The sequence below is a fragment of the Lynx canadensis genome, chromosome D4 (genome assembly GCF_007474595.2).
Source record: "Lynx canadensis isolate LIC74 chromosome D4, mLynCan4.pri.v2, whole genome shotgun sequence".
NCBI classification, from domain to species: Eukaryota; Metazoa; Chordata; class Mammalia; order Carnivora; family Felidae; genus Lynx; species Lynx canadensis.
This window is the reverse complement of record NC_044315.2, coordinates 14731700-14975131: the sequence shown is the minus strand read 5'-3', so window position 1 is coordinate 14975131 and position 243432 is coordinate 14731700. Positions and strand designations below refer to the sequence as shown.

At 40.7% G+C, this 243432-nt stretch overlaps 1 protein-coding gene across 1 annotated transcript; it reads right to left on the bottom strand.

The window, feature by feature from the left end:
* Positions 1-18414: 18414 nt before the first annotated feature.
* On the bottom strand, positions 18415-143865 carry TMC1 (transmembrane channel like 1). The gene is made up of 23 exons (XM_032595676.1): positions 143813-143865; positions 143219-143295; positions 139292-139463; positions 130495-130623; positions 110524-110614; positions 108709-108790; positions 101213-101319; positions 98212-98310; positions 82034-82176; positions 77690-77834; positions 76883-77077; positions 73486-73665; positions 73198-73359; positions 66323-66451; positions 56686-56753; positions 51340-51579; positions 46204-46329; positions 42501-42579; positions 42347-42398; positions 36253-36307; positions 27082-27161; positions 21373-21449; positions 18415-18474 (listed from the first exon to the last, which is right to left on the bottom strand). The coding sequence occupies exons 1-23, from the start codon at positions 143863-143865 to the stop codon at positions 18415-18417; spliced, it is 2601 nt and encodes an 866-aa protein (XP_032451567.1).
* Between the last annotated feature and the right edge of the window lie 99567 nt (positions 143866-243432).

Sequence of the window (243432 nt, the reverse complement as noted above, 5' to 3'; positions counted from 1 at the left end):
TGCTGTTTTCTAGGTTCTGAGAAGTTCTAGCACCTGCTCAGTTTTGTTTGATACATATTTTCTTCTAAATTTATTTAACCGTAGACCTTCCCTTTCTCCTGTCAGTTAATGCTGATTAACATTAAGGAATCCACATTGCTGGACACTGTTCTACACAACAAATTAGCACTGAGTGCTCTGAGGAGAGCTAGAGATCAAGGCGGGGCAGCTGGAAGAATGAATGTCCTCAGTGTAAATTAACATATTTATGCCCTCATACAAAGAACTTCTGCCTGGGTTCCCATGTAGAAAGTAAAAACAAGTGAGTATTTTGTGTGCACATATATTCTAAAAGGCTCTTCGTTCAGCAACCTAAAATGTTCAGAGTAACATTTTTTTCAGATTCAGATTCTATAAAAATAATTATTTATCGTCTTACATCAGCAGATACCTCAGTAACACTGTTGTTAGGACATGTAACAGCTGCCACAATGTATGAACAAACGCAATTCTTTGGCTTCTCAGACCCAAAATAATCCGAACTCCAACTGCAAGAATTTCTTGGGATTATGTGGGCCTATAAGATTTGCAATCTAGACTGTCTCGTAGTATTTGGGACCTCATTACTTTGAAATCCGGAGAAGTCAAAGGCATAGGGAGAACTGAAAGATCTTTGGGCGTTGAGAAGAAAAAATATCCAAATACAGAGGAGACTCGCATTTCCCCAAAACCAGACAATGTCTACATTTTTAAAAGATGTGTTTAAAACTATGCACAAATAAATTAATAGGCGGACAAGTTAATATTGTAATGGCAACCAACCAGAACATTTTAAAATGTAAAACAAAGAGGGCTGATCCCAGAGCAAGATAAAAGCCAGAAGCAAGTTTAAATATTTGAAAATTAAATCTTCATTGTATAAATAAGACATTACAGGATTAAACAGAAAATATCTGTTTTATATTGGCTTGCCCTGAGCCTCTAGACACTATTTGTATTTCTTTTCTTCCGATTTATAAAGCTATGCTGGCAATAATTCTTAAAACCTTGAAAAGTTAGAGGGTATTTTATTAGCCTATGCGCTACAGAAAATATAAGGAATTTTATCATGAAGAATTCAGTTCTGCCATCATTAATGTGCTATCATTGTCCCCAGTATCCACGTGGTAGAAAGTGTTTTCTGTTCCAGGAATGCCAAATGATGTCACAGACGTTGGAACCACTGTTCAGGTAGAGACAGTGTCAGGGATACGATACAAATGTCCGAATGTCTGCCCACCTCCTTTCCTCCCCGCACCCTGCCCCTGCCCATTTTCTATGATCCGTGCTTCTGGGTTCCAGTGTAATAGCCAAGGGGAAATGGGGGAAAGTATTTTTTCTTAAATTTTTTTGTGGCCAATTGAAAATAGAACTAACTCAAAGTAGGGAATTTTAGCCTCACATACTTGGAGGCAGTGATGAATTAGAAGACCCCCTTCCCTGGGTAATGCATGATTTTTTTGAGTCACATTTCACTTGGACCTTTAGAAGTGTACATATACCATCTACTGAAAGCTTTTTTTTCCTGTTTATTTTCTTTTCTTCTTCTTTCTTTCTTTCTTTCTTTCTATCTTGCTCTCTTTCTTGCTTGCTTTCTTTCTAGTATATCAAATAACCAGGTTATATTTTGACATGAAGCGGAAGTTCCCAACTGGAATTTCACTCGTTGATTTATCTTGGGATTTTTTTTAAAAAAATTTATTTTATATATTCTCTGGAGATGCATTTGAGCCTTATCATTTTGATGGTAAAAGAATATACTGGAACGAATTGGAGATGGTGGCTGTTCTCCCTCGATATCAAAATGCAGTGACTGCCGGAAGGGCAGGGAAGCTTATTCTTACAGCACGCGGGGACTGTGGTATTCTGGAAGATGCTATCCTGAGTCAAGACACAAATGAGAGAGAAACAGCTCAATTATCACTCTGACATTCTGTGGAAGGGTAAAGACGGCCACAAACTTCTTAGTTGGGCTTAAGATTGCAACACAGAATGGGGTGCCTGGATGGCTCAGTCGGTTAAGAGTCTGAATCTTGATCTCGGCTCAGGTCATGATCTCACAGTTCCCGAGTTCGAGCTCTGCACTGATAGTGCGGAGCCTTCTTGGGATTGTCTCTCCTCCTTCTCCTTCTTTCTCTCTCTCTCTCTCTCTCTCTGCCCCTCCCCCACTTACTCTCTCTGGCAAAAGAAATACAGTTAAAAATAAAAAAAAAGATTGCCCTACATTATGTCTCTAAATGGGCCCTTGGATTCTGAGCAGTGGGTTTATCCCAGGGAAAAATAGTCACATCTGTCAACACTTATTTGGGCATTATCCTAATTCCAAAATCCCTAGAAAGTTAACTTTCTTTCCAAATCAAATATCTACGGCAAAGGTATAGCAATGCTTTTCACATGTTTATTTTAGTGCCATGTGCTCCCTAGCCTTTTGTTTTATTTAGAAAAATGGACATCTCTGGGGGGCACCTGGGCAGTGCAGTTGGTTAAGAGTTGGAGTCTTGATCTCGACTCAGGTCCTGATCTCACCGTTCATGAGTCAGAACCCCCATCGGGCTCTTCACTGATGGCACAGGGCCCACCTGGGTTTCTGTCTCTCCTTCTCTCTGCCCCTCTGCCGCTTGTGCTCTCTCCCTTTCAAAATAAATGAATAAAATGTTTTAAAAAAGATAGAAAATGGACATCTCTGAGTTTTATAGAAATGTTCACAGGAGGCTGACATAGTGTTTTCCAGGAGTGGATTTCACCGGATTTTAAAAGTTTAGTTTGTTTGTTTTTTGTCAAGTCACTTATTTAAAGATTCATCAAGCCTAGGGGTGCCTGGGTGGCTCAGTCAGTTAAGCTCCCGACTCTTGGTTTCAACTCAGGTCATGATCTCATGGCTCATGGGTTCAAGTCCCATATCGGGTTTCATGCTGACAGTGCAGAGCCTGCTTGGAATTCTTCTCGCTCTCCCTCTCTCTGCCCCTCCCCTACTTGCTCATCTCTCAAAATAAATAAATAAGACTTTAAAAAATAATATTCATCATGCCTAGAAAAATATTACCAAATATAAGAACACAAAATGGTTTCCTTCAACTTACTATTTTAAAATAACCTCACTTTTGGAAGTGTTGCTATAGCAGTTCAAAGAACTCTCATATATCTTTTATTCGCTGATTTCTAATATTTTCCCTCATTCACTTTATCATTCCAATTCTCTGGATAGATTCACTTTTTTCTTGAGGGAAGCTCTGGAGAATAACTCTTGGATATCAGGTCCTTTTGCCCCCAAATGCTTCAATATCTTTTTCTAGGAACAAGCTCATTCACAAAAGCCACGGAGTAATGACCTAATTCAGGACATTTAACATTGACAAAATATTAGTATCCAATATACAATCCACATACTATTTTCTCAAGTTGCCCCTATTGTCCTTGATGGCATTTTTTTCTGCCTGTGGTCCAAAACTTGATCCAGGATCACGAATTGCATTTGGTTTTCATGCTTTTCTTTCGTCTTACTCTTCCTCACTAATGGTGGTGTAACATGTAAACACATCTAATATTCTGCCAGGTTGGTTAATGTCTTGGCCTGGAGAGAAACCTAGGAAACACACAAAACTCACAGAGTTAGCCAAATTAAGAGAAGCCAGAAAAGAGCATTAAATAGTTTTAAAGAATAAATACTTCATTTCTAGATTGATTATTAATTGCCATCCTTCATGATAAAACTGAGAAGGATTCTATACATACAGGCTGACAATTCTGAAGAAAAGTTGTGTTCCCCTGAGGACGCTAGTCCTTCCTTCTTACATGCATTATTGCAATACTGCCCGTTTTCATTTCATTCCCTAGATTATTTGCATATTTTCCCATAATAACAGGTTGTCTGCGTTCTGATGACATCTAGGGAGGCACCATAATTGTACTTGGTTACAAATCCCTTGGTGACTTAGAAACATCTTAAATGACTTTCCTCTCAAAGTACAGTTGTGGTAGGAAGATCTTGATCTTTGGAGTCAAAGAGATGCTAAATTCTGGTTCTACCACTCACGAGTGGTATTAGCTTAGGTCAATTATTAAGCCCTTCCCATTTAGCCATCATTCAACAGGTAATGGTGGCTGTTGATATTTAGGAAGCGATATAATATTGTACATAAGCCCATGGGATCCTGGAGTCCAGCAATCTGGTTTCCAATGCCTGTTCAGCACCCACTGGCCTTGGGATTTGGAAAAAAATAACCAACCTTTCTAAATTTCAGGTTTTTGTTTTTGCTTTTTAATCTGTAAGGAGGAATTAATACTGTACTTATCTAACTGAGTTATTCTATTAAAAGAAATAATGTCTGTAAAATGCTTAGTAAGCTTCGTAGCATATAACAAATACTCAATACATGTTACTGATCTACTGATGAAGATTCTGGAATTAATAATAACAATATCGGAGCACCTTGGTGGCTCAGTCGGTTGGGCATCCGGCTTCGGTTGAGGTCATGATCTCACGACCAGTGAGATCGAGCCCCGCGTTGGGCTCTGTGCTGTCAGTTTAGAGCCTGGAGCCTGCTTCAGATTCTGTGTCTCCCTCTTGCTCTGCCCTTCTCCTGCTCATGCTCTGTATCTATTTCTCAAGAATAAACATTTTAAAAATTTAAAAAATTAATAACAATATCAACAAAGATAATAAAGTTTCTTTAGACACTACAGGAAGTATCTTTCTCTTGACCTTGACTTTGTATCTCCTGTAAGTTCTTTCTCTGGTTTCCTGTGTCCTAGCTATTAGGCTACCTTCAGTTAGGGCCATATAATTATGATTTGCCCATCCCTCCCCACCATCTTTTTAAAAAAATATCATTCCTTTAGACACAGGTGAAAATTATCAAAGAAAGAGCAGAGTGGAGGACAATGTGAGCAAAAAACTTGGCTTAGAATCGAAGTTAGAAACTTAAATACATTTAGTACCAAAGTGGGGCTAGTTCTAATTAAATGAACCCAACTGCCTTTCACCCCTGAGTTGCCAGTCATAATGATTAATCCGTAAGCTAATAGTCAGGGACAGCGGGACTAAGAGAACAACAAACTGAAGAGGCTGGTTTCAAATGCAGCACAGGAGCCTACAATGACATTGGTCATCCGGTGATTGATTCAGAGACTCAGCCCACATGCATTCAGTGAGGATTAGTGGACTTAAAAGCACATGGCTTAGCATTTGTGTTCAATGTTCAGTCACCTTGCATTCATGCGACCACAAAATGTCAGAGCTAGAAAAGAACTTAGCGTCCTTCTAACCCAATAGCTTCATTTCACAGAGGCATGCAGAAATCAAGTGATGCTTGAAGCATCACTAAATTACCAGTGGCAGGGTTTAGCTAATAACCCCTATATTCTAACTCCTAGTTCTATGCCACTGCCTGTGTCCCATGCGGTATCGTGGATGCTTACATTGATACTTAATTAAATATGTAACATGCAGTGCTATATTTTATTTATTATTTTTATTCCTTTTGTCTAAAAAAAGGAATGCTGCATTTTGTTTGCATGTATTTTATTTATTGGAATTTACTCCTTTTGTCTACAAAGGGAAAAACCTCCAAGTGATAGTTTTTTTTTTTTAATAAGCCTTCAACCACTTGCAAAGCAGAGTGTCTTGATAGAGTTACAAAGATTAAAATCCATTAAATGTGCTAACTTCTTAACTTATCAGAAGTCTACTGTGTACAAAATATTGTGTATTGCAAAAAAAAAGGATGAATATCAAGTCCTTGTCCTGTGCAAACACAATTTTAGGTGCCTGAAACAGGTTATTTGTTTCATATAAAAATGAAAAATCCTGCTCGTACAGTGTTTCCATCTAGTAGAGGAGATGAGAAATATACACGAAATCATGAAAAGAAAAGATCAAATGTATGAAGTACTGTAAGATGGATAGCAACAAAATCTGCAATTGTTTGCGGGAAGGAAAATGGTCAGTTTCTGGAGTGACTTTCATGAAGTAGGCAGCACGTGGCCCAACCCGACACAGAGCAGCAGACCCTGAACACAAGCAAATAAAGCAAGGAGCATGTTCTATCCTGGAAATGAAAAGTAATAGTGGAAAAGCCCCACTTTATATGGTGAACGGTGAACTTACATGGCCCTGGTGGGTGGAGAAGTAAAGCTGGACAGGCAGTTTGGGGCAAGATCATGGAAAACTTGAATTCCAAGTTAAGCCATAAAAATTTAACAAGGAGAACTCTTAAAATCAACAGCAAATACATTGCGGTGGGATTTTTCTTTTTTTTTAAGTGGATTTTTTTCAATTAAGCTCTTAATTTTTTAATCATTATAGATTCACATGTAGTTGTAAGAAATAATAAAAAGAGATTCGGGGGCGCCTGGGTGGCTCAGTCAGTTGAGCATCCGACTTCAAGATCTCACAGTTTGTGGGTTCGAGCCCCACATCGGGTTCACTGCTGTCAGGGCAGAGCCTGCTTCAGATCTTCTGTTCCCTTCTCTCTTTGCCCCTCCCCTGCTTATGCTCGCCCTCTCTGAAAAATAAATAAACATTTTAAAAAATGGAGATCCTATGTGCCCTTTATCCAGTTTCCCCCAATGGTAACATCTTGCAAAACGGTAGTACAATTTCACAACAGAACATTGATGTCATCGCAGACGAGATACGGAACCTTTCCATCATCACATGGATTCCTCAAGTTGCTCTTCTATGGTCATACCCTGTCTCTGCCACCTTCTCCTTCTTTAACACCTGGCCATCTGTCCTCCATTTTTAGAATTTTGTCATTTCATGAATCACACAGTATGTAACCTTTTTTCTCAGTATAATTCTATGGAGATTCATCCAAGTTATTGTGTGTGGTAAATTATAATATATGGCTGCATTTTTACCACTTGGTTTTTTTTTTTAAGTTTATTTATTTATTTTGAGACAGGATGAGGGGCAGAGAGACAGAGAGAGAATCCCTAGCAGGCTCCACACCCCTACTCAATCTCACAACAGTGAGATCATGACCTGAGCCAAAACCAAGAGTTGGAGGCTCAACTGACTGAGCCACGCAGGTGCCCCTGCATTTTACTACTTGTAATGGGAAGCGTCTTGCCAGATCCTAAGATAGATACCTCTAGAGAGACATTCACTATTTTTTTCTTTAATAACTTCTCAATTGAGTGGAATTGTCTTATCATATTCCAACGAAGTATGAGTGTAGGATAACAATGAAAGGGTAGGTAAGTAGGAGGAGGATCTGTTGGCAGAAACAGAGAATGTTCCATTTCCTCACTTCTGAAAAGTGTAACCGAATCTCCTCTGAAGTTCTGAGTTAGATTTGAGAAAATAGAAGAAACAATTCTTTCAGCATCCGTGTTAGATGCTCAACAAAGGCTTGAGGGTATGGTGCAGGGCACCATGGGAGAAAGGGTGCTTCATAGTCTTACACAACCAGGTCAGTAGATTTTCTACACTATGTGTCTTCTTCATTCATTTCCATTCGTGAGTACTCCCCAGAAAGCTCGAGGTAGAAAGCATGTAATTTCTCCCTCAGGAGCTTTTGACATACTGCCAAACAGACTGGTTTCCTCCTGCTTCTCCCGCCCTCCAGAAGTTAGATCGGCTCCACATGAACCTGGATTGTTCTCTACTCTTCCAACTGCTAAATCCGGCTATGACTATGGTGACACTCAGAAGTACTCGTGACCCTCCCTGCAGAGTGGAAGGTGCAGCCGCCCCAGAATACCACGAAATACCATGGGATATCACCCAACACCAGAGAACAGCACACAGACCAGCAGCACCCCTCTCTGACCACTTAGTTCACTCCAGCCACTATTGTAGGCACGCTCAGTGAGTCATCTCATCACCTCTTCTCAACAACTACATTAGACCAGAACTACTTTCCTGAACTTGTGGGCGAAGAAACTGAGGTGCAGAAAATTCAGATTACATGTTGAGTAAGTAGCAGCATGAGAATTCAAAGCCAGGCAGTCTAACTACATAGCCCTCCTCATTCTTAACCAATAAACTGTAATAACTGGGCATCAAAGCACAGTCAGGCAATCCCAAACTATAGAGTATAATTAGCAAAACTTAATTTTTTTCCTTTTGCCTTAAATGTTGCATGAAAAGTCACTGAGACTTTTCAGATTTCAAGTATATTTTATTTTTCCTCCTCTTTTTGACCTTTAAGTCTAGATGTCCCAGACTTCTCTGTTAGATTCTTCTTGACTTCTGCTGTCAAAAAGATCCAGAGGCTGGGAGGTCTTGGTGGCAGTTAACCCCCAAAGGCACAGCTGCTGGAGAAGTCCCTCCATGTCTCTTTCATGCTCATTTTCACGAAGGAGCACACAAGGGAAGCCGTCATCTCATGCATTAAAATGTTCCCCAGCTCCATGATGCTCAAAACACTGGCATCCACAACTCCAGTGCCCAAGGTCTTCTTCAGCCAAGGGAATTGATTGTCATACTTCTGTAACATCTCAAGACTTTTAAGCTACTCTCAGCCGATGTTCAAAGATAAAAGGATTTTATTAGGGCTCATCCCCTCCAGTAACCAAGGGAGTGCTAGTTTTCGGTCAAGTCAACTCTGAAGGGAAAGGGTGGAGGAAGATGTATTTACTTTTAAGAATTTTTAAAGAGCGAAGTGATGGTTCAGGGGAAGATCAGGGTAAGATTTGTAGAAGTAAGGAATGAAAGCACAAGGAGATTGGAGTCACAGGTGCTGAAGGGGAAAGAAGAACTGTATTTTCTTATAGCATTGACTTTGGTGATGCTTCTTCATGGCTTCAGTCAATGGTCACCTTAACCCAGAAGCCTCCCTACTGCACGCTTGTCTCCCACTCGTCTAGTTATTTGGCTCTCCTATGTACTCCCCAAGATGCTCAGTCGATCTCTCACCTGGAAGCTATTGGTCCAAACTGTCACCCTCTGCTTACCTGTTTGCTTTACTCATCGGATGGAAAAGTTGCAACCTGAGATTGGATGCTTTGCTTTTATTTTACATTTTGAGATCCAGTATCGTGCTTTACCACGTATTAGAAGTTCAAATAAAAGTAACAGAGTGAATTTGCGCTCCAATACCCTGGTCCTTTGCAAGCTCTGTTTACACTTCCAAAAAATGGTCTCATATATAAATCATATATGTTGGATTTGCCACGACCCTGGTTTTGGCCATTGGCTCTTCCCATTCCTCTATGTCTGGGAATGATGGAAAGGGTGTGGAACCCAGTGATGAAGAAAAAGAGACTGAGAGAGAGAGCCAGAGCTGCCCGTCATTGCATGGGCTGCAGGTAGAGAAGAACAAGCTAAGAAGATCAGAAATCCGCCCTTCTTCACCCAGGCAGGCACAGCGATCCTTACAAGAAATACTATAGAGATCTCGCACAAGAGAGGTAACTCGAACATCACACAGATTTGCTTCAAAAGAGCCAGCTACCGACTCTGATGTGAGTAACTGAGCCCCTTTGGGTGGAATAACCGTTCTAGGTTTTACTCTCTTCATCTCCTCAGTGAAACGGGGACATAACAGTGAAAACTCTGGAGGGTTGGAAGAATCCACGTAAGTAACTAACTTAGCCTGATTCTCGGCTCACAGCCCCTGGTTCGTAAAGGTTAGCTGGGAAATCATTAACTATGAAATTATTCACGACAGCTAACATTTTTACTGCATTTTATATGGTAATTGCCCACACTTTATTGTATTTGATCCTTGTGATGTCTCGTGAAGTGATCTGGGAAGGTACGATTATCCCACTGGATATATAAGAAATCCCAGCTTCTAAGAGATTTACCGACTTGCTCGGGTTCACACAGGTAAGGCATAATGGCACAAAGATTATGCTGAGATCTTCTGATTTCATTACTTCAGGCTCCTAGACAGTGCCCTTACGTCAATAATTGTTCTTTCTCTCACCATACTTTAAACTCAGAGCCTGCTGGAGAAACAGCTATGGCAAAGGACAGTAGCTCAGTACTGGGGAAAGAGTCAAAGGGAGGAAGGAAGGTGGCGCATGGAGGCAGTGTGGCATTTCTCCTTCACTTTGCCAATGAACGGCAAAGGAGAGCTGCATGTGGTTAGCTCTGCATAGGGAAGGGATGCACATATGGGATACAGCGCCCAGTGTTCCTGGGATGACGACGCCGTAACATGACTTCCTCAGGGATGCTCTGTTTCCTTTCAAAACTCTGACCTCCTAACTCTTACTTGTTTCCTTACCATTTCTAAATAGTAAGTAGAGCATAGGGCAGGGTGGGTGGGGACAGTGTAAGAATAGAGGCTGTCTGTACCTCCATCCAGAAGAGATCCCTCTCTATTTGGGGCTTGAGAATTTGATCGCAAATCCCTTCATATCTAAAAGACGGACAAAAGCTTCAAAAGAAGGTCTGAATGGTGATGGAGGTGGAGCAATACGGAAATTTCTGGATCTGTCATCCAAGTAAATATTAGAAGCAAAATGGCCATTATCAAAGAGCCAAAAAACCTCCCCCAAACAGGATTTGCAACATCGGGCATTCTAAAAGGCAAAAGCCCCGAACCTTGCCAATCCTGGACCTTTGCATAACTGAAACTGAGAAGTCTGTCACAGCCTCTCCTCGGGCAGAAAGGGTTGAGGGTAGATGAAAATGTTTAGCTACAACCTGCCCTTGGGGTAATTGCACGTTCCAAACGACATCAAACAAAAAGGCAGTCTCGGCTTTATTGGCATGAAGTGCTATTAGGTTGTCAAGAATCCTGTGATCTCAGACTACAAGAATAGGCAGAAAATGACTGTGCAGAGGATATTAAAGGATCGCAGGATATTCTCTCCACTGTTGCATTATCATTTTTTTTCTCTCCAATCATCTTGAGTTACTTTCTGGAGAGGAAAAACCAGGTAGGATTTTCCCATAAGGCAGACGATGCAATTTGAAGAAAAAGAATGGCTTTGCTAGGCTTATAAATATCCCATCTGATCTTCTCCTGGTTTATAAGCTTTTCTAGAATCAAGGAAATGTGGGCCGCTCTGACATGATTATACCCAGCAGGTAAAAGAGAAGCACTGAAATTCCATTTCTGTAAGTCATCCACATTGCAATGAACTTCCCAGGGTTCTTCTGGCTGTGACAGATTGTTCGCTGTAGATTTGAGGAGGAAGTCAGCATCGAATGACTGCAAAGTCAAAATCAGCCCTCTAGAAACAGACAAGATCATTCTATACCTGCCACGGGGCTATAAGGGAGAAGGAATCACGTATACATTTAGCCCAGACCTATCATTATATAGATGAAGATACTGAGGGTCCTAGAGGTAAAGTGAGATGGTCGCTATCACACAGCTACTTAGTGGCAGCTTTACAACTAGAATCTAGGATTGCTGATTTGTCGCCTGGGATCTTTCCCAGCAGCTCGCAACTTACGATTTTCTAAACAAAAAATGTTTGCTATTTGCACCTTGAGTTGGGAAGTGACTTGAGAGTTGCTGCCATACATATTGGTGGTGGTTGTTTTGTTGTACCAACTTAGTATGTGTTTGGGGAGCCAGCTTTACTCCATTCTCACTTCATATGGTTTGGGAAAGTTGGAACCCGTGCATGTTCTCTAACTGCTGGGATGGGCATTAATTCCCATCCGGTTGACTCTGAGTGAATTCTGATCTTCCTGGGTTTGTAGTCCTATCCCAGTGACCTGCTTAATTTGCATCCTATTGAGGGTGACAGCCTACCATATGTGGAACGGTCTTGGTCTTTTAGTATAATAGCCTTGCAGTTCAGTTTTGATAAGAGGTTATCATTCTGGGGCTCAACAGGATGGAGGTTTGTTTTAAAGTGACAGCCTGCTTCTCGCGCATTCGTTCTGGTTTGTGCAAACTGTGCCACGTGGCCTGCTGGATGGAACGGGGCAGAGGTGTTTTGCAGCAAGGCAAAGGGTGAATGGCCAGCTTTGGGGAGCTCTGCCTGCTCCTTCCAGCTCTGACCAGAACATCTCCTGTATTAGTTACATACTCTGCTTCAACAACAGATTTTTAGTTGAAAATGGGATACAGAGGGTCACCTGTGTGGCTCAGTCAGTTGAGTGTCTGACTCTTGATTTCCACTCTGGTCATGATCCCGTGGGGGATCGCAGGGTGGAGCCCCGCGTCAGGACCTGGTCATCCCAGGGTTCCTGAGGCACATTGAACATGTTGGACTCTGAAAAGCTGTCAGGGTCACTAAAAGCAACTTGTGGCATTATTTAGTGACTGTAACGCCAAGCCGGTGTTTCTCACATCCACCAATAGATTATGATGTTTTAAAATTTCCCATTTCTTGCAAAAAAATAAACAAAAAAAAGATAGGTCCCGTAAGAAAGGTAACAAATGGTTTCATACCACTGCAAAATTAGGAGGGAGAAAGAAAGAAAGAAAGAAAGAAAGAAAGAAAGAAAGAAAGAAAGATTAAGAAAGAAAGAATCCAGAGGAGAGGTACCTGTAATCAATAATGCTTAACCCCCTGGGCCCCTGATGAATTCCAATCTCCCGCTGGGAGGAAAACAATATTCCATCCTCTTCCTTGAGATGTACCCAGGTATGACATAAAATTCCCAGATGGAGTCCATCCTAAGGCACGGGCCAGTGAGCCAATAAAGTTTCCTTTTAACTTGTATCTTTGCCCTTGAAAACAAAACAAAACCTGCCTAATTCTCATTCTGTCTCTTGTTCTTTCCCTGTCTCTTCCCCCACGCCCCCCCCCCATACTCATAACCAAATAAGAGATATTCCCATATTATATACCTACTATTTCCTCTCTCTTGAGCTGCCACCATACTTTTGATAGAAACCATTTTTCAATGTTTGGGCAGCTTCAACTCTGCATTAAAAAAGAGGGCAGAAGGTGACAGCAATCACCACAATTTATTTTTTGTTGTTGCATGTCCTAGAAAAGAAACTCATCATTCTGGGATAATTCAATACTTTGAAGAACAGCCCGGAAACACAAATAAAAGGCCTCAGTGCTCTTCTAGGCAATGTAGCTACAAGAACTAAGGGGTCCAACTCTGCTTTGGAAGAGAGCTCTAAATGCATCTCACTATTTTGGAATATGTGCAAGGGATCTTAAAATGTCTCTTCCTGGATTCCATGTTCTGTTCTGTTTTGTTTCCTTCCTGTTGTTCTCGGGGAGTATGGATATGGGAGATGGCATCAGCAAAAAGGACAAGGCAGAGAATTATTTCTTTTCTTGAGTTTTCTTTTTGCCACTGAAATAAAAATATAATAACCATGATAGTTATTGTGTATTAAATTCTGCTATGCACATCATGGTTTCATTTAAGCCTTGAAGTTCATGCCAAGAAACAGTTGTCTCTATTGTATTGATGAAGGCTGTAGCTGGGGAGGTAGGGATGAGAATTTGCCCAAAGTCATAGGATGTCCTCGTTGCTAAGAACCTGTGTCCTGAACGAAGCATTTCGCACAGACTATTTTGTGAAATCTTCACAGGACCCCTGGAATAAATGCATGATTATCAACAGTTTTGTAACTTGTCAAAGTAACAGGCTAAGTGGTAAGTTCAGAGCAAAATTAAAACCTGGGTCTTTGTAACTCTAAAACAAATGTGCTCTGACTATACCATAAACATTCTCATACCTCATCAAAACAAATGGCCTGAGTTTTAGTTATACATGGTTATACATGGTGACCATGCATAGCCAACGATAATAGATTTAGCTTTTTATGGACTTCCTGAAAAGCATTTTTTGCAACATCCTTCAGCAAGCATTTGTTGAGGCGTCTGGGCCAGGCGTTGGGCTGGACGATGGAAGCATGGCCATGATAGACTTGCCCCAACACTTGCCCCCAAGGAGTTCGGAGTCTAAGAGAGTGGGGAGTGAGGATGGGGGAAGAAGAAGAAGAGAGTGAATTAGAGCACACCACACAAAGTCACACCCTTATACAACACAAACTCAGTGAAACGGAGACCCAGTAAACTCTAAAGTAGAGTTTTCAGCCATGGCACCATTGCCATTTGGGGCTGGATAGGTCTTTTCTGTAGGGAGTGCCCTGTGCGTTGTGGGATGTTTAGCGGCACCTCTGAATTCTACCCACTAAATGCCAGTAACACTTTCCTTCCTCAGATTTGACAACCAAAAATGCCTCCTGGGGATGGGAGGTAGGGTAGCCCCCAGTTCAGAATCATGGACCTGGAGGTACACCATGGCAGAGATAAGCAATGAAACAAAATTGCAGGTTGTTAATAATGCTGTCTGATTTTTTTAATTTTTCTTAATTTTTTTTAGCATTTCATTTTTTGATGAGACAGACAGAGAGAAAGAGAGAGAGAGAGCATGAGCAGGGGAGGGGCAGAGACAGAGGGAGACACAGCATCTAAAGCAGGCTCCAGGCTCTGAGTGGTCAGCACAGAGCCCTATGCGGGGCTCGAACCCACGAACATGAGATCACGACCTGAGCCGGACCCTCCACCAACTGAGGCACCCAGGTGGCCCTGTCTGATTTTTAAGTAAGGGCTTGTTACGTGCCAAGTACTTTAGAAACCTGCTATCATCCCACCCTGACAATAACCTTTTGATGTGTATAAATCATATTGATGACCCTTTTATAGGACTAAGGCACCAAGAACTCAAGTAACTGACCCTATCAGCTATGCAGTAGTTTCAGGTAGAGCTAAGATTTGAATCCTGGCCTGTCATCTTAATCCATGCACTGACATATGAACAACATTTTTAAGTCTTGCTGGTTCTCTCATGTTCTTTACATGTCCACAGACTAAACATAAAACTGTCAACATAAGAGAATGCATATTTATAGGTTTACCCACTTCTTTTGTGGGTATTCTATCTTGTCCACCTCGGACCTAATTAATCTAGTTAATTCTAGATGATTCAGTTACGGGAATAATGCCCATAGGCCATATATCTAGGAAAAATATGGGCTTTAATTCTGAAGAGTGGAATAAGTTTCATATCTTGGTTTATCTTTCGGCCATCCAACCACTAACTGTGGAAATAATGAAATACTATTGGCTGAGGCTAAATGTTTCTAGATATTTTTATTGGAATGAGTTAACAGAAGGCAAAAAAAAAAAAAAAAAAAAAAAACCTGGATACCTTCTCTCCTTTAAATAAATACCTACAAAGGATCTCCTGGATTACTAGAAAGTTTTCATTTAAATTTCCAATTCTATCATTCCAGCAATACAAGTAAATTTGCATTAGTTATGTTTTCTAGGTATTTCTCGGAAAATTCTAAGTGGAATATTTCCTTTATGGACAGAGTTTTCTTTTTTTTTTTTTTCTAAATGTTTATTTATTTTTGAGAGAGAAACAGAGTGTGACCAGGGGAGGGGCAGAGAGAGAGGGAGACACAGAATCCGAAGCAGGCTCCAGGCTCTGAGCGGTCAGCACAGAGCCCGACCCGGGGCTCGAACCCACACAACGTGAGATCATGACCTGAGCTGAAGTTGGTCACCCAACGGACTGAGCCACCCAGGCGCCCCTAGAGGTTTCAAATAGTCCATTTGCTAGGCTTGCGTAGCTAAGCGAGAATAGTGATCATTTTATACTCATTCATTTACTCCAGTAGACTTTTAGGATCTGCTTCCTGTTCTTCAATTTTTTGTGTGTGCATCTGTGGTCTATTAATATGTATCCCAAATCCAGTAACTATAAGAACATCAACACAGGCATCAGAATTGTTACTGGAGCTTTATTAAATCAGTGCACTAATTGTGGACTGTTATCTGTGAAATCAGGACCTGGGGACAATAAGGCCACCGGTAACATTGTGACCCAGGATGGCTAAAGCGCTGATTCACAATTAGCTGCTGCACTGTGGCTAAGGATTAGGGAGAATTAGGACTGTATGTCAGATCTCTGACACTCAAGTCTACACCCTGGACACAGTGGCACCAGATGCGTGTCAGGCGGTGTGTGGGGACGTTCGACGACTTGATTTAAAAGAAAAATCATCTGTAGATAGGACTTTGTTTATTTGCCCGGCTCAGATTTGACTTTGTGCTGTTTTGGTGGAAAGAAAGAGAACCAGATCTGCTAGTGTATGTAATAAATCTCCCCCAAGAGGCAGGGAGTTTGGCCAACTGAAAATGTGAAGCGAGTTATTTGCATACACTTTAAGATTACTTTAGGAACAAGCATTGGAAAACCTTGTGTCCATCACAAATTGATGATTTCTACCTTCAGGTACTACATAAAACAAGTATAAAATAAAAAAACCAGTCTGAGTGGAGTAGCACTGTGTATATTTCAAAGGTTTTCACAACAAAGGTTTTTCACTAATTTTGACAAGATTTCCACCACTCACCACAAATATGTATGCCCCTTATTAAAATAATAAGGTACTTAAGTAATAAGACTTCTGCCTATGTATATCCATAGAAAATAATTGGATTCTCATTCACACACTTTGTAACTGAGCAAATTTGCTTCTTCACTCTAATTGGGCCGTGAGTCGTCTTTTTAAGCCCATACTTAAATGCCACTTAAAGAATTTTTTCCCATAACCTCATAACTGTAATTAAGTTCCCATGTTACACTGTCTCTTAAAAGCCACACATTTTATGCGGAGCATTTATAGTGATTTACAATTTTATATGCATGTTTGTTTAATATCTCTCTTCCCTATTAATGTCTTATCTACCCCTGTATCTCAAGTCCCCAGCACCATAGCAGAGACTTTGCATATTCATGAATGAATAATGAATAAATGAGAAGCAGACATAAGAGTGAGTATGTGTTCCCTTAAGGAAGCAAAGAGCAGCCCCCGGTAAGCCTTTGCTGTATTTTGTTTCTCTTCCAGAAATGTCTGTGATATTTCTTCTTGTATATTTATAATAAAATTCTCTTTTCTTGAGCCAGCTGGAATGAGTCTCCATTCCTTGGAACGGAAGAGTCCTAAGTCATAGCTAGAGAATGGGGCACATTGACAGAATTGTCAAAGTGAATATAATAATAACAAGGTAACGTTCTAGCAGGAAACATCACAGGAAAGCAAGAGTCCCCTTGATATTGTTTATCCTTGCTTGGTCCAATCTGAAACTGAAACTCCCAACCAATTTGCTTCTTAAATTTAACCCTTTAAAACTGGCCTCTGACTCCACCTGGTGGAGATTCAGAAACCTGTGGAAATAAACCAATCCAAATGAGGATAAAAAGGCACCAGACTGATTTCATTTCTCAAAGAAGAAAAGACACATACTGAAAAAGTAAAATAGATGACCTTCTGGAACGTTTTCACCCACTCAGAGTCCCTGACAACAAGTAGGCTTGCTGTTCTCGGCTCATTTCAGAGGGTCCAGGGATCTGCATGTTCCATTTTCACAGATTCTTGCCCCAAGCTTCTGGGATCCTTTCTACCAGTGGGAAGTACAGGCAGGAGTCTTGCAGGCTGGAGTGGGGAGACGGGATTTGCTTCCTGTTCTGGATTCTGTTGGCACTTTCCAGCAGCAAGAGAGCAGCCAACACTCCATCATCATCTGATGGCACTTCTGGCATCCGCAGCGACGGTAGGTACCATCGCATGCTGGCCAGTAACCCCTCAGCTGCCTCAGTACGGGTTTGGGTGGTGCTTTATTTCCGGTTTCAGCACTGGCCCAGACAGACCCCTTCTCCAGGATCCTGGACTCTGATGGCCCATAGCCTCCAAATATTCCTTCAGGTAGAGGGTTTGTTGCTGGTCCCACAGAGCTATCTGAGTATGACCAATTCCCTGTATTTGATTCCTCTGTTTGAAAACCTAGAGTGGATTTTGACCCACTTCTGCCTCAAGGCCTGAATATCCTGATTCAGATCAATTTCACAAAATGAATTAAAAATTAAAAGTTGGGGCATGTGGGTGGCTCAGTTGGTTTAGTGTCTGACTTCGGCTCAGGTCATGATCTCACAGTTCATGGATTCGAGCCCTGCGTGCGGCTCTGTGCTGAGAGCTCAGAGCCTAGATCCTGCTTCAGATTCTGTGTCTCCCTCTCTCTCTGGCCCTCCCCTGCTTATGCTCTGTCTCTCTCTCCAAAAAGTGAATGAACATTTTAAAAAATGATGTAATTAGACAAGAAAAATAAATAAAAGACATCCAAATTGGAAAGGAAGAAGTGAAATTATCTCTGTTCACAGACAACTTGATCTTATATCACTCATAAAACTTTATACAGCTTTAGTTCATAGTAAAGAACTGATGATTCCATAGACACACACACACACACACACACACACACACACACATACCTGTTAGAAGTAATAAATGAATCGAGCAAAGTAGCAGTATACAAAATCAACACACAAAAATGAGTTGAGCTTCTATACATTAACAATGAACAATCTCCATAGAAAATTAAGAAAGCAATTCCATTTACAGTAGCATCAAGAAGGATAAACTCCTTCAGGAGGTTAATTTAATGTGCTTTTCTACTCCCACCACTGAGCTGTATCCAGCATCTAACTTTTGGTCTTTAATACTCTGGTGGACTGAAGGGACACAGGACCCTTTGGAGGAGAGCTCTATCCAAGCCCTAGAGAAAAAAAGACAAAAGTCTATGTGGGTCTGGATTATGCTGTTTTTGCCAAACATCTACTCCTTATAATAAATCTACTCCTTACAATAAATTTAAAATTTCTGCTGTTAAAAAACGTGTTTCTCACCATTTCTATACTTGAAATTTGGTTCCTTCCACACTCCCTCATTAATTTCATTCCAGAAGTTTACACCCCTGATGATTCTCCCAGTAATCATGACACCCTCATCAAAATATATGTAAATTTCCAGTGATGCCAAAAAACCCTCAAAATGAGAAGACTATCAATCAGTTTTTGTCCATTTTCAAGCATACATTATTCTTGGAAAAGTATCAAGTTTCAAAAACAGATAATTTCATAAAATATATGGTCTCAAGGTCTCATGATCTAACAAGGGAGATTGATCATTAGAAAGGACTTATCCTAAGCGTTGCATCACTTTGAACGCAACTTTGGGTCCTGCAACTCAACGAAGAATCAACTGCTCTAGAATGTAAACCCTAGACCTTGGCAAGTCATAGAGAGTATTCATTTGCTTTAGGGTTTGAAAATATTATCACCACCTTCCGGTAAAATTACTGCAATTTTGGAAAAGTAAACACATAAGAGCAAAAATAAGAATGTAAATATGTAATGAAATCATTAATTAATGCAGATAAATGCTTTCATTGTTATCTTTACAGCTCCAGTTGGCCCTTGAACAAAGGCAGAGGTTAGAGGCTCCAAGCCTCCCCTCCACCCTTATAGCACAGTGAAAAATTCTGGTATAACTTTGAGTCCTGAAAACTTAACTACTACTATCCTGTTGACTGGAAGGCTTACTGATAACATATGGCCAAGCAACTCATATTTTGTATGTTGTATGTATTATATACTGTATTCCTATAATAAAGTCAGCTACAGGAAAGAAAATCATAAGGGAGAGAAAAATACATTTATACTATAAAAAATCCACGTATAAATGGACCTGCACAGTTCAAACGCATGTTATTCAAGGGTCAGCTATATTTGAATTTTACTCTAGTATTTGTAATTGGTGTGCTATTATGTCCACGTTTTAACTGCTCCTTAAGTTGCTAAAGGCATTTAAGAGATTTTCATGTCTTATGTTTTGATTTTAATTAAACATTTAGAAGAGTAAAGTGAAATAGGTTCCTAATTGTTTAAATATTTGAGATATTCTAACTTTAACTTTAAAAGTTTTGATGGATTTGCTTTATAAGTAGTACAGAAATATTTAGAAAGTTTGTGGTCACTCAATGTTTAAGTGAGTGTTAATAACAGAGAGGTTTTGAGTTTAGTGAATTAAGCATTAAACAAAGTAAAAAAGTATGTGTTTTCCATTGTGGAATTAAAGGATCTATCAGTGTATTTGACATTCTGTGTAAATTGCCACACACTGATAGAGGTATGTATTATTCGTTGGGGTCGGGGGAGGGATCTGTCAACTCACTGGTCTCTTCCTCCTCCAACGCCACAGATACCAGAACCAGGAGCCCAGCAGGCCATAGCTTCAGCTTTATTTGGCTTTTAATATAGCCATGCCTTTTAAATTGTATACTTTTTGTCCTTTACCCATCACTGGCATATATTTGAAGCCGACTGCAGTCATGATGATCTAGGGCCATCTTAACTGAAAATCTCTCCTAATGGGTTTTTAAAATTGAACTGGAAATACATTTTTCAGATATCTGTATCTCCTATTTAGTTACAAACTTCTTTAGGCTTTATTCTTCTTTGTATCTGTAGACACATAGAAAAGCATTCAATAAATATATTTGAAGAAATTACGAAAATAGTAATATTTTGTGAATACTAGAAATGCTGGAGAGGACAGATAATATCGCTCATATATTATTGATGGGCAAGTAAATCAGTCCACCTCTCTGGAACTGATGTCTGCAATGTCTTATAAACATGTTCATAAGTTTTGACTACACTTATAGGAATCTGGCCTTAGGTAATAATGAAAAGGAGGCAAAACAATACAAAAAATATTTGGAAACAAAGTGTATATCCACCCATAGGGACTTGGTTAAATGAATTACAGTTCACTCGCTGGATGGAAAATTAACCCTCCCTTAAAATATGTGTTGAGTATCATATAGTAATATGAAAGATTATTTGTGGCATAAGCTTATTTTAAAGGCAGCATTTAAAGCAATTATGACAACATTATGAAACATATGGATTAAAAACTGGACGAAAATAACATCAAAATTGTAACAGTGTTAATTCCATCTCTCTTCCATTTCTCAAATTATGTAAAACGTGGTTTTGTAAATTGCCTTGCCTTCTGTCCTTAAATTTGCATCAGAATTAGATGCAGTTTTAAAATTGTTACTTCCTCCAACTATATATTTAGTTGCAAGAATCAAACAGAATATGCATTTTGGAAAATGTGATGTTTCATCCAGGAACAAATTCTACTTTCAACTTTTAGCTTAGAGTAAGCATGAATTTAATTTCAAGGACCCTATTACTTTTAATATATCATATCTCTACAAGTTTTGTGTACACGGTTAATGTAAGTAAATGTTGCAACAGCTTTTGGAAAAATGAGGAGGAAGGGAAAAGAAACATGGAGTTGAGATTACAACAAAATAAGGCTCAGACAGACCTAAAAATGATGGTAAACATCCCAGTCTATGACCGCCACCCACACGAGAGTGAGGCCATCTTGAATCTTCCACCCCACTTAGCTTCCGATCTTTCAGATCATCACTACATTTGAAATCATGCAGTTTCTCTCTGGAGGAGAGTACTTGTCGTATGCCATAGTGTTGAATGTTCTTTTATGATCTTGATAATGGAGATCATCTGGCACAGAGTCAACAGTCCTGGCAGCTCTGAGATTCTCCCCAATGAGCTCAGCAATCCAGGAAAGTTCATACCCCCTGGAGCTCCATGCCTTCTTCGGTTGGAGGTGGTGGGGAACACATCTCCAGAGACTTAATTTCCTCCAGGATTCCTGTTGGTTTAAATAGACAGGGCAATTGAATGTTATCCTGCATAAATACACCAAGGGAGTCTGTTAAAAATGTAGAGTTCAGGGTCCACTCAGCAGGGACGAAGATTGAAAAGATAAAAAAGATAGAGATTAGAAATTTGTATATTTAACGAGCATTTAATAACCACTCCCATCCTTACCAGTGAATCCACTGAAGATGGTATGTATGTCCTATTTATTGGTAAATAGTGTCTTACACATTTCTCAGAGTAGTCTCATGCTATACATTGGTTATGAAACTGTTTCCAATTCAGAGGCCTTCCCTAAACTCATCCAGAGATGGTCAGACTGGGTTGGCTTCCCTCAGCCTTCCCTGACCTTCAGCAGCTTCCGAATCCACGTAAGCCGCATCCTATTGACTTGGTCACGAAAGCTTTGGGAATTTGTGCTGGGCTCTCTCGTGGTCTGTGTGAAAAATTTTAGTTCCTCTTTTTGAGAAATATATGATAACGAATCTGTTGACCAATATACCAAACATCTCTTCAAATTCACACTAGTGTAGTGATGAGTCATGGGTCAGGATCCGCTTGACATCTCAACTTAAGAGTGGGTTCATTTGAATCTCGGGCTTCATTTCTTTTTTTTTAATTTTTTTTTCAACGTTTTATTTATTTTTGAGACAGAGAGAGACAGAGCATGAACGGGGGAGGGGCAGAGAGAGAGGGAGACACAGAATCGGAAACAGGCTCCAGGCTCCGAGCCATCAGCCCAGAGCCCGACGCGGGGCTCGAACTCACGGACCGCGAGATCGTGACCTGGCTGAAGTCGGACGCTTAACCGACTGCGCCACCCAGGCGCCCCTCGGGCTTCATTTCTAAGCCGAGGCCCCGTTGCCTTGGAAGAAGAAAAGATGGCAGCTCAAGATATGACACCACTGTTTACGCTTCCTTTCCTTTTTTTTTTTTTTTAACCTTTATATCCCCTGAGTGCTAAATCAATGCTCACTCACCTGAAATAAATCTGGCTACTGGTAACCGGTACTGGTATCCTGGTACTGTTGTTTCAGATTCCCAGAAGTTCTTCTCCTCACCACCTACTTTTCTGGCTCATATTCACCCCTATCACTGGATTATCCCTGAAAAAAAAAAAAAACAAACTCACCACATGTCATCATCAGCCTCATCGTCGTCGTCGTGGTCTTCGTTGCCATCAACATCAAATGTTTATTAAACACATACTAAGTGACAGGTATTTTTCTGAGCACTGTAGCTTTCATTGAGTTACATTTCAGTTTCCCATTCTTATGAGGTCTGTATATTACCCCTAATCTGTAGGTAAGGAAATTCCATAGTGGCTTTTTCCCTTTCATTCCTCCTTCTACAATCTACAGTGAAAACCCCCTCAAAGGAAACCCATATAGTTGCAGCCTGGGGCCTTTCGGTTAGTTCTTTTTCTGAAATAGAGTCAATCTTCTGCTTGTTCATGTCACACATACTTGAAAAATGTGTAAGACTGTTGAGTGCATATGTTGTAAGGAAGATTCTCCTCTCCGAAAAATAAAATATGCTAAAAGTATCCAGTCAAGATACACACACACACACACACACACACACAGTATTTTTCCCCTCAGTGGGTTTCCAATGGGTAGCATGTCTTTGTGCATCACGCATGTGAGAGTCAAAGAAAGTTTCTGACTGGCTGAGCCTAAGTCACATGCCGGCTCTGTGGCTGTATCAGAATAGAGACAGATGTGGCCCCTTTGGCTTCCACAGGGGAGACACTACTCCAAACAGAAGTTAACCTCCCCAGTGGCACTGCAATGGTTCATTTTATGTGTCAACCTGACTGGATATTCTGGGTATATCTATGAGGATTTTTTGGGTGAGGTTGTGTTTAAATTTTAGACTGAGGAAAGCAGATTTCCCTCCTTGAGGTGGGTGGGACTCATCCAATCAATTGAAGGCTTGAACAGAACAAGCCTTCTATTTGAACGTACTATTTGGACGTAATGGGAACTAATGACTGCCTTGAGCTGGAATGTTGGTAACTCTGGCTCTGCCTGGATTCCTAGCCTACCAGCTTCTGGACAGGATCTATACCAACAGATCTTCTGGTGCTCAAGCCCGACTCAGATTGTAAAGGCATCATGGCCTTTCCTGGGTCCCCAGCTTGCTGATAGCAGATCCTGGGGCTTATCAGCCTCCATCATCATGTGAGCCAATTCACACACACACACACACACACACACGCACACAACTTATCGGTCCTTTTCTGTTTCCCCGGAGAACCTGATTAATACAGGAAGTCAGCCAAAAAGTGTCAAATCTTCACTACAACAGAGTCTTCCACCATTTGGAACATGTTCTTAAATCTATTCTTTTCTTTCTCATCTACACACCTCATTGAAGTGTTAGACGTAGATCGGGGTTTATCATTTAAGTATCTTTTAGAGAAGTCCGTTTTTATTTCCGTGGTATTGTTACTTGTTCCTCTTTAATTTTCCCATTTGTCACTTTTTAGTAAAATAAGATTTTAAAATGTCATCGTTTTTATCCAATTGTCTGATACCAGCATTGCCTGGGTTAAACTAAAATGCTAGGTTGCAGACGGTGCTACAAATTGATGGCTTGCGGTGCTCATTTTTCAACCGTATGAAATTTCACTGGGAACATGCTAGTCAAGGACTTCTGGTGCCCCGTGTCCCTTCCCATGAGGGATTTAATTCATTCCTCCTTCCCCCGCTATAAAGCAAGACTGATGGGAAATGCTTTGGTGGGGGAGGGTCGTGGAGGGAGGCTTTTCTCATTCTCACTCATTCTGCTCCTTTACCTGTAAAGTGTTCACTATACAAATTAAAGCAGAATAACAAAGAAATGGGCATCCTAGAAAGCATTAGGATTGAAGCCACATTGGCTATTCTAACACTCACATGGTCCTGGGGAGGGCAGCTGTGAGCAGTGAACAGATTTGAAGCCAGATTTGCTCATGACGTGAAAGTTGTCTCTAATCACGCAGCCAGTCATTTCAACGGCATGGTATAATGAGATATGGCATTTAGTCAGAAAGTACTGATTAATCTATCAAAGCAGTTATTGCAATGAGAACGGTTCGTTTTAATAAAGATTAAAAAAATAGAATCAAACCACTGCTCGTCAAATTACTTAGTGCCCAGGCACAGGTTATAGGAACAGCTCAATATAGCACCATTTTTCCCTAAAGCAGGGGGGACTCCCACATCTCCTTCATTTCCAATACCACATTTACAAAGAGCATCTACTTATCTCTTTACTGAAGGAGTCAGTTTAGAAATGGCATTGCTAAACTGTCATTTCAAGACATTGTAATGGTTGCACTCTTTCTCACATCAAACCCACAGAGATGACAGAAAACACATTTTAAAGGATATTCAGCCACGCTGAAAAATAAAAAGAAGACATCTCTTATAATAGATAAGAAATTGTGAGAAATTCTGGAAATACAAGAGCCCAACAGGTTGGATTTATAAGGAAACTCATAGCGCAAGAAAAGTGTGAGAAATTTCCCGTGGAAAAGGCAGGAACAGCACCCAGAGTATCTTGCACTGCAGGGTCAGTGTGGACATTCTTGCCCAGGATGTCATCGGAAGTCATGTTTTTCAGAATCTCAAGAAAGCTCAGTTGAGGAATTAAGGTGGGGGGGGGGGGACTCTAATTCTTCTGCAAGCTAATAATCAACATGGAGGAATTACTGGTTGTAAGGAATTCACTGGTATCTAGTAGAAAGCAAGACATCTGAAGGACTGAAGTTTGGGACTAACCTTTCCAGAAACCTGAACGGGAATATGGAGGACAGAAGCAGGAATGATTTAATCCAGTATTGCCATACGTAGCTCTTGTCATGTATAAATGAGTGTTCATGGTCCAGTCTGCTAACAGTTATTCTTGTCAATGAAATAGATACCGATAAGTTTATCTCATGGCATATTTTAAACAAATCCAATGAGTGGTGTGTCAAAAAATAAAAAGTTTGGAAAACAGAAGATGTCCTTAAATTAGCAACTTCAATCAGTGATTCTGAACAGTCCTGCGAACTTCCTAGGAGATCTTACTGTCATTCATTCATATACTGCCCAATGACATTTTCTGGCATTTTGAGGGTCTGAATAGTTGCTCTAGGCTACAGTTCTTTGTGAATGCCTTAAGAGAGGAAATGCAAAGAAAAGAAGATGTAAATATTATTGAAGGATTCTCCCTTGGGAAATCAGAAATTGATCTAATAACTGAATGAGCAAAAGCATATTGATTTCAACAAAAACTCGACATTGTTTAAAAAGGAAATAAACTTATATGAAGCAATGTGTATCCTAATACCCAACCTAAAGATGGCTACGGGGTACTTGGGTGGCTCAGTTGGCTGAACATCCAGCTCTTGATTTCAGCCCAGGTCATATTCTCATGGTTTGTGGGATCGAGCCCCACATCAGGCTCGTGCTGACAGTATGGAGACTGCATGGGATTCTCTGTCTCCCAATCTCTCTGTCCCTCCCCCACTCATGTTTGCTCTCTGTCTCTCTCAAAATAAATAAACTTTAAAAAGAAAAAAAAAATTCTTTTGGATGAGTGAACAAACACCAATGCAGAATAAAAGCGATCTTTGTTGCAAAACAGATCACGGTTATCAACGTGTTTTTTTTTTAATTCAAGGATGTTAACTTTTAAACATTAAATACATGTAGTATGTGGTAATCTTTACATTTTAAATAATTTTTATTTGACATTTGTTTCGGTTTCATGTTCCAGTCTCCCAGTGCTAGTCATTAATTCGTAAACTTTCTTCATGCTAAAGATCATGGAAAGTAAAATATTAGCAATCTAGCTAGAATTTTCTTTCAAAAAGCTTAAAAAACTGCCTTGAAAGCTGTGAGCTGTGTCACAGTTTGAATTCCAGGAATGTCAACTCAGCAAGGTTCATCCACATCGAATGTCTGCTGCAACTCCTAGCCCGTCTGAAGTTCCACGTGCCAGACCCTGCATGGAGTGCTTCGTGGACTTTAATTCAACTTCTCGCAAAGCCTCATGGGGGAAGTGTTGTTATTCTCCAGGCTTTACAGGGAAGGACAATAAGGCTAAAGGACAGTATGTCTTTCTCCAGGTCGCTCACCTGGTTAACAAGGGGCAGATGCCACCCGAACGTTGGACCCTGGAGCTCACGCTGTTCACCAAGGCTCCATGGCCCCCCTCCTCCACGTGGCATGGGCACCCTCGAGCTGGGACAGTGACAAGACTTGGCCTCTAGCCTTCAAAAGCCAGACTCTAATGGGGTAAATAGATGCATAAATAAGTAGCTGTGATGATGATGAGGAGGAGGAGGAGGAGGAGGAGGAGGAGGAGGAGGAAGAGGAGGAAGGAAGGGAAAGGAAAGGGAAAGAGAAGGAGGAGAAGAAGGAGAAAAGGAAGTTATAGATGCTAAGATGAAGCCATGTACCAACCTGTCTAACCTAGCAGGGGGAGACTCGCCCGGTTCCAGTGCCATTAACCCTGCTGGCACAGCCTCTCCCTCTCCACTGCCTCAACTGCACGTCGAGGAGAACTTTCACACAACCTCCCGGTCTAGTGTGAGGCCTGCCCGAGTGAACCCCTGTGTGGTGCTCAGAGCCTGTGTTAGAACTTCTTACCCTCAGGGAAGACGAGGTTAGTAAAGCGGACCGAGAAGGTCTGGAGAGACTTCTCAGAGAGCTTTCGATTCCAACTAAGCCTGGAAACAAGAGGTATTTGCAAAAACAAAAACACAAAATGGCCGCGGTCTAGGTGGGCCAACAACGCACCTTCCGGACAGCAGGAACAACCAGGAGACAAAACCACACACAGGCTACATCTCAGCTCAGGGTGTGGTGTGCGAATGGACGTGTCAGGAGAGCGAGCTTGACAGAGATGCCGAGAAGCCTGAAGGGACTGAAGCCGGAAACCTAGGAAACAGCTAGATTCTAAGCTGGAGAAGTGTCTTTATGTACCTCAGCCTAGAGGGATTAATGTAAGTTTTTGTTTGCCTAAATGAAAACCTATTTCTGGTCTCTCAGAGAATCCTGGGTTGTTGTTTGTTTGTTTTTAATTTAAAATTTGTATTATGAGCCGATAGGCCCCCAAAGCTCTGTACTCTTCCTGCTCCTTTACCTCTGCCTGGAGCACATAGCATTGTTCAAAAAGGAAAACAACAACAACAACAACAACAACAACCCTGAATTAATTTGGGAAACAAAAACCATACAGCGTAAAATAAAAATAAAAATAGATCGATAACTCTGTCAGGCTGGCTCTTAGCGGAGTTTGTTTGCTGTCTGTTTTTACAGTTAACGAAACAATTCTTAACAAAACCAAGCCGCATAAACAATCTCAGCAGGAAGAGGTAGCCGGAGATGTCACGGGATGAGAATTTCTGCTACTGCATTAATTAGCGTTACCTTCCAGTGAAACTTAAAAAAAAAAAAAAAAAAAAAAGTTTGAGCTCCCCCTTGTGGTGGTACATTTTGAGAGCTGAACCCAAATCCTGGGGGTTTTTTGACCCTGAGGGCCCTTGGACACCATCCTGCTGACAGATGGAGTGTGCCTGTGTGCGTGTGTGTACTGTTTTGTGCTAACTGCTAGCATTTAAACTATTTTGGTTCTCTCTCTCTCCTCTCTCTCTCCCCCTCCGCCTGCTCTATCGCTCTCAAAATAAATAAATAAACATTTAAAAATATGTTTCTATTTTTTTTTTAAAGGGAGCGCCTGAGTGGCTCAGTCGGTTAAGTGTCCTACGCTTGGTTTCGGCTCAGGTCATGATCTCATGGTATGTGAGTTCAAGCCCCACACTGTGCTCCAAGCCGACGACGTGAAGCTTGCTTGCGATTCGCTCTCTCCTCTCTTTCTGCCCCCGCCTCTCTCAAAATAAATAAATAAACATTAAAAAAAAATGATTTTAAAATAATTTGGTATGTGACATAAACATTCAAGTTTCTGGCTTCTCTTTAAATATCAAACGATCTGGGGGCACCCGGGTGGCTCAGTTGGTTAAGCATCCGACTTTGGCCCAGGTCATGAGTTGGAGCCCCACATTGGGCTCATTGCTGACAGCCCAGAGCCTGGAGCCTGCTTCACATTTTGTGTCTCCTCTCTCTGTCCCTCCCCTGCTTGCAATATGTCTCTCTCTCTCTCTCTCAAAAAGAAATAACCATTTAAAATTTTTTTAAAAAAATCAGAAAATCTGAGAGCCCTGGTTCTGCAATAATTAGCTAAACTGAGTAGTGAAGGCTCCCTAAAGATAGGACAGTTCTTTTCATTTTCTCATATACCACTAGACAAGTTCATTCATTGTGTTATTTTCTTGGCCTCTGTTGGCGGCTGGGTTTGTGGTCCCTGATAAAGCAGGAAGTGCGTAACAAAAAGGCGCCAATGTCCTTGGAAGAGCACAAAACACGGACTAAAGGGTTCTTCTATTTCTCAGCTTTATCACTTCCTGGCTGGGTGACTTTGGGGAAAAACAGTCCCTATCTTTAAACCTCTGCATTCTCACGGTTTCTTGTACTCATCCAATCCTGCTGGGCTTTCTTTTTTAACTAAAGAGAATAAAACTTACAGTATGTAAACGAGGTATGGCTTATACCCTGCAACACTATTTTTTAAAGAAATATTTATTTCTCTAAAACAAACAAACGATGGTCAAGCTTCCAAATGTCTAGTTCTCTGTAGTTTAAACTCTTTTTGTGAGGTCCCTCCCACTCCCCAAGAGGGAGTAAGTAATCAAAACAGACAAGGAAGTGCCCTCTGGGTGTCCCTTTCTTATCAGCTTTGTCTAACTATGGTGTCACCCTCCCTGACATGCTTCCCCAATGACCTTGCTAAAGCGGCCCTCCGTCTCCTCCATCACAGTGACCTCTTTTTTTTTTTTTTTTATTTTTTTAAAATTTTTTTTTCAACGTTTATTTATTTTTGGGACAGACAGAGAGACAGAGCATGAACGGGGGAGGGGCAGAGAGAGAGGGAGACACAGAATCGGAAACAGGCTCCAGGCTCTGAGCCATCAGCCCAGAGCCTGACGCGGGGCTCGAACTCCCGGACCGCGAGATCGTGACCTGGCTGAAGTCGGACGCTTAACCGACTGCGCCACCCAGGCGCCCCCACAGTGACCTCTTTTTACCTTTCTCTTGGTCATTATCAGGGGCAGAAGTTGCTTTTTTTTTTTTTTTTTTCTATTTACTCATGTGTTTATTCAGCGTGTTTATTTGTTTTTGTAATGGTTATTGTCTGTATCGTCTTCATAGAAACATCTCTTGTGTTCACTGATGGGTTCTGGAGCCTCCTACAGTGCCTGACGCTAATTGTCCCTCAAATATTTATGCAACTTATACAGCAGTTTCGCAACCTATACTGAAGTCTCGTTGGTTCTGTATATCCTCACGGAGGATAGATTAGAAAGGAGGGAGATTAGAAAAGGGGGGAAGGAGGGTCATGGAAGTCCAGCTGATGTTATTAAGGAAGACAGAGAGCAATCAAGGAGGTAACGATTCACTTTGCTGGGTTGTGTGCTAGGAGGGGGGAAACAGTTCTCAGAAGTCAGTATGACCCTGAACGTGAACCCCATGAACCCAAAAGCCAAAAGGATTCATTGGATTCATTGAGGAATAGTTGGTGTCACTTATGAGTCACAGATTTGTGACATTTATGTTTCATAATTTCTAACTATAAAGTAGGTTTAAGAATAAAATAATTAGGAACACTGGGAAGAAAACTGACATCTTGATCCTTATGTCCTTGATCTCTTTTATTAATTTTTCATAGTTTATCACAGATCCACATGCATATTAACAACAGTAAGAAGACTGTCAACACCCATGTGAAAAACGTGGTTAAGAAAAGTTAACCACAAAAGCTACTGTAAAGTAATAATTTGATTTTTTTTTTAATTCATAGGCTCAGGAAATAGTACGAGTTAGTATTCAATCTCATCTTTGCCTCAAGAATATTATCCCTGGGTCAAAGAGAAGGGAGCTCTGGGATCCCATTTATATGCCACTGGTTTTTAAGCAACAGAAAAGGCGATACAAAATTGTCAAGGTGCATGTCTGTCAACACTTTCTTCCTCCCTCTTCACAGACCCCTGCACCTCCAGACAATCTAGGCAATAACACTATGAACCAGCTGCCTTCTCTTTGACCTGGCATGTCATTGCTTTCAAGAAACTCTGATTTTTATTCTATATTATTTTCTTTTAGTAATTTCTACACCCAACACGGGGCTCAAACTCACGACTCTGAGATCAAGAGTCGCACGTTCTTCTGACTGAGCCAGCCAGATGCCCCAGGAAACTTTGATTTTTAAAAGATTATTATCGATGCTTAACTAAAAAACTTCCCTGGGCGTTACCAGCCTTAAGTCCAAAGGAGGTATTTATTAACATTAAGATCCCAAATGTATTGCACCCATGTCTCAGTACCTACGCACTGGTACCCTGCAAAGTGCCACCTGTTTATGTGTGTTGGTCCACAGTTTATGAATTGATCTCTCAGGCTCATTCATCATGAAGCTTGCGTTGTACTCTCATTTTGCACCTCCAGTCCCTCAAACGAATATCTGAGAAGTGCCTGTCATGGATGTCTGTCATGGGGACACCAGAACCCTTTCAAGCCATCTCCCGTGCTCCCCAAGCTGTCAGTTGATGGCAGAACCACAGTGGTGTCATGCTCCATTCATAGGGGCGCAGAATGTCTCTCTTCCCTTCTCTGTGTTAGATTTTATTCCCTGGCCACAAGTAAGCATCACATGTAGCCCACTGTCCAGAGTCCCCCTCCACCAAGTTACTCCATCAGGCTCTGTGTCCAGTGGACTCTAATCCATTCCTGTTTCCCTTCCCCACTTCCTCAAAGGCAGCATCCCCCACCCCCAGTGCAAATCAGCTGCTGAAATTAGATGGGCGGGAGCCACCAGCCCTAACAGTTTATCGTCAATTTCCTAGCACATCTGAAACCCAGCTCTGCGAACGATGCACTTGAAACCTTCACAAAGTCTTATTTCATAAACACAGTTTGGAGAGCAGCGCTCAACTGTCCAACAGAAAGGGAAAGCAGCCACAAATGTAAGCCACGTGTCACTTAAAACGTCTTAGCAGCCACACTAAAGAAAGGACAAAGAAACAAGTGCAAGTAATTTTAGTAATTCAGTTCACTTAGTCGAAAATACACAAAACGGTATCTTTCCCACACTCGAAGTGAAAAAGCAATATTAATGAGATATTTTTACAGTAGCTTTTTCACACAGCCTTCCAAATCAGGGTGAATCTTAAGTCGCTAACACATTTCAAGTGCCAAACATGTTGCAAGGGCTCCGTAGTCCCACGTAGCTGGTGCCTACCTGACACAGCGGGTCTGGTTTAGAGCACAGGAAGGAATCTGAGAAATCACGCGCGCAACCCCCTTATCTTGCCAATGAGACCGAGGGGGGCTGCACCCTTCCCAACAAGTCAGGCAGCTAATCAGTAGCAGAGGCAGGACTAGAACACAGGGCCCCTAATGCTCAGTCACATGCATGTTTATTCATTGAATGCTGCTTATATTTGTTAAGCCACTCTGCTACTACCACACACCCTTCTAAAAAATACTAAGGATGTTCCCAAAAAACCGAGATTTTTTTTTTCTTTTTTCTGTTTTTTCAAAGTAGCCTTAAAGCCCAAGGTGGAGCTTGAACTCAAGACCCTAAGACTCAGTTGCATGCTCTACTGACTGAGCCAGCCAGGCACCCCCAGACAGTTGTTTTTATTGGGTCTGTGAAAGATCAGGTTTTCCCGACCAAGCAAAACCTTCTTTGCAATTGGTTTCTGACTAATAGCTCTCTGAAGCAGATCAATTTAAAATCATCCTAATTTTTTAAACTAAAACATGACTGACGTCTTCAAATCAAAATATTTGATTGACAAGAAAAGGAGACTTATGGGTGATATTTATCCAGTTGTTCACTGCGTCCTCCATGCCAAACGGTGCCAGGCGGTTTTCAGCATCATCACCATCTCATGCAATCCCGATAGCAATTTGAATGGAGACAATTATAATCCACTTTAAAGGTGACATAAATGAAACTTAGTGACAGTCAGTAAGTAGCCTGGGTCAAAAAGCTAATAATGAACATCAGAAAATCACATGGCCAGCGAACAGCGCTTTTCATCGGAAACAGAACTTGAACTCAAACCTTGGCCTCGACTCCCAGGTCAGCACTGTTTACCAGTCATCCCGCTCCTGCCTGCTGCACTCCATTCAGCCCCCAGTTAGTAGCCTGTTGAGTTGACATATATGGAGCCTTTTCTGTGATACAAAGGTTGAGTATTTCCACTGGATCTTATTACTTCACTAGGGATAAGCATTTCCCATGAAATCGACTCATTCCATGTTCCATTGAAGTCAGTTGTCGTTCCAACCAATGAATGGTTCCTTCTGCAGCAGGGTAATTTTCATCTGCTGATGGGCCATGCCATCGTCATTTATGCAACTTTGAACTCCACTGCAAATGTATTTGTCAATTCCGAGGTCTATGTCCTAAGCACCTTGCCCTTCAGACCTTCTAATCTCTCTCTTTTCCAGAGGTATCTTCACATCATGCATAACAATACTGCATTCACAAAATTTCTTTTAATTAATGTTGTTCAGTTTGACCTGCCTTAGCACACACAGGATTATTTCTCAAAACGTGTATTGAAGCCATTTCCCCACTTACTCCTATTATCAAATCTGTGCTATATTCACACAGGAAAAAAGTTTGATCCCCAAAAGAAAAAAAAAAGCATTTTAAGATTTTAACATTCAACTCAGTCACACTCTCTGTTCATGTTGACTCACGGTCCTTATTTAACCCATTTATATAATCCTTGCAAAATGCTAACCATGCCCATAGGGCCTTACACTCTAAATTATAAGCACATCAGATTGCTAATTCCATGGCTGGATTATATGATACAGCAAGTAAGCAGGTGTTTAGAGAATCAGCAAAGCAGGATTTTTTTTTCTTTTTTGTTTTTTTAGAAAGGAGCGTCTGACTTCAGCATCCATGTAGTTTAGTATTTTAAGACTAATCTTGTTTTTGTTTAAAATTAGATGTTGGGGATCACCATAATATTTTCAGTGTTCCACCCCTATAAGAACTATGATCAGGCTCTGGATAAATCTTATTTCAGTAGTGTTCTCGATTACTTCACAGAGCTGATATGTATAGTCAAGCAGAAAAAGTAGTTGTAGGATAACTACAAATATTTAGAATTCCACGATAACAAGCATGACAACCGTGTCTATTCCTGAACGCTAGCTGCATGCCAGGCCCAATGCTATATTCTATAAAGGTTCTATCTCTTTTAACCCCAAATAGACACTTCATGGAGCAGGGCTCTTATTAGCTCCATTTTTATTTTTTTTTTATTTAAAACCAAAATTTTTTTATGTTTGTTTATTTTTGAGAGAGAGAGAGAGAGAGAGAGAGACCAAGCAGGGGAGGGGCAGAGACAGAGGGAGACAGAATTCAAATCAGGCTCCAGGCTCTGAGCTGTCAGCATAGAGCCTGACGCAGGGCTCGAACTCACGAACTGTGAGCTCATGACCTGAGCCAAAGTTGGCTCAGCTTAACTGACTGAGCCACCCAGGCACCCCAGCCCCATTTTTAGAAATGAGAAACATGAGGTTTTGAACAATTTCCTTAAGGTCACGTGACATATTTTATAGCCATTAAAAAAGGTCTCGAAGTTATTTTATGGCATGGGAAAATGTTAAATCAGGAAGTAAGATAAAACTAAATATATCTCATGATCCAAAATCTTTTATTAAGTCTGTGTGTCTGTGTGTGCGAATTTGAGGGAAGGAAAGTACACCAAAATATTAAACAGCAGTTTTGCTGGGTGGTAGAATTACAGGGTTCTTTCACTTGTTTTATTTTATTCAAACTGTTTAAATTTGCTATAGTGAACATGTACCTCTATTGTAAGTTTTTAAATAACCATAAGGATTGATATGAAAACTTCCTGGTATGTGTGAAAAAGATGTGTGTTGTACAATATCTAAGTTCCCAGAAAAGGTCAAGTATTCCTTATATATGTTTTTCCATTACTCATAGTTACCAAGTCACCAAGACTGATCCTGGAAAAGACAGCTGGACCATCCAAGGCCAAGTATCAAAGCAATCCATTACAAGAGAAGTCAGAAAAATAAATCTAATAAAAGGGCTTGAGAACTGTCACCACCATACAATGGTATTTCCTTCTTGCAGGAAGTAAACACAAAAAGAGGCCATGACTATAGTTCATTTAAAAAAATACATGGTTAAGTCTCAATGTCTCTCTTCCAAAAAACGAAGTGCATACCTGCATTGAGAACTGGGAACATTTGCCAAACCCATTCTTAAGTCTCTTGTTTTTGAGGCCTGCTTACATCTGCTTTTGGGGTATATTCCTTTACGAATAAATTGTGGAGATGCTTTTACCCTTGTATACCAAACAAGGCAAAAGAAAGTTATAACTGGGCATTACATTTTTTGACTCAAGGAAGGAAATAAAAGTCATCAGACACCTATCTCCTTGGTTTCCCTCTTTTGAAACACTCCCTTGGTTTTCCCCCAAAGAACAAAGCCTAAACTCTTTTGTTTGCCTTCCACTCATGAAGCATGTGATGCCAATTCTGCATTCCAGGGTTATTTGTCCATCAAAAAATCCTAGCTGTGGATGAAGGCTGGAAAAGGTGAGAGTAACATCTGGATTTTGCTCGGCATTGCACTTGACAGAGAATGAGAGAGAGTAAAACTCTTTTCCAATTTCTGATAGTGTACTGTAATAGCTGCCTCACTGTGAAGAAAGGGACACTCTTGCCTTGAAGGGAAAGGTATCATTGATTTTCCTCAATCTTAAAACAGTTTCATAAGTTCTAGTATCATTCTAGAAGATTCTGGAAAACAAGAAGATCAATATGGCAGGTGGTACAAAACAGTGGGAGAAAGTATAGAGAGTAGGTGATACTTGGGGTACATTACATTTAATAAACATTTGACACACAGTATGTGATAAATGTTTATCAAGTGGATGAAGATGTGCTGGCTTCATCGTGGTTCCTAACGATCACACACCCAGTGTGGTCCCAGCATGTATGAGAAGCCCACTTCCCCACAGTCTACCCATACTCTTTTAGGAAGGGGCTGGTAAAGCAAAGTGAAATATTTCAAGTTCCAGTAAAGTCTACTAGGTTAAAGGCAGGGCTCCAGCCCTGAAGTGTTAAACAGAGAAGTTGACCCGAAACCTCTTCCTATTAACTTATCCACTGAGGAGTGAAGATAGCAAAGGCTGACCCCCTGTGGCAACGAGGGGAACTATACCCCGCCATATAACATTTTGAGTCACCAAATAATATTTCCAAACCCTGGCTAGCTCTGGCTCTGGTACTTGTAGGGATCCATCAGAATAAGAAAACATAGTTCAGGTCAAAGTATTGTTAACACGAGCCCCTAGGTATGGTTTACACTATGTGCTACTCTCAGAAGTCAAAGGAGATAATTCAAAGAATGTGTCGAAATGCAGTTTTTCAGTTTTCAAATGAATGGCAAAGCTCTGCAGAAAAGTAAATTTAGTTTTCACATACATTGGTCAGAATTTGTTCTTTATTCCTCTTAGAAAAAAAATAAAAGGTGCAGTCTGGTTGGTTGGTTGGTTAGGTTTGCCTTCTCAAATTTTTCCTATGGTTTTGATCATTATATAGAGAAACAATGATAGAGAACTAAATCATAGCAATCAGAACCTTCCCAGTACAAGGCCAGTCTCCGAATTGTCCTCAAACAGCTTTGGAAATGGCACTCACCGTTTCAGATGCTTGTTCATGTAGTAAGTACTATGGAAATATTTTTGCCAGCTCTCTGGAGACGAAAAGGGTTAAATTTTCTAAAAATGCTTAGCTTAAATCAGAGGAGTATTTAGGTGCAATCAAAATCCAACTTAATTTTCAATGTATACAAAGATTGAAATTTAGAATGTCATGTCTGAATTCTTTCTTATACCCTGAGCGTTTGTTCCCAAAGCACATTGTTTGAAGAGGTACAAACTTTCCGTTATAAAATATGTAAGTGATGGAGATACAATGCACAGCATCGGGAATATAGTCAATAATATTGTAATAACTTTGTATGGGGACAGATGGCAACTCGAGTAAAAAAAAAAGTGCATTGCCTACCTTGCCTTTCGGAGATGAAGTCCTTGGGTGACAGTTTGTCAGCTTTCATCACTTCTCTTATGAAGTAGATCAAGAACAAGGGAGTGTCATCCACATTGTAAATTTGGCAACACATGTACACCAATTCTCTAATCTTATTACTACACAGTACAAAATGATCCAAGTAGAAATAAGCACTAACTTTATTTACTCATCTGCATTATAATCGAATGAGGCAAGAAACCCTGCATCGCAACAGATAATTCCATTTCTTCCATCATAATAACACTTTTCATGCAGATAACACAAGTTTTTGTTTCACAGTGTGACTGCTGCAAGTTAAATTGATTCAATTTAATTAATAAGCATATGCTCAGTGCCTACCTGTGCACAGCACTATCCTAGGCATACAAAAGAGTTAAAAGATATGATCCCTGCTCATAGGGAGCTTACAATCTGGATAGGAAAGACGATGCATGCATACAGGAGACAGTAAAGAACTGTTAAAAAAGCACAGGAAAACCTATATAAATAATAGACTCTGAAATAAAGCCAGTAGGGTCCAAAGAAACCTCTCAAGTTTGGGAATGGAGGCTAATCGGGAAAAGTGGACCAGAGGAAGGAAATCTTGAATTTGTGTCATGGCAGTGATGGGCACACGGATTGGCAGAGGAACAGGGCATCCTTTTGTGGCCAGAAGAAGAGTGAAAAGAAGGAAGAACTCACGGACAGGGTAATAAAAACCAGCAAGTCACTTGCAGAGAATGGCAGGCAAATTGACTCAGCTCTGGAAAAGGACATTGTGGGTTCGCATATGTAACTGAAGTCACACAACAAGGCTGGCTGAGGGCATTGATTGGTGCTATTCAAAGTTTAATCAGATGATAACGCTTAAACACATCTATAAACTAAAGCCCCCTGTGGAAGTGTGTGTTTTCCTAACCTTAACAAGAAAGCAAAGACAAATTATGGAATATTAGAATCTAAACTCAGGAAATGTGATCCTTGGAGGTCATGATTAAGCTGTGATGGAGTTGTAATCATGTAGAATGCCTTTTTTTTTTTTTAACTCATAAAGAGGTGGGTTGTCTAAGATGAGAGACTTTCAATCCAATGCTAATCAGGCCCCTACTTCCCTTAGGATTTTTCTTTTAAAAAGCCCATTCCTTTTCCTACTGAATCCAGCAGCTAATAAAAAATCTTGGGTATATAGTCATGGGGGCCCTAGATGGGGAGATGGAAAAAAAATGGAAAAACAAGATGTTGGTTTCAAAATGCGAGTTAATGAATAATTACAGTGACTACTTGATAAAGATATTTCTTAACTTTGAGGGTAAAAAGAGGTGAAGTATTTCTGTTCCCAGGCAAAGAAAACTAAGGCAGAAGAAGGGTATAAGATGAAAGTCCATATACCCAAAGTTTTTTTTAATTAACCCAACAGGTAAACCAGTAACCTGTATTGTTGAATCACATCCACTTTTAAATTCCATTAGTTAGAAGAAAAGCCAGGGAAATAAGTCAGGGGAAAAGTTGGTGGTGGGGGAACAAATCCCTGAGTTTGGAACAAGGTGGAGATCCTTCTTGCTGAACTGAGACTGGTGACGCCTTGATTGACCAGCATGACCTTGACGATACATCAGGGTTAGAAGAGGGGAACGGCAACTTCACAATGCTTGTGTTCTTGCCCTTTCCAGAAGTGGCTGGTTTTGAACAGCAAGGTGAAGAGTCCTTCTGGGCCCCCAGCGTACCTGGGAACGCTACTGGCCACCAGCTGCGGCAGCTGTTCAAAAGAGAGAGAGAGAGAAGATGAAGGAGCAACAAATCAAAATTTAACTTTCAGGGGCACCTGGGTTGCTTAGTCAGTTGGGCATTAGTTCAACTTTGGCTCAGCTCATGATCTCGGGTTTCGTGAGTTCAAGCCCCACATAGGGCTCTCTGCGGTCAGTACGGAGTCCGCTTCAGATCATCTGTCCCTCTCTCTCTCTGCCCCTTTCCTGCACATGCCCTTTTTCTCAAAAATAAATAAACATTTTCCAAAAAATTAGCTTTCAGTGTGCTTAATGTTCCGAATGAGGTGGTCTGAAATCTGTATCTTCCAAATGTGCTCCAGGTCACCATAATATTTAGCATTTTTACCTACAAAATATTTCTATATTTCTTACTCTACAAGGGAGTGAAAGTTCTGCTCTTTTTATATTTAGTACTGTTTTTATAATTAATATAAAAATGTATTCTTTTTAAATTTTTCAAATAAAAGAGTTCCTTATTGGCCAGTAGAAATTTGGTAGGCCTTTCCTGAATGACTGTTATATAATAAAGTTCTGTATTAAGTTCTGAGGAAACAACTATGAATAAGATAGCCTCTGCTTTTGCAAAGGTTGTATATGTTTTTAAGTAAAAATTATGGGAAAATATCAACTAAATAGCATGCTATACTATTATATCTTTAAAGCAATGAAGATAAAAACTAGCCTTACCTAGAATTCAGATCTTAAAAGTCAGAACTTTTGGCTCACCATTCTTTTTTTGTAAGATACTTTAAAAAAAATGTTTCTTTATTTTTGAGAGAGAGAGATAGAGCATGTGAGAGTCAGGGGTGGGGAGCAGAGAAGGTGGGGGACAGAGGATCCAAAGCAGACCCTGCGCTCACAGCAGCAAGCCCAACATGGGACTCAAACTCACAAACCATGAGATCATGACCTGAGCCGAAGTCAGATGCTTAACCAACTGAGCCACCCAGGTGCCTCTTCATTCACCATTCTAAACACGAATTTGATGATGTTAAGTTATAGTCACAATCTATAGCAAACACAAGAACAGCACAGATATGTGTGACATACGTGCTTCAAACTAAAAGATGCCCACGAAGGTCTCACGTCAGCTTTAAGGACACACGTAAACTGATAGCGAGAGAATGGAAAGAGATATTCTGTGCAAGTGGAAACCAGAAGGAGGCACAGCTATACTTATTTCAGACAAAATACATTTTAAGCCAACTCAGTAGTAACAAGAGACAAAGAAGGTCATTATATAATGATTAAAGAAGACACAAATAAATGGAGAGAAATTTCATGTTAATGGATTAGAATTGATTTTGTGAAAATGTCCCTACCACCCAAAGCAATCTATAGGCTCAGTGCAATCCTTCTCAAAGTTCCAAAGACATTTTCAAAGAAATAGAAAAAAAAAAAAAAAAAAACAACAACAATTCTTATATTCGATGGAACCACAAAAAGATCCCTAGTGGCCAAAGCAATCTTGAGAAAGAACAAGGCTGGGACATCATGCTTCCTGATTTCAAACTATATTACAAAGTTGTAGTAATTAAACAGTATGGCATTGGCACTAAAATAGACAACAAGATCACTAGAACAGAACAGAGTAACAAGAAATAAACACACGCATATGTGGTCAGTTAGTTTTTGACCAAGTACCAAGGATATACAATGAAGAATGAATATTCTTTTCAATAAATGGTGCTGGGAAAACTGGATATGCACATGCAAAAGAATGAAACTGAACCCCTATCTTACAACACACACAAAAGTTAATGCATGATGATTAAAGACTTGAATGTAAGACCCTAAACCATAAAACTCCTAGAAGGAAACCTAGGAAAAAGCCTCCTTGCCCTTGGTCTTGGGAATGACTTTTGTACTTGACACCCAAAACAAAGGCAGCAAATGCAAAAATAAACATTAAACTAAAAAGCTTCTGCACAGCAAAGGAAATCATCAATAAAACGAACAGGCAACCTATGGAATGGGAGAACGTATCTGCAAACCACATATTTGAGAAGGGGTTAAAAACCAAAATAGACAAGGAAGTCATACCATTGAACAACATCAAAACCAAATAACCTAATTTAAGATGGGCAAAGGATCTGAATAGACATTTATTCAAAGAAGACTTATCAATGACCAATATCTGTATAGTACATGAAAAGATGCTCGACATCACTCCCAGGAAAATGCAAAACCAAACCACAATGAGATAACTCCCCACACCATTAGGATATCTACTATCAAAAAGGCAAAGGACAGCCAATGCTGGTGAGGATGCGGAGAGAAGGGAACCCTTGTGCACTGCTGGTGGGAATGTAAACTGGTACAGCCAGTATGGAAAACAGTATGAAAGTTCCTCAAGAGATTAAAAATAGAACTATCATATGATCCAGCAATCCCACTTCTGGATATATCCAAAAGAAATGAAATCATTAATTTGTATTCCCATGTTCATTGCAGCATGGAAGGATGGAAACCACATGAGTCTATCTATGGAGGAATGGATAAAGAAAACGTGATATAGATATACATAGATAGATTGATAGAGATATAGAATTATATAATATTTTTCAACCTATAAAAGAAGGAAATCTTGCCATTTACAACAATGTGGATAAACCTGAAAGGCATTATGCTAAATGAAATAAACTAGACAGAGGAAGGCAAACAGTACATGGTGTCACTTACATGTGGAATAAAAAAAAAAAAAGGCAAACTCATGAAAACAGAGAGCAGGATGGTAACCCAGGAGCTTCGGGGTGGGGGAAATAGAGTTTGGTAATAGAGTACAAATTTTCAGTTGTAAGATGAAGAAGTCTGAGGATGTAATGCATCACATGTTGAACTATAGTTGATGATACCGCATTGTATACATGGCAATTTGCTGAGACAGTAGAACTTAAGTGCTCACACACACACATACACACACACAAAGGTAAATATGTGAGGTCATGGATGTGTTAATGAACTCAGTGGTGGGAGCTCTTCATAATGTATGTGCATGTCAAATCGTCGCATCGTACACTTTAAAGGTTTTACAATTTGTCACAGCTGAAAAAAAATGCTAATGCAATTAAAAAAAACAAGTAGCTTTATGGTGGAAAAACCATCTAAGACAAATGTAATTTAAGGACATAGCACTGGAAATTGCTACATCCTCTCCTGTTGCCATAAAGGTCAGCTGACACGGAGGGAAAGCAGTGTTGAAAGAACCATAAAGAAATGGGGCTCAGCCCTGCTCACTTCTAAACTTGGGATAAAACGTGGTCTCAGGCCATCCACACCACTCTCCTATTCATTTGTGTGGACTAATGAAGTTTTTTTCTACTTAAACCAATTCGGACTGACATAGTACTTACAAGGGGGGAAAGCCCTAGTAATATAAAGAGTTTTGAAGTTAAGAATGAGGGAAAAGTTTGAAAAAATGTTCCCTGAGGTTCTTAGACATTACTTTCCCATGTGGAATGCAGAACGTATCGGGAATTTTGGTAAATAAGGGTATGCCTTATTTTAATGGTTTAAAACTTAAGAAGGTTATAAAAAGAGAGATTAATGAATTAGAAAAGGCTCCAGGAAATCAATACTGGTGAGCTCAGAAGAGCCTAGTGATATCTTCCTGGTGTATCCATCTATGTATAAAAACGGCCCCAGGGGGCAGAACTTCTGCATTTGTGTCTGCTATTTATACATGACTATGTGGATGTTGTCTTTTTCTTCTGTCAATTTGCAAAGTCACCTGTCTATTACTATTGAAAAGTTTCCATTTTTCAAGTTTTCTTTCTCTTGCCTTTCCTTCACTGGAAAAGCTGAGAGGGTCTCAAAAGGTGAACAGTAAAAATTGTGGAATGACTCACTCAGGGCAGTAATGGTATACTACATCAAATGCCCACTTGGAAAGAAAAAAAAGGAGGAACCCTTTATCCATAGCGGGGAGATTTTGCAATCACAAACATTTCTCCAACCTGCTCGGGCAGCTGCCATTTTCTTGTTGCGCATTTTGTTCTCCAAAGCTTGCTACACAATACAAAAAGGAGAGAAGAACGTGAGATTTCCCGGTGTTTCCTACTACTTGACATTAATAAAGATGATACTTTTATAAAATAAATTGTATCCTACCTGTTTCATCTTCTTCTTTAGATCCAGATTTGCTGCCTTCTGGCCCTTGGCAGTAGCATTGAGATAATAGATGGTCAAACTACATTTTAAAAAATAATAAAATATATGGTAGTTTTCAGTTCGAGATTCTTCTGAAATTTACATTCACTAAATCATAGAATGTAGATAAAAGACTGAAGTACGTACACAGAAGTAAAAAAAAAAATAATGCACTTGGAACATGGTTAGTAGAGCTGGACCTGGGAAGGTGGGACTCAAGGGTTCTCTTCCACAGCATCGATCTGTCTACCATACCTCGCTGCCTAATTGTATCTTCTTGGAAATGTATTAACATCAGTTTAAACTATAATTAAAAGTAACATTTCAAATTGATGCCAAGGGCATCCAAGAGAATGGAAAATCTACGGAAGCTTAGGGAATGTGTGGAATAAAAAAGAAATTGACTTTCTGCCTTAAATTCCCTCCTTTGGCTTTCACAACAAAGAATATAATCCTCATAAGTCATAGTCAATTAACACAGATATTTTTTTCCATAGGATGTATTGTTTGCATTTCTCCCTTCTTTGAAACGAAAATGTTTTATAAAGGAATATCCTTGGCTTTTAACTGACATTTACATTTCTAGAAAGAGCAAATTCCAGCCAAACATTTGTGTAAAAATAAATATGTTCATCTTCACTTAAAGCAAAATAAACAAACAAAATGCATTTAAAAAAAGGTAACTGGCATTGCTCTTTGTTGCAAATAACTGGATACTAAACACATTTCCTCTACTCCCCAACCATGCCAGATTATACCCTTTATGAGCCATCTGGCACTAGCAACACAATTATTGATATTGTTTAGCTGGGTTTGTTTATCTTTTATATGAGTGATGGGAATTTGAATGAAATTACATACACGAAAGCATTTGGCATATACTATTTGATATGAAGTAGGTGCTCAATAAATGTGTGTGTGTGTGTGTGTGTGTGTGTGTGAAAGATTTTTTTAGAAAAGTGCCTGGATTTGGAGGGTGAACGCAAAAGACCTCACAAGTCATTTGCAGTTCTGGAATTCTCTCTTTATTTGCCACTTTTTCTGTCTTGTGATGCACCTTAAATAAATACTCTTCATAAATCATTTTCTGGTCTCCAAAAGGAATGAACCTGGCTGCAGAGAACCTGAATTCTACTCAGTTATCCCAAAATCGCCCAAGCCGATTTACTATGAGCCACTGGGGAAATTCAAAATGTTTGTAACATGTAACATTCTCTAATTGAAGGTAATAAAGAGCCAGGCCAATTGTGTGAGCCCCATAAACTAGAAGATGACATCTCAGGATTTGAAAAATCAAATCAGCAATAAACTGAAATTGGGTTTTAAATCAGAACCTCAGAACTACAATCAACCTTGCAGGACATCTATTTGACCTTGTATCCTGCCAACTTTCTTCTGCACAGTCTGTATGAGGGGTTGGCAAACCATAATCTCCAGGGTAAAACGGACTCCCAGCCGGTTTTGCATGGCCCATGAACTAAGACGGCTTTTACATTTTTAAATGGTTAGGTAAGTGCTTACAGTATATCCTCAATTTTTCCTTTTGACCCATACAACCTAACATATCTACTATTTTGCCCTTTTAGAAAAACTGTGCTGACCCTGAGTGTAGACCATCCCTGACAAGTGGCTTCTAGCCTTTCTGTCTATTCCCACTCATTCCAAACTCACTGGTGCTTCAAATGATTAGGGGAAATAATAGATGGGAAATAAGACATGAGCTTGCATTGACTTATCAGCCACTTGATTTGGGGCATATCTTCCACGTGATAGCAATAATATGATTAATGAGGCCAACCTTTTAAGATTATCATGGAAACGCAATGATTAATATATGGGTAGTGCCTGGAACATAGGCCATACTAGTTCCTCTTCCACACTCTTGGGACAACTTAGTCAACCTTCAACCACTGGCATCAGAACAATGTTGCTCCTCAGTTTAGAAATAAATCTCATAAAATCTATACTCATAAAATCTGACATAAACTTTGATCAGTTTGTTTTTTTTAATACAAGATCTCATTTATACCACTAAGGGGCTTTGACTTTTAAAAACCACTTAATAACTTAACATCGTCCCACAAGCCACTGTATTGTGAAAACTTGGAAAATAAAAATCACTTCAAGGGCCATCTGGTGAAACAGGTGGCTTCCAGCAGGTCATTTTCTTTCTTTTTTTTTTAATGTTTATTTATTTTTGAGAGAAAGAGACAGAGAGAGAGAGACAGAGTGCGAGCAGAGGAGGGGCAGAGAAAGAGGGAGACACAGAATCTGAAGCAGGTTCCAAGCTCTTGAGCAGTTACCACAGAGCTTGATATGGGGCTTGAACCCACAAATGCGAGATCATGACCTGAGCTGAAGTCAGATGCTTAACCGACTGAGCCGCCCAGGTGCCCCCAACCAGATCATTTTCTAACATATCTGCACCAGAGATTCACCATCAGATTCTGCATGCCACCAAATGATCAAGGTTCTCTAATATACAAAAGTAATCTGTTTTACTGTTTAATTATTCCCATGGGCTCTCCTTCAAAAAAGGTGTCATAGTATAAAGTGGGAGGTAAAGGTTGGATTTACTGTCAGAGTCTTACTATTACCATTTTGCTATAGTCCTACCAGGGGAAAATCATCTTGTCCCTCTAAATTGGTGCCTTAATAAAATTGAAGATGAAACCTGTCTTCTCCGATGTGACTCATGACCATGATCATCACAAAGTAGATGGTAACAACTTGGCCCAGAAGCCAGCTCATTTATTTCAAATCATCGGGATTTCTCTCCCTGAGCTTTCCTAGTTTTACCTTTTAAGAAACAAATCCTGTGCATCAGCTTTATTTCTAAAGTGTTTCTGAGGGTGGTTTCATACTTGCCCTCCTTGACTGCGAGCAGTGACAGTACCAGACTTTCTATTTAGGAGGGCCTCAGGGGTTGAAAGGAAGGACCAGGGTGCTTTTCCTATCTCTTCAATAGCAAATATATTTTTTTCCTTAGAATGTAAGTTTATCTCTGTGCTGGTCAAGAGTCAGAAGCCAATGAAAGTTACAAGGGAACAAAACCCCCCTCCCAAATTCTCCTTTGGATATCACCTCTGACTTTTGAAGGGACAGACTAAGCGACCTTTCCAAGACCCTTCTGAGCCTCTGATTTTATTATCATGGACCCACACTTACTGATAGCCTTTGAGGAACAAGGACATGATGGTTTTTAAGACCCCTTAAACCTTTAGCCCTAAAATGCAGCCTATAGGGTCCCCAAAGGGAATATTAACTTAGAGACTCATCATTTCTGTGTGTTCACAGCCATCTGCTTTATGGGACAAGAGCTGGGGGCCAGGAGATCGGGGAAGCTCAATGTGCTGATTAGATTTAGCATTTAGCATTTATGTTTCCCTTGCTTTAGCTGTTTACTGATAATTATTTTGGTTACTTGGGAACAAATCTTATAATCCTAGGCAGGCAAAGACAGATGCAGATGGCTGGGAATTACATTCAATAGGATCAGAATATGGCTCATGAATTTCAGACTCTCACCACCATGTAATCAGCACTGAATTTGCTGAGGTTACAGCACAACCCTTAGAGAGCATGAGAAAGCTAAGAAAGCTGGAAATTAAAAGGAGGCAGGAAAGACATTAAAGAGTCTCTTCCTATGAGAGGCAGCACATACGCCATAACCAAAACGACAGCGATAACCAGTCCGGGGTTAGAGAGCTGTCTCAAGATCTTTGCCATCCAGCTTGGGAAATCATGCTCCAGTGTTTCTCCAATGACTTCGAACATCCTATTTTTGCCACTGAAAAACAAAAAGGGGGGGAGGGGGTGGAGGAGAGAAGTTCATTTATAACATATGTAAAAGCCGTGGTTACAGCAAGAAAACTAGACGTCTTTCTCAACCACCACCTAAGTACTCTTTCAGATTGGGAACCTAATGTTTAGCTACAACTCCTGGCACTTCGACCTGTTATTATCAACATATGGGTAAGACATGAGAACTGGTATCCCAACGTAAACACGCAGTCGGGCAGTTAGGAAATTAACCACAGCATTAGGAGAAGTCTGGTTTGTTTTGTTTTTTTCTTAAGCTGTATCCCTAAGATTTTGATTGAAATATATTTTATAAATAACTCACAAGTCTACCCCTTAGCCAGCTGTCCTTGTTGGAGAACGTTCCCTTTGGGCTGCATAAAGAGTGCACTTAATTGTTGAATTAGCCTTGGAAATAAACATACAGAACAGCTTAACAGAATCAAGTCCACAAATAATCCAGTATCTCTCCCCATGCAAGAGCTGCTATCTCATTTTCCACAGAGCTCTTTCATCAGAGTTATTAACAGGTAATCACACTGAAGGGTGAGTCCTTTCTCTCACTGTCTTTCTTGTGGACAGGCTCTAATGACCGCCAGCTCAGTCCTACGGCTAAGAACAGACCATGCGAAGAAAAGGAAAGAAGCCTAAAGGGCCAAAGTCCTTAATGGATTTGTTCTCAACCCATTGAGGTAAGAATTAGCCCCTATAAACTAGAGAAATGAGGGCAGGATGTCTGTCTTATCTTAATATGTAATAGTCAGAATTATTAAGTATTACCCATCATATCATTTTTTCTGTATATGCATATTGATTCTACCATGAAAAGCTGTAATTTTCAGAGCAGAGATTAGGTTATTTACCACCAAGTTCTTCATATCATCCGAATAAAGGCTGGTATAATACTTAATATTTTTGTTTCACTATCGTTTATTGATCTTCATACACTCTCAACTACCAAACAAACATGACTCACAAGTTCCAGATGAGATTTTTTTTTTTTTTTTTTTTTTTTTTTTGCCTCTGGCCTCACTATAATAAAGTCTTTCAAAACACTGAAAGTAATTCCAGATATGTTGTCAAGGGGTTGCTGGACTGCCGAGGTGTTAAGTTTTGCTTCACAAATTACAGATCTGCACCCGGCAAGACCTGTGATATATTAAGGGGGGATGGAGTTTAGAGATAATTCAAGATTATATTGATTTATTTCTCTAGGGTTTCTTTGTCGCCATCCGTTCTACCTGGCCATGCTTTCTTCCCAGCCATAGGGGATACAGCGAGAGTAAGAAGGTAAGCAAAGATGAGAGAAGGCGAGACATTCCACTCCCCAGCTTCTTGGTCTGAAGCTGATGGACGTGGTTAGAATAGGGGAACTGGAATTTTACCAAATGTTCCCCTCCCATAAAGGTCTTCTGTGCATTCAGTGTGTCCCAAAGTCGAAGTCATTGGCATCTCTGGGGATTCTCCTCTTTCCAGGTCTGGTGTTCTTACTAGGAGTCCAGATCTCTTATGTACAAGCTAAAGAAGCTTCTACTAATCCCTGGTAATCCTTTTATCTGACAGTTAGCCAAAGTGTGCCATGTTTTTTCTGGTCTGCTGTGACTCTACAGTTAAATGAAATGATAATGAACTTAAGCTTCTATGGGTGTGGCCCCACCCACCCTGGCTTAGAATAGTCTATAAGCAGACCTGTCTTCCCAGTGGACTGAAAGCTTCCCAGGACCAGAATCAGTGTCCAATTTACTCCTACATCTCCTCTAATGCTTAGTGTCCAAAAAATAGCCATTATTCATTCATTACTTCAAGTTACTGGCCAACACTCTACTGTGCTTAGATTCACAGACATAAAAATACCTTTTTTTAAAAAAATATTTTTTAAAAGTTCATTTATTTTGAGAGAGATAGAAAGTGAGTGGGGGAGGGGACAGAGAGAGAGAGAGAGAGAGAGAAAGAGAGAGAGAAAACCCCAAGCAAGCTCTGCACTGTTAGAGCGGAGCCCAATGTGGGGCTCGAACTCACGAACCATGAGATCACGACATGAGCTAAATTTGGACACTTAACTGACTGAGCCACCCAGGTGCCCCCAGACATGAAAATATTCTATCCCCAACCTCTGAAAGTCAGCCACACTATTAAAAAAATAAACACATAAGGTATAATGGCAAATAAATAACACAACGGCAATGTCACAATTTAAAACAAAAAAAATAAATATAAAAGTGTCACAATATAATATAAATCTGCACTTATTGTTTGATCTCAGTTATTTTAAAAAACTGCATAAAAAGAAAACCAGAATACAAAATTCCAAAATGTTGAAATGTGGAGGGTTGTTATTTCAGGTCTTTGGAGCCTTTGAAAAGTGTTTATTTTCAAGGAGAAACATTTTTATAATTTCCAGGTTTTCTGGGAGAAACACATAATAAGGCCTTTGCAGTGAGATGAAAATACATAAAAATATAACTACCATAATGCTAGCAGGGAGGTATGTGAGAACCCAGAGAATTATAAATTGTTCAGAATTATTAGCGAGAGGTTGGGGGAGAAGCATCGTGTCAGCAAATGTGGTGGGAGAAATTAGAATTTTCTTCATCTGGGTACAAAATAAATGGTTTTAAAATTGTTGAACTGTTTAAGGTGAATCCACTTAATAGCCTATTGGAATAATTTTCTGACAAATTCACCCTCCCAAATCAGGTCAAGCAAGAATACCTCATCAAATTCCTTACAGAATTCCTTTTTTTTTTTTTTAAGTTTTATGAGAGAGAGAGAGAGAGAGAGAGAGAGAGAGAGAGAGCAAGAGCAGGGAGAGGTGGAGAAAGAGAGAATCTTAAACCAGATGCAGATGACCAATCAGGAGTAGGACGCTCAACGGACTGAGCCATCCACGCGCCCCACAGAATGGGTCTTCTAAGGTATTGTAGCCACTTTACCTGCGAACATACCTGTCCCTGGGAGTGATTAACCATCACTGTGCTATTGGGTGGGTGCGGCCATCCATTAACCTACCGCAAATGCAAGTTCGCTGCCCACCCAGGTGCCAAGTAGAGTCAGACACTCTTCCGGAGGCAGGCTGACAAAACCATCCCAAACTCAGGATCCTTGAGAATGCCAAGCCATGAAGATCCTAATTCATGCTTTCTCACCTCATTTTTAGGGCAGAGCAACCCTTTCAAACTTCTAAATCCAAACAAATAAATGAAGTATACATTCTTTTGCTCCAAAATGAGTAAACTGACAGGAGAAATAGACTAGTTAAATAAGATAGAGACACCCCTTTCCTGACATGCTACTGAAAATATGTAAATTTTCTTGATCTCAAAATAGTGATATATGTGCGGTAATTTTGCCTAAGTCTGCCAATCAGGGAACACTTGGTTAAAATCAGCTACTATGCCTTAGATACAGGCTTTTTTTTTTTTTTTTATTAAAAGCATAGCAACTCTATGTGATATAAAGAGAGACAGAAGAATTAGGCTCAAAAAGCTAAAATTGTGTGGCCATTGTGCCTGTCTAGCTCAATGATATTTTTCACAGGAACGCCCCCTGTGTAACCACCATCCAGCTCCACGTGGACATTGTGGGGTTTCCCTCCCGTTGATACATTTTTCTGAGAAGCATCAACTTCCAGTTAGAAAGTCAAAAGCACATCTAAAACCCATCCCAGATATTTAGTTGTGTGGGTAATTTGCAATTAAGTAAAGTCTTTGAATGGCCTATCTGTTGAACTTTGTACCCAGAGATTCATTAGGGATTTATGAAGACCAAGCTCTTCTTCAAGACTGCAATTTCATATTTAGTCTCCAGATGTCACTGTCTGCATTATTTATTTCAGCCCGGGCGGGGGGGGGGGGGGGGGGGGGTTGGGGGTTAGGATTTGTCAGCATCAGCTTCCTGAGTATGACAGAACTCCAGTGGTTTTTGCCCTATCAGCTGGCTTAACATTTTCCTTCTTTTGTTTTGTTATTTTTCCCCCCAGGAAAGCAATAATAATAACTCAGCCTATTATTAGAGTGAAATGCCTCTTTTATACTTAGGTCTGTGGGCAACGAAACTTTTGACTTTAATTTAATAACTTGCGTCTGACAGCACGACGGGGATATTACATGTGGCCATTATTGCCTCACGCTCGTCATTCACGTGGCTTTTCACATTCACATTTCTTTCACTTGAAAAGGAGAAATAACTCAAATGCATGCTGAGCAGTGACTCAACAGGCAGAGATTCTTGCGGTTGCAGAGAGGAACTTGTGGTAGGTTCATTTTTAGGGCCCTATTTAGGGAATGAAATCTCAATTCCCCTGATCCCGGCGACTGGCTTTCTTGATAAGTGTCACCGTCAGAACTCTGTCATAGAGAACTGGCGAAAAGGACCTTTCAGCTTGGATCAGAGAGACCTCTTGACTCTTTATTACTGACTTGAGCGATCTGTCCTTGTTCGGGGAGAATATATAGGAGCGAATGTCACCCTCAATTGTTTTGCCACCAGGTAGCATTTTGGATTGTGAATTGTGTGACCCACTTTATAGTCACAGTTATCGAATGATGATCCCATTTCCTAGGTAGCTTGTGGAATAATCTATTTTTAATTAATTAATTATTATCTATTTGACGTGACGTAGCACGTCAAAATTCCTTCCGACTTTTGGACACGCTGGCCCGGCACCAAGAAAACTGACACATCCCAACTATCCTAATCTAAACACGCTCTTTGCCATCCCCTTTGAGCTCAGATTTATCATCCATATTTACCCGGGTAGAGCCTGGTGCACTCAAATCCTTTTCCCTTTTATGATTCTCAAATAAGAAACCAATGCAACTTGCCTAAGAATCTCCATGTTACCTAATGAGCCTGGACGCTCAAAGAATCTCATTTCTACAGGCCAAAATGCCATTGTTTGGAGAAAAAAACAAAACAAAACAAAGCTTATAGGAGTGACCATTCCTATCTCCACGCCTGGGAGAAAACGACACCCGGATGGAATTTCAAAGGCAAGAACCTGAAGGGGCCACAATCAAAAGATGGCGGGAGGGATACGATCATGTACAGGACAGGCATGGTGGACAGGAAGAGAATGAGCAATAGCATGCCCAGGTAGAAATTATTCGATCTGGAAGCTTTGAAGACCCTGGCCTCGGGAACGTTGCAACACATCACGGCCCAGCACTGGAAGTACATGGATGTGTGGAGTCGAAGGATATTGATGCCTGGGAGGCTGGGGGCGAAGAAGGAGCCCATCCTGGAAAGAAAAAACATGGCTCTGCTCACTTCGTCTCTTCGTAACAAAGTCACACGGCACCTTGCTTATCTCATGTCATGTTTATTTGCCAAAGGGAGAAAATGTAATGCCGCTTTCAAGCACACAAACTCTTTTCATAAATAAACTTGCCTAGTCAATTTCCGTCTTTGATGCACATTTTACCATCTTTCCCTTTACCACAGGGACTGCATACATGATGCTCTCACGGCAATTATGCTGTCCGTTAACTATATCTGTTAGCATTAATCAATTTAAACTACACCAGAGAATATGTTACATATATTTACTTCTCTCTTCTACTTCTAAAATAAACTTGATTTCCCCTAGCACTCAAATCACCAATTAATAAATCTAAAAATCTAACCTCTTTCTACTGTTACCCTTAAAACCACTCATTCTATTCAAATAAACTACACATCTGGATTAATTACTTTTCTTGTGGGCTAATTAATTTTTGCTTAATGGAAGAGAAAAAATAAAATGAATTTTTCTTTTGCTGATGCTTTTCCCTATTAGCTATGTAGCTACTATGGTGTTTTAGAGCTGATGTATGTATGCCCAGTAATAGACTGTGTTTTGTTGATAATCTATAGGAAGCTTTATGTGTTTGAGATGAAAATGCAACACATCCATTTAATTTAATTTAATTTAATTTAATTTAATTTAATTTAATTTAATGTATTTACTTCCTTACACTTCTGTTTGTCCTGGAAATCCACCACTTTGTATATCTGGCTTTTAAAAACTATTTTTAAACGCCACTTTTAAAAAGGAAGTACTTAGGTGAGGTCACTTTTACTTGATGGCTTAGTTGGTTATTTTCAACAAAATAAATTTCACTTTTCTTTGATGAGAAAATCCATTAGCATCATCAAACAGTATTAATAGCAATGTATTGGTCCAAAACCAAAAAGAGGATACATGTGCACTTATTTTAGAAGTATAACCAGAGTCACATCGTGACACATTTCTGTATATAATTTAATACCTAGACTTGACTCCCAGCTATGATAAAGCCCTCAGTAGCTCTAGTTAGGGCCAGCAGTTAGATTTCCTACATATGTAGAGAGGCTGTTTCAACCAATCCAATGTGAATTTGGTATATTATGTTGGAGGGGGGCAAGGGGTGAGTTAGATGAAGAAATTCATTTCTGCTATTTCTATAATTGAAATGATGCAAACCAGCGTTAAGCTATTTCATTTAAAAGTGGAATCTTCCCCAAATCTGGATTTTCTTGTTGATAGGATTTGATACCACAGATCTGAATGACATTTGAACATAACGAGTGGACCAGACACTCTGAAGAAAGATAAACTATTTTTTTTTTAATGGTACGGACTTCAGGCGATGACCTACCCATGCAGGTTCATCAATCGTAACCCATGTGCCACTGCGGTGTGGGATGTCAATAGTGGGTGCGCCTGTGGGGGCCTGGGGCGTATGGGAACGCTCTGTACTTTGCACTCAGTTTTTCTGTGAACCCAAAACTTCTCTAAAATATAAATTTTACGAATTAAAACGAGTAAGAAGATAGACTTTGGAACAACACGGGGTATCTTTGTTACAGGATAGCCAGAGAGAACCCGGAGCCTCAAAAATGTGAGCGAGTGAGTGACAGTCTCAGGTAAGGGGCAACAATTACATAGCAGTGCACTGTATTCTCAAATGCCAATATTAGTCATGTTAGATGCTTGTGAATGATTATGTGTGTTCCCTTCTAAACCCGGGCTTGGCCATACGATTTGTTTTGCCCAAGGAAATGGAAATCAAAATGAGGTGTCTCACTACTGGATAGAAACGTTGAAAGCCCTGTGTGGATTTTTTTCTCATGTCTCTGCTACCCTATCTAGTGTTGTTCCAGATGGACTCAATTTGGCCGGTCTAGGACTCTAGAGTGAGAGTAACTCACAAGAGCAGATCCCTCTACCAACCCACATTGAACATGCAGAGTACATAAGAAGAAAACTTTTCCCTTTGTAAACCACTAAGCTTTGGGGGGGACGGGGTGGTGTTTAGCTGCTATACAACCTAGTTTACCCTCAGACACAATTCTGTATATAATTTAATACCTAGACTTACCTAAAGCCACACACATTTGTACATATATATATATATATATATATATATGCATCATTCGTCTGTATACGTATATATGCACACACCCAGGTACGTGCACCTATAAACCTCAGATTTTCAAAATAAATATCAAATGGGCACTCTGAACAAACAGGTTCAAGAACCATAACCTAGAAAAACAGATCCTGGCACAGTGATAGCTGAACCCTAATGCTCAAACTGTCTTTGCCAGTGACTCACTAATCAGCTCGGCTCACTAAGTCCCTTACCCACACTTGATCCTGTCATCTGTCAGTTCAAGATCCTTGTAATACCTTAGCCTTATAAAGTACTTTTCTTCCAAGAAGATCAAAGCGAATGAAAGCTTCTTTCATTGAGCTCTCCTTATTACTCCAGTGACATGGTACATGTCAGGTAAATTATTCACAACTGATCAACCAAGAAAATGAGGTAGCAGACAGGGACAAAGGTAGAAGAGGTACACAAAGAGACAGTGTTGGAGCAATGTCCACACCCATCTTCTGTCTCACTGTTTTCTGCTGCCCCTACACCCTGTTCTGATAGAGATATGACGTGTGTTTGTCGTTTTAAAATACGATGACGAAGCCCTGTGCTATCCATTTTAAAATGAAGTGCGTGATATAAAAGTGTACTGATCATGTCAGCCAATTACATGCCAAAATGGATTTTACCTTTAAAGGTGGACTTTAACAACATCCCCTAATTAGAAACCCCTAAAGCTGTACCTGAATGTCTCCAGTCACAAACCAACGGACGTGAGTGCAAACGTCCCATAGTCTTTTGTTTCTGTGTGACCAAGCTCCAGTATCAGTTCCTTGTGCCTCATAAGATAGTAACTCACTATGTGTGAGTCCCCTTGTGTTGGGGAGCCTACCACACTTGGAATACACACTCCTCACACCTTGCCCACCAACCACATCCTCCCTCCTTTACCAACTTTCTGGGAGTTAGGAAAAAGACCATCTGTCCAAAGGGTTGACCTGAAAGTAAGCAATAGTTCTCTTGCTTCTGTAACTCCGGGGTGTAATTATCTCTGTACGCTCAAAAAAACACCATCACATTCTAATGTCCTCTTCAGACCAACAAGAAGCAAGGCTTGACCACTATCTAAAGGAGGAATACACAGAAAGGGATAGTGGAGAGATTTTGGTAATGGGTCTGCCCATGAGAGAATGGGGGAAGGGTTTTGGATATTTAAGAATTTCAACATGAACCATAGTGGACTAAATAGTTGCAAAATTATAAGCGAAACGAATCAGGACAGCCATTTCAACGGCTTTTCTGATCATGAAAATGAATTTCTAGGCCAGTCTGTTGTCTTTGCTACGAAAGAACAAGAAACAGACATGTAGCATGTGTCTGCACAAATGGCATCCACCAGGCCTGAGGGATTTGTGGCACTCTGTGTAGAAGCCAGGGAGTTTTAAAACTGATACAAGGTGATGGTTTCTCATTGTTCCAGTAGCGAAGTTAGCCATTTTCTGCCGTGACAGCAGAATCCCCTCCAGAAAATGAAAGATCCAGAACTGCTAGAAGCTTTTCCCTTTACTCTCTCTGTTGGTGGTCATATGTTGGACCAACTTGACTTTCCTCCTTGCTTAGAGAATGAAAGATGCGTTTCACTCTTTAATGACTCTCTGGGCACATGAGCCATAACTTGCAAAATTTAGAAAGCGAGAGGGCAGGAATTAGATTTTTAAACGTACCTGATAATGGAAAAGATCATCTTTTTATAGCCTTTTCTTCATATGTATTGACCTAGTGAGGCACAGGAATTGGACAGACCCCAGGGCAGGATGATGGGGTCCTTGATTATGGTCTTTATATCACTAAAGCAAGATAATTTTAACATTTGCAGAGAGGTGCAGTCTTGCAAAGGTTTAACAGCTCAATGCAGCTATGGTTGAAGGATTTAAGTGCTATATAAAGCTTGTGCAAAATTTGAGCCAAGTTACTAGGACTAGTACATAGGACAATGGCGTGGTCAGTGGCACGGTGTTATATTAAACAAGTGTCAGTAAGATAAAGATGCTCAATTGTAGCTTGTGGGTTGGGTGTTCTTAGTTAAAAGTGACAGATTTCCAAGACACATGGTCCCTAGATGAATCGCATGCCATGAACCAATTTTTAAACTCAAAAACAGTTTCTACTATATCGGCTCATCTTAACCTGTCAAGGTTTACAGTGAGAATGCTTTCATTTAATAAAAGATATGACAATCCTTTGTACATCAAAAGACATAATTCTGATGTGTAAATGGCCTGTGAAACAAGTTACGAAACAGTGATCGTATTTTTAGCTTGAACTTCCTAAAACATAAGTTACATCTCCAGTAGTCCAGTTACCTAAAACTACTGGATTTGGTAAGATATTTTTTTCAAAAGCAACAACAAGTTGTATTCTAAACATACTCGATAATGACAGAATAAAATCAGTTTTTCAGAAGGGCCTGACATTAATTTATTTCATACTTAACATGTGGCTATGGGACCATTAATGTTTCACCGGTAGACCCTAGTGTCACAGGATATAAAAGTATAAAAAAGCTTTCAAAGAAGCTACAAAGCCGAAATACACTCCCAGTATTTGATAAAGGAACGCTCTGCAAAACAGGCAGATGTCTTTGAGGATGAAGAGTTAAGATATAAATATAAATATAAATATAAATATAAATATAAATATAAATAAATAGAAATATAATATAAATGTAAATGTAAGTATAATACAAATATAAATATGAATATAAATACAAATATAAATATAATATTAATATAATATAAAATAAACATAATATAATATAAATATAATGTAAATATAATATAAATATAAATACAAATATAAACAAGATTTTCCTATCCACTTTGCAAAGGCAACAGTTGAGTTAGACCCAGACTGGGGACCTCTCTGACACCAGGCTACAATGCATTATGCAATAATGTTCTTTGCGGCTTTTCTGTAAGTTGTAAACAGTCCAATAGCAGACCTACCAGATCATGCCTTGGTTGAAGATCAGAGCGAGGACATTGCCGCTGATGTCAAATTCAGTGTATGAAGGCTACAGAAGACACAGACATTTGCTGGATTAACATATCAAATGGTGCAAACTGAAAAACCCGAGTGGTACATGTTTCTGCATAGGTATGCTTCCATGCAGCAATAATCATGGAATAATCAATCTAATAAACGAGTAGTGCTAAATAAAATAATACAGCACCCTTTTTAACAAAGTAAGGCTCATTTTCTAAAGCAGTCATTCAAAATGTTGTGAAAGTGTGGACCACTGGGCTCTCATGCATGGCCCACTGTAAAAATTGGAGCAACCTTCTGGGAAAAGTTTGACAACGTGTATTAAAAACTTAAGAAAATCTCAGTCTCTTTGGCTCTGTGAGTCTACCTCTGGGAATGTGAGTTAACAAATCGAGCTTAAATGCTGACAAAGTGTAACAAGCAGAGATGACACCATCTAAATATCCAATAATGACTCTCTGGGCACATGAGCCAGAACTTGGAAAATTTAGAAAGTGAGAGGGCAGGAATTAAATTTTTAAACATACCTCATAATGGAAAAGATAACCTTTTTATAGGCTTTTCTTCATATGTATTGGTTAAGTAAATACAGTATATCTATACTGTGATATACAGTGCACATAATCAAGGTCACCGTTTGAAGAATGCTTACTTACACAAAAGAAAACTAGGATTTGATGTTAAGCAACAAATATATAAAATTATACATTCATTATTTTTATCAACTGAATATGAAATTATGCATAAGGAAAAGACTTGAAAATGCCCAACAAATTACCAGGTGTTATATAGGTGGGGGATGTATCATGACTTTCATTTTCTTCCTTAAGTTTGCATACTTTAAAACACCGTAAAACCTTGGTTTGCGAGCATAATTTGTTCTGGAAACGTGCTTGTAATCCAAAGGACTCATATATCAAAGCGAGTTTCAAGAACCATTGGCTCACTTGTGATCATGTGACATTCAGCGTCACTTACTACTTGCATTGCAAGGCATCCTTGACTATCAAGTAAAGATTTATTAGAAATGCTTGCTCATCTTGTGGGACACTTGCAGAATAAGTTACTCGCAATCCAATGTTTCACTGTATTTTTCAAAAAAATGTGGATTTCCTTTACAATAAAATGAATATAGAGAGAGACAATTAAAGTTTAAGAAGTTGTTCAACTCAATATCCAGTGTTTGTCTCCTAGATGCCACCCTGCTTAGGGTACAGCATCAGGCTATTTTTTTTGTGCAGAAGGCCCACCAATAGGAACTGAGGTGGGCATCTGTCCTAGGGTGGCCTGTCGAAAGGCTTTCTGGTAACACATCAGGCATCCTAGAAGGAAAGCGTCTATCAATGGGAGTAATGCTAACTAGCAACAGCAATGAAACTGGCTCCTACTTGAGCTGGGCTAGAGAACAATCAGTCAGGAAACTGACTAACCAGTGACAAGAGAAAGAAAAGCGAAATTGTGAACTGAGAGCACCAAGAAGACCATGAAAGAGAGACCAAACGGGAAGCAGGTCCTTAATCCTGTCCCAGATTCTGGCATCTGCAGAGGTGGCTTCAGACCCCCTGTATCTTCATCAAAACTCCCTGCCGACACACATACACACGTAGCCCACACACACGCATGCTCACGCCCACACACATGCACACGCAAGTGTCACTCTTCTTTTCAAACCCAAGAACCCCTCCTAAAAATATCTGTAAGAAGATGGGAGAGTTGTCTGGTTTGGAACCCCAACAGAACGATCACAGCTTTTGAATGCCTTGCCTTGAGAGTTCTTGAATCCAGGCCCCAATTTCATCAGGAGCGCTTTGCTCTGGACCACCTTTCCCTTTGCCTGAAGCCTTGTGAGCTCACAGAACACATTTGACAAATGCTCAGCTGGGTGGCCTGTGCCATCTGTGGCCTTGGAACAGCTCTTCTCCATGTCAGTTTAAGAACCAAACCTTCATCTTTGACCTCTTTAGAATAGTGCCATGATTTAGCCCACCAAGCTATGTAAAATTTAAAAAATTCAACCCTTTAGAAGTGTATTTTCTTTACTCTCACAAATATATAAGCCTCTTAAAGCCCATTTGAGATATTTTTACAACTAGGTAACTATAAAAACATAAAGGACACATTGGGAGCCTTTGTTCGCATACTGTGTGTGCAGCAGGGTCAGCCGGAGGAATACAACCTTTGATGCACAAATTGACCTGATGCGAAAGATGGGTAGAGGGCGTCCCTACTGTACCAAGGGTTTGGGGTCCACACACTTGTCTGAGTATTAGACCTTGCCCTGCCACTTCCTAGCTGCGTGAGCTGCGCCCATTGCGTATCTCGTCAGGCCTCAGTTTCCTCACAGATAAACTGGTGCGAAAAACTAGGTCAGTGGTTGTCACACTGTGGACCAGAAGCCCAATCTGGACCACTGTCTGTTTTTGTAAACAGATAGTTATTAGAAGACAGCGGCCTTCGTTCGTTTATGTATTGCCTGTGGCTGCTGGACACGAAAACAGGAGAGCTCAACAGTCCCCACCGAGACCATATCACCTGCTGAAAGCAAAAGTGTTTTCTACGCTCCACGCACAGTACTTGCTAAACAGTGCCCCGATTCTCTACGGACATAAGCCGGATGCTTTAGCATTTAACTCAGTTCTGACACTGACTGTCCCGAGCTAGTGCAGACCCCACAGGTTAAGGGCGCAGTCCCACAAGAATGCCCCACTGCAGACACCAATCATAAGTTCACATTGTCGCCTATGCCGAGTGACTGGCTCTAAGTCAGAGGGTCCTACATCTCCCTCCTCAAGTCTGATAATTTTCTAGAATGGCTCACAGAACTACAGAAAACAGTTGATTTGCTCGGCTACTGTTTATTATTAAATATGGCAGGAGTAGACAGATGGAGGAGGTGCACATGCATAGGGCAAGGTATGAGGAAAAGGGCACGAATGTCCTTTCCAAGCACACCACCCTCCCAGCACCTCAACGTGTTCAGCGACCTGCTAGCTCTCTGAACCCCACAGGTCAGGGAGTTTTATGGAGACTTCATCAGTAAGCATGATCTATCATTAACTCACTCTCCAGCTCCTCTCCCCTCCCTGGAGGATGGGGGAGATAGGGCTGAAAGTTTCAAGCTTCTAATCGTGGTTCGGCCTTTCTGTTGACCAGTCCCCATCCTGAAGCTATCTAGGAGCCACCAAGCATTGTCTCATTGGAACAAGCAATGTTCCCGTCACCCAGGTAATCCCAAAGAATTTGGGGGCTCTGTATCAGGAACCAGCGTCAAAGACCAAATATTGGAATAAAAGATGATCCTAGCACCTGTACCGCTTAGGAAATTACAAAGGTTTTAGGAGCTCTGCCCGGGAGCTGGAGCTGGAGACCAAAATATATATTTCTTATTTTATCACAATATCACACCTGCAGAAGTGAGAACACTTACCATCCAGCCCTTTACTTTACAGGGAAAGTCTGCCAACTTCTGAACTAGATCATTTCTAAGATCCTTTTCTAATCTAAAATCTGTAATGGGTTGAAAAATTAGATGCAGTTATTAAAGAATTGCTTCTCTGTAAACATCTTAGAAATGCACTTGAATACTATATGAGTTCAACTCAGAAAATCTCACTCCAAAAAAAAACCAAAAACAAAAGTAAGGAGGCAAACACACATGTGCGTGCACACACACACACACACACACACGCACACACACACTCACACGCTATAAAATTCAATGCTCATTCTTTTAGAGATGTATTTAATGAAAACCTGAGATGATATTGTATTTTAAAGTTTTAAAAGCAATACTTTAATAACACAAGCATAAATCAGTTTGCAATACGTTTGCTTAATCGCCTCTGAAACATAAATAGCTTGAAGGTAAATGATGCTTGGGAAAAAATAGGTTTTCCTGAAAACTGAGAAATGAACTGATTCAAATGGGATGCATATAACAAAATCACTAAGGGCTGCTCATCCCTGATAAGACTTTTAGGGGCCAGCAAAAGCAGATCCCATTTGGATTTAGGCTGAGGTCTGTAACAGTCAAGGGATTGGAAATTATCTTGTTTTATTTCTGGACCTTGGTGGCAGGCGGGAGTCCGTCATCTGCCCACAACGAAGACAGATGGTTGTCACTGGACTGAAGAGCCATGAAAACTCATCCTCTGTCTGCAAGCTTAGTTATTTGAGACAGATCATTAACCTATGGATATTGTGGAATATCTCAGAGAGAATTCTGTCATTGCAATGTCCTGTCTGACATACAAATCTCACTTGCCCACAGCTGAAATCACTGGGTCAATGGTTCTGGGTCAATGGTTCTCAAGACTATTCTGGTCCCCAGACCAGAAGCAGCAGTATTACCTGGGAGTTTGTTAGAAAAGTAAATTTTGGGAGCGCCTGCGTGGTTCAGTCAGTTAAGCGTCGAACTTCGGCTCAGGTCATGATCTCACGGTTTGTGGGTTCGAGTCTCGTGTTGGGCTTTATGCTGACAGCTCAGAGCCTGAAGCCTGTTTCAGGCTCCCTCTCTCTGCCCCTCCCCCACTTGCGTGAGTGCTCTCTCAATAAATAAATAAATAAATAAATAAACAAACAAACAAATAAATAAATTTTAAAAAAGAAAATGAAAACTAAATTCTCCGGGACCTGTCCCAGATCAGAAATGCTGTGTTTTCACCTGCCTTCGGGGGATTCTGGTGTCTCCTCAAATATAAGAACCACTGATGTAGGACAAATCCTAGCCTCGTCTACTAGGGTGACTCAGAAAACTCGGGGCTTTGTACTTCAACCCTCATTGTCTGCACAAATACTGTCCAATGTTCAAGTGGAACTTCACATCCAGAATGTACTGTCCCTTTTCCCATGTTGTCAACCCTTCATGGGATACTCAAGACTTCTTACTGACTCCTTAGCATGGCATCTTCCTGGACTGTTAAATAATACCTCATTCCCAGCTGGAGAACATCAGTTTATTTCTAATCGGAGCCTGACGCAGAGCTCGACACAGGGCTTCATCTCACAACAGTGAAATCGTGACCTGAGCTGAAATCAAGAGTTAGATGTTTAACCAACTGAGCCACCCAGATGCCCTTCTTTCTAATTGTACATCACAGGCTTTCTTGTTAACTCCGTTCTATTGCAGGTGAACTGTCTAATCTTGGGAGTGCTTTGAGTTACCCATGTCATAGATTGGCTCATGAATTCATCATGACTTGACAGAGTCCTTGAAATTTCTAGGGTTAAGCGTTACAGTGAAAATTTAACATGACAGAAATCTGGTTGATGGCTTTGACGCTGATTCAACTGAGTTTGAGTCCTAGTTCCACCAATGATTAGGGATATGTGTTTGAGCAAATTATTAAACATCCTCTAAGGCTTATTTACTGTAAAGTCGGGGAAAAAAGGAGCTACCTCATAGCATTGCTGGTATGAATACATGCAATAATATGTGTAAAGTATTTTCTAGAAGTTCTGACATATAATAAGAACTACATAAGATATACTATACTATGGAGTCCACTTTTATGATCTGTCAAACATATGCCTCTCATTTATTAATAATCTTGAACCCCTTCATCAGATCTCAGGGAAACCTCTTATATTTTCCATTTATGTAAATTTAACAAGGACCACCTCAAAAATGTAACTTGAAACAAGATGCTGAGGTTTCATTTGATTGACCATGTTCTAATACCACGCTGTGTATTCAGTTCTATTTCTTCTTGCATACCTGTTATCTTTTTTATTGATGAATAGCAAAGGTAATGTTAACACAAGCTAAACTGAAAGTAAAGGGATTCTGTGTTGAACTGTTGAAGGAAACCCAAAGAGTTTACGTGAGGCTTTAGGGCAGTTGTGCCGAACCTGGGGGGCTAAAATCCCTCCTGGGAGAAACCATTCCACGTCCTATGAGTCAGTGAACACTTCGGAAACATTGAAAATTGTCTGCTCTGCTTGGAGAAGCCTTGGAAAACATTAACTTACATTACGTGCTCTAACAGCCTACCATTAGCCAGTAATTTTCGCAGCTCAGCTCATCTTTATAGGTTTGTTGTGATAATACTTCGGCCATAAATTTATAACTGGAGAACCATATGGGGTCGCTTTTCATTCAAGTTACTCTGATAAGACCAGTATATACCATTCAGCATATTTAACATAATGGCTGTGTCCTGCCCTCGTTTATTCCCTGGCGGCCACACAAGCCTAGGCAACTCACTTCGATTCATAAGCTCTCAATTTTCAGGTGTGAAATAAAGGATGTATGACTGATTGTGTCAACATTCCACCAGACATTAACATTCTGTGGCTCTCTGGAGCTGAGGCGGAAGTCCACAGAGTTTAGTCGTTACAGAAGCTGTTGTAATAAAAGTGACCGAAAGTTTGTGCTGAGAATGGAGCCTGTTTAAGATTCTCTTTCTCTCCCTCTGCCCCTCTCCCCAGCTCGGATGCTGTCTCTCTCGCTCTCTCTCAAATTAAAAAAAATAATAATAATAATAATAATTTTTTAAAAAATAGAATAAATAAAAGTGAATGAATTTTTTAAATTCTACATTCTCTAGGACTGGGTAATTCAACGTAGAGAAATTTCTCTTAAGGAAACAATCTGTGCCTACCATTATAATTTATCTGTGAGCATATTTATCTACATACCTATAAATAAACGTAACCATAATATTTATTACCATAACTAAAAATTAGATAAAGTTTAACTGACACCCAATAAAAATTTAATCAATGCTGGGCCCTGTCTTACGTTGGTCCCTCCACTGAGAACCCTTGCTTCCACTGGACCTTTGAAATTCTGAGGCTTTCTCAAGACCGGCTCAAGGCCCTCTTCCTACAACACGCCTTTGCATTTCTGATCTCTCTCTGTCCCTCTTCCTCTCTTTCTCTTTCTCCCTCTCTTTCTGTTTCTCTCTTTCCTTTCCTCCCTCTCTCCTTTTCTCCCTCCCTCCATCCACCCCCGAAAGTCATGCAACCATTGGTTTCTTCTTTGGAATTTATATTTTCTGCTCTGTACTAATAACAAGAACTTGCAGGATCAAAGGGCAGTAAAGAGTGTGCGGGCGGGGGATGCAAATTCCATCTGCCGCCAGGCAGTGGCTTCTCACTGCAGCCAATTTCTGCCGTGTGGGAATGTGGATCTAATGTTGCCAGCCCTCTCAATATGTCACGAAAAGCAAGAAATCCATATTTTTTTTTAATATAAAACTTCCAGTTGTAAAATATGAGCTCATTAAAAAATAAATAAATAAAAACCAAACCAACAAACAAAAACACTGTGTAGACAAGAGAAAAATACATATATCGGAAAGCTGAATCGAGGCATCTAGCCCAAGTGTGCAACCTCTCCTTAGGCTTACATCTTCTACATCTCTGTACCCCTATCACCCAGCACAGAGGTTTGCTCATACCGATTTGCACCTGGTAAGCACTCAACCGTGTACCCTCTCTACGTGATGGGCCAATGATAGTAGGATCCACATCGAAGATCCACCATCCACCCTTTACTGTTTAAAACTTGTTTTGATATTGGGCTTCTTTCTAAAGAGCCTTCCAAAAGTAACAGGGGAACAAAGTCTCTGTGACCTAAGACAGGAACTCGTCTTTTTTCCTGTACTTTGTACTAACCCAAGAGCACCATCAGCACTCAATAAATAATAAATTACAGTCGTTTAATTACAGCTTTTATGCATCCAGGTCATGTTTTATTGACTTCATATTTGAAGCAAAATTTTCTAGCACTTAAGAAGAAAGCAGTAAGGGATAAAAGGCAAGCAGAAGCCAAGCAACGGCCTAAGAAAAGAATGGCAATTTTTACGTCGGCCTCGGAAGAGCTGAATCAGACAGGGAAAATAGAAATGAAACCAAGCCAGCTGAATACTTCATAGCAGGGAATGGGAAAACAATACAACAGCATCCTCGATCCATAGCATTACCTCACTGGAGTTCACCAAAGAGCATTACCTAACCACTTCTGGCCCGTCCCAGAGGCACTTTCAGTGAGGGTGGCAGAGATGACCTAATCATCAAAGGTACAATCTCAAAGTCAGAGAGCCACGCTGAGGATCCAGGCTAGTGTCTTGGAAACCGTTCTGAGTATAGGATTTGTCCGGAGACTAGAGGGCATGGGACTGAGGAGAGGGCAGCAGAAAAGGAGACCCCTCCTCCAGCAAGGGGAGAAACAGCATTGGCTCCGCAATACGAAGCAAGAACTGACCCCATGGGCACGTCCCTGGAAGCAGGCAGAATTCTGTCAATTGGTGGCGTTGCCTTGATGGTGTTAGAAAGCAGAGGTTCGACACTGAAGCAGACGGTCAACATATAATGCCTGCCATGTGACAAACATAGTTCTAAGCCGAGAGGTCAAAGCTTCTGTTTTTACAGGGCTTTCATTCAAACTGTGAGAGATAGGTTATAAGGTTGTTTTTAAAAGGAAATGTCAGATAGTCATACATCCTATGAAGAAAATTAAGCAGGGTGTTGAGACAGAGTGCCTGGTAAGCTCTGTTAGATGGGAAGGTCAGAGAACAGCTCAAAGGAGGTGACATAGTAGCTGAGTCCTTAATGACAAGAAGGCATCAACCTCACCAAATTCTAGGAATCTGCACCCTATAGGGAAAAACAGCTAGAGCAAATGCGAGGATCATCTTGTGTTTGAGCATAAGAGAGAATTCCCTAGTGTGCGGACTTTGTAAAGCAAGAACAAAATTGGTAGAAGACGAGCTCAGAGAGAAGTAAGAAACAGATCCCATAAGGTATCGAAGGCCTTGGAAAGGGATTTGGAATCCATTTTAAGTACTTATAAGCCATTGGAGGATCTAAAGCAAGTGATTACAGTCAACCCTTCAGGTCATAGTTCCCAAGATGACTGTTACACTTGCAAAAGAGGGACAGCGGTCACCTGACAAGGTGGTAGACCAAGAGTGATGTGTGCCCTGCTGCTGCCCTTGAACTTTGCGGGGGGCACCTGGGGTTTAGCGTAGAGGGTGAGCTGGGGAGGGAGTCAGAGAAACTTGCACTGTTGTTGTGGGGCAGGAAATCATCTTGCCAGAGTTCAGAGCTCAGGTTCACCACTCGCCAAAGCTCTATCAGCACCCTGGGCCTTCCTTGAAACTTCCACATCTCCCTGCTCGTGTCTCTGCTGAGCTCTCATTACCCCGCGAGCTTTATGAAATTAGCACCATATTTGCTGAATTCTTTTATCCGTCAATGCACTGCACAGTAACTGTCCAGGACTCTGTTTTGTAGAAACAAAGGAATCAACAGAATGTGCAGTTGATACACCCATCTTGCCTTGCTTCTAGAAATGTCGGCAAGCTTCAAAGGGAGGGGGCTGCCTATGGGTCCCAGATCGATTGAGTTCACCACATTCACAGAAAGGTTGAGCTCCGCTGCTTTAGCCATCCCGGGCTAATTTTACCAGAATGTCCGAAATCATGACACTCCTGTCTGAAACCCTTCTGAATCAGAACTGTATTCCCTGGTCTTCATTATTAATGTCTTACAGGTGGCCCCACCTTCTAAAGTCTTTTTCTTGCATTGTGTGTGCAAATGATAATCCACAAAGGAATAATCTGATAAAAGAAAAGTGAATATCATACTTACATATCCATATTCCAAATCCCAGCACCAACAGTAATTGCAAAACCTCACAAAACATGCCCTGAGAAAGTCCCCAACGAGGATTGTGACATAAGTGGTCAGAACATCAGAAACGGTCAGCCGCACAAATTCCTGTTGGGATATTAGCCAGATTAAAACGAGCATTTCTCCTTTCAAATGGCCCTAAGTGTCGACATCAGGTTTGTTCTGTTTCTGCATAGTATTAGCTTAGAAACCACAATGAATAGTTAAAAAAAAAAAAAAAAAAAAGGCCTATCTAGCAAGTGAAGACTATTTCACCCTTATTTTCTTAGTCTAAAAATAATTGTCTCAACATTCCAAAGCCACGGTATCGAAAGTCTTCTTACTGGGAAACTTTTATAGGTATGACATAAGAAATAAAACCAGGAATATATTGACCACATGTTAGTTTAAGACTTTAATCTACCAAACAGCAATATTTATCGAGTTAAAAAGACACACTGGGAAAAGTACTGGCAGCAAATGTGACACAGGATTAGTTTGTCTAATGTGTTAAAAATGTTTATAAGTCAGGGGCACCTGGGTGGCTGAGTTAAGCATCCAAACTCCCGGTCTCTCGATCTCTGCTCAGGTCATGATCTCACAGTTTGTGGGATGGAACCCCGTGTCAGGCTTTGCACTGACAATGAGGAGCCTGCTTGGGATTCTCTCTCTCCCCCTGCCACCCCCCCCCCCCGCCCCTGTCGCTTGTCTGCTAGCTTTTTCTTTCTCTCAAAATAAATAAATAAACATTTTAAAGATAAGATAAGATAATTAGTGAGAAAGAATTTTCTCGTGGGGCAAAGGACCATTTGAATAGCAGTCATTAGGTGAATTTCCAGCCTCACACATCAGAGCTATGCTTCCCGAAAATTGTGTACCACCTCCAGGATTCTTGGTATGTCCAAGTACCACACGGAATAGAATTTATCTCCTACTTCTTTTAACTTTAATATCCCTTGTTCTTAAAAGATAACTACTACTCTTTTAAACATAATCTGCCATAAGTAGTAGTTAACTACAATACGGATGGAACAAAAGCAAAAACTATGATATTAAACACTTTAAAATACGAACTTTAAAACTTAGCGTTAGTTTTCACCACCAGCAATGCCTGTGACAAGGGCCTGGAGGCCAGCAGTATATTTTGGGAAGTGTTGTGAGAGAACAGGAGTGGAGGTTGGGAAGAATGAAACAGAAGGAAGGAGAGCTTTGGCCCAAGAGCATGTTAAAATCACGTGAGTCTTACCCTGGTGGGCACCCACCTGGAAGCCTTGAAAGCCATATAGAATAAGCCTCCGAACTGTCTGTGCCAGAGACAGAAGGGAGACATATTGAACCGGCACCCCCCCCCCCGCTAGTCAAGGGTGGCCCCACGTGGAATGATCACCCCACCCCGTGACAGCACAGAAACTTGGAGGGTGATGCAGACGGCTGAGTTGAAATGCTACCAGGTAACCGGGATGCGCAGCTGTTTGGGGCAGCAAGAGCCGGAGTAAAAAGTGGACCAAGAGAGCGTGGGGTTCCTGCACGCTCTGGAAGTTTCTGTATAATCCGACTGCTGTGTAGCTCCCCATATGCTTCTGGTATTGCTTTTCGCCTCTTCTTCACTCCAGCCCCACTGGCTTTCCTTGAGAGCCTCAGTCTCCATACTTCTTCAGACCACAGGGCCTTCGCCTGTGGTCCTCACTCCACTCAGTCATTCTCACTTCACTTCTTGACTCAGTTTACACACCAACTCATACACATCACTACAGCATCCCTGAGTGGGGAGAGTTTCACTCCCCTCGGTGACAAGGGCAAGCCTCTCTGTACAAAGTTCTCAGATTCCTTGCATTTCATCGTCACCCATGTAAATTCACAAATTTGGCAAAATTATTCAAGAACATCGTTTTCACAAGGGCAAGGAACCAGCCCACCTTTATGCCCAATGTACCCCTAGTATCCAGCACGATGCCTGCTTCTCAGCGGCTGCTCGATAAACACAGAATGAATGATTGGGTGATAGTAAATTCCTGCAGTTATTTCCGGCCACAACTTTTCCCTTCCCTGTTCTGATTCTCCTTTTCATTCCCCAACCAATTTGAGTTCAGGCTCCAATGACTAGCATCAATCAGAGGGAGGCGAGGAGGGATATTTTTTTGGCTTGCACTGCCAGTCAGGAGGGCCTCCTCAGGTAAGAGAAAATTTCAGAGCGGTTTTGAAGTTCCTACATGTTCCTAAACATCCTCACCCAATAACTGAAATCCTACTGTTCCTGAGCAGCGTTCTGTCACCTAAAATACCGGAAGTGCCCGGGTGGCTCAGTCGGTTAAGTGTCCAACTCTTGATTTTGGCTCAGGTCATGATCTCACAGTTCATGGGTTCAGCCCTGCATTGGGCTCTGCGCTGACAGGGTGGAGGCTGCTTGGGATTCTCTCTCTTCCTTTCTCTGCCCCTTCTTTCTCTCTCTCTCTCTCTCTCTCTCTTTCTCTCTCAAAAATAAATAAATAAACATTAAAAAATGTACCAGAAGAAGATCCAAACATTATACCGAGACATAAGAATATTTATTCACCAACCATTAGAAGAAAACAATGCTTGGGGTGCCTGGGCAGCTCAGCCAGTTAAGGGTCTGACTTCGGTTCGGGTCATGATCTCCCCGGTCCGTGAGTTCCGTGAGTTCGAGCCCCGTGTCGGGCTCTGTGCTGACAGCTCAGGGCCTGGAGCCTGCTTCAGATTCTGTGTCTCCCTCTCTCTCTGCCCCACCCCTGCTTGCGATTTGTCTCTCTCTGTCTCTCAAAACTGAATAAACATTAAAAAAAAAAAACCAAACAATGCTTTATAAGAGAATCCCCCAAACAGTGGCTCAGCTCACCTCAGGGGCACGTCCAATCCCAGTTCTAGCATGTTAGTCAGGATGGGAGCACACTCTCCACACAGGGGCCCCGTTGAGCACCACACCTCACACCTCACAACTTAACACTCAGTCAGTTAAAATGTCTAGGCGGTTTGGATCAGTAAACCTAAGAGTCATGAGTAGATAACAGGAACACCATAGACAAGGGGCATCACAGAGGACCACAGACTCTAGAACTCTAGACGTCCCATAGTAGGACCTTGGAGAGTATGTGTTGATGTTAATTATGTTCCTAGGGACAATTCAGCACTATGGGTAAGGATGCAAACTCTACCCAGACTATATGGGTTAAACGTGGGCTCCCGTCATTGACGTCGTTTAAGAGCTTGAGCAAATTATTTTACTTTTTTGGGTCCCAGTCTCCTTAACTATAAAGTAGAGATAATAGAGATAATATGATTTATCTCAAAGGATAATTTCAAAATCCAAGGAGACAGCGCTGAGCACATCAGAGCCATTCAATAAATGCCAGACCTTGCTGTTGCTACGTTTAGCTGTTGGCTGCTTTCTCCTTCCCCAAAATGCAGACCTCAGTATATAGCTTCAAAGAGCAGTCTCCCAAGGAGGGCTTTGCTGCCTACCCATCAAATACAATTGGAAATGGGACTAAGTGGCTACATCTTGAGATTCCCTGGAGGGATAAAGGAGCCACCAAATCATCTCATATCCAAACTCAAAGAGAGGTTTGAGTCTTACATCATCCTTAAGGAAACAAAGCAGAGGGGATCCACGGAGGAGAAGAGGAAATATCTGGAATGTTCTGACGGAACAAAGAATGAGCCTTTGGGGTGTGTCCCCAACATTACATGCAAAGTAGATGCCTCTACTATTTCCCCTGGAGTCACTATTTTTAAGTAGTTAAAAGAAATGTTTCTAGGTGCATGGATAGAGATATTGATCTCGTAAAGACCAGACTTTCCAGACTTTTCACGGTTTTTATGTTCCCTGTGTTCTCTTTGTCCCCATGGACTCTACCTCCCTCATCAATAGTCTATTCAGAACCACAACCTCATGGGCCAGCTCCTGCAGACTTTCCCTCAAGTGCTAAAGGTCCTTCTTAAAGAAAGGAAGGTGAATGAGAAGGGGGCAGTAAGGCAATATAATTAAGCATGAAGATGGGATTTAAAATTTTTTTTTTTTTTGCGCAGGGGAGGGACAGAGAGAGAGGGAGACACAGAATCAGAAGCAGGCTCCAGGCTCTGAGCTGTCAGCACAGAGCCTGACGCGGGGCTCGAACTCACAAACCGTGAGATCATGACCTGAGCCGAAGTCGGTCGCTCAACCGACTGAGCCACCCAGGCGCCCCAAGATGGGATTTTTTTTAAAAAGATCAAGACAAGTAGCATGGTCCCCAGAAGAGTGAGACAAGTGACTTTTCCTTTATTTCAAGTCAGTCTGTGAGGAACTATTGCAGAATCTTCTGCATAATCAGAGACATAAGTAGCCTCCTAGATTGCATTGGCATTCCTACCTAATTAATCACTTTCTCTTCCCCAGAAGTGAGAAGCCTCAATCGTATTCTTTTTTTAATGTTTATTTACTTAATTTTGAAAGAGAGAGAGAGAGAGAGAGAGCGTGTGTTCATGCACAAGAGGTGCAAGAGCCGGGGCGGGGGGGGGAAGAGAGAGAGAGAGAGAGCCCATGCTGGACTCCATCTCATGGGAACCATGAGATCATGACCTGAGCTGAAATCAACAGTCAGATGCTTAACCAGCTGAGCTATGCAGGCGCTCCGCCTCAATTTTATTCTTTACGGTTCGTTCTATCAAGACTGTTAAAGGGTAAATTTCTTAGTCCACATGCCAGTCTGCGTTCTGGGATATATAAAACAAAACATTTCCAGCTCTTTGAGTTTGTGCAAGAAACTTATCTTCCCAAGTTTTTCATTTCTTTCAACTTTAGCTGCAGAGTCAAGGAGCAGTGTCCATGTGATAAGATTTGTGTTAAGCGCCGTGACCAGACTTCGCTTCAAGACCCTTGGAATCCAGAAACCTGTGTACTGCTGTGTGTTCATTTCCCATTGCTGCCATGACAAATTAACCACAAACTTAGTGGCCTAAGAGAACACAGATTTATTTTCTTACAGTTCTGGAGGTCAGAGGTCTAAAATCAAGGTGTGGGCAGCAGGAAGGAGTCTGTTTCCCCTCCTTGTTCAGCTTCTGGAGGCTGCCTGCATTCTTGGGCTCAGAGCCCCCTCTCTCCATCATTAAAGTACATCTCTCCAAACTCTTCCACGGTCACATCTGGTTTTTCTGATTTTGACCCTTTTGTCTCCACTTGCGATTTCATCAGGTCCATCCACATAATCCAGGATAATTTTCTTATTCCAAAGCTCATCAGTTAATCACATCAGCAAAGTCCATTTTACCGTATAAGGTAATATAGTCATAAAGACTCCAGTGATTAAGACACAGACGTCTTTGAAGGTCCATGATCCCATCTACCCACACCTCGGATCACCACGCCTCTCTACTAAGTAAAGGCAACCTTCACTTCACTTCACTCCATTTCATTTCATTTCATTCCACACATAATATGTGCTATAAACATGTATGGAATGTGCATGTCTAAGAATTGAGTATTTAATAAAATGTAACTGGAAAGGGAGTTTATCTCGCCCCCTGAAGCCTTAAAAATAAAATAAAATAAAATCCTTAATCATGCCATACTTTTTGGACACAGTCTTCGAGGATGTGTGTCTAGCATCATACACATTTTTCTTAATTTTTTTCCCCCACAACTGAAATCACAGTTGATTGGCTTAAGTCTGATGAGCATCTAATTGAGCATGAGGGTATCTAATGATATCCACTTTTGTTTATTTTTTTAATTAATTATTTATTTATTTTTAATGTTTTATTTATTTTTGAGACAGAGACAGAGTGCGAGTGACAGAGGGGCAGAAAGAAAGGGAGACACAGAATCCGAAGCAGGCTCCAGGCTCTGAGCTGTCAGCAGACCCCCACGCGGGGCTCGAACTCACGAACCACGAGATCACCACCTGAGCCAAAATCAGAGGCTAAACCGAAAGAGCCACCCAGAAGCCCCTACCCACATATGTTTAAATTATATTAGCTTTACAAGGTTAACACTAACTTTTAATTTTTCCTTTTATATTTCCAAAAATAAGTACACAGCAAAAAAGGGCTCAAATAATTCCACAAGACCATGTTACTGCTGAAACTGAACTCTGGTCCAACAGGCAGGCAGACTCATGATGACATATTTAAAAATACCTCTTCATCATCCATGAACCAAAGCCCAAAATCGGTTTATGAAATTCACATTAAAATTAAAGGCTTTTCAAAGTAAAAAATGGATCTGTATAGAAGTAAGACATGTGCAACAGTTTATCGTTGTTGCTTTTGCTTCGTGTGGTTTCCTCTATTGGACAGAAAGCCATGTGATGCCTTACTTCTTTTCTCTGGTAAAATAACAGTAGTGTTGGACTGGGGCCATTTACATAATTATCATGAAAGCAACTGGCCTAAAATAGCATTTCCTTTAATACTTAAGGGACAAGTATCTGACAAAAGTGGACATTCCTGAAATGAGTATTAGTGTGTGCTCCCAAAAGAATCTTTTTTCATGGAAAACAGGTAATGATAGGTAGAGTTCCATTTAAATATTCACTTGAGCTTGTATCCAAATCTAGGTGCTTTATTATGACACAAATGGAAAATAAACATCTCCTCACACCACTTAAAAATATCCTTTCTTTGTACACAACTGTAAAAAAAGGTGTAAAAGTAGTACTTACCTCAAAAATGGCTGTGAGGACTGCATGAGCTAATAGATATGAAACTCACAACCAGCACGTGGTAAGCATTCGATAAAGCTTAGGTATTTTTTTTTTTATTAAGCAATGAAAACGATAGGCCACACTTATGAAAAGGAATAATTGATTCTGCTCTTTTTTAAGCCATTAATTGTCATCCACTTGTGTTTGTGACATTACCTGTCCCACCATTGTTTCCCAGCAGGGTCCTCGAGGTACATCTGCAGGGTGCACGAAAAAAGGTGGTCCAGTGCTATTTCCAGAGAGTGATGCATTATAGGCCTTGATCATGTTGGCTTCCCAGAGGGTAATATTGGCCTTTACCAGCTTCTCTTCTTCAATCTTGGGAGCAAAGTGATACACACAAAAATGGAGACAACACAGATTTCAAAGGCATTTGTAGCAATCCGGAGACAGGGAATTGTAATAACACTCTGATGCCAAGAACAATCCAGATACAAGACTCACCTTGTTGTTAATCTCATCCATCAAGGCAAGAATAAATACGTACAAATTGCCTAAAAGTAGAGCAAAAATGCGTCCCAGTAGCCATTTCAGAGCAATTAGAGGATGGTAGTCTTCCAGTTCAGCAAATAAGTCAAACAGGGTTGGACAGAACATCCCCAGGAGGGACATGACCATGTTCATCTACAATGAGACACAATGAATCAACTAAGTTAATGGTATTTTTAAAAATATTATTGCTTTCCTCCAGAATTTTGCAAGATTTCAGCTAGGTTTCCTTTATCTTTTATAAGATTAAAGAAGATTATCTTATGCATCTTTAAATGTTGATCTTCATAAAACAACAAAGACATTATTCAGCCCCCATTCTCGAGATGTACTTGTGTATGAGCTTGTGTATGTGCCAGTAATAATAGTCTGTTTCCTGGTATAATGAGGGAAGTAATTTACATCATGCTCTATCCAAAGAACACAAATTGTTCTGCCTGAGAACTGATTCTGACATGGTCATACACTTTGCAACAAGATTTCCAAAGGAAATGGAAAATAGTCTGCTTGAGGAATGAGGTCCAAACTGGAACTACTCACTTGACAATTACCAGTTTATGGGCTGGTTCAATCAGTTAGAATAAATGAGCTCCCTGAGATGGGCTCAAGACTAAATACTGAATTCTGGGGAATACATACTATTAGGAGCAAAAAAAAAAAAAAAAAAAAAAAAAAAAAAAGGTAATGGGTTTATCTAAGAAAACAGGACATTCAGAGAAACAAAAGGAGAACACACAACAGGATGTTATCACAGCCAAGGTAGGAAAGTTGCAGAACTGGTTTATAATCCCAGTGTGTGTGGGGGGGGGGAGGGGGGAGTGTATAAGAAAGAGAGAGAGAAAATATATGAAAAGTAGCAAATGTCTGACACCCTTACAATTGCCATATGAGGCTAAATTAAATCAGGGAAAAGAATCCAGTGCATGAACCACTTTTTTGATGGGGAAATAGCCTCCTTAAATGAAAAAAAGATTTCTGGTAAACCTTGGCAATGGTCTTTCCCAAATACCTGTTTCAGGACTGTCACCACTAAACATTTCCTATTTCCCACTTCTTGACTCTATGTTTTGAAAGATTGTAACTACCAGACTGTATTTATAGTATTTTTAAAAAATATTTATTTATTTTTGAGGCAGGGAGGGGCAGAGAGAGAGAAAGACACAGAATCTGAAGCAGGCTCCAGGCTCTGAGCTGTCAGCACAGAACCCGACAGGGGGCTCGAACTCATGAATCATGCGATCCTGACCTGGGCTGAAGTCAGACGCTTAACTCACTGAGCCACCCAGGTGCCCCACTACCAGACTGTATTTAGAAAATAATTGTCAATGTGGTTTTTCCCATTTGTATTAAGAACATTATAGGAGCATGACCATGAGGAGCATGATATCATTTCAGCCTAAAGTAAAAACCTGGTAGACCCCGTGCTACCTGTTACAAGGTCAATTTAAATCCTGTTTCAGCAAATTAATCCCCATTACTACCTTGGCTGGCCCTGAGGACTTTAGGGGTAAAATGGCTGTTAAACAGACTCTTACACAAAGTGACCCTTCTTTTTTTTTTTTTTTTTCAACGTTTATTTATTTTTGGGACAGAGAGAGACAGAGCATGAACGGGGGAGGGGCAGAGAGAGAGGGAGACACAGAATCGGAAACAGGCTCCAGGCTCCGAGCCGTCAGCCCAGAGCCTGACGCGGGGCTCGAACTCCCGGACCGCGAGATCGTGACCTGGCTGAAGTCGGACGCTTAACCGACTGCGCCACCCAGGCGCCCCACAAAGTGACCCTTCTAATGAAGGTCATTGGTTATGACCTTTACTGTGGCTCATTTATACAAAAATATGATCAAATATGAACCATGGACCAAAGTGGCATGATAATTTTGCCTGTGATAGCAACTATCACAACCGTAAGAAGAAACTTTGACAGCAAGCTTAATAAATGCTTTGAGGTTCTCCCCTGTTTTAAATAAATAAAATCACTCTACCTAAAGAAGTCTGTACAGTTATAGTCTCTTAAATGTATGGTCTCCCGTCTCTAGTGCTACCAGTTCTGAAATACCTAGAACGTTTTGGAACCTTTTTTTGTAAAGAGGTTATCTTATATCTTGTCCAAGTATTTCTTTCTAGGAAATACTATGCTTATAAAGGCTTTCTTAATCTTTTTGGTCTCCCAGGCTTTGTAGAAGTTTTGGTGTGGGAAGTCGACACTTCCAACAGCCTAAATCTATATATGTTTTGAAAATGCCCAAGTTTTGGGGCGCCTGGGTGGCGCAGTCGGTTAAGCGTCCGACTTCAGCCAGGTCACGATCTCACGGTCCGTGAGTTCGAGCCCCGCGTCGGGCTCTGGGCTGACGGCTCAGAGCCTGGAGCCTGTTTCCGATTCTGTGTCTCCCTCTCTCTCTGCCCCTCCCCCGTTCATGCTCTGTCTCTCTCTGTCCCAAAAAAATAAATAAACATTGAAAAAAAAATAAAAAATAAAATAAATAAATAAAAAAGAAAATGCCCAAGTTTCAAATGATGCCGCATCATATTCCAGAACGTTTTATGAAAGGGAACAGGCCTTAGCAGCAACACATAACCAATGATTTCCTTATTCTCAACATCTAAATTTCCTTATTCTAAATGTCTGACCTCCTTCCTGTGGCCCGCTAAATGGGTAGATATCCTGAAGATAAATCACAGGCATATTTAATTCCAGGCAAAGAGCTGGCCCTCCTTATTTGAATATCTTTTGAAAGGGGAGGAAATAAGGCAAGGGGAGGAGAAGGTGGTAAATGTGAGGTTAGGCTGCTAGGGAAAACCAGAGAGAATTCCAGACTTGCCCAAGGTGCGGGAGGCAATCTGAATGTTTCCAGTGAGCTAAATATAGGAACCACGGGCTCTATCATCGCTGCTTCAAAGAATTCAAGCAATAATTGGATCTTTCAGAGACAGGTGCAGAGTCAACAGAGAAAGAAACATGGAGTCATGGAAGGACGTTGGCCTTGAAATAAAGATTCCTAAGTTTTAAGTCACTCTTCTCCATGGTTCCGTGACCTTGAACACATCTCCTCCTCTCCTGACACTCATTAACGGCATCTGTAAAATGTACTGGTGGGAATGTATGTGTTCTAATATCTCTCCCAACTCTAACTTTCCACAAAGTCACAAAATGCAAAAAAGATAGCAGACAGTAGACAGATTTGGAAATAAGGCTGGAATAGAGTGAAAATGTGTGACAGGGCTATTTAACTGTCAGGGCAGTGTGGAGAAGACAGGTAAACGATGGCCTTATTTAATGTTCCACCATAGAAACATAACCCACACAATCTCAAATGTCAGGTTCTAAGCACATAAAAAGCATGCAGAGACGAACTTCATTCTTTTCCCACCACCCAAGGGTGTCAGGATCTTGCTGTGCAAATTCCTGGGATCGCTTCACAGCCCAAAAGATGAGGTATCCACTCCCTCCAAGTGTTAGAAACACGAAGAAGTTAGCAAGAAACCTCAGGAATCTGATCAAGTGGACATTTTCTTCTACTTGGGCTGCTCTCTCCTCTATGATAGCTTCCTGTACCCAAGCAAAACAGAAAAAGAAAGATGTGTCCGAGTTACAAAAAAGTATCATAACCTCAGAAAATATTCTGCAAACATCAGAACATGAGAAATGAAAATCTTTGCTCTACCTGGGATTTCACAAACCAGGTGAATATCGCCAGCAAGTGAGGACACGTGAGAGAATGAACGACGAATTCTTACAAACTCTGATTGGTCTAATGCTGAAACAACCTTCTTTCTAAATTATTTTCCAATAGCGTGTTTTTAAAGCTACAAAAATAATACTTCAGAGTCATTTTAAATATCGAGCTAACCTATTCCTGTAAATAATTATGAGCATCGTCTATTATTTAAACTACCTGGTTCTGATTACTAACGGTCTCCTGTTTCAAGTCAATGGCAGTATTTTTATTACCAAATTTAGAGAAGAAATCGTGCCATCGTGGGTCATCAGATATTTTACAATCCCAATCAGAACAATGCCCGGATCCTGCTAGGCTGAAATAATGAGTTGCTCTTTCTTTTAATTGTCAGGATATTTCGTTCACTTTATAAACCATAGAGAGTGGCTACAGTTTTACTCTGAGAAATACAGAGGAGTGGCTCTTGAAGTTGATGTGTTTACCTTAAAGTTCATGGTGATGGAATTGAATTTGTTGTCTGCTGTTTCTGGATTGCCAATCAGGTAGTCCCAGCTGGTGAATACCTTCCAGCTGAAGTTGAAGGTGTTGTCATCACCACCCCCATCGTCCCCGATATTTTTGGTCATCCTGTAAAAACAGGGAGTTTAATCCAGCCCCCAAAATACACACAGAAAGGGAGAGGGTGGGCAGTGGTAAAATACTAGTTATAGGGAAACTGGAGAAGCAATATCCCAAAAGCATGTATTTTCAAATGAAGTTTGCTCATATCACCAGAAAATCAGTTTATTTTTAAATTTTGGTTTTGTTTTACTTTTCAAAACTGTTCATTTTCCAGGACTTTCAGGATCAAAAGACTATGAAGCATTGATGATTTTACCAATTAAGCAGGTTTTATAAAAATATATGCATTTCTCTTATTTTCCTCCACTGTTTTCATAGCATCTTATACTTGGTTCTTAATCCTCTGTGGGATAAAGATCTCTTTAGAAATCTGATGAAAATCAATGGGTCCCTCCCCCGGGGTGGGGGGGTGGGCAAGGGGCAGGTGGAGGTGGGAATATGTGTAGACTCAAACTGCTCTACCCAGTTTTAACTTATTTCCAGATCCCCCTGAAGCTAGGGATGAGCTAACCCAGGGCACAGCAGCTCCTGCATGGATCCAACTGCCCCCCAGAATCTCTTCCCAAAGAACAGATGGAATGCATGAAATTTCTCCATACTATACAACTCTTGAACAAAAATCAAAATTCTTATACACACACACACACACACACAATTCTTATACAACCTTAGTGCCAACTTGTTACGTATATTCTAATCTATGTATTCTAGTATATATAAATCACTGATTGGAATATATATATATATATATTTTTTTTTTTCTTTGTGTGGTTTTTGTTTTGTTGCGTTTTGTTTTGTTTTTTCTTGGAGAACTTTAAATGCATTTACTTACAGTTTATTTCAGTGGTTAGAGATCTATATTCCACTCACTCCACTTCCTTTTTTCCCCTTATTACTATAAATAGCAAAATTAAAATTTCATATGATACATATTATAAAATGATCCCAGAAGGTTTTGGTTTTGTGAATGTTATAGTGATATAGAAACCAAAAAGGAAAGAAACACCATGACATAAAGCTGACATGATAGGAAGACAGGCATCTCTGAGGTCACCCACATTCAGCTCCCCTTCTTTTTAAAACATTTTTTAATGTTTATTTATTTTTGAGAGAGAGACAGTGAGAGTCAGGGAGGGCAGAGAGAGAGAGAGAGAGAGAGGGAGACACAGAATCCAAACCAGGCTCCAGGCTGTCAGCACAGAGCCCGACCTGGGGCTCGAACCCATGAACTATGGGATCATGATCTGAGCCGAAGTTGAACGCCCAACTGACTGCGCTACCCAGGTGCCCCTCAGCTCCCCTTCTTAGAGAGGTTTATATATTTTAAATGAGTTAATGTGTTATGAAAAAAAACTGAAAACAATTATCCTTTTCATCAGTCTATCACTTTATCCTTTGAAATTGTGTTTCGCACATTACCATGTTTGTCCATTCTCAAAAACTGGGCAAAAGGTCAAGGTAGTTAGTATTATTCTTTTTTCACAGATGGGGAAGCTAAGGGTTTACATTATGAAGTGATTTGCTGGACGTTATTCAGCAGTTAACCACAGAGGGAGGTCAAAGGCTTAGGTCTCTTGGGTCCCTCTGGTGCCCAAGCTAGGACTCCAAGAGATCCGTCGAATCACATAAAATGCTTTTTTGAAGGTCAAAAGGTGTTGAAATCAAAGATTCCCAATGGTTTAACCTAGAGAGAAAATTATTTGTTTGATTAATATGCCACTATCCATTTCTGTGCTGTCGCTGAGGAAAGGGCAGGGCCTCAGGTAAACATCTAAGTTTTGAATGGAGCTTCACTGGCAAAATTGTGTAGCTGAGACAGCCTTCCAGATAAGGGAGCGTGAGCTACACCAACAAATCGGGAACACCTAGTGTGCGGGAATCGACAAAAAAGGGAGTGGGATGCTGAAAGGAGTACGGAAAGATCCCAAACACAAACTGCTTGTAGCATATTTTTGTTGAGAGGCAACCCAGATATCTATAAAACGTTCCATGGACAGCTCTATCCCTTGCCCGTAGAGGGAAAAAGTGTACATACCTATGAAAATTCTTCCCTTTTCAAGAAAGCTATAGTTTTGAACTACTGTTTCTATGAGAAGCAACCTTAACCTATCATTGGCTTTTCTGAGAGGTTGTATCTTTTTTTTTTTTTTTTGAGAGAGAGGGAGGGAGGGCACAAGTGAGTGAGGGGCAGAGAGAGAGAGAGAGAGAGAGAAAGAGAGAGAGAGAGAAACCCAGGAAGGACAGAGAGAGAAGCAGGGTTCACCTGAAGTGGGGCTCAAGCTCATCCAATGTGGGACTTGAACTCACAAGCCATGAGACCATGACCTAGGCCAAAGTCAAATGTTTAATGACTGAACGCCCCAGGTGCCCCTTTGTGAGGCACCCCCTTTGTGAGAGGTTGTAGAAAGTAACTGTTGCTGTAATGCCTTTGTCCAGGGTTTTATACTGGACTTCCTGCATTGGACAAGTTTATATCTCTGTTTACATGCTGAGGTTACTTGGTCATTTTGTGGATGTATATAAAGGTTTTTAATAAATCAAATAAATGCTTCCCTAAATCCTAAGCCAACAGGGTCACTACAATGTAGCCTCTGCTAAAATGAAAGTCAGGAAGGGAAAGGGGATTGAAAGGCAGGTAGGAAGCAACTCTCTAGAAGCTCACAGGATAAGCCCAGATGGGGGGTGGGGAATTTTAGTAAGCACTATACTATACTAAATAGCATGGATTACATTCTTGAGAAAGAAGAAATTGAGGCAAATATTTGACTGCAAAGGATAACATATATATTATATCCATAGATATAATATATATGTTAACTGTATATTGGCCACAACTTCTGTTTTTTCCTTAGTTTACAGACTGTTACTTCAACTGAGCATCACGAGAGCAAGAACTTTATTTTGCTCACCATTAAATCCTCAGGCACTGAGTAGCTCCCTCTGCCCAGATTGCCCGTAACAATTGCTCAATTTTTAAATAACTGAATAAATATATGAATTGTGATTTGGGAAATCAAGTTAGCAATTGACTGAAGGACCAACATAGAAACAATACTCCTGAGATCTCTGGAATGTAACTGGCGCCCCTGATTTTAATTTTTCCAAATCAGAATGGTTAAAAGACCAGAAATAGCATAGATTTTGGAATGTGGTAATACTTTATCAGGTAGACAGACACCTTACACTTAGGATCTCTGATTGCATTTGGACAGGTAGATCAATATTTGGAAGTGAGGTCTACATTAAGGCTTTCTTCAAGTCCTCTCAGGACTTGAAAACTAAATAGGAATAGTGTTCTCCAGTGGAAACAGTAAGTTTGACAGACAAGGCACAAAGCGTGTCACGGACCGTTCCAGAGAGCTCCTGCACCGGGTGACACGGACCCTCAGGCAGGGGTCCTTTCCCGCAATGAAACAAAAGGCCAGTTCACCTTGTTCATGGTCAAATAAAAGGGCCGGGACATTAATTGAGATGTCTTGAGACTTCTAAGCTAGCTCAGAGAACTAGTCGGAGGGTTACATAGATGGCTCAAAGCCCCAGATGGCTGTAGTCGGTTTCTGCAATGTCTTTGAACAGGGTGTTACACATATATTGCAGGCAGGGGGGAAAATGAATGGCATCATTATCACTCCTCCAATGAAAGTCTTCTCCATGCTCTAATAAATGTTCTTCCAAGATAAACCATGATTCTGCAGTTCATCATGATGGTCGCATTGGGCCCCTTCGTTTTTGCTGTCTTAACACAACTGATTTTTTTTGGTTGAATGACTATTCTGTTTTTGTTTTGTTTTGTTTTGTTTTGTTTAATGAACAGAGAACGATTTCTGCCTATTGAGCTGATTCTGCAACGTGCAAACTTCTCTGCACACAAAAACAGGGGCCAGCAGCTGTTTCCCTGTCTTGCTTGCAACATTGATCCATACCTTGAAATCCAAAGAGGCAATCTCTTCAAAAGATGCTTAAACGCAGGGTAGGTGTGCAACCCCGTGAGGTGATCCAAAGGCCTGTACTTGAGTTCACCCCTTTTGTTCCGGGGATGTCATAGTCTAACAGTAGCGTCGATATTAAAACTACATTTTATCTCTTACCGACTCAATATCCTCTAGGTATAAAACAGAATAAGAATTATATCCAATTCTGAAATTAATTCTTCCCTTTGATTCTAGACATCATTGCTTGCTTCCCAAGAGACCAATAAAACTTACGCTTTAAGGACAACCAGAAAGCTGTATCCAATGCTCATGATCCCCACCAGAAAATAGGAGAGTGGCAGCCTGAAATTCATCCATCCAATTGTTCGTTTATTGTCATAATAGCCATAAAAGAGGATGGAATATTGCGCCAAGCCCTAAAATCCAACAACAAAGCCACTTAGCAGATGTTATGAAGAACAACTCAAAGAAAAAAAGATCGACTTTTAAGAGAAACAGCAAAATGGCATGAATTTTCCAACTTGGGAGTTGAGCCCTATTGTTTTTGCCTCGTAGAGCAAATGTCTCCACTGCCACGTTGATTGGCAAGGCTCTTGATTTACTCGAGGTTCAGGGACTTCTAAATAGGCCAAATTTTTAACCGAATACAGGCTTGCTCAGCTGTGGAGCCATTACCGTGAAATGCCCATTGATTGAAACATCAAAACACACTTCATGGTGTCATTAGATTTCCAACGTGAGGAGCCTGCTGCACATTTGGGGAGGATCTGAGATGTGCTTCCTCAAAGTGTGGTTGCAGGTGTCCACTTCCAGTCACCTGAGCCACAGTTAGATTGCTTCTTCTTGAACTACAGAGGCAGTGAGTGGCTCAGCTCACACTGAGCAAACCTGTAGAGCAGGTGAGACGTCATGGGAACCGATCTGCATAGCCTTGTACGCATCAAGACCATGAGAGCATTCTTCCATAGCAAGCATGTTCAGTCACGCCAAGCCATGCTCTCTCCTTACGATTATCTGCCAGATAATTGGAATCGCCATCTCCCAAGGCTACCTGAGTGACCCTCTTTCTACTCAGAACATTGGCATATTCTGATGCTCTTTCTTTTATCATGGTGTTTATCTTTCTCTCCTCGAATTCACTGTGTTTTTCACTCCCAGCTTTGAAGCGTGTTTCTGTATCACCGCATATACACTTCCCCAGCTTCCTTCTAACTTCCGTGGCAAGAAGTTAAAATTACTATGTTTTGTGAAGTGAGACAGTAATCACTTGCCAGAGGCTTCCTCTGGAGATCAAGTGAGTCACCCTTGAACCTTGGAAAGTCCAACTGGCTACCTTTAACATCATTTATCCGCAGCCAGGGACTTGAAAGCCCATTACTGAAGAAGACAGAAGTGGGGAACAAGGGTGGAAGAGGAGGAGGAGGAAATCCCCTGGATGCCAATTCCCAGAGGAAGATTGAAGAGAAGCCATTTAGAAAATGGCCTTAAACGAAGATCGTGCCTGGCTCAAAACAGAGGCCAACGAAGATCTGGAATAATGATTGCTTTCAAAATTTGCAGCAAGTCTATGTCCCAATACTGTGTAAGAATTAGCAGGAAAAAAAAAATAGGAAAAAATAAAAATAGGAAAAAAATAGCCAAAAATAGGAGCTCATGAGTTTCCAAGAGGGTCAGCATGGAATGAGAGAGACGTAGGTAAAAACTGAAGGACTTCCCTGCACCACCCCTGCCTGTTGTCTGCATTTTTTCAGCTCAAGAAAAAAGAAATCTGACCCAAAAGAAAATCTGGGACTAAAGAACTAGTAGAAACCTAGGGGAGCCTGGGTGGCTCCGTCGGTTAAGCATCCAACTGTGGCTCAGGTCGTGATCTCATGGTTCATGAGTTCAAGCCCTGCATCGGGCTCTATGTTGACACTCGGAACCTGGAGCTTGCTTCGGATTCTGTGTCTCCCTCTCTGCTCTGCCCCCGCTCGCGCTGTGTCTCTCTCTCTCTCAAAAATTAATAAACATTAAAAAAACATTGTTTGAATAATTAAAAAAAAAAAAGGAACCAGTAGAAACCTCAAATTGAGGAAGCAAATGGGCTAATCTCTGCCCAAGATAAGAAACCACATAGAGAGGGACTGATCAACTGCCCAAGACCCAGAAATAAGGCCAGGAAAATAATCACTGGCAGGATCTCTGCACCTAGTTCAATGATATCTTTTTGTTTCATACCCATCTAGTTCAGGGCTCTGCTTCCTCTCAACTATTTGATTTTTAAGTTTATTCACTTATTTTGGGAGAGAAAGCATGAGCAGGGAAGGGGCAGAGAGAGAGGGAGACAGAGAATCCAAGCAGGCTCTGTGCTGTCAGCACAGAGCCCAACGTGGGGCTCAGTATCAGGAATTGTGAGATCACGACCTGAGCCAAAATCAAGAGTTGGATGCTTAGCTGACTGAGTCCCCCGGGCACTCCCAGTCAATAACTTTTGCTGAGCATTTAGTATTTGCCAAACACATTTCCTCATCTCACAGAATGCTCGAAAGAACCCTCTGGCGTTGTTATGGTTAGGGCCAATGGTTTTCCTCCACTCTTGGTGTTGCCTTCCATGTGGGGAAGATCCGTAAATGTAACACTCCCAGATCCCCCTTACTTCCTTCTCCTCCCCGGGAGAGGAGAAACCAGTCTGATAACAAAGCATAGATGAAGAAATGGGGATGATGCAGGCCACCTCTCTTCCCCATCCAGAGACAGCACACGTGGTGCTCTACCCCGGGAGGGGGCGTCCTGTTGTGCTCTGGAGCTGCTGGGCAGAAAGTTCTGGCTATGAAGTGCACTTGCCCATAAAGAGATGCCACCATCTTTAAATATTTACCATGACTCCCCCACCCAGCAAAGACTCAGTAGCCCTATTGCTACTTTGGGGACGAAGAAACTGAGCTTTATTTTTTTTAATGTTTATTTATTTTTGAGAGACAGAGTGTGAGTGGGGGAGGGGCAGAGAGAAGGGGGGAGGGACGGAGGATCTGAAGCGGGCTCCACACTGGTAGCAGCGAGCCTGATGTGGGTCTCAAAATCAGAAACCATGAGACCTTGACTTGAGCCAAAGTTGGACACTCAACTGACTGAGCCACCCAGGTGCCCCAAGAAACTGAGCTACAAAGAGGTGAAGTAGCTTGTGCGCACTTACATAACCAGTAAGTGACCGTCTGAACTTGAACTGGGTCTGATTCAAATCCATACACTTAATGACTGCTGTGCTGTACCGCTTCTCCCACACTTCGCTTTCTACCCCTTGTGTCACGCTAGGGCCATACCTTTCCAGCAATGCAAAGAAACAAGAAACCCTACCAACTTAGCCGGGCCTTTTAACCTACACCCTTGGATGGATCCATGTTGGTGCCAGGACCTCTGGAGAAGGACCTGAACACCCCTTCCGAAGATTTCAAAGGGCCTCATCTTCACGTCCTTAACCATCACAACCTGACATCTTTTTCTAGTTCATAATGACAGTACTGGGATTAAAAAACACCTCCAAAACAACACGAAAGGCGAAAGTGGATACATAACAAACATCTGGTGAGCCTGTTAGGTTAGCACAATAGCTACTGGGGCAGCTGGCTCCTCTGGTGTATGTACCATTCAATGGCTGGCACTTCATACATATTAGATGGCAAGCAAAAGGCATAAGGTTTGTAGTTGTTTTTTGTTTTTTTTTTTTTTTCCTTCTTCTTCTTTGGAATCCTGATTATTTCACAAAGGTTTCTTCCATTTGCCTATCACTACCTAAGCAGCCAAGCATGTAAATGAAAGAGGCACTATTGAAGAACACAATTTTAAAAAGCTTTTTCCAAGTCATCTTAGTGGCATATTGAAGGGTGACTTTAAACAACCCTCCCCTTCCACCCCTGGGCCCCCCACACTCCACACATCTTTCCTTTTCCCTTCAAACTCCAACGGCAGACATCTGGAAGTGACTAAAATAGCAACGACTCCTAGCCTAGCCAAAGTTCTATTCAGTTTCCATGTCAGCGCGCATGGCTTTCCCTGTGGGAGCACTCTCCCACCCCAAAATCTGTGACAGAGAAGCCACAGTCAGAGCCAAGTTTCAAATGAGCATGAACCATTCCCGTCCAACTCTGGGTTCTATGCTTGCACATCGTCTATTAAGCTTCTAATTTCTGTTTGAATGCTGCAGCTGGTCTAGGAATCAACTCATGTATTTGTTTATCTAACTAACTCTGAGAATTTACTATTTCCCCAATACTATACATTGATGGAGTAACCTATCCCTAAAGGGGATGGCGGATGCCCCCAACAACATTCTGCATGCAAAATATCCCCTTCGTAAGGATCTGTCACCTGAAATTACATTAGAGCTCCACCCTTTTGGCGTTTCTCATGACTACAAATAAATACCCACTGGGAAACATGACATTCCATCCCTGGGATGGGAAATGAATTTCATTGGCCTTAGCAACTCTTTATAGTTGGTAGTAACCGTCAGACCACTATTTTATAAAAACAAACAAACAAACAAACAAACAAACAAAAAAACCAGAAAGAAGAAAAAAGAAAAGAAAAAGAAAAAAAATTCTTAAATTCAAAACTAGTGGAAGGGAAGATATGATTTCTGACCATGCCTGCTGAAGACATGTGAAGGGAGAGTGGCACCAGGTGTGTGTGGGGGGGGGGGGGGGGGGATTTCTACCATTCCCTGTATTGTTACCAGTCATTTATACTTTCGTGTTAAAGCAAGTTGCAAGTATGGGGGTGCCTGTGTGGCTCAGTTGGTTGAGCATCCGACTCTTGGTTTCAGCTCAGGTCATGATCTCATGGTTTCGTGGGTTCGAGCCCCACGTTGGGCTCCATGCTGAGAGTGCCAAGCCGGCTTGGGATTCCCTCTCTCTCTCTCTCTCTCCCCCTGTGCCTCCCATGCTCGTGCTCTCTCTCAAAAATAAATACATAAATAAACATTTCAAAAAAGTTGCAAGCATGGCATCACTTGATTATCCGATAAAGTGGACAGAAGCAAGGAGAATGCTAACAACACCCAAAACAAGACAAAACACTAATTTCACAAGGATGGCGGCCAGCCCGGCACCTAGGTGAGATCCGGCCCATGACCTCGCTCTTTCTCTCTACCCAGACTCACCAAGCTTCTGCCTCATGCTCTGCTTGCCACTGAGTTTCCTTTCTTTTTGCTACAACCCTGATGTAGAGAGACGAAATTGACACTCCAGCGCTCTTAGCTAGGGCGCATGTAGATTACGAAGAGGAAATTGGGCTGAGCCTTAGCAGAACTTCTAGTTTTCAGTATTTGGAATTAACTACCTGTCCCAGGACTGTAGTCCATGAACTCGGGTCCTCAAAAGGCCAGGAAGCAGACAGTTGATTTTAGTGCCCGTTCATGTATCAGTGCCTTGTGCCTCTGCCTCCTTCCCAGACAGCTGACTTTACCGGTGCCCCGAGTCCCTTTCTGGCTTATGAATACCATGCTGTCCCTGTCCGGGCTCCCTCTTCTTCTTTTATTGTCCCTTCAAGAAATGGGCATTTTCATGAGTTAAGTACCCTGAATAGGCATTTAAGGAAAGACACGCTTATTAAACATCTACCACGTGCCGGGCATTGCGCTAGCACTTTACACACATGACCTCATTTATTTTTTCACACCAGCCTGCTAGTTAGACATTAATCCCACTTTCTGACATATGACAATTAAGAGGCTCAGAGAGGTTATCTAATGTCTCTCAGTAGTAAGTAGCAGGATTCAAACTCAAATCTGTCAAAATCCCATGATGGAGTTCTTTTCATGATTCTACACTGCATTAAAAAAAATTTTTTTAATGTTTATTTTTGAGGGAGCAACAGAGACAGCGTGAGCAGAGAGGGAAGATAGAGAGAGGGAGACACAGAATTCAAAGTAGGGTCCAGGCTCCGAGATGTCTGCACATAGCCTGACACGGGGCTCAAACCCATGAACCGCAAGATCATAACCTGACCCGGTTAAGCCGGACTCTTAACCGACTGAGCCACCCAGGTGCCCCTGCATTTTAAGGTTTGCTGGCTTCCATAAAGAGCATTCCCATTTGTCTTTTCTGTGTCATTGTCCACAACTGACACTAATATTGGGAATTCTAGACATTGTGCCCAGTGCCCAATACACAGCTTATCTCACTTGGATATCCCACAGACACCTTGGACTCAAAAGTTCCCCCAAACTGGCGTCTTCCTCCTATCCCAGGTAATGACACCACCAGTTCATCTGTTAACTCAGTCAGAAACTTGGATGTTTCCATTATCTTCCCACTTTACCCATAAGTCACATGCAGTGACTAGCAAAGTCCTGTAGTTTCAGCTTCATGACCCTATGTGATACGGATGCCGTCTCCATACATCACTGCCATTCACAGGCCGCTCCACCTCCATCTTACGCCAAGTCCAACCCAGTCCATCCTACATTCACAAGGAACCTTTCTTTTATTAAAAAAATTTTTTTATGTTTTTATTTATTTTTCAGACAGAGAAAGACAGAGCACGAGCAGGGGAGGGGCAGAGAGAGAGGGAGACACAGAATCTGAAGCAGGCTCCAGGCTCTGAGCTGTCGGCACAGAGCCCGACGTGGGGCTCGAACTCACACACCGTGAGATCATGACCTGAGCCGAAGTCAGACGCTCAACCGACTGAGCCACCCAGGTGCCCCTCACAAGGAATCTTCTAAAGGGTAACTGACCACATTTCCATCCTATTTCAAAATTCTTTGTGTTCTCCACCACCTACAGAATCAAGTCTGACTCCTTCGCCTAATGACACTGTCCTCCTCGATTAGATCCCTTTTTTGTATGACGCGCTCGTCTTTAAGTATGCTACTCTTACTCCCTGAATACCAGCTTTGCTGAATCGCTCCTTGGTATTGAGTGCAGAGCACTATTTACTGCCTCCATGCCATTGTGCACGTGGGCTCCTCGCTTGGAATGCTGTTCCCACTTATCCTCCCCATTTCAGAGCCTAGTTCATTCCTATTATTTCTTTAAAAACCTGTTTAAACTACCTCTGTAAAGCTTTTACTGACCTCTAGACCAGAGCAACTTGTTATGGGGAAAATGGTCATTTCCTCCAGGTGCACAGAGCTTTGCTAGATGAAATACTTGCCAGGGTCCCCACCCCCTCTACTCACTTTGTCCCAGGGGAGGTGTTGTCACTTCCCCAATCGATACTTTTGGAATGAATTAGCTGTACTTGCTTAGCCCAAATATAACTTTATTCCAGTAGGAAATAAGCTTTCCCGGGGTAAGATGGATTTGGAGTCCCATATTAGCAAGACCATTTGGCTAAGAGTCCCAGATTAGCCCTCCAACTTGGTCCCTATTAGTAATGAATGTGAAATTTTGGTGCCCATCTGCCTCCCCTCTCAGACAAATCATTCAGAACTCAGAGGAAAAATAGAGTTATTGCTTTCTGGGGCTTCGCAAGTCTCCAGTAAACTGAACTCCAGTGAAATGTAACACAGAATCCTCCCTCCATTATTCCTCCCTGTGCCTAGGACATGTGTCTGTTGGCTTGAGGTTGTCTCAGTGTATGACAATTGTTTGCACATCCAATTAAACCAAAAGATCCCCGTGGGCAGGGAAAATATATTAGTTATCTATGTATTTCCAGCATCTCACATTCAACTTATGTTTGTGGAATGACCGATCGAATAGAAAAATTGCTTCCGGTGGTCATTAACAGTCCTCAGTGAGATGAAGCTGTTTCAAATTATCATCTAAACTACCTTTTTCCGTTTTTCTTCTCTCAACTACCCATTTTAATAAAATAGAGTCAATCATTCAAGACAGTAGCATGATGATAACAATGAATCAAAACACCAAGAAAGTGTCTGAGAGACACTCACATTGGCAAAACTCCTTAATTTTCTCTACTAATTGTCTAAAACTCTTGTAAAATAAGAAATTCTCAGTGCTATAAAATGAGCTTCTACATATATTTTCATCCCAAATGAGAAAAATGGTCTTTTGTTTCACAAGATGGAGATTAAAAGCATTATATCATGGGGTTTTGTTGTTCAGTTGACTTCCAGTCTTCTAAATCTGCCTACTAATTCTTTCAAGAAATGAAAAATGAAGCATCATAAATTCATATATGAAGAGAGATATGTCTGATTGTATAGACACAGCCTATAGTGGGAATTACCTTACTATTATCTATTTTTTAAGCTTATTTATTTATTTTGGGGGGAGGGGAAGGGCAGAAAGAGAGGAAGAGAGAGAGAGAGGGAGAGAGAGAGAGAGGGAGAGAGAGAGAGAGGGAGAGAGAGAGAGAGAGAGAGAGAGAGAGAGAGAATCCCAAGCAGGGTGCGTGCTGTCAGCACAGAGCCCAATGCAGGGCCTGAACTCACAAACCATGAGATCATAACTTGAGCCAAAATTAGGAGTCTGATGCTTAACTGACTGAGCCACCCAGACACCTCACTATTATCTATTTTAAAAGAAGTTATGAACAAATGAAAATACAAAAATAAAAGTAGAGAAAATAAGAAACTACTTGAAAAAAAACGAAGTTTAGAAAATTTCAATCCTATATGAGCAGCATATATTTTATTTCAAACATTTAAGATCAATGGATGTAGGGGCGCTTGGATGGCTCAGCCCAGCTCTTGATTTCGGCTCAGGTCATGATCTCATGGTTTGTGAATTCAGGCCCACATTGGGCTCTCTGCTGACAGTGCAGAGCCTGCTTGGGATTCTCTGTCTTTCTCTGTCTCTCTCTTTGCCCCTCCAAACTCTCTCTCTCTCTCTCAAAACTAAATAAATAAACTTAAGAACTGAACAAAACAAAATCAATGAATGTAATTAATTTCAAGTACAATTCATAAGCGAATAATATTTATTGGAGATACATGATGCTGGAACATAGGATGGAGTTTTTACTGAATGGTTTTCAAATGTGACTTTAAGTAATCTATTTTCACAGCAGACGTATCAGACTCAAAATGTGATGCCATTCGGTTGTGTTATGGAATATAATTTAATGGATTGTGAAGTTCTAATCTGGCTCAATGGCTCAGCCTTTAATCTATTAGGTTGACAGCCAATATTCAGAGGTCAACAAATTCCTACCAGGCAAACTGAGCTCTTGCAAACAATCTTAGTCTCTCACTTACTGATATTTATTGACACATGATATGCTCACATATCGTTAGACTCTTTTTGGTCTCCTCATATTCAATTTCCTCCACCCTGATCTGTTCACCTTTTTAAGTCCCAAGATAATGCCACTACTCATCCACCACTCCCTAAAACTACTTTCAACTGCTCTGAGAAAAACACAGTATCATGACCTAGATTCTAAAGAGTTCCACACATCTTGATACCCCTTCTATCTCTGTAAGGCCAACCCCCCCACCCCGACGCCCTTTCACAGTCTAGTTTCACTAACCTCCAGTCAGTCTCTTGAGTGAGGCAATCTTCTCCCACCATAGGTCCTTTGACTTGCTGTCCTCATTTTCTAGAATGCCTCTCCGCTCTCTCAAACTGGGAGCTCGTACTGACTCTTCAGAGCCCAATTCAAGGGTATCTTTCTCAGAAAAATTCTGCCATCCTCTACTTCCCTCTCTTAGGCTGTGAACTAGGTCAGGATCCCTGCTTCATGTTCGCTTAATACTGTTTACCTTTCTTACTTGGCACAGTTGCAATTACATTTATTTTTGTGATTACCTCACTACTTGACTAGACTTTAAGTTTCCAAGGGCAGAGACCTTGTTGGGTTTTGCTCACCTTTGCTTAGCACCTGGCACATTATCTGGCATCTGGCAAATACTAAATAAATGTTCACTAAATTAATGAAAAGAAGACTTGTTCTGGGACCACATCCAAAGAACAGATGCTATTTTCATGTTGTAAGTATGACATCAGGATCATAAGCATCCCCAATTTTTGCAAAAAGAAAGGTCAGCTTTGCTTTGGCCAGGTGCAACTTGAGATGTTGAAAACTGGAAGTTGTTGTTGAATTAAAAAAAAACACTGATAGAAGTGAAGACCCGAAGGAATCAGTTTTCCAAGTCTACACAACAAAAGGATCCCAAGAAAGCCAAAAGCAGACCCTGGGATCTCTTCTACCGCAAGCTATAAATGTGTATCAAGAAGTCCAGGAGTAGCAGATTAAGAGGCCTATGAAGCAAGAGAAACTATGAGTGAGAGCAGAATTTGACATGGCTTTTCTGTTAATGGAACCTAATGAGCCTATTGAGAGGGACCTGGGCTGGACACTGAGGAAATGAAGCAAATATGGCGGCCAGGGATGGACAACCTTTGGATGCTGCCAACCCCGGCATCCCTTGGCTAAGCTGCACCCACCCTGTTCAGTGAAGTCTTCTAAGGAGTCTCACTATGGATACAGAGGAGAGGATCCTGGCCCCTTCCATTCTTAGGATTTCCACTGCAGGGGAGAACTATCCTCTGTCTTGATGAGCATGGTAATCTACAAACCTAGTTTTGTCCCAAGAGGCTTAGCAGTCTGTCTCGGGGTCCTACTTTTGCCCTCAGTGAGGGCACTAGATGTTTATCATCTAGGGGTCTGGTCTTTGCTGAGCCAGCTCTGGGTGAGGCTGAGACAAGGGCTGAAGCAAAGAGGTTATATTGGTGTACTTGAAGCTTGTTGCAACTAAGTAAGAGCAGCAGGAGAAACAACAACACTTCTGGCCTAAAGTAGAGGAACCAAGTCACACGTTCAAGCCCACAGACCCCGACAGCAGCCATGCAGGTGTGCTACTCAGAGAGCCTTCGGGAGATGGCCTCCAGATGCCACCACTTTGAATCAACCAGAATGGAACATCGCGTGCTCGTCCTGAGACTACATCCTCCCAGGTGGCCCCCAGCACATGACCGAGAATAGTGAGAAATAGTAGAGCCAGTGATATGGGGTTCCTCCAATGGACAGACTTTGCTTGGAGATTCACCATTAGCCTCATCAAGACTTTTTTCCCAGAGCTGTACTGCAATCTTGAGATTCTTCCTACTCAGTGTCCCCTCCCTCTCTCCCTTCTCAGGAGTCAGGCTGGCTTTGCCATCTGGACACTTTCCCCACCTACTCATGCTTCCTCTCTCCTTTCTTGTTTGTAGGTATTCCCACCCTGCCCCCAGGTATCTCCTGCATCTAATATTGTTTTTGTGTGTGTTTCTTGGGAAGCCAAAAGTGACTTGCTCCTTCAAAAGGGCTCCCTAAAAAAACCCTTGTGCACTGTTCGTGGGAATGTAACTTGGTGCAGCCACTATGGAAACCAGTATGGAGGTTCCTCAAGAAATTAAAAATAGAAATGCCATATGATCCAGTAATCCACTGCTTGGGATTTATCTGAAGAAAATGAAAATGCTAACTTGAAAAGACAAAAGACACCTGCACCCCCATGTCACCGCAGCATTATTTACAATAGCCAAGACACGGAAACAACCTGTGTGTCTGTCAATGGAGGAATGGATAAAGAAGATGTGGTGTGTATATATACAGACATATACATGCTGGCATATATTATTCAGCCATAAAAATGAGGAAATCTTGCCATCTGCAACAACATGGATAGAACGTTGGACATTATGCTAAGTGAAATACATCAGATGGAAAAAGACAAAGAACATCGAATCTCACTTGTATGTGGAATCTTAAACAAAAAAACAAGCTCATAGACACAGAGAATAAACCAGTGGTTGCCCGCGGCAAGAGTTGGGGATGGGAATGATGGGCGAAGGAAGTGACAATGTACAGATTTCCAGTTATAAAACAAACAAGTCGTGGGGGGTGCAACGTACAACTCACAGACCATAGTTTGTAGTACTGCATTTCATATTTGAAAGTTGCTAAGACAGTGAGTCTTAAAGGTTCTCATCTCAAAAAATAAAAAATAATTCTGTAGCTATGTATGTTGCCAGATGTGAACCAGTCTTATTGTGGTGATCATTTCACAATGTCTCCAAATATTGAATCGTTATGCTGTACACCTGAAACCAAGGTAATGTTGTATGTCAATTATACCTCAATAAAAAAGGGGGCACTCTCTGAAAATAAAGACGTATTTGAACTACTAAAACATCCCTTAAAAAAAGATGAGTTATTCCATATGTATATCGCAAAAATATCTCTTGTAAATGTGGTCAGTACCATAAGACATGAAGGAACTTAAGAGAACTGAGGGGAGATGCCGTCGCTCTGGAAGATTATTATTTAAAAAAAAAACCTGTTGATACTCATAAAATAAGGAGTGGACCTGCTGTTTGAGAACATTCAGAATGTCTGTGACAGTTTCCTTTGAGGACAGACTTCAAGGGTGAGATGTGGCACAGGTGGGCAGGGCAGAAGGAGTCGGCTTGGGGTGTGTTAGAAGTAAACTGACGATTTGACATTAAAGTCAGCCACATTTTACTTTGAATTTCAGCACCTCCTCTAATTACCTTTGTCGTCTTTGGCAAACTGACCGACCTCTCCGAGTCCCAATTCCCTCAACTATAAAAAGATTATTGATCTTCATCCTGAAGGGTTGTTACGAAGATGAAACTTAATGTAGGTGCCTGCTTAACACATACAGGTGCTAAATGTCCTCTCTAGGGCCCCTTTTAGAGCCTCGCCCCACCAACAGCTACGACGACCAGCTGAAAAGGGGGACGCAAAGTTGACTCGCGTTTATCCGCACGCAAGGTACAAGACATTCACAAGCTGGAGAACTGAGTGCCTTTCCCTTTATCCACAACTCAAATGATCTCACCCTCTGATATCATTCTTGTGTCTCCGAGTATTTTGACAACAAAGACGTCCTCTTCTTCTTGACCTAAACTCATTCTTCCAATTCTGTTGCTTCAAATCATATCATTTCTGCTGATTCGATCCATAACACGCATATTAGACAATCTCCCTATTTCTTACTATTTTAAGAAAATATATTTCCCTCTAGGTTGGTAAGACCCACCACTAGGTACTCAATACAAGGCTCGAAAATATGGTGCTTTGTAAAGCACGGCTTTGAAAAGCTGTCAGACTGGCCGACCTTTGCAAATACCAAATGGCATTTGTCTCCTATTAAAGTGAATGTGGATGAGTTATGACATGTGTTTACAAATGACAGAGCACTGAGCTCCAGGGAGATACTTCGGTGGGGAGGGTCCGGAGGGAAGTTCCAAGGTTCCAACCTGAAACTCCACTGCCCCACCTCCACCCCACTTCCCATCCTATAAGCTCCTCTACCACAAGAGGTCATGCTTGCATCTCTGTCCCAGCATTCTATCAATCTTTTTCTGTTTCTCTTCACCTGCATCTATATGGAATTGTTTAGCTAAGCGGTCACACTAAGCTTCTTAGATGCGACAAACCCATGGCTTAATCAGACCGTTCGGGCATTTGTTAACTCTGCCTTAGTCCTGAAACACGTCTTTTTTCCTCCTTGCGTCTCTGGGCTCTTTGGAAGTGCAGAATTCTGAGTTTTCAGGGAATCTCAAGGATATTTCGTTGATGGTTTCCTTCATGGTGCCATGATAGATGGAATACTGTGCTGTCCAGGAAGATCATCTTATAATACAGAGAGGGCACCTCTATTGTTCACAGGACCAAGTAAAGAATTCGGGCAAGAGTAAATATTGAACCTACTATTCTACTTAAGAAGCTAATTTGGGAATTATGTATTTATTATGAAAAGTGAAAATGGGATCCAACTGTTTCAACTCCTCCCCAGTGAGATAGCTATGGCACTGAAAGGAGTCGATCTGTGTTCTAGAAACAGTAAGTGAGAATGCTGTTGGAAATCAATGCAGGAAAATTAGTTTTTTGGAACCACTCAATAGCTGTAAGACCCTGAGTAGGCTTCTATAACTCAAAGTTCCCCTAACTTTATAATGTGAAACATGGGACTGAAGAGGTCTAAAAGCACTTGTATCTCTAAAAATCTCTTATGTGGGGAGTGCCTGGGTGGCTCATTCGGTTAAGGGGGTCCAACTTCAGTTCAGGTCATGATCCCACGGTTCGTGAGTGTAAGCCCCACATGGGCTCTCTGCTGTCATCATGGAGCCCACTTCAGATCCTCTCTCTCTCCCTCTCTCTCTGCCCCTCCCCTGCCCTCTCTCTTTCTCAAACATAAATAAACATTAAACAAAGTAAGAAAAATTTTAAATCCCTTATTTTATGATACATGCCAAATAACTGAGTGGTTACCATACGCAGAAAAATTAAGAAAAGCTGCAAATGAATAACGCCACTTTAATGGCTTTTCATATTTTTTCTTGGCCGTTTATATTCTCTCTCTCTTTTTTAAATCTATTCTCTTATTGTTTTAGAACTGTTTTCAGGCAGGCCTAGATTATAAAGGAAAATGAGTATCATAGGATACTCTGGTTTCTGTCTTCCTCTATCCGCTGCTAAATTGCATTTCAACAAACTGAAAATGAGACAGCTGTCAAGGGCAGTAAGAAAATCTTGGCGAGCCTATGTGTTGCCCAAACCCTCTCCCCTGGCCTTTTCCTGTATTCACCTGTTAGAGCTTCTGGTTTGACCCTCAGAACCACCTTCCTCTTTGTCTTCCAATCAGTTGATCAATATCTTTCACGTCGCTAATGGACTTTTTCCCCTAACTTTTTTTGTTTCAGTTAGTTGACAAATTTAAAAGTGCTTCAACTTCATTGAATATTTGTTCACAAACAAAACACGCTTTTGTTCAGACTTTCAGTTTTTCTTTTCTCTGGTTTGATTAAAACATCAGAACATGCCAATGGTATTATTAGTTTGGGCTCTTACTAACCAGACCGGGAGTTTATTATCTTGCTAATCAGAAGATGAGAATGGGAAGGAAAAGCAGATTCAGGAGAACACAATAAGAAACGATTTGAAATCTAGAGAGAGGGAGGAAGAGAGACGGAGGGTAACAGAAAGGAGAAATACACAAGAAGAAGTAAAATCTAACTCAGACGCCATATCCTTCATAAATCCTAGACCTTCCCAAGCAAAACTAGCAATCACTTCCTTGGGGCCCCCCCGTTGTCTTTTTCTTTTTTCCATTTTGCTAACTTAACACACAACATGTGGTATACTAGTTGACCAACTATCTTCTACTATCGTGAGTACCCTGAGGCCAAGAAGCATGTCACATTTATCTTTGTAAAACCAGTGCATGTTTATATTCCAGAAATGAGCACTGAATTGAAAATGAAAAAAGTCCAACTGACAAGGATGATCGGAGATTCCAAATGCCACAAAGTTGGGCCTCCCGATGCTTATAAGCCTTATGCTTATTTCTGGTGCTGACTCAGAGACTGGGAACCTTTCTTAAAGTTTACATTTTCTGGTAATGCTCACGTAATTAATTTCTATGGTTCCAGGGCTCTACAGATCATCCCTCTACTTGGGGTTGTCAGTCAAGAAGATTCACGAAGACTTTATTGGTTGGGTATCATATTAAGGGCTTCAAAGAAGGTGTAATAGATAGGATCCCCTCTTTAGGAAGTTCATAATTTAGGGAGTTTGAGGACAGAATTCAAAATATCTGTGAAATATACCTATCAGCACTATGAACATGAAGAGTGTTCATTGTTTTTCTCTCCTTCTTTGATTCCCCTGGTTACACAAAAGCTTGCCCTCATTTGCCACTGTCCAAAAATTCCTTGAATTATCAATTCCCCAATCTCCACCTTGCTACTTTCTTATCTTCTACACTTCCAACCATCTCCAATCTGGTCACTATTTAGAAAAGAAATGTGTGAAATTTAATAATTGCCACAGACTTGACTCAAACTCTTGACATGATTTTTTCAATGGGTAAAAATGAATCTCTGCCGTAACAATAATCCTCACCCAGGGCAGCTGAAAGAGTGAAACTTACTCCCATACTATAGTGGAGTCATGCTCATACAGGTACCACAATCGTGTGGTACTCATTTTAGTATTATTTGTCAGTTAATATTTAGTACTGTTCAGTATTTAATATTTAGCTGTGTCTGGAATTGACTATTGAATAATACTAAATAGACTTGTTTAGGAAGCAAAGCTCTAATTCTCTAAGAATCCTATGAGATTTTTCAAAAAGCACATTTGCAAATTCTTCCTTTGTTCTTTTCCAAAGCCAGAGATAAAGATATTTGTTTCAAGTCTTTGAACTCTGAGCTCACCTTCATTCAGTCATCTATATTCCCATTTAATCATATTATCATATTATTAAACCTATTCTTTTTTTTCTTTCTCTCCCTTCCTTCTTTCCTTTCATTCCTCCCACCCCCCTCCCTCCCTTTCCTCCTTTCTCTTTTTCCCCCTTCCTTCCTTCCATCCTTCCTTCTTTCCTTCCTTCCTTCCTTCCTTCCTTCCTTCCTTTATTATTTTTTTTAATAAGGGGCAGGGACATATCTCTTAAGACCTTCGTCTACCCCAGAAGAGGAGGCCATGGGGCTTCAGAGAGTAAGGACAAATCCATCCTCCTACCAACACAGCTATGTGGAGACACTTACGTTGAAGTCGTACAACACACCGAAGTTTGCCGCAGATGCCTCTTCAGCTCTGGGAACTGTTTTCCTAGGTAAACTGCCATATGGCAAACCCCAGAGGTACTGTATAGAGAAGCAAAGAAAGCAGTTAATAATTGGAAACAAAGTCTGAGCCACACATGTGATCACAAATGGTTTTGTTTAAAAGCACTTCTGAAACTTTTTCATGGAGACTCTGTGGGTCCCCACGTGGGGTCCCATTTTCTGGGAATTGACTACTAAATCCAGAGTTAAGAACAAAGGGAGTGCTAGGAACCCTTCCTTCTAAGTTCAGTGGACCACCAGCAGTCGGGCCAACCACAATGCCCAGAAGGCTTGCTGAGAAGCCCTACGACCCACCACCACCTCCAAACTGGTCTCCTTTAGGGGAGGTCTGGAGAGGAGAAAAGAGGCCTTTGGGGGAACTATAGTGTTCAAACAAACCATACTACCCACATCTTCATGTGGGGCTGCTTCTTAGGGTTGGGGGTGGTGGGAGATTCTCTCCTTCATGTTAAGAAAGAGAAGACTCGAGGGAATCACCTATACAATTTGAGAGGGTCAAATGGGAGGAAAGATGGGTACTCTGATTATATTTGCTTTACCACTAATTCAGGTTTGCTCCCCTGATCTTATGCTACCAGATTCAAAGAGGAATTTTTAGGGGCCGAGCCAGCCAGCAAGGGGACAAGCATAGGGTCCTGGCAGATTTCTTGGTGAGAACTGGTAAAAGCACCCCGCTAGGGCCGGCACAAGGCTTGCCAAGCAGATGCTGCTTCTTACGGGATATGAAAATTTCTTCCCTGGGGCTGGGGGTGGAGGATGAATGTGACTGGACGCCTGAGTGTGCAGCTTTATGGAAGTCAGCCCCTACTCCTACCCTCCACATAGGCTGCACAGCTTCCATGGAAGCTTCTTGGCTTCCTAGGACTGAACAGAGCAGAAGGTGGGTCCTACCCTGTCTCACTCCAAAGTTGAGGGCCACAGAGAACAAAGGAGATTAAGGTCTCAGGCTTGGCCCTTTGGGCGAGAGGGCATTTGAATCAAAGGAAGGCTGAATGAGTCTGTGGGCTGGAGGCTGCTGAAAAATGGAGCCTCACTGCCAGGAGGGGACCAGTCTTGGCCTCTGGCGGTTCTGTAAAGCTAGCACATGAGGTTTCTATCCTCTTTTGTTCTTTTGCTGGAGCTGGTAACCAATGCCCAGAAAACAGGATGTCCCTCACAGCATCTAACACAAACCTATAAGAAAGCATCCAAAGACAATATGCTTCTTAGTTCTAGGAATACATCCAATCAAACGCGTATTAACTCCCTCCACTATACACCAGGCATTCTGTAATTTCATATACTTGGAACAAATCAGCCACAACCTTTCATTTCCACGGAGGCTGTGTGCTGTAGGGGAAAGAGTAAGTGCCGTTGATAAAACTCCACGTATGCCCCGAGTCTGACACTAAGGAGTGTCATAATAGCCAGTGATGGAGTTTCAAGTTTCCTTAGAGACATGAGCAGAAATAAAGCTGGGGTTAATCTGAAATAGATGAAATACATACATTCTGCTCTATCGTCTGAAAGTTTTCATTTGAGAAATGGACTCGCCAGACTTCTGATCTATGTCTACTGACTTCTAAGAGCCACATAGCCGTAGAATGCTCCGAATTATCTCAGGGATTATAAAAGTAGTGGATTGGGAGGCAAAATCTTGGGACAAAAAATAGAATCATGATGCCAGTCCCGGAACGACTTGAAAAAAAAAACCCTCACTCTCAGATATCGGTTAAACCCAATAAGCAACCCGTGACTCTGTTTCCACATTTTTAAAGGGGAAAGAAAATGCTTCTGTAGTCTACTTCGTACATTTGTTGTGAGGCTCAGCAAGTAAAAGAAATGAAAGTGTTTTGCACTATTAAAAGCAAAATTCTTCATGCATGTAAAGCACTATTGGGATTGTTATGCCCATGGGGAGGCTCAATGCAGAAGCTGGTCCTGATTTAAAACCATGGGGATTTGAGACCAGTGCTCTAACCTAACAATCTGAGGGTTGATTGGGGGTGGGAGGGAGGGCAGGGTGGGTGATGGGTATTGAGGAGGGTACCTGTTGGGATGAGCACTGGGTGTTGTATGGAAACCAATATGACAATAAATTTCATATTAAAAAAACACATGGAAATAAAAAATCACTCAAAATGCTTAGTTTTGGCTGTCGGCAATACTGTTCTGAACTAGTTGGCTTTGAAATAATGGCACCTAAAAGACCCTCTGTAGCCCGAATAAAGCCTAAACTGACTTCTGTGTGATAAGTAAGCATCCAAAGATCAGAGCCATCTGACCTCTTATGACTAAAGACTCCAACCTCAGTCTTGTTTGTTGGCCTTAGCTGATTGACTCTTTTCCCCGCATCAGCTCAGGGCTTTGCCTCCTTCTTCACTCTGGACCCACTATCTGCTTTACTCTCCTCTCTGACTTTGATCCTAAAAGACCCCACCCCACTGTGTATGTGTGCGTGCGTGTGTGTGCCTGGGTTATCTTACTTTACATGTGGAAAAAACCTGCTCATGTTGTGTTTCTTCAAATAGAAAAGACAGATGCATTAAGGAGTATTTCTTTCCAAGCAAACTTGGCAAAATAAATAAATACAATTCACAAGGTGTCAAAGCTTTCCTTTTGAGCAATTTACATTTGAGCACAGGGACCACCTTGGGAATCTGATAGAAGCCATGAACCCTTCCATATAAAAATGTACATTTAAACAGACACACCACATTTTATATATGATTTCAGGAAGCTCATGTACCCTTTGGAGCAATGAGTAGGATCTTCGGCCCACGGGCACCATTTTGAAGATTAACCTTGTTACCTGGGCTACAGCTTTCAGAGTGGATACGGCCAGTTAATCATTCTATTTTTCAGAAGAGGAAAGAAATTTTCTAGGACAGGAGAAACTTGTTCCAGCTATTTTTTTGTAACCCGGAAGTCAGAATCTTACCTCTGGCAACATGATGAGGCTGAATGTCAAGATAAAGAGAACCATATTTACTCCATACATCCATCTCAAGAAGAGGAAGTATGAGGCCACCGATGAGCCAAACTGACCTACCAAAAAGAAAAGTTAAAAGATTGAGAGACAGGTCAGAATCAAAAGGAAACAAAAGCCACTGTCTTGGTGCTTTCCATAAGAGATCTGCTCCTGGCGACACTTGGGTTCTTTTCACGTGGATATCATATCGACAGTGTCTGGCGTCCTCCTGTTTCTATCCTGGAAGAGGGAAAGTTAATGGCGATGGAAGTGCTCTCTATTGTGTAGTTGCCGTTGTGTAGAATGACTGTGACCTACGCCTTTAGAAAGCTGCCTTGTCCTTAGCAGCTAGAAGTGCTCCTTGAAGAGCCCATTTCATGCCTGGAGTTAGTACAGTTGTGTGAGCAAATACCTGTAAGGTGGTTGCTGCAGTACCTGGCCAGCAGTTTTCCGCCATTATCATGATCATTACTGCCCTTCTGCCTCCTTCCTGTCAGCCAACAAGGCTCTTCTCAAAAATGTTTACCACATCCTTTCTGGACAGCTGTCCTAACAGACCGCCCCGTGCTATTTGTCTGACTTAACTGGCTTTTTTTTAGGTACAGCACAGAAGCTGAAGTTCATTCACTCACTCCTCACATATTTAAAGTATCTTCTGGGGCGCCTGGGGTGGCTCAGTTGGTTAAGAATCCGACTCTTGGGTTGCAGCTCAGGTCATGATCTCACGGATCCTGAGATGGAACCCCACGTTGGGCTCTGTGCTCACAACATGGAGATGGCTCGGGACTTTCTCTCTCCCCTCTCTCTCTCTCTGCCCCTTCCCTGCTTGTGTGCTCTCTGTCTTTCTCAAAATAAATAAATAGACTTTTAAAAAAATAAATAAGATAAAGCATCTTCTGCCAGGAATTACTTTAGATGTGAAGCACAATGTCACAGATAGGGTTGCTGCCCTAATACAACTTACATTTTAGTGAGGTATGGAAACAACAAAAATGCAGGAATTTAAAAACTAAATAAATTAATTAAATATATGTATTTATCATAATATATTATATATTATATTATACATCATATCATGTGTGAATAGCATGTATATTATATATCCCATATATGTATACTCGCTTTATACATTGATTAATGCATATATATTATGTGTGATATAGCATGTATGCATGTATCATTTATATGATATGTATGTATTATATATGATATATAAGATTACATATGATTATATTTTTTGTAACAATTACATATATGTAATTATTATAACCAGATAGGTCCTGATTATACAATATCAAGAGGGTTGCTTTCAATAAGTTCGTTGAGGAAGGTGTATCAAAGAGGGTAGCATTTGAGCCTCGGTCTGAAGTTGGAGGAAGAGGCACAATGCCCAGGCTGGGGAAGAGCCGCTCAAGCAGAGGAAAGAGCCAGAACAAATATCTGGAGGCAGGCAAGAGCTCGGGACAATTGAGGAACAAAGCAGAGGACTGTGTAGTTGGAGCCCGATGAACAAGGGAAATTGGTGACAGATGAGGACGGAGAGACAAGCCAACCCACACTGCATAGGACCTCTTAAGGCAAGGTAGAAAGTGAGGCTTTTATTTTAAATGTGATGAGAAGTCACCAACAGGTGTTAAGCAGCTGGAGTGGGGCAGCGGTGGGGGGACCGTGACCTTTAAGAAGTCTTCTCCACTTTGGGAAATGAATTGGGAAGGGACAGGCAAGAATGTGCCATCGACACTCGTGCGCCACCGTGGATAGTGATCTGTCCAAATCGTATTTGCTGAGAAAAAAATAAAAAACATGATCTTACAACAGAGAATGGAAGAGGAAGAAAGAACAGGAATTTGAAGTCTCACGTTGAGATTTCACCAATTAACAAAAGCCAGACTTTTCTTTACCACTTAAGGTTCAACGTTAAGTTACTAGTTTCCTTAATCTTCCCAATTCCCATTTTCGGTTGCCCAAGAAGAAACAATGAACACTGGCAGTCACCCCCACTGCATCAGGCCCTTTTTCCTGACTCATTCAGCAAAATACCTCCAGTGACCAAAGCTTTTCTTGGCCCTCTGGCTTTGCAACATTACTGGTGGGGAAACATTATTGCAGAAGGAAGGAGGCTGCTATGAAGCAAATTCCAGCCTCTGCTTAGTAACATGAGGCTGAGATCACATGAGAGTCATGCTGCTATTTCTGGAACTTAGAATATTCTTTAGGTGCCACCTTGCCTATTCCCACAACACAGAGGCAATTTTTATAGAAACTTTAAAAAAGTCAATGGTTAAATGGACGTTTTTAAAAAAAACACAATGATTTTGCAATCTGAATCTTTGGATTCATTTCACTTTGTAGAGGGATACAGAGTTCTACAGGATTTCTGAAAGCATGTGGTTTTGCTAAACACGCCTGCAGGTGCTGTAACCAGATGCGCTGGTCCATCTGCAGAAAGGCTAAGCAGATCTGCCCCTCCCAGGACATCTGATCATCCACCTGGCTCCCAGTGATTTCATATCATTTCATGGCTGTTATCTATGTTCTCTGGTAACAATTGCCCAAGGACTGCCTCAGCCAGGTTCACTTGTCATGTTTTATTGAAGGCAGTAGACTTCCAGCTTGCTAGTCATTATAGTTACTCATTAATTGGAGAAGAAACTTTGTCTCTAGGTACCCGGAGTAAGCTTTTCCCTGAAACACACATGAGATCTTCTGGTGTAGAATCCCAAACATGGGATGCTGACTCATGCTTTCCTCCTTCTCTCCCTCCCTACCTCCCTCGTGGCCTTCTTCCCTTCCTCCTTCCCTTCCTTCTTTCCTCCCCTTCTTCCTTTCCTACCTCCCTTCTTACAGTTTTGCTCTACTCATCAGCACCCACGGCTAATGGTCCCCTGATTGGGACTAAATCTGCCATTTACTAAAGAGAGAAACCTGACTATAGTGTAGCTAAAAGATAATTGGAAAGAACATCCATTCCCGTGTGCTTAGTCTCTTAGATAAAATTGTAAAGAACAAGAATAGGTAGTAGTAGTGGTAATGATAACAACAACAACAACAACAACAACAACAACAGCTGGCATATCTCGCTGGTCAATTATGCATACTGAAAACTTTGGCATCAACTCGTTTAACTACCTCTAGAACCCAATAAGGTTAAGTGTTATTAGGCCCACTGTGTGGATGGAGAACCCCAAAATTAAACATAAGCACTGGACTGAACCAAAGCTTGACTAATAATAGTAACAGCTGATATGTAATGAATGTTTGTTTCAGACATCGGTCTTGATCTCGTGTATTAATTCATATTAGTCATCGAATTCCTGCAAGAGGAGAAATACTGTACTCTCACCTTACAGAGACTTAAGCCCGTGGGTTACACAGCTAGGAAATGATGAAACCGGGGTCATGTGGGTAGTTCTGTAGGTAGTAAATGATGGAGCCAGAGTTCTAAACCAGGCAGCCTTGATTCCTAGGTGTTTGACTCTAAATCTAGATCTCTTTTAACCACAGTGCTATATTGCTCGTCAGGTAGAATCATGATCAAATTATCTTTTTAAAACTATAATGTATGGAATAATTATGCCATGTGCATGTATGTCTGAAAGAATATAGGCAATATCCATGAATCAGCCAAGGCCATGCACATTCATAAATTTGGATTGTGCCCAGAAATGACCTGTTCTTTTTTTCCTTAATCTAACTAATAAATCCTGTTTCCATAATGAATTATTCATGTATTAAAACAGAGTCCTTGGTATGTATTCAAGTGAGACCTTTTAAGCTTATGCAATATTCTGGTTGCTGAATTTTCTTGCATTTCTTTTAAATTCAGGTTAAAGTTTCACCTCTCCCTCTGGTTATTTATTATTAAGGCAAAGCAATTTGTAGTCTGTCATCATGGATAATTTCCTCTTGAACAGTTGGGTAATAAGACAGGCAGACAAATATGAGCATTTCTAAATGGGAAAAGACCAATTAAATCACCTGCTGCATGAGTACAATATACATATCATCTTGTTGGGCTAGGACAAAAAGCATAGTTTCTTTCAAATTGGTCTAGGAAATTTAAATGTGGCAAATTTGATTTGCATTATCTGGAGCCAGTAAGGGGCAAAAGGACCTCAACCTTTAGAAAAGGTTGGAACATGATTGTCTTTCCCATCTCTTTTCCAATTTCCATTTAGTTAAGTTTCAAAGACCATCGCAGATACATGCTTCCCCATCTTTGGTAGGGTACTTTCTATGGGATGGTTACTATGACCCAAGGACTTTGCTAGTACAGTCTTAGAGAGGTTTCATGCTTTTCAACTAACATAATAGCCCCAGAGTCTATGGTGTATTTATGATTATCATTATGATCATAATGCATTAAGCATCTTATAGAAGATGAAGTATATCATTAAATAAATAGCTCATTCAAAACTAAATGCATGAGAAAATGGAAAATAATTCCCCAACTAGGACAATGATCAAGAAATTCTATAACTACCCATCCTGCCATTGCCCTGGTAGAATCCACTCTGGGAACTGCTGCCAAATAAAAAGTTTATAAAATGTTCTGTAAAGTGATAAATGAGCAAGCCACATTGAGGAAACCACAAGCTTTGGACCCAGACAGACTTCACCTTGCATTTCAGCTCCTCTAGTGACTAATTCTGGTACAGTTACGTTACTGTGCACATTGCCTGCATGGAAAAGAGTATATGAAATGTCTGCGGAGTATCTGAGTGATGCTCAAAGGGCAGTGGTTGTGGCGATTGTTGATAGACTAGAAAATGAGGGTCAGTTCTTCACAGGGAGGCATAGCACCATGAAAGGTGAAGAAATCAGGGCAACCTAATCAAATCATAAATTGCATAAGGAAGAGAAAGTAATGTGCTTGACATCATCGAGCTGACGGTTCCAAATTTTCTGGAGGAAGAAGAGAGGAAGGAAAATAACTAAGAGTATAACTGAGTGGCCCTCAATCTGTCTTCCCCACAGTAACACACATGATAGATGGTGGCCATATATGTAACTCATTCTTGTGTGAAATTCTGGCAGTAAAAATAATCCCATCTGTTTCTGGCCTCCTCAAGATAGGCTACTGCAATGCAAGCGGGCATGACATTGCTATTGAGACAAGTTAGAACTGCTCTAGTGTACCTTCGAAATAAAAAATGTGCAAATGTACATATTTTAATGATCATTCTTACAAATGTGTGGGGATACATCTCAAAACTGGTCAAGATTCAACCCTATCATCTCACAGGTGAATGGGACTGAGGCCCAGAGAGATTACATGACCACCGAGGAGCAGAACAGCTAATCTGTAGCAAAGCAAGAGCAGAACCCAGAGTTCTTTCCACACAAATTGTATCAAGATCTTAATGTTCCAAATGTCTTTCTGTTCCTACATACCTCTCAGGGTAGCGTATTTCAGCTGCGCACTTGAAACCTAAGGATTCCCTGATGTCTATTCTTTTCTGACGTGTCTAAATTCCTTTTTCCACTTCCTAGAATGGTAGACATGTGAGGAATGTCTACTCTTTCATTTTATTCAACACGTATTTATTACAGTCAAATTCTAGGTCTGGCAATCCAAGAGGAAGAGAACCAAACCTCTTCTCTCATGTCTATTCGAAGAAATAAGCACAAAATGAAATGAAATGAAATGAAATGAAATGAAATGAAATGAAATGAAATGACAGTTAAAAATTAAATTTAAGGCGTGCCTGGGTGGCTCAGTCAGTTGAGCGTCTCACTTCGGCTCAGGTCATGATTTTACCGTACGTGAGTTCAAGCCCCCCATCGGGCTCTGTGCTGACAGCTCGGAGCCTGGAACCTGCTTCAGCTTCTGTGTCTCCCTCTCTCTCTGCCCCTCCCCCACTCACACTCTGTCTCTGTCTCTCTCTCTCTCTCTCTCTATCAAAAATAAACATTAAAAAAATTAAAATTAAAATACAGTATTTAAAAAAAATTTTTAACATTTATTTGTTTTTGAGAAACAGATTGAGACGAAGCATGAGCCGGGGAGGGGCAGAGAGAGGGAGACACAGAATCCGAAGTAGGCTCCGGGCTCCGAGCTGTCAGCACAGAGCCTGATGTGGGGCTCAATCCCACGAACTGTGAGATCATGACCTGAGCTGAAGTCGGAGGTTCAACCGACTGAGTCACCCAGGTGCCCCTGTTTAAGATGTATTTAAAAAGAAATCACATTCATAGTTTTTTAGAGCCTTTTTTTAAATGTTTATTTATTTTTGAGATGGAGAGAGACAGAGTGTGAGCAGGGCAAGGGCAGAGAGAGAAGGAGACACAGAATCCAAAGCAGGCTCCAAGACCTGAGCCATCAGCACAGAGCCTGATGTGGGGCTCGAACCCACAAACTGTGAAATCATGACCTGAGCCAAAGTCAGATGCTCAACCGACTGAGCCACCCAGGTGCCCCTAAAATACAGTATTTTAGATAGTAAGTGTTAAGGAAGAAAATAAAGTAATAATGTGATCATACAGGAATATGTGGGAGGAAGTGTGATTAATTAGCTGATGTGTTTTTAATTCATTGCCACTTGATAATGAGAGACAGAGGACTGAGGATAGGCACTCCTAAAACATGCCCAATCATGTCCATGAACTATCCATCAACTGTGTTATCTCCCTGTGGAGCCTCCATTTTGATTATGCAACGCCAAGTTTAACCAGCAGGAAAATCTGCTTCTCAGTCTGAAAACTCAGGGAGGAAATTCAGATCCTAGTCGAAACTCTTAGAAACCAAAACATGGCAAGATTATGCTCACCCTCATTTTAAATATGACCCTTTTTCTTTATATTCTGTATTATATTCTTTCTTATTTAAAAACATTATTTATTACATTTACAATAGTTTAAATTTTTATTGGCTTTATTCCAAGTCTAGAGCACTGTTCTAAATAGGCTTTTGATCAAGTGTATTCTCCTGACTTCTCTGTACCCTGTGAATACTGTATAAAATGAAGGCACAATAACGTAATGGTATTCACATAACAAATTCCTGGATGGTGATGTGATTAACTTATTCTACTTCAGATGTGAAAACGAGGCTTTAAGATTTCTTCAGTCTTTGTAGACATTGTTCAATTTGATTATTGTCTAAATCTCATAAGAGTATATATTTTCGATGTCATGTTCATTGCCAAAATAAAATCACTGCCTTCCCAATGATATATATGACTCAGTGTCATTGTGCACAATATTGACTTCCCTGTATAGGAGAGAACACAAGGTCAGAATGAGAATATTTTGGTCTAATATACGAAGGGAGAGTGGAGTCTCTAGGGCTGTGACTGGTGAGTACTAACAAATTTTCACAGTAAACAAAAAGAATGTTAAAAATGATAACTTTTGTTTGTTTGTTTTCTTTTTTTTAATCTTTCCAATGGTACAGAAACCGAGAAATACATCTGATAAGCTTATGAAACAACCTTCCCATCTAATGAGATCTCATGAGCACTTACTTTCAATTGCTTTGATTTTGTTTTCCCACGGGACACAAGCAGCTTTGAAGTTTTCAAAATCACGAAGAAATTTCGCCCATTTCTGAAAAGAAAGCCAAATAGAACAATAAAACCCAGCCTCTTGTTTGTCAAGATGTTTTGTCCTCCACCCCATCCCCAAATATCACAAGACAATGAACTTGGAAAGATCTCTCTGGTGCCACATAACGCTTTCTGTAAAAAGAAATAAAAACCAGTAGGATTCACTTGCTTCTCTGTTCCCCACCCACCTTCACACCAATTCAATTAAAAAAACTTTTACGGACCCCCTATTTTATAAAAAATATGCTGAGAAAGATCTGTTTATTCTTCCAGACAATAAGGGAGCAGGGACTGGGGTAGCACCTACTAAGTTGACTGGCAAATTGTATATGTTTAATTAAATACTTGTTGCATGAAGAAATTAATGAACTATGAATAAAACATCGTTCCTGCCTTGAAGGGCTTCTGGGACTATTAGAGTAAGCTGTACCTAAACAAGTAATTTCGATACAGGATGGGAAGTGTTATGACATGGGACACTTTTTATTCTGGGAGAGGTAGAGCAACTAACCAAATGGAAAGTCATGGTATCATAGGAAAGGGAGGAAGAAAAAGAATCATACATTAGCTTTTTTAAAAGCTTATTTGTTTTGAGAGAGAAAGAGAGAGAGTGCAGGGGAGAGGGAGAGAGAGAGGAAGAGAGAGAATCCCAAGCAGGCTCCACACTGTCAATGCAGAGCCCGATGTGGGGCTGGGTTCCACGAACCATGAGATCATGACGTGAGCCGAAATCAAGAGTCAGATGCTTAACCGACTGAGCCACCCAGGCCCCCCCCACATTAGTTTTATAAAAGACCTTCCTTCCATTTTACTCCACAATGTTGGGCCATCCATGTTCAAGAGGACCACAAGGAAGAAGGGGAACAGGGAAGCTAACTTTGCATATGTGCACACAACGCTGGGATAATGTGTGAGATGGACAGGTGCAATAGAGCCCAAATAACAGTATGAGACAAGTCTGAAGTTCAAAAGGTTACCCAACCTAGAAAGAGCCCAAATATCCATCTACAATAGAGTGGATGAGTAAATAGTGGTACCTTCATACAATGGAATACAACACATTGATAAAAATGAACAACTACCACAACACAGATGTGTCTCATGAATATAATATTGCGTCAAAGAAGCCAGAAACAAAAGCATACATATTATGATTCCATTCATTTAAATTATAAAGACAGACTTATTACTCCCTGATATATATCATAAATCTGTATTTCATATCTAAGGTGTGAATTTTATTCACAAAACCCCATCTTTATGGAAATGAATTTAGCTTATAAGTGGTATAACAATTATAAAGAGGGAATAATGATACCTACATACCTATTTTGCTTTGAGAATTAAATACGGTACCTTCATAGAGGGATTCGATTCAGTGCTTGGCATAAGTAAATACTAATGAAATGTTAGTTTCTCTTCTATCTTTTCCAAGGATCTATGTTTATATTACTGTATCATTTGGGGCTTTTTTCATATTCTATTCAATTTATAGTTAATGTTCCTGGTAGCTGTGTGGCCCTGAAACTTTTAGATAACAACTTGTAGAGCAACAAACTTTGACCCAGAACCCCTTAACTACCAGGGAATGGAAGTGAAAGGGGCACAATCTTTGCCATTTCAGAGTGATAAAATCACACAAGTAAGTCTTTTTGCCATAAATCACCATTTCATTTGAGAGGCCGCCATCGAGAATATACAACATCGACCAAACTGAGTTGTGAAAATGCTTACCTTAGCCATCATCATCTTAAATGCAAACCACCGCTTTCCTTTTCCTTTCCCAAGGGCTCCTTCATTTTCACTCACAAATTTTTTTGCTTCCCTGAGAAAATAAAACAAAATAAGGGGTAAGAGGGAATGGGGTATAGGTTGAGATGCATAGAATAGAGGTAGTGGACATTTCATTTTATCAGGTTTGTAGCCTTAGTTCTTCCAGACACTTAGCACATGAATTTAAGCTCTATTTCAAGCTCCGGACTCGTAATAGATGTTTAAGCTTTTTAATTCCGGCCAGGAAGAATAAGATATTTTAGTCTCACTTATTAATCAGCTGGAGTCATCAAAAAAGCAAGGAATTTATGCTAAGTGTCAAAATCGAGAACTCTAGCTCTTTTCATTTCCACCACATATAAAATTGAATCCAAAGTTGACTTCAGTTTCTGGCAGTCAGAATGTTTATTTTAAAATATTTTCTCTTCTTCTTTTTTAAGGGTTCCTTTTGTAAAATAAGGCAAAGAGTTTAGGACAAACTGACATGGAGCACAGTTACTGACCTGGTATTTAATCTCATAAAACCAATTATGAGTTGAAACAAAAATGTTATGTACAGCAAATTGGGTTGAGGGAAGAAGAGAAAGGGAAGGAGTATTTTTGGCCTCACATTCAGAAAGGGCCTCAAAGATAAACTTTAATATTATTCCCAAATAGTTATACCTTTCAGTAGTCACACTCAGGTCTCTCTGTATGTGTGTGTGTGTGTGTGTGTGTGTGTGTGTGTAGAAAAGCATCAGTTCAAGAAAATGGAGAATGTTAAATATACTATAATTTTATAAACTTGGTTGGCCAATTTTGCTATTGCTGTTTGTTTGCTATACGAAAAACTTTTAAAAAATAGAGGTGGCCCAGGTTTGTCTTGACTTTTCGGGACAGCAGAGGGCATAACCCAGGAGAACCCAAACCTGAACTATGGTTCAATAGCTGCAACATCGTCCTTCGGTTGGAAGGCCGCTGGACCGTGAGATTTTACAGAATATTATTAACACAAAAAAGCAAATTAAAAAAAAAATGAAAAGTCAGTGAAGGATTTTTTTTTGGTAAGGTGTTCCTGAGTAACAGTTCTAAACTCAAGATTTTATAATACCCAGGGATCGAAACACAACATGCACCTGCTGACTTACCCAATAACTACACAGTGATGCCTCCTGAATTGCCTGGGCATGTGAACCCACCCATATTCTGCCACAAAAACACAAGTGCAACGGAGAAGATTCACTGTAGGCATCAAAGAGAGCTCCCAAATTAGTTCCTTGATGGCAGAGATGAAATCCTGTCCTTGTGTATCTCCCACAGCACCGACCACTACTTTGACCAGAAGAGGATGCTTAATAAAACTAGACCTTCTGGAAATGGAGACGAGAGGCATAACTTGGAATAGTTACCAGATTGGGGAGAATCTGGTAATTCTATTTTCCATATTAATTAATGCTCAAATACAAGGTCATTCCCAAATGCTGGGATTGTACCCTTCTTCAGGAGTCTACTCAGAAACTATGACAGTCTCCTGGAAATGACAAGGGTTACTAGACTGGCCTTGTCAAATGGCCTGACCATTTGACATGACCTCAGAGCTATGAAGATTAATTTGATAATAGTTTCTAAAACACTCTACAGATCCTAAAATGTTTAATGCAGCCACATCACAAAGTATAAACTGAGCTCTCATGGCTGGGTTTCTACATCCACGCAATCAGAAAGTGCATCACATTTAAGCCTTAACTATGTGTTCTAGAGAAGACAGGGCAGGAGTGAGTATGGCACCTCGATGACATTTATAAAATGTTGAAGTGACCTAAACTAAACTTGACTCTGACTTGAGTTCTCAACCAGCCTCTGATTTGTCTCTGTGAGCAGGGGAGGGGCAGAGAGAGAGGGAGACACAGAATCCGAAGCAGGCTCCAGGCTCGGAGCTGCCAGCACAGAGACGGACGCAAGGCTGGAACCCAGCAGCCATGAGATCGTGACCTGGACCGTAGTCGCAGGCTTAACCAACGGAGCCACGGAGGCGCCCCTGATTCTCCTATTAATACTTGTTTCAAAACTGAAAATTTGCTCTAACATGATTGATTCATTACAGAAGAATTTAAGCATAACACAAATTTTGCGTTTGCTGACATGAGATTGTATCTGCAAGAAACTCGAGGGGAATGCAGAAAAACCGCATCCAGCTAAACTTAGCGTATTCGCGAAACGTGCACACCTCACCCGGCTACCTCACTGCGCCCCCTGCCTTATGGCCGCAGCCATTCACAGCTGGTCTTAAAGAACTTCCTCCAAACGCCACATCCCAAATTGCAAACCTGTTGAAGGCCACTTCCACGAGCAAGCTTCAGGTCTTTTGCAAAGGAAACTGCCATCATTTATTGTAGCTTTTCTGTATTTCTTAACCACTTAGCGTGTGCAAAATGTTGCTGCCGTTTTATACCTATCTTTTTTAATGTGTCACTGATGATATTCCTGAGTATTGTTCCCTTATTCCCAGGTTTCCTATCAGCCCTGTGGTTTTCATTGCCCTATTTTGCATAGTGTGGTGGATTTTAGGTACCCATACAATGTATGACAGCCGAACTGACTACAATTCAACTATTTGGTATCAAGAACTTTGAAATTCGTAAAATCAGGTCTACATAGGAATCATCACATCACTCTATTATAGTAAAACACATAAATAGAGAGTCAAAAATTCTTCCTGGTAGTAAAATCAAAATTTGTTTTTCAAATGTAAAGTGCCTACTTTATATGGGCATTTGCTACTCTAGATACTTAGTTTGGTCTATAGAGTTACATCACTTTCTAGATGAGTGGCCAATTAGAGAACATGACTGTTCTAAACAGCCATTATTCTACTTCATATTTCTGACAAGATTTTTAATTTTGTAAACTGATGATTATGTAATAGGATCATTAAACTGGCAAGGTTTAAGAGAGAGAGAGAGACAGACAGAAGTCAGGGTTATAAACAAATTAAAATCATCACAAAATTAATGGAACCCATTTCCATGGCGTGCGTAGGGGTTTTTTTTTTTGTCAGTTATTATAAGTATAATTTTCCCTGGAGCCATCTGAGCAAGGTTTTATCGTTTGCCTCCTCAATTGCCAAGTTTTTCCTGATGCTAGGCACAGTTTCATACTTCCCTCCAAAGCACTACCGTCCCCCACCCTCAACATATGTATTCTTTTTTTTTTTTTTTTAATGTTTATTTATTTTTGTGAGAGACAGAGACAGAGTGTGAGTGGGGGAGGGACAGAGAGAGAGGGAGACACAGAATCTGAAGCAGGCTCCAGGCTCTGAGTTGTCAGCACAGAGCCCGACGTGGGGCTCGAACTCACAGAGTGCAAGATCATGACCTGAGCCGAAGTCGGGTGTTCAACCGACTGAGCCACTCAGGTGCCTCTCAACATGCATATTCTGATGCTGGTTTTCAGATACCAGCCTGGACCGCACTCAACTCCATGTAATCTCGGGTATACATTTCTTCTCTTCCCTAATGCCTTACCCCCTCCTCCATTCTCCAAAAGGCCTGTCTCTAGTTTCATTCCTGAAGGATCCCTGAAGAGCCATTCTAGCTCCTTCTGCTCCCCACTGTCCACCCTTGCCAAAATAAATACTAGACTCAACACATCAGAAGTCTTGTGGGGGTGTGGGCTGATGTTAAGACAAAGCCAGGGGTAATGGAGTAGCCAGAGAATAATTTTTTTTAGCAAGTACAGATTCTTGAAATTCCTAATAGGATGCTCCTCGGATATAAGGAAAAACTCTCGCAGCTTGCTGGTCTAGAAGAAGGGACATCAGATGGGAAGACGTAGGCGACTCTGAGAGAACACCCTTTCACACTATTTTCAAGGCTAACCTTTGTAGTGAGCTGCATGACCTCGGGATGAAAAACAAACAAACAAGAAGTAGTACGGCCCAATCCCATCATCTCCAATAACAGATTTCTTACCCAGAAGACAGCATCTTTCATTGTGCTATTAGAAACAAGATACAAAAAGAAAATATCCAATATGGAGAGGAGCACTGACTGATACTTATCACACTCAAGTGCCCGTTACGGATAGCAGAATCCAAGTAAATAAAGAGCAGAGCCTTTGAAAACTGTAAAGCAAGACAACTTCTTCATGGTTTTCTTACAGGTAATCCATTTTCCTACCCATTTGTATTCATCTGGATAATTTAAAGGGATTTTTTTTTTGACACGGATAACATGAATAAGATTGTGTGGATAAACTTGGAATATCTATTGGCTTCGAACCATCCAAATGTCTGACTGAAAAATGTGTGTCATTCCCTTGAACTGCATTCAAAAAAAGCTGCCTGCCAAGACCGTAATCCGGTCCCCAGGTCTCGGAGCTCCAGCCGGCCCTGGTACAATATGCACAGGTCCATGAGCTGTAACCCCAGACCCAGGGATAAATAATTGAGTGAGATCTATTTAATGACAATGATACCTGGCCTCATCATTCATTTATCAACCCCTTGTGTTGGTAATTAGAATAATAAGGTTTCATGGGCTTTCAAGAATGCTTTCACAGTTAGTTGGAGGAAGACACTTTGGTCCAACTTACAAAATAGATAATTTACCCATAACACGTGATACAACCCTGATCGCCCAGGGGAGTCAGGACATGCAAGGTTGCCTTTGACACATTCTCATCCCAGGAAACATGTTCTCTGTTTGGGTTAGGTTAAGCTGACTTTTCTTCCCTCTTGTTTTCAGTTTGATAGTACGATTGGGCAACCAACTTCTTGCTCAAGTAAATGAAAAAAGACATTTTAAAACTAGTCTTCAAGACAACTGTAATCAAAACTTGTACTCAGGAACACTTCCCAGTAAAGGGATCCGGGGATGAGAAGCCTTTTCTTAGTAAACACAGTCGTTAAAAAAAAAAAAGACCAATGTAAATTGACTCAAAGTCAGAACTCTGACTTTTCCTAAAACAGTACTGAGTAAATTGAAGGAAAGGAGCAGAGGTTGGAAGCTATTCTAAGCACAGAGATTGGAAATAAAGACTATAGGCTACTAGACTACTAGGTAATGTAATTCCATAAGGAGACTGGCGGCATTATTTAAAATCATCCTAATCCTGGAAGCGATGATTCCGACACCTGTGTTTTGTTCTGTTTTGTTTTTTATAAAGGACACACTGGTGGAAGTGGGTGCAATGGTTTGAGGCTGAGTTGCTACAGCTATGAAGTAAGATCATAATAGCTCCGTCATGGGGCTGTCCTGTGTTTTACAGGCGATAATGCATACAACATGTTTAGCAATTGCACATGTAATGGGACCATGGCAAATCATAAGAGCTCTATAAACAGGAACTATTATTCATAGCCCTAGTACTGGTAGTGCTGACTTCGATTTTTGTGCCTGAGTCTCCAAATTACAAAGTTGACAAACGACTAGATATTTCCAGGCAAAAACCCCTCAGAAAGCCAGCCCGTTTCCCGTCACATGATGAGACGTGGGAAGAGCGGGAATAGTTCTTGCCACTAAATGAGCAAGAGAGGGACCAGCCCCGCATTTAAGACGCGACGTGAGGGCCCTGGTGTCGGGCTTCCGAAACCCCGCTTATGACTCAGCCTGAGAGGAGGCAGCAGTGAATTCCAGCCTGAGTCCTGCTCCCCCCGGGGCTGTGCTGCCTCCGAGAGCTCAGGTCAGCCGGGGAGTCTCTGCGCTCAGGGGCAAAAAGAGATCTCCCTCTCTCTCTTGAATAGGGACTATATGCCGTTCAATTCTGTGATCTGTGTCTTATCCGCGAGACCCGGGTTTGGATCCTGGCTCCGCCATAGCCTAGCTGTGTGCTCTTGGGAGAAGATTACTAGACTTTATGGATCGTTCTCACCTGTAAAATGGGATCAGCAACAGCAATGGCAGTGTCAGCTAACAAACGCTGAGCGCTTGCCGCGTACCAGGCACGACGGATGCCCATCGACTCATTTTCTCCCCCACAAAATCCAGCAAGGCGGGAACTATCTCAGAGATGAGAAACTGAGGGTCGGATTAATGGAATAAAGGTCCAAGCTTACCCAAAGAGTAAGCGTCCCAGCTTGGCTGGGATTTGAGCTCAGTGCCCCCCGCCCCACGCCGGTTTTCCCCTGATAACAGCATCATCTACCTCGTGCGACTGGCACGTGGACACATGTGAGACGACATAAGCAAAGCACTGGTTGGTACACTTCGCCATTTTTTCTAAGCATGTGTTGAGTGTGTTTGTTCTTAGCAGTGCGTTCAGTGCTTTGAAAGAAATAAAAGAAACATTGATTCTTTTCTGAAGTTCAAACTCTGAAGAAAAATGAGATACAGACCCATAAAATTGTTATATAACAGTGCTAGACAGCTTTAAGTGAAAAGGGAGAGGAAAAGGGAGGCCTGAGAACATGTTGAAGATGTAGATAAGGGAAGAATTACACTGGACATCAAAGGGCTGATAGAATTCAAGTAGGAAGAGAAAGGCATTCTAGGCATTGGTTTGCAGGAAGTTTTCTAACAAAGGAGATATTTCCACCGTGGATCACATATACAAACTCATAGTCCCATATAGACTAACAGCCTTTCACGAGGCCATTTACAGGGCTTGGTAGGCACACTGAACTGATTTTGCTCAGTTCGGGTGCACTTGAATCAAATGCATGTGACACATTCTCAATGCTGTAAACAGACGGATTTACAAGGTGTTGCCTCAGAGTGAGACAGGCATTGTGCTTTGGAAGGTTGACTAGAATGATTCTGCACCATATCTGTCTGTTCCTGTTTCTACCCTATGCTAAACATTTGTAAGTACTATGGAATATTTTTCCAAAATGTTGTGTTGTGATAATTAGGAGTGCAAAAAAGTCTTAGTTTTCTGGTAGAGCAGTGTGCTCTGCCTTTTGATCCTTCCTTGAGTGGGCAAGACATTTCAAATGACGGCAGTTCAGTGAGCTCTGAAAATAATTAAGACCACCTAGTAAACTTGACTGCTTGCCACACGGCAAACTTAGCTCTCGAGGTCTGTCCTAAGCACTTGGCAACACAACTTAGGTGAGGTCACCCACAGAGAATTCTACACTCCTCTGTGAACTAGACTTTCTACTGAGTTGACGTATCTCTTACAATTTCACTGTTCTTTTGCATAGCCTCCCTTCTAAGCTTCCCTGATCCTTCTGTCCAGGCACTGGTCAAGAACACTATAATAGGATATACATAAAATAAACAATTAATTCGTCCAGAGTCATGTGTCTTTATGTAGATATCCCAGTATGTATGTATATGTCTATATGCAAGAACATAGACATATTTATACATAGATATGCAAATTCATGCATGTATACCATAAACACATAATTAGCAACTATTTGAAATAAGTGGTTTAGAATATTTAAAAATTTCTAATTTTCAGGACTGCAGAAAGAAATTTTAGACACATTATACTGAATATATGAAACTACGCCCCTCTCTTCTTCCCGTCTAATTTGTCATCATATTCTAATACAATGTTTTCCAAACGTTTACTTTAGTATATGCATTTTAATAAGGCATTTTAATAACCACTTTTATTCTACAACAACAGGCTTACCTAAATCCCCCAAAGTAGTATTCCATTTGCCATTCTTTTGTCCTATACATAAAAACATCCTCAAAAATGCCTTGGCCACTCTCTTATTATAATCCTGATAAAGTAAAGGGTTATCTTCAAAATTCATACCTTACCCAAGATCTGGATGACACTCCCCCAAACCAAAAAAACCACATTCCTCAAATTAATGGTATTCTGTGCTTATCATCTACACATTTGCTTTCCTTTTACTGTTAATGTATTATGTCAAACACACTTAAAAGCATTTCTAGATAATTGCAAGTGGTAATTAATGCATTTCTCTTCTTAATCACCTTTCAAAGATAATATATTTATGGAGAGTCTAATAGCAAGTTGTGAAAATTAGCTGTCACCAGCAGCTGACATCCTAAAGAATGCGAGTTAGGTGAAATGGTTGGAGAGTAGGACACCCTGGCAGCCTGGGAAACCAATTCAGTTTGCTTTACCACACCTAATATATTGACTGATAACACTCTAGGGAGGTCATAGACAATGAAATGAAATTAAGAAGATAGTAACTACACTTTACCTACCTAGAAGAAAACTTTAGAACTTTCTTTTGTCTCATATTTACTTTTTGTTGTAAGTATTATTATCTGATAATGCACTCTAAAAATCCCTGTCTATTTGAAATTTGAGGTTATCTGAATTCTGGATAAGCAGATATTTCTGGAAGGTAGTGAATAATATTGACTGACAAGATGAATATTAGCATATGTTAGACCCATTTTCCAATGACCATTACCCTTCTATCAACCATCTGGGCACAATCTCAGGCTGATTTAATGAGGCTGGGAGCCTGAGATCTTGACATAGGTACAAGAGCTATAAATGCCTTTACAACTGTCCAAAAGAGATAGGACCTGTGGCCCATGGGCCATCTAAAAACCATGCCAAACCAAGGTGAAGAATAGGACATCTCCAAGTATCTCTGGTAAAATGATGCAGTATAGATAGGAAAGATGAAATAAATCAGGAAATAAACAGAGAAGAAGAAAAGAATTTTTGGTAGGCAAAAGTATATTTATCCCCAATGCTTCAGAGCTGACTTCCTTTTTCAAGTCTCAAGAAAAAAAAAGAAATATGATTTTGTCATGTGGTTCCTACCAGCATCCTTTCAGGAAGAATTTCAAAATATTATGTGAAAAGCATTATTAAAATTACCCAGTGATTTTCTAAGCATTATTAAAATTACCCATAGTGATTTTCTAAGCACTTACAATAGCACAGAAAATATTAACAGGCTAAATCTGAAAGAGAAAGAATTATAAAGAACCTTGTGCTTTTATTTAATAAAGAAAGATCACCTTTAATTCAGTGACAATGATAAGATAGTTAGGACAAGTGAACGCAAATGTGAATGATAATGGGAATGCAAACTGGTGCAGCCACTCTGGAAAACAGTATGGAAGTTCCTCAAAAAACTAAAGATAGTACTACCCTATGACCCAGCAATTGCACTACGAGGCATTTATCCACGGGATACAAGTATGCTGTTTTGAAGGGGCCCATGCACCCCCATGTTGATAGCACTATCAACAATAACCAAAGTATGGAAAGAGCCCAAATGTCCATCGATGGATGACTGAATAAAGAAGAGGTGGTATATCTCTACAATGGAGTATTACTTGGCAATCAAAAAGAATGAAATCTTGCCATTTGCAACTATGTGCATGGAACTGGAGGGTATTATGCTAAGTGAAATTAGTCAGTCAGAGAAAGACAAATATCATATGACTTTACTCATATGAGGACTTTAAGAGACAAAACAGATGAACATAAGGGAAGGGAAGCAAAAATAATATAAAAACAGGGAGGGGGACAAAACAGAAGAGACTCATAAATATGGAGAACAAACTGAGGGTTACTGGAGGGGTTGTAGAGGGGGATGGGCTAAATGGGTGAGGGGCACTAAGGAATCTACTCCTGAAATCATTGTTGCACTATATGCTAACTAAATTAAATTAGTTGGATGTAAATTAAAAAAAAAAATTAAATTAAAAAAATGTGAGTAAGTCAGAAGAGATGTCTTATCCTAATCAAGACTTGTTTATTCTTAAAAAAAAAAAATTCTCTTTAAGATGAATTTTAAAAGGAGAGAAAAGAAAAAAAGAGATAAAATCAGACTCTTAAATACAGAGAACAAACTGGTGGTTGCCAGAGGGGCAGTGGGTGGGGCATGGGTGAAATAGGTGATGGGGATTAAGAGCACAGTTAAACATGTTGAGCACTGAGAGATATACAGAAGTGTTGAATCATATTGTACACCTGAAACTAATGTAACACTGTATGTTAACTATACTTCAATAACAGAGAGAGTGAGAGAAGAGCAGAATAGGAGAAGGTAAAGGGAGAAAGATTGAAACTCTTGGTCATGCTCACAGATTTGGGAAGAAATTCTAGAATACAAAATGAAAGACATTTAGCAGGGTGTTGAAATAGAAACTAGAATAAGAGGTTATCAGTGCACTTTGGACCTTTATCTGGAGTTCTGAAGTTAAGTCCTTAATGCCTGCTTTTCTCACAGGCAGCTCTAATTCAAGCATTTCATTGTTGGTTACCAATTAAATAAAGGAAATATGTTATATCATAACAAACAGTTCTTTCTTTAGCCTCTGCTTTCTGTTGTTCCAGATTGAGATTCCTCTAACACAAACTTAATCAAAGGGCATTCTTAGATCCCCCTATGAGGTGCTGGAATTGACTTGGCTACTGATTGTTACATTTTCAGGGATTCTGTAAACTGGTTCTTAAACTGTTAGTTGAAATGGATCGTAATGGGAGTGTTTATACCATGGAAATTGGCAAAAGGTACAAATCAAGGCTTTTTACCAGCACATTCTTGCCTTTTATTCACACATTCATACAGACCTTAAAAGGCTCCATCATGTTAATGATTCTCTTGCCTTGAGAATGAGTGTCCAACAACTAAAGAAATGATTGTTAATACCGTCACCCACACAGGAGACAGTAATTCAATGTTTCTGACGTACAGAGCATTATGCTAGACTCTGCAGAACTAAAGAGCTCACAGTCTGTTTTGAAGAGAAGGAGATTTTTGTACAATTTTTAAACTGTAATGCAACACAGCCTAACAGCAGAGTCAAATGAATAATAGAGTCTTCCTGAGTTCTACTTCTGTAGCAGTGGACAGAGAAAGGACCTCAGAGGAGAGATGATAATTCACAAATTATATATAACTGGAAGAAGCATAGGAAGAAGAATAGCAGAGAAGTGGACAGGAGACTCGAGTACAGTGGGAAAATGTACCCAGAATGTCTACAGAAAATTAAAGTCATCTTCCTGGAAAACATGGTTCAAATGAGAAGTGATGTGGCACAATAGAGAACACATGAGGTTTTGGGGATGGAGAAATCTGGATTTAATTTTCACCTTGACAGTTACTAGCTGTGTGAGGCTACTTTACCTTTGTCAATCTTAGCTTGCCTGTCTGTAAAATGGGTATAACATTCTGTTTTCAAAGTGCTCATGAGGATTAAAAGAATTAATGTGTGCAGCATCTCCTAGCACAGAACCTGATATGTAGTAGACAAAAAAAAAAAAAAAAATTAAAGATAGTATTGTCCACCTTCAAACCCTCATGGTCATTGTCATCAGTACGTAATGATTTGGAAGAGAAGCTGGACTTCAGAGTGTGAATCCAGATTGTAGAGCTCACTGATTTGCTAAGCAAAAGCTTGTAAACTTTGTTAATTACTGGGGAGATACAGAAGGCCTTGAACGTGGGGCTAACATGTTCCAAGTGGTGTTTCAAAAGAACACCCCAGGGATGCCTGGGTGGCTCAGTCGGTTGAACGTCCGACTCCGGTTCAGGTCATGGGCTCACGGTTCGTGAGCTCGAGCCCCACGTCGGGCTCTGTGCTAACAAACAGCTCAGAGCCTGGAGCCTGCTTCGGATTCTGTGTCTTCCTCTCTCTCTCTCTCTCTCTCCCCCTCCCCTGTTCATGCTCTGTCTCTCTCTGTCTCTCAAAAATAAATAAATGTTAAAAAACAAAATTTAAAAAGAACACCTTGGCAATAATGCGTGAACACTGTCTTTGGATTAATATAGACTTGGGTTCTGTTACGTGAGTTTGCTGTGTTTTTTGAGAGCATTGAATTATGCTATTATAATGAATGGAACTCATCAGAAATATTACGCATAGGTCACAAGAAAGCTCTTGGCTCATAATATTCAGGTGAAACTCATGGGCAGAGTAAATTTGGTGTACTGTGACTGTCCTCATGCAGAACCATAGATGAGCCCAGTGCCTACTTTAATGCTCTGCCATAGGTGTCTTGAAATTCTTTTTTTTTCATGTTTATTTATTTATTTTGAGAGAGAGAGAGAGAGAGTAAGCAGGGGAAGAGCAGAGATGGAAGGAGAGAGAGAATCCTAAGTAGGCTCCACTCTGTCAGCACAGAGCCTGACGTGGGGCTCGATTCCACAAACCATGACGTCATGACCTGAGCTGAAACCAAAAGTCAGATGCTGAAACCGAGAGTCGGATGCTTAACCGGAGCCACCCAGTTGCCCCTTGAAATTCTTAATAATTGACATTCTTAATTATTTTTTTAACAAAAGGCCTTACATTTTCATTTTGCACCAGATCCTGCAAATGACATACCTGGCTTGGCACATAAGAGGTGTTAAGTGTAGCTAATAAATACACTTTAAATAAACTTGTAGCATGTGACACACAGGCATAATTTATACGATGTGTTCCAAAACAGATAGCAAGTAAGTTAGGAATGTGTAATACCTGACAAGGAAAGACAAAACTGCTGAACAAATAAGAATATTAAAGTTAGAAGCGGATGGAAAGACCAAGTTATGATCCTGTCGCTTTGGGACTGATATCTGTCACCACTAAGTCGACCACCCATTGGTGTCGTCCAATATGTTTCCGTTCTCCTCGTGTGTGTTCCACTCAAGAAAAGCAGCTACCACTTGTGGCACTTCAACAGGCTAATTGACAAGGTACTACTATCGTTAAGTGTACTTGCTCTGTGTCATTCTGATTGAGCAAATGCCTATCATTGGCCTGAGTCATCTTCATTCTGTGGGGGCCTTTGGGACCTCAGCCTTCTTAATGACACTGCCAGCAGGATGGTGAACATCAGTAGGGCATGTGAGCATCGTGAACCCCAAGATTCAAGAAATGTGATCCTGTGGCCTCCACCACTCTATTGCCATTCCTTGCTTGGCATGTCCATTTATGCCACCTCTTTGCTCTTGCTTATCACTATACTTTAACTTGACTTAATAGACCATGTGAGTTGAGCATGTTAGTTTGGTCTTTCAGTCCTATGGCCAGTGGTCAAGCTTGCGTAGTAGTGTAGTTAAAGACCTCCATCTCATCAAAGTAAGTTCTACACAAGTCCGAATCATAGTTCTACCACTTAATAGTTGTCTGAACATAAACAGTTACTTATCTCTCAGAGTGCTGGTTTCCTTATACACAAAACCAAAGTAATGATACATGGTTGAGAGAAATAAATGGCATTATGACAGTAAAATAATAATAGCTAACACATATAAAACAATTCCTACATGCCAGGCACCACTCTAAGTGCTTTAGATCTTAACTGATTTAATCCTCCTAATAATTCTATGAAGTACTATTACTTTTTATCCCCATTTATAAGTGAGAAAACACTAAGTTCCAGAAGTTAAGAAAATTGCCCAAAGTCACAGCATAGCGCTTGATACCTACTAGGCCCTGATTAAATAATAGAAAAATTGAATGTCAATGTTACATTTTGATCAGCAAAATTCAGCCATACTGACTTCCAGTAGTCTCTATTCTTTGGATGAGAAAATCAATATACTTCAGATACCTGTAATGTACAAGAACTGAAAGTTGATGCTTTGGTTGAGCTATTGACTAAAAAGAATCCCAAATGGCTGAAGGGTGTGTTAGTGGGTGTGTACATGTGATTAAAGGTCCTCTTGTGTGGAATCCCTCATTCCTTCTCAATGACAGATGAAGGAAAGGCCTTTGTGAACTGAAGGAGAAATCATGGTTCTTACCTATAAAAATCTCAAGCTCCAAGGAAACTTGAGAGAAAGGGATGAAAGCCAGGGGGCTATTTTCCCAGATAGTTCCAGCAGAGAAAATCAACCCCAGTCTATTCTTACTGCCCTAGAAATATATTAGTTCCCTCAACCAAGAAAATTCAATAAAATCAAAAACGATACAAACAAAAAAGAATACAGGATTGTGAAGGAAGATTGAGTAAGGAAGAATGTTACCTTAATGACAATCTGCCAGTTTCAAGCACATGTTTAAATGCAAATGAAATAGTAAGGATTCCTTTCGGCTTTATTGAATGTTTCATTAATAAATCACTAGGCCAAGTCGGCCAATGGACAACTCCCAGAAACACTGGATCAGGGTGCCACACAGCTAAGAAATTAGAACAGTCAGTATAAGAGCTAAATAAACATGCTTGTTATCAAAATAAGTGCATTTGAAATGGCTTCTACCCAAGAACCATTTCCTTGCAAAAGTATATTGGACTACTCCCATATCTTACTTGGTAGACTCATGAAATGTTAGAACTGCTCCGTCCCCAAAATAAGCTCCTTTAAATATCCAGCTAAGTGAGGGTTTTTAATGATTTCTTATGTTAATAGGCACAGAAGCATTTTTTCTTCAAATGGGTGCTTTAGACACAAGTACATTCTGAAGAAGAAAGAAGTCATAGGTCTCTGCTCGAAGCTGGTGCTGTTGGCCAAGCAGCCCCCCTTCTTACCTCTGCCTCCCTTGCCCTGAAGGGATTTCACCAAACCGCCTTAACTTAACATTAATTTGCAAACCATGGGCCACAATCCAATCCCTTCATTTTACAAATAAATACAGGAGACTCAGAGAGATGAAGTCAGAGGTAGAGCTCAGCTCGGAGTCCGTGTCTCTTATTTTCAATCCCAAAACTACCCTACTATAACAAAATAAAGTGATTGCTTCATCAGGATTAGTCATGCAAGCTTTAAATCTACCATGTAGAAAGTTGTGGTACAGTTAGGTTTTAGGTTTCAGGATGAGTAATAAGTAGATGGTTATTTTCCACCCAGGTGTTTTATTTCACCTGTGATGGTTGCTCTCAGATCAGTGTAGCCACCTATAACAAGGAGGAAAGATCTAGTTAACCCACTTCTTTTTTTTTTATTTTTTATTTTTTTTTAATCTTTATTTATTTTTGAGAGAGAAACAGAGTGTACGCAGGGGAGGAGCAGAGAGAGAGGGAGACACAGACTCCGAAGCAGGCTCCAGGCCCTGAGATGTCAGCACAGAGCCTGACACGGGGCTCGAACCCACAAACCGTGAGATCATGACTTGAGCCAAAGTCGGATGCTCAACCGACCGAGCCACCCAGGCGCCCCTAGTTAACCAACTTCTAAGTGAAACCCATTAATAACTTCAAAATAGATATGCCTAAAATCCTATGTTTTTAGTTCATTAATAAGAATAGGAACTGATGGGAATGCAAGCTGGTGCAGCCACTCTGGAAAATAGTATGGAGGTTTCTAAAAATACTAAAAATAGAACTACCCTACGACCCAGCAATTGCACTACTAGGCATTTATCCACGGGATACAGGTGTGCTGTTTCGAAGGGAGACATGCACCCCAATGTTGACTGCAACACTATCCACAATAGCCAAAGTATGGAAAGAGCCCAAATGTCCATCGATGGATGAATGGATAAAGAAGATGTGGTATATACATATATATACAGTGGAGTATTACTCGGCAATCAAAAAGAATGAAATCTTGCCATTTGCAACTACGTGCATGGAACTGGAGGGTATTATGCTAAGTGAAGAGAAAGACAGAGAAAGACAAATATCATATGACTTTACTCATATGAGGACTTTAAGAGACAAACCAGATGAACATAAGGGAAGGGAAGCAAAATAATATAAAACATTGAGGGGGACAAAACAGAAGAGACTCATAAATATGGAGAACAAACGGAGGGTTACTGGAGCGATTGTGGGAGGGGGGATGGGCTAAACGGGTAAGAGGCACTAAGGAATCTACTCCTGAAATTACTGTTGCACTATATGCTAACTAATTTGGATGTAAATTCTAAAAAAATAAAAAATTAAATTAAAAAAAATAGGAACTGACTTTCAAATAGTTGGAAAACATACCACTATTTCCCCTTCCCTGTCTGCCAACATATTCTCACCCATTCAATAAATAGTTTAGAGTAAGGTAAGATGTTCTGCTTCTGAGGTTTTCTGTTTCTCAGAATCGAAAGACAGTGGCCCTCAATCCTTGACTTTCAGAGTAGAAAATTAAAACACACATAGCCTGGTCTGGGCCAGACACACCTGTCCCCTCCACCTAGAGATTATTAGTTGATAGGTTTAAGGCTACCTGACTGTGTGAAACACATTGAAACCACATTGCAAAACACTGTTCCACAGTGATGGTGGAAAGGATGTGACCTCTCTTCAGTCCTAAAAAGCCAGTACTGCTGCCTTCAAAATGCTGAGCTCCGATTCCTGAGCCATGTTTGAGAGTCATTAGGGATTAACAACCCATTTTTAGAGCTTCTTGCCTATGTATTAACTGCTTCTTTTAACTGTAGTTGGGTCCTCAGCTCTGAGGATGCTTACCTTGCTAGCGATAGATATTCTTTCAGAATGTGGGACTCCCCGAGCGCCACCTCCCAAGGCATCCTCAGAACAATAAGTTACCGTTCCTGAAGTTTACTCTAAAACACATCTTGAAAGCCTGATCCTCCATAGAATCTGTTTTAGAAGTTTCACAAGCTCATCAGAGTCCAGAGCCAGATGGAAAGCCTTGGAATCCCGACATAAATCCAAACCTGTGATCAAAATATCTGCTCCAGTTATACTGAGACTAGTATCTTGGTCTCCATGTAGTTAGCAAGGATTGATGACTGGAGGCAAATTCTGGGAATAACACGGTCCTCAGAAATGCATTCTCAGAGTCAGAAGTCCCTGAAAGAAATAAAGGGTGCGAGAAAAGCTCCCTGACCGCCATGTTTCAGTGGCATTGGGGCAGAGAAACCTTTATCTCTCCACACTATCAAGTATTCACCGCTTGTCCTAACAATGCGATTGAGATCCATGCGGGAGAAGCTCAATACAACATTCAAAAACCCACAAAGGGAGACCGGCTGGCCACAGTAGTGCCAACAGCTTCATCCCAGAGGCTGAAACCAAGAGGATCAGGCTGACCATGACCACTGGTACCAGCTGTGCAGAGAACTGCCAAGCTACAAAGCAGGACTGACTTCTGGCCATGGAGAATCGTTGTAAGACAGTGAGCGTTACTGACAGGTGAGAAGCCATAGTTTCTTCTTCTCTGGGCCTAAATCTGTGCTTCCATTCTGCAAGCTGGCTTTGAACTTGATGTTCTGAATCACTGCCTTGGTAACATGCCTAACTCGCTCCCTGGCTGCACGGGTAGGAGGCAGCAGACCGGAATGCGTAGAGGGTTTAACCAAATAGCGTGACCAACTGATGTGGATCGAGAATTGTGCGCACTGAAGACTGAATTCCCTGTTCCGAAGTGCAACTATCACTGAGCCCCAGCTGCTATTTTCATGTAAGAATGTGGGACCAGATGCTCCACTTGTCCAGCAGGAGCTGGACATGTGGATTTTTTTTAGTGTGAAATCTCCTACTTTTTAACATTTGACAACAAAGAAAAATGTTGTTAAAAAATACACCCCAGGGGCGCCTGGGTGGCTCAGTCGGTTGAGCGTCCGACTTCATCTCAGGTCATGATCTCACAGTTTGTGAGTTCGAGCACCACGTCATGCTCTGTGCTCACAGCTCAGAGCCTGGAGCCTGCTTAGGATTCTGTGTCTCCCTCTCTCTGCCCCTCCCCTGCTCACGCTCTGTCTCTCTCTCTCTCTCTCAAACATAAATAAACATTTAAAAAATAATTTAAAACAAAATACACCCCAAAATGGTTAAAATGGTCAATTTTATGTTATAGATATATGAATAAAAAGAACAAAAAAAAAGAATAAAAAGAAAAAAAAAGCATATGGGCCAAATAAAAACCTAACACTCAGATCTAAAACCTAAGATCTAGACTGAGCTGCAGACTCATTTTCAACCTCTGCCCTAGCATTAGGGCCATCCCAAGCCCCATCTCTCCACTTCGCAAAATGGGTTAATTCCTGGACTCAGTTCAAGGCCCCAGGTCCTAAAATCTGCCACAGGATTACCCTGGGTCCATTTGGAAGATCTGAAAGTGGCCTGGCCCTGGATTCTGCCAAATTGTCAAGAGGCTCTATTCTTCACTGGAACGTCAAAATCAGTTACCCATCTAGACTGCTACCAATGTGTCACCATCCCCCAAGGTGGCTAAGGTTATCCCTGACCAGGTGTGCCTCCACCTAGCCCTGCCGTGTCTCACACTCACTCTGTCTCTCCTGACATGCTGCAGGGGACCAGGCAACATTGACTCTGTCCTGAGGTGAAATAATAATTACAACTTGTGCTTCCCAGCTACGTGCTATGTTCTGGCAGCGTGCTAAGTGTTTTATGTAAATTATCCCACTTTATGATTCCACTAACCCGGTAAATTAGCATAATTTCATAAGGAACCTGAATGTCGGAGAGCTAAACAATTCATTCAAATTTGCACAGCTATGAAGTGAAGGTCTGAGATTCAAACTCAAATCAGAAGCCCATTCCTACTCCATTGCCTGGCATGGGAGAGACAGACCAGGGAGGGTGGGGGTATTTCTACACTTTCTGCAGGTGGAAAGGGAAGATACGCTCTTCGGCATTCTTACCCAATTTCACACCACGCTTTGAAAGTTCACAATATCACTGCTTTCCAATTTTACAACTTTCTACATACAGTTACTTGTGGTTTCCAGTTTTGGGCATTTTATGGCCAATCGTATTTCAAACGATATTTTGGAAGCAACGTAAAGTGGTTGCCAAACTCCTGTTTTGCCAAGCAAGGATATTTTTAAATCTATCATTTAGCGTCATTATCACCACGTCGAATGCGTACACGCACGCACACGTGTTACTAGCTCCAGGGAACCAGGAACCCTGCTTGCCTTTGCTTTCATTCAGGGCTGGTGGGTACAAGCACATGCACATAGAGTTCCCAGCCTACGACTGTGCAGTGTTATAGAAGTTTGCTGGGAAAACCACTGTTTGGAACTTGGAAAACTTTATCCGCAAACAAAACAATGCCATTACAAACGATGGCTAGGTTCCCACTTCACAGAATAGATGGAGAATTTCTTGTTTTATTTTGGATATGAGGCCCCAGAAGTCTAAGCAGTGTCCTCAAATAACACATGCTCATTTACAAAGCTAAGATTAGAAGAGAATTATCCTGGTAGCTATTTCAATTCTTTCTCTCATCACCAGAGACAATAATATTCTCCTCTATAATATTTAACATTATTAGTTAAATAGCCTGGTGGAGAGACAGCTTTGGAAATTTACCACTACTTACAAAAATGGTTCTATGGAAAAATGCAATCGGTAGCACCACTGAAAGATATAAACATGGCTGTTATCACCGACACATTCCCTTTTATTCATGCCTCGTCTCCCCAACAACCGTGGCAAGGAAATATAGCGTGATCCTCAGAAGTGATCAGAAGCGAAGATGCTTCCATCCCCCAGAAAGAGATAATCATTTGCCTTTTCATATAGGAAGTTTGTAAATCCGGGCGCCCCGAGTGTGTTTGTTACCCCCGTCAACGTTCAACGTAAGAGTGAAATTGGGTCACTGACATGTCGCCATGGAATAGCTATTAGCATAATCCTTAATTGGAATCCTATTTACTCTTCTGTTGGTTTAATATCTTCCCTGTGCTTTAAAGAGAGCTGTCACATGATTATGTCACCTGAGGCTGGGACCCTGCAGAGAAACAAGAATCTGCCAGTCACACAGACTTGTAAAATTCAAATATATTATCTCTTTCAGAGAGAAAGTAATGAATGCATTACATTAAAGAAATTCTCATGAACAAATGGCTAAAAGTGACCAGAGGTTATAAGACTCCAAACAATGAATTTGCTCATAATTTTTTAAAATTGATAATCATTAGCCCAGCCTAATGATGATATATATATATATATATATACATATATATGCCTATATGCCCATGTATATGATATATGATATGTTCACATACATGACATGTAACATATATAATATGTTGTATATGTGTATATGACCATGAACGTTATATATAATAATGAATATTTTATATATATGATATATTATATATAGCACTATGTACAAAACATAGGTAATAGAGGAGTTGGGAGATCAATAATCAAGGACAGTGTTTCTAATTATGAAAAGAGGCATCGTACTTGAGAACTTCAATTTTCTTCTCCATTTTCCAAGGCTTGCATTTGACAGTAGCAATCATTTGTCTTTTCTCATCTAACTCTGCCTTCAGTCTTTCCAATTCCTCCTCATCAATTTCTTCTTCTTCTTCCCTTTAAAAGATAGAAAAGAAAGAAACCTTAATAGAGTTAAGCTTTGCCTGACTACCAGACTTAAAGAAGAACGCTCTCGGATACTCAGTCAATGGATATCAACTCGGTTGTACATAGAGGAGGCTGAGATTTACAAGCCTTAGAGCTTGCAGATATCTGAACGCTGATGCGGGATTTCTGGAATTATTGCAACTTTAAAATAATAGCGTTTACCTTCTGAAGTCCTGAAACAGTTTTACATCCATAGCCTCAGGACATAACTCTCAGGACGAGAAGACCTGTGGAATATTAGTTGCAGATCTATCAAGATATTTTCCTCTCTACTTTGTTCCCTTGTACCCTTTCCCCAACCAATTCTACATTTCATTGAGAAACATTACTTTTTGATAAGGATGGTAAATGAGAGGGGAAGATGTCTTTGAAGTGCCCTTACAAATTTGTTAGCCATGTCTCAAGAGAAAGAGAAAAATTGAAATAGGAAAAAATTAAAAAAATCTATTTCTCAAAGGTAACTTAATCTGTTAATTAAATTCAAAACTTCAGTTGATAAAATTCCACTTGAAGTTTATTTGGTAGAAACGAAACCTTTGAAGGGACCTTCAAAGGAACTTGGCTTCTCACTGAGCAAATGAGATGTTTCTTTTCTCTTCTGTGTTTCTCGGATTGCAAAAATGCCATAGGGTCCAGAACTAACGAAACAAATCAAAACAATCTAAACATGAGCAGCAGGATTTTAAGGTGAGGAATGTAATGCCCCATTTTGTAAAGATCAACTTTTTTTATAGATAGCTTCGTTGATTGAGCTATTGTCCTTCAGCTCCAGACTCCCCTTCTATACTGGATATTGGGAGGCTGGGGCTGGGGCTCTGTAGGGCACATTTCTGCTTTGTCAGCTGCCTCAATAGTAGGCTGTCAATAAGAGATACCCAGAAGGGACTTGGGATTCCTGTTCACTTCCTGGGGTGGTACTTCCTCCCTGGTAATGCTTCTTCACCCCGCTAGCTGAAGGGTCCTCCCACAGCTACAGGTGAATCCAGCTTGCCAATTTCCCCAACACTAACAGAACCAGCTTCCTCACCACCCCGGTAGAAAACCAGCACCGCTGGTGGATCACCCCCTTTGCAATGGTTTCAGCCCCATACGTCTTTCCTCTATGCTTCTTGGGTTTCTTTATTTTGGGAGAGAGGGGGAGGAGGGGCAGAGAGAGAGAATCCCAAGCAGGCTCCTCGCTCAGCACAGAGCCCGTCTCGGGGCTCGATCCCACAACCTGGGATCATGGCCTGAGCCAGAATCAAAAGTCAGTCGCTTAGCCAACCGAGCCACTCGGCCACCCCTCTCCTCTATGCTTTTAAGTTTAAATTTCAACCTCTCTTCTCTGTTCCTGTAGCCCTTGGAGAGGTAGCTGCTTCATATACTTGTCGTCACCATGATACCTGAGTGTTGTCTTTTCACCTTCCCAGTAACCTAGACAACAATTATTTATCCCTACTCAACAGTTCTCTTATCAAATACTTTCTGTTCAATTAACTGAAGAAGTTTCTTTCTCCTAACTAAACCCTGACAGAGAAATTGCAATCTGACTCAGTGTTAGTCAGAAACATACTTTGCTGTGGGGTACCTGGGTGGCTCAGTGGGTTAGGTATCCAGCTTTGACTCAGGTCACGATCTCGTGGTTTGTGGGTTTGAGCCCCGCATCGGGCTGTCTGCTGTTGGCACAGAGCCTGCTTGGGATCCTCTGTCACCCTCTCTCTTTGCTCCTCCCCTGCTTGCATTCTCTTTCTCTCTCTCTCTGTCTCTCTCTCTCTCAATAAATAAATAAATAAATAAATGTTAAAAAAAAAAAGTAACAGGGGCGTCTGTGTGGCTTAGTCGGTTAAGCATCCAACTTCAGCTCAGGTCACGATCTTGAGGTTTGTGAGTTCGAGCCCCATCGGGCTCTGTGCAGACAGCTGAGAGCCTGGAGCCTGCTTGGGGTTCTGTGTCTCCCTCGCTCTCTGCCCCTCCCCCGCTTGTGCGCTGTCTCTCTCTTTCTCTCTCTCAAAAATAAACAAACATTAAAAAAAAATTGTAAAGAGAAACATACTTTTCTGTTGACTATACTCATCATGACTACACACAGTAAGACCATGGCAGAGCTGCTTTTGAAAGTTCCAGCTGAGGGAGAGGGGGACACAGCCATAGCGTTACAGGCCACGGTACAAAATGACTGTGCACACTCCTTTCTTTCCCACCAACCCAGTTTTTAATCATGTCATGATTACTGAAATAAAAACTCATATTAACTTTCTAAAATAACACTTCCTGGGGCGCCTGGGTGGCGCAGTCAGTTAAGCGTCCGACTTCAGCCAGGTCACGATCTCGCGGTCCGTGAGTTCGAGCCCCGCGTCAGGCTCTGGGCTGATGGCTCAGAGCCTGGAGCCTGTTTCCGATTCTGTGTCTCCCTCTCTCTCTGCCCCTCCCCCGTTCATGCTCTGTCTCTCTCTGTCACAAAAATAAATAAACGTTGAAAAAAAAAAATAAAATAAAATAACACTTCCTGTTGACAGTTGGGTTTCTTGACCAATTCAAATGTTTTGCTTAGAATAGTAATTTGGGGTGCCCGGGTGGTTCAGTCAGTTGAGTGTCTGACTCTTGATTGTCAGTCAGTTGAGTGTCTGACTCTTGATGACTCTGGTCATGATCCCGGGGTCATGGGATCAAGCTCTGTGTCAGGCTCCGTGCTGAGCATAGAGTCTGCTGGAGGTTCCCTCTCTCTCCCTCTGCCCCTCCCCCGCACTCTCTCTCTCTCAAATATATTTTTTTTAACTTTAAAAAGAATAGTAAGAGACCAGTAAGAGTACACTCTAAAATACAACTCTGATTGCCAGTAGGTTGTTTTCGTTTTAATTATTTTTTTGATTATTATATAAAATTTCATGGTGGTTGCAACTCTGACATTTTTACTACATCTATATTCACAGTTTTTGTTTGCTTAATTTGCCAATCAGAATAACAATATGTGTGTTGATTTGTCACAGGAAGAAAATGTATGTTTTAGTAAAACGGATTGTTTTGCTTGTCACATCACTATGTTGAACACCTGAAACTAATGTGACATTGGCTGTCAATTATACTTCAATTGAAAAAAAAAGAGACTGTTTTGCTGAATATTACTCAAAAACTTGTTTCCATGTAGACATAGACCAAATCCAAATTTAATAAATATTCAAAATCCATGTAAGGCAAGAATGTGCAATGGGAAAAAGATAATCTCTTCAACAAACGACATTGGGAAAACCGGACAGCTTCATGCAAAAGAATGAAAATGGATGATTTACTTATTTCATACACAAAATAAACTCAAAATGGATTAAGGACTTGAATATGAGACCTAAAAGCATAAAAACCTAAAAGAGAGCACAGGTAGTAATTTCTCTGACATCAGCTGTAGCAGCATTTTCTATATATGTCTCTGAGGCAAGGGAAACAAAAGCAGAAATCAACTATTGAGACTACATCAATATGAAAAGTGTCTGCACAGCAAAGGAAACAATCAACAAAACTAAAAGACAACCTACCCAATGGAGAAGATATTTGCAAATGACAGAATCTGATAAAGGGTGAGTATCCAAAATATCTAAAGAACTTCTACAACTCAACACCAAAAAAACAAATAATCCAATTTAAAAATGGGCAGAAGACATGGAAAAGACGTTTCTCCAAAGAAGATAGATATACAGATGGCCAACAGACGTGTGAAAAGATGCTCAACATCACTATCATCATGGAAGTGCAAATCACAACCACAATGAGATATCACCTCACACCTGTCAGAATGGCTAAAATCAACAGCACAAGAAACAACAAGTGTTGGTGAAGATGTGGAGAAAAAAGAACCGTCATGCACTGTTGGTAGGATTGCAAACTAGTGCAGCCACTGTGGGAAACAGTATGGAGGTTCCTCAAAAATTAAAAATAGAATTATCATATGGCCCAGTAATCCCACTACTGGATATTTATCCAAGGAATATAAAAATACCAATTTGAAAAGATGTGTGCACCCCCATGTTTATCGCAGCACCGTTTACAATAGCCGAATTATGGAAGCAGCCCAAGTGTCTATGGATAGATGAATGGATAAAGAAGATGCAACACAATGGAATATTACTCACCCATAAAAAAGAATGAAATCTTGCCATTCACAACAACATGGATGGATCTAAAGAGTATTATGCTCAGTGAAATGTCAGTCAGAGACAGACAAATACCATAGGATTGCATTCATATGTGGATTTAAGAAACAAAACAAAACAAAAAAAAACCCAGACTCTTAACTACAGAGAACAAACGGATGGTTACCAGTCTGGGGGATGGGTGAAATAGGTGATGGGGGTTAAGAGTAAACTTATCATGATGAGCACTGAGTGTTGAATCACTAGATTGTGTGCCTGAAACTAATGTAACACTGTATGTGAATGAAACTGGAATTAAAATCTTTTTTAAAAAAAGGAAAAAAAATCCATGCAATTCAAAACCATGTTGTTCAAGGGTCAACGGTATCTACATGTAAGTACCTTAAAGCTTTACATTAATGGATTCCCATTAGGAATCATATCTGAAACAGCTGAAACAGTATCTTGCTTAATGTAGTGTCATCAAAGAATTAAAAAAAAAAAGATCTATTAGGATGTGGATTTACCATGTAACTACAGTTTATTTCTTTACATGCCAATTTTTAGAAACCACTTAATGGAAATCTTCCTAACACGAATTCTATCCTTTCCTGCTATCTTAAATTCAGTTCTTTATGCATTTAAATTCTATGATTCCTTAAAAACTTATGTCAAATCTCTTCAACCCTTTTCTGATTATCCATATATATTATCCCATATAATAAATAGATTTGTCCTTTCCAAAACTCCAAACAACCTTGTTTTTCTCCGACACATTTATACTGTCTTACTTCACAATGATTTGGGTCCAGGTAACCCCTCCCTTACGCTATTATGAACTTCGGGAGAATACAGTCAATTGCATATTCATATCCATGTCTTCCAAAGAAATTAGCAAATTAGCTTCCACAGCAGTGGAGCTGGATAAATATTAATTAAATAAATGTTTATGTACAGAAATTTTCTGGATGACAGGGTTATCATCATAAATCCACTGCTCAAAGTCCAGTAAAATTGAACAATGTCCTCCAAGATTAGTATGGTATGGAAAGATAAGAATAAATTCTTACACTAAATAACCCCAGACCGGTATATTTTTAAAGTCTTTTTTGTTAATTGTTGATTGCTCCAGACGGATTGTGTTGTGCTACCAGGAATGGTTCTTCAATAAGTTATCTTCAAACAGGCAGGTAATTATAATATTATTTTCACCAGCATATAAGGGAACTGTTTTCCTAAGAATCACTCAAAGAAAGTGCTAATCATATTAAAAGAATATCGCAGAGGTTTGCTTCATCTTCTAAACTGTAGGGCTAATCTGTGCAAGAATGGCTTTCTATCTTCAGTTTGATTTATTTAAACAACAGTTGTTAGGGGGAAAAAAGGCATAATGTGCTGAATTTCTCACTGCTATGAACATATTTCTTACACTTAAAACTGGGTCAGGAAAAGCCTGTCATATTATTAGAAATCCTCCAAAATGTCTAACGAGGCAGTATTTTTTCACTGTCTCCAAAGATAGTTAGCATTGCAACCTTGGTTTTAGTTGGCTTCAAATGTTTTGTTAGTGCAGGGGAAATTCCCTAAGGTGTTTCACTTGAACATTTAAATTTTAAAAGACCATAAATCAGTTAATCTAAATAAACGTGCCCTGATTTGCCTACAAATCTTTCTCGCAATATATTTGCCTACAAATCTTTCTCACAATATATTTGCTAATATATTTTCTTTAGAAAAAAACAAATGCTTGGTGGGAAGGCTAGATGGCTCAGTCGGTTGAGCATCTGACTTAGGCTCAGGTCATGATCTTGCAGTCTGTGAGCTCGAGCCCCGCATCAGACTCTGTGCTGACAGCTCAGAGCCTGGAGCCTGCTTCGGATTCTGTGTCTCCCTCTCTCTCTGACCCTCCCTCGCTCATGCTCGCTTTCTCTCTCTCTCTCTGTCAAAAATAAATAAACATTAAAAAGAAATTTTTTTTTAATGTCTTCAAAATGAACAACAGAAAATGAACCTTCATATTGGGATTGGAACCATCAATCACCAGAAATAATTTATGATACTATTTAGACGAGTTGCCCAAATTATGGAAGTAATCATGTAATTTGAAAAACCTTTGGAGACAAAGCTCACTGTAGCCAGGTTTGGCTGTTTGGAGGAGTGAGGAAAAAGGGGAGCAGGGCTACCCTTGGGCCTCTGAGAATCAGGGTGAGACTGGTACCAGCTAAGGACAGACACTGTCACAGGGACAACTTTCCTTCAGGCAATAGGGGCCAAGACCCACTGATTTATATGGTCCGATTTCTAGGAGTTGAGCAGTTAACATGTGGGCCTTAAGCAGACCAAGAGAGCACAGAACTTTTCTTTTTATTTTTTATTTTGTTAACGTTTATTTATTTTTGAGAGAGAGAGAGAGAGAGAGTGTGTGTGTGTGTGTGTGTGTGTTCAGGGGAGGGGCACAGAGAGAGAGACAGAAGGAGAGAGAGAGAATCCCAAGCAAGCTCTGAACTGTCAGCACAGAGCCCAACGCGGGGCTCAAACTCACAAACCACAAGATCATGACCTGAGCCAAAGTCGGACACTTAACTGACTGAGCCACCAAGGCGCAACCTCCAGCCCCCAATTCACCTTTTTGAAAGGACCTCTCTGAAGCACAAGTGGAGAAGAATAGCAAATTCTGGAACACAGCCTATATCATGCATGCATCTATTGTTGAAATCTCACTATCAGAAAATGCAAGCTTTGCTAATAGGAAATATTACTGCATCATAATAGTGATGACAATAAGGACACAGAGCTTAAATGTATGAGATGAGGTGACTCATTTGGTTAAGTGACCAAGTCTTGATTTGGGCTCAGGTCATGATCACACGCTAACAACATGGAACCTGCTTGGGATTCTCTCTCTTTGCCCTTCACATGCTTGTAAGTGTTCTCTCTCTCTCTCTCTCTCTCTCTCTCAAAATAAATAAATAAACTTTACAAAAATTTTAATTAAAAAAACCATGAGATATTTTGTTTTCGAAAGTAAAAGCATAAAAAGCAATAAAAAGAAATAGAAAAAAGAATACCAGAGGCAAATTTTTAAAAAGGTGATGTCTTGATATTCAAAGATGGAAGAAAGGAGTTTGGGGAGGAGGAGAAAAAGAAAGAAAGGGAGGGAGATTTCAAAACTGAAATCAACAAAAATATGATGAAGAAGTAGGTGGGGTTAGTCTTTCGTTTTAAAAGGAACCATCAGCTATCAATGCTAAGCTTCTTTACCTGCCAAAATTTCCATACAATTGTATTTAATTACAATTATTTACGAAAAGGAAAGTAATAGCTAGTTGTTGAACACTGGAATGTATCATTTGGGGAGGACATCTTAGAAAATTCCTCTTCATCTAAAGTCCTAAGAGTGTTTTGGAGGAAATCGTATCACCTTGTAGTGGTTCCCATGACCCTACTACCTGAGAGGGGCAGAGTAGCTGCTCTCTTAAAGCCTTTCCAAAGGGTCAAGGTTTTCTATTATTAGATGTTACACGCATGCTTTTCCTACCAGCTCGCCATCTGCAAATTTCCAGAAGGCAAAGACTCGAAAACCATTTCATTAGATTTTTCCTAACTAGCATTTAACAAACTATTCTATATAAAGTCAGTGCTCAGTGAAATGTTCGCCTGGTGGAAATGGTAGGTGCAGGGTTGTGTTAAAAAGGAAATGACAGCCCCAATGCTCTTCTGTAAAAGAAGAGATGCTTAATATTTTAGGCTTTGAGGGTTACATACAGTTCTGTCCCATATTCGTCTTTGGTTTTGTTTGTTTGTTTGTTAATCAACAACCCTTTAAAACTCTAAGAACCACTCTTAGCTCTTGGGCTGGAATTAGCCATATTTTTCAACCCCGGCTCCCTAAGCTAAAGTGATTTGGGCTCACTGTTTAGGAATTTTCCACTTAACTTTGATAACAATATATGTCATTAATGGGATAACTTCAAAATACCTAAATGAACTATTAATATTAATTAATAGCAATATCAATATTAATTAATGAACTGTATTAATAACCATGACAATTTAGATGTCTCATTAGGAAATTTCTCTTAGCCCATTCTTAATACATATATTTGTTTTTAAATTCTATTTAAATTGTAAAATACATTTAACTAAGTGGAGTAAAAAATGGCAGCATTGGATTAAGCCTGTGTTTATTGTTTTTAAGTTTATTTATTTTTGAGAGAGACAGAGGCAGTGCGAGTGGGAGAGGGGCAGATAGAGAGGGAGGGCTCCGTGCTGCCAGTGCAGAGCCAGACGTGGGGTTCGAACTTATAAAACCACAAGATCATGACCTGAGCCAAAACCAAGAGTCAGTCACTTGAAGGACTTGAGGGGCCGCCAAGCTGTCTTTCTAAAAGTAGTTTTTAATTACCAGTTTTAAGGCCACAGAGAGCCTAAAGGGTGGGGGAGTGGGGGGGTCCTCTTTCAGAGTCAAGTCCTTTTGAAGGAGTCACAGTTTCAGTTACAGATCAGAGCGAACTTACGCCCCCCTCTTCAGCCTCCTCCTTCTCTCCTTCTCTCTGGCCTTCCTTGTTTCTTCATCCTCTGGTTCAGGTTCTGGGTCATCCTCATGGATAACATCTCTTTTTCGTTTCCTCTTTGGTCTCAAGCTCTCTCTTCGAGGTAATTTATCTTCCTCCTCCTCTTCCTCTTCGCCTAAACATAGCCATGAATGCTTCAGTGAACAATATCAAAAAGCGCTCTCTCCCACTACCAAATGTATGCTTACCATTGTCACACGTGAGATCATAATTCAGCAAGTCTCCGCACCATAAGAAGATGCACTGTGCCATTTATGTATTCCATAACTTGTCTTTCAAATACACTCATCTAGATTTTCATTCCTTTTGTGGTTCATCTACTCACATATGTGAATGTGGATCCCCAAATTGTAATAATCCTTAGAATTCCAATCTTCATTTAATGTCATAAATGTCATACCATGACCTCTCAGACAAGTATAGAGGTTACTGATATAACACATAAGGGTTAAGTGATTAACCACTATATGTTTACTACTACTTCTGTTTTGGAACAAAGGACCGGAAGAACAAGGAAATGCAATAAACTAAATAATTTTGAGAAGAAACTAATCGGTCCCTGAGATGTCTCCTAACTCAAATTCTCTTTATTCCTGATTCCAAATTTTTTCTTCTTTTTCCTAAATATTTTTCCCTTTCTTAAATGAAATTGATACTAAATATATTTATTTACATAAATAGTTGCTTGACCATAGCATCTTTATGAATAGAAATAACATAATTTTAATGTAAAACTGAGAGAAATGACTTTATTTTATTTTATTTTATTTTATTTTATTATTTTACTTTATTCATCAACTAACAACGCTTCCTATGTCCATAGCTTCACTGGAATCTTCCAGGTAAAGAGTAAAGAATTCAGTTCCTTCCTTCACAGTTTATAACACACAATCTTACTTCTCTTTCATTTTTGTCACTTCTTAACTTCTGATATTTAGATTCAACCATCAAAAAAGTCAAATATTACTCATAGTTATCACCATCCTCTTTAAATTTTTTTAATGTTTATTTATTATTGAGAGACAAAGAGAGACAGAGCATGAGCATGGGAGGGGCAGAGAGAGGGGGGAGACACAGAATCAGAAGCAGGCTCCGGGCTCTGAGCTGTCAGCACAGAGCCCGATGTGGGGCTCAAACTCACAAACCGTGAGATCATGACCTGAGCCGGAGTTGGACGCTTAACCAACTGAGCCACCCAGGTGCCCCTTTATCACCATCCTCTTAAATATAAGTACTATAAAGAAAAAGTTGTCTTCAATGGAAAACTATAAATTGTCTGCAGTGTATCCTTTTGTGTTATTTGATTCTGATTCCATGGGAGCGATTTTGTACTTTTGAAAGTTCTAGATCACTGCATAGTGATATAAATATGTGATATATAGCAAAATAATAGCATAGTGATATATAGCAAAATAATCCTTGTCCATAAACATGTACATGAACTCTGTTCAGTGGAGACACAATCCTTCCTCACCAGAAAAAAAAAGAAAAAACTCCCACAAAACAGTGATGCCTCCGTATGCAAATCATTTCAATAAACCTGACCTATAAATGTATCTGTTCTTTAAATTTTCCTTTGAACTGGTCATAACAGCTCACTAGGGTTCTGATTCGTTAATGAAATACGTTCATTATGCCAATTATCTTTTAACATTACTTGCCAAAACTTTTTTTATTGATATTTCAAATATGAGGCCTAAATATTACCTTTATTACTAAAGTTTGGCTAGCAGAGAAAAACAGGAGGTTAACTGTTCAAACTAAGCTTTGAGAACTATACACTGTCATCAAAACCAAGAATGGTTTTTCCATTTGTTAAATATGCGGCAGATGTTGTATGTTACTTGAATCCCATTCTGACATTCTGAAAATCTGCCCAGTCTTTATTAGTCATATTAGTCACTAATTATAGAAAGGACAAGACCTTGATAGGAATTGAGAAACAATTTTCCCACAAATAACTCAAGAAGTCAAGCAGCCACTTAGTACTCTGCATGATAGTATATTTTGTATTAAGACTACCATATTAAACTCGCAGTTTTACCATGGACAAAAAGTGTTTTACTGGAATTCTCTTGTACCATGTCGGAACAGAAAGACTGCCTCTGGTGCCTTAACTTGTTTCCAAATATTCCAATTCTAAGAAAAAAAAAATCAATATTTTACAGTTGCCTCCTAACTGTAGATTTGCCTACAATCTTACCATTTGAAATGGGCTCCACTCAGGACGGAAGCATGCAGAAAATACTACCTACTACCTCAAAATATGACTGTAGGAGTTAAGGATATGCCACTCCAAACTATGCCACTTTGGTATATTGATTGTTTTGGGCTGTAGCCACTTGAAAAACAGCAAATTCAGTGACAGGTTTTTTTGTTTTGTGGTTTGTTGGTTTTGTTTTTGTTTTTTTTTCCTGAACTCCCCTCATCTGCCCAAACACAGACACTTCAAAAGGAACTCATTGTCATAAATCCCCTCACCAAGAATTTCACCCTTAGGGAAGACTGACTCTTCCCACAAAGGAAGATGCTAGAAGTCAATACCACACCCAGACAAACTTGGTCACAAACTATCAAACTTCCCATCTTTTTCTAAAGGCCCACTCATCTTTCTTTCAAATTATTCTCTCCTGAAAGGCTTATATCTCTATCTTTTTTTTTTTACTTTATTAGGATGGTATTTGAGTCTAAATTCTAAGCCACCTCAGAATGTTACATATTACCTGAGTATCTCTCATGTACACATGAGGCATACATACTAATGAATTTCTGTATGTTTTTTCTCTTGAGACCTCTTCTAGGGGTCTCAGCTAAGAACTCAGAAGGCTAGAGGGAAAATTCTTTTTCCTCCACTACAGTACGAATGCCATGACTTGCAGGATCTGTATGAGACTGAGCTGTTTGCATGTAGAATGCACTGACTAACTCAAAACACCTGGCATCGTGAACATGCCTTGGCTGCCATATTGCATTCAGGTTATTAACTTGATTGTATTGATGTATCCCCTAATTGAACTTTTCTTGAGCTACGGCTCTTTCTTTCAGTTTGAGTACATTCAAAGCTTTTGCTTATATAATGATCTTTCTCATGCTCCAGTCCATGAGGGGTCTGCCTGCAAGGGATCACAACCCAAACTCTTGAGCTGAACCTACACAGGTCAAAAACGGAGCAATTCTCATGAAATACCCATGAATTCAGTACAAAATAATGTGCTCATTCGTTTTAATTGAACCACCTGATCAATTCAGTCAAAATGGCCAATCTATTCTATTATAATAGACTCAGCCCTAGAGAAGAGCTTTTAGAACAAATGCCTTAATAGAGAAAACAGTAGAGAAATTTTAAAAAGCGAATTTTGGGAGCACCTGGGTGGCTTAGTCGGTTGGGCATGTGATTCTTGATTTCAGCTCAAGTCATGATCCCAGCCAGGGTCGTGGGATCAAGCCCCCTGTCTGGCTCAAGGATGACTGTGGATCCTGCTTGGGATTTTCTCTGTCTCTCTCTGTCTCTCTGTCTCTCTCTCTTTCTCTCCCTCTGCCCCTCTCCCTCCTTTGTGCTCTGTCTCCAAAATTTAAAAAAAAAAGGGGGGGTGGGGATAAAAAAGCAAATTTTTGTGGACTATCATCTATTGGATCACGAGTAACTTACACTATTTGGTAAAATGTGTGTGGGCCAATTAAATGGAATCTAGAGTGGAGATCCTATTTGCTGGACTTGATCTCTTTTGTGAGACCATCAAAAATCACCCACATAGGTGGTAGCCTGTGCTCACATGCGGCAGCATGATCCCACAAGATAAGACGACAAGTCCTCTGAATTCCCTGCCATTCCCCAGGAAACACATTCCATGCGGGTCCATTCTCACTTACTTGAGCTTTCCTCGGTGTCATCTTCTTTTTCCTCCACTTGAATTTGTACTGTTGAAGAAACGAAAAATACGGCAATTCTTTAAATGACAGTACAACCGTTAGTAATGGGCTTTTATGATTATTTTCATCATAAGGCTTTCTGTGCAGTTAATAAAAGCATTTTTCAATGAGCTTGTCAAAAAGAGCATTGTTCATTAAAGATATACCGCTACCGTATCTTACACAGTGTTGTGCAAAGACTTCTCTGCTTCACTGTCTTCGAAGATTTGCAAAACACATCAATTATAAGCCTGTCAGCTCCATTGAAAATAACTGCTACCAAAATAAATTCTGCACTGCGGTGAGTAGTCTTGGGGTTTGGTGGATTATTTCATTCTATGATAAATTGACTTGTTAATAAAGCTATATCCACATGCACAAACACTTTGGTTATTAGAACGAAAGGAATTTATTAAAACCGAGAACAGTTCATTCTGAGCCGCTACCAGTGTCCAAGAGCCTTTCAAAAAATGTCACAAGGCTGATATTTCCTATTTCAATTATTTCTGTAGGTTGTATATGGACACAGCCTAAATTTTCCAATGTATGATTTACCTTGACAGTGTGGGGACAGGTAATTTTCCAGTTCTTTCCAAGACAAAGAACATCTCTTCTGTGTATTCCTCACCTTATACTCAGAAAGCACCTTGCTTTCAGTTTTGCTCTATTTTTGTAAAGACATATAGAGCTTTCATAAGAATTTTAATTGACCAATAACATGTGAAAATATATTCATTGGCAGATGTTTTTCCACTTGTCATCTACGGTCCATTCATCACAGATTTCAGCAGACGCAAAGCTCTGCAACTTGCCCAGGTAAAAATTAGAGTTGACTATTTTTTTTAAAGCCGTAGCCTCGTAACTTGCTTATAAAATATTAATTGTATCATATTTTCATTTAAGTTGGATGAGCATCAGTTTGAAAAAGCAAAGATGACAAAACGACGTTGCTGTGAACAGAGGAAACAACCTTCGTTTTGTTTCTGCTCGCATACCATCAAAGGTTATTTTTCAGAACTTGACAGGCATACCGAAAACGGAACAGTTGCCAAGAGTTTCAATCCCATTCACAAAGAAGATTATTGTGAAAGCCCATTTTGCCTTTAAACAGCATCTGCATAAAAATTTTTAGGATATGCAAAAACGTTATCACTCAATGTCAGCCGCGGAATGTGAAAATAAGTCTGCTTTTGTTCAGAGTGGACATATGCCTTCTGTTACTGGCTGTAACTGGATCTTCACGGAACAAAGATCTTTATGTCACCACTGAGAGTCCGCCAATAGTGAAGGCAGACACTTCTAAGAAGATATTTTACGTTTAACAATCGGTCTTGGTCTTTTGTTTGTAATTAATGCTGCCATCAAGCTTCTCCGGTCAAGGAAGAATTCCCCAGGAAGGAATTTGAATGATATAAGCTTAGCTTTGGAGCAGAGTCAGCTCCGTGTGCATATAAAAACTGCTAAGGATAAATAGCAAAGACGGATATACAGCCTGTTCTGCAACCTTATAGCCAAAGCGAAATTCACACAAAATATTACACTGATTTGTAATAATCAACTCACTAGCCGTGATTAAATGAAACAGAAGAAACACCAAATGGACAAAAATATAAGCAAATCTTTAGGAAGGATCATATATTAAATAAAAACAGCAGAATGAAATGTCCCACGCCAAGGAGATGAGCAATGAATCAATCTCCTCTGATAACCAGGGGAAGGGAAAAAACAGGGCTGGAGTCACGGATCATCTTCTCAAGTACAGGAAGGATAGTAACAAATGGCTATTAAATAAAACCTAAGAATCCATCAGAGGAGACATCCCTGTGGTTTCAAGTAAAGAACTAAAAAAGAGCTATGGTTTCTAAGTGACGTAATGGAGAGTACTGCAGAAATAGCCCTGTCCCTCCTCATGAGGTGACTCTCCAACAGTAATATCATCTGTATGTAATCATCTGCACCTTCTCATCAGGTGCCTTCTTTGCTCAACAGCGTTTCTTTGGCAGTTGAGTCCGGGACAATGAAACAGTTGTTTGTATAGTTGTTCTGATAATAATTGATGGGTTCTGGACTTGAACCAACAGCAAAAGCATCATCAGCATCAAGAACTAAACAACAGCACTGTGACCAAATTTAAGACTCCTTCCAGGGCCTCAGACCGAGCTTGATTTTAATGGGACATTATTTGGTCTGAAAAACAACTGTCAATGGTGGTCTGCATCTCCTGCAACTCCAACCAAGGCTGAAGAAGCAAGACAAGAAACCCCTCCAAGACAAAAAGCCTGTGCAAAAGAATTACTCAGAACACTTAAATGGGAGCTACAGAATGTCTTTCTCTCCTCAGACAATTTTTGGCATGGCCTGTTGCCATCCCTTCTCTCAGCAATCCCCAGTAGCTTATTCCCAATCATATGACCCCCCTCAGGCTTTGGCTGCTTCCCAAAGCCTATTGATTATGTACTTTAAAAATAACCTGTCTCCTGGGGAGTGATGGGAGGGCAGTGAAAGGAGGGGAGGGGGGGTCCTGTCAAAATGTTGAAGGCCAGCAAGGAAAATTTCCCTGAAGTATGCTATTTAAGAGAGGAATATGCATTCGGAGCAGATGAATGCCTAGGCAACCCAGATCTTCATTTCATGCAAATAGACCCAGTAATTAAAAACAGTAAAAGGAAACAACAGCAAAATGTCACATTTTAGAGGCATTGGAATCGTTCAGAGAAGTGGATGCTGTTCCAGACTTTCTTTTTTAATCTATAGCCCTGAAAGTAGTTTATGGTTCACAGTAACCAAGGGGCCAGAAAAGTTAAGTGGTATTACCTCTTGCTCGACGCCACATTTGGCTCTTGAAGGGATGTTTGTAGCACTAGGTTATTACTCTGGAAACTGAAAGCTTGTTTGTCCAATTAGCAGTTATCGTCCACTCACAAGGGAGTACAGAGCAAAATGCTCAGGGAGGGAGTCTGTAGAGCGCAGAAGAAAATACCACTGCCTTGAAGGAGTCTTGCTATTTTATGCAAAAGAACGACTTTCTAAAGGAGATCCAAGATTAGGTACCAGCATCTTATCCAGCTTACTTGCATGCAATGTATTTGTTACGTTTCTTAGGCTTTTTGTGTGTGTTACTTTTCAGGGTTCTTTTTTTGTGTGTGAGGAAATGTCAACATCGGCCATTCCTGTATAAGTGCGATACATGTCTCACCTCAGACTAAACAGCATTGGAAGGGATATTCGCCTATGCTGTAATAAGTATTTTGTCAAATCTTAGCGGAAGCACCCATACCATCAGTATGAGGTGTGAAGTGGAATGTGAAAGGAAGAGAAGAATCAAGGACAGCCAGAAGGCTTTTGTCCTTGGCAGAAAGATAGATTCGGAAGAAAAGGAAATGAAAAGGACATAGGAAGAATAGCTTAGGTGGGAGGAGTTGAAGATCAGAAGTTTAATATGACATGTTGGTGTCGGGATGCCTATAAGACACCCATACATGAGTTGAGTAGGCAGTTGGGTATTTGAGTCTAGAGTTCAGAAGAAAAGTCTGGGCTGGAAATAGACATTTAGGAATTATTAGCATATTGATACTATTAAAAGCCATAGGACCAAGTGAGATCGCCAGGTAAATGAATATAAATGAAACAGAAAAAGAGGGCTCCAAAGTTGAGAGGACAGGGAGAAGAAGAAAAATCAACCAAAGACACTGAAAATGAACAATCAGTGACGTAGAAGGAAAATAAGAAACGTGTCGTAGGCTTGTAACTCAGGTATAATGAGGACTAAAGATCGACCTTTGGATTTTGCCATTATGGATGTCGATGATGACTTGGACAAGAATAGATTTAGTGAAATGGTATAAGGAAAAGCCTGAATTTCAGTGGCTTTACAAGAGAATAGGTAGTGAGGAATAGAGGACAGCTAGTTATGTTGGCCAAAACTGTTCTTACATGTTGATGGCAAAGATCTAGTAAGAATGAGCATTCGATGTAGGTTATGAAAAGATAATGTTACTCAAACGACACATATTAGATTCCGAATTCTTTTATTTCATTGATGTTTTTTGTGGCTTTGTTACTGGGCTGTGTGTCTCTGACTGAGACTTTGTTAAGAGACTGGCAACTTACTAATATAGCTCTTGCTTACGTATATAGTGCCGACTGTTTAGCAATTCAAAAGTATGGGACTAAAGTATGGTGAGGGAAGAAGAGAGAAAGAAAAAGAGAAATGGGGAAGGGGAAGAAGGGAAGAAGATAGCAAAGAGAGGGAGTTAAAAGGGCAAAAATGAGGTGACATGGCAGGAAATGAGAGGTGAAAAAGTATACATGTAAAGCAAAACATTTGTCTTTGCTACATATTATAAATAAACATACCTGTATTTATACTCATGTAAATAAGTATTCTAAACAGAAAATGTTATCAGTTCTAAATTTACATACTTAATATTATTTCATATTTTAGAAATACCTTGGGTTAACAAAGTCTAGACCATCTTCAACTGGTTCTCCTATCAATACTTTTTCCTGACAAGAATTTGAAGGTGAAAAGGCTAGACAATGTGAACAAAATAAAAATATCTTTTTTTCTTAAAAGACAATATATTCCAAAGTAAAGTTTGCCTTGTTCTGTAAGGAAGACAAGTTAGGATTCCCTTACCCAAAACATGAAATCTTTTTTTTTTTCAAGGGAAAAAAAAGAAGAGAGAAAACTGACCAGTGAAACTATGAAAAATAAGCTATGATTTAAAAAAAATCTCTTTTAAATGTAGCCTCTTTATGAGTAGACACTGTAAATTTTATGTTCTGAAATTTCTAGGTCTGATGCCTTCCAGTAGCTGCTCAAGTGGATGATTATTTATTTATTTATTTACTTATTTATTGTTGAGAGAGAGAGAGAGAGAGGGAAAGTGCAAGCGGGGGAGAGCGGCAAAGGAAGAGGGAGAGAAAGAATCTTATTTAAGGCTCCATGGGCAGCACGGAGCCCAATGCAAGACTTGATCTCAAGACTGTGAGATCATGACCTGAGCCGAAATCAAAAGTCAGTCACTTAACTGACTGAGCCACCCAGGTGCCCCACTAAATTTGATTATAGTAATGATGATGATGGTGGTGATTCAATTATGATATGGACAAAATTATATGTATGCGTATGTATGTGTGTATTTATAAGCTGTATATAAATTATAGCCGAGGATAGCATTTAGATACTTTGTTTTCTAAAAACCAAACAGAAGGTAAACCAACCAAAATCTCAAAAGGAATGAGTAACATTAACCATAAAGAAGAATTTCCCGTCAGTGGGACACTTGGGTGCTAGATCGAGTCACCAAACCATAATGAGGTATCATCTCTTCTGCAAAGAACGCCCCAGCATCCTGCTTTCATTCAATTATTGATGGGCGCTAAGTAGGGAACAGGAGGCACTGTCTGCAAAACGGAATTAAAATGTTGGGATGTGGGGCGCCTGGGTGGCTCAGTCAGTTGAGCGTTCGGCCCTTGATTTTGGCACAGGTCATGATCTCGCAGTTCCTGGGATTGAGCCCCACATCGCGCCGGGCTCTGTGCTGTTGCACGGAGCCTGCTTGGGATTCTCTGTCCCTCTCTCTCTGCCTTCTCTCTCTCTCAGAATAAATAAATAAACATTAAAAACAATGATGAAATGTGATTCTTCTTCCTCAAGAGTAGTATGTGCCCAAGACATGAAATCTGATTCAGTTTAAATCAGCAGCTCCCTTTACTTTTATTACTTCTAGGGAAGGACAAAAAGATGCCCGTGACATTTGTGTATAACAATCCCAAGTCCTTCAAACGGTGGAATTAAGCATAATATTTGGAAGCCATTGAGTAAAGAGGAAACTTACTTAGTTCTTATATCATTCAAATGCCTTAATAAACCCGTAAACTATAAGACATTTACAAAATCCTTGGGGTGGGAAAAAACAAAATGAGATCATTACGTTTGAATATCATGAAGGTGTCTGGGGAAAAGGTTTAATTTGACAGGTTGGGGCTGCTATTCTTTCTGCAGGTGCTAGCATCCTTCTTATCTGCCCTAGACCATAGAGAAAATGAACCACGGAGCACATGCGTTCAAAAACACCCTAATGAAAACTTTTAAAACAATGCCAAAAGGCTGCTCACATTTTCAATCATTATAATATCTTGGAGATGCTAAGCACTTTAAATTGCTGTGCTTATAAAACTACAACAATAATAATGTTGATGTTGACTTTGGGTAAGACGCAGCCGACCAGAAGAAGCGAGTGGGCGAGAGATTCAGCTGCTATAGTAGCTGTCACTCTCCAATATTTTTCCTTCTAGATTATATTTATTTTTTGAGTCTGTGAAACCCTTAAGAAGCAGAGAATAAATAGCCGCTGATGTCTGCTTTATTAAAAACACAATATAAGATACTGCAGTTGCCAAATCGAACAGGATGAATTCTGGAGAGAAACGTGTTGTACGATGAGGTCCTGGAGAGACAATAGCTAACCCCAGGAAGAACAGAGAGGAAAAAAAAAAAAAAAAGAAGATCCACTCAAAAGAAAAATTCCCCTTCTATCTTTTCACAATGATAATAATCTTTTTTCATAGACATAAGAAGGAGGGGCAGGAGATGCACACCAATTTTTTTTTTTTGCACTTTTTCCTTCTGTTTTTATGGTACACGGAATTAAAATGAAACACAGGCTGAGTGAAGTGGGTAGCTGATACATTTCCAAATTCTACCACCCTTGAGCTCGAAGAGCAAATATGAAATGCTAAAGCATAGTTCTTCAAATAGTGAATTATATGCTAGAGTATTTGGGAGAAGCTGTAATTAGATAGTTTATGACACCATCGGTCTACAGAAAAACAAAAACAGTTCTTATTCTCAACTGGTTTGGGGGGGTTGGCTTATTTTTTTTTTAAGGTTACATATTCAATAAACAAATAGCTATTAAGAAAGGCATTTGGAGCTCCCCGTGGTTACGAAAAACTAAGTGGTGAGTCTTGGCTTTTTCTTTGCATTTAGAATATTCTGGAGGAGGGCACATTTCTCATTTAACCATGCTGTCACAATATATATTCAGTGTGTGCTCTCACATTTCAGTTACCACCATAAAGAGCAACCCGTGTAAATAAGTGTGCTGAAATGAAAATATATTCTCTTGTGTGAGTTTTTGTGGCTCAGATCTTTTCTAGTAATAGGATACCAAAATAACAACCAGATGAAAATAATGTGTTGTAAGCCCTTGGCATCCTTATATCCTTGGATAGCCTAGAACAAAAAAGGAATGTGTCTGTCCCCCAAAGCATTTCTGCAATATTCCAAGTCATGAAAGAGAATGCTTGTCAAGATTCATGGTTAAACAAAGCGAAACAAACAAAAGGCAGTAAATAATTGCGTCACAACTAAAAGCAGACAATTCCTCCAGCGCAAAGCAGGAAGCAAGGCTGACTGAACTCGGTGGGCCTTCATCTTTCCTTCCCAGCAACGCACAGAAGATGCTAATTACTTCTCATTAGCATACATTAGCAAATGTTAATGAGTGTCTTCTACAGAACAAAGGCAGTGTGGGGAAGCACTGAGGCTGGAGGATGGCTGAGCTGTAAGTTAAGGGCTGCAACCGAAGACAGAGACGGAGAAAAAGAAAAGGAGAGTGGCTTCGGGATTGGAATTGGTAGTTCCCGGAAATTTGGAACAACTGGCTTCCTAACAAAATAGTAATAGCACCAAAATGGAGGAAAGGATTTTGTTCATTTTTGTTTCTAAAGAAAATTTAAAAGAAGGAGAAGGGGAAGAAAAAGAAAAGAAAAAGCAAGTCATTGACTAGAATGAATCACTCTTTCTTTCTATTCTTTAGCTGTTGGGGGAAAATCATACTTTGTAGGATTTGCTACCCAACTTTTAATTAGGGATATTAATTAGCATCACCACCCATTAAGGGAAAGGAACTCTGAATTCTAGGTGTCCTCATGAGTTTATAAAAATTGTGACCACCCACCTATCCATTCCAGTCTTTTGCCCTACAGGCTCAATTTATGATATTCAATAAAACAAAACTTGCAAGTAATTTGCATGTGGTATATAATTTTATCAAAATAGTTCACATAGAATGTATTCATTTATACCCTAAAGGCAGCTGAATCATTACAATACATATTATATGCATATATACTATGTATAATTTCTTATAATAAATAAGAAAATACTTTTGGGGCACCTGGTTGGCTCAGTCAGTTAAGCGTCTGACTCTTGATTTCGGCTCAGGTGATGATCTCAAGGTTCCTGGGATTAAGCCATGTGTCAGGCTCTGCACTGAGTGTGGACCCTGCTTGGGATTCTCTCTCCCTCTGTCTCTGCCCCTCTCCTGCTCACACACACACACACTCTCAAAATAAACAAATAAACATTAAAAAATACTTAAAAAAAAAAAACTTTTTAAAATGATAAATAGAAAATATATAAAGCAACTCTAAAATAATAAATAAACTAAATTCTTTATAATAAATCCCTTGATAGATGACAAATGATAGAAAGAGAGTGGTAGATAACCTACTGGTCTGTTTCTCTGGAGAACCCTAATCCAAAGCCTTCTCTTTAAGATGACCATGATGGAATCAGACGAATACTAGAAACTAGAAGCAATAACACAAGATATAATTTGACAAGTTTCACCAGAAAATACAAGCAGAAGGTCTGTTAGAGTTCATAAGAGAGAGGGGGAAATCATGTTCACTAGGGAATTTCAGGATATTGCTTTTTGTTACGTTTCTTCAAATTTTTCTGGGAACAGGCGAAAGACTCATCAGGATAAATAAATGTATGTTTCACTACCTGATTTCCTTTGGATTAATCCCAATCCCTTCAGGACCATGGCCATGAAGAGGAAAGTTTATTTCCATGACTGGCCAAATACTGAGAAATATGAACAAGAAAGAAGTTTTGTTCATCTGGCTCCCCAAAACTATTGCACTCATACCGTAGAACTAGAAAAGACAACTCAGAGCTTTCAAGTAAGCAACCGATTTAGTAGAAAGATCCCGAGTTTTTGAGTTAGACGGATGAATATCTGTGTTTTGGCTCTGTTGCAATTTTATGCTATCTTACAACTTCGGATAGTTTATTTAAATTCTCTACGTTGTAGTTACAGGAAGGAGCACTAACCACTATACACAGGTGCTGTGAAACTAAATGTAATAATAAATGCATGTGATGTATATAATATAGAGTACCTGGCATACAGCAAACGTTACAATAACCTACAAGAGCTGTTCAAATGCTTTACCACACACCTGCACCCAAAATCTCACCTAAAATTCTAGGAAGACAAGGAAGACACATCTACTCTGACCTTCACCTTAATATCTTAGACTCTGCAAGTAGAAAATTGCCATAATTCCAGTCTGTGATCACATTAAAGGCAATTTAACCAAAAGATGAAGACAAGGAATAAAATATTTCCCTAAACTCTCCGTCCCCTAAAATTGATAACTTTTAACTGAAAATAAGACATCACTTAGTGGGCACCTGAGTGTCTCAGTCAGTTGAGCATCGGGCTCTTGATTTCAGCTCCGGTCATGAGCCTGCTTAAGAATCTCTCTCCCTCTGTCCCTCTCCCCTGCTCGTGTGTGCTCTCTCTCTCTGTCTAAAATAACAAAATTTTAAAGTTATCAATTTTATCTTGATTAAATACCAAGAGGTTGGGACTGTAATTTTAACTATTGTATGCCACAGGGAAGGGCAATGGTTAAAAACTAAGATCTAGGGGTGACTGGGTGGCCCAGTCAGTTAAGCATCTGACTCTTGATTTTGGCTCAGGTCATGATCTCATAATTCACGGGTTCAAGCCCCATTTCAGGCTCTGTGCTGACAGTGTGGAGCCTGCTTGGAATTCTCTCTTTCCCCCTCTCTCTGCCCCTCCCTTTCTCTAATAAATAAATAAACATTAAAAAAATAAATAAAAAAACATTAAAAAAAATAACCAACCTAAGATCTAGGTCTAGTTCTATGACATCCAGGTAGAAGGTGCTTTTATATTTATAATTACACACTATCCCTTCCTTTCCTTTCCATAAGATGAAATTACTTTGGTTTATTAAGACCTTCTCTAATTTCTTTCAGCAGTGTTTTGTAGTTTTCAGTGCTTAGATCTTAGAGTGCTTTGGTCAGATTTGTTTCTAAGTGCTCTGTAATTTTTTATTCTGATATTGAAATGATAGTTTTAGAAGTTCAACCTCTGATTGTTGTTTTTATACATTGGCCTGTAGTTCTGTTTTCTTGGAATGTTTTTGTTTGATTTTGGTATCAAAGTAATGCTAGTGTCTGAGAAAGTTGGAGAATATTCTCCCCTCTTTGTTTTTCTAAAAAAAACAATGTGCAGAATCAGAATTACTTCATCCTTGAATATTTGGTGGAATTATCCACAGAGGGGCACCTGGGTGGCTCAGTCGGTTGAGTGTCCAGCTTCGGCTCAGGTCTTGATCTGGTGGTTAGGTTCATGAGTTTGAGCCCTGCATCAGGCTTTCAGTTTGCAGCCCACTTTGGATCCTCTGTCTCCCTTTCTTTCTGCACTTCCCCCACTCATGTTGTGTCTCTCTCTCTCAAAAAATAAAATAAAGGAAGAAAGAAAAGAATTATCCATGAAAGTAATCAAAGCTTGCTATATTATTTGTAAGACAATTTTTTTAATGTTTATTTATTTTGAGAGAGAGACAGAACGAGCAGGGAAGGGGCAGAGAGTGAGGGAGAGAGAGGGCTCCACGCTCATCCCAGAGTCCAATGTGGGGTTGGATCTCACGATTGTGAGATCATGACCTGATCCGAAATCAAGAGTCAGATTCTTAACCAATTGAGCCACCCAGGTGCCCCTGTAAGACAATTTTTAACTATAATTTCAATTTCCTTAATACGTGTAAGGCTATTAAGTTCATTGATTCTTTTCTTGAGTGAGCTTTAGTAGCTTGTCATACAAGTAATTTGTACGATGTATCTAAGTTATCAAATTTATTGGCCTGAGTTGTTTCTAACATTGCCTTATTATCCTTTAAGTATCTATAGAATTTGTAGTGATGCCACATTTTTCGTTTCTGTCTTAAAATTGTTACTTCCTCTTGATAAATTTCTAATCAGTCTGACCAGTGGTTTACTAGTTTTACTGATCTCAAAGAACATATTTTGGTATCATTTTCTATATTGTTTTCCTGTTTTCTATTTATTTCAGTTCTGGTCTTTGTCACCTACTTGCTTCTGTTTATTTTGGATTTTATTTATTCTTTTTCTTTTGTTTCTTAAGGCAGAAACTGAGATCATTTTTTTCTAAAATAGGTATATCATACTATAAATTTTACTCTAAATACTACTTTAGCTGCATCTCAAAATTTTGAAGCTTGTGTGTTTATTTAAATTCAGTTCAAAACACTTTCTAATTTCTCTGTTGATTTTTTATTTGGCCCATGGGTCATTTAGAAGGGTGATATTTAGTTTCCAAATATTTTGGGATTTTTCAAATATCTTTTGATTTCCAATTTAATTCCATTGTAGTTAGAGAATAGAATTTGTATAACTTGAATCCTTTTAAATGTGTTGAGATTTACACCTTATAATACATCTTGCTAAATTTTCTGTATGCACTTGAAGAGTGTGTATTCTGCTGTTCTTAGGTAGAGTTATATAGATGTCAATTAGTTCAAAATGGTTGATAGTGTTGTAGAGGCCTTTCATATGTTTACTGATTTCTTTTTGCTTTTTCTATCAATTATTGTGAAAAAGGTGTGAAATCCAACCGTAACAGAGGATTTGTCTATTTTTTCCTTGCAGCTCTATCAGTATTTGTTTTATGTATTTTGGAGTTCTGTTATTAGGTGTATAAATGTTTACATTTGTTATTTCCTGTTGATCAACTTACCTCTATCATTATGAAATAACATTATTTATTCCTGATAATATTCTTTTTTCTATATTAAAACTCATCCAACATGAACATGGCCACTTTAGCTTTCTTTTTACTATTTTTTATGGTTTATTTATTTTTGAGACACAGAGTATGAGTAAGGGAGGGGCAGAGAGAGAGAGAGGGAGAGACACAGAATCCAAAGCAGGCTCTAGGTTCTGAGCTGTCAGCACAGAACCCGATGTGGGGCTTGAACTCAGGAACCGCGAGATCATGACCCTTGCCAAAGTCAGACGCTTAACTGACTGAGCTGTCTAGGTGCCCCTCTTTTTACTATTTTAATATAGTATGTCTTTTGCCATCCTTTTACCTTTAACTTATTTGTATCTTTATACTGAAAGTGGGCTTGCTATAGATGACATTTAGTTGGATATTGAAATTTTTATCTAATCTGATTATTTCTAACTTTTAATTTGGGTACTTAGACCATTAATATTTAACATTCATACCCACATGGTCAAATGATGAAAGCTCTCCTCTTGCTATTTAATTTTTATTTGTCTTGTCTCTAGCTTCTGCTTTGCTCTTTTGCAGCCTTCTTTTGGATGAATTAACTTTTCCAGTGATTCTCTTTTATTGCTTTTTATGGCCTATTATCTATAACTAGTTAAATACCACTTTGCTCTAAACCAGATACTTAATACAGTACCAGAGAAATTTATATAAATAGCAAGTGATATTATGCCATTTCATTTATAGTATAAAACCTTACACCAGAATGTTTTCATTTCTTTTTTTCCAGACTTGGTGTTGTCGTCATACATTTTTTCAAGTTCAGTAATCTTTTCTTCAGCAATGTCTAATCTTACATTAAGCCCATAAAGCATTTGCTCCATCTCACATATTGTATTTCTCATCTGTAGTAGTTGAATTTTGTCTTTTTACTTTCATGTGTCCCTATTTTTTTTCCATTAGCCTTTTGAATATGTACAATGCAGTTTCATAACTGTCTGCCAATTATACCAATTGTGTAATTTATGGGATGATTATGTTTAATTGATTTTTCTAATTACGGGTATTTTCATGTTTCTTTGTATTCATGGTAATATTTGATTGCATGGTAGACACTATTAATTTTTCCTTTCTTGGGTGCTGGGTATTTTTATATTCCCAGAAATATTCTTTAGCTTTGTTCTGGTAGGCATTTACATTATCTGGAATCAGTTTTATCCTTCAGGGTCTCACTTTAAAGCTGCTGGTATGACTAGAGCTATGTTTACTCTAGGACTAATGTTTTCCTACTGCTGAAGCAAAACCTTCTGAGTACTTTACCTGGTGTCTCATGAATTAAAAGGTGCTAAACTCTTGTTGGTGGGAAGAGAAGCCACCCAAACCTGTGTGAGCTCTAGGGATTGTTCCCTTTACTCCTACTGGGTGGTTCTTTCCTAGCTACTTGTATACACTGATCATTATTCATTTGAAGACTCAGAATGCTCTGCAGATCTCCAGAACACTCTCTCCGTTCAGCTTTCTCTTCTCTGGGACACTTCCCTGGGAATTCCAGCTGCTTTAATATCCCCACTCTCAGCCGTAGCTCCTCAGCACTGACAGCTCACTAGTCTCTATTTCCATTCCCTCTGGTTGCTTCCTATTCCTCTCTTTTTGTCTCATACCCAATCTTCTGCAGGTAATTCCACGTGTAATTACCAATTTTGAGGGAATAATTACATCAACTAACTGTGCATTCACTAAATAGAAGTAATGCTCATAAAGATTTTAATAACATGCAGAAATGTTTACAATCTATACGGTGCAAAAATATTATTAAAATTCTATTTATCTGTATATCTGAAATAAATGCCTTATGCAAAAAAGGGGGGATGGGTAGGGGCTGAGATGAAATACGCCGAAATGTTAGCAGCCACGTCTGGATGGTGACACTGTCAGATTTTCTTCTACTTTAGATTTTTTTCCATCTTTTCCAAATTATTATAATAGATGCGTATTATGTTTAAAAAGGCAAACTTGAGGGTTTTTTTTAATTTTTTAGAATGAAATTTAGGGAGACAAAAAAAATGAGAGACAATTTCGGTAAAAACTACAGAAAGTCAAAGATTATTGCTTCGCCGTCTCCTAGGATCTCATGCACTGTTTTTTGCTTGGCCTTGCAGTTATAAACATACCCCTACGTCCCTCGAATGAAAGCCTGGATTACAAAACATCATGAAAAAAATAGGAATCGAGCAGCCAGAATTTAGCAAACAACGTTTTATTCTCCTGGTGTCGGGAAGGAGCCAACTCATAAAATGTTAATAGTGCTTTCTTCAGTAATGGCTAAAATGTTCCACCTTGTAATGGAGCTCTGGAAAACGCTTCTGAAACATTCTGGAAGATTAAAGAAAATTGATGGGAGTGAGCTTTAGTTAATGAACTCTACTTTCTCTTGGTTGCCAAATTAAGAGACCTCAGTGGACTATTTGATTCTTAGGTCAGGTTCCTACCGTGATCATTTTACAGAGAACAGTAAGTAGTGAAAAGAGGTCCAGAGAATTCATCCACTAATTCACTCAGCCACCAAAAATATACTTAGTGTCTCTGGAGACAGGCACCTACGGAGGGCTGTACAGCTCTTTATAGCTGAAGGAGCACTATCTCGTTCTTAGGATTAGACGGACCTAAATTCAGACCCTAGCACTGACACTTCAGAAAGTGTAACCACAGGGGTGCCTGGGTGGCGCAGTCGGTTAAGCGTCCGACTTCAGCCAGGTCACGATCTCGCGGTCCGGGAGTTCGAGCCCCGCGTCAGGCTCTGGGCTGATGGCTCAGAGCCTGGAGCCTGTTTCCGATTCTGTGTCTCCCTCTCTCTCTGCCCCTCCCCCGTTCATGCTCTGTCTCTCTCTGTCCCAAAAATAAATAAACGTTGAAAAAAAAAATTTAAAAAAAGAAAGTGTAACCACAGACAAAATTTTAACCCCTCTGAGGATCAGATCTCATCTCAACAAATCATGAAAACAAGTAATATCACGGGAGTGAGGTGATCAGGAAGTGAATGATATGTGGCAGTTTCTAGCATAGGAAAGGCACTCAAATCTATATTAATCTAACAAAATCTGGGCAGCCATAAAGTGAATAAGATATTTTCTTTTCATTCCAGGAGGTCCCCACCTAGCTAGAAGACAAGATATGCACAACAGAAAGAGTTGTTGTAGGGGAAATATAATTGAGCCTCCTGATATTTACTATCAAGGATAGAAGCTGAGAATGGGAAGACATCCCAGGGAGCTGAAATGGTCAAAGCATGTAGACTTAAATTGAGTCTCTAGATGCAAGAAGATGTTTTTGAATATATGTACACAATTTTATATATAATGCAGCATCACGTCATGTAGGACACTTACTTTTCTTGTTTATATTCAGATACGTTCAAAATAGCTCTTAAGGCTACAAACAGAACATAGAAACACAAACAGGAATATATTCAATACTTATAAAAAGTGATACGATCAAGCATATAAAGTACTATTTTCCTTTCAACACTTCAAAAGATATGTACACTTTTTTTGTACAAGTAACATCACAAATAATCACATCTTCACATGCTTTTAAGTATTATTTGGACTCAGTGTAAGGCTATTGTCGTTTTCATACATAAAATTTTTCTAGCACTGTAACAATGCAATTTTTCATCCGCGTAAGTCATCACTCTCATCCTATAAGAGAAAAGCTGAGCAGAGTAAAAAATCAACTCTTCTTAGATCTGTCAAAGAATGGAACTTCACAGGGAAAATCGTTGCCCGTCAAACTGGAGAGACAGATAGGCAGATGCCAAGAACCCCAGTTTACCAGAGCAGAAACGCACAAGCAGAAACCTCTGTGGGAACCGTTGCCAGGGTAGGAAAACTTCAACCGTAATTGACAAACTACTGGAGGTTCTACATGGACAACTCTGAGAGTTAAAACGAACCTCTAAAAAAGAAGTAGTGGGGCCCCTGGGTGGCTCAGTCGGTTAAGCGTCCAACTTCGGCTCAGGTCATGATCTCGCGGTCCGTAAGTTCGAGCCCCACGTCAGGCTCTGTGCTGACAGCTCAAAGCCTGGAGCCTGTTTCAGATTCTGTGTCTCCCTCTCTCTGACCCTCCCCCATTCATGCTCTGTATCTCTCTGTCTCAAAAATAAATAAACGTTTAAAAACAAATTTTTTTTAAAGAAGTAGAATTGGCAAAGAGGAAGGACAGCCCACTGAGTGATGGCTGAGTTATCATCTCAGTTTTAAACAGATTAAGTGGGTGGATCCATTTGGATGTGATAGATTGTATACATGTGCTGGTCTTTACCACTTCTCAAGATCCAACCACACAGAGCAGTAAAGGGAGTTTAAAAGGTATAGACCCACCACACAAAAGAAAAGAAGGAACGCCTGTAGATGAGGGACTTCTATAACACTGTGAATATGAGAAAAAGAGGAGAGGTTTCTGGTTTATCCAGGCCAAACAGGGTAGCGAGGCAGCAGGGAAGAGAAAGGGAGCTATCTTCCACTGCAGATCTTAGAGACTGGAAGGAGAGGGTAGGGATGAGACGTGGAGTGGAAAACTGCCCCAACCTAAAAGTCAACACTGCAAGTTTCCCTTGCCAATCTGACTCACTGAGGGGGCAAGAGCATCCGGACAGATGGAGACACCAAAAACTACACGACCACTAGTTCTCCTGCCCTTCTTTGATTTTCTACGTAACACCATCACCCACCCAACATTCTGTTATCTAGTTATTTGTTCATTGATCCACTATTCACTTTCCCCATAAGCAAGTAAGCGCCAGGAAGACAGGACCTTGGTTGATCTTCAACATTTTGTCCTTAGTGCCTGGCAAATAGTAAGCACTCAGCCAATATTTATGACATGGGTGAGTGAATGAATGAATGAATGAACCAATCCATCAATGAACAAAAGGGATATTACACAGCGACTTTCTTCTAGCCTCAGGCTTACCACATTTCCTCCTGAGTCTTGGGGTCTTTGGATTAGTATCGGAAAATTTTCTAAGAGGAAGGAAGATGTGGAGCAAAGTCACCTGGAAGAAGGAGGCACAGGCCATGGAGGGGAGAGAGATTTGCCAGACTAGATCGGGACAGCTTCTGCAGGGCTCTTTCATAATTTTCTTTTCTTTTTTTTTTTTTTTTTAACGTTTATTCATTTTTGAGAGACAGAGAGAGACAGAGCACAAACAGAGGAGGGGCAGAGAGAGAGGGAGACACAGAATCCAAAGCAGCCTCCAGGCTCTCAGCTGTCAGCATACAGCCTGATGTGGGGCTCAAACTCAGGAACCACGAGATCATGACCTGAGCTCAAGTCCAACACTTAACCGACTGAGTCACCCAGGTGCCCCTTTCATCATTGCCTGAAAAAAGATCCTCTCTTTCCTTAACTGTATCTCTCATGGCTCTCCATATCAAAGGATGTTTTAATGTAGCCATTATAAATCATTCCCTTGAAATTTCTGACTTTTTTAATTTGCCATCTTCTCCCTACCGCATTCATGCAGGCCGCCAGCTCTGTCCCTCACACAACCCAAGCCTCGGCCATTCAGAGGAGACACAACTGCAGGGGATCAAGGTCATGGCAGGGAACTCGGGCTGTGTTCCCCATTTCTAAACATCGTTATACAGATCCTTTCTCTTCACAGAGAAAGCAAACGTCTGTCACTCGTGAGTGAGATAATTTTCCCTCCTCGCAACGGGTGCCGAGAGCCCACGAGGATCTAGCGTCCTCGCCTACATTTGAACATAGACCAAGAGAGATTTAGAGGGGGACAAAAATCCACACAGATCTGTTTTAATGAAGTAAACTACCGAAGGGTTGCCAGATTAACCTCCAAGTCTGCACACTGAAGTGACGTCACGGTGCCAGACCTCACACCCAGGTCTCCTGACCCACAGCCTGAGTCACCAGCTGCCAGACCGGTGGGCTCCAAAGAGTCGCTTGCATTGGCTTATTTCAGTTGACAGAGGCTCCCACCCGTCCCATCACAGGTCACTTGAATGCAGTGTTAAAGCACCCTGGATGTGATGTTCGACCTGTGAATTATCTTTGCACCACTTTCTATTGCAACCTATTTAACTACGTCACTGAGTCTAAAAACAGACCTGCTTCCTTCAGTTCTGCCTTTGATTCCATGGAACCTACAGAGGAAAATGGTACCAGAGGCCACCCTCGTTTTCAAAGACCTCCTACAAGCATGAGCTAAGAATAGGCAGTGGGACCCCAACCTAGAATTACGTCCTCTTATACCCACCTGAAGGCTGGTCTCAGGAGGTGTCTTATAAAACCTAGTTTCACTCACTCATTATGCCTATACCTACTCTTATAGTGGGCTGGTCACTCAATAAAAATGTACGAAGTCTTAACTATTCTTGTTGCAGTAAGGGATATATGGTATGAAAGGCTTGCCATGTCTCCACTGTCCACAGATTTTCTAGGGCAATTCGTGATAGGATGATACATCCTAAATTTCCAGAAGAGTCCTGATTACAAATGTTTTGCAAGCTATGATATATTGCTGCAGAATTTTCTATTTGTCTTTATTAAAAAGGCAATAAAGTGCTGCATATACAGCTTCTTAAGTGAGCACACTTTCTCTAATCTCATTTAAAAAACACAAACAAACAAAGGGACGCCTGGGTGGCTCAGTTGCTTAAGCGTCCAACTTCAGCTCACGGATTGTGGGTTCAAGTCCTGTGTCTGGCTCTGTGCTGACAGCTCAGAGTCTGGAGCCCGCTTCAGATCCTGTGTCTCCCTCTCTCTCTCTCTGCCCCTCCCCTGCTTGCATTCTGTCTCTTTTTCTCTCAAAAATAAATAAACATTTGGGGCACCTGGGTGGCTCAGAAGGTTATGCGCCAGACTTTAGCTCAGGTCATGATCTCATGGTTTGTGGGTTTGAGCCCTGCATGGCGCTCTGTGCTGACAGCTCAAAGCCTGGAGCCTGCTTCCGATTCTGTGTCTCCCTCTCTTTCTGCCCCTCCCCCACTCTCACTCTGTGTGTGTGTGTGTGTGTGTGTGTGTGTGTGTGTGTCTCTCTCTCTCTCTCTCTCAAAAATAAATAAACACTACAAAAAATTAAAAATAAATAAAATTTTTTAAAAAATTTAATTAAAAAGAAAAAAATCCAAAACTTTTATGTGTTATTAAACACCAGAACATAATGGATGAGATCTGTCATATGCAAAACGTTCCTAAAGAGACAATGGTTCCTAGAGCAGAACAAGTAGCCAAAATGACAATATTGATACACATGAAAAGCAAAGGAGTCAAAAGAGAGAAAGTGATCAGATAAAGAGGCACAGAAAATGGGAACCCAAAGAAGAAAAGTGCTTACTAAACATTATCCCGTTAAAGAGATCTAAATGTCCAGGAGAAGGCAAGCCATTCTAATGTGTTTGTTTGTTTGTTTGTTTGTTTGTTTGTTTTCCTGTTGGTGAAATTGGAATGTTCCATCAGACCCGGCTGAAATATCCCTCAAGTCTATTCGTGGGTCCTTCCAGCAACATGTGCATTACAGTGTGGTTCCCCATGTAACTTTTCCCTAGGCAATATTGTGTTGGCCAGCAAACACAAACCACCAGTGAGTTGAGCAATTAGCCAACTGGCCACAACAAGCTCCTTTCATCTTGAAAATTTTCAAGTTCACCACCTAACAAAACAGAATTTAATTTTATAAGTATGTAAAGAGGTTATACAGAGAAACCCACAAACTGGAAAAAAAAAAAAAAAAGGTCTGGCTAAGTATGTCAATATTTGGTTTGGAAAAAGTGGTCACTAGCTGTATAAAGGACATAAACAACATCTCCACTCCAAAGCACTTGGAGGAGAGTAATAGGTAAGAGATGAATACTTAATGCCATAGGAAATACGAAGACAAAGAAATGATATTTTGCTGAGGAAACCCAGGAAAACATCACAGAGGAAATGGTAATCAACTGAACCTTGAATGATGGATAGGATAATGATGAGCAAAAATTGAGAGAGGTTAAGGTGATTACTCCAATAAAATAAAACACAGAGGTTGAAAAACATCTGCAGGAAGTGGAGAGTAAATCAAATAAGTTTGATATGAACTTAAAATAAGACTAAGTTCGGGGCACCTGGGTGGCTCAGTCGGTTAAGCGTCTGACTTTGGCTCAGGTCATGATCTCACGGGTCGTAGATTCGAGCCCTACATCAGGCTCTGTGCTGACAGCTCAGTCTGGAGCCTGCTTCGGATTCTGTGTCTCCCTCTCTCTCTGCTCGCCCTGACCCCGCTCACTCTCTGTCTTTCTCTGTCTCTCAAAAATGAATAAACATTTAAAAAAAAATTTAAAAGATTAAGTTCAAATGGCAAAAGACCATGACATACCAGATTGGGGCATCTAAACATTACACGACAACGAGGTAAAACCATCTAAGCTTTCTAATGAAGGAAAGGACATGATGGAATGATACCATGGGAATTAGGCAAGGCTGAAAAATGAGCCAGCGCTGAAAACTGAAAAAGCACTTTTAGCTACCAATAATTTACGTTGTAGTGTAAAAATATTGCATTGATTTTTTTCTACCCAGGTACCTGCAAGAAAGCAAGCTAAAATGAAAAATGGAAGACCAAGGCTTTAGTGTACTGGATCCTAGATTACAGTGGTATTATAGTTATATGGGGAAGCCATGGGAGGACATGAATCCAGGCTTACTTCATAATTTTGACTGAAACTTGCAAGCTTTCACCTGCAGGGTCCAGGAGATGGTTTTGCAAGAAGAACCTTGCCATAAAGATATTAAAAACTAGAATACATTTGTTCTGTAAGTATTCAGCAGAAGGTTAGTATTGCCACCATGTATGTATACGCAAAATCTTTTATGCGGAGTCAGAAAATCTGGAACTCTGAAAAACCGTGTATTTGGGAGTTGGAGCAAAAGGAGAAAGGCAGGAAAACTTTTCTTGAGACAAAAAAAGTTTTTAAGTCAGATAGAATTGGGGAAAGAGAGGTTATTGTATTGGTCACTGCTTCTCAAAAACCAGATGTTTAAGAACTTGAGAACTGACCTGAATGCAACTCAGTAAATTCAGTGAAAAGGAAGTATATTTGAAGTCAAGAATTCCATTTCACACAATCACCATATGTGAAGGCTTGAGCTTTGTAACGTTAACTTGCACACAATATTGACTATGGAGTGAAAAAAAAAAACAAACCCAAAACAGCAACTATTGTTGGGAAGGCTGTTTAATTCTTTATTACTCAGGAAGTGTCATGGTGTTGCATAAATGAGGGACCCATTTCCAGTTTAGACTTTAAGCAGAAAATAGCATTAACATCAAAGAGGGAGAAAGGCCTCTTCAATCTACACAGTGTGTAGACAACCCTCCCCTTCAAGAAGAAAGGACAGACATGAGGAATAAGACAGAACATTAGCCCATAGGAGTAGAAAGGGACTTGTAGCATCATGAAGTCATTCTCAGAGTTAGAAAGCAAAGATTGTGAACTCTTGGTCATAGGTTATTAACGAGCAGGAGTCACAACTAGTGATCTCAGCTAAGATCAGGCCAGGAGCAGAATGAAACCAGAGAATGCTGGATGAGCCATACCACCCCCTAAGCAATTCCTTACCTGTGTTCCTTAAAAGTAAGTTGTTAGTTCCCTTAAGACAAAGAACTGAGTATTCTATCAAAATCCACTATGTGCCCTACTAACTATAACTATACTCACGTCAAGAAGTGTGGATCATTTACTTAAAGGGTAAATAAATGCCACCTTAATTCAGGCTCCATTGGATTTCATCTTCCCAGCCCTGGATAACATTTCAGGCAGATTCTGTAGCGTTCTGGTCTTTTCCAGTTGTAGGTACCACCTCACTTTGATAATTCATACCCATTTTCTGGTAGTAAGGTATTAAAGTACCCAATCCAGTTCAAATTAAAACTGAAATCCCACAGCCTATTCAAAGCTTCTCCCTTCTCCTTACTCATGCCAACAATTAAGGCCTGGAGTCCTAGGTAGGGAAGGAAATGGAAGCATATCTTCGAAATATATCCTGACCATTTCTCCTACTCACTATGTACCTTCTGTTTCTTGCCTGGAATAGTAGAATGAGGATTAGAAGGGCAAAAAGTTAAGTATCTTTGCTCACACGGTGGCCACCATGTCTTGTTGTGACCATCCATGGCCATTGCATGAGAAGGTGTGTGAGTTTTTCAAAAACCATCCCCCTGCCCTAAGGGAACCCCTACACTATGGTTTCTTGACTTGGTTAATACATTTTCCTGAGGGTCTTTTCCAACACTCCCAAATGACACCCGAGTAGTTCACCCCACAGGCAGCTTCTGTATGTATACGATCCTCACCCCAGCAAATAACCTTCTTGGGTGAAGAATCTTCAAAATCACTCAATCTCTGTTACTTACTACAGCATCGACTTGGCCCAGGAAGAATATATGAATCCCTACCTTGATAAATTATGGAAATATAAGTTGTTTTATAGAAACACATTCCTATTGGTGGGTAGTACATATCATGTACTCTTAACAGAAAATTGTTTAGGACAGAATGAAAATTGACTGGAAATGAATTAAGGGAGAAGAGAGTTAATATTTATGGAGGACCTCCTGTATATAAGTAAGGTAAACTGAAAGAGGTGAAATGATTAGTTTTTTTTTTAAGTTTTCATTTTATTTTATTTTATTTTTATTTTTAGTAATGTTTATTTATTTTTGAGAGAGAGAGAGAGAGAGAGAGCGCACCAGCGGAAGAGGGACAGAGAGAGGGGGAGACACAGAATCCAAAGTAAGCTCCAGGTTCTGAGCTGTCAGCACAGAGCCTGATGCGAGGCTTGAACTGATGAACTGTGAGATCATGACCTGAGCCGAAGTCAGACGCATAACATACTGAGCCACCCAGGCACCCTTATTTTATTTTTTTAATATAATTCATTGTCAAATTGGCTAACAGACAACGTGTACAGTGTGCTCTTGGTTTTGGGGGTAGATTCCCGTGGTCCATCACTTATATACAACACCCAGTGCTCATCCCAACAAGGGCCCTCCTCAATGCCCATCACTCATTGAAATGATTAGTTATAGTGAACAATCATCACTTGATTATCCCAGTTACTCTGATTTTATGGGAACTTTTCTACCACCTCCCCAACATTTTCTGTGAACTGTACTCTGACATAAATATACATATATGCAGCCACGCACACAGCTTTGGTCACTCTTAGCCTTGGCCATACCTGTCATGTCTACTATAGAAGGGGATGTCTGTCTGCAGCCAGATAGAATGAAGCATATTTGCTATCGTGCTTCAGTCTCAGGTTCTATCTGAGCTTGAGAATCAATTTTATTCTTGCCTTTAGGTTCTGGGAGTCACCCCCTACGATCTTTTAGCTTAAGCCAGCTAAGCTGCAGTATATGGTCTTCAACCAAATTGCCCTTAACTAATATACACCCTCAAGATCTACAGGTTGCAAAAAGTCTAGCAAAGATTCATACCCAGGTCTGCATGATTCCAACATTTGTTCTGCTACCCACATTGCCATGAGATAATAATATTATGCAGTGATAAGAACAAGTACAGTTCTGGGATGCATAAACAGAGCTGTAGCAGTCAGAACACTGATATAATCATTCAAACATACTCAGAAGTGATCATATTCTTATATTCTGAATACTTCAGCTCCACAGCTAAGGAATGGTCTGGGTAAACTGAAGAATGTTCACTAGAGAGCCATAAAAGAAGATTAAAGAGTTGGAAATGAGAAAAAGTACATAGCATGCATTTGCCTCTACAAGTCTATTGACACTTCATATCCTGCATCCAAACATCTTTCTCATTATGGTCTTATACTGTTTTTTTTGTTTTTGTTTTTGTTTTTTTAACATTTTATATTGCTTTGTCTCACTTCCCCAAAAAGGCTATGATCTTCTTGATGTCAAGGAATAGCTATTATATTGTTGTTGCATTCAATAAATAATAAATATTGTGTTAAATGATCTAAAACTAAAGGTACACAGCTTGTTCAAACACAGGGAACTGAGAAAACAATTTAATAATTTGATATGAATGTCTACATTGATGGGAACTGACTTTTCTCGATACCACAACCAGAATAAGAGGAAGAAATCTCACATACTAACATGAGATATTTAGTTAGTTTAGGGATATATGTCCAGATTGGAGCAATCATTGTGAGATGTGTCACAGAAGGAAAAGCCTTAGATATTCAGCTTCTTCATAGGGATATTTGTCATTGTCTCAGGCCATTTGGGTTTGGATCTTTTTAACTTCTCACTTCATAAAGAGTTGTGGACTTTATGACTCTTTAAGTCTCTCCAAGACCTATAAAGGCATCAGAGAGGAGTGGAGTTTTATCTTTTTTCCCCCTTTTAGAACACACCATATGGATATACCTAATATTTACGAATGTTGGCATATGAAACTCAGATACTAAAAGTTAATATCTTTAGTAAAGACCAGACCTGTGAAAGAAAGGAGAAAGATATGTTTTGAAGATGTTCCCAATTTTCTGCTTGCATCGTGTGAAAGTTTTGATAACAAAAGGAATCCTTGAGTAATGAAGTCAAAACATATTGTAAACTCAGTTTTGGCATTTTGCTTTCAACTACAATGAAATACCTAGGAATGAATTAATTCTCTTACCTTAAGCAACTAGAAATCCAGACAATATGCATGAAACATTTTCAGACATTGCTCAACAGATAGCCCAAGACAGTAATCCGTGAAAAAAGGGGAGTAAATGAAATGAGCCCTGACATTGCCTGATCACTTTGCCTAAGAAGATTCTAGGCTGCAAATGGAGGTGGGGGGGTCAAGATAGGGAGGTTTGTGGTCTCACTGAGTTAAGGAGACATAGTTATGTTTTTAGGGAGTTTTCCAAAGCAGCTAAGAATTTGTGAGGTGAAATACCAGATAGGAAGGAGCAGGCAGAATAATTTCTGGAGCTCGCAAGAGTCAGGAATAGTTTGAGTTTTCCACCAGCCATAGGGAGACCTCCTAATTTGTGGAGCATTGGTTAACAACCCTCAGAGAGTTATTGCCTAGACCAAGTTATTCTGCTGTGAACTTACCCTAACAGAGCTTAAGATCAAGACTCCAAAACATCCAGCTAATTTGAACAGATTTAACTGCATCCCAGAATATAGTCCAAAAATATTTAAAGGAATAGCAAAAAATCCTGGACCCAAACATGTAAATCCAACATTTCCAACAGCAAGTGAAGTAATTACCAGGCAGACAAAGAAGTTGGAAAATTAATACCTCCCTCCCAACAGAAGACCAATCAAGTGCATCAGGTCCAGAAATGTCATAGATGGTAGAAGTAGACATTAATAGTAAACCAGCATAAATATACACCATGTGCTTAAGAACATAATGTGAAAAATTACAAAAAGATATACTTTAAAAACACAAATCAAATTCTAGAGATGAAAAATTGAATATCTGAAGTGAGAAACACACTGGATGTGATAAACAGTAAACTTGACAATGATGAAGAAAAGCGCACCAAACTTGAAGATAGAGACTTTATCCAAAATGAAAGAAGCAAAATAGAAGATTTTAGAAAATGGAAGACTATCTCTGACCTGCGGGACGATATTAAACCATCTAAAATACATGTCATTGAAGTCCCAGAAGGGGGAGTCAGAAAAAAAGTGAGGAAATAATGGCCAAAAATGTTTCAAAAATTTGACAGCTAAGGGAACCACAAACAGAAAAAGAGATAAACAAAATTATACCAAGGCATAAACAAATTGCCAGAATGAACAGTAATAATGAGCACTTTAAAAGCAGGCAGACAAAACTGACACAAGATAAAAATAATCACAGACATCTCATCAGAAACTAAGAAAGAGAAAAATTTTAAAGCACTGAAAGGAAAAACAAACAAAGAAAAGGAAAACAAAGTTTTTCAGCCCAAAATTATCTTCTCACCAAAAAACATCTTTCATAATAAAGATACTTTCAAACATATAAATCTTGAGAATTAATTGCCCACAGACCTGTCCTACAAGACATAGTAAAGGCAATTCCTCAGACAGAAGAAGAATGATACCAGAAAGAAAAAAATTTGCTTCTGAAATATGGAAGAAAAACACCCCGAATATGGTAAATGTATGGGGTAAATATAAAAAAGACTTTTTTTTTCTTCTTTTTCCAAACTTCTTCGTAAAGATAATTGAATGTTTAAAACAAAAATAATAACGATAAACTGTGGGGATTATAATATACATGGAAATAAAATGTACAAAAACAATAACACAAGGTACAGGAGGAGAAAATGAAATTATACTATAGCAAATTTATTAAAATATTTGTAGAGTGATATACCATTATTTGAAAGTGCAATGTGTTAAGTTAAAGATGCATGTTGTAAACTTACTAAAACAGAATAACAAAAAAAAGATAAAGCTAATATACCAATAATGGAGATAGAGTAGTTGAAAAAAATACTAAATCCAAAATAAGGTAAGAAAAGAGAATAAAGAACGAAGAAGCGATAAGACAAAATAAAGAAAATAGCATAAAACACACTGAACATTGCTAGTAATTAGGGAAATGCAAATGAAATCATAATGATGTACATACTACAACACGCTTTCTCAAAAGGCTAAAATTAAAAAGGTTTACTTGCAATATCAACTTTTTGTGAAGATTCAGATCACTAGAACTCTCATATATTGCTGGTGAAAATACAAAATTTTATAGCCACTTTGGAAAGGAATTGGGCAGATTCTTATAGAATTAGCCAATCACTCACCATACAACCAAGCAATTTAAATCCATACATTCACACAAAGACTTGTATTCAAAGGTTCGTACGAGTTTTAATCACAATAGCCCCGAATTGGAAACAATTACAGTGTTCATCAATAGGTAAATGGATAAACGAACTGTGGTACACACATACAATGGAATACTACTCAACAACCAAAAGTAACAAACTCTTGGTATATCTAATTATGTGGGTAAATCTCAAAAGCATTAAGTTAAACCTAAGAAGCTAGATACAAGAGTACTTGCTGTATGTTTCCATCTACATGAAATTCTAGAAAATCCAGACTAATCCATGGCAAAAAGCAACATAGTGATTGCTTGGCTCCAGTGGTATGGGGGGTATGGGGTATGGGGTATGGGGTATGGGGTATGGGGTATGGGGGGTGGGGATAGAATGTATAGATTTGAGAGGGGCAGAAGTCTTGATAGTGTTGGTCATTATAGTACTATGTAAATATTTGTCAAATCTTCTTAAACTGGACATTTTATTTATTTGTTTCTTTATTTTTAATGTTTATTTATTCCTGGGAGAGAGAGAGAGAGAGAGAGAGAAAGAGAGAGAGGGAGACAGAGTGCAAGCGGGGAAAGGGCAGAGAGAGGAGACACAGAATCTGAAGCAGGCTCTAGGTTCTGAGCTGTCAGCACAGAGCCACAGGTGGGGCTCGAACCCACAAAGCATGAGATCATGACCTGAGCTGAAACAAAGAGTTGGATGCTCAACCAACTGAGCCACCCAGGTGCCCCTAGTTGGACATTTTAAATGTGTACAGTTTATTGGGCACAAATTGTATCTCAACAAAGCTGGTTTTTAAAGCGGAATTAAAGAAATGGAAATAACATAGTGTTAATAGTTTATTGTTCAGATGAATGTCATCCCTTAGTCATCGCTGATGGGCATTTCAAACCCAACAAATGCTGTCTATTGCAGAGAAATTCTGAAGGCACAGACCCCATGAGAAACAAAAACATCAGGTTTTTTTATTTTTAAAATTTTTAAGTTATTTATTTATTTATTTTGAGAGAGAGCAAGCGTGAGTGGGGGAGAGGCTGAAAGAGAGGGAGAGAGAATCTCAAGCAGGCTCCTCACTGTCAGCACAGAGCCTGACGCGGGGCTTGAACCCACAACCCATCTGAGCTGAAGTCGGATGCTTAACCAACTGAGCCACCCAGACACCCTAATGTAAAGCAATGGTTTGATTCTGGTTTTGTTTCAATAACTATTCAGTACTTCCACGAATTATATTAATCTATAAACTCTTTGAGAAGAAGGACAACTCTGTCAAGTCAAATTCTTCCCAGAGTACATAAAAAGAATCAAACGAATTGTTCGTTGAAGTGACCAAATAAATAAATGAATACAATGAATTTCTATGATAATCTATAATTCTAACACATCCCTATATATTATTTATCTCTTATAGGAAATGCTATCTATTCATCTTTAAAACATCATCCGTATGAGCATCACAGATTTAGAATCTTGAAGAATCTGGACAAGCAGAGCTGGGGTTATCTTTGCATTGTTGGGGGTAAAAAGCACAGGGCCAAACAATAGTATAGCAACATGGCGATGATTGCCATCTGCACTGTGCATGTCATTTCGGGGTTTACAGGTGTCCTTCACAAGCATTAATTCATTTAAGAGCACTATGTTAGCAATAGGCAATTTCTACCCGTAAATAACAGAATCTATTACGCACAGAACAAGAATTTCTAAGGGCTTTTCTAGTTAATACTTTGTTAATCTGTTTGAAACAAAGACACACAGAGAGAAAGATCAACATGATTACATTTTAAATTACAATTCAGAATTATCATCGTTTTTACAGATGGCTAGTCTGCATTGCAAGGTATTTCTTTGCAATATACTGATGTTCTTAACTATCAGCCTTCCTCCTGGAAACTCTCCATTCCCTTAGCTTCTGTTACTTTCTTCTCTCACCCCTCTGGCCCATCCTTTCTGTTTCTTCCATGGGCTTATCCTCCTCGACTCACCACTAAATGAGGAATCTGTCCAGGGTTCCATTACTGGGTCTCTGATTGTCTTGATATTTTATACACTCTTCCTGGGAAGTCATGTGATTCTAGAAACTTCATCTCTCAGATGTTGCCAGAATCTCTATCACCAACACCCACCCTCTTCCTGAGCTCCAGAAAATGCTTTGCAGATAAGCAAGTCATTCTCCCAACCAAACCTTTTCCCCCCTCAGTCTTTTATTTGTTGGAATTTCCTTCTACTCAGTTGACCAAGCCGGAAACACAAGAGTTATTTTTGATACCCTCCTCTCCCTCATCTTCCCACACTCAATCTCACCAAGTACTAGTATTTCTATATTCCAAATGCTTTGGGAATCCTTCCTTTCGATGCCAGATGCAAACCTCACAGACCTCATAAAACTTCCTTCAAATGCTTCCTTCCTCCCTACAGCTCCAACAGCATCCCAGCCCCAACCAATCACTTGACCTTGGAGTGCCAAACACACAGCAGAGTCAATGACACGCAAGCCCAGAGTGTTAGGATCTCTGCCACTTCCAGGCCTGGATAGAACACCACACCACGGAGGGTGGGATCTGACATCTTACAGTGATGCCTTGTTGAAGGGGGCTAGGTAACCCAACTCAGCCATGTGTTGTGCTAACTATCCACGGGGTGAGAACAGGACAGGAGGGATCCAGGCCAATAAATTTGCCTTCCTTCATCTCTTCATGGGTTACCCCTTGGCACAGTTTCGCCTTGTGTGCTGTCTGGAGAAGTTTAACATACTGAGCAATGCACCTGCCAACTGACCTACTTTGTCCCTTCATAGCTTATTGAAAGTGGTAGCCATCATGTTAACTTATCACTTGTCAACCTTTCACATCTAACCATCACGGTAATTCATCACTACATATTGTATAGAGTCTGACATGTAATATGCACTCAAAAATGGAAGCAATTAGTATGCTACCATTATGCAACCAAAATAGGCAATGCTATTGTTCTTTTCATTTCTTATGAAGCCAGAACATTGTCTTAAAAACTACATTCATTGTGTTAATTAATTTGTATCTATTTTATTAAATATCAACCAAATATAACTTTCATAGAAAAAGTTTTTCATAGAAGAAAAGTTTTTCAGAGAAAAAGTTTTTCACAGAAAAAAAAAGCTTTTCAAAGAAACAATTTTTCATAGAAAAAAAGCTTTTGAGAGAAGAAGTTTTTCAGAGAAAAAAGTTTTTCAGAGAAAATGTTTTCCATAGCAATAAAGGCTTTCAGAGAAAAAGTTTTTCATAAAACAAAAGTTTTTCAGAGAAAAAGAACTTTTCCAGAGAAAAAGTTTTTCAGAAAAAAAGTTTTTCAGAGGAAACATTTTTCAGAGAAAACGTTTTTCAGAGAAAAAAAGGTTTTCATAGAAAAAATTTTCATAGAAGAAAAGGTTTTCATAGAAAAAGTTTTTCATAGAACAAAAGTTTTTCTCATAGAAAACGTTTTTCATAGAAAAAAGTTTTTCATAGGCAAAGTTTCTCATAGAAAAAAAGCTTTTCACATAAAAAATGTTTTTCATAGAAAAAACGTTTTTCACAGAAAAAGCTTTTCGTAGAAAAAAACGTTTTTCGTAGAAAAAGTTTTTCGGGGTGCCTGGGTGGCTTAGTCGGTTGAGTGTCTGACTTGGGCTCAGGTCATGATCTCACGGTCTGTGAGTTCGAGCCCCACGTCGGGCTCTGTGCTGACGGCTCAGAACCTGGAGCCTGCTTCAGATTCTGTGTCTCCCCCTCTCTGCCCCTCTCCCACTCATGCTCTGTCTCTCTCTCCGTCAAAAATAAATAAACATTAAAAAAATTAAAAAAAAAAGAAAAGAAAGTTTTTCATAGAAAAAGTTTTTCACAGAAGAAAAGTTTTTCAGAGAAAATTTTTTCATAGAAGAAAAGTTTTTCTGAGAAAGTTTTTCATAGAAAAAGTTTTTCATAGAAAAAGTTTTTTTGCAGAAAAACTTCTTTCATAGGAGAAGAAAACCAAATGTCTACAGCCATTTATTTGTGGTGGGATTCTTTGTTTTTGTTGTTTTTTTAATATATTACATTTTTCTAAAATGTATATATTTCCTGCAACAACATATATTCCATTCATAATCAAGATAAGATGATTAAACTTTAAAACATGTGTTGTTATGAAAGCAGTAAGATGAACACAGAATAAATAATGGCCTGAATAAACAGCAGGGATCATCAATCCAATCTTGTTTAATGAAATGGTTGGCATTTAGGAGAGCTTGGGCAACCGTATGTAAGAATCGTTAGATCTAAAGTGAGCCTGCAAACATCCTAACTACCAAACTCACCTGAGGAACTCAAGGACCCCAGGTTGGAAGATACTAAAGAGGCTGAAATTAAACATCTTGATAAAATTTAAGCCCTGCCCTTATTAATGGAAAACCAACCCCACCTGATAAAAAGCGAATATCCAGCTCTGGGCCATTTCCAACAGTTTCTTTAAGAAATTCATGCAGATCCTCAAAAGAAGTGGATGTTTTTGTTTCTGTTTTCTGAAAACATTGACCTACTTTGATAATGACATTCCTAAGACCGTCCAGCTGTTTGAAGTCAATACAACAACTAAGCCTATTAAATAGGATCCTGCTCACATTATCAAGACACAAGCCTGAAGCCTGGTGACTTTTAACAGATTATCTCTAAGCGAGGTCTCTGTCTCCACTTTCCATTCTAAGATTCATTAAGTCAGCTGAAGAAATGACCAAGACCAAGGTCATCTGGATTAGAAGTTCTATGCCGAAAAGCAAACATGTATTTCCAGGTTTTTCCTTATTTGAAAATTCTACCAGCTTGTCTTTGGGGGACTGAAATGAGGCTGGAAACAGATCCCATGTAAACATGCCACACATTATCTCCAGGGTACTGAAAATGCACCCTTGTGACCAGTCACGGCAACCAAAAACGTGTTTCATCGCATGGCTGACCCTTTCACGTGCATACCCCCTAGGAGGGGTTTATGTCTCTTTTCTGCATTTCCTCTGCCTTAATTCTCCTTCCTCTCCTTTTCGACTTTACTTAATTTGGAACTATATTTAATTCACAAACCGCAGCAGAAATGGTCTCCTTCACCAAGCTGCCCCCCACCCCAGTCTGACAAGAGGTCACTGCTGGGGAACAGAACCCCCAGTTTCAGTTATTGCTCTGGTTGTCACTGTATTTTGCTTTCCCTTATTGTCTCTCTGAATGAAATAAGTTCAAGCACTTACTAGTTGGTGAAAGCATTTGTCCATTAAAGAAATAATGAGCCCTTTCCAATTTCTTAAGACACAAGAGGACTCTAACCACAAAAATACAGAAAGGGAAAGCCCCAAAGAGGGAACAAAAATTATGGGGCGTGGGGGGTGGGAAAGCAACTAAAGTTTCCAATGTCTAAGAAAAGTAGAATATTCTAGAACCAGGTCTTTCTTTTGAAATACCTTTCTTGGGTGGCATCCTGGCGGCGTCCTGTCAGAATGTCTCAGCTGCCAGGTGACTTGAAGAAGGATGACAGGTTGAAGGGACAAATGATTCAGGTTTGGTCCAGCATATCCACACACTTCTGCCTGTCGCTGAAGGCGCTCTCTGGTGCCATTTCACAGTCTGAAACATAAGAAGGTACTAATTTCCTCGCCATTAAATTTTCACGAATGCTTAGTTTGCCATTTAAGGATGGAGGACTCAGGTCAAAAGGGCTGTATTTGGGGCTCATGTTTGAAATAAAACGAAACTAATCGTGTAAGTTGTATTCAAAGCAAATCTGGCTTTATCCCAGTATGTATCCGCTGGCCTGCCTTGTCTGGAAAGCCTTAGGTTCCAGGGCTTTATTGGAATTACAAATACAGAGGCCAGTGTGAGCGTACTCTTAGAAAGGTGAGAAATACTGACCACCAGCTGTACTTGTGAAATTAAATGAGTAAATAAACAAGATACGCCTACATCAGGAGTTCAGGTTTAAGTGCAAAGCTACAGAGCATTCAAGTTAGCAATCAATCTCCAGTGTGAGGAAACCTGGAGACATTGCATTTATTTTCTCAACTTTTCCCGAATAAAACTGACTGAAAGAAGAAGTGGCTACTTTCTGGGCACACTTTTACAACTTTTCTCTTTATCAAAACTTCTCATCGAAGGGTGGTCATCTCTGATTTAGAATGATAAACAAAGAAGATTTCCATCATTGAAAAGAAGGAAAGGGACAAAGAGTGCTGTAATTGAACGTTGCAAAACAGGCTGCCTTTTTGAGAGGGAAGACACTGGCTTTCTCTGGTTACTTTGGCGATAGCCGCTGACCTTGGCAAGAGAAAGAGCTGTTCTGTAACCGATCCCAGTGGCCCATTTACACCAGAGTAGCTTGTGGCTTCGCAAGTGGATTTGTGCACAGATCTGACCCACTGAGAATCTAAGGAGTAGTACAAAGGCTCCAGCCAAAGTTGCATGTAGCACACTCAAAACTGTGGCTTAAAACAAAGCTCTGTAAGGAGGATACTCACCTAGTTTTTCCCTGTGCAGACACTGTATCGTCACTGCAACAGTCAGACAGGATAGAGCTGATACAAGCACTTGTATTTAAAGATGCCCTGAGGGGTTCTTCAACTTGCGAATGTCTAAAGACATTAAGAAATTTTATTGTAGGGACACCTGGGGGGCTCAGTCAGTTGGGCAACCGACTTCAGCTCAGGTCATGATCTCAGAGTTTGTGAGTTCCAGCCCTGAGTCGGGCCCTGGGCTGACAGCTCGGAGCCTGGATCCTGCTTCGGATTCTGTGTCTCCCTGTGTCTCTGGCCCTCCCCCGCTCATGCTCTGTCTCTCTTTCTCACTCAAAAATAAATACACATTAAAAAAAATTTTTTTAGAGGAGGAAGATGGCGGCATAGGAGGACGCTGGGCTCACCTGGTCCTGCTGATCACTGAGCTTCCACCCGCATCTGCCTAAATAGCACAGAAAACCGCCAGAAGACTAGCAGAGCGGACTCTCCGGAGCCAAGTGTAGACGAGAGGCCCCCGGAAGAGGCAGGAAGGGCGGAGAGGCGGTGCGCGCGACCGGGACCGGCGGGAGGGAGCCGGGGTGGCGGAAGGGCGGCCTGCCCGGCAAGGCAGAGTCCCCGAGTCTGAAAGCGGAGGGGCCCGACTCCGTGAGTTCTGACAGCCAGCGGGACTTAACATCTGGAAGGTTACAAGCGGACAGCTCTGCTCGGAGAGCGGGAGGGAGAGTTGTTGAGCCCCGGACGGCAGAGCTCAGCTTGGCGGGGAACAGAGGCGCCCGCCAGCGCCGTCTCCCTCGCCCATCCCCCAGCCGAAATCCCAAAGGGAACCGGTTCCCGGCATGGAACTTGCTGGCACCGCACAAGTACCCAGCGCTGTGCTTCTGCGGATCCATCCCTCCCACGGGTCTGCCTCCCTCCCGGTGCCGCAGGGCCCCTCCCGCAGGGGACCAAAGACCTAAGCCTGCCCCTCCCGCCCCTGTGCACCTTGCGGATCCACCCTGGCTAATACGCCAGATCCCATCCAAGCCTGGCAGTGTGCAAGTAGCCCAGACAGGGGCCACACCACTCCACAGTGGGTCCCGCCCTTGGGAGAAGGGAAGATAAGGTACACACCGGTCTGGCTGTGGCCCCAGCGGCGGCCTGGGGGCAGACATCGGGTCTGACTGGGGCCCCGCCCACCAACACAACTTACTCCAGACAGCACAGGGGAAGGGCCCTGAAGTTCTGTGCCACCCCGGGGACTATCCAAAATGACGAAACGGAAGAATTCTCCTCAAAAGAAACTCCAGGAAGTAGTGACAGCTAACGAATTGATCAAAAACGATTTAAGCAATATAGCAGAAAATGGATTTAAAATAATAGTCGTAAAATTAATCACTGGGCTTGAAAAAAGTATAGAAAACAGCAGAGACTCTATTGCTACAGAGATCAAGGGACTAAGAAATAGTCATGAGGAGCTAAAAAATGCAAAATAAAATGCAGGCGACCACAGCTCAGATTGAAGAGGCAGAGGAGAGAATAGGTGAATTAGAAAATAAAATTATGGAAAAAGAGGAAGCTGAGAAAAAGAGAGATTAAAAAATCTAAGAGTGTGAGGGGAGAATTCGAGAACTAAGTGATGCAATCAAATGGAACAGTATCTATATAATAGGAATTCCAGAAAAGGAAGAGAGAGAGAAAGGGGCTGAAGGTGTACTTGAACAAATCATAGCTGAGAACTTCCCTGATCTGGGGAAGGAAAAAGGCATTGAAATCCAAGAGGCACAGAGAACTCCCTTCAGACATAACTTGAATCGATCTTCTGCACTACATATCATAGTGAAATTGGCAAAATACAAGGATAAAGAGAAAATTCTGAAAGCAGCTAGGGATAAACATGCTCTAACATATAAAGGGAGACCGATAAGACTTGTGATGATTTATCTACTGAAACTTGGCAGGCCAGAAAGGAATGGCAGGAGATCTTCAATGTGATGGACAGAAAAAATTTGCAGCCGAGAATCCTTTATCCAGCAAGTCTGTCATTCAGAATAGAAGGAGAGATAAAGGTCTTCCCAAACAAACAAAAACTGAAGGAATTCATCACTAAACCAGCCCCACAAGAGATCCTAAGGGGGATCCTGTAAGACAAGGTAACAGAGACATCACTAGAAGCATGAAACCTACAGACATCACAATGACTCTAAACCCATATCTTTCTATAATAACACTGAGTGTAAATGGACTAAATGCTCAAACCAAAAGACATAGGGTATCAGAATGGATAAAAAAACAAGACCTGTCTATTTGCTGTCTACAAGAGACTCATTTTAGACCTGAGGACACCTTCAGATTGAAAGTGAGGGGATGGAGAACTATCTATCTTGCTACTGGAAGTCAAAAGAAAGCTGGAGTAGCCATACTTGTATCAGACAAACTGACTTTAAATTAAAGGCTGTCACAAGAGATGAAGAAGGGCATTATGTAATAATTACAGGGTCTATCCATCAGGAAGAGCTAACAATTATAAATGTCTATGCGCCGAATACAGGAGCCCCCAAATATATAAAACAATCACAAACATAAGCAACCTTATTGATAAGAATGTGGTAATTGCAGGGGACTTTAATACTCCACTTACAACAATGGAGAGATCATCTAGACACAGGAGCAATAAAGAAACAAGGGCCCTGAATGATACATTGGACCAGATGGACTTGACAGATATATTTAGAACTCTGCATCCCAAAGCAACAGAATATACTCTCTTCTCGAGTGCACATGGAACATTCTCCAAGATAGATCACATACTGGGACACAAAACAGCCCTTCATAAGTATACAAGAATTGAGATCATGCCATGCACACTTTCAGACCACAATGCTATGAAGCTTGAAATCAACCACAGGAAAAAGTCTGGAAAACCTCCAAAGCCTGGAGGTTAAAGAACACCCTACTAAAGAATGAATGGGTCAACCAGGCAATTACAGAAGAAATTAAGAAATATATGGAAACAAATGAAAATGAAAATACAACAATCCAAATTCTTTGGGATGCAGCGAAGGCAGTCCTGAGAGGAAAATACATTGCAATCCAGGCCTATCTCAAGAAACAAGAAAAATCCCAAATACAAAATCTAACACCTAAAGGAAATAGAAGCAGAACAGCAAAGACACCCCAAACCCAGTAGAAGAAGAGAAATAATAAAGATCAGAGTAGAAATAAAAATATAGAATCTAAAAAAACTGTAGAGCAGATCAATGAAACCAAGAGTTGTTTTCTTGAAAAAATAAACAAAATTAATAAACCTCTAGCCATGCTTCTCAAAAAGAAAAGGGAGATGACCCCAATAGATAAAATCATGAATGAAAATGGAATTATTACAACCAATCCCTCAGAAATGCAAGCAATTATCAGGGAATACTATGAAAAATTATATGCTAACAAACTGGACAACCTGAAAGAAATGGACAGATTCCTAAATACCCACACACTCCCAAAACTCAAACAGGAAGAAATAGAAAGCTTGAACAGACCCATAACCAGCAAAGAAATTGAATCCATTATCAAAAATCTCCCAACAATAAGAGTCCAGGACCAGATGGCTTCCCAGGGGAATTCTACCAGACATTTAAAGCAGAAATAATACCTATCCATCTCAAGCTATTCCAAAAAATAGAAAAGGAAGGAAAACTTCCATACTCATTCTATGAAGCCAGCATTACTTTAATTCCTAAACCAGACAGAGACCCAGTGAAAAAAGAGAACTACAGGCCAATATCCCTGATGAATATGGATCCAAAAATTCTCAGTAAGATACTAGCAAATCGAATTCAACAGCATATAAAAAGGATTATTCACCATGATCAAGTGGGATTCATTCCTGGGCTTCAGGGCTGGTTCAACATTCACAAATCAATCAATGTGATACATCACATTAATAAAAGAAAAGATAAGAACCATATGATCCTGTCAATCAATGCAGAAAAAGCATTTGACAAAATTCATCATCCTTTCTTAATAAAAACCCTCAAGAAAGTCGGGACAGAAGGAATATACTTAAACATCATAAAATCCATTTATGAAAAGCCCACACCTAATATCATCTTCAATGGGGAAAAACTGAGAGCTTTCTCCCTGAGATCAGGAACACGACAGGGATGTCCATTCTCACCGCTGTTGTTTAACATAGTGTTGGAAGTGCTAGCATCAGCAATCAGACAACAAAAGGAAATCAAAGGCATCAAAATTGGCAAAGATGAAGTTAAGCTTTCACTTTTTGCAGATGACATGATATGATACATGGAAAATCCGATAGACTCCACCAAAAGTCTGCTAGAACTGATACATGAATTCAGCAAAGTCGCAGGATACAAAATCAATGTACAGAAATCAGTTGCATTCTTATACACTAAGAATGAAGCACCAGAAAGACAAAAAAAGAAACTGATCCCATTCACAACTGCACCAAAAATCGTAAAATACCTAGGAATAAAGCTAACCGAAGATGTAAAAGATCTGTAGTCTGAAAACTATAGAAACCTTATGAAGGAAATTGAAGAAGATATAAAGAAATGGAAAAAAAAATTCATGCTCATGGATTGGAAGAATAAATATTGTTAAAATGTCAATACTACCCAAAGCAATGTACACATTCGATGCATTCCCAACCAAAATTGCACCAGCATTCTTCTCGAAGCTAGAACAAGCAATCCTAAAATTTGTATGGAACCACAAAAGACCCCGAATAGCCAAAGTAATATTGAAGAAGAAGAGCAAAGCGGGAGGCATCACAATCCCAGACTTTAGCCTCTACTACAAAGCTGTAATCATCAAGACAGCATGGTATTGGCACAAAAACAGACACATAAACCAATGGAATAGAATAAAGACTCCAGAATTGGACCCACAAATGTATGGCCAACTCATCTTTGACAAAGCAGGAAAGAATATCCAATGGAAAAAAGACAGTCTCTTTAACAAATGGTGCTGGGAGAACTGGACAGCAACATGCAGAAGAATGAAACTAGACCTCTTTCTTACACCATACACAAAAATAAACTCAAAATGGATGAAGGATCTGAATGTGAGACAGGAAAGCATCAAAACCCTAGAGGAGAAAGCAGGAAAAAAACCTCTCCTGACCTCAGCCACAGCAATTTCTTACTTGACACATCCCCAAGGGCAAGGGAATTAAAAGCAAAAATGAACTATTGGGACCTCATCAAGATAAAAACTTCTGCACTGCAAAGGAAACAATCAACAAAACTAAAAGGCAACCAACGGAATGGGAAAAGATATTTGCAAATGACATATCGGGCAAAGGGCTAGTACCCAAAATCTATAACAAGCTCACCAAACTCCACACCCAAAAAACAAATAATCCAGTGAAGAGATGGGCAGAAACATGAATAGACACTTCTCTAAAGAAGACCTCCAGATGGCAAACAGGAACATGAAAAGATGCTCAACGTCGCTCCTCATCAGGGAAATACAAATCAAAACCACACTCAGATATCACCTCACGCCAGTCAGAGTGGCTAAAATGAACAAATCAGGAGACTATAGATGCTGGAGAGGATGTGGAGAAACGGGAACCCTCTTGCACTGTTGGTGGGAATGCAAACTGGTTCAGCCGCTCTGGAAAACAGTGTGGAGTCTCCTCAAAAAATTAAAAATAGACCTACCCTATGACCCATCAATAGCACTGCTAGGAATTTACCCAAGGGATACAGGAGTGCTGATGCATAGGGACACTTGTACCCCAATGTTTATAGCGGTACTCTCAACAATAGCCAAATGATGGAAAGAGCCTAAATGTCCATCAACTGACAAATGGATAGAGAAATTGTGGTTTATACACACAATGGAATACTACGTGGCAATGAGAAAGAATGAAATATGGCCCCTTGTAGCAACGTGGATGGAACTGGAGAGTGTTATGTTAAGTGAAATAAGTCATACAGAGAAAGACAGATACCATATGTTTTCACTCTTAGGTAGATCCTGAGAAACTTAACAGAAGTCTATGGGGGAGAGGGAGAAAAAAAAAAAAAGAGGTTAGAGTGGGAGAGAGCCAAAGCATAAGAGACTCTTAAAAACTGAAGACAAACTGAGGGTTGATGGGGGGTGGGTGATGAGTATTGAGGAGGGCACCTTTTGGGGTGAGCACTGGGTGTTGTATGGAAACCAATTTGATAATAAATTTCATATTTAAACATTTGTTTAAATAAATAAATAAACAGAAATTCTATTCATCAAAAGATGTTTCAAAGAAGCTAGATTTACATTTCACACAAGACTTTAGAAGAGTATAAAAAACAAAGAACTTCTACCTTTCAACAAAAGGCACGTACCCCAACAAAGGAAAAAAGAAAAAAAGACAAAAGATTTGAACAAATATTTCGTACATAAAGATATAAAATGGGCTGTAACCCAAGAGAAAAATGAACAAAAACGTGAACAGTCATTTCACAAAAGAAGGAAACATAGCCAATTGACATATGAAGAAAGACCCAATCTCATCGTGGGAAACACAAATCAGGACCACTAACGGTATAGGCATGTTGTTCCAACACCTCAGAGTTCCCCTGGGGTGAACTTGAAACTGGCCTCCAACCACACAAGGGCGGGAAGCATGGAAGAAAGAGGCAGGCCGCTGCAGTTTGGTAGGTGGCAGGTTTTTGTGTATTTTTTAAGATTTTTTTTTTAATTTATTAATTTTGAGAGACAGGGAGAGAGAGAGAATCCCAAACAGGCTCTGCCAGAAGCAAAGAGCCCCACACAGGGCCCGAACTCAGGAACCCTGAGATCATGACCTGAGCCGAAATCAAGAATCGGACACTTAATCGACTCAGCCACCCAAGCACCCCAGGTGGCAGTTTTAACAAACAAGGGAACATACTTACTTATCAGGTTTGTCTTCAGCAACCTCCAGACAAGTAGATCTCTGCACATACCCACTGGAATCTTCAGAGTTCTTATGGAGGCCTGAATGCAGTTCAAATGGTCTCAACAATACATTGCTCTCTCAAGGCTGCGTCCTTGAAAATGGCTCCACCTATGAGGATGGCAGGCAGAGTGTAGTTTGCAAAGATGAGGTGGGGGGGGGGGGGCTCTGACTTCCTCAGGGCCAGCTGGAGGGTCAACTGGCAGTCATGTCCTCTACATGACCTCCTCCAGCCCTCCACTGCTGGTGACTGGCTCTTGCAATCTTACATACTTCCCCTCTTTCATAATGTGCCCTGCACAATTAGCCAGGGTTTCATTAGCTTGGAGGTGACTCAGCTGATGGCTGACAATACTGGAGGCAGATACCACAGCCACAATATAGACACATGCAGGGCACAATATAGGCACCTGGGTGGCTCAGTCAGTTAAGTGTCCAACATTGGCTTAGGGCATGATCTCACAGCTCGTGGTTTTGAACCCTGCGTTAGGCTCTGTGCTGACAGCGTGGAGCCTGGAGCCTGCTTTGGATTCGGTGTCTCCCTCTCTCTCTGCCCAACCCCCTCTCGTACTCTGTCTCTCTCAAAAATAAATCAACATTAAATTTTTTTTAATATAGGCACATGCAAGAGAAAATATAGATTAAGACAACAATTCCAAATTTTTTTTTTTCACCAAGAGCCCCATGATCCAAACCACTGATTTATTAAGTCCCCTGGGCTGACCGTCAAATCATTCAGAATGTTCGTTTGTATCCTCATGTGTTTTAATAAAGATAATACAGGGCTCCTGGCTCGCTCAGTCACTTGAGTCTGACTCTTGATTTCAGCTCTGGTCATGATCTCATGGTTCTTCGGACAGCTCAGAGCCTGCTTGGGATTCTCTCTCTCTCCGTCCTTCTCGCCCCTCCCCTCCACATGTTTGCACGCTCTCTCTCTCTCTCTTCTTCTCAAAATAAATAAACTTTAAAAACAAAAAAAGGGGCGCCTGGGTGGCTCAGTCGGTTAAGCGTCCGACTTCGGCACAGGTCATGATCTCACAATTCGTGAGTTCGAGCCCTGCGTCGGGCTCTGTGCGGACAGCTCAGAGCCTGGAGCCTGCTTCACATTCTGTGTCTCCCTCTCTCTCTCTCTGCCCCTTCCCTGCTCATGCTGTGTCTCTCTCTGTCTCAAAAATAAATAAACATTAAAAAAATTTTTTTTTAATAAAAAAAAAATAAAAACAAAAAAAGGTGATACATTAGCAGACTCATCAGCTAAGACCACACAACATTTTGCTTGGATAATAGCCCGGGGTCTCCTTGTAAGGCAGTATTAATGTCCAAGGCTGTCCTATTTCGGAGGACAGCTTTTCTCATTACAGACATTTCAGAGTTCAGCCAGCTATCATTTAAGGCTTGCTGGGTGAATTTATTAAGGGCTTCTATGTGTTTACCATGTCTTTCAGGTCAATGTAGGGAATAAAGATGGTGGCCAGATGACTATACCAGTGGGAAACTGAATATCTCCACCTGACCTTGAGGAGAGGGAAGTTGGCAACTTTTGTTATTGTCAGATGGATTGTCCCTTCTGTCCAGGGAAAATGCAGGGTGCAGCAGCCCAACCACCAGTTGAGTGTCATGGTCGAAGATTTGTGCCACACAACGACTGGGACTGATCTGGAGCTACCCGGTAAATCCCTGAGCAGCGTGACCAATCAGTACCAAACCGGCCAATATCCTTTAATGTTACAGAATGACTGCATGGTTCTGGTGATATTCATCCTATATCCTGTATGTGTTGGCTCTGTTGAGAGTGGTTTTTCCATTCTCAGCATAAGAGTGCGGGCGTGCTCAAATGTTCAATACCCAGGGTAAGCCACACGAACCCATCCCAAATTTGAGTGTGGCCACCATGGCTCTGATGGTGGTACTTTTAGCAATCCTCTGATGAGCAGTTGGATAGGCTCCCTGCACAGTCTGATTGACAGAAAAAGAATACCCATGCCCAAAGCTGTTAATAGTGTGTGCCACAAGCCAGGTTTTGGGGTCACTGTGGGTAATATTATGAATTAAGTGTGCCTATCCTAGCTTGTTCTCCCTTAATGTATTGTGTTAGTGCCTTCCAATTCTGAGCCCCAAAGGGGGGGTATCCACCATAGCAGTCCTGAAGACCCAGAGAGGGACACCTGACCACATACCCAGCAGTTAGATTGATTCCTTTGTGGGGCACACAAGTGGACCCACTATAGAAACATATTTCCATCAGGTGCCCATGACTGGATACCACAGGAGCAGCAGAAGTTTAAGATCAAAAAGATAATTAGTACAAACTTGCATGGGACAGTCTTTCCCTTCTATAAGAATTAACACTTGTGGGGAGCATCAGGGTGGCTCAGTTGTTCAAGCGTCTGACTCCTGATTTCGGCGCAGGTCATGATCTCATGGTTCATGAGTTTGAGCCCCCCATCAAGCTCTGCACTGACAGTGCGGAGCCTGCTTGGAATTCTCTTTCTCCCCCTCTCTCTGATCCTTCTTGGCTTGCACATGGGCTCTCTCTCATTCTCTATCTCTCTCTGTCTCTCTCAAAATAAATAAATACACATTAAAAAAAAAAAAGAATTACACTTGAGGCCTGATCAGCAGAAGTCAATGTGGCTTGCAGCTTTAAGAACTTCACCTGGTTGTACACACCATACGTGCTGGCCACAGAAGGCAGCACTGTCAGGTATCAGGAGATGGGCTGGGGGTGGGATATGCCAGACTAGGGTCCCCTCCTTTTCCCCTCCTTCAATGCTGCAAGTTGCATTCCAGGTAACGTGTGTTTCAATAAGTCCAGCTTGCAGCACGACAAAGGGATCCCAGTAGAGACTGAGTAATTGTTCCTCACCCAGAGGTACAGAGGAACTCACCTCTCCAGGTGGGATGTCCTACTGAAGATTCCAGCAGACAACATCTCTCCCTGGCATGGGGGGGCTTGGTGTTTTCAGCAGCACGGCATGTTGATTCACAGTGAGAGTCGGGGCAATGGCTGTCTCCTGCAACTTCCATACATTTCAAATATTGGCTGCCATACATTTCAAATATTGGCTGCTTAAAAATAAATAAATAAATAAATAAATAAATAAATAAATCGTTCGGTGTTTCAGCAGGTGTCCCCAGTGTGGTATACAGGACAATAGGACCTGTTAGTTGATCATTCAAATGTAGCAAATCCTGGGATAGTACTTTAGTTTGCCTAGCCGAGGCAGTTTTACCTATTGGAAATTTAATCTGCTGCTTTACCATTACTTTTCCTTTCTACCAAACCTGCTACCTACAAGTATAGGGGCAATGGGATCTTTGTTCAACGTCCTGTTCTTTTGCCCAGTGTCACACATCGTGACCCTTAGTATCTAACCCCTGATCGCTGTTTATTCAGCGAGGGTATCCAAACATGGTTTTCCGTTTCTCTCATCCCCTAATGGTGGTGGTCTGGTTTGCATGGCAACGGGGAAAGCTTGGGTTAGGGAAATAAGGTATTTATTTCACAAACGAAGGCCCCAGTGGGAGGCAGGGGACCAAAATAAAATCATCAGTTTACCAATCCCTCACCGGTTGAGAACTCCAGAGGATGACCCCCAGACTCCTTTGGTAGTTGCCTTGGGCATCGCTCAGAACACACAGGACGTGCTGTTACTGCATTGGCCGAATCACTGTGCTTCAAGGGCAACCAAGCATCCTTGGCAATACGCCATCCCACCTGGGCACTGCAGTGGCTGTTCCTTCTGTGTACCCAATCTGCTGTATCTCCTGAAGGGTTATGTGTTTGACTTTGCCTAGGCTAAGACATCAACTGCCCCATTGCCAGAGTATGTCGGTGCCTTAAGAGCCTGAATATGGAAAACAGTAAGGACTGCCTCAGGCTCTTGCAGACAAACCCAAATGTCTTTCCACATATCTTGCCCCTAACAAGGGCTTGTTTATGATCATACGCCCCTTGGCTTCCCAGTGTTCAATGCATAGGGTTAATCTTTTTTTAAATAGCCCAACTCTAAATGAAAAGGGTTAAGGGTCAGAGTGCATGCGTAATCAATCACCTGCCAAACTGCTCACGGTCCAGCCTATTGGCAGCCATGCGTGATTCATTCCTGTTGCCATCCAGATGGTGTCAGTGTTGGGCTGAATAGCAACTGCAGTGCACGTGGGTGGTTTGCCCCCCTAGACCCATCTGTGTAACTGGCACCAGCGGGAATCTCCTCGTTGCCTCTCTGCAGGGGCCACAGGAACAGAGGCAGGAGCATTGGGAGGATCTACGCTCTCAACAGGGCCCAGTAGTGCCCCGATTTCTAGAGACAGTGGGCTGATAGAGAGGGTGGCCCTCTGCTGCAAATAGGTAGGCCGCTTAATCAAAGTAGGAGTTTGAGCAACAGCAGGGGTCAATGGAACATAGTCTCAACCCATCCCTTAACACGAAGAAAGTTCTTCCCGTGACCTGCTGTTGCTCTGTGAGAGGCTTTAGCTGGAGGAGCGCTTGTACACGGCTAGGTGCTGTGCTCCATGAGAGGTTTCTGCCCCTTCCAGCGTTGGGACCGAAATCCCAGGGGCATTCTCTCCTTCTGTTGTCTCCGTCACAGTGCCTTCTGTGGTCACAAATCCAATGTTGGACACAGCTGTATTGACGGGGTCATCACCTTGTTCAATTCTGGGTAGTCCGCAGTCAATTGGCTTTTTTTTTTTTACCGGCCATACTGGACTATTGAAAACACTGTGGACAGGGTGTACAACGCCTATTCAGTGCAGTTCTCAGATGCTTTCTCCTATTCCTTTATGCCCCCAGTTCATATTGCTTGACAGTTAACGCTCTCCGCTGGGGCTCCCAGTTGGTTTTCCCCTTCAGTACTGGTTTGATTACTCTTACCCAGAAGCAGAGTTCACTGATAGAAGTTCGCAGAGTATGATCTTGTAGTATGTCAATGCCCGGTATGTTCTCCGGTATTGGAGAGACAAAAACCTTATATTCTCATGGGGGAGAAAACCCAACTTGCAGCGCCGTAGGGACCTTCCTGACCATAACTTTTTACCCTGATTTTGAAGGCCCTGATTAGGCCACGCTCACTGCAGGAGTGAAAGCCAAGATGCCGCACTCCACCCCCAGTACCTGGCACGGGACACTGATACCTGTGCTGACCCCAGTCATAAGACAAGACATTTATGATGTCGGAAGTCCATTGCTGATCTGGGGGAACCGACAAATATCGGGAATGGGGAGAGGCTGTGGGAAAGACCGAGACAGAGAGGGAACTTGAGAAGCTGACAGCTTATCCCAGTCAGCTGGAACAGAAGAGAGAAATGAGAAATAGACCCACACATCTATGGGCAAAGGATCTTCAACAAAGGTGCAAAGACAATTTAGTGGAGAAACAATAATCTTTTCAATAAATTATGCTGGAACAATTAGATATGTGTACATTAAAAAAAGAATTTCAATCTGCATCTTACACCATATACAAAAACTAACTCAAAGCAGACGATAGACCTAGGGTAAAACCTGAAAATGTAAAAAGTCCAGAGGAAAACACAGAAGGCTATGGATTAAGCAGAGTTTTTTTTGACATAACACCAAATGTCCAATCCATAAAGGAAGAGATTTATAAATGGGACTTTACTAAAATTATAAGTGTCTGCTCTTCAAAAGACCCTGTTAAGACCATGAAAAGATAATCACAGACTGAGAGAAAAATTTGCAAATTACATCTCTGTAAAAGGACTCATAATCAGAATACATAGCAGAATATTTATAACAACTCTCAGAAGTTAATAATAAGAAAACAACCCAATAAAAAAACTTGCAAAAGACTTAAATGGATATTTCATCAAAAAAAATAATGATGCCAAACAAGGACCAGAAGAGACACTCCACATCATTAGTCATTAGAGAAACGCTATTAAAACCAGTGAGATACCATTGTGCAATTATTAAAATGGTTACAATTTTTAAACCTGGTTATACCAAGGGTTGGGGGAGGAAGAAACAGGATGCTCATACACAGCTGGTGGGAGTGTGAAATGGTACATACTTTGGAAAACAGTCTGGCAATGTCTTAACTCATAGCTATTCCACTCTAAGATATTTACCCAAGAGAAATGAAAGCCTATGTCCTTAGAAAGGCTTTTACATGAAGGTTTACAGCAACCCAAACTGGAAATGACCCAAATGTCCATCAACAAGTGAATAGAGAAATTGCAACGGATCCTTATGACGGAAAGCTACTAGACAATGATAAAGAATCAACTATTGACACACACAACATGTATGAATCTCAAAATGATCACGCTGAGCGAAAGAAGCTAGACAGAAAAAGTGCACCTGCTGTACTATTTCGTTTACATGAAATTCTGGAAAATGCAGTGACAGTGGTAGGGATAGTGTTCATCCATCTAAGTTTTCAAGTTGTACAAGTATATGCAGTTTATTGTATATCGATTTCATCTTAATAAAGCTCTTAAACTAAAAGGCATGTGTAGGTCAATAATGGTGTATTATGAAACAAGTATCAAGATTAATCTACTTTTGTATAATTGTTATCCAAAAGGAGAGAGAAAGGAAGAAGGAAAGAGAGAAGGGAGAATAGAAGGAAGGAAGAAGGGAAGGAAGGAAGGAAGGAAGGAAGGAAGGAAGGAAGGAAGGGAAGAAGGAAGGAAAGAAAAGAAGGAAAGGAGGGAGGAAGGAAGGACAGGAGGAAGGAAGGGAGGGAGGAAGGAAGGAAAAATGCCTTTGAAAATTAGATAAAAATCACCCAAATACATAGAACGACATGGCTAAATCTCAAATGCTTTCTGCTAAGTGAACAAGCCTGTCTCCAAAGTCTACATACTGAATGATTTCATTTATATGGCATTCTAGAAGAGGCAAAACTATAAAGACAGAATACATACCATGGGAGCTGGAGAAACCGACCACAAGAAACACAGGGAACTTTTGGGGATGATGGAGTTGTCCTATATCTGGCTTGTGGTAGTTGTTACACAAATGTAGGTGTTTGTCAAAACTCAGAACTATACACATAAAAGAGTGAATTTAATTACAGATGAATTATATCTCAATAGATCTGACTAAAAAGAAAAATTAGAAACTGACATCTCTTGGGTTAACTTTTGGCTGCAGTTATTTTTTTCTGCCCATGTTGAGATTTTTTTAAAGAAGAAATTAATTGACAACAGAAAAAGAGCATTTCGTATAATTTTTTTAGATTTCTAACTTTTCTTTGAAAAGACCTGACCACACTGTGACCACACCTCACATGGCAATAACCCTCTGTAGTGAGTAGGCATCTTTTTTCTCTGCAGTCACGAGTCAATTCCTTTCTGGTGGTTTTACTTCTTACGGTATATGATCTGCCCAATCCCTGAAGACAGCTGAGTTAAGAACCCCTGCCTTAAACTCATTTCAACAACCACTTTATTAACATGGTCTGTCACCCAGCCATGAATAAACTTCTCTGTAGAAATGGAACAGGCAAAGCATGGGTTGGTAAGAGATCCGGGGAGACTGAGACTGCTGGGTTCCTACAGTTAATACATAGATCATAAGAACATGGGGGAGAGGATTTGCAACTTAAGACTGATATCTAGAAAATTATAGCTGAACATTCGATCTAAAGGAAAACAATATATAACCAAAATGTGTGTGTTACTTCATCTACCTTGTGGGAATGTTAACCACCAGAATCTAAAAGTAGGGATCTTGAAATCTAAAAGTAAGCATATTTTTATTTTCCAAAGTAAGCATAGTGCCTCATACATTATAAGTGGCTCGTAACTGTTAGTCGTAAGGGAAATGAAAGAGGCTAATGAATGGAAGACCCAAGCAGGGCCAACTGCACAGGTGCTTGATTTAATGTTCTAATCTTGCCATCTTGAAATTCTTAGGAATTTTTGAACGAAAAGAGGCCCTACACTGTCCATTCACTAAGCCCCCAAAATTATGTAGCCAGTACTAAATCCAAGAATTTTGGAGCCACACCGAGCTTTCTGTAAGACAGGACAGCAAAGAGGACTGTTTTTGACATGGTGCATCCATTTGACATCGTCATAGAGACCCAAGAGACAGAGTGAAACACAATTTCAAGTTATAAGACTTCATCGAGGTGTGCTGACAAACCACAGCAGCCAACACACAGGCCAGACTGGAGGGTAATCACACTACATGGACAGTTTGGAGTTGACAGTCCCTGAAGCAGAAAGAAGGAAGGAAGGAAAGAAGGAAGGAAGGAAGGAAGGAAGGAAGGAAGGAAGGAAGGGAGAGAGAGAGAGTAGGGGAGGGGAGGAGAAAGGGGAGGGGAGGGGAAGGGAGGGGAAAGGGGAAGGGAGGGGAGGGGAAAGGAAAAGGAAAAGAAAAGAAAAGAAAAGAAAAGAAAAGAAAAGAAAAGAAAAGAGAAAAGAAAGGAAAGAAAGGAAAGAAAAGAAAAGAAAAAGGCAAGAATGGAAATAGTGCCTACAACCTCAACATAAATCACAAATAGCAGGTATGGAAAAGATTGTCACTCAGGTGCCACAAGTTTGGGCCATATCTGGAAACAACTGTGATCACAATTCTTGTCCATCTTGTCTGCCAAATGAGAAGGCAGACAAAAAAGATAAATTTTTGTTCAAAACCAAAACCCAATTAAAAAATACCCTGACCTGGGGCACCTGGGTGGCTCAGTTGGTTAAGCATCCCACTTCAGCTCGGGTCATGATGTCACAGTTGGTGAGTTCGAGCCCCACGTTGGGCTCTGTGCCGACAGTTTCAGAACTCGGAGCCTGCTTCAGATTCTGTGTCTCCCTTTCTCTGCCCACCCCCCCTCACTTTCTCAAAAAATGAATAAACATTTAAAAATTTTTTTAAATGATCTGGGTGCTCTTGAAAGGAGGTATATTCTCCAATTATTAAGTACACAGTTATATCTTTATTCTTTAGATCAAGATTGTTCACTGCATTCCTCAAGTTTTCTTTGTCTACAGTGATTTCTCTTCCCCAGCTAGAACTCTGGCTCTCAAAAATAAATAAACATTAAAAAAATTTTTTAAATACCCTGACCAGAAAGGTAAAGAGAGAGATAAATGCTGTGGTCTTCATTTCTCAATTGTTGTCTGATTCTTCATCTACAAAGCGTAGAGGCGCTGGGGTGCATATGTGAATTTGAAATATCCTTTCCCACACGTGGGAAGTTTATTGCCATTCAGGCGGCTCACCCTCTCCCTCGGCCTGGAAGGTGTGGAGGCCAAATCAAGAGATGGGTGATGGTGCCTCAGGCCTTCTTATCACAGTTCCTTCTGCACTTTCATCGGTGACCAGATAAGGGACCACCCAACTTAGGACCCTTTTGAGAGTGCTAAAATGTAAGGCTGGAGGAGACACGGGGACAATGAACATAAACCGTGATTCCCCCAGGCCAGCTCTGACATGTAGTGACCCTAAGGATAACATTATCATGCATGACACAGGCATCCCATTAACCTTTAGTAATACCAATATATGTCATCAGTAAACATGGCAGCCAAGAGACATTGTCATAGATATTATCAAGTGCTTTTACTATGCCAAGCGCTATGCTAAACATTTTTTTAAATTTTATATTAAAAATGTCAGAAATGCCTTTTTTGGAAGCAGGTGCATAATGCTTTTGAAAAATGGGCTATAAGGGGCACCTGGATGGCTCGGTCCTTTGGGTGCTCGACTTTGGCCCTGGTCATGATCTCACTGCTTGCGGGTTTGAGCCCCATGTCAGGCTCTGCCCTCACAGGGTGGAGCCTGCTTTGGATTTGCTGTCTCCCCTCACTCTACCCCTCTCCCGGTCATGCTCTCTCTGTCTCTCAACAATAAATAAACATTCGAAAAAAAAATTTTTTTAAGAAAATGGGCTATGAAAATAGTTCTTTGGCCTGTTACAAATTATTCTGGTGCAAATTGGGGTTCATTTTTGGGTTGTTAGAGTAGGGGGGGTGGATAACCTAAAGAACTGAGAGATGAACAATGAGAAGACAATAGCCATTTTGAAATGTAGATAATGGAAGATGAAATTACCTTCAAAGGCAGTTTGAGTATGATATGTAATTTTAAAGTAAATCGTCTTTTGGGGCACCTGATTGGCTCAGTTGGTGGAGCATGCAACTCTTGATCTCAGGGTTGTGAGTTCAAGCCCCACGTTGGGTATAGAGATCCCTTTAAAAATCAAATCTATGGGTTTCTGGGTGGCTCAGTCGGTTGAGTGCCTGGCTCCTAGTTTCAGCTCTGGTCATGAACCCAGGATTCTGGGATTGAGCCCCATGTTGGGTTTCATGCTGAGTTGGAGCCTACTTAAGATTCTCTCTCTTCCTCTGCCACTCTCCTCACCCCCCACCGTTCGTACTCTCTCTCTCTCTCAAATAAAAATACATACATACATACATACATACATACATAAATATCTTTTTTAATTAAGTAAAAAATAACATAAATATCATCTTCCTTATTTAATTAAGAAAGGATAACTTTGATATTAACATTTCTTTAATTTATTCCTCTACATATTAGGTAAGTGCTTATTTTAATAACAAATGTAATAGCAACTATACACATTTCAAGCATATATTTCATATGAGTGACTGCCTATATGTGGAGAGCAGTGATGAAATTTATAAATAACTTCAGTACTTTATACATATATCCAAAAACAACCTGCAAAGAAAGTCTTTGGGAAAATGCAACTATTTTATATACATTAATGTGGCTTCTAAAGATAGATATAGATGCATAGGTAGAGTTATGTTATTGCTACGTTACCTAATAAAAAAAAGCTGTAAAGTTTTTTTTCCCCTTTCTCAAAAGATTTTTCTAAGAAATAATTAGGTTTCTACAGCAGTGAACATTTTGCAGTTCTTATAACCAATTGTTATAAAAATTCAGAGGATTGGGAGTCATATGCAAATTTCTTACATTTATTAATTGTAATGGACCGTGTTTAAAATTATGAAGTCTACTTTCCTAAACTTACAGTTAGCATCCTCTAAAATGTCTTTCCACACATTATGGAAATTCATATCACACAAATTGCAAGCAAATACACCAAATATTAGAATAAATTCCATTAAAATATCACCAGCCATTATTTCCCAAGAATGAAATTCTTTACACAGTCATATAACTCTCTATATTTCCTGATTATAAAAATAAAGGCTTACATATGGGAAAGAATAATAATTAGGGAGAAAAGTGTACAGATGAAAGTAAAAGTTACATGCACGGGAGGTTTATGAATTGCTCCTTAATTCCTTCCTGTTCTCCAGCAATGTAATAATTTTTACAGTGAAACAGTATCAATTTTCCAATCAAGATGAGCAATGTGCATGAAAGTAAAATAAAATGCTTCATATTTGTGGAGAATCAGAAATAATGAGGAGCTATGGCAACGTGTTCTCTATAAATAAGCCCTTGACCATTCTTAGAAAAATTGGGTTTTAGTCCTAAATCTGACACGTGCTAGTTCTGTGACCTTAACCAAGTGGCGTAAGGTAAGCCAGAGGAAGGCTGTCTGTCAATCCATTCTCTCTGCTTATCTATTCCCGTCTATTCATTCATGCGGCCAATACTATTGAGATCCCATCTATGACAGGCTCTGTTCTAGCAAGACAGCCAACACGCAGTGGTTATTTTTATTAACCCTTTCCAGTTCCTCTGGGCTGATGGGTTATAAAGGGGTATGGTGAAGTGGGGCAGCAGGCAGAGGCTCCTTGTGCGCACCCCGTGCTGACGGCCTTGGACTAAGGCGAAGTCAGTGGAGACTGAGAGAGGCAGACAAGTTCAAGACACGTTTGAAATTAGAGCAGTCGTGACTAGCCAATGAAACAGAATTGTAGAAAAGAATGAAGAAAAGAAGGACTTAAAAATAACTCCCAGTCTTGGGGTGCCTGAGTGGCTCAGTCGGTTAATTGACCGACTCTTGACTTCAGCTCAGGTCACGATCTCATGGTTTGTGAGTTCAAGCCCCACGTGGTGGGGCTGCTCACTGACAGCGTAGAGCCTGCTTGGGATTCTCTCCCTCTTTCTCTGCCCCTCCTCTGCTCGTGCTCTCTCTTTCTCTCTCTCTCCAAATAAATAAATACACTTAAAAAAATAAATAAATAAAATGAAAAAAAAAAAAAAGAACTCCCAGGTTCCTGGTCTTCAGTTACTTATAGAATGAGAGCAACCATTGTAGCGTATAAGGAATGGTGGATGATTAATGTATAAGCAAGTAAATAAGAGCCTTTTAGATAGAAAATCAGAGTCACGGGATAGAAAGGGATTAGGATAGTACAGAAAGGTGATGGGGGAGGAGAGAAGGTATGTTTTGTTTTGTTTTTAATTTCTTTTGTTTATTTAGTTTTCAGAGAGAGAGCGAGTTGGGGGAGGGGCATAGAACGAGGGAGAGAGAGAATTCCAAGCAGGTCCCATTTGTCAGTGCAGAGCCTGATGTGAGGCTCGATCCCACAAACTGTGAGATCATGACCTGAGCCAAAATTGAGAGTCGGACACTTAACCTACTGAGCCACCCAGGTGCCCTGAGAAGGTATGCTTTAATCAGGATACCAGGAATGGACTTCCTGAGAAGTTGCATTTAAGCTGAGACCTAAATGAAGGCTCTAGAATGGGGGACCTGAGCATCTACACTACTTCAGGACCAAACCCTGAAAATTACAGAAATTCAAAAAATTTCTTTCTGATTCTACATCAAAATGTACATGGTGGCTATTCCCGCACTAGACTATCTTTATTAAAAAAAAAAAAATTCAAAAAACTAATGAACTAAATAAATAAACAAATAAAAATTCAGGGATTCCATACTATTGTAATACTCATTCTCTTATAACTTTCCAGTTATGAAGATATTTATACAATGCCCTTTACATCCAAGAACATGGTCTGGACTACTTAGAATCAAGGGATTTTGCCAGTGACTTCCCAGGATTCTCTAGTAAAACTGCTTGTCAACTTGGTTTTCAGGACAATTTTCAAGCGATGTATCTGACGCTACTGCGTATTGGATAGAAAACAGACTATGATTATCACAGTCAGATACCCATGCGGCTCTCTTGGTGCTCTTTGGGAAATAAGCCTTCTAATATTGTAATAATTCAGTCCTCTATACTGACTCTATAAGAATGACTCAGAGTTGAATACTTAGGATTTACCACAGAAGGATTAGTGTTAAGAAGTAAACAGCTCAGAAGAGTAGGGTGTTCTAATTATGAAACTGTTAGGAGCTGCTATATCCCAAGTACATGGAAGAGCTTGTAGAAAACCTGCCAACCGGGGATGGAAGCAGACAGAACTATGGGGAGGATTCAGACTTCTTGGATTATCGGCGTGAAGGATGGATTAACTAGGAATGTTTTAAGTGAAAACGGTTCAGCTCTCAGATTAAAAGGGATCTCTATCTTAGACATCTCCACCCTAGGCGATTAAAATAGGCTTTTGAAAAGAGAAAATGGGGCGCCTGGGTGGCTCAGTGGGTTAAGCATCTAACTGGCTCAGTCATGACCTCACACAGTTTGTGGGTTCGAGCCCCACATCAGGCTCTGCACTGCCTGTGTGGCGCCTGCTTGGGATTCTTTTCTCCCTCTCTCTCTGCCCCTCCCCAACTCATGCTTACTCTCTCTCTCTCAAAACAAATAAATAAACTTTAAAAAAAAAAAAAAAAGAGGGGCGCCTGGGTGGCTCAGCTGGTTAAGCGTCGACTTTGCTCAGGTCATGATCTCATGGTTTGTGAGTTCAAGCCCCACATCAGGCTTGGTGCTGACAGCTCAGAGCCTGGAGCCTGCTTTGAATTCTGTGTCTCCCTCTCTCTCTGCCCCTCCCTCACCTGCTCTTTCTCTCTCAAAAATAAACATTAAAAATTGAAAAAATAAATAAATAAATAAACAAACAAACAAACAAACATAAAAAAATTTAAAAGAACAAAGAAAATAACAAGGATGTAAATAATAGGTCTCGGTGAAATCTCTAAACTTCACAAAGTAAAAGCAAACTGCTGACACTGATGAACAGCAAATGTCTGAAGCGATCCAGACCTGAGGGGTCCTGGACACCATAGAGGACTGCTAATATTTTTGCCTATTTTCCCCATAAGTTTTCTCATTCCTGGATTAAACAAAAAAAATCGATAGAAGTTCTAGGCTAGAGAAAATCTAGGGCAGCTTTCTCAATCTTGTCCCTGTTGACATATTGGACCAAATAATTCTTTTTGCGGGTGGCTGGGCCTCTGTCCTGTAGGATATTTAGCAACACCTCTGGCCTCTGCACACCAGATGCCAGTTGCAACAGCCCCCTAGTTGTGACAACCAGAATTGTCTCCAGACATTGTCGAATTTCCCCTAGGGGACAAGATCATCCCTGGTGGAGAAACACGGCTCTGGGGGAACGCATTACTGTATACCACAGAATCAAAGAGCCGCACATCGCTGGACTCTTTATTAGCGACAGGATTAAAAGCACAGGAAAGATCTGGGGCAAAAAGATACAAGGGCACCAACCCACAAACCTCGTGTCTTCTCATCTTGGCTCATTCTCTCTTAGCGACTTTGTGCCCCCGTTTCACGATGCTTATGTTTTCTCGCAAGCCGTGTTCATCTGTACAGGGTTCACTGATGTCTTTTGTTTTTATTCGTCCCTGACAAGGAGATGCGATGTGTTCAGATTTGATGTTCTGAAATAGGCGGGGTGTGTGGAAGGCTGACGTTTTCTGAGTCACCGGATTGCCGTCTCTGCTTCCCTGAACACCTTAATGTCTAAAGAGACAGCATCTTAGACAAAACAACAGTTCAAGAAGGGTGTATTTGGTGGAGACGAGCTGTGAGGCATTATATCCTGGGAGGTATAGTTCACAAAATAAAGAGTCATACTGTTTAATAGATCCTACAGCACATAGTAATTTATAGATGGTAGATTGTAATTTTTCATGAATTCTGTTTCTAGAAAGTCTAAAAGGCAAGCGGCTTGGGGGAGAAGAGCTCATTCAAGCCCACCAGAGTTATGCCTAGAGAAAGTTTGCCAATACTGGGAATTTTGTTTATTTATTTACTTACTTATTTATTTATTCGCTTCTTTATTTATTTTGAGAGAGGGAGAGCCCAGGAGAGACAGAAGGAGAAGGAGAGAGAATCCCAATCAGACTCTATGCTGCCAGTCCAGAGCCCGAAGCGGGGCTTGAACCCACAGACTGTGAGATCGTGACCTGAGCCGAAACCAGGAGCTGGATGCTTACCTGACTGAGCCACCCAGGTGCCAATACGGGGAATTTTAAAAAATAATTATCCACCTGCTGGCCAGCTATAGATATAAGAAGTTTATCAGACATCGGGAAACATAAAGTAAAATTGGACTGTATAATACATTTTTCTTGTTCATCAACAAAAAATATAAAGTAATACTTCTTTCATAAAAGTTACAAAAAGTCATTTAAAAATATGGAAAATGCATCAAAGTACAAAGAAAAAAATTATCCATAGTACTGCTATCCAAACCCAAATACCATCACTAACGTTCTGTGGATTTCTTTCCAGTTTCTTTTTTGAACGTACAGTTTTAGAGAGTGTAGAACAGTAGGGAAGAGGAGATAGAAATATACATACATAAATATATATATGTATATATATTCAGTACCCTACTTTTTAAGCTGGAATTATATTAAATGCACTTAAGTGTTATTCATAAACGTAATTTTTAATGGTACATTAAGTTGCATCAAAATGATGTACCATGGCTACTTAGGCTGATTCTAATGATGCGCCATTAAAGAATCTTGGAATAAATATTTGTAATAATTTCATTATTATAGAGTTCCAAAGCTAATGCTATTGAATCACAGGGCATAAGCATTACAAGCATCTTAATATGTATTGTGTGTAGCTTTATAAAAATTTGAATCAATTTATAGACCAATCAGCAAAACACAAATATGCCTACCTCATCTTGTCCTGGCCAATATCGATATTTTTATTAGTTTTATTCCTTGGTTGGACTAATTTTTTTCTTTGCTTTCATAGCCAGCGACACTGTTTTCCCCAGACATTTGTGTACTAATTGTATTTCCTCTTTGGGAAAATACTATGACTATCGCCGTGTGTCTTCAAAAGAGAGAAATCAAAAGCGGAAGGAAAATATCTACGTTACCAAGACAATGTGGAAAAGTTTATGGTCATTATAAAAAGTAGAATTCCTGATTTCACCATTCTCAAGTCCTTTTGTTCTCATTTCTCATCATCCTGCCACCCATAAGTACTATTTTCCAGTTAAAGCAAACGAATTGCCGCTTCTCACATAAGCTCATATAAGTTGACATTGCACTCTCTATGTGCTCTCCACTCCTTGACTTTGCACATGCTGTTCCCTTGTCTGGAATGTACTTTGACTTACCCCAAACACACACACTACACATGCACACAGAGCCTGTGACCTTTCCCAGGCCCCAATCAGAGCTTGTTGTTACCTTTCTCATAGCCCCTAACATCCTGCATCCCAATCATTAACACTCTTTTCAGACTTTCCCTCAGGCCCATGGGTTCCACAAAGGCAGGGACCCCTCATCTTTGATCTCTAGATTCCACATCATCTATCATCATTCCCAGAAGAAAGTAAAAACTTAGTAAATGGTTCTTTGAATGTGGACATTATTTTTTTTTAATTTTTTTTAACGTTTTTATTTATTTTTGAGACAGAGAGAGAAAGAGCATGAACAGGGGAGGGGCAGAGAGAGAGGGAGACACAGAATCAGAAGCAGGCTCCAGGCTCTGAGCCATCAGCCCAGAGCCCGACGCGGGGCTCGAACTCACGGACTGCGAGATTGTGACCTGAGCCGAAGTCGGACGCTCAACCGACTGAGCCACCCAGGCGCCCGTGGACATTATTGAATAATAAACATAGCTGCCTTCCTCATAATACAAATCCTGTCATTCCCAGTAATTGCTTTGATTTTGAGGGATAGACTGATTGAGAGGAAAGAGTACCAGCTTCAGCGTCAGCCAAACCTAGATTCAAACTTCCCGTTCTGCCACTAACCAGTGCAGTGTCCTTGGAAAGTTACTTGGTATCTTTGACACTCCACTGGAACAGATAGCGATCATAACACGTACTTTAAAGGATTAATTGAATATAAATGAGGTATTGAATATATGTAAAGAATCTGGCATGTACAAGTGGCTCAATGGTAAACATTTTTCTAGGTATTGGTGTATATTCCAGTATGTGTGTATTTCCATTCTATATATACTTCCTGTACAATAAATATTACCGAATTCATAGCATCTGATACCTATGGATATATTTTTCTTAGAATCACAAAGGCCAAGACACAAGGTCAATTGTACTCACCATCTTCTTGCTACCCCTGCAAGAATATTCCATTTAAGTAAGTCTTAGAAAAGAATTAGTTCTAACCACAGTCGAGAAAAGTAGGTCTATGTTTTCCAAAGGCAAGAGAAATAAAGTTCTCCGTGAAATAACACGTGATCTAATCATCTACTGCTTAATTTTTTTTTCGATTTGCCCCGTTAATATTGCTGAAGGTATTTGGGGACCTCAAATCACTATAAATAAAGACTTGTTATCCCTGATGGCAGAAGAAAAGAACTTTTGGAACATGCTCTACTTTTCATTTCTAAAAATATATTCACTTGGGCCACACTAAAGGAGCACGTGAAATCTTCCCAGTTGAAAATCTGCCTTCCACTGGTGGTAGGTTCAGCACGAGTGTGTGCACACACACACACGAAATCCTCTGAAGCTCTTTTTTTTTTTTTAATTTCTCTAAAAGCCATATTCATACGTGCCTTCGGGGTGGCTTCCTTGGGGCTGAAAGACATTTGCATCCATCTGCCAACCAGATGAACCCGGAGAAAAAGTCACAAAGACCACATCAATGAGGATAACACAAGTATTTGTGCAGGATAAATGTGCCAAGACCTTTTTCCTCCACCCTTAGCCCAACCCCATCACAAGCTGGTTTTATGTCCCACATGTTACAGTCTCCCTTCTGATGACAGCTCACACCGTCCCTGCCAGGACCTTGTGCTCTCCCGCCTCATTCTACACATGATTAAATGTAGAATACGAAGCCCCCGGTACAGTGCTAAGCATAAAAACACGCTCAGTACATGAGTGTTTTCTTTCTACCTTTTCAAATCCCTCTGAGCATTCACGAGATCATCCTCCACACCCCAGAACTCCTCCCACAGAGAGTCAAAGTTATTGCCCCAAGCAGGCTTTCTCAGATGCTGAGAAATGTCCAGGAATTTCCCATTGTAGAGGCTTCTGGAGTTCTAAAATATGAAGAAATGCCAAAAGGGGGACTTTCAGGGATGCCTGGGTGGCTCAGTCAGTTAAGCGTCTGACTCGTGATTTTGGCTCAGGTCATGATTTCATGGTTCGTGAGATCGAGCCCCTCATTGGGCTCTGTGCTGACAGCACGAAGCCTCGTTTGGGATTCTCTCTCTCTCTCTCTCTCTCTGCCCCTCCTCCACTCGTTCTCTCTCTCTCTCTCTCTCTCTCAAAATAAGTAAATAAACATTTGGGGAAAAAATGACTTTCAAAAACAATAGTATACTTTAAACTTTACATCTAACAAAAGAATGTTTTTAAGTACAACAGTATACTCTATGATGATATTTACAAGGTTACCATAGGATTTATAAAAAGACTACAGCAGGGGTAGCTCGAGAAAGCAACAGGAATTTATTTTTTTTAATGTTTATTTCTGAGACAGAGAGAGACAGAGTATGAATGGGGGAGGGGCAGAGAGAGAGGAAGACACAGAATCAGAAGCAGGCTCCAGGCTCTGAGCTGTCAGCACAGAGCCGGACGCGGGGCTCGAACTCACGGACCGCGAGATCGTGACCTGAGCCGAAGTCAGTCGCTCAACCGACTGAGCCACCCAGGCGCCCCTGCAATAGGAATTTAAAATACACACTCTCTGTCATCTTCCAAATCTGTTCATTGTGTTTTGTCCACGTGTGAAGCTTCATTTGGAAGTGACATTTGAAATATAAATTTTAAGCGCTTTGAACAGTAAACTCTTCATTTAAAGGCCTTACTCGCATCTTCATGAGAGTGCTTGCCTCCACACATCTATGAAAATAAAACCATGAGCAAATAATAAAAAAAGATGGGGTAAGATTCCCCCTGAAAAGGTGGGGAAAGAAGCTTAGAGAAGCCAAAAGAAGCCATTGCAGCAACATCAACTTACAAGTTGAACCGAGCAGAATTTCTCTACAAAACCCCCTGGCAACTCACACACTGTCACCGAGGGGGCCTTGACCCCCACTTGGATAAGCAGGGTCCCAAGGTGGGTGAACTGGAACAGGAGCTGTGACGATCAGGCCATGACTTAGCAGGCTAGGACTGGAGTAATTTTCCCCAGGCTTCTCTGGCAAAAGTAAGCTATTCTTCCCGCAGAGATGCCTCAGGAGTTTATAACTATTTTCTTTAAGTTTGTTTACTTATTTTGAGAGACGAAAACACTGTGAGTAGGGGAGGGGCAGAGAGAGATATAAGAGAGAATCCCAACCAAACTCCACACTCTGTCCCCATCACTGCCTCATCTTGCCACTCCCCCACCGCGACTTCCCTGAAACTACTTTTGCCAACAATGTAAACTCGTCGTTGCTAAATTCAAAGACACTTTTCATCCTTGTCTTACTCAATCTCCCTCCAAGGCATTTGACTCTGTGGCAAATGCCCTTCTTTCGGTGCACACTGGACTGTGACTTCCTTGACTTCATCTCTTTGGATGTCATCTGATCACCTTACCCACTCTTCTCAGTCTCCTGGTAATTGCTTCTTTCTTTTTGATCCCTTCAGGATAAGGTCTTTTTTCCCTTTCTCGTATACTTTATCTCCCTGGTGATTTCATCCATTCCAATGACTTCAAGTGCTTTCTCCTTGCTAAAGGCCAAGTCCCTCTCCAGAGCCCCACGCCTATAGAGCTAACTGCTTGCAGGACAACTGGATCAGTTATCTATTACTGCACAACAACCCCCCCCCCCAGAAGAGTGGCTCAAATCCATGACAATTATCTTCGTCATGAATCTAGAGGTCAACCGGGCTCAGCTAGGCAGTTGACATTGCACGCAGCCCTCAGGCCGTTGTGGCCAGATAATGGCTGGGGTTGAGATCACCTCAAAATCTTGATTCGAATGTCTGTCACCCAGGTTTGAAGACTTGAATAGTTGGAAACATCAACTCTGGGCCATTTCTGTCTATGTGTATGTATGTGGTCACTCCGTGTGGCGGCCTCCAGGTGGCCAGACTTCTTACATGACAGTTGAAATCTCTGAAAAAGAACTCACGTTCAGACCTGATGTTCTCATGTTCAGAACTGATCTGACATTCACATGTTGGACATGTTATTCTCCTGTTGGACACGGACCATCTCATAGAATACTGGCCTCAGACAAGGTTACTCTGGAGCCGTGACCAGATAAAATAAAGCAAGACCACTTCATAATTTTGTGCACGTACAGATAAAATGTCACTATGACACCCATAAAATATCTGTAGAAGTAACCCCACTTTGTGACAGCATCCAATCTGGACCTAATCTACGCTTTCTTAAGTCTTCTCCCAATCACCAAACCAAATCCCAAATCGTATGATAGGTTCTTTCTAACACCTTCTTACTGAAACACCCCACAGTTCCTGATGAACTTTGATCGAAGAGTACTCACAGTTCCCGGAACATGTCTCTGGAGAAACCAGCACAGCCTTTTCTAAACTAGACTTGTACCTCACGGGGCCTCATCTCTGCACATTCTAAGGAGAAAAGATATCATAGATCAGAGAGAAGGAAGCCTGGAAAAGAGGGATGCGGATGAGCCTATGGGGACGAGCACAAAGCAGATCTCACATTAACACCCGCCAAAGCGTGTCCTCTACAGAGAAGATTCTCAATGACCACATGCACAGGATGATCTGTCCTGTGACTCTTAGGTAGTCCTCCCTTCAGACTTCCCGATGCCTATGCCAGAAGCCAGTAAATAGCACTCATAGTGTGGCAGTAGAAGCCATACACCACTGACTGCACCATCCACTGCTGAATTACCAGCCCGTCAGCTGCAGAGTCTGACGCCAAGCCCTTGACAGAGCACCATTTTCCAGGGAAACTAGCTAAGCCCCCTGATAGAATATTAATTATCTTGGAGCCAATGACCTCAGACCAGATAGCAAGTGATGGAAGTCACTAATCTTCACCATTTACCTTGTAGCCCAGAAGCTTCTAGAATGGTGGGCTAGTCTGTTAAAGGCTCAGTTAAGGCACTAGCTCAGGGACAAGACCTTGTGGGGTTGGGCATTGTCTTCCACGATTTGCTATATGCACAAAGCCAATAGCTGATACATGGTTTTCTCTCCAGTAGCTAGAATGCATGCGTTCAGGATGCATATCTAAGAGGTAGATATAGGATGGACTCCCCATACGGGGTGATATTTCTACCAAGGAACACATTCATGTTCCCACTGAACTTGAAGCTGCCATGATCAACTGGTTACTTTGGGTTCCACGAGCCAGTAGACCAGCAAAGAAAAGAATTGATGCATTGGAAAAGGTCATAGATCACGATCTCCTTGTGGAGCCGGGATTGATGTACAAAGGGACAAGGAAGAATATGTCTAAAACCCAGGGGATTCACTGAGGCTCCTCTTGGTACTTCTCTGACCAGTGATACTAGGACATGGGCAATCACAGCAAGTGTAGGCCAACGAAGGCAGAAAAGACCCTTTCAAACCAGGCTCTGGGTCACCTCATCAAGCAACCAACTGATAATCAAAACAGTATTAGTCCATCCTATGGATACATGCTCATTTATGTAACTAGTCCCATATTGTTGCATTTCTAACTTATGTATCAGTCAAGGTCCAGTTGGGAAACAGAAGCTATGGCAGTTATTTGAACAGGGTAAATTGAACACCCAAAAATGAACTACTAAAAGAGGCAAAAATGGACTCTAAGAGATCCAGAATCACAAATTCAAAGAGCAGGTACCCGGAGGCTGAGGAAGAGGGACAATAAAGGAACTAAGGGTAGAAGCCCTCCTGGCCCCACTCCACATCTGAGATTCGAATCTCTTCAAAAAGGGAAAGGGTATGACAGGCAGCCTGCTGTGGCAGAGGGACAGGCTGGCACTTGTCTGTAAAAGCAGTTCATCGGTGCTGGTGAGCGTGGTTGAGTAGGAGCTGGTCGGCCTTTGCTGCTCTGTGTGGGTGGGCCACAATTGCTCTGGAGAAGCCACCCAACTATTGCTGGTGGGTACAGAGGGCCGGAAATGCTCTGAAGAGGTTGCTTACAGGAAGCGATGGCCTGAGGGTGCAGGTCAAGTTCCTCCTTAATCCTGCGGGGCTCTTATCGCGTCTATATGGAGGACCGTCTATATGGAGGACGGAAACCTGGAGTCATCTTCTTGCCTCTACCTCGCTGCAGCGCCCTCTCTTGATGCAGCTCCATATCCAACCAACAGGTAAAAGAAATGTTTCCAGGGCTTCGCCAGACAAAGAAGGATGAACTTGGAGCTCAGCGACAATACACTGATAACGGGCCTTCGCAAGTTTTAACTAAAACTATTGTTACAACTAACCTATTGTTATAACTAAAACTATTATCAGCCTTCACATGTTTTTTGTGGATACCTGACGATCACATTCCTCAGGATAGATTCTGAGAAGGAGAATTACTGAGTCCAAAGATCCAAACTTTTAAAAACTTTGGATATAGAATAATAAAACTTCCTTATGATGCTGCGTAAATTTGCATTCACTCCAGGAGAATATGAATATGTAAAGAATACTCACACTCTGGACAGTTCTAGAAGGCTGATATACCGGAACATGTGCTTACACAGTGAATGATCTTAGTTATCTGTCCAGCTTAACCAGCTCCTGTTTTCTACTCATGTTCTTTGGAATCTTTCACTAAGGAAATTTTGATTTGTTTGTTTATTAAAATGGCTATCAAAGCAGGGGTAAAGCTAAAATTCTAATAGGGGAAAGACGTGTGTTTTAAATGGAACATGAGAATATCCGCATGTCTTATCTGATTCTTAAAATAAATGTGATTCAAGAAAGTCAAAAAGGCATGTCTGCATTTTGGAATTGAAAACAGGAGATATTGAAGGTGTCCTCCCTAACGTCAACGCTCTCCTCTGATACACTAACTTGCTAGGTAATAACATATGTAAAGCACACAGGAGGACTCAATAAATAGTAGCTTTATTTCCTGAGAGTATTGCTGTTATAGTGCTAAAAATCCAAGTGTACATATTTTTCATTCTGCCCAAGTTGTTTTCATTAAGGATGAAATACGTTCCTTGTGCCCAAGCTAAAAGTGTGTCATGATAAAATGTTAAACCCCAATGACGATTAGTTACAGATTTGATAGTATTTCTTCCTAGCTTCTTAACAAACACCATTTGTCTTCTTTAACCACTTTTGCTGAAGTAGAAATCTCCATGTAATGGGCAGAAGTGGAAGGAAATCAGATATGACAAGATCTTTGTGTTTATCTTTGTTCCCAATATCCTTAATTTGCATTACCATTTGGGCATTTATTCTGCCCACGGCGTAATAAGCCATTTGCATTGTGCCTTCATCCTGATACTCCATGAAACGAGAGCTCATTTTAGTGAACTGTAGCTAACATTGTGCTTTGCATGTACGATTTCCTTAAAAAATCATGTGTTGCAAACACAAACATTTTCACGTGCCAGGCATGTATCATAAATTAATGAACCGGGGGCACGTGAGTGGCTCAGTCGGTTAGGCATCTGACTTCAACTCAGGTCATGATCTCATGGTTCTTCACGATCTCAGAGCCGTGTCGGGCTCTGTGCTGACAGCTCAGAACCTGAAGCCTGCTTCGAATTCTGTGCCTCCCTCTCTCTCTGCCCCTCCTCTGCTGGCACTCTCTCTCTCTCTCTCTTTCAAAAATAAACATTAAAAAAATTTTTTTAATAAATTAATGAACCAGGAATAATATAAATAATAGGGATCCATGGGTACATATGAAATTGGAGAGAGCATACCCACCTAAAAGCATTTATATAAAATGAAGTAATTAAAATAGAATAGAATAGAATAGAATAGAATAAAACATACTGCTAGGGAAAAAAACAATATGCCACATTAGACTATAAGACAGCCCGCTTATGACTTCTGTATAAATCTTGGGTGAATTGAATTAGAAGCCGAAGTAGTGCTAAGAAAGAACTGAAAATGGATTAACCAAAGAAAATCGGGACTCAGGTCTGAGCCAGAAGTCCCACTGATTCCAGCCGGGTCTCTATTACCCTCAGTCTCCATCCATCTCCCTTCAGCATCCATGATGCCAGCGCCACCCCCCCCCCCAACACACATCATTCTCCCCAGTGCACTACATTTAAGCTTTGTATTTTTTTTTATGGTAGAACTCACATAACATAAAATACATCTTTTTCACATTTTAAAGTGTAAAATCCACTGGCCACAGGTACACTCACAATGTTTTGCAACCATAACCACTGTCTAGCTCCAGAACATTGTCATCACCCCAAAAGGAGACCCTATCCATTAAGCAGTCACTCCTCACCCTGCTTTTCCCAGCCCCTGGCAATGGTTAGCTGGATTTTTGTGAGACCTTTATTTTTGTTTTCCCTTGCATTCTCAGTTCAGCCAACATCCAAAGAAAATCAGAGTAGAATTCAGGTCTGACAAGGTGAGAAAACAAATACAGAGTTAGGGCAGAATAAAGCCCTCTGGATGCAAAGTTAGGTAAGCCTAATGCGATAATTTCCCTGTTGAGGATTCTTTTCTGTTCTCCATTGGGTGATTCTCTTCTTTGTGCCTTAAATTAAGGCTAACTACAATACTTTTGGTGTATGTTTTGAGTCAGCTGGAAATGAGTTCAAAATGCCTGGTGTAAATACTCACACATTCCATCCTGTGCCAAAGCACTTTCCTTGGCTGACACAGGATTGTTGACTGATGGTGTCAGGCTCCTTGGAAATCACTTGGGGCATTTCGAGAAAGATTTCCCTGCAAGGCTGAATTTTTCTAAAATGGTGAATTGCCAGCTAGTTGCACCAATGCATTGAAAATGCCTCTTGAGATGCAACACAATCTCTCTAGACCAGACCTTGAGATTCCTGAAGGTCAACCTTCAGTCACTTATTCGTCAGACCATGGAAAATTCACTTGTACCAAGTCTGGCCATTTTCCTCTAGCTTTAGGAGAAAATTACAAGGCTTTGTGCGCACAAATAGAGACTACAGGTTAACTTCGAAGTAATGCAAATGTAATTTTAAAACTACAACTACATTTTCTAATTTTAATTCTTTTCTTTTCTTTTTTTTGATTCTTTCCTTTTTTTGGTAAAAATGTTCTTGGACAAGTCATCTCAGTTTTGGGAGGTCTTCTTTCTCCTTTATTCATTTGTAAAATTAAAAAAGTTTAACTAGATCAGTAGTTTCTTACTCCAAGCATCAATATCTGAACATAAGTGTTATCATCTATACTCTGAAAAATAATATATCTTTCCATTCATATGCTGTCATTTGAAACAATATTTGGATGTTTTGTTCAACAGCAGCTTTTAATTCAAGAAACACAAAATTATGCATGCTAACTATAGAAAATTGAAAATAAAGGGAAGAGAAAATAAAATCACCTGCAATCCCATCACACAACGATAGTGACTATTCACATTTCACTGGGTGTTCATCCAGTTTTTCTTTCTGTGCATATTTATACATATATTATTTTTACCAAACTGAAATATACTATAGGCATAATATTTTATAATTTGTGACTTTACTTAATAATATATCTTAAATATTTTCCTAAATTGTGAACTATTTTTCTGCAAGGTTTAAATGACATTCCTACACGGAGAAAGAGGATCTCTTTTGCATTGTTGGTGGTAATGCAAACTGGTGCAGCCACTCTGGAAAACAGTATGGAGGTTTTTCAAAAATTTAAAAATAGAACTACCCTACGACCCAGCAATTGCACTACTAGGTATTTATCCAAGGGATACAGGTGTGCTGTTTCAAAGGGGCACATGCACCCCATGTTTATAGCAGCACTATCAACAATAGCCAAAGTATGGAAAGAGCCCCAAATGTCCATCGATGGATGAATGGATAAAGAAAACATGATATATATATACAATGGAGTATTACTCGGCAATCAAAAAGAATGAAATCTTGCCAGTTGCAACTATGCAGATGGAACTGGAAGGTATTTATGCTAAGCGAAATCAGTCAGTCAGAGAAAGATAAATATCATAGGACTTCACTCATATGAGGAATTTAAGATACAAAACAGATGAACATAAGGGAAGGGAAGCAAAAATAATATAAAAACAGGGAGGGAGACAAAACATAAGAGAGACTCTTAAATATGGAGAACAAACAGAGAGGTTGCTGAGGCGTTTGGGGGGAGGATGGGCTAAGTGGGCAAGGGGCACTAAGGAGGACACTTGCTGGGATGAGCACTGGGTGTTATCCATAGGGGATGAACCACTGGAATCTACTCCTGAAATCTTTGTTGCACTATATGCTAACTAACTAGGATGTAATTACACACACACACACACACACACAGGGAAAAAAATAAAAAAATAAAAAATAAATGACATTCCTATATATAAGTATATACTGCTATTTTTTTTTTTTAATGTTTACTTTTGAGAGAGATAGAGAGGTAGAGGGAGCAGTGAGAGGAGGATGGAGGGCCTGATGTGGGCTCTGTGCTGACAGCAGCGAGCCCGATGTGGGGCTCAGACTCAAGAACCGTGAGATCATGGTCTGAGCCAAAGACAGACACTCTACTGACTGAGCCACCCAGGTGCCCCGTATGGTTACTGTTTCATATTTAGATTGTTTCCAATATCTGATTATTTTTAACAATACCACTATGAACATCTATGACGTGATTACATTCATATGACTGTGAATAAAGAATGGTTATTTTTATTCATGTTCAGATTATTGCAGCTCGGGATGATCGGTGCCCCTTTTTGATGGCTCCTGAGTTCTTTTGATACATCCTTAGAGTCTTTCAAAGCTTCCCTGTTTTCTAGTGTGATCAGTGTCCCAGGCACCTTTTATATGTAGTCTTCCCTGTATTGAGAGTCAGTTTTCCAAAGAACCCTCATTCCTTGTAGTGGAAATAGTATTTATTTTTTCAACGTTTTTTATTTATTTTTGGGACAGAGAGAGACAGAGCATGAACGGGGGAGGGGCAGAGAGAGAGGGAGACACAGAATCGGAAACAGGCTCCAGGCTCCGAGCCATCAGCCCAGAGCCCGACGCGGGGCTCGAACTCACGGACCGCGAGATCGTGACCTGGCTGAAGTCGGACGCTTAACCGACTGCGCCACCCAGGCGCCCCGGGAAATAGTATTTAGAGAGCACCAGCTGGGCACTGGGAGTGAGGAAGCTTGCTGCTCCTGCTACTGGCTTGGTAACTGTTGCTAGGTCTTTTCAAGGACTTGAACTAGAAAATAATTTTTTAAAAGGAAAAGCATAAGTTTACAGCGATGTTTCAAATCCCGACTTATGATAAAGTTATTACTGATTTTTTATAATAAAGTTATCACTTATTTTTTTAATTTTACATTTGTATCTCTTTTTCCTTACTCGCACTGGACAATAAAGCACTTTGCATGCCCGGGCAGGGTGGCGGGTGGGGGGGAATGCATGAATCGTTCTTGAAAAATACCCTCTATCTCTCTCATTTTTCTTTAATTTTATATATGATAGTAATGTTATTTAAATATGTAATACCAAATGAGATATAAGCCACTTACGATTATAGTTCTTAAATTTTTGTATGTTTATTTTATTTTTTAGAGAGAGAGAGACACAGAATACAAGCAGGCTCCAGGCTCTGAGCTGTCAGCACAGAGCCCGATGTGGGGCTTGAACTCAACGAACAGTGAGATCATGACCTGAGCCAAAGTCAGCGCTTAACCACCTGAGCCACCCAGTCGCCCCTGTAGTTCTTAAATAATAATAAGACCAAAAAATTTGGCAAACTCAAAGCAAACTCAAAGTAAACTCAAAGCAAACAATGCTAACAACTTTGAATTCAACAGCACTCATTTAACTTGACAGATAATAATGGCTTCCATAAAGTGGAGCCATTGCCTTCATTGTGTGACCATTATACTGATTCGGGAGGAAGGGAGCAGTTTCTTTAGAATTTGGTCCACCCATCCTCCTGTGTCCTCCTGCAGGTTTGATTCTCACCACTTAACTCTATTCAACTGACTGAAAACCACAACAGACCAGCTTCATTCCATCATTGGCCTCAATCACAAATTAGGCTGACCTCTGTTCCCATATGTTCTTACTGAACAATTGCAGATTTATTGCTCAGAACTAACACGGTCCCCATTGTATGTCGGTACCAGGCTGTGAGGTTCAGTCTGATGATCCTGAACATTACATATAAATCCTGGGCATTATGTATAAATACATATACTAACACACACACACACACACACACACACACACACAGGTTTTCATTTTAACTTTCCCCAGTGTTTCACATCTAGTAAGGAGTAGAGCTGAGATGCAAATTCAGATCTTTCTGTTCCACTAAACTGCCCAGGCTAAAATAGGCCAGTGGTTTTTCATGACTTGGGAAAATAAAGCCAGAGGGGGTTGTGTTGTACTGGGAGAGCCCTGGGACCTGGATGCCGATCATTGTAGCCCAGCTCTACCACAAACTAGCCTTGTGAATTTGGACATGCCCCTGAACCTCTCTGGATATCAGCGTCCTCATCTGTGGTGTGGATGGGTTAGATCGTGGCCCTTTTCAGTTCTGAATTTCTGTGAGTTTTCTCCACTGGCAAAACATCACTTTTATGAAGAGGAATGACTTATGCAGTGTTCTCCATCTAAGCATCAACCGATGAGGTCAGAGAAGAACCGAGAAATTATTCTGCAAATTTGGGAAGTGTTTATTCCAAATGACTTAATACGAAAAAGCTGACCCAGGCACCTGGGTGGCCCAGTCATTCAAGCAGCAGACTCTTGATTTTGGCTCAGGTCATGATCTCAGGGTTCGTGGGATCGAGCCCCACATCAGGCTCTGCACTGACACCTCAGATCCTGCTTGGGATTGTCTCTCTCTCTCTCTCTCTCTCTCTCTCTCTTTCTGCCCTCCCCTGATTGTGCACTTGCTCTCTCTCTCAAAGTAAATAAATAAACATTTTTTTAAAAAACGATGACCATTTGATTGAAGGTTATAGTTAAAAACATCTATACACGATCTTGCTAAAAGTAGAGAAGACACTTTAGAAATCACTCAGTACACACCCTCATTTTACTGATGAAAGTTTGTGTGATTTCCCCAAGACCAAATAGCTTGTTTGTATTATAGACAGATGACTAATTACCTGGGTTATTAATATCTAACATACCATAATGCCCTTAAAATTATCTTCTCATATTCACCACCAAAAATATACAAAAAGGAAAGCAGTATAAAAAAAGTGATTAAGTACAGGCTGTGAAATAAAATTGCCTGCTTGCAAATTCCAACAGCAACACTTACTGTGCGATGTTGAGACAATTAGGTAATGTCTTCATGCCTCAGTTTTCTCCAACTATAAAATAAGGGTGACAATACCTGTACATACCCCTGCTTAATCAGAATTAAAATAGTAATCCATATGAACTGCTTAATATATTGTCTGGCACAGAGGAAATAACCAATATCAGCCAGGATTTAGATTAAATTATATATTTAATACAGTGGCTCAATTTGGTTTAGTGTCTCCATTGCATTTCTTTTACTAGTATTCAGGGTCAGAATTAGTAAAAAATGACCTTACAAGAATTGTCAATCTACAAATTAGACTATGATAAAAATGCCCACTAGAAAAAAAGGAGCTTTAAAATTAATTTTAAGAAGGATGGACCCTGATATAGAGCTGTTTCTCACTGTGGTACACTAAGGTCAAATTGTTCCCTTGCAAACCTTGCAAAAAAGAAAACCTCTAAAATCACACATAAGTAACATCTCATCCACTGTTCTCCAGATTTTTGTCCCCCATCAAGCAGTCGATGATTTGATTTTTGCCAGTGTATGGACATTGCTTTAACATCACCATATTCAGGGGACAGTGATTAAATCATTTAACACACTGTGTATGAATTTCAAAGGCCTTTATGACTATTTATCTCATCTTTATGGACCTTTAAACTTAATAGCTTTGGTTACAATAAAGAAGTGATTTCCAAAAGTTAAGCATCTCTTCAAGGCCACAGCCAGGCTGTTCAGCTGATCAAAATTATGATGTCACCCAGACACAGAACTCCATGTGTCCTTGTCTCCAAATTGTCCACTAATTAACAATATGTGTGTGGGGGTGGGGGAAGGAGGCGGAATATGTTTTCTCCTGTCATTAAACAAGGACATTAGTCAAAAGAAATATCAGCTCAGTTCAGGGAATACAAATGTTGCAATTTTTCTCTGGTTTAGTAGTTTTAGGATAGTATATAGGCTTATTTAAAACTGACAGTACATGGGAATGCAAGCTGGTGCAGCCACTCTGGAAAACAGTATGGAGGTTTTTCGAAAAACTAAAAATAGAACTATCCTACAACTCAGCAATTGCACTACTAGGCATTTATCCACAGGATACAGGTGTGCTGTTTCAAAGGGCCACATGCACCCCCATGTTTATAGCAGCACTATCAACAATAGCCAAAGTATGGAAAGAGCCCCAATGTCCATCGATGGATGAATGGATTAGAAGGTGTGGTATATATATACAATGGAGTATTACTCAGCAAGCAAAAAGAATGAAATCTTGCCATTTGCAACTACATGGATGGAACTGGAGGGTATTATGCTAAAATTAGTCAGTCAGAGAAAGACAAATAAAATATGACTTCACTCATATGAGGACTTTAAGAAATAAAACAGATGAACATAAGGGAAGGGAAACAAAAAATATATAAAAACAGGGAGGGGGACAAAACAGAAGAGACTCATAAATATGGAGAACATGGGAGGGGTTGTGAGAGGGGGGATGGGCTAAATGTGTAAGGGGCACTAAGGAATCTACTCCTGAAATCATTGTTGCACTATATGCTAACTAATTTGGATGTAAATTTTTAAAAATGAAAAATAAAATTAAAAAAATAAACTGACAGTACAGGGGTGCCTGGGTGGCTCAGTTGGTTAAGCATCTGACTTCGACCAGGTCTTGATCTTGCCACTCCCTAGTTCGAGCCCCACATCCGGCTCTGTGCTGACAGCTCAGACCTAGAGCTTGTTTCAAATTCTAAAACCCTTCTTTCTCTGCCCCTCCCCCACTCATTCTCTCTCTCTCTCTCTCTCTGTCTCAAAAATAAACAAGCATTAAAAAAATTAAAAAAAAAAACAAACCTCATAGTACAATAAGCCATATTAGAATTATTCATTCCTCTCCTTCCACTTCTGAAATGTTAAGGTGGCCAGTCTGAAACAGAGCGCCGGAAGATTATAATCAAAAGACCTAGGAGGGAGCCAAGATGGCGGAACAGCATGGAAGTTTTTTGTGTGTCTTGCGTCCATGAAATACAGCCAGACCAAAACTAAACCATCCTGCACACCTAGAAAACTGATCTGAGGATTAACACAACAATCTGCACAACCTGAACCACAGAATTCAGCAGGTACATGGCGTGGAGAGCTGAACCTGGGAAGAGAGAAGCCGCAGAGGGCAGGGAGGAGCTTTTGTGTGCAGAGAGAGGACTGAGACAGTGGGGAGAATACGGGAAAAGCACCCCTCCCCAAGAGCAGCTGGAGAGAAAGTGGAAAATTGGAAACAGCCACAGGGACTGAACTAAAAAGGAAGAAAGGAGAAAGGAGAGGGTTTAAATTCCATTAAGACTGTAAACAGGAGGAGAGCAGAGTCTGCATCTCCGCAGCTCGATACCTGGTGGTGCTCTGGTGGGAAGGGTGAATTCCCAGGAGCAGAGTGGGGTCCGGGAGGTTCTCAGGCCACACAGGGAGAAGTGGTTCCACTGCTAGAAGGACATTTGGTAGAGACTGTGAGGCCACCTGGGCCCAGCAGACCCCAGAAAACGGCCACATTCGCTGGTGCTGGAACAAGGTCGTTAAGGGTGAAGGCTGGTGCCAGATGTGTGTTGTGATTTTCCATAATCCCTGAAAGGCTGCTGCTACACTGTCTCACAAACTTTTTCTGGGGTGGGCTGGCACCTGGCCGCAGTGTCTGGACATCGGCAGCAGCACGTCCCCCGAACATTCCTGGGTGTGGCTGGCACCCAGCCATTGCTGGGTGAGACCCTCCCGCAGAGCGGCGGAATGGGTCAAAGCCGCAGTACCTCAGAAGTAAGGGACCGGGAAAACAGCCTCACGGGAGACAAAACTCGGGAGGGCTTTGGTCACAGACTGTGTAAAAGTGGGGAGTGGACAAAAGCTGAAGACAAAGGACAGGTGCGCGATTGCTGATCAGGCAGAACAGAGTTCTGATACTAGAGACTGGGTAGCTGGGTGACGCCATTTTCACCACTTCCGTGTATGCGCATATGCACCTACAAGCGCCACAACAACCCACCCCAGAAGGTTAGCAGCCCCATCTAGTGAAGAACGCAACCGTTACACTAAGCCCTGCCCAACTGGGTCAATCTCACTCTTCAAGAACAGAAGTCTCACTGCCTACTTAGTTTATGGACTATAAAGCGCTTCATAGTCTGACTTCTAGGGGAAAACAAAGTGATTTCAGTTGTATTACAGTCTGTTAGCAGGTGCATCTATTTAGTTTTCTTTCTTTCTTTTTTTTCTTCTTTTTTCTTTTTTTATTTCTTTCTTAAATGCAGAAAAAGAAAAATTCATTTTTATTTTCAATTTTTATTAAAAATATTTTTCTTTAATTTTTTTCTACTATATTTTTTACTTTTGTATAAATTTTTTTCAAATTCTATTTTACTCCCATCATTTTATTTTAGTCTACTTCAGTGTATTCATTTTTTTAAATTTTCAAACAATTTCCTTTTATTTTCTTTTTTCTCTTTTCTGTTTCTTTTCTTTTTATTGAATATAGAAAGAAAAAATTCATTTTTATTTTTAATTATTATTAAAAATATTTTTCTTTAACTTTTTTCTACTATGTTTTATACTTTTGTGTAAATTTTTTCAAATTCTAGTTTACTTCCATCATTTCATTTTAGTCTACTTCAGTGTATTCATTTTTTCAAATTTTCCAACGATTTCCTTTTTTTTTCTTCTTTCCCCTTTTTTTTCTCTAATCTATCAAGGCACTTTCAACACCCAGACCAATACACAACTAGGATCTAACATCATTTATTCGATTTTGTGTGTGTTTTTTAATTTTTTAATTTAATATTTTTTTAATTTTATTTTTTTAATTTTAATTTTTTCTACCTCATCAATTCCTTTTCTTCCTTCAAAATGACGAAATGAAGGAATTCACCTCAAAAGAAAGAGCAGAAAGAAACGACAGCCAGGGACTTAACCAACAAAGATACAAGCAAGATGTCTGAACCAGCACGATAATAAGAATACTAACTGGAGTCAAAAAATAGATAAGAATCCCTTTCTGTGGAGATAAAAGAAGTAAAAACTAGTCAGGATGAAATAAAAAATGTTGTAACTGAGCTACAATCACAAATAGATGCCGCGGCGGCAAGGATGGATGAGGCAGAACAAAGAATCAGCAATATAGAGGACAAACTAATGGAGAATAACGAAACAGAAAAAGAGGGAGATTAAGGCAAAGGTCATGATTTAAGAATTAGAGAAATCAGTGGCTCATTAAAAAGGAACAACATCAGAATCATAGAGGTCCCAGGAAAGGAAGAGAGAGAAATAGGGGTAGAAGGGTTATGTGAGCAAATCATAGTGGAAAACTTTTCTAACCTGGGGAAAGACACAGACATCAAAATCCAGGAAGCACAGAGGACTCCCATTAGTTTCAACAAAAACCAACCATCAACAAGGCATATCATAGTCAAATTCACAAAATACTCAGTCAAGGAGAGAATCATGAAAGCAGCAAGGGAAAAAAAAGTCCTTAACCTACAATGGAAGACAGATCAGGTTTGCAGCAGACCTATCCACAGAAACTTGGCAGGCCAGAAAGGAGTGGCAGGATATATTCAATGTGCTGAATCAGAAAAATATGCAGCCAAGAATTCTTTATCCAGCAAGGCTGTCATTCAAAATAGAAGGAGAGATAAAAAGTCTCCCAGACAAGCAAAAATTAAAGGAGTTTGTGACCACTAAACCAGCCCTGCAAGAAATTTTAAGGGGGACTCTCTGAAGGGAGAAAAGATGAATATAAATAAATAAGTAAATAAGTAAATAAATAAATAAATACCAAAAGCAACAAAGATTAGAAAAGACCAGAGAACACCACCAGAAACTCCAACACTACAAACAACATAATGGCAATAAATTCCTATCTTTTAGTACTCACTCTAAATGTCAATGGACTCGATGTTCCAATCAAAAGATATATGGTAACAGAATGGAAAAGAAAACAAGATCCATCTATATGTTGTTTACAAGAGACCCACTTTAGACCTAAAGACACCTTCAGGTTGAAAGTAAGGGGATGGAGAAACATATATCATGCTAATCGTCAACAAAAGAAAGCCAGAGTAGTCATACTTATATCAGACAATCTAAAGTTTAAAATAAAAACTGTATCAAAAGATGAGGAAGGGCATTATATAATAATCAAGGGGTCTATCCACCAAGAAGACCTAACAATTGTAAACATTTATGCGCCAAATGTGGTAGCACCCAATTATATAAATCAATTAATCATAAACATAAAGAAACTCATTGATAGTAATACTATAATAGTAGGAGACTTCAACACCCCACTCACAGCAATGGAAGGATCATCTAATCAAAAAATCAACAAGGAAACAATGGCTTTGATGACACAGTAGGCCAGATGGACTGAACAGGTGTATTCAGAACATTTCATCCTAAAGCAGCAGAATATACATTCTTCTCCAGTGCACATGGAACATTCTCCAGAATAGACCATATACTGGGACACAAATCAGCCCTCAGCAAGTGCAAAAAGATCAAGATCATACTGTGCATATTTTCAGATCACAACGCTATGAAACTCGAAACCAATCACAAGAGAAAAGATCAGAAAGGTAACAAATACTTGGAGACTGAAGAACATCCTACTAAAGAATGAATGGGCTAACCGAGAAGTTAAAGAGGAAATTAAAAAGTATATGGAAGCCAATGCAAATGATAACACCACAACCCAAAACTTCTGGGACGCAGCAAAGGCAGTCGTAAAAAGAAAGTATATAGAAATCCAGGCCTTCCTAAAGAAGGAAGAAAGATCTCAGATACACAACCTAACCTTATGCCTTAAAGAGCTGGAAAAAGAACAGCATATAAAACCCAAAACCAGCAGAAGACAGGAAATAATAAAGATTAGAACAGAAATTAATGCTATGAAAACCAAAAAAACAGTAGAACAGATCAATGAAACCAGAAACTGGTTCTTTGAAAGAATTAACAAAATTGATAAGCCACTAGCCAGTTTGATCAAAAAGAAAAAGGAAAGGACCCAAATAAATAAAATCAAGAATGAAAGAGAAGACATCATAACCAACACAACAGAAACAAAAACAATAATAAGAGACTATTATGAACAATTATATGCCAGTAAAATGGGTAATCTGGAAGAAATGGACAAATTCCTAGAAACATATACACTACCAAAACAGAAACAGGAAGAAATAGAAAACTTGAACAGACCCATAACCAGTAAGGCAATTGAATTAGTAATCAAAAATCTGCCAAAAAACAAGAGTCCAGGGCCAGATGTCTTTCCAGGGGAATTCTACCAAACATTTAAGGAACAGTTAACACCTATTCTCTTGAAGCTGTTCCAAAAAATAGAAATGGAAGGAAAACTTCCAAACTCATTCTATGAAGCCAGCATTACCTTGATTCCCAAACCAGACAAAGACCCCACTAAAAAGGAAAACTATAGACCAATTTCCCTGATGAACATGCATGCAAAAATCTTCCACAAGACATTAGCCACCCAGATCCAACAATACATTAAAAAAACTATTCACCACGACCAAGTGGAATTTATACCTGAAATGTAGGGCTGGTTCAATATCCGCAAAACAATTAACATGATTCATCACATCAATAAAAGAAAGAACAAGAACCATATGATCCTCTCAATAGATGCAGAGAAAGCATTTGACAAAATACAGCATCCTTTCTTGATAAAAACCCTCAAGAAAGTAGGGATAGAAGGATCATACCTCAAGATCATAAAAGCCATATATGAATGACCCAACACTAATATCATCCTCAATGGGGAAAAACTGAAAGCTTTCCCCCTAAGGTCAGGAACAAACCGGGATGTCCACTCTCACCGCTGTTATTCAACATAGTATTGGAAGTCTTAGCCTCTGCAATCAGACAACACAAAGAAATAAAAGGCATCCAGGGGCGCCTGGGTGGCGCCGTCGGTTGAGCGTCCGACTTCAGCCAGGTCACGATCTCACGGGTCCGGGAGTTCGAGCCCCGCGTCAGGCTTTGGGCTGATGGCTCAGAGCCTGGAGCCTGTTTCCGATTCTGTGTCTCCCTCTCTCTCTGCCCCTCCCCCGTTCATGCTCTGTCTCTCTCTGTCCCAAAAATAAATAAACGTTGAAAAAAAAAAATTTAAAAAAAAAAAATAAATAAAAAAATAAAAGGCATCTAAATCAGCCAGGAGGAGGTCAAACTTTCACTGTTCACAGATGGCATGATACTCTATATGGAAAGATTCCACCAAATAACTGCTAGAACTGATCCATGAATTCAGCAAAGTGGCAGGATATAAAACCAATGCACAGAAATCAGTTGCATTCCTATACACCAACAATGAAGCAACAGAAAGAGAAATCAAGGAATCGATCCCATTTACAGTTGCACCAAAAACCATAAAATACCTAGGTGTAAATCTAACCAAAGAGGTGAAAAGTCTATACACTGAAAACTATACAAAGCTTATGAAAGAAATTGAAGAAGACACAAAGAAATGGAAACAGATTCCATGCTTCTGGATAGGAAGAACAAATATTGTTAAAATGTCGATACTATCCAAAGCAATCTACATATTCAACGCAATCCCTATCAAAGTAACACCAGCATTCTTCACAGAGCTAGAACAAACAATCCTAAAATTTGTATGGAACCAGAAAAGACCCTGAATAGCCAAAGCAATCTCGAAAAAGAAAAACAAAGTAGGAGGCATCACAATCCCAGACTTCAAGCTATACTACAAAGCTGTAATCATCAAGACTGTATGGTACTGGCACAAGAACAGACACTCAGATCAATCGAACAGAATAGAGAACCCAGAAATGGACCCACAAACGTATGGCCAACTAATCTTTGATAAAGCAGGAAAGAATATCCAATGGAATAAAGACAGTCTCTTTAGCAAGTGGTGTTGGGAAAACTGGACAGCGACATGCAGAAAAATGAACCTGGACCACTTTCTTACACCATATACAAAAATAAACTCAAAATGGATGAAAGACCTCAATGTAAGGCAGGAAGCCATCAAAATCCTCGAGGAGAAAGCAGGCCAAAACTTCTTTGATCTTGGTTGCAGCAACTTCTTACTCAACACGTCTCCAGAGGCAAGGGAAACAAAAGCAAAAATGAACTACCTGGACCTCATCAAAATAAAAAGCTTCTGCACAGTGGAGGAAACAATCAGCAAAACTAAAAGGCAACTGAGAGAATGGGGAAGATATTTGCAAATGACGTATCAGATAAAGGGTTCGTATCCAAAATCGATAAAGAACTTATCAAATTTAACACCCAAAAAACAAATAACCCAGTGAAGAAATGGGCAAAAGACATGAATAGACACTTCTCCAAAGAAGACATCCAGATGGCCAACCGACACATGAAAAAATTCTCAACACCACTCATCATCAGGGAAATACAAATCAAAACCACCATGAGATACCACTTCACACCTGTCAGCATGACTAACATTAACAACTCAGGCAAAAACAGATGTTGGCAAGGATGCCGAGAAAGAGGATCTCTTTTGCATGGTTGGTGGGAATGCAAGCTGGTACAACCACTCTGGAAAACAATATGGAGGTTCCTCAAAAAACTAAAAATACAACTACCCTATGACCCAGCAATTGCACTACTAGGCATTTATCCATAGGATACAGGTGTGCTGTTTAGAAGGGACACATGTACCCCTATGTTTATAGTAGCACTATTGACAATAGCCAAAGTATGGAAAGAACCCAAATGTCCCTCGATGGATGAATGGATAAAGAAGATGTGGTGTATCTATCTATCTATCTATACCTTGTTCATATTTATTCCTTTGGGCAAATGTAATCCTTTTACCAGGTAGTCCTTAATTTTCACTAGCAAGTCAAGGAAATCCAACACACAGCTTCCGGAGGCTAGACAGATATAATTTTGCTAAAAGAGGCATGAACACTTTCACTATCTATCCAAAAGATACTTAGGGGCATAAGAGAAGGTTAAGGGAGATTAATATGCCTAATGATTTGAGGGATGAAAAAATTCATGAGGAAACCATCACTTTTCCTATAAATGGATCGTACCCCAGTTTTCTAAGAAGTACTGTAAAATGATGTTAAAATTGGAGCCAGGAAAAGACCATCTCTAAGAGTCCTAATAGCTATAGAATTAAATCTGTGACTCTTTTCACCAAGTCACATTGACACAGTGAGTCAATTGACAAGCTACTTAAACTCTTCAAGAACAACATTTCTCAACCTCAGAGATATTGGTATTTTCGGCAGGATAATTTTTTGTCGTGGGGAGCTGCTCTGTGCATTCTAGAAGAGTTAGTGGTCTCCCTTGCCTCTGCCCACTAGACGCCAGTATCCCCCTTCCTCCTGTTGTGATCATCAAAAATGTCCCCTGACATTGGCCAAACATCCCAAGGAGACAAAATCTTCCCAGAGTGAGAACTACTCTCATCGATTAAACAGAAGACTGCTTGTCCTAGCTCAGGGGTCAGTAAAACTATAACCTACGTAGGCCTGGTCTTTGTAAATAAAGTTTTATTGAACCACAGTCACACTCATTTATTTACTTATCATCTATGGTTGCTTTCTCACTAAAGCAGCAAGGTCTAGGAGGGGTGACATTGTGTGATATTATATTACCTGTATAACCAAAAATATTTACTACCTGGTTCTTTAGAAAAAAAAGGTTGTCAACTCCTGTTCTAGTCTACTGGTACCTAACATCTTTTTAGTGATGTCAACTTTTTATAATGAAATCTTAGGTAAAACTTGTGTCAGACAAGCTCCAGATGCAGAACATTCAACGCGGGTAATTTGAGGAAGTAAAGTATATGCAGAATAACTTATACAGGCAATTTCAAAGGTGCGGCAGGGTATATAGAAATCACAAAGGGCTAAGAAAGTTGGGTGTTATTACCACCTCTAGACCTGAAGGAGTGAGAACAAGATGACTCTAGAGGAAGGGACCCGGGGCAATGAATATCCCCCTTACATTTTCCCTCCTATCTCATGAATGTGCTCTCTAATGGCCAAATCCAAACAGAAGCCGGAGGACAAGATAACTCATTGATGTGATCCTTACAGACCATCTCCCGGGTCACAGATGGAAAGTGGGCCTGAGAGGCAAATAGAAGATACCTAGCATAGAGCCCTAATATCTGCAACTGATCAAAGCAAAGCTTCTGTGATGTTTAGTAGGGGAAGGTATTAAGATCAGCACAGATTGGCCTTATCTCTGACACACTGATCCAGGTTAAAACAGGGATCACTGCTTGAAAATCCTGTTCTGAATTCTCTTCTGGCCTTCTGACCTCATTTGTCTCCTTTCTGAAACAATATCCCATCGTCAGATAGTTCAATGCTGTGTTTTCTAACAAACTATAATCCTTCAACCCATGGCCAGCATTTAAACCTTCAAACCCAAGTGCCAGACACACACCTCCATCCCTCCCTACCCTCTCCATTCTCCCCTCAGTGCTGAAGTTGCTAAACATTGACAGAAAAATTTTAATACCCAGATCACTGAATCTGCCTCAATGTCATCATATCAGGCAACAACAGAGGTCTGTTTGCTCAGCTTTCCATCACTTTCAGTCTTAACTAAAACTGTGCTGAAGGGGCACCTGGGTAGCTCGGTCAGTTAAGATCCAACTCTTGATCAGAGAGATCAGGTCATGAGCTCACAGTTCAGTTTGTGAGTTTGAGCCCCACGTTGGGCTCTACACTGAAGGCGATGTGAAGCCTGATTGGGTTTCTGTCTTCCTCTCTCTCTCTCTCTCTCTCTCTCTGCATCTCCCCACTCACTCTCTCTCTCTCAAAAGTAAACAAACATGTAAAAAAAAAAAAACTGTACTGAATATCTTAATCACCAAATTTGATAGCTTTTCCCCAAACCTCATCAACCTTAACCTCTCTGGAGAAAACGATCTTGCCATCAATCCCTTCTTGATTTATTTCTTCCTTTGGTGTCCATAGCACCATCTACTTCAGGATTTTTTTTTTTTCCCTAGTAGTCTGACCACCTCCTCTTTGTATCCTTTGCAGGTACTTCTGATTGAAGGAAAGAATTTTCTCCAAAAGACCTACTAATAAATCATGACCCCAGCAATACAATTAAAACAAATAAAATGAGTAGTTTCAGAAGGCTGAGTCTTGTAGAACACCAATAACATTTCCTGGAGAATTAAATAATCTTGTGAATAAGTAGTTTCCCATGCAATTAATAAATAAAAAAATACCGTTCCCCTCCAAAACCTTCTTACATTACTCATGTCTCTTAATGGTCCCACTCACTCAGACTTGAAACCTCAAATTGAGGAGAGAATGGACCTTTTAGACCCAGAAGTATCTTCAAAGTCACCAACTTCAGTTTCATCGTCGTACGAATGAGAATTAACTTCACGTCTCCTTGGCCTTGGTAAGGGTTCTAAAGAAACATTCCAGACCCTCCTTTTATTAGCCATTCCTACTTGGCCTGCAAAATCTTATTCAGCTTTAACCCTCTCCTCTGTGAAGTGTTTCCAGTTCTCTGGTGAAACACAAGTAGGGGTGTGTTTTTTTTGTTTTTTGTTTTTGTTTTAACTTTTTTTAACCTTTATTTATTTTTGAGACAGAAAGAGACAGAGCATGAACAGGGGAGGGCCAGAGAGAGAAGGAGACACAGAATCCAAAGCAGGCTCCAGGCTCTGAGCTGTCAGCACAGAGCCCGACGCGGGGCTCGAACTCACAGAATGCGAGATCATGACCTGAGCCAAAGTCGGATGCTTAACCGATTGAGCCACTCAGGCACCCCTGTAGGGATATGTTTGACGGTGTTTCTAGTCTCTAAGGTTTTGAACCTGATAGACTTAGTAAAGCACTTGTCTTCCCTCGTATGGGTGGGCCTCATCCCATCAGTTAAAAGTCTGAATAGAACAAAAGTGCTGAGTAAGAGAGAATTCCTTCTGCCTGGCTATCTTCAAGCTGGGACACGGGTTTTTTTTTGCCACCTTCAGACTCCAATGGAAACATTGGCCCCTTCTGGGCCTTGAGCCTGCCAGCCTTCAGACTGGAACGACACCATCAGCTCCCTGGGGTCCCCAGCTTGCCAACTGCAGAGCTTGGGACACATCAGCCTCCATAATCATGTGAGCCAATTCCTTATAATAAATCATATCATCATATACAGATACATGTACATATATCATACACAGATATATATATATATATATATATATATATATATATATATATGATTTATATATAGGCAGTATAAACTGCCTAAATTTGAATATTGACTCTGGCATTTACAAGCTGTGAGAACTTGGGCAATGTATTCTGTCTCTGTTTTTCAGATTTCTCATAATTAAAATGGGAGAAACAACATCTGCTTCACATGCTTGGGAAGATTAAATGGGTTAATACAAATAAAATGCTTAGACTAAGGCCTGGCACAAAGGGCATGTTGAAAAAATACTAGTTGTTTCTCCTCCCTGTCCTCATTATTTCCTTCCTTCCTTCCTTCCTTCCTTCCTTCCTTCCTTCCTTCCTTCCTTCCTTCCTTCCTTCCTTCCTCCCTCTTACCCCACAAACTGCTATGACAGGGCAGGACCCCCTCAGAGAGCAGGAGAAGGAAAGGGACTAAGGAGTTATCCCAAAACTCCTTTTAATAGGCACACTGGGTGGGGGTGGGGGGGTAACTGGAAACCCTTACATCTCAATCATTTTATTCTCATCATATTTAGAACTCACGATTAACCCTTGCAATTCTTGCACACCTAGCTACTTTAATTACCATAGCTGTTTCACATGTTTCCTTTGCACATGTGTTTTACTTTGCTCAAAGTATTTTCCCCATCAGCTCGTCCTGCCCACCTGGTGACTCCTCCCCGTCAAGCCTACAGATCTGGAAGTCTTCTGTCTCTCACCCCTGCAGAGTGCACCTCCGTGCCCCCTCAACTACCACTCTGCCCTGCACATTTCTATTAGGCTGCTTGCCAGAGGGAATTGCGAGATTTACTTTTTGTACCTTATCTGTTGACTCTCCTACTCAGTGAACTAAGACCAGAACCGCACTTTGCATACCTATCTGCACGTGGTAGACATCCCATAAGTTCTTTTTGACTGAATCCATCAACGGGTGATTAAATGGAAAATAATTCCACTTTGCACTTACTGAGTTGGAACTCCCAATAGTATACCCTGTTGGATATTTTAAGCTTGCTTTTGAAAATATTGAACTAGAATGCAAGACTATTAGTCAGGATTCTCCAGAAAAACAGAACCCATAAGGTATTCTAGAAAATACGAGCTAAACTCTACTACCTGAAAGCAGATCAGTGGTTGCCTGGGACTGAAGACCCTAAGAAAGGGATAGAGAGAACTTTGTGGGGTGACTGAAATGTTCCGTATACTTACCATGGTAGTGGTTTCACAGACTACACATTTGTCAAAACTTGTTGAATTGTATGTTTTATTTATTTGTTTGTTTGCTTGTTTATTATATTTTTAAAAATTCTCTATGTTGTACTTTTTATCTCTGTGACTTATTTTATAACCGAAAGTTTGCATTTTTTAAATAGACGGTTCATTCTATGTAAATCATATCTCAATAAAGCTGACTTAAATTTTTTGGAACAAAGAGCCAAACCAAAACAGAAAACCAAGGCATTTTAGCACCAGAGGCTGAAGTCGACTACTCTGCTAACTCCTGGTGCTTCTTATTTAGAATACACCCTAGGGCTCTAATATTTACAACAGTTACACATTTGTTTGACAAAGCCCTTTGAATCTCTTCAGTAAAAATAACTCAACCCCAGAAAGCATAATCCCTGTCCCAATCACTAAAAATATTTCAATGTCATATTTTATTACTTGATCAGAATATTTTCAGTAACATAAATACACAAGTTTCTGCAGAATACATGAATTTTTATTTTTGATCAAACTGTGGTAGCCAGCCTCCAAGATGACCACCAGTGATTCTGTCTCCTGGTATTCATCCCCTTGTATGGTCTTCTCCCACATTTTACCAGGGTTAGTCAGTGTGACTAATAGAATATGCAGAAGTAATGGTCCTAAAATTAGATTATGAAAAGACTGAATATTCCACCTCGGGTTCCTCTGTCTCCCTCCCCCCCTCCCTCCCTCTCAGATCACTAGCTCTGGGAGAAGCCAGCAGCCATGTCATGACATCACTTAGCCTTCCTCTGGAGAAGCCCACATGGCAGGAACTGAAATCTCCAGCTATCAGCCAGCAAGAAACTGAGGTTTTCCAATAACCACTTGAATGGACTTTGAAGGTCATCCCTCCCCAGTCAATCTGTCAGATCCAACAGCAGCCCCAACCAACATGAAAGACTGTTATGGACTTAATTGTGTCCCCTCAAAATTCATATGTTGAAGTCCCAATTCTCATAACCTCAGAATATGACTGTATTTGGATAGGCCCTTCAAAGAAGCCCTTAAGTTAAAATGAGGTTATGGGGCACCTGGGTGGCTCAGTCCATTAAGAGTCTGACTTCAGCTCAGGTCATGATCTCATGGTTCACGAGTTTGAGCCCCACATTGGGCTCTGTGCTGACAGCTCGGAGCCTGAACCCTGCTTCAGATTCTGTGTTTCCCTCTCTCTCTGCCCCTCTCCCACTTGTGTTCTGTCTCTTGAACATGAGTAAAAAAAATCAAAAAAAAATTTAATTTGGACTCAAAAAGAAACAGCAAGGTCCATGTGCATAGAGGGACAGCCATGTGAAGTAATATCAAGATGACAGCCATCTGCATGCCAAGGAGAAAGGTCTCAGAAAACACCAACCCTGCCAGCACCTTGATCTTAGACTTTTAGCCCCAGAACTGTGAGAAAATAAATTTCTATTTTTTAAGCGACTCAGTCTGTGGTGTTTTGTAATGGCAGCTTTAGCAAATGAGTCTGGAGACCCTGAGTCAGAATCACCCAGGTAAGCTGCCCCTGAATTCCTGACCCACAAAAACGATGAGATAATAAACGATTGCTTTCAGCTGCTAAATTTGGGGGTAATTTGTTATTCAGCAATAGATAAGTAATACACCACCTAATTACTTGAATTCCTTGTGATAAGGTGACAAGCAATTTGCCTTTCTAAATTTATACTTTGATGAAATGCCATATCGTTTTTGGCATATATTAGAGATCACTTTTTTGTTGTCTGAACCATCTAGAAGCTATTCATTTATGGAGTTTGCTATTTCCATCCACATTATTTAATTTAATTTAATTTTTTTTCTCATGATTTAATTTGAAAGGAAAGAAAATGATATATAAACAATGGGTTCAACTATCCCTACTTTAAAAATAATCTATAACTTCACAACATTTTCCCTTAATATTTGTTGCCTATTTTCTTTTTTCTTTTTTATTTATGGAGGTGTAATTGACATAACACTTGTGTAAATTTACGGTGTACATGTACTGATTTGAGACATATAGTGCAATATGATTGCCACTATCTAATACCCCCCTCATGTCACATAATTATCATTTCTTTTTCGTGATGAGAACTTTTAAGATCTAGTCTCTTAACAACTTGCAAATACAGGATACAGTTTTGTTAACTATAATCACAGTGCTGTGTATTAGGTTCCCCATAACTTATTTATCTTCTAAATGCAAGTTTGTACTTTGTGACCAACATCTCCCCAATTTCCCTGCCCTCATTTCCTGGTAATCACCATTCTATTCTGTTTCTATGAGTTCTGCTTTTTTAGATTCCACATGTAAGTGAGACCATATTTGTCTTTCATGGTCTGACTTACCTTTTTAGATATTTAACAGAGCCTGTGTGAACTCATGCTATTTCCTTCTAGAAAATAAGTTAGTTCTCAGAGATGGGGGAAATGCCTCGATCCCATTGTATCATTTTCCATCCTACATAACTTACTAGAGGTTCTTGAAACTGCGTTTCAGTTCTGATGACGACTATTGAGCCATTACATTTCATCTACTCCACGATCCATTCATTATCTATCCACTCGAGTGTTTGTTTAAAGCCTAGTATATGTCAGGCACTATTTAGGCATTGAGGATACAGCAGCAAGCAAAACAGATGAAAACTTCTGCTCACAGAGCTTGTGGAGAGAGACAGAATGAACAAGAAAAATAAGTAAAATATATAATACTTCACCAGATATATGATAAACAGGAAAATTATACTATCAGTGCTTTGAAACATTTCAGGCCATGATCAGCTCGCCTTAGACAGTGGGTAAAAATGTGGAGATATTGGACTGGTGAATAAAGGAATCTCTTGTAAACAACTCCTTATTAATAATTTTTAGTAAGTCTCATAAACTTTCAGGGGTGTAGCGGTACATTCTTGTTTCGGTGTGGCTCATTTTTAAGCTAATGTTCACGGTTTGTCTCAATATGTTGCAGTTACGTTCAGTATTACGAGAGTTTATCAGCAGCAGAATTGCATATACTTGCAATGTCTTCAAGTGTGAAAATTGGTATTAAATTAAAAGTATATCGAGCATTAATGCTTTCTCCTTGATAATGAGATTGTAATTATAGGGAACTTTACACCAAGTGATGATGGCCCTGCCTCCTATTATATTCTAGGACGATAGCCTTAACACAAAACACGACATTGCTATGGTCAGAGGAGATATTTTATGCTTAGCTTCAGAAGATAGAAATATTCCTGATCTAACTTATCCATGAAAAACTCTGTGTGTGCATATGTGTGTGAGAGAGAGAAAGAGAGAGACAGAGACAGAGAAACAGAAAGAATTTTCTGGACTTCATACATACACGCTTATGGATAGAGAAAAGACAACAGGCAAAGAGCCAGGAAAACAAGCAATCAAAAGTCCTTGGTGTGTGGTCAGGCGCAAAGTTGTAGCTGGGGCCTTCAGCGACCATAGAAATGACTTAATACGGCAATAAAGTGTGTGTCCATTTTAGATATTCAGAGGCCAAAGCACTTAAAACAAAGTGATTTACATGGCCACGATCCCCTGAGTCAGGAGCATACTCAAGCTCCCCAAGATACCTTAAACATTTAGCAGAGTCACTTATACCATTGAAAAACTAATCTCCACGAAGTTCTCAAGACCACCTCCACTGTACTATAAATGCCATTGAATAAAATGAAATGAAAATGATCAATAGGGGGAGGCAACCTAATTCTCCTCCCACCACCTCCCAAGACGACAAGCCTTAGACTAAATGGTATAGATGCGCTTTACTTTTGTGATGAGTCAGCAGGTTTGGCAATGTCTCTATCGTCAGAAATGCGCATTGGGGATAAAGTAAACTTCTACCTAAAAATATGAATGTTTTCACGAAGAACAACATTCACATCAGAACAATATTAGTCACAAAACATACTGACAGAGTGCTGTCAGCGTTCCAAAGTTTCTGGGTTGGCAGCATGTTTAGAGGTAGGAATTCACCAAAGGAAAATCAGAGCAAATCACTGTCACTATATCACGATATCACTATAGTGATGTCACTATATATTATCACTATAATTCTGGGTTCAATCTAAGCCCATTGCCGAGTGACCTTGAGTTGAGTCACTGTACCTTCTCAAACCTTGGTTTCTTCGTTTGTAATAATGTCGTAGGGGAGGGAGAAATAATGTTCCTTCTATCCAGGTTCTAGTTTAGACCCCTGTGAGAGAAGACAGATTAATAAGAGAAAAACAAACAGAAGTTTATGAATGCTTCCAGCTCATTATGCATGAGAGATACCCAGGGGAAAATGAGTCACTCTCTGGAGAGGCTTCGAACTCTGACTTAAATCCCATCTTCAGCTAAAGACGAAAGAAAGGTGGGAAGAGGCTGGTTACTGGGAAGTTATTAGAAAATGCACGATGAACAAAGGTGAAGCTTATTATGCAAACTTAAGTCTGGTGCCTTCCCCATTGATAAGATTCTCTCCTGATTTAGTCTTCCTTCTCTTACTGATACCCAGAGGAAAACACTGTTACAAGTGGAGAGTTTCTTTATAGATGTAAATTTCTTTTTCAAAAGGGCAACTTCTCCTCTGCCTTCAGAGCGGCTCCAGAAAGCAGTCTGCTGCTTCTCAAATAATTAGCTCAAAACAATACTTACGCCCAGGAGGCAGAGTTTGGGGTGGCTTGTTCAGCTACCTTTCAAAAGTGCCTGCCTCCTAGGGTTGCCAAAAGGATTAAAAGGGCTAAACACAAGTGAGGAACTCACGAAACACAGTTGGAACATAGAAAGTACCCAATAAAAATTAGCCATTGTTATTTCCGAGCAATGGTTTTCAATGTGTGGTCTCTGGACCACAGCAGCAACATCAGCCCGGAAGTTGTCAGAAGTACAGATTTTTCAGACCTCATCCCAGACCAGCTGAATCACAAACACTGGGGCAGGACCAGCACTCTGTTTGTTTGTTTGTTTTAATAACTTTTTGAGGGGGAGGCGGGGTGACAGAGGATCCAAAGCAGGCTCCGCGCTGACAGCAGGGAGCCCCATGTGGGGCTCAAACCCGTGAACTGGAGATTATGACTTAAGCCTAAATCAGATGCTTAACCAACTGAGCCACCCAGGAGCCCCACCCCCTCCAGCACTCTGTTTTAAGAAGCCCTGCAGGTGATTCTGGTACAAACTGAAATTTGAGAACGATGCTTATAGAATATGGGGTAAAACAAAAAATATGTTCTGCTAGAATTTATTACTGAGAGCTCCTGGGTTTTTTTTGTGACTATTTATTTTTTTTTTAATTTTTTTTTCAACGTTTATTTATTTTTGGGACAGAGAGAGACAGAGCATGAATGGGGGAGGGGCAGAGAGAGAGGGAGACACAGAATCGGAAACAGGCTCCAGGCTCCGAGCCATCAGCCCAGAGCCTGACGCGGGGCTCGAACTCACGGACCGCGAGATCGTGACCTGGCTGAAGTCGGAGGCTTAACCGACTGCGCCACCCAGGCGCCCCTTTTTTGTGAATATTTAAATGCAGGAGAGCACTTGATTTTTTTTTTATTTTTCCAATAACAGGAAAAAGAATTCCAGTAGTGGCTTGAGAACTGTAGGATTTCTATAGGATAACTCTTATCATTTTTTATTTTGCCAGGTAGAATACTTCACACCTACACAGCTATATGCCAGGGTATCTATTATTAAATTGTCTACTTTGTAAAGCCAAAGATACAATGGAAAAAGTCATTTAAGAGGGAGAGCCTAGGGGTACTTGGGTGGCTGAGTCAGTTAAGCATCTGCCTCTTTATTTTTTGCTGTTGTTGTTTTTAATTTTTTTTTCCTAATGATTTATTTTTGAGAGACAGAGCATGAGTCGGGGAGGGAGAGAGAGAGAGGGAGACACAATCTGAAGCAGGCTCCAGGCTCTGAGCTGTCAGCACAAAGCCCGAGGCGGGGCTCAAACTCACAAACCGTGAGATCACGACCTGAGCCGAAGTCAGGTACTTAACCGACCCAAGCCACCCGGGCGCCCCCAGCATCCGGACCCTTGCATTCACCTCAGGTCATGATCTCACAGTTCAGTGAGTTGAGTGCTGAGTCAGGCCCTGCACTGATAACATGAAGCCGGCCTGGGACTCTTCCTCCCTGTCTCTCTACCTTTCCCCTGCTCTCATGTGTGCGCTCTCTCTCTCTCTCTCTCTCTCTCTCAAAAATAAATAAATAAACTTAAAAAAAAGGGGGGGGAGAGCCTACGGTATCAGTCATAGTCAGGACATGCTACACTGGGACTCGGCCTACCGTCTTCACTGGTCTCAACCATTTCCAGAAACAGAACTGTGTGACTGTAGGATTGGAGCATAGGCACGTGCTGCTTCGGTGACAGAGCTAGGTACCGGGTGTAGAACAGGGTTTCTAATTCTGTATGTTTTGTTGCTTGAAAAGACTCAAGGAGGTGTGCACGCAGTCAAAGGTGAAATCACTCTTCAGAACTAAGTGTACCAAAGTGTGTATTTTTGTCACTCCTTCCCCCACACTGCTGCCATAGAGAGTTCCTTAAAGCGCACATTTAAACCTGTCGCCACACAGCTTCGAAGACTTAAATGGTTCCCTTAACCCTGGCACTTGGCGGCCTTTGTCATCCGGCATCTGCCGCCCTGTGACATGAACTCCTATCCCGTGGTTACACCTGCTCCACAGATCCTTCCTTTGCAGCCCGCCCTCCATCAGTAGGGAGTCAGCCCTTCGTAACTGAGTTTCCCCGAGCCCAGGGTGCAGACCTCTGGAAGTAATTTTTACATCACACTAATAATTGTTGTTTGCGCGTCTTGTATCTCGACAAGACTCTTACTTGCTTTTTACCGACAGCCAGAAGCACGTTTTCATTTTTGTTTCTCCGGCAGTTGGCATAGAGCCCAGCACCAAAGAGACACTTGGTAAATTAAGACTTTCCCCGGATCTAAACTGTGAGATCCATGTACGAGGCGGAGATCAGCTCAGGAAAACACGGCAATCACCTGGAGCTTCTCTCCTCCCACGGAAGGACCCAAATCTTTGAATTTCAAGGAAAAAAAAAACTCTGCCACTCCCAAGATTCTGGGGACATCTTCGTCAGGCAGATGCGATCTCCAAGGCAGAACATCCTATCTGTCAGCCCTGTCTTCTAAGGAACACGGAAACGTGTTTTGTTAAGATATTCTGACCCCAAGGTTACTAAGTTAGTTGCTATTGGGTCGAAATTCCAGTTTTTATCCCCGGCTCTAAGGCATGAGTTTTATAGCTTCAAGATTTAAGTCAAGCCTGCAAAATCAGCTGGATACAGCACTTTAAAAGCAGGCGACCCCATATTTGTTGGCCTACTGAGTAATCCCTCTGGCTCCAGAATCATGGTAATTATTTTCTCATCCACAATCCGGGCCGCTCTGCCTCTGACGTCCCCCATAGCCCTGCTACTGCTTCCCAAGCTCTCAGATGGGCATTTTTTTTTTTTTTTAATTTTTTTTTTTTTCAACGTTTATTTATTTTATTGTTTGGGACAGAGAGGGACAGAGCATGAACGGGGGAGGGGCAGAGAGAGAGGGAGACACAGAATCGGAAACAGGCTCCAGGCTCCGAGCCATCAGCCCAGAGCCCGACCCGGGGCTCGAACTCACGGACCGCGAGATCGTGACCTGGCTGAAGTCGGAGGCTTAACCGACTGCGCCACCCAGGCGCCCCCTCAGATGGGCATTTTAGAAGACTTTCCCTTCTCAACTTGGCTTTGCTCTGTGCCCCTGCTATTTTATTCTTGCTAAGTCATTTAGCCCGAAGCATTTGGCCCAGGGTACCTGGAACACCCAGCCAGTGATCCCAGCCAGTTCCTTCCCTGGGGCACTCAACGCTTAGGAGTTACAACACCTTGAATTAATTGCAAGTTGTTTGAAAATATCTTATTTGTTTGGTGGCTCACCATCATTTTGTATCTACGGCCACATCCCTTTGGGCCAAAAGGTACATTTCCAGTTTTTAAGTGAATTGGAATAATGAGTAGATCTGTAAGGAATGGCAATAATGCCCCCTCCCCTCCCCTAGCCCTGTTAAGGACCCAGCTCCTCACTGTCTGCCTTAAAAAACCTATTGACCATTCCCTGTTGCTGATTCTGAGATGTCGAAGACTCCTCCTTTCCCGGAAACTTCTATGGTGCTCTTTTGCAATGACCAATGGAAGAAGCTTCAGTTTTCTCATCCTTGCAAGGCTCTAGAAGGACTCATTCCGATCAAATAAATAAAGCAAAGTGTTGGCACACAACACATACATTGTAAATAACCAATAAATGGTAGTTATTATTGCACTGGAGTTGGGAAGCTGTATTAATTTCCGGGGTTGCTATAACAAGTACAAAAATTGGCTTAAAATAATGGATATTTCTTGCCTCACAGTGCTGGAGGCTGAAAGCCCAGGGTCAAGGTATTGGCAAGGTCATGCTCTCTCTGATGGCTCTGGAGGAGAATCTTTCCTTGTTTCTTCTAGCTCCGAGTGGTTGCTGGCAATCCTTGGTTCCCTGGCTTGCAGACGAACCGTTTTGGTGATGTGATTGTCTTCCAGTGTGTCCGCACAGAACCTTCCCTCTGTGCACGTCGGTCTCTGTGTCCAAAGGTCCCCTTTTTATAAGGACGCGAGCCATATTGGATTAGGGCCATTGACCTTATTTTTTTTTTTTTTAATTTTTTTTTTCAACGTTTATTTATTTTTGGGACAGAGAGAGACAGAGCATGAACGGGGGAGGGGCAGAGAGAGAGGGAGACACAGAATCGGAAACAGGCTCCAGGCTCCGAGCCATCAGCCCAGAGCCCGACGCGGGGCTCTAACTCACGGACTGTGAGATCGTGACCTGGCTGAAGTCGGACACTTAACTGACTGCGCCACCCAGGCGCCCCATTGACCTTATTTTTAACTGTAGACCTCTATAGAGACTGTATTTCCAAGTCGGATCACATTCTGAGGGTTAGAACTTCAACATGCCTTTTGGGGAGGACACAATTCGATCAAGAACAGAAGGGAAGAATAACAGAATATGTCAGCACCAAATATAACGACAGGAGTTCAGGACACTCCAAACTATGCCACTTTGGTACACTGATTATTTTGAGCCGCAGGCACTGGAAAAACAGCAAATGCGCAAGAGGCTTTGTCTGAACTCCCCTCATCTGACTAAACACAGATGCTCCAACAGGAACTCAATTGTCGTAAATTCCCTTCCTGAGAGTTTCATTAACCAGGGAGGAAAGACGCTTGTCACAGGAGAGGAGACTAGAAACTGGCACCATATCCCAACAGGCTTTGTCACAAACTGCCAGACCTCCCATCTACCCTTCCTAGCGGCCCATTCGTCCGTCCTACAAATCATTTACTCTCTACCAAGAAGCCTCATCCCCTCTCTGTTTTCCCTATTACGATACCATGTAGGTTTAAATTCTTAGCCACCTCAGAGAGTTACCCATTTTTCCTGGGTTTCTCCCATGGACACAGGAGCTATACGTGTTAACAAACCACTGTTTGCTTCCCTGTTGTTAATCTGTCTTTTATTACAGAGGTCTTAGCTGGAACTCAGAGGATACAGGGAAAATTATTTTTTCTCCCCTACAGAGGCATAGTAACCCACCCACTGTGGTAAAAATATAAAATGGTATTTTGCTTTCCTAATAACTGACACAATTTTGCTTCGTTGGCCTCCCTTTTTTGCCGGGGAGCAGGATTGCCTAATTATATTCCATTCTAGTAGGAAAGTTTTTCAATTCGCCTTTGGTTATTAAACCAGCCAGACAAGTTCCCCCCTCAGGCTCTGTCTGTAGCCCCTGTGTATCTCCTCAGGGTGGGGAGAAGGTGGTAAACCCGTTCTCCTGGGGAAAGAAAAATCAAAAGGCCCCAGTTTGTAGCCTTTGCTGATCTCCACTGTGTACCGAGAGTTATCTTGAATACTCCCACGATGGCTGATTCAAGCTACCCGTGAAAAACTGGCAAAATTCCTGAAAATTTAAACTTAGTTTCATGAGCAGATAGGAAGTGTTTCCAGTATTCACTGAAGCAGGGTCTACTTTCTCACGACTGCTTTCTCCTTCTTCCCTCTCCCGTTCTCCAACCTGTGCCTACCCCCTGAAACTCCAGGCAATGGATGAGGGAGGCGGCAACATTGACATCTGAGGAGCTGTGAGCTGCTGACGGCACTTTTGTCATCGCTTTCTGGTGGTGGTCACTTTTCCACTGCCAGCATGGCAGGGTCATCTGTCCCGTCTGCATGGCAGGTGTTCAAAACAAGATGTGCATTTGCCGGATCACTGGAGAATCCCGAGGGGCCTTTTACTGCGCTGTCTTCCATTTGGAAAATCCGGTTTTAAGTTGGCCCCCTTCTACCCATCTCCCCAGCAATTTTCCTCAGGAAATTCAATCTAGAGACTTTCCGAAATCTGGAGCCACTCTCCCACCGGTCAGCTTTCTTGGGAGATATCTGCAAGAAAGCTTGTGCCCCATCCACCTACTTTGGCATCCACACAACGGAGGAAAATCCAGTTATCTTTGCAAATAAAATGGTGGGGAACGCAGGTGTCTTCTGGTATTCCTCCTCCTGCTGTCTCTCCTGCCCCTTTCTCTTTGCCCAAATAGTATCACTCACTCTGCCCGTTCTTAGGAAGCAACTTTGTACAGTAGATCCTTGTCAGCACTTAACCAAGCAGAAAGGAGCAAACATGTGGCTCTGGAATCCCAGAACGTACAGGAAAAGGAGAGCAACAAGTCTAAAGCCCTTCTCTACCACGGGAAGCATGTAGGCAGGAATATTTCCATAATATGAATTCCGCTGTCTCCCAAAAGACCTCATCTTCCTCTCTCCCGGAACCGCCTCAATATGGTTCATTGATAAAGACTATGACACCAGCTTGGCCTTCTGAACAATAGATAGGCAAGGACTGGGAATCTCACGGTCTAAACCCAGGCCCTTGGCCTTGGAGAATTCAGTAATTTTATTATCAGAGCCCTGTGTCCACAGTATTTGCTACACTTTGCAGCAAACTTTGGGAGGCCGAAAAGGTATCAGTAATAATAGATAGCATTGTGAAGCAAAGAACAACCAACACCTCACAGCATGTGCTCTATGACGTTATTATTCCAGTATTGGAGGGGGGAAAAACTTGTTTTTAATCAAAACTGACCATAAAACAAACAAACAAACAAACAAACAAACACACAAAACTGACCATAATCAAATCAGCCTTCCAAGTTGGAAGAACGGAGCGAGGAAATGATTTACTTCACTGGGAAAATAAACCTCTCTGTGGCCTCCTTTCAATCGCACAGACTGGTGCACAAGGAGAACGGAGCCCAACGGTAGATGGTTTCACAGAGTAAGAACACACTCATCTGTCTTTGGAGAAGAGGAAGGTCTCCGGAGCAGAGACTGAAAATAGGGTCTATTTTCATTTCCGAGGAGGAAGATGTAGAAATCAAAGAGCGAGCGAAAAAATAGTAAGAAAGCAATAGCGCAGTGGTTGAGTATTATTTGGTTTGTCATGTTTCTGTTTTCCACTTAAGATGTTTGCTCTGCGAGGACATAAAGTCCATCTGTGCTGACCAACGTGCAGTACAGACTTTACTGTGCAGTAAAGACTGTCGGCCATAAATGCCCCATACGGGTGCTTTTTTCCATGGAATTCCAGGAAAGGGGGATGGGTATGGCTCTTGGTCCAGCATGGAGCAGAGAAAAGGGAATGTGTGCGGGAGGTGGGAGGGAGTCGTCCCCCTAGCTTGAAGTAGGAGCCAGCGCTGAGCCGACATCCAACCCTGGGAAAACAGAAATCCTGGAGAAGACAGAAAACACAGGGTCTGCGCTGACATCTGGGTTTCACCATTAATACTGTTGTTGTTGTTATTATTCTCCATTAAAGGAGCCAAACAGAACACACGCAGGACAGATCTCAGCAACATCAAAGACACGCAGGCCCTCTATCTGCCTATCATTACCAGCTTGCTGTCTGCCCCTAATAAGTACTAACTTTTATTTATACTGAGAGCCTCGCGGTGAGAAGCTTGGAAAAGGCGGCCATTTCCTGGGGCTGACACGTGGCTGGCCAGGATCACCCCACGCCACCCCGCGTGGCTACTACCATTGTTCCATCTTCATCTGCTAGAGGGGAGAACAGCAGATGCCCTCACGGTGGCCCTTCCTTTTCCAGAAACCGAAATCTGTCAGCGAGCCCTGTGACTCCACAGAGCTGAGTCAATCCGAGCCAATCTGCACTGTTGTGAGGCGTGCAGGCCCCGTGTCCCGCTGACCCGCTTGGCAAGGACACCTTTCCCGCCCCACGTGAACGGCACTGTGTGGTCCTTTCTTCTCTGTGGAAGAAAACTCAGTGGCCAGACCTCTGGTTCGTTACAGATATAAAAAAATGCTCCTCTGAAGGGGCAGCACTCGAAAGTCTTTCCCGATAAGCATCTCTTACTAGGGATTCCACATCTCGTCATCTGAGAGGGCCCCACGTGGCATTTTGGTGATAGTTGGTGCCACAGCTCTGTAACATCAGCAGCTAAGCCCTCAGCAGACTGTGTTTCAGCTTGTGAAATTCAAACCCACAAATATTTACTTGAGTTGCTAGTGGCCGGCATGTCTCCCACACTCACAGAATGAAGTAGGAACGTGATGTTTTCATGGTGTCTGCTTACGAGCCACGGACAGTCAAGTATCTCACACTCTTCTTTCCAGAGATTCTAGTGGCTTTTCCTTGGTTCTTTCTTCCTAATTTTTTTTTTTTTTTTTTTTTTATTTGCAGGGGGAGGAGTAGAGAAAAGAGGAGGCAGAGAACCCCAAGCGGGGTCTGCACTGTCAGCACAGAGCCTGACGAACGGCTCAGTCTCACAAACCCTGAGATCGAGAGTCAGATGCTCAACCCACTGAGCCACCCCGGCACTCCCTTTCTTCCAAAGTTTTAAACTGTCACCTCTCTAGTTAGTAATGTATTTTCTTCAGGGCGACTGGGTGACCCGGTCAGGTGAGCATCCAACTTCAGCTCAGGTTCATCTCATGGTTCCTGAGTTCAAGCCCCGCATCGGACACTCCACGTTTAGCACAGAGCCTGCTTTGGATCCTTTGTCCTCCTCTCTCTGTGCCCCTTCCCCACTGGTTCCCTCTCCCTCCCTCTCAAAATAAATAAATACGCTTTAAAAAAAGTAATGTCTTTTCTTCAAGGTGGAATAAAAGACTTTAACATGTGAATTCCATAAAGGAAGCCTACTGACATACAGCTCTGAACTGCTTGTAAGCTGTCCAAAACAACTTGGTGAAATACGTATGATCCTGAGATTACTGAGGAGACAGCGTAAAAGTTCTTGATCAAGTGCCTTTTGGTGTCGATTTACGCTACGTGCCTTTGACTAACTTTCTCCCTAGAAGCGTCCCTACTGCTTGTCAGAAGTTGTGATACCGGGTACTTTCAACAAAGGAGTCATTTCTTATTAGAGCCAGTCATCATGTGAACTTGGATAAGGTTTTCATAGCTCAGCTTTCTCTTTCACAAAATTAGATTGCTGTACGATCTGCTATGTAGATCCGTGGCATACAAACGAGGATAATTGAGCACATCGCACCTCCGACACGGATCCTCAGGATAATTGGCACGTTATGAGGGCAAAGTGATTGGAAAATTAAAGAAGGAAGGGAAAAGACTGTAATGAGAAAGAGGTGAAGGAAGGAAAGATAATAGGATTAGTTCAACATTAGGAAAGCACTGAGGTCTCATTGCATTTTTCATTCACAATTTCCCCTGGCTAGGAAATCTGCTCCAAAAATAGGAACCCAAAATTTGGGGGGGGGGGGTCACTAATAGGCTGAGGATACATGAACAGTCTTTATCCTTGTCAACTAACAGGTTTCTGTTGCCCACTTTTGTAACCCCAACATCTCACACATAAAAAGTATTCAGTAGAGGCTCTGATAAATATTTGTAGAGTAAATGTTTAAAACTAGTGTGGAAACCATTAGATAAAAGGTTGGTAAGGAAATGGAGAGATCAGGTGGTGAACACTTCAATTCAAGAATCAGTATCATTAAAGTGGAACAGCGATGAGGTACCTCCTGGAGTGATGCAATGTTACATACACAACATCACATTCTTGCAAAAGTCTGAACTTGAACTGGATTAAGCCTTTAGAGCTTACTTCTGGTAGAAAAAGAAAACGGCAGCTGGAAGAACAAGTTAAACACCAGCTCGAGGAAACAGACAAATCCAGAATGTAGGACATTTTACAGGTCAGCTCACTAGCATCTTCAACAAGTCAATGACAAGGAGAAAAAGAGAGAGATGCACAGAAAAAAGAGAGGGAGAGAGATTGAGATTACTACTTTGGATTTCAGTTGATTCCCAATTTGAACAAATAAATCATACAAGGACAATTGGACAGATTGGAATGTGTACTGTGTGTTAAATGATTCCAAGGACTTATTGTTTAGTCATGGATGATGTTAGTACTATAGCTATGTGGGAAAGTCTCCATTTTTTTTAATGTATCTAATTTTATTTTTTTCTTTTTTTAAAAAATATATGAAGTTTATTGTCAAATTGGTTTCTACAACAGCCAGTGCTCATCCCAACAGGTGCCCTCCTCAATACCCATCACCCACCCTCCCCTCCCTCCCACCCCCCATCAGCCCTCAGTTTGTTCTCAGTTTTTAACAGTCTCTTATGCTTTGGCTCTCTCCCACTCTAACCTCTTTTCTTTTTCCTTCCCCTCCCCCATGGGTTCCTGTTAAGTTTCTCAGGATCCACATAAGAGTGAAACCATATGGTATCTGTCTTTCTCTGTATGGCTTATTTCACTTAGCATAACACTCTCCAGTTCCATCCACGTTGCTACAAAAGGCCATATTTCATTTTTTCTCATTGCCACGTAGTATTCCATTGTGTATATAAACCACAATTTCTTTATCCATTCGTCAGTTGATGGACATTTAGGCTCTTTCCATAATTTGGCTATTGTTGAGAGTGCTGCTATGAACATTGGGGTACAAGTGCCCCTATGCATCAGCACTCCTGTATCCCTTGGGTAAATTCCTAGCAGTGCTACTGCTGGGTCATAAGATAGGGCTATTTTTAATTTTTTGAGGAACCTCCACACTGTTTTCCAGAGTGGCTGCGCCAGTTTGCATTCCCACCAACAGTGCAAGAGGGTTCCTGTTTCTCCACATCCTCTCCAGCATCTATAGTGTCCTGATTTGTTCATTTTGGCCACTCTGACTGGCATGAGGTGATATCTGAGTGTGGTTTTGATTTGTATTTCCCTGATGAGGAGCGACGTTGAGCATCAGTCTCCATTTTTTTTAAGTTTCTTTCTTTATTTTGTTGGGGGAGAGGAAGGGAGAGCGAGAGGATCCCAAACAGACTCCACACTGTCAGCCTGGAGCCCGACATGGGGCTCAATCTCACAAACTGTAAGATCATGACCTGAGCCAAAATCAAGAGTCAGATGCTTAACTGACTGAGTCACCCAGGTGCTCCCAAAAATCTCCATGGTTTTAGAAATGGATATCAAAATAGAATGATGTGATATTTGGGATTTGTTGAAAATACTTAACACACACACATAAAAGAGAGGGGAATCAGTGAATATTGTGTGGCAAAATCTTTATAATCACAGGGCCTTAGTGATAAGTATAAGGATGATACATGTATTGGGGTACATTTTGTTGTTCTGCGTGCTTTGGGTTTGAAACAGTTATAATTCTCTTCAAAAGTAAACACCTTGGGAATGTTCTGACCAGGAAGGGGCATAGGGAGCTTTCTGAGGTGCTAGAAATGCTCTCTATCCGATCTGGGTGGTAGTAACATAGATGTGCACATTGGTAAAGCTCATCAAGCTCTACGCTTAAGATTTGTGCTTTTTGTCGTATTTGTTTTATTGCAACAATGATTATTGTTACATTGCATTAAAATAAACGAGCCTCCATCTTGAGCAAGCCAAGTTAATTTAAACAAACACCTGCATGAGTTATTACATGCAATGCCTATCTATTCCCCTGGTCCTATCAGATGCCTCCACGTCAGAGATTCTGGAGAATTCCAGCATCCACTCTATTCACTGGCCTTCTGTGTGCAAAAAAGCAATGGCACTCAGTCCCTGGGAGCACGTTTTAGAGAAGGGAAAAACTATCACCCAGTTTCTGGGGTAATGGGCTTGAAAAACAGGCAATTACGAGCATTGGCCTTGACTCATCAGCGTCTCAGAGCTCTTGAAAGAAGCAATGGAGGAAAACCTGATGTGTTTTTAGGCAAAAGGATAGAAGGAGGCCTGGGGAAGGGGCTAAAGGGACAGCAACCTTAGGATGAAGCCAAGACTGTATGCAGTGAAGTGGAAAAAAAAATAAACAGGGTTTTTGGCATCATTGAACCACCAGATCAACCCTCACCTGAAAGCCATTCTAATGTTGGAGTTTCCAGTTTATAAGGAATAAATTCCCTAATGATTTAAGCCTAGTCGAATCAAGCCACTTTTGCTAATGCAGTGATTAATGTCTTGTCCTGTGTGACCCCCAGCAATGACCGTATCTGTATGAAAGAAGAGAGGACACCAGACTCTTGAGCAAACAATATGCAACCTGGGCAGTGGTCTATGAAGTAGCCAGAAACAAAAGCTCTCATCTAGTAGGGACATCATATTCAGGGAAGAGACTGACATTTGGTTTCATGTCCTTCAGTGAGTCTACCGGTGGTGGCAAGAATAGTTGAACTAGAAGCACAGGAGAGCCACCTCTAGTAAATTCCATTCCATGGGCTGTGGCATATGGTAGGTTTTCATGGTCTATTTCGGAATTTAGAAGCTACACTTCTTCCCCAGTATACATTAGAAACAAAGAAAAATCATGAGTACACTCTCAGACCCGCACATGTCATATCGCACAGCCCCAGTTACTGCCATAACCAGTTAGTGACACCTTGTGCCTTGCAGGAGGAGACCCCCAATGACGGAGCAGCAGGGGAGAAAGGCACCGATGCCCACGCCTGACCCTGCAGGGGTCACCAGCCAAATGGCTAGCGATGAACGATATCCTCACTGACTGGCCAGTTCCAAAATGCAAATCAGTCTGAGAAGCCCAGCCATATGCCTGCTCCTGTTTTCTTTGTCTGTTTGTTT

What these genes read in the sequence shown, in the direction of transcription:
- TMC1 (XM_032595676.1), bottom strand. Translation starts at nt 143,865, where the DNA reads ATGTTCTTTGTCTTGGAAAGAACTGGAAAATTACCTGTCCCCACACTG. An exon ending in CCTGTCCCCACACTGTCAAG is followed by an intron (nt 143,296 to 143,812) that starts GTAAATCATACA and finishes TGTCATTTAAAG; the next exon opens with AATTGCCGTATTTTTCGTTT. An exon ending in AAGGCATGGAGCTCCAGGGG is followed by an intron (nt 18,475 to 21,372) that starts GTATGAACTTTC and finishes TTTTTTCTCTAG; the next exon opens with GGCTTGGATAGAGCTCTCCT.